The 247,842-nt window shown below is 37.3% G+C and overlaps 16 protein-coding genes and 2 pseudogenes across 26 annotated transcripts; 7 read left to right on the plus strand and 11 right to left on the minus strand.

Annotated features, from left to right (window-relative positions):
- The first annotated feature begins 404 nt into the window (after positions 1-404).
- si:ch211-246m6.5 (von Willebrand factor D and EGF domain-containing protein) lies at positions 405-78,362 on the plus strand. The gene is made up of 32 exons (XM_051911091.1): positions 405-1,419; positions 9,791-9,975; positions 10,046-10,274; positions 12,302-12,367; positions 12,456-12,688; positions 13,807-13,896; positions 14,096-14,237; positions 14,490-14,707; positions 17,797-17,870; positions 19,135-19,411; positions 20,460-20,662; positions 21,327-22,279; positions 28,867-29,003; positions 34,658-34,819; positions 36,035-36,136; positions 39,886-40,000; positions 46,795-47,045; positions 51,339-51,558; positions 57,291-57,428; positions 59,405-59,602; positions 65,765-65,932; positions 67,303-68,130; positions 69,157-69,252; positions 69,377-69,472; positions 70,845-70,940; positions 71,060-71,155; positions 71,893-71,988; positions 72,499-72,594; positions 74,222-74,317; positions 74,635-74,730; positions 77,103-77,200; positions 78,145-78,362. Exons 1-32 carry the CDS (start codon positions 1,335-1,337, stop codon positions 78,163-78,165), a joined length of 5,961 nt encoding a protein of 1,986 aa, XP_051767051.1. The 5' UTR covers positions 405-1,334; the 3' UTR covers positions 78,166-78,362.
- A 6,107-nt stretch (positions 78,363-84,469) lies between these two features.
- si:ch211-246m6.4 (transcription factor 15) lies at positions 84,470-94,400 on the plus strand. Its single transcript, XM_051909676.1, has 2 exons — positions 84,470-90,310; positions 90,582-94,400. The coding sequence occupies exons 1-2, from the start codon at positions 89,753-89,755 to the stop codon at positions 90,612-90,614; spliced, it is 591 nt and encodes a 196-aa protein (XP_051765636.1). The 5' UTR covers positions 84,470-89,752; the 3' UTR covers positions 90,615-94,400.
- Positions 94,269-101,719, minus strand: bzw1a (basic leucine zipper and W2 domains 1a). The gene is made up of 12 exons (XM_051909675.1): positions 101,591-101,719; positions 100,811-100,883; positions 100,176-100,352; positions 99,976-100,070; positions 99,770-99,835; positions 99,528-99,663; positions 99,341-99,450; positions 95,934-96,104; positions 95,547-95,693; positions 95,327-95,465; positions 95,049-95,171; positions 94,269-94,963 (listed from the first exon to the last, which is right to left on the minus strand). The coding sequence occupies exons 2-12, from the start codon at positions 100,872-100,874 to the stop codon at positions 94,932-94,934; spliced, it is 1,260 nt and encodes a 419-aa protein (XP_051765635.1). The 5' UTR covers positions 100,875-100,883; positions 101,591-101,719; the 3' UTR covers positions 94,269-94,931.
- A 981-nt stretch (positions 101,720-102,700) lies between these two features.
- LOC127520879 (hatching enzyme 1.2-like) lies at positions 102,701-103,810 on the plus strand (annotated as a pseudogene).
- A 3,385-nt stretch (positions 103,811-107,195) lies between these two features.
- Positions 107,196-108,365, plus strand: LOC127521111 (hatching enzyme 1.2-like). Its single transcript, XM_051910009.1, has 5 exons — positions 107,196-107,264; positions 107,353-107,425; positions 107,540-107,680; positions 107,764-107,881; positions 107,975-108,365. The coding sequence occupies exons 1-5, from the start codon at positions 107,196-107,198 to the stop codon at positions 108,363-108,365; spliced, it is 792 nt and encodes a 263-aa protein (XP_051765969.1).
- A 2,332-nt stretch (positions 108,366-110,697) lies between these two features.
- Positions 110,698-111,861, plus strand: LOC127521109 (hatching enzyme 1.2-like). The gene is made up of 5 exons (XM_051910000.1): positions 110,698-110,766; positions 110,855-110,927; positions 111,036-111,176; positions 111,260-111,377; positions 111,471-111,861. The coding sequence occupies exons 1-5, from the start codon at positions 110,698-110,700 to the stop codon at positions 111,859-111,861; spliced, it is 792 nt and encodes a 263-aa protein (XP_051765960.1).
- A 2,160-nt stretch (positions 111,862-114,021) lies between these two features.
- Positions 114,022-115,188, plus strand: LOC127521112 (hatching enzyme 1.2-like; annotated as a pseudogene).
- Positions 115,189-115,562: 374 nt separating this feature from the next.
- Positions 115,563-161,966, plus strand: aox5 (aldehyde oxidase 5). Its single transcript, XM_051910012.1, has 35 exons — positions 115,563-115,643; positions 116,451-116,508; positions 116,684-116,780; positions 118,541-118,649; positions 118,752-118,878; positions 118,961-119,022; positions 119,159-119,239; positions 119,397-119,477; positions 119,557-119,698; positions 119,802-119,894; positions 119,986-120,137; positions 120,223-120,316; positions 120,949-121,058; positions 121,246-121,430; positions 122,062-122,224; positions 122,319-122,408; positions 122,482-122,651; positions 155,328-155,454; positions 155,613-155,735; positions 157,328-157,424; positions 157,561-157,685; positions 157,901-158,034; positions 158,353-158,440; positions 158,529-158,615; positions 158,810-159,001; positions 159,282-159,512; positions 159,666-159,761; positions 159,861-159,989; positions 160,074-160,148; positions 160,255-160,307; positions 160,459-160,573; positions 160,781-160,846; positions 160,919-161,107; positions 161,453-161,620; positions 161,828-161,966. The coding sequence occupies exons 1-35, from the start codon at positions 115,590-115,592 to the stop codon at positions 161,876-161,878; spliced, it is 4,014 nt and encodes a 1,337-aa protein (XP_051765972.1). The 5' UTR covers positions 115,563-115,589; the 3' UTR covers positions 161,879-161,966.
- LOC127521106 (hatching enzyme 1.2-like) lies at positions 122,856-124,042 on the minus strand. The gene is made up of 5 exons (XM_051909998.1): positions 123,957-124,042; positions 123,796-123,874; positions 123,541-123,681; positions 123,340-123,457; positions 122,856-123,246 (listed from the first exon to the last, which is right to left on the minus strand). The coding sequence occupies exons 1-5, from the start codon at positions 124,023-124,025 to the stop codon at positions 122,856-122,858; spliced, it is 798 nt and encodes a 265-aa protein (XP_051765958.1). The 5' UTR covers positions 124,026-124,042.
- On the minus strand, positions 125,610-126,915 carry LOC127521102 (hatching enzyme 1.2-like). Its single transcript, XM_051909992.1, has 5 exons — positions 126,773-126,915; positions 126,612-126,690; positions 126,357-126,497; positions 126,156-126,273; positions 125,610-126,062 (listed from the first exon to the last, which is right to left on the minus strand). Exons 1-5 carry the CDS (start codon positions 126,839-126,841, stop codon positions 125,672-125,674), a joined length of 798 nt encoding a protein of 265 aa, XP_051765952.1. The 5' UTR covers positions 126,842-126,915; the 3' UTR covers positions 125,610-125,671.
- LOC127521104 (hatching enzyme 1.2-like) lies at positions 128,377-136,805 on the minus strand. Of its 2 annotated transcripts, none has more exons than XM_051909995.1 (5): positions 136,702-136,805; positions 129,427-129,505; positions 129,172-129,312; positions 128,971-129,088; positions 128,377-128,877 (listed from the first exon to the last, which is right to left on the minus strand). In XM_051909995.1, exons 1-5 carry the CDS (start codon positions 136,768-136,770, stop codon positions 128,487-128,489), a joined length of 798 nt encoding a protein of 265 aa, XP_051765955.1. In that variant the 5' UTR covers positions 136,771-136,805; the 3' UTR covers positions 128,377-128,486. The 2 variants fall into 2 exon arrangements, with proteins under 2 accessions (XP_051765955.1, XP_051765954.1); XM_051909994.1 differs by lacking the exon at positions 136,702-136,805 and adding an exon at positions 129,588-129,690.
- LOC127521110 (hatching enzyme 1.2-like) lies at positions 138,233-139,454 on the minus strand. Of its 7 annotated transcripts, none has more exons than XM_051910008.1 (5): positions 139,399-139,454; positions 139,219-139,289; positions 138,952-139,092; positions 138,749-138,866; positions 138,233-138,629 (listed from the first exon to the last, which is right to left on the minus strand). In XM_051910008.1, the coding sequence occupies exons 1-5, from the start codon at positions 139,452-139,454 to the stop codon at positions 138,233-138,235; spliced, it is 783 nt and encodes a 260-aa protein (XP_051765968.1). The 7 variants fall into 7 exon arrangements, with proteins under 7 accessions (XP_051765968.1, XP_051765967.1, XP_051765966.1 ...); XM_051910007.1 differs by having other exon boundaries at positions 139,219-139,294; positions 139,392-139,454; XM_051910006.1 differs by having other exon boundaries at positions 139,219-139,297; positions 139,392-139,454.
- On the minus strand, positions 142,752-145,491 carry LOC127521103 (hatching enzyme 1.2-like). The gene is made up of 7 exons (XM_051909993.1): positions 145,311-145,491; positions 144,463-144,588; positions 143,955-144,123; positions 143,797-143,875; positions 143,539-143,679; positions 143,338-143,455; positions 142,752-143,243 (listed from the first exon to the last, which is right to left on the minus strand). The coding sequence occupies exons 3-7, from the start codon at positions 144,021-144,023 to the stop codon at positions 142,853-142,855; spliced, it is 798 nt and encodes a 265-aa protein (XP_051765953.1). The 5' UTR covers positions 144,024-144,123; positions 144,463-144,588; positions 145,311-145,491; the 3' UTR covers positions 142,752-142,852.
- Positions 147,427-148,652, minus strand: LOC127521107 (hatching enzyme 1.2-like). Its single transcript, XM_051909999.1, has 5 exons — positions 148,545-148,652; positions 148,387-148,465; positions 148,125-148,265; positions 147,924-148,041; positions 147,427-147,830 (listed from the first exon to the last, which is right to left on the minus strand). The coding sequence occupies exons 1-5, from the start codon at positions 148,611-148,613 to the stop codon at positions 147,440-147,442; spliced, it is 798 nt and encodes a 265-aa protein (XP_051765959.1). The 5' UTR covers positions 148,614-148,652; the 3' UTR covers positions 147,427-147,439.
- On the minus strand, positions 150,670-151,923 carry LOC127521105 (hatching enzyme 1.2-like). Of its 2 annotated transcripts, none has more exons than XM_051909996.1 (5): positions 151,763-151,923; positions 151,608-151,686; positions 151,355-151,495; positions 151,154-151,271; positions 150,670-151,060 (listed from the first exon to the last, which is right to left on the minus strand). In XM_051909996.1, the coding sequence occupies exons 1-5, from the start codon at positions 151,829-151,831 to the stop codon at positions 150,670-150,672; spliced, it is 798 nt and encodes a 265-aa protein (XP_051765956.1). In that variant the 5' UTR covers positions 151,832-151,923. The 2 variants fall into 2 exon arrangements, with proteins under 2 accessions (XP_051765956.1, XP_051765957.1); XM_051909997.1 differs by having other exon boundaries at positions 151,718-151,923.
- LOC127521101 (hatching enzyme 1.2-like) lies at positions 153,709-155,505 on the minus strand. 2 transcript variants are annotated; one of them, XM_051909990.1, is made up of 5 exons: positions 154,923-155,505; positions 154,813-154,891; positions 154,560-154,700; positions 154,359-154,476; positions 153,709-154,265 (listed from the first exon to the last, which is right to left on the minus strand). In XM_051909990.1, exons 1-5 carry the CDS (start codon positions 155,034-155,036, stop codon positions 153,875-153,877), a joined length of 843 nt encoding a protein of 280 aa, XP_051765950.1. In that variant the 5' UTR covers positions 155,037-155,505; the 3' UTR covers positions 153,709-153,874. The 2 variants fall into 2 exon arrangements, with proteins under 2 accessions (XP_051765950.1, XP_051765949.1); XM_051909989.1 differs by having other exon boundaries at positions 153,710-154,265; positions 154,968-155,505.
- Positions 161,967-161,992: 26 nt separating the features above from the next.
- Positions 161,993-181,756, minus strand: aox6 (aldehyde oxidase 6). Of its 2 annotated transcripts, XM_051909984.1 has the most exons (35): positions 181,602-181,756; positions 181,259-181,316; positions 180,923-181,019; positions 180,554-180,662; positions 179,675-179,801; positions 179,534-179,595; positions 179,027-179,104; positions 177,509-177,589; positions 177,194-177,338; positions 176,972-177,064; positions 175,194-175,345; positions 174,755-174,848; positions 173,664-173,773; positions 173,408-173,592; positions 172,619-172,781; positions 172,451-172,540; positions 170,466-170,635; positions 169,951-170,077; positions 169,706-169,828; positions 169,524-169,620; positions 169,308-169,432; positions 168,164-168,297; positions 167,916-168,003; positions 167,694-167,780; positions 167,351-167,542; positions 166,679-166,906; positions 166,490-166,585; positions 166,285-166,413; positions 164,952-165,026; positions 164,313-164,365; positions 164,033-164,147; positions 163,865-163,930; positions 162,987-163,175; positions 162,557-162,724; positions 161,993-162,429 (listed from the first exon to the last, which is right to left on the minus strand). In XM_051909984.1, the coding sequence occupies exons 1-35, from the start codon at positions 181,653-181,655 to the stop codon at positions 162,373-162,375; spliced, it is 4,017 nt and encodes a 1,338-aa protein (XP_051765944.1). In that variant the 5' UTR covers positions 181,656-181,756; the 3' UTR covers positions 161,993-162,372. The 2 variants fall into 2 exon arrangements, 1 of the variants encoding a protein (XP_051765944.1); XR_007932274.1 differs by lacking the exons at positions 161,993-162,429; positions 162,557-162,724; positions 162,987-163,175; ... (1 more) ...; positions 164,033-164,147; positions 164,313-164,365 and having other exon boundaries at positions 164,952-166,104; positions 166,203-166,413.
- Positions 181,757-222,676: 40,920 nt separating this feature from the next.
- Positions 222,677-225,105, minus strand: arl4ca (ADP-ribosylation factor-like 4Ca). Its single transcript, XM_051910010.1, has one exon. The coding sequence runs from the start codon at positions 224,536-224,538 to the stop codon at positions 223,960-223,962; it is 579 nt and encodes a 192-aa protein (XP_051765970.1). The 5' UTR covers positions 224,539-225,105; the 3' UTR covers positions 222,677-223,959.
- Positions 225,106-247,842: the final 22,737 nt, after the last annotated feature.

Genomic DNA, 247,842 nt, shown 5'->3' on the forward strand with positions numbered 1-247,842 from the left:
CCTGTGCTTGTTTTTGTTCTTTGTCTGATGTTGTTTTGTAATCTCATTATTTTATATGGATTTTTGTGGTTTCGTGCTGATGAGTGGTTACACTTATTTTTGTATTGTGGAATCTAAGAGTTTTGTTCAGCAAAAATACACTGAGGTCTATCCGTAGTTTGTTTGAGACTGACCCACTTTAAATGGGGAAAGGGAAGAGGAATGGGAATGTGATGAAGGATGGTTTTAAACTTCGTGAGCACTTTTTGAGCAAAATATTTTTTATAAATATTATTGTACAAAATTAATTTAGTATTCAACATGAAATTGATACCATAGGCCCAATAATATGCAAAAATTACATGCTGAATACGAAAATCAACAGCAGAACGTGTTAGTTAGGATAGCATGTATTGTGTGTACATAAATACAGCACAATAAACATTCACTTTTAAAACAATAAATAAATGTGATTTTATATACTATTACTGGAATAAAAGCATTTTTATCTATTTTGCTAGTACTATGCAGATTTACACTGTAAAAATATGTATTGATTATTGGAGTACATTTTACAAGAAAATACTATTAAAGACTTTCTACTTAAAGTTCTGCATTGAATTACATTTTTACTTGCCGTTTCTTTGTAATTATTTGTGAAGTTCGCAATTTCTGAGTGGGGAAAAAAAAAAAAAAAAAAAAAAATTGCGTGTAGCCTACATACACCATTTTACTCAGCGTATTTGCGGTCAATTGTTTGCATTTAGCCTTGTTTCTCTGTCCGTAACCCATCAGGTCAAAAGCATTGAGCTAGATATTAGAAAATTCTCTGTGGACCTCTATAAAGTTCTTCTGTAAAAATCCTTTTCGCTTTTAATGGGAAGCATATTTAAGAGTGTAAAGTCTTGTGCAGAAACATTCCCCCATGGAAAAGCGATTTCACCCAATTTAATGTGGAAATAATCATCTTTTCTCCAATTTAGTTTCAGTAAATTACCTTTCTCCGAGGTTTTCATAGCTTTTGTGAGTTTGTTTCACTAGAGAGACCCTGTAAATGTCCTCCTACTCTCCAGTTAATTGAGGGCTTCTGACTCGGAGTGCCCCCTTCACTCTTTCAAGACAGCTGACTGTTTACACGCGCACACACAAGGGAAAATGGTCCAAGACTCCTCTTACTGCCCATAAATTAAGGACAATATGTTGTGTGCAAGGAAACTTCCTTAGTCTTTTTGGGAGGAATAAATGCCAACATCAGAAGCAGAGTGTTTAATCACTCCGTAAACTTTTTTTTGTGTAACAATCAAAACTTTCCGATGGGATCCCCGTGTAAAAACGCGTAACTGTGAGAGTCAAACATGGAACTTTTTAAATTCTTTTTAAAGTCATCCATCTGCATCTGGTGCTTGTGTTTACTACCTCTGAAGTTACTTGCGCAGCTGGGTAAGTCAAAAACATCCTTTAATTAAATACGATGTTTTGAATGCATGTGCGCACGATTAAGACGATTGTTTCTGTGTGGATTGCGGTATTGATGGAAATAAGGACTGGAGTTTTAGCAGTTGCACGTGCAACTTTTAAGCTTTGAGTGTTGAAATGAAATGCTTGCTTGTTTACTCAAGATCTTAACATATTCCCATTTCAAAATGTTTCACTTTTTTACGTCATCATTTATGATGCTTCTGTATTTATTTAATTATTTTTATTTTGTTTTTATATTATTGCATTGGTTTGTTTATACATACTGTATTGTATTTGCTGTATTTTATTTATAAGTAACCTCTGTAGTTTTATGGGTTAAATAGTTTTTTTTAATCATTTGTTCTTTATTGTTATTTTTGTTATTAACTAGGTAATTTTTTTGACTAACCTTATAGCCTACCTTTTTATTTGTTTTTAACTGTATTTGCTTATTTGTTAATTTATAAATATGCTATGTTGTTGTTGTGTTTTATGTTAATATGCAGGCTATTTTATTTTTTACCTCATAACATGTTTAAAACTTTGTTTTTGCGTAAGATTTTTGTCTGGCTGCGTCAGGAACATGGTGTTGAGATAAATGTGCTTTCAATCCAAAGACATTGTTTTCATTAGTGCTCAATATCCCGGTTCTTTCCAGAGGGATTGAGCATCTGTTTGAAATCTGAGCGAAACTTACTTCTAACTCTGCGCACCAAATGGAGAGTCTGTCTGCGCAGTTCGGATAGAATTAACGTGCTCTGTGGAGAAAACGACGCTCTCTCTCTCTCTCTCTCTCTCTCTCTCTCTCTCTCTGTGCAGATGTTTTCAGCAGTCATTAGAGCAGTCAGTAGGTGAGTATTAAGCCTCAGGGGTGCAGTAATTGTGGGAATGTGAGCCTCATGATTGTGGGGTCAAACTGATTAGTGAGGTTGTGATATCTTTACTGTCCTTTCCTCCAGCTCATGCCTCAGTGCCATTACAGGTTATAGACCTGTGTAAATGCAGACAGGCATTCACGCAGTTTGAACAATTGGCCGGCCTATCATGTGCATTACAATGTTCTTTTTCTATTTATATATATAAAGAGAAAAGTACATTTCATTTGTATTTAAATTTTAATGACTTGAATTTTATTTTTTATAGATCTAGAGACTTTAACATTTTACAATAACTTTTAAAATAGCCTATATCTTCTGTCCTATCCTACAGTCCTATCCTTCTCAGACCACCAGGGACACTAAAAAACTTAAATGCCCCGATATGCTCACAGCTCAGTTCTTTTTCATTCTTTGCTTAGGGGTAAAAAGAAGTACATCCTGATGCCACCCATACTGCTAGAAGCGGCATTTAGATGAATATCTAAATATGTGCTTTTCACTTTCTTCTCAATAACAAAATTAAACACACAACAAAAATGACAGTGGTGAGAAAACAGCAGTACAGAAAGCATCTGATCATAGCAATGTGCATATGTGTGCAAGTCACGTCACGTTTATTTTTACAGCATTTTATACAATAGATTGCTTTAAATCAAGCAGCTTTACAGTATTAAACATGAAAAAAAAAAAAAAAAACTGTGTCAGTATCGCTTTCAATTAGAATTACACCTTCAGCTTTTACTATAAAGCAACTTTCCGGTTTTTACTCGGATCTGACCTCAACGGACTGAACAGAAGAAATGAACCGGAGAACTTTTCCTTGTCAAAGAAGGCGGAGCCTCAGAGCCACACCTCCCTATTATGTAATCACCACGAACCAATGGTAGTTTGAAGGTGTTTACTTTTCCAGAAAGATTGCTTTGGCAAACTGTTTCTAACTCTCGAAACAAACTCCAAATGAAATTAGTTTCGGCCTGATTTTGTTTGAAATTGTCACACCATATCAGGGCCTTAAAGGCCCCGATATACTCACGGCGAAGTGCTTTTTCTTTTTTTGCATAGGGGTAAAATGAAGTATAATATACATGAGCAACGATATACTGTTAGCGTACATCTGATGCCACTGCTGAGAGCGAAGTTTAGATGAATATGTAAATATGTGCTGCACGCACAAAATAACAAAATAAACACAACAAAATTTAGAAAACAGAGAGCATTTTTAAATAAAGTGTAAGAAAAGAATTTGATCATAGCAATGTGGATATGTTTTGCATGAGCTCTGCTCAAAGCTCAAAGTTTATTTTTTTTATACCACTTTATACAACGTATAGCTTAAAATAATCTTTACCATATTAAACATGAAAAAGAGTGACTTTTCTGGAATGTTTGCTTTGGCAAGCTGTTTCTAACTCCTAAAACGAACACAAAACGAACTTCGTTTTGGCCTGATTTTGTTTGAAATTATGCCACATCAGTTTGTTCTTCGATTTCGCTTGAAGTATATCGAGGCCTTTAAGTGTATAGCGGTAAATATTTAGCTTCAAGTCTGATTTGAGAGAGGTTATGGATTCAAATTTTCAAAAAAAAATGTTTTAATTCAGTCAAAAATGCAGAACATTTTAGCAGGTCATCTATGCTGAATCTGTTAATCTAGTTCATATCAGGAATGGTTCAGTTTTTGATTCCATGTCACCAGAACCAACATTATTGTAATAAATATCATTATAAGGTTTGGACAGGATTGTATGTTAATTATTTTGTGCTGAAAATATTTTGAGCATAATGTTAATTTTGTGTGGAGTTTTACACAAGACATTTGGCTAAATGTCTCAATTTTTGGTATCATCTCTTACACAATGTCCTCCCAGCTGTGTTCACTCTTCAGGCCGTGAACAAGTCCTTCTCTGTGATATTTCTTCAGTGCATCATCAGTGTTGACTTTTCAGCCTTTATTAAATGTCTGACAGCTGTACGTTTTGGTCATGTGATCTCATTCCTCATGAGCCTCACTCAACACAATTGAGTGAAAAAGAAATGTTACTGAGTCCTCAGAGTTTGGGTGAAGTCCTGGCTGACCAAGAGGAGGAAATGGATGAGTGCGAAACTGTGAAAGACGTTCGCCTTAATATCAAGGACAGTTTCCTGTGGTCACTGATATTTCATAAACGCAACAGACCCAGACTCACCAAACCATTTTTTGAATGAAAATATCTCTCTCTGGGGCTGGAGAGTGTGAATATCTGGAGCTGTTCCTCTCCTGCTGTGTAATCAGCTCTTCATTCAGCTGAGAGGCAGACTGTCACAACAGATAACTCACATTTACCAGCCCTGCATCTCTTTTACACACACGCACACACATATTGACTGAACTTGTGTGAAAGTTCTCCAGCTTTAACAATCCTTAAACACTACATGCTTAAAATAAAGATTCTTTGCAGCTTGTTAGGTTCAGCAGGATCCTTCTCATCGAATTTTTTTCACTCTGTAGGAGTTGAGTCTTGAGTTGGCTATATAGTTTTGGCAGGTTAAAGCATGACTTTATATCTATATATAACTTTTTATCTCACATTTGCAACTTTGTACGGAGTCCCTGGTGATGGGGGAAAAAAAAAAATGTTTAAAAGCTTTTGCATTTGCTCGTAAAAGTTTTGAATTCCCTCAAAGAAACTTTATGTTTGAAACTGGCGATGGAAATAATATAAGCTAGGAGGAAAACTGATATTTCACTCTCAAAATTTTTGCATTCCCTGAGAAATTTTGTTTGCTCACAAAGCTTTTACAATCTCTCAAAACGTTTCGAAACTTTTCAAGTGAACGCAGAACTGTGATGGAAATGAAATGAGAGGAAAACCTGTATTTTGGTCACAAAAGTTTTGCCTTCCCATCTGAGAAACTTTGCGTTTGCTCTTTTGCGTTCTCTTGAAACGCTAGCAAGTGCAAAACTGGTGATGGAAACGTTATGAGATGGGAAAAGTTTTGCGTTCCCCCAAGAAACTTTAAATTTGTTCGCAAAACTTTTGTGTTCTCTCAAAATGTTTCGAAACTTTTTGAGTGAACGCAAAACTGGCGATGCAAATAGTATGAGATCGGAGGAAAACCTGTATTTTGGTCACAAAAGCTTTGCGTTTCCTCCGAGAAGCTTTACGTTTGCTTGAAAAACTTTTGCGTTCTCTCAGAACTTTTTGAAACTTATTTTCAAGAAGCTTTGTGTTTGCTTGAACAGCTCGCATTGAAATATTGTTCTATAGTATATAGTTTTATTTTTTGGGGACTTTATATCTCTCACAATAGTATTTCTCACAATTTCGTATTTCTCACAATGTCACTATTTCTTATTAAAATTTTATCTCACCATTAAAACTTTATCTTTATCAACCATTTTCTTTTGTACGTTTAAAACTTTTTTAGCACAATGACTGATTGACAGTTGAGTAGGTGGTCCTTTGTTGTAGTCTGGGTCACTTCAAGATGCATTAGCATCATACGATCACTGTATTGGTTTTTGTTTAATTTAAAACACCAGTACATAGAACTAATAAAAAGTTCTTTGTGGAAATTAAAAAGTTTCTTCTATGATATTGGGCTGTCAAACCCTTTTTGCTTCTTTCTTTTTTATTTAAATTTCACTTCTGAAAGCCTCTGAAGACAGAGGTTTTGACTGCATTTTTCCATCTTCGATACTTTTGCAGTCACTAGCTGTTGAGAGACTGGACAGTGTTCGCTTCTAATCCGAAGTTTTCAGTGTATTTTCCTGGTGTGGATGTGTCTGAAATCCACCCGGTCCCTAAGTCAACAAATTAACTGGGCAGTCTGAGGTGTTTACCCAGCAGCTCTTGTCCCAGCTTTTCTCTGGGGGCTGAAAACACAAGTGTTTGTGGAACCTTTGACCTTGCGTAGCAAGATTTGACTGTGGTTGTCACCCTTGCAAGCCCAGACGGATACCAAATGTGGCTTGCTGTCTTAAATAGGTTAAATATGAGCTTCTGACATAAGCTTTTCTGTTCAGATCTTCTCCAAAGGCAAAAAAAAAAAAAATCTCTGCTCTGAGTTTTTGGTGTGTTTTCTTTAAGGTTAAATGAATGATAGAATGAAAATCTTTTTCTTTTTTTTCTCTCTCTTGTATGTTATATGTTTTTTTTTTTCTACACTTGTAATATCAATTGTTATTCTTATTATTTTATATATATATATATATTTTATTTCACATTTGTGATGTCAATTTACTGTGGTCAATATTTTTTATTTTATTTTACTTTATCTTATTTTTATTTACTTTACAGTTGTGATGTCACTTTGCTTTTGTCGCTTTTAGATATTTTTATTTTATTTTATTTTACTTATTGGATGTGTTGTCAATTTGCTGCTGTACGATATATTTTATTTTATTACAGGTTTGTGATGCCACTTTGCTGTGGTCACTTTTTATTTATTTATTTTTATTATTATTTGACAATGAGACATATCAAAACCATACATTGAAGATTTCCAACATATGTCTTTCCAAATCGGTGAATGATGTGTTTGCTTGGAAAGTAAAGTGAGCACCCAGTAGATGCTTTTACTGTCATCGTATCTTTAAGCCTGCCACCTTGAAACTCCATTACCTCCCCTTAAGAAACGTCCCCTCAAATCATCCCTGTATCTCCCCACCAAACCAGTATTAAGAATTTATAAAATGAACACTTAAATGTCTCTATCTTCACCCTGCCCCATTACACCTCTAAGAGTACAGCTTAGGACGTAATTGCAGAGTAATGATCCTTGAATTAGGCTGGAAAGAGCAAGGCATTATGGACTCTAAACCAGCCGAGACATGATCTCATCAGCGCTCCAGTGGGGCAGAAAGCCCTCTCGGCCTGGCCTCGTCTTCCCTCTGCAAAGCAGACAGGATTAGAGGAGAGATTTTCTGCTCTTTTTCATGACGGTCAAAGGTCATCTGTCCTTATGCTTTATGTGGACTTTCTTTCAAATGGTTGGTGGAAACATGTTCCTTTGAACAAAGTCTGTATTTGAGACTCCACTGAGAGAAGATTTATGCCAAAATAGATCTTTATATATATTTAAATGAAAATATGAGCACTTACCCATGTAAAACTTGCAGACACAATACTAGAGTGTTGCTATGGTGTTCTGAGTGGTTGCTAGAGCATTGTTAGGTGGTTACTAAGGTGTTTTTAGATGGGTCCAAGACTCTAGCCTCTCTGTAATGTTCTGGTACGTAGATATGGCTCAGTGGGAATTTTTTTTTTTTCCCTGCTTATTTACACCCCTCCAAATCATTGAATTCAGGTGTTCCAATCACTTCCATTGCCACAGGTGTATAAAATCAAGCACCTAGACATGCAGACTGCTTCTACAAACATTTGTGAAAGAATGGGTCGCTCTTAGGAGCTAAGTGAATTCAAGCGTGGTATCGTGATAGGTTGCCCCCTGTGCAATAAGTCCATTCGTGAAATTTCCTCACTACTAGATATTCCACGGTCAACTGTTAGTGGTATCATAACAAAGTGGAAGCAATTGGGAACAACAGCAACTCAGCCACGAAGTGATAGGCCACATAAAATCACAGAGCGGGGTCAGCGCATGCTGAGGCGCACAGTGTGCAGAAGTTGCCAACTTTCTGCAAAGTCAGTAGCTACAGACCTCCAAACTTCGTGTGGCCTTCAGATTAGCTCAAGAATAGTGCGTAGAGAGCTTCATGGAATGGGTTTCCATGGCCGAGCAGCTGCATCCAACCCTTACATCACCAAGTGCAATGCAAAGTGTCGGATGCAGTGGTGTAAAGCACGCGCCACTGGACTCTAGAGCAGTGGAGACGTGTTCTCTGGAGTGACGAATCACACTTCTCTGTCTGGCAATCCGATGGACGAGTCTGGGTTTTGCAGTTGCCAGGAGAACGGTACTTGCCTGACTGCATTGTGCCAAGTGTAAAGTTTGGTGGAGGGGGGATTATGGTGTGGGGTTGTTTTTCAGGGGTTGGGCTTGGCCCCTTAGTTCCAGTGAAAGGAACTCAATGCTTCAGCTTACCAAGACATTTTGGACAATTTCATGCTCCCAACTTTGTGGGAACAGTTTGGGGATGGCCCCTTCCTGTTCCAACATGACTGCGCACCAGTGCACAAAGCAAGGTCCATAAAGACATGGATGAGCGAGTTTGGTGTGGAGGAACTTGACTGGCCTGCACAGAGTCCTGACCTTAACCCGATAGAACACCATTGGGATGAATTAGAGCGGAGACTGCGAGCCAGGCCTTCTCGCCTTCCCAGAAGAGTTGAAGCTGTTATAGCTGCAAAGGGTGGGCCAACTCCATATTAAACCCTACGGATTAAGAATGGGATGTCATTAAAGTTCATGTGCATGTAAAGGCAGGCGTCCCAAAACTTTTGGCAATATAGTGTATGATTTGCAAGGAAAGTCCAATTTATTAGGGTTTTTTGTTTTTTGCATTTTTGTTTGGACTTCTGCTCTAAATTTTTAAATTAGTCTAAATTTAAAACAATTGCTAGTTGCTTATTTCTAAGGTGTAATGATGCTCAGCCATTGTGGTTTGGTGTTTATTTATATTTTATTTTATTTATTTTGTTTATTTTATTTTATTTTTTACTAAGTTAAATTTGTCCAAACAGTTGTTTGTTTTGTTTTGTTGCTTTGCTTTTATCTTTTTGTTTTGTTGCTGTGCTTTTTTCTTTTTGTTTTGTTTTGCTTTGCTGACTATTTTGTTTTGTTACTTTTCTGACATTATCACCAAGTGAAAGTCCTTTGTACTGTCTAAAGTCTACATTTTCCCACTAGTCTGTTTTGTCTATAACGGCTGCTATCTGTCCTGTCTCAACTTTCATTATATACTAACAGAGATGGCATGACACCCAGCCCAAACTTTCTATTAGCATGTTCAAGGGGAGCATTAGAGGATTACCAGTGTTCTGGTGGCCTCAGGCATCCTTATACAAAAAGTGACACAGGGGCTGTCGCTCCCCCTTACCTGCGCAATTAGCCATGATGGTGACATCCGACCCACTTTGGCTCTGAGATAACGGAAGGAGAAGGGTAAGGTGTTACAGATGTGCTGTCTGAAGAAATGGCAAGGGATTAAAAAGGTTTTAGCCTGAAAGTCACACGTCTATTTTTGTCTTTCCGTTTTGCCGTGAGACCCAGACACACGTCGCCAATTCTGCCGACCTTTGTGGCGTAAAGTTATGAGCAAGGAAAAGAGGGTCAGAAAAAGGTGTGTTATTTTTACCCCGGTTAAACGTCTGCCACTGAGGAGGTCACGTTAACCCCCATTTGGGTTTTAATGAACCTGAGTGACGTTTTCAAGCCACTGTAATGACATAGTTTTCGACCTTCTCCTTCGCTGTCTTCTGAGCAATGACCTTTGTCTTTGCCGAAAGGTTGTTTTAAGCTCTTTTATGAATATAAAAGGTTGTAATTCAGGGAAACAGGCCTTTGTTTGATGGTGTCCTTGGTTCTTCCAGCTCCAGAGTGCTATCCCGGCGGACACAGGACCTTGAGGAATGCATATCGTAGCGTCGATTTTGACTCTACTGAACTTCAGAACACAGCAATACAGGATCTGATCTGTGACCATTCGCTGCCGCCCGGATGGTACCGATTTTCCATAAACAACAAACCTGCGGAGATGCCAACCCACTGCGTTGAGGTAAGCAGTCCCAGATCAGTTTTGACCAGTTTCCAGACTGCAGTTTCTTGATATCTGCCTCTTTTTGTAGATGAACCGCTGTGGTACGCAGGCTCCGGTGTGGTTGTCTCTTAAGGACAGCTCTCTTCCGAAGCCCGGAGAAGTCAAGCAGCTCTCGGCCTGTGCCACGTGGCAGTTCTTCCATGGAAGCACCAAAGACTGCTGCCTTTTCCGCATCCCAATCTCGGTCCGGAACTGTGGCGAGTTCCTGCTGTACTTCCTGCAGCCGACACAAGGCTGCATGGGATACTGTGCGGAAGGTACAATTACATGACTCATTTTTAATACTTTACAAACACTTTTTCAAAACCAATACCTAAAATGAATAACTTTACTTTACGTGTGGTGAATATTGTGAAATCATGTCCAGGTCAGATTTCATCCCATAAATCAAAAGAAAAAAATATATTTTATTTATTTATGTATTTTTTATGAAGCAAATAAACAATTTAATATTTTATTATTATTTTCATTTTTTTTTAAAATTTATTTATACTATAAAATTTCAAAGTAAACAGGAAGTGTTATGCATCATAGAACTGATCTTCTGGCAAGCCCTAAATATTTTTATTTAATGAAAAAATATCTAATTTATTTAGTAAAAACAATTTATTCATTTATTTATAATATTATAAACAAATTATAATAGTATAAATAAATAAATAAGAAATGTTAAGACTAAACATATTTTAATATCAATAACTTATTTTTATGACAAATTTCCCATGAAATGTTTGACTTTACATTGAATGGACCATTTACTTTACCATTTACATTTTCTTTAATTAACATTATTTTCAATGGTTATTTCAGTAGATTTTTATAATGTCTTTGTAAAAAAAAAATATTTTATAATATTTGTATTCATATTATTTCTTTTCTATTTTAATTTTGTTTTTCTGTTTTTTAAATAAGCATAAATTAAAGATACTGTGGTATTACAACAATTACAACCATGATATATAGTATCATTATTGTTCTCTAATTGCAGTGATGAGAATGAGATTTTTTGCCTTTTTTTTTGCAAAAATAATGTTGGTGAAAATGTTAGATAGTCATGAAAATAATGTCAAAAAAATAAATAAATAAATAGTTCATTGTCGTTATGCAAAATCTAATGCAAAATCCAATGGTGAAACCACAAATGTGATGTTTGAAATGAAAAGGCAGAATTAATTGATTAGGATTAATATTAGTGACATAATTTACCTGTAATAGATTTTAAAACATATAGCAAGACTTGTACCAGTAGAAGAAACAATGAAGAGTTTCTGGTCTATTTAATCATACATCTGTAGATGTTCCCTGTGCAACAGCCCAGAGAGAAACCACCAACTTGTAGTATGGATGATCAATATTTCTCTTTTTCTGGCCATGTTTCCTTTCTCACTTTCTCAAACATCTCTTAGATCCATATAAATGACTGTATCATCAACCGTGTGCAAGAGTATTCAGGTCATTTTTAGTTTGGGATCGATTTCTAGTAAGTGAAGTTCTGCATGGGAGAAAATCAGATTACTGGATTCGTGATGCAATATTTCACGGATTTATGACACTTCCATGACGGCTACAGGAAGAAGGAAATTGTTTGGGTTTTAAAGTTTTGGCAAGGGATGAAAGTCAGGGTTTCGATCCACAGCACAATGTGTTGTTTGAACTCACATACAAGCCAGATTGATCTTCTGCCACAAAATTAAGGCCTAAATAATAAATAGGAAGTATTATTCATCATAGGGCTGGCAAAAAAAATCTAAATAAATATTTTTTTATTTAAAAAAAATTAATTTATTCAATACAAAATAAATATTTACAGATTTTAAATATTTTAATATGTTCCTTGAAGTTCACTTATAATGTTAGTAAAGATCATTGATTATAATAGGTTCTATTTGCTTTTGGGCCAATGCTCACATCCAGTGTAGGCAAGTGTCAGACATTATCGAATGGGCGGGGCCTATGGTGCAATGATGTATAACTATTCATCAATATCTTTGCTGTGGAGGCAGTAATATGCAAATGTATTTGCCTGTGTGACATCACAGATCACCCAATATCAAAGCAAGCCGTTTTTTTGGAGCTTGATTAAGTCAATGCTTTGTTTATAATGAAGAGGACGTTTTAAGCTCTGAAACTCACAGGATGTTTTAATGGTACAAAGACCTCTTATATGTCAAAAGATCGAGGCAAATTTGATTTCTCATGTCATCACCCCTTTCAATATTCATTTATATATACTTTGAGAGTAAAAAACAAAGTGTTACGACTTTTTGACTTTCTTTTTTTTTAGCTGCTTCACAATACACACCTAAATCTTGTCCACCTGGTGAAACCGAAGTTAACGGCGTATGTAAGGGTACGTTTTTTTTTAAATTTTATTTTCAATATATTTCATCCCTGTATTAATATTTCATCTCATGACCTTGTTTTTCTCCTCTTTGAAGCAAACGCTCCCTCACTATCTTCAAAACCCCTGGTGACCCCAGAAATGGTCGGCAGCAGCGTCCACCTCCGGTGCTCCTTCACTGGGGTGACGTCACCATGGCCGGTGGGGTATCAGGTGGTGTGGGCAAGATACTCCTCCAACACCATGAAGGTGGAGATCAGACGAGACACAACAACTCGACTGTACTCACTGGTTGAGATGGACGGAGTTCACTTCAGACTGGGAGAAACGGTAAAGGAAGCAATTTTAGAATGTGGTTTTAATGTAAATTTTAATTTAGAAAGTCAAATTTTGCTGAGGATTTATTGAGAAAGATAAAATGTTGTTTACTATAGCTTCAAATTTTTCAGCAGTGGTAAAAATACGTGTGAATTGTGTAATTCAGAATTTAAAGGCATGCCTGGTGCACCAGAGTCTTAAAACACCATCATCTTTTGATTTTTTTTTTCTCCCTCTGGCGTAATGCGCTCCAGACAGCCATTAAACTCACTTCTCACAAGACCAAGAAAGGAAAGGTTCTTTTGTGAGGTCTGTCTTTAGTCATAATGCCCTTTGACCTCTCGTATGAGTTCAGAAAGTGCTCCAACGGAAGTGAGATCAGGTCAAGAAAGAGTAAAGGTCAAATTGAGACCATGTGTATACAAACCATAAATAACACTAAGCTGGAATGTTGTCTAGAAGTTTTGATTTCATTTTCATTTCATTCCTATTTATTTGTTCTGATGTGAAATTTGAAGGAGGTTTGAAGACTGAGTTTGAGATGGGCTTCGCTACTTGTGGTCATAAAAAACCCATGTGTTTTTACATCACAGAGGCCCCCGTTCAAGAAACACAATCATTCTGGTTTGGGTTGTGAGGTTCTCTTAAACATGTGTCACAGCTGGGCTTAGTCAAACACACACACACACACACACACACACACACGCATACATACAAACACACCTTGAGCTCTCCATAATTCCCATATACAGGCAAAACGGACCTGAAAATCCTTCATACACACACAAAAGAACACTCAAACAAACATAGTTCGTTTCAATGCCATATATGGCTTTATATGGCTTTAAATGGCTTGTAAATGTTAATGTTATTAAATTCATTGATGCATTATGAAAAAATATCTTTGATTTTTGGCCCCTCTGTTTTTTTTTTTTTTTACAATGAATATAGCCATACTAACATATTAATAAAATTATTACAGATAAATTATGTTTAATTATTTAATTATTATTTTCATTGTTAAAATGATTTACAAATAAAAGTATAATAAAAGTGTATAGTTATTGATTTCTCTAGTTTGGTAGCGCTCAATCAGCATGACCTTCATGACAGTCTGGTTTGATTGACAGTTCTCCTGCAGTGTGTCCACCTTCCTGTTAAACTCCTCCAGCCCACAATCGGCGTCTAAAGAGAGCGCTGGGTTTTTCGCGGGAATTAAGGTAAATCCGGTTATATCTAATTCTTTATAATTATGATGGATCATGCGTTATCCACAACGCCTGAAGCTATAATTACTGGCTAAATATACATTGCAACATTGCAAACATTATTTTGCATAATTATCCATGTCTGACAGAGCTGTATGATCATGTGTGGTTTACACTGGCTTCGGCCAACCGCCCAACACTTTTTCTGCAGTTTGTACCAGATGTCCTCCACATCCGTGAGGATGCTAAAAAGCATGTTTTGAGCGTATACAGCACAGTACCTATTCCCTGCCATGGGTTCGAGCACAACCGCCGGTGCAAAGTGTCTCTTGCTCTCAGTGTACATGAATCAGGTGTGTGTATATTAGTATGTAAGTCACTGACAAACTTGTTTATTTTTATGTAGACTTTAGGATTCTTTTCTGAATACTGATACAAATATGTGTATTCATAAAAATGTCTTGTCATGGTTTATGGAGGTAAAAGGCTTTGAAAGTGACCTGATGTGCATGAATTATCCTTTTGCTCTCAAGAACGCTTTGTCTTTGAGTTTTCCCTTTCATTTGAGGATATATCTACTGATAATCTCTATCTGAATGTCTCAGACAATGTAGTCGCTGAGGTTTCAAACGTGGCCTTATCATCCTGCTCGGTCGAACTGCTGTCCCAGCCCTGTCGAAACAACGTCTGTGCTCAGGGTACCGTGACTCTCACCGCTGTTACTGATTTCACCCGGGACGGTAACCGGGCCAGCTTCCTTTCCACTCAGCCCGCCGAAGGCAGCCCTCGCCTCTGGAGAGGTTACAACCCTCCTGCACTGAAGGTTAGCGAAACTTTAGCATGCATCTCAAAATGTAATATTAGTTGCTTGAGTGGTTTTGTACTTAATTAATATCTTTAATTTAATAAGACAAACACAAAGTTCTCTTTGAAATGTCCTTCAGGACAATGAAGTGCTTGAGATTACAATATACTTACATCGGTAATGTTTTCAAGGAACTTGTCATAGACTTTTCTTGCTTTTTTTTTTACAACTTGACCCATGATGATCTATTTTGGTACTACTTTTCACATCAAAATAAGCAGTATGCTGCAAAAAAATTACTTTGTAAGGGGTTCAAGCGCGTAGCGCTGAAACCCTATTGTAATTGTTAAATTTTCCGAGGATCAGCATTCTCCCCTAAAAGTGATCGGGCAGACCAAACCGTAAGTCGTAGAGACTTGAAACTTTGAGGGCTGGTAGTACTCCTACCGCCCACAACATCACCAAGGCTCGCCCTGAACGGCCTGACGGGGGCGCTACAGCAGTCAAAAATACGAAATGGCTCATAGCTCCTGAACCGTTAGGCCTAGGCTCAAGTGTCTTATATCGTTGGAATCCTTGGCTTAAGGCAGACAAGATGGATTTGCTTGTCACCCAGGCAAAATTTTCGGGTATTTTGGGTTTTTTGAAAAACCTACTTTTGCAAACTAGTCCTAGGTTTTTGACCCGATCGGAACCAAACCAGTGCAGAAATGTTCTCTGGAGTCTGAATATCAATAATTATCAAAAAAAAGTTGAAATTTTGCTTCACGGTTGCTAAGGGGCGCCAAAACAAACAATGAGGGCGGAGCCACTTTTACTAAAATGGCTATAACTCAAGAACAAAATGAGATATTTGCACCAAACTCGGTACACATGTGTAGGGGCTCAATCTTTTGTCACAATAAAACAATCGTGTCGATTGGACACTAAATGGTGCTATAACTTGAAAAAAAACTTGAAAACAGCTGTAACTATGCAACCGTTAGTTCGATCGACTTGAAATTTTGGCATGCAGTGTCTTGGTCCAAGGGGGCATGGTAGTCTATGAGGACATTGGCGTATCTCAAAAAACATGGCTGACATTGGCCAATGAATTTTGAGCACCTATTAGACAAGGTTAACGGAGGCTGATTGGAACGAAACTCGACTCATGGCCCTAGAGGTCTGTAAGAAATCTGAAAGAAATCGGCCAGTTGGCGCTAACGAGTTTTATGGCTCTGTAATCACGTGGTGTTTCACAGATCCACACAATATGCATATCATTTGATAGATCTCCTCATTCTGAACAACTTTGCCTCAAGAACCAATGCTTTCAATCAAATCGTTCATTAATTATTCACGAATATCTGAATAAACTACTTTTGCGAACTAATTCTAGGTTTTTTGCCCGATCGGAACAAAACCAATGCAGGACAATTCTCTGGACTCTCTAGATCAATAATTATCAAAAAAAAAGTTGAACTTTACCTTTGGGGTCACTATAACAGGGTAATTTAGAAAATGGGTGTGGCAAAATATACTCAAAAGCCTATGAATCCTAAACGAAAACTTTTATGAAGATTGGACCATAGGTGGCCCTATAACTTAAAAAGCTTTAAAAAACATGTATTTTTAATGGTTTTGGCTGAAAATGTATATAACTTTGGGTGCGGTCAACTTATTTTCACGTGAGTCACGTCCTTAGACTTCTGAAATCTTGCCGAGTCCAACGATACCAGACTTGCCAGGTTTCGGCTTATGGTTTGTGCAACGTTGTGATTTAGCACTTAAAAAACTTTTGCGAATATTTTTCGAAACCGTTAGTCCGATCGAGATGAAACCAGCATAGGAAACACAGCACCTAAGTTAGTTAACTAAATGTCCCTGCCCAAATGTCAAAATTTTGATAGGAAGTGGCAAAAAAATCCAATCAAAGTCGCCCATGGGTCATTTTTTTATGCTCTCATATACATAAGTATCTATAACTCCAAAACGAAATTAGATATTTTCACCAAAATTAACACGCATATGTATGGGCACACTCTGAGGACACCCCAAAAAAGTGGTGGAGATCGGAACATAGGTGGGGCTATAACTGTCAAAAAACCTTTAAAAACCATATTTTTCCTTTCTAAATTGCCTGTATTGGCTGTAAATGGTCTTTTCCATCTATGATCTAAGTGCTTATATGCTTGCTAAATAAAATATATCTTTTTATGTGCTTAAAGGTCTTAAATGCTTGAACCCCGATAAATGCTGCTTGCAGCTTTAATTCCTCATGTTTTTGTCTCATTCTCGAGTGCAAATATCTAAATATTCTTAAATCAAAATACATTTGCTTCAGAAGCTTGTTTTCCCTTTGAATTAAGATTTTTTATTTCTCTGACCATATTGGTAATTATTTTGTCTTGTTTTAAGCACAAAATTTTAAACAATTCTTCCAAAAACAAGACTTAATATCTTAAGTAATTTTACTTCTCAAGTAAATGTAGATTGATTTAAGAAAGTTTAGATATATGTATTGGAAAACAAGACAAAAACACTGAGTAAGAAAATCATTTTGTGGTGTAGAAGTAGGCTAGTAGTAATAGTGTAGTGTCCAGCCATTGTTAGCTTTTTTGTAACCCTCCAGACTTGAAATATACTGTGACTTGGCCTTACAGCTCTCATAATTGACCCCTGCTGAAAGAAAGAAACAGCCTCTAATAAGCCCAACACTGAAAGGACAGACAAGAATGCGGTAATTCAGAAGGAAAGAAACGTAAACACACATAGATCGCCAGTCTTCTTAAATAATGTGTCACCACCGGCTTCAGACCACCATCTGTGTTGTCTGTAAACATGAAAGCTGCTCCGTGCCCTTTAATAATGGGAAGAGACTGTACTCTACTGCGTTATAATTAGGCTAGAGCCAGCGTAGCTCCGCAATGATTATCCCCATCAATGACGTCTAAATTGTGAATGTTTTGAGAGCATAGCAACACTAAGTTAATTCCATAAAGTGGCTGCTCTGCTTTTTTGTAAAAGTGAAGTGTCATTTTTCTATGTAAGCAGTAGACGAATTTGCACTGCAAAAAGCTTCCGGTATGAATGCATCATTAACAATGTTTTCTTTTTTCTGCATGGAGATCACAGTTCAAGATGTTCCAACAGCGACCTGTTATTCCCTGACTGACCCTCATATCATTACGTTTGATGGAAGGTAAAATAGTGTTTAAATGACAAGTTCCTTTTTTTCTTGTAGCTCAACTGGTAAAGCACTGCGCTAACAACGCCAAGGTCGTGGGTTCAATTCTCAACAAAAAATTTACTGAAGGCTTTTTATTTCTTCATTGGCATTTGTGCTGGATGTTTTGAATTATTCTACATTGCCTATGATTATTTTGTGACTTTTACAAGAAAGGTGCTCAAATGGTACATTTTCAGTTAATGAGACAGGAATGTAAAGGTCACTTTGGATTTCAGATTTGTGTGGCTCAGATTTATCACTTGTACTCTTTGAATTTGGCTTGGAAAGAGGGATCTTTATGAAAGCATATCACAGTTCAAGATGTTCCAACAGCGACCTGTTACTCCCTGACCGACCCTCACATCTTTACTTTTGATGGAAACTAACAACAAACAAAGGTCGTGGGTTCGATTCCCAAGGAACACAATGAATTTACCCACGGCTTTTTATTTCTTTCTTTGACATTTGCTCTGGATGTTTTAAATTGTTCTAGATAGCCTGTGATTATTTCGACATACAGTACGTTCTGTGACTTTTACATGACAGATGCTCAAATGGTACATTTTCAGGTAATGAGGCAGGAATGTAAAGGTCACTTTGAATTTCAGATTTGTGTGGTGCAGATTTAGTACTTGTACTCTTTGAATTTAGCCCAGAAGGAGGTATCTTTATGAAAGTGTGCGGGAACTGTCCTCATTAGTGAATGTGTCCTTGACAGACGCCGGCCCTGTGCCACAATTTCCTCTAGTAGAGAGGCACACATGGCCCGAATGGACAATAGATATGGATTTAAACGTACACTATAGCTAGATGTACTGTATTGAGCAATGTGTGTTTACAGTGATGTTAAATGTACAGAGCAATAACTGCAAAGTATCACGGTAACCATTAAAGTGGTGATGCTGAAACTGTACTGTGAAAATTATTGCCTTTGTTTCGCTCCCTAAATTTCTTGCTCTTTTTTTTATCTTATAGTTCTTTTTACATGGACTCTTTCTTCCTGCCTCTCCTCCACTTTGTTCAAGTTCAAGTAGTCCTCTGAGATGTTGTATTCAGCTACTGCCTTGTCTTTAAAGGTTTTTAAGTGCACACTGAGGTTTTTGAATTTCATCTGTTTCACTTTTTAGCACAGCAAAACAGAACACAGAAAAGAAACAAGATAACTATCAAACTTAGAAGCAATAATGGATGCAGCTGAGCTTGAATGAAAGTACTAAACAGTTGTTGTTCTACCCAGGCGCTATGAGAACCAGCAAACAGGCACGTTTTTGCTTTATAAGAGCACAAAGCGTCTGTTCGAGGTCCACACAAGGCAGTGGGATTGTGGGAGCCGACATTACGCTGTGGCGTGTACCTGCGGCGTGGCTGCTCGAGAGGGCAACGAAGTTGTGACCTTTGACATGTGCAATGGGCAGCTGCAGGAAACACGCCCGCATTTGTCCATCAAGGCCTTGGGATCATCCGTGACCAATCAGATTAAGATCCACAAGACGCATCAAGGGAAGAAAGTCACGGTATGGTTACATTCCAGTGCTGCGATAGCTAATAACATTGAATTAATGTGGATAGGTTTTAAAAATAAGAAAGGTAGACTTTTGCTGCAGTGAAAATTCAGACAAATTCAGACATAAGTTTCACTTATGAACCAAAACTATTGCAACTTGCAGTATTAAATATATTAGATTTGACTGAATACACAATAGACTGAATTAAACCTTATTGAAATGCAAACTCAGGAAATCTCAGTCTCACTGTGAAATAACTACAGTTCAAGTTCAGGACAGGCAGATTTTCAATTTCTTGGCAAAACTGTCTGAAAAGTAAACACAGATCTCATCTGTTTTGAAAAGAGGCCTTTTCCCCACAAAAGGATTTTAAACTTCGGTCTCAACAGAGCATCGGTCTGTCAGTGCAGCAGATGTTGTCATTGTTGCATTGTGACAGTTTGAATGAGCAAGTGTTTTGTGATGGCTAAATGTATCTATATTTGTTATATTCTGATGTAGACTCTTGACAAATCACCACTAATGTCCCTAATGTCCTCGCAACCAGCTGGCAGGGAAATGGGATCTTTTACTAACATGTGTATTTAGTTTATGATTGAAGTTGGGGTAAACTATAAATTAGATTAGGTAATTAATAAAGTCATGATTTCAGATGTTGGATTTTAAATCCAGTACATGCGTGGACAGACAGTGAAATATAAATATACAGTATATTAGCATAAATAAATGAATAATAAATGAATAAATTATAAATCATATTTTTTTATAAAAATAAAAATAAACAAATAGAAATATATCAATAGTAAAAATAAATGCGCAGCTGTTTTTCTTTGTAGATTTTGTTCCAGCTTTCTTATACTTTTTCTTTCTTTTTTTTTTTTTTTAGAAAAATTGATTATATTTTAATAAAATACTGTACTTGACAACCTAAATACTTGCCTTACATATTTAATATTACATATTTAGTCAGCATGGCCTGATTTTGAAGATGATTTTGGTCTAATGTTTAGAGTTAAATATGTAAGAATTTAGGGAATTTTTGTTTGACCCCCTGCAGATCATTTTTGCCTCAGGAGCGTTTGTGCGAGCAGACGTCAGCGATTGGGGAATGAGTCTGTCCGTCAGAGCTCCAAGTCAGGACTTTAATGCCACCAGAGGCCTTTGTGGGTTATTTGACCGGAACAGCCACAATGACCTCCATCATCCTGCAGGCACAAGCCACCGTGACAAAGACCTAGTGGAATTCATTCAGGGCTGGAGGTGAGTAATGCTTTTACGACGTCCATATAATCTATATTTTCACTAGAAACAATATATGGTACTTAAATGATCTCTTGAGTTTAAGACGGGTAATAAATCTAGTCAGAACCAGAGCTGTTGTGAACTGGGTCACTAAGGTCCTCTAATGAAGGACTCTTCAACTCCAGTCCTGGAGGGCCGGTGTCCTGCAGACTTTAGTACCAATCCCAATTTAACCCACCTGTAATTATGCAAGTAATTCTGAACACCTTAATTAGCTTATTTGTTTAGGAATAGAGCTAAACTCAGCAGAACACTGGCTCTCCAGAACTAGAGTTGAAGAGCCTTGCTTTAAGGTCTACCTACGGATTTAACTGATGGTCCTGGTCCGAAATATGAACTATAATGCTGGTAAGAATTCTGAGAGACCTAAAAGACATAAATATATGCAGATATATGTATGAAAAGTTTCCAAGCTCAGTTCTGTTTCAGATTAGAGTTTGCATCACTATTTAACCTTGATTTGCTCGTTTTAATGTCAAATATAATTAAAGTAGAGGAAAGTCTCTAATCTAATGGGCTAACCTTTCTCGAACTCTAAATCCTCTCTTGACGCAGTGCTTGAGGGCTTAATTCAAAGGCTGATTTGAGACAGTCATATTTTTGTTTTATTTCTCCGTGTCAGGATCGTGCCTGGGGAGAGCCTGTTTGACAGCACGCCACCTGCCGTGGATGAGGAGATAAAGTGGAATTTCTGTGCTTGTCAAAAGGGATACAGCCTGTCCCTCCATTCAATGCGCACCTCCCAAGGCCTATTAAACCCACCTCCCGTCTCTCGCTGCCTATCTCACGACAACATAGATTACACGTCCCTGTTCCCCTTCAAAGACACCACTGCTGAGTACGTTGTTAAACCCATCTCTGCCCGTAACGTCCAGAAGCGGGAGACGTTGGCTGAAGTGTCAGAGTTAGCCAAGATGAAAGGTGCTAAACTGAAGTCTCAGGTGTCCCAAAGTCAGGCAGACAACTCTCCTTCTGTAGAGGAGTTGGAATTGGACTCATTATTTAAAATTGATGCTCCTCACTTGAATGAATCTAAGGTGCCCTTACTAAGTTCAGGTGGAAGGCCTAAGAGACAAACCCTTGACTTTCTGCCCGTTTACACCATCCAGGCCCTAAGCCAGATCGACCTCGAAAGTTTTGCCTACTTCTTTCCAGATGACCACCGCTCTTCCAGCCATCCAGCTGCCCACCCTTCCTGGCCGACACCTAGTGGCCTCACTTCTGCCAAAGCTTTGGAGGTCTGCCAATTGGCCTTGGCGAACTCAACTGTGGGCATGGTATGCAAGAGTCTGCTGGGTCGGCGCCTGGAAGAAGCTGTGGATCTCTGCATCCTGGATCTTCAGTTGAAAGATGATTTGGCCTGGGAGGACGCCCTCATGCCCTTCCTGGAAAACGAATGTGAGAGGAAGTGGCTGGAGAACCGGACCCATCATTCTCAAGAAGCTTCCAAACCATTGGGGGATATTGCGACTGCCCTACGTTGTCCGAACTTCTGTAACGGGAATGGGCAATGTGAAGAGTGGGGATGTCAGTGTTATCCAGGCTACAGCTTTTACGACTGCAGTCTCACAATTAGTAAGTGATCGGTTTGAAATCCGTCTGTTGCTTCAAATGTGGTCCCTAGGGATCCTTGATTATCAGAAACACTCCGGGCCTAATTTATGCAAAATATCCATCAATAAGCAGCCATATGGGGTATTACATGTTTTGTGTGACATACCTGCCAGGGGGTTATGGAGTTTGAGTAGGGACCACAGTTGTAGATCAAAGTTGTCTTTTTGTTTAGGTAGGCTGTGGAAAGTCTACATTTGTTCTCACTTTCAGTGGACATGATAGAGTCTCATCCATCACTGAAAGTTTTCTACAACGGATGTGTGGTCAAAGAGGTGTTTTATTGATCAGAGGTTGTTCATTCACAGCCCAAGTGACGTTGTTAATGTCAATTCTATTAAGTATCAACTTTAAGGTGTTTTTCCTAAAGTTCTTTATAGTTGAGATGCAAATGAGACAATTGTGGACATAAAGTAAAGGTGCAAAGATATAAAATCAAATGTAGGAAATCTTAGATAATTTGGTCTTGGAAAAATTTGATGAGATCTTTAGAATCTCGGTAGATCTGAGCATAGATTGTTGAAACTCTGGGGGAGACTCTTGTGAGATTATTAGGGTCTTTTTCTCAGAAGAACGTCTCAGGATAGGTTTCCTTTTCCAAATCCTTGCAATATCACTTCCTGTTTAAAAAGTCATATCACTTGCCGTTCCTTCAGGTAAAGTGGGTGAAATGCGTGCAATACACAGCATTTTGAAGGAAATGATGAACAGATTATTTTTTTATTTCATTTGTAGATAACTCTAGAGTTTGAAAGTTGTGTATTGCACAAATGGCAGTTGACGTGACAAATTCAGCAATTTATCATTGCATTTACAGGCATTGTTTTTCAAGTGGCGGACTGTCTAGTGCAGTGTGATGTATCTCTATGGGTCAGTACTTTCACTGCTCTTTTGGCCAAATGTGTGTGATTAAAATCCTGTACATTGGCACAAGTACAGTGTTCACTACAACTGCCATTACCAGATGGTGGCCAAGGTGGCTGAGCAATTCTGTGGCATTAGATGAATTTTTTTCCTGTGCCAGTTCTTTTCATCAAGTATGAATTTTTATATGAATTTAGTGTCTTGTTTGTTGTACGCTTTCAGTTCCTTTTAATTATATTTGCTTTGGATGCTGTTGTTCTGTATTTCTTTTTTTTACACTCCGCAAAGAATAATTTCCTGCTCTCTCAAGCATGTCTTCAAAGAAACCGCAGATGGCATACGTTTGTGCAAGTGTGTTTTTTATTGATAATATGAATTATTTGAATTGATGTATGGAACTCCTTTCGGAACGGCAAAATCGTTGAGCATGTTTATCAACTGATTGTTTCTGGCAATAGCGGTGAGGCTCAGTAGTGCCATTAGCTTTCCCAGCCAACCTTCATATAAATGAGATATTGTTATGCAGGTATGCTAACACCTGGCACTGTGCCAGACGCCCATGCTGGCTCTCTGATTAGCATTGGGATCTTCACTAAGCCGCTATTTCCCTCGACATTTTTCGCATGCACCCTGGGGCTGACTTGGTGACGAAATGGGAGTTTTAACACAAATTAGCGAGCAGATTAGGAGCGCTAGAGAGGGCTGTTTATCACAGACTGACGTTTTTCAACCTCTACGAGAGCAAGCTCTGATTTATGGTAACAGTGCTTGAATCAACGTGCAAGGTAGCACAGGGAGGACGGCTAGATAAATCTGCTTAATTGCCCAACTGATCATCGGCTGATGCCTCTTCCACATCTGGGAGTGCCATCCATTAGTTTTTTTCTGAAGCCCATGACACATTTATTCCTAAGCGTTTTTGGTTGACTTTATTTGCACTTCATCCAGTCAAATGTGGATTTCTGCAGATCTCAACTTTGTTTGTATCACTTTTGGCCTCGTGATTTGTGAATAGTTATGTTAGCATGCTAACATATTATTATTTATCCTGTATGTAGTATAGTATACTGTGTACTAAATGCTAGTTTTCTATATACTACATTAATCAAAGTGTGCCGTATACAACAAAGTAGTGTTGTAGTCAAGACCACCTAAACTGAGACCAAGGGTCTATCTCAATCAGCTCCCTAGTTCCCGAGCTCGTGAATCAGTATATCGTGTACACAAATTCAGGCACTGGTAAGGACAGTAAAGGACGCTGGTTCACTACACATTGGGACACTTATGACTCTATTTCCGGCGACGTGACAACATCAATACTGGTATTTATGAACAACAGCACAGTCTTTCTGACATTACTTGTGATGTTATTTAAAGTATGTTATGATAAATTCTTTGCTTGTTACATAAACGTGCAACATTTCAGCCGTAAATAAATTATAAATGTTAGCTAAATTATGTTCATTACCTGTCTAGCGATGTATGTTTATGCTGAAATATAATAAAATAATGATTTGTATTTTTAAAAACATCTATCGTGCATCGTTATGTGTAGTAAGTAGGCTCACGTGATTTAAGTTTCGCGCTTCAGAACTTCCGTTTAGGAAGCATAGTGAGTATCGATGCTCCCTGGTTTTCACAGTGCATTGTGGGATTTTTTAGGGAGCAAACGTTTCAGTGCCCTGGAAGGATTCTGCGATTGAGACAGCCCTTAAAATGGCCGACTTCCTGACCAGTGCCCTGACTACTGAACTAGGGAGCTGATTGAGACACACCCCAAGTCGAGACCAAGGCCAGTGTGTGTCGAGACCAAGACAAGACCAAGACTTTGGGGGGTTGAGACCAAGACAAGACCAAGACCAAGGCAGGTCGAGACCGAATCAAGACCAAGACCAGATGAATTTGAGCACTCCTTAAATTCATCTGAAAGATCCACATTTACAGCCTGAGAAATGTCTTATTTTTAATCAATAATTACAATTAGAATAATAAGACACTATATAGAGCTGTTACCAATCAATTGAAATTACTAACAACAAAATTCATCTTTACACTGCAGAGGTGGAACGGAAGTTGCATCTGAATTGGTACAATTATGCATAAATAATGTTGAGATTAATGTTTTAAAAATGAAATTTTGTTTATTGAATATTTGTAAAAAAAAAAAACAATATCGCGCATCATGCAATTGTCCTCATATTTGTGAAAACAGCCCTCTTTCTTGTGATATTGCTTAGTTATATCATATGTTGTAATATAAATATCAAGATCTTATACATGTACTTTTTTTGGAATCATATCTTGAATTTTGTGGGCATTTGTATTAATTTTGGTGAGATTTTTGACACTTGTTGATTTCTGACTTGGCACAACAGTAACAAAACAAATGAAATTACAAATAAGTTACTGATTACATTTGAAGCAAGAAGTTTTACATCCAATCAAAATAATGATGTTAACAAAGAAATCAGACAATGCAACTGAAATTTAGCGATATCCCCGCAGTTGTGGTCTTGACCGGTCCTGAAATAAAATTCTGAGTCCTTTTAGTCTGAGACCAAGACAAGACCGAGACCAAATGCGGCCAAGACCAAGACAAGACCAAGAACTTCAAAAAGTGGTCCAAGACCAGTCTCGAGTACTACAACACTACAACAAAGCGCACTGTATTCCACAATTCATTGTGTTTAACCTGGCCTTTCAATTTCCAGATTGATGAAGGAACTGGAAGTAATTACTACTGCTATATTTTCCATCTCTCATTATTTGATTGGAAAGCCAAACTTTAAGACGTTTATACACAAAGTTGAATCAATATCCTTTTTTTATTTTAAGATGATAACTGCACGCCACTGTTTCACTTACTATATTTTTAAATAGTACAGTGTATTGTGCAATATTATTTTTTTCTAGTGTCCTTAAGTTAGCCTTGTAGCACTTTTCTTTACTATACTAGACAAATATCAAAAATGGGCCCAAAATAGAATAATGTAAATGGTTGGAAATATGAATGGTATAACAGGACTAATGCAGCCCCATGACCATTTTAAAGGGACAGTGCATCCCGAAATGAAATTTCTGTCATTATTTATGAACTCATGTCATTCCAAAACCGTTTCTGTACAATGAGAGCTCAAAGTGACCACATTTTTCAAGCTAATCGAACAACAAAATAATACCATACAGGTTTGGAATGACATGAGGGTGAGGAAATAATGACACAATTTTCATTTTTGCCTAAAAGGAGGGGGTGGGAGAGAACTAAAAGGATTCATTTTCAATTTTCTGCACAGACTAGAAAACCGCACATCACCTATTCTCCTTAGTCTTGTGGCACATTTTATGCTATTACTGCCAAAATGAAGGGTGTCCAAAAATCATTTCAGAATGAGGCTCTACTACTCTTTATTTCCCATAATTCCAGGTAGAGTGAAAATCAAGTCTATAGAAAAGGCAATCAGACCAGATTCAATACCTCTGCATATCTGGGTTTCATTCAATAGTGGAACAATCTGGAAAACCTCACTATTGCCTTCATTCAGTTGTGATATTCAGCAGTGAGGCAGGGGTCACATTCTGTAGAAAGGACTCCGCTTGGATTCATCTAAGACTTTTTTTTTCTTTTTTATACAGCAGGTTCAGTGAGTCATCCGATCGCTCCTCATTTATCATTTCTCTTCAAACATAAAGCACAAGCGTTCGCCCTTGTGGCAGAGATTAAAAACTCCTGAATATCTCTCACGCTCCCTTCCTGGCCGGTCAGGGACAGTGTGTGAGTGTGTGTATGTGTGTGCACACACTGCGTCAGTGCTCGAGGCTTGTCTGGTTCAGAACAGCATTTTAGGAGCTCGGAAACAGAGTGAATCATGGGAAAGTCTGAAAATCACCTCACTGACCTGCTGAGCTGGAAATTTTTGATCTTCGAGGCGATTAGGAAGGGATACTGTATCTGTGGCACTCCTGTAGTGAAGAATAACCTTTTTTTAAGGTCCTAGTTTTTGTGGTAAAGCCATAATGATCCTTGGTTGTTCAATTACTAATAACATTTTAATTGCTTGCTAATTGATTTTAAATTGACATAACTATGAAACGGGTCTATGTATCTATCTATCTATCTATCTATCTATCTATCTATATTAATATAGTAATTCTTTATTTGACATATATTTATATTATAGAAATTATTAATATGCATACAAAAATATAAGTTTTTAAACTCACTTAAAATGTTTATGAAAATACATCAAATGAAGTGATATTTTTATTTGATTTTATTATTTTTAATCTAACAAAACATTTAATATACGATTTTCTTCTTCAGATGTGGTACTTTCCTTGCTTGACTCACAAGTTTGTCTTCAAAAATAAAATGAACTTGATTGTCTCTGATGGTAGTATTTCTTTCCTAAACAGTGCTAGGGGGCGATTTGTTTTTGTAATTATTTTATTATAATTTTTTACCAAGTGTAAAATTACACAAAATGAGACCATCTGGAGGAAGTTCTTTGATGAGGCCAAAATTCATTAGCACTAACTTCTGTGCTTAATTGTTCTTCTCTGAGGACCATTTTCTCTCATATCTCTTATTGTTTTCCTTCTCCTTTTTTAGACATTTGCCATTTCTAGCTTAGTTTAGCATACCGTCCCAGTACATTCATTTTCGTTTGCATCTCAGATATGTGATTTAAATAGACTTCCACCCCGCGGAGATCCGAACGTAAGGTTATGCTCCACTAATAAAAACACTGATTTGAAATGAGCCAAGATGGGAGCGATAATGGCATTAATCAAGCGTAATGCTGCCACAGTACAGTCATTTCAGCCTGTCGCTGAAACTATATTAAATGTTGTTGTGTTTTATAAGGCCTGAGAGGCACCCAAACAAGCTTGTATTTACTCGTTTGCATTATTCAAGAACCTCAGTTATGGAGAACGTTATATTCCCCAGCTCTAATTATACTGTAATATTTTCCGTATGTATCCGTTCTCTGTTTAATGGCAGATGCAGGCTGGCAAGGTCAGAAACCAGCAGGCTGAATTTTTAGTGATGTATTGTATAGCTTAAAGCTGGGATTGTTTGGTTTGTTTGTTTGTTAGTGGCAATGTACTTGGAAATGACTTTCGTTTTGGCGTCTTTCAAACTGCCGGTGTTGCATTTTTCCATTTGAGTCTCGTAAACTTTATTTACTGGTGGTTTTCGCAAAGGACGGGGATTTTTTGACAGCGCACATTTTAAAAGACTTCACATGAATTTACAATAGAGTTTCTGGGTTTAACGAGACTCCCATAGTGACTTTTCAATGAATTAACAATGAGTAGACTGCAGACTGTCATTTTTGCAGTCTCATTTGACTGAAAGACTTTTTCTGTACTTGTTTTGTTTGAGGTTGTTGAGTTGAATGACAAAGGAACACATTGGATAAATTTTGACATTGCCACCCAGAAAAGTGCATAGTACTTCTGAAGTTCTGTTTACTCCCAAAATTGCCTACTGCCAAGCAAGTGTGGATTCTTGAGTGGTAAAACTGCAGTGTCAAGGCCCATCCACAGGCCACGCCCCTAGAGACTTACAATCAGAAAATAAACTATTACTAATAATCTTCTTCATGTTACTTAAACAAACCCCTAACCATTTGATTATTTGTTCAGATTATGTACTGTATATTCTGTTTCTTTGGTTTCCTCAGGTCAGCCAATAGAAGTCACCGATCTGGAGAACGGCGGTTTGTGTGACGTACGTGAGTTCGACTGTGACAGTGTTAGAGTTTTTGGGCTGGGTTTCATCGACTCACCTGACCTTGCGTGTCTTGTGATCAGATTGAAGGTGAGACATAAATGTGTTTATAGGCAAATTTTATATATATATATATATATATATATATATATATATTATATATATAATGGCTAAGATTATGTTTGAATCTTCTAAGCCTGTCTTCTTTAATATTTCATCAAAGAGTCTTTATGAATCTTAGCATGGCTTTTTTTAATACCTGCTTGCCATCTGTTTGTATATTTAATTAGAAGTATGGGGGTAAAGACATAGGGGGACATGTGATGAGATAAAGAAAGCAATAAAAACAGTAATCAGTCAACACAGCAGAACACATACAAAGAAAACCAGCGCAATAAGACCGGTAAACAACATGCAATTATGTGCTGTAATTATTGGCTGGTGACTCTTTTATTAAATTGTCTGTTTTACTTAAAAGTTTTATGCTCAAAGTTCATTTAATGATTTCAAATCACTGCCCTGCAGGGCTGGGTTTAACCCTCATGAGTTTTGAATAATGTATGAAAAAAAAAAAAAAAAAAAACCCAACAAGGATTCTACAATGTAAATCTGAATGTGTTCCCCGCATGCTTTCCTCTCATTTGAATTCTGCCGCTCAGATTTCCGAACCGCCCCCTTTTTCTCACTGCCTTTTCCCAAGGGGCATTTCACCTGCTGTGTGGGGTCATCCCATTTGAGCAAATTGGTTTGACATTCATTATTCTAGCTGTTTCTGTTTCTCTCAAAGAATGAAGGGTCAGAGGTGAATATTGCTCTAATGTACAGTTTTATCTCAAACAACTTAAGCACATGTGCCTGTCCTAGTGTTTTAGCATATCTTCTGATAATTGTTTTGTTAAATTTAAAGAAAAAAGTAACCTAAAATTTTATATTTCTGCTTTTATGTATTCTACACTGTAAAAAAAATAAAAAAATAAAAAATTCAAAGTTGTAAATAACACAAAGATTATTGGATTATGTTTTACAAGAAAATACTATTTCAGTATTTCTATCTAAAAATGTCATGTTTAATTCAATGTGTTACTTTCCTTTTTTTTGTTAATTATTTGTCAAATTTTAGCAATTTCAGAGTGAAAATTGTAACTCCTATGCAATTGTTTTTTAGTGTAATGTTGTTCCAAACCTGTATGACTTTTATTCACTTTCATTATATTGAAAAGAGCGGCCAGAACATTTTTCTGAATATCTTATTATGTGTTTCACAGAAGAAACAAAGTCATACAGGTTGGGAACACATGAAGGTTAGTAAGTTATGAAAGAATTTTAATTTTAGGTGAAATAATTAAGTTAAATTCAATGCTAAATTAGGACAGGCATATGTACTTCAGATATTTGAGACCGTTTGAGTTAAAACTATACATTTTTGGGTAACACTTTACAATAAGATTCATTAATTAACATTAGTTAACTACATTAGTTAACATGAACTAATAATGAACTGCACTTCTACAGCATTTATTAATTCAGTTCAATTGACATTTATTTGTATAGCGCTTTTCACAATACATATAGTTTCAAAGCAAACAGAAAACAATTAGTGTAGCTGCTGTTCATAACATTATCCAAAGATAGTCATGTGCATTTGATCTGATATAACTGGAGTACAAGGATATGAGATGCATTATGTGAATGCTTGGCAAAATAGATGCGTCTTTAATCCAGATTTAACTGGGTGAGTGAGTTTAAGCCCCGAACATTATCAAGAAGGCTATTCCAGAGTTTAGGAGCCAAATGTGAAAACACTCTCCCTCCTTTAGTGGACTTAGATATCCTAGGTACAACCAGAAGTCCAGAGTTTTGTGATCTTAAAGAGCATGAAGGATTGTAGGGCGATAGAATATCGGTTAAATACACAGGAGCTAAACCATTTAGGGCCTTATAGGTCAGTAGCAATACTTTATAATCAATACGGAACTTTATAGGTAACCAGTGTAGAGTTGATCAAATCGGTGTTATATGATCATACTTTCTTGACCTGGTAAGAACTCTAGCAGCTGGACAGCCAGCTAGTAATGCATTACAGTAATCTAGTCTAGATAGCATGAATGCATGAACTAACTTTTCTGCATCAGAAACAGATAACATGTTCCGTAGCTTAGCGATGTTCCTGAGGTGGTGGAAGGCTGTTTTTGTAACATATGAAATATGATTTTCAAAGGACAAGTTGCTGTCTAATATAACACCCAGGTCTTTAACTGTAGAGGATGAAGTAACAGTACATCCTTCTAAATGCAAATTGTAGTCTAAGAGATTCTGTGTAAAGGTTTTTGGCCCAATAAGTAATACCTCAGTCTTATCTGAATTTAATAGAAGAAAATTAGTCATCCAGTGTTTCGTATCTTTAACACACTCTGTCAATTTGGATAATTTAGAGATTTCATCTGGTTGTAATGAATATATAACTGAGTATCATTGGCATAGCAGTGGAAACTTCTTTTGATCTTAGATTTTTTCCCGTTTAAGTATACAAAATGGTAATGGTTTGATAGGTACGATCTAAACCACCTTAATGCCCGTCCCTGAATACCAATGTAATATTGTAGTCGATCTAAGAGTATTTTATGATCTATATACTGCCGAACGCAGCACTGAGATCAAGTAAAACTAGTATTGAGATACAGCCTTGGTCAGAAGCTAGAAGTAAGTCATTTGTAATTTTAACGAGCGCAGTTTATGATGTGGCCTGAATTCTGACTGAAATTTTTCATAGATATAATTTTTTTGCAAGAAGGAGCACAATTGAGCCGACGCAACATTTTCTAGTATTTTAGACATAAATGGTAGATTTGAAATGGGTCTGTAATTTGCTAATACATTTGGATCTAATTGTGGTTTCTTAATGAGAGGCTTAATAACTGCCAGCTTGAATGGTGGCCTAGAGATAAAGACGAGTTAATAATATTGAGAAGAGACTCTTCTGTAACAGGTAACAACTCTTTCAGTAGTTTAGTGGGTATTGGATCTAATAAACATGTTGTTGGTTTAGACGCAATGATAAGTTTCTTTAGCTCTTCCTGTCCTATAGTTGTAAAGAACTGCAACTGTTCTTGAGGGGCAATAATTGAGGCTGAATCATAAAACGCTGTCAAAGGTTGTATATTTACAATTGTATTTCTGATGCTTTCTATTTTCTCAGTGAAGAAATTCATAAAGTCATTACTACTGAACTGTAATGAAATATTTTGTTCTGGTGATGTCTGTTTATTTGTTAATCTAGCCACTGTACTAAACAAGAACCTTGGATTGTTTTGGTTATTTTCTATGAGTTTGCGGAGATGCTCGGCCTTGGCTGTTTTTAGAGCCTTTTTATAACGGGAATTGCTGTCTTTCCACGCAATTCTAAAGACTTCTAAATGAGTGTGTCTCCATTTGTGCTCTAGATTACTGTTAGTAATACTATTGTACCGTGGTGCAGTACTTTTCTCTCTAACCTTTTTTAATCTGATGCGTGCCACAGTTTCTAATGTACTAGAGAAAATGGTGCCCATACTGCTAGTCATTTCCTCAAGTTAATTTGTGTGTTTGGGTACTCTGAGCAGCTGAGACAGATCATGCAGGTTATTTGTGAACCTATCTAGTTGTTGGGAGAATTGTTCTACCTAGTTGATAACGCGGCGCAATATGGCAAATATCAGCAGCAGCAGTATGCATGTTACAAGGTAGTGATCAGTGACATCATCACTTTGCGGTAGAGTTTCTATATCGGTAGGATTAGTTCCATGTGATATAATTAAATCTAGTGTATGATTAAAACGATGAGTGGGTCTAGTGACGTTTTGCTTGACCCCAAAGGAGTTTAGTAAATCTGTAAACGCAGCCCCTAACGCATCATTTGTAGTGTCTACATGAATATTAAAATCTCCAACAATCAGCGCTTTATCAACGTTGACCAATAAGTCTGAGAGAAACTCTTTTAGTAAATCCGCATAGGGCCGTGGAGGCCTATAAACGGTAGCCAAAGCAAGAGATAGTAGGGACTTTTTTCTAATATCTGAGAGTGTAACATTTAGCACAAGCACTTCAAAAGAATTAAACCTGTGTTTTACAAGTAACATTAAGAATATCTCTATAGATAGTTGCAACACCACCGCCACGACCAATCAGATGGGGCTCATGCTTATAACAGTAGCCTGGTGGACTGAACTCATTAAGACCGAAATAATCATTTGGTTTAAGGTAGGTTTCAGTAAGGCAAAGTACATCAAAACGATTATCTGTTATCATTTCATTTACAATAACCGCCTTAGGTGTCAGCAATCTAATGTTTAGGAGCCCTAGCTTTAGAAATTGTTTTTGTTCAAAAGTTTGAGATTTTCTGGTTTAATCACGATCAGATTTTTTCTAGATCCTATACATTTATTGTTTGACCACACTATTCAGAGAATATACACATTTATAAACTGTGTAGTACAGTTTATAAAGACTGTATTACACTTAAGTCGGTAGAACACAGACTGTGATTTGAGGTTTAACTTACTAGTCATACGGTGCGTAGAGTCTTGGAGATGTTGTACGACAGAAGATCCTCTCTAATTCTGCTGGGCTGCAGGCCATCAGCACGGAAGAGCCTATGTCACTCACAGAAAAGATTCCAATTATTTACAAAGAGCAGCTTCTGTTCATTACACCAAGACATTAAACATTCATTCAAAGCAAATAATCTACTGAACCTTTCATGTCCTCATCGGTACATTGGAAGCGGTCCAGACACGATGATCCTCGTCGTGGGCGATGTGTTTATTAATCTTTGTTAACATTAATTTCAACATTTACCAACAAATTAATAAAATCAAGAGTTGTATTTGTTAACATTAGTTAATGCACTGTGAAGTAACATGAACAATGAACTGCTGTATTTTTTATTAACTAACATTAACAAAGATTGACATACAGTAACAAATGTATTGCTCATGATTAGTTCATGTTAGTTAATACATTAACTAATGTTAACAAATGAACCTTATTGTAACAAATGCACATGTAAGACTTAACTGTAGTTACATTACAAAGTTAATATACAGTATTTTAGATGTACCAAATTGCAACTTCATCATTACAAATGTGTAATTTCAAACATATTTAAAGACATGACATACAAGTTTCAATAGAAATTACATTAAATTGTATTTTAATTTACCATAAATGCTTGTCAGTACATTTGGCATTAAAATTTCAAGGGATAGTTCACCCAAAACTGAAAATTCTGTCATCATTTACTCACCCTCAAGTTGTTCCAATCCTGTATGAATTATTTTCTTCTGCTGAACACAAAAGATTGGTTACCAACATTCTTCAAAATCTCAGACAAGTTTTGATATGCAAATTCATACAGGTTTGGAACAACTTGAGGCTGAGTAAATGATGACAGAATTTTCATTTTGGGGTAAACTATCCCTTTAAGACATTAGAAATAGTTACTTTAGTAGTGTACTTAAGTCCTACTTAAATGGGTCAATAAAGCACTCTAATATTCAGCTAATTGCATTTAATATCAGTTTAAACTAGAATAATTTTTAATTTAATTGTTAATACTAAATAACATGCAATTAAGTGTCAAAAAACATTAAAAGAACATTGTTAAGTGTGAAATGAATGTAAAGTATATTATTTTAGCAATATGTTATGTTAAAATGTACTTCTTTTTTTCACAGAAAAACAAATAATTTTTTGTTGATATTTTTTAGCACACGAATGGAGTTTGGATCCCTGAAGAGGAAGGGACAACCAAAGCATCCTTCCTGAGCTCCAAAGCCGTGGAGTGCTCCGTCCCACGACTCGGCAACATGGCCGTTGACACGGTGGACTTCACAGCCAGCGAACAGCCCTATGCTAGATGGGAGATTAAGGTACCTGTCCATCAATCTCAAGGACAGGGATCTGTCCGAGGGTTTGTGTGATTGATTTTCCGCTGCCATTTTTTGCAGTGACTGAATGAATCAAAATGTCATCGGTCTGATAAAAGCAGGCCATCTTTTTTTGAAACTTTCCATTGTGATTGAAAGATGAAGCGCTACCTTCTCTGTATTGGTGAAATGTAATTACGCACGAAGTCTCCTTCACAGTTGTGGGTTTTAACGCTTAAAATCAGCCTGAATTTATGCCGGCCTGCACGCGCTGTTTGAGGCTAAGCTAAATGATGCGTACCCGGGCACTTTAAAATATTATATCTCGTCGAAATCATCAAACCATGAGATGGAGGAGAGCTCTTCTGTTCTGAATGACAGCCATAAAGGCAACACAATCATTTTAATCATTTTTATGCTTTGACGGCCCATATAGGAAACCAATTTGACTTTATGTTTAAGTATATGGCTAGCATAAACATTAAAAAGTTCGTAAACTCAATTCAGGTCTTGTGATCATTGACCTCATCGCTTGCTCCCAAAGTGGGCCTTGATCTATGTGTGTGTGTTAATGAGTGTGTTTACTGATGTAAAAAATGGATAGCCCGTGATGAGGAATCATTAACATAAATTTCAATGTTCAAAGAGCCACAGGGTGTCTCTGAAGGTCAAAGCAAAGACGAATCCATGAGGTAATACATCTCGAAATCCACCTAAACTCCTGCCTGCATTAATCTCAAAGGCTTGTGGGATTAACACTCACTGAGGGGTTGAAAAATTAACCTTGCTTTTGGATTTACACAAACCAGTGCTGCTAAAGACGCTCTGAAGTATTACAAGAAGACGTGCTTTTTTTGCATCACCTGCCAGTGGCAGATTAATTAGAAAGTTTATCGACCATAACTATTTCTGAATATGCATTTTGCATTATCCTAATGAAAAATTTATTTTGGTTGCTATGGCAACACATATTTACCAGTTTTTCTCCAGTGTCTGTCTGACTTATATCCATATTCATGTCAAATTTACCAAGTACTGTAACTTGGTCATACCAAGTAACAATGGCTGATAAATGATGGCTGGTTGACTACACATTACCTTAAAAATACAATAAAATAATTTTACTTACTTTTTTTGTCCTCGAGTACTAGTATTACTAGTACTACATTCACTCAGGTTATGTATTTAAACCTCTCTATCTCTCTTTTTCTTCTTCAGGTGACTAATGATGGTCGTCAATACAGCGAGGGAAAATTTTTAACCCTTTATGATGGCATTTGCCAGTTGTGTGTGACTCCCTCTGGACTTTGCAAGCTGAAGGTATAGTCTTAAATAGGCCAATAGATTGTAAATAGTACTCCATTCCTCATGTTTTTAAATTAACAATTAGCATATAAAATGTGAAAAAATACTTACATACTTGTACATGCTGGTATATAATTTTTAAAGGAGACCTATTATGCCCCATTTTACAAGATGCAAAATAAGTCTCTGATGTCCCCAGAGTGTGTATGTGAAGTTTTAGCTCAAAATACCCCACAGATAATTTTTTATAGCATGTTAAAATTGCCACTTTTGGGGGTTGCCCAAAAACGTGCCGTTTCAGTGTGTGCCCTTTAAATGCAAATGAGCTGCTGCGCTCTGCCTAAGAGGGCGAAGCTTCAAGAGCTGGTTCTCTGGTGTCAGGATTCAGTCAGTACCCACAATAATGTCAGGAACTGCAAATATATGCTGCTTGGAGATAGAACAGGTATAGTTTAGTTCAATTACGGTTAAAACTTAAATTGTCGTCTTGTTTTTATCCACTATATTAGTACAAGCCTGTTGTACCGGACCCCGTTCGACTTTACCGATGAGTTTTATGATGTTTATTGTACTTCACAGAAAAAATGAAGCATCCGTTTTCACTCTAGAAAATTTCTGTAAGAGCTTAATAAAACACAGTGCAAGTCTGCATTAAAATATTATCCATAAACTCACTCTCTCTCCCTTGCATTATCATCAACATACACAGCGAAGTACACAGAAACACTCGTTACAACTAACAGTAAACAAATAAGGATATAAAGACATTATGCCTTTTCGGGTGGTGCTTAATAAACTGGTAAACTTTATATCCGTAAATCAACTCCGATGAACTGTAATAAAGTGCTCTCACCTTCTCTCACTGCCATATCCAGTATCACTCTGGAGGCTGTAAGCTGGATCATGAACAGTTTACTCATCTATCCTTGAGTAACAAATTTTTAGCACAACCTCTGTTTTGTATTGTCCCTTTGTATTTACATTCGTTCACAAAGTCCGGTGTGAAATGATTCGTGCAGACATAAACGAATTTCGGAGGAATTGAGGGAGTTGTGGGTTTTAACGCTTAAAATCAGCCTGAATTTATGCTGGCCGCACGTGCTTTTTGAGGCTAAGCTAAATGATGCGTATCTATCTATCTATCTATCTATCTATCTATCTATATTAATAATTAATTAGCAATTATACATATTATTTATTAATAAATAACCAATGTATGTAGAAAAAATGCAAGAAAAACAACAAATCACAATTCATTATGCAAATGAACTGATAAAAGGTTTGATTTTCATACATTTTAATAATAAATTCTTTAATGATAATTCTTCTTATTGTTATAATTACTTATATGTATTATATACATTCAAATGTAATTATAAATAATATAATTTATTAATAATATTTATTATAGATAAGTATATATAGTTTGATCTGAATTAATTACAAAAAATTGTGGAGAAGAATATAAAGAAGTGATATTTCAATACAGTAATTGTTCCCTGATTGATTTAAAACCCTTTGAACAGATTCTGAATTGCTTTAGAATGAAGAAGTTTCTAGTACTGTGTTAAAACCATCCATGATTGTTTCTGCACATCTTCCCTTGTGGCCATTCTATTTATTTATCCATCTGTCCATCATCCCGAACTTTATATTCACTGTGCGCAAAATGACTTCCTTCACCAATGGCCTGGATTTTCCACCGGAAAATAAGTCGCAGAGCATGCGAGTTTATAAGGCAAAAAGTCTGTCATAACCGTTTAGTGTCTTAACTGCTCTCAGTGCAACAGAACAACAGCGGTACGCGAGGCCACAAGGGTGTGCGGTGGAAAAACACAGAGCGTGGATGTGGAAAACAGACAATGGCAGATATTATTCACGACATCGAGACTAAAGACTGACGGAGTAACCGATCCCTTGAGCACCTGATGTACTCGCTCGTTCTAGCTTTCTTTCTCTGGGTTTTGGACTGCCACATAGCTTGTAATCTCACCGTGAGAGATGAGTTATCAAGGTGGATCCGTTTGGTTTGTGTTTATCTTTTCTGCTTTGCCGCGGATGTCCTAAGGGCGTTGCGACTTACACGTCCCACTGGATATTAAAAACTTGAAATATAGAGATTCTATCAGTGCCAGGCTTTATGCTTTGATGATTTATAGCAAAGACGGTTGAGCTTTATCTCAAAGGTTTGACAGGGGAAGCTGGTTTGAGCCTCAGTGTAACCATGAGCAGTAGCAAAACATCTCCACGCTGGTGGATACAGCTGGAATTCTCTTTCTTTCTTTCTTTCTTTCTTTCTTTCTTTCTTTCTTTCTTTGTCAATTGCAAAATTTTAGCACTAACACCAACAAGGTTGTAAGTCCGAATCCCAAGGGAAGCACAAACTAAAGGCACAAAGTGTGCAGGGTTACTATAGTTGAATTTTTAATTTAGTTTTTTTTTTTTTTTTTTTTTTTTTCAAAATTGATTTTTGATTTTGTAGCATTTTCTCACGCTATCATTTTTCATTTTAGCTTAGCTTTCTATGTTCACTTTATTTAGCTTTGATTTAGGTTTTAGTTATATTTTAGGGTTATTATAACAGTGTTGAATTTTATAATGTATTAATTATTTAATTTTTCATTTTATGTAGTTTAGTTTTCACTATCAGTGTTAGTTTTAGTTTCCTAGTTAGTTTAGTTTAGTACATTTAGGGGTATTAAACATTTTCATGTTTAACGCCCCTAGTAAAAATTAAATATACCAAAATGTATTTGAAATACATTTACTTTTAGCTAAATACACTACAAAAACATTTACATATTTATGTAGTTAATATAAATACCCTGCAATTGTACTTTTGGTATATTAATTTATATACTTAAAGTCTGATTAATTGGAACAACTAATTTTGTACTTTAGCACTTTAGCTATCCAGAAGTAGTGCCGAGGTCCAACTAAAGATATACTTAAAGGGTTAGTTCACCCAAAAATGAAACTTCTGTCATTAAGTACTTACCCTCATGTCGTTCCAAACCCGTAAGACCTTCGGAACACAAATTAAAGATATTTCAATAAGATTGATGAAATCCAAGAGGTTTTTATCTCCCATAGAAAGCAACAAAATTACCACATTCAAGGTCCAGAGAAGTAGTAAAGACATTGTTAAAACAGTTATGAAGCGACGAGAATACTTTTTGTGTGCAAAAACAAAACAAAAATAACGACTTTATTTAACAAATTTCCCTCTTCCCTGTCAGTCTCCTACACAGTTGCATAAATACATAAAGCATAAATACACCATTTAATGCAGAGCATAAACTGATACGCTGAGCATAAAATATATACGCTATATAGGCCTAATAACAATATTTATAACCGCTAGGAAGAGCTGTGCATGCGCAAGCGACGGGATTTCGGGTGTACTTTGCCGATACTAGAATCGCATGAGAATAGTCATTGAAAATGCCTTTATGTCGAGGTTGTACTACCGGCCCAATTTATGAGCCGCCCACCGGGAATTAGATTCTCCCAATGGCCATAAGTCTCAAGCGATATGTCAATAAATATGTTAATTGATTTGTAGTGTACTTAGTATGAAATAAACCTATTTTAAATACATTTTGGTATATTTTTTTCACTAGGGACAGTTGGGTTTTTCCATGTTATGTATTTATTTTATTATTATTACTATTTATTTATTTTTTATTTAACTTAAAGAACTTTTTTAATTAGTTTTAGTTAACAATAATAACATCTCTTCTCTCTTTCTTTCTTTCTCTTAGGAGAGAACGTGTAATATAGATGGGATGTGTTTTGCTGAGGGAGATTCCAGCCCTTCTGTTCCATGTCTCCTGTGTAACTCCACGGCCTCCAAATACACCTGGTCCATTAATCAAGGTAAACACAGTCGATATGAAGTCAAACCGAGATCTTACGGCAATAGCTCCCATTATTGAACATTATCTGTACTTGTTACACTCACACAGCACACCATTAAGCTAAAAACAGTCATGGGATCCGACCCAACAACCTTCTGCTGCACAATCCAATTTAAGTCTAATTTAATGCTAATAAAGACAAACCCATTAACATAAAGATCAAAAATACAAGTTGTGGTCTAGTATTTCATAGCAATGCTGCAGATTCATTGAGCACATATGGCCGATGTGGGTTCAAATCCCTGCTCTAAAAACGTCCTATAAAATAATAAAGAACTATTTAGACTGAATTTGATCTTTACAACATGTATTTAACTGAAAATTGTGTGAGGCACTTACTGTGTCATTCATTATCAAACTATAAAAGGAAGTTGGGAAGATCTGAAAGGGTGCGCTGTCTTGCTACTACTTTCAGTATGTTTGAAGGATTCACCAATACCACTTTTTTTCCACAACGAGTCCGTTCTGGAAAATACTTTTATTTTGGGCAGAGAAACCAAAATAATATGAATCAAATTAGTTGGCTTAGCAAATATATATTTCCTTCAGTCATTTTCATGCCTAATTATGCCTGTTAAAATGTATTGTAGGAGCTACTGTTTCTTTCACTGTTTATATTATTGCTCTATCATATTTTATCTTTTATTTAATAGCACAGTGAATATTTAGAGCTGCTCTAGCTGGGCTCAACCAGTCAAGAACAGTGAGTGATTTTCTCTTTGTCTTTTGTTGTTAGATTAACATTGAGGACAATGACAGCAGTATGTTTATTAGGCTGCTGTCACTTTAAGAGCTGCACATATCCAACACACTGTTACACATGCTTTTTCTTTCTCAATAGTTTATGTTTACTTAAGATATAACTGACTGTTTCACAAGGATACTTGCCTATTTTGTGGGAATTTGACCATTCCAGGGCAAGTAGATATGAAAGAGAACTCGATTAGGCTATTCACGCACTGTCTGATATCATGCGATTACTGTACTCAGTCCACTCTGTGTTCTCCTACTGTAGCTATATCTTATCAGCTCACGCACAGCAGCTGTATATAGTACGAGTATGAGTACACAAGGCCAGTATCGGGCCTGATGCCAATGCTGGTATCGGTATCTGTGCATCCCTAGTTTGAAGTTAAAAGCTCACAGCTTAACTAACAGACTTTATTAGAAGATTTAAACAGAGACGTTATATGGCAAGTCAGCTGGAATATACTTGCTGTGAATTTCAATTAGCTTACATTAATTTTTCAGATTTTACAGCATTGCAAAAACTGAACTAAAGCATTAGGTCATAAACTTTAGTTTTTTGTTTTATTATCACACTGAGAAGATTTTAGGCATGTAGTGATGTATAATATTTCATTAGGTTCTTTTAAATACTGTTTTCTTCTCAGAAGACGACATTTGTAACAATGGAGGATTTTTATAGGACATTGGTGAAGTATTGGATGTTAGTATGGCAAAGAGAACTGTAGTGGATTTACCAAAGTTAAAAGGTGTTGTTGAGCAAGATGCACTTTACCCGCCTTTACTATGGTAAAAACACTATGATGCACACCCTAGCATGTCTTATTGATTTTAAAAAATGTCAATAATCTTAATAAGCAATTTTACAAAATAATATTGTTCTCACAAATGTATATGTTTGTATTTTTTTAATAATTTATGAATAATAATATCAATATTTTATTATTATTTTGTTATAGTATATTTTTTAGTATATTATTTTATTTTAGTAATAATAATAATAATGATTATGGTTATTGTTGTCATTATTATATAGCACAAACTCTCTTTTCTTCTAATACTACTACCACCACCACCACCACCACTACTACTACTAATAATAATTTTTTTTATTATAAAAATGCACCATAAAACATTATATAAGAGTAATATTATATAATATTAAATAATATTATGGTATGTTATAATAAACTATATTACATTATACTTTTAATTTTAATTTCTAATTAAATATAATGTAATTTTAATTATATTACATTATACTTAATCTATTTTTATTAATATTGTTTTATCATTTTATTTTAATAATAATTATTATTATTACTATTATTACTATTATTATAAAATTAATAATATATTATGTTATGGTATATTAATATTAAATATATTTAATGTAAAATATTTTTATTAATAATTTCTATAGTAATAATAATGATTATGGTTATTGTTATTATTATTATTATTATTATTATTATTACATAATACTACTACTACTACTACTACTACTAATAATAATAATATATCTTTAAATTGTATTATTTTACGTTATAATAAATTATTTTACATTATACTTTTAATATTAGGCATTTTAATATTTATTTTATTAATAATTAATGTTTATAATTTTATTTTACTTGTTGTTGTTGTTGTTGTTATTATTATTATACAGCACATTATTATTATTATTATACATATCTTTTAATAATAATAATAATAATAACTTATTATTTTTATTTTTATATAAATAATTATAATTATTTATTGTTTATTATTAATAATAATTATTTTTAATTAATTACAAATAATATATTATCAATATATATTGTATTGTTAATTATTATTTAATACTTTAATTGTATTATTATTAATAATAATAACAATAATAATAATAATAATAATAATAATAATTATTATTATTATTATTATTATTATTATATAGCACAAACTTTCTCTTCTTCTAATGATATTAATAGTAATAATAATAATAATTATTATTATTATTATTATATAACTATCAATAATTATTGCATGTAAATATAAATATACTAATTAATAATTATGGTAATATTTGTAATAATTATAATCATTAATAATAATCTTAAACAATTGTAACAATTTATTTAGACTTTTTTCATGTAAAATTCAGCTGATGATCATAAACAATGTCCTCAACCATATCTCATCCAATCAGATATCAGAGCCAGACAGAGGCGGAGTCAGACATTGTAAACATTCGGGGCAAAATACGTTAGAGACCACTTACCACTTATGTATGTTTTAAATTTTCGGTTCATTATGAAACAGTGGCGGCGGCACAGGGTCATTAATGGGAAACACTGAATGAATGTTTAGCTGACAAATGTGCTAAAGTTGCCATATCAGCTGTTATATCATAACAAAAACCCTTCAACCGGAACGAACGAGAGTCTTGAGGCCTGCCGCTGCTCTGAGTGAGTGACAGGAGGCGTGGCTCTGCGGTGTGCGTGAACTCGCTGTCAGAGAGAAGAGAGAGAAAGCGCTGTAGGTATCGGTGTATACTGCAGAAAAGCGATATTGAACTGTTTAACATATTTTAATAGAGAGATTAGAAAAATGATATTTTGACAGCACTGTTAAGAAACCTCAAAGTTGAAAGATTCGGGGCTTTTGGAAAAACATTCGGGGCTCCAGCCCCCTTAGCCCACCTCTAGCGCCGCCCCTGGAGCCAGAGCTGTTTTATAGCATTTTAATTAAGATTTATGAGCCTTTTAAAACTATAATACCAGCTATACAAATCATATTTAAGAGTAAATGTAAATCTAATAGGTTTTACTAGGTTTTATAAAAACATTTCCTTCACAATTATAGCAAAACAAGTACACACACACACACACACACACCAAATGGCAAGTTCTTTGGGAAGCATTTCAGCACAAACTCCCTCTTCTTTATCCACTCATTCCAACTACACACTCCTGTGTCCGGCGAGAACTGACAGTAAACATCCGTCTGTTTGCCTGCACTGCAAATGAGGGCCGGACTGATGCTATCTGAAGACTCCACAGACACGCCACATTCAGCTTTAAGGAAGATTACAACCATTCACCTCACACCCACTTATCTTCCTGCTAGTTATTTCCCTTGTGCTTTCTGCCATGCCTTTTTTCACCGTTCTGTGGCAAAATTGAGAGCCCATTCATTCATGCAGACAAATTAAATTTAGAAGAGATGATCATCAGAGTGAAATCAAGAAATTTAAATGTTAAGTGATTCAAATGAGCATTTGTACTGCAGCGGAACCATTGCATAACTGAGGACATTGTGAAAAATAGACGTCAGACCATTTTGAAACAATTGTTTTTTTTTACTTGGTTTGCATGTTTGCATTTATAAAAATGGCAACAGTATCTTTAGCTGAATTTTATCATGTTATTATGCATTGGGTTTGTTTACTTTATAATGTCAGAGCAGATTTATGGATCCATTTTGTTGTTAGTTGACATTTTTCCAGCCAGAAACACACAAACTCATATACGTCATGCTGCTCGCGAATGAGATTTTGAATATGAGTGACATATTGGTGCAGAAAATGGTCTAATACTCCAAGATCAGGGTTGGTTTATTTTCTAGGGTTTTGTTGTGGATAATTGCATGTCACTTAAGATGGATATTTTTGCTCCATGTTGCGGTTTTTGTTTGTCAAGTTTCACAAGAAACAAGAAGCGGAAAATAACCCTCGGAAACTAATACATGATGCTGTAAATCAGATATTATCCCACACGTCATCATGCCAGATATTACAAAAACAGATTTTCATTTTGTGCCTGTTTGTTCCATGTGACACATGTGAGTCTTTAAAAAAAAAAAAAAAAAAAACCACGACCAAAAAAATATTAAGATTTGATATATTTTTTATTTATTTAAAAATCATTTTTATATTTTTGATATGTTTATACAGTCAAACAAAAAATTATTCAGACATTTTTGATATTTGATATATTTTTACTAGTGGGTGCAGGACACTATAGTTCATTTATGCAAGTGAGGATAGCAAAATAAAGTGTGACATATTATACCCAAAAATTCTTCATACAGTGGACTACCAGTAAAATTGATAAAAAAATTGGAACCAAAAATTGTTTTGCTCATGTGTTATCTGACATAATTAAGATTTTTTTTTTTTCTGACACAGTTTAACTCTGAGATTTTGTCATATTTTATTATCATTATAGTGAATAAACTGTATTAATGAATGAAATGTTCAAGGTGTCTGAATAAATTTTGGTTTGACTGTTTAAATATTTTGTAAATAAATCTGGTCTGTTACAGTTTGTAGTTAATGAGTTAAAGAGCTTTTAACATAAAGCTACTAGAATCTTACCAAAAACTTGTGCTCTTAAAGGTGGACTCAGTAGAATTTCAAAAACACTGTTTGGAAGTTAGTCGGGCCGATACCAACAACAAACGTATAACCAATCAGCATTAGGGGCGCATATGTCGGTCGAGGAGAGAGCATGAGCAAGAGGGCGATTTGAAAATAAGAAAAAAAAAACTGCAGAACGAGAGATGGGACACAATACTAAAGCTCAAAAATATATCACTGGAGTGAAGGTTTATGACTGGGCAAGCGCTTTAGGACCCGCGTTTATATTAGAAAAGCTTTCCAGCGCTGAAGAGAGCTAAGCGGGAAGGCCTGAAAACAGACGCAGAAACTGCTTTGATTCCTTTTCATGTGAGTAATACGGTTTTGATTGTCTGGAACTGCTGTGCTGTTTGCGACTAACAACGAACTCTTGTTTGTATTTACTTTTGTGTACTGTACGTTCATTTTTTGTGTTTCCTTGTCATTCATTCATCAACTGCGCTTTATTTTTCGTGAAGCATTTTGTTGCGCGTCAGCTGTGATAAACAGACATCCACTCGCGTTGCATGTGTAACAGTGGCCAGATAGTGAGAGTTTTGCAGTTAAACTACTGCACACTGACAAATGTTACAGAATGCAGTGTTTAGCGTCATTAGTAGTGCACTCGCCTCGCATGCCAGCAGCGATCAGGCCGGAGTTCAAGACTGACTCGGAGCAGGGTGGTTAGAATTGGAGTCTGAGTTTTGGAGGCGGAGTAATGAAGAGAGGGGTGAGTTTGTTTAGGTTGATTTCAAATATCAACAATTTCCAACAGCATTTTTTAAAATCTACTTTCCGCACCTTTAAGGTTCACAACAACGACGAGAACAATTAAAGTTTTAACAATTGTTCTAATACTAAGAATAGGAAGTCCACACCACAAATAACGATAACGGCACAAAGAAACAATATCATTGGAATTACTATCAGAATGTTTTGTTTTCAGCTGACATTGACAGCCAATCAGAATCCATCTTGTTTTAAAGAGCTCAAGATTTTAAAGCAACAGACGACAAAACTGCAGTGCATGCTTAGAATAAGCAAAACCTTATCACGCGTTGGTGTGGACTATACAGTTATCAATATAGTTCAATCATGACGACTCTCAGAGGATTGTTAGCATGTATTTGGTCGTGGTGGAATAGATCTGCTACGCTGCTGCTGAATTGCTGCTGCTGTAGATTATAGCTGTTGTAGATTATTGCTGCTGCTGCAAGTAAGACATAGTGCTGCTGCACAAATAGCATATATCAGTAACCCATAGCAGATCTATACAGGTGGAGCTGGGGAAGGTGGAGGGTTTTAGAGGAACTCTAACGCTGCAAAATGCTATAGTGAATGTAACCAGCCATTTAAATGTGTGAGCAACAAGCTCATTGGCTGCGGATGTAACATGGACCAATCAGCTTGTGCCAAGTAGTTAACGCTCTAATTATCATCAGCTTGCGTTAAGACCCATCAGCCTGCACCATCTAGAGTTTCATGACAGAACTATGTATTTAAATTTATAGTTATTTTTCTTGGTGTGAACAGCCCTTAAAAAAAACAACAACTGAAGATCAGCTCTTGGAATTGGTGATTCCTTCTCAGTATTCTTTCTTGAAATCCCCCACTCATTTCCACAGGTAATCGTCCGCCGACCTTCCACACGCCACGGGATGGCCTACGGACCTTTGTAGGGGAGAACTTTGTGTACCAGTTCACAGCCACGGACCCAGAGGGCTCGGCCCTACTGTTCCATCTGGAGACGGGGCCCCCCGGTGCCTCAATTTCCCCGGCCGGGCTCCTCATCTGGAAAGTGCATGAGGAGGAAACGCACAGTTTTCAATTTACTGTGTCTGATGAGTGTGATGCCCGGAGCAGATTTACTGCGGAGGTGAGAGACATTGAGAGATTGATGCCTGACTGATTTTTATGTTTAGGACAGAAATGAATTTCTATGAAACATGATGCAAACTTTAGTTTTGTAAATAAAAATATTAGCTTTGTAATAATGATTCAAGCCTCTTCTGGGATATCTTAAAGGAACAGTTCTCATAAAAAAATAATTTTTGTCATGATTTACTTGCCCTCATGTTGTTTCAAACCTGTATGATGTTATTTTGTTTCTAACAAATCATTAAATTGAAGTGGAAAACTGTATCAATAAAATAAAATAAATAAATAAATAAATAAAAAATCAAATAAAACATATAAATGTATTCTAGAAATCAATTATAATTATAAAAAAGTTATAATTATAAAATAAAATAATTTTAAAAGTATATAAATAAAATAAATGAAAGTATACTCTACAATACTAACTTTGTATTAGTAATAACAGTTGTATTTTCAGTAACAAACTATTTTTTCCAATGAGCCGAGTAGTATTAGAAAATGTTAGTTGACTGCTTATTATTACACTGATTATTTTATTGTGCTATTTGAAGCAATAATGAATTTCTAAACTGTTTTCCTCACTCATATGTAGCATTGGGAAATCTGATTCATTTTAGTGAATCAATTCGTTTGTCGCTTTGGATAAAAGTGTCTGCTAAATGAATAAATGTAAATGCCAAGCTTGTATATTGCATATCTGATGGTCTCATTCAAAGATAGGTCATTTATTCGTTTAAACAACGAGTGATTTGCTTAGATGACATTAGACAACTAAAAATGGTGCATATGTACCATGGTAATACAGTAATATTCTCTGAAGTATTTTGGAGTTTCATGTATATCCTATACTATATGAATATGGTAATCATTCAGTATCATCGTACTCCCTTAATTTTAGTTGATTTTTAGAGTTCCCAGTATGTCAACAATTTTTTAAATATCTTATCACGGCATAAGGACAGCAGAACTCAGCTCCCCGGATTCTCTGGAGTCCTGTGCAATGTGGTGCAGTGAAAGACAAATGTCCTCTCCATCTTCTCTGAGGGCCCTAGACGGCTAACAAGCATCTGCTTCCTGCCTGCTAGCGCTTATTAAAGACTGTCTGAGTTTGAGAGATACAGTCGTTTGATGACGGGAGAGAGAAAGAGACTGTAAGCAATTAGCAACACTGCTGAAAAAACAACAGCACATATTTGCATTAAGTTATATATATTACATTTATATACTGAATTGTAATTTTATAAATTATATATTTAAGATACTATTATAGGAGTATATATATAAAACTATATGTATTTTTAATGCAATTTAAATTTCAAAATTTGGTCTATATATATATATATATATATATATATATATACAGTGCACAGCATAAATGAATACACCCCCTCTGAACAAATACAAAAGATGTATTTTCTTTATGATCACTAATACAATTAATGGAAAGATGGCCAAACTAAAATGTATTAAACATATACATAATAAAAACTGAGAAATATATGTCATTAATAGCCATAAAATAAGTAAATTAGCCAATTTTGTTTAAATTAACGATTGCAGAAATGAGTACACCCTAGATTTAATTCAACAAATGTATAATATTCTAGCACTTAGTATGCCCTCCATAATTTTGAATATACTGCTCTGACCCTTCTTGGCACGGAGTGTACAAATTCATGACAAATTGTCACATCTGTCCTGTTTAACTCCTGGATGATGAGCTCCTTAAATGCCCTGATCTTTAATGGGGAGTGTTGCTCAACTCGTCTTTACAGAATCCCCCACAGGTGCTCAAAAGTGTTAAGATTGAGTGCAATACATGTCCACAGAAGGTTTTTCACCTTGGGAGAATGCATATCCTCATTGTTATGTTGAAAAAATGCCCAACAATGCAGGGAATGAGGAAAGGGTAACATCTTCTGTTTCAAGTTTGTGTATTAAATTAGACAGTGGTGTGGGAATTCATGACAGCAGTGATAAAGCACAACTCCCTCACACCTTCAGCACTCATACATCCCTATATAAGAGCTTTTTCTACCACTGAACTTTACTGTGGGAACCAGGCACTTCTCACTGTACTCCTTCTCTATCAACACCATAACATTTTGGATGCTATTAGATCAGGCTGCATCTTACTCTGTGAGATAAACAGTCACTCTTTTCATAGCTTCTGCTGGCTCTGAGACACTCGCTTGGTATTTCTCCTGCTCTTTGTCTAGCAAAAAAATCCCTCATCACTAAATGAAAGCTTAAAGGGTTAGTTCACCCAAAAATGAAAATTCTGTCATTTATTACTTACCCTCATGACCTCCAGACCTGTAAGACCCTCGTTAATCTTCGGAACACAAATTAAGATATTTTAGTTGAAATCCGATGGCTCCGTGAGGCCTTCATAGGGAGCAATGACATTTCCTCTCTCAAGATCCATAAAGGTACTAAAAACATATTTAAATCGGTTCATGTGAGTACAGTGGCTTAATATTAATATTATAAAGCGACGAGAATATTTTTGGAGCGCCAAAAAAAACAAAATAACGACTTATTTAGTGATGGCCGATTTCAAAACACTGCTTCAGGAAGCATCGGAGCACAATGAATCAGTGTATCGAATCTGCTGTTTGGAGCGCCAAAGTCACGTGATTTCAGCCGTTGGCAGTTTGACACGCGATCTGAATCATGATTCGAATTAATTAATTGCCAAGAAATTACTTCTTTTTAAACATTGCCTTAAACTTACTTATTTTTATTTCATTTTATTTAGTAATTTTTAGGAGCGTGTACTCATTTTTGCTACACAAAATGCTACACAATTTTATCACCTTGATAAGAAAATCTTATTTTCCTGAATAATTTTGACATGCATCTTTGGTAATTGATTAAGCAGACTTGCTGAAACATTATATCTCTAAAGAACCCTAAACATGTCTTCTAAGTAATTGAGTAATTGCTGACTTTCAGAAGTTTCAGAGGGGGTGTACTCATTTATGCTGTGCACTGTAATTGTGGGTATAATAATTCTAACTTTAATTTAAATATAATATGTTAATATTAATGATTAATATACTTAATCTTATACTTCTTTTTTTTATTCAATCTTATATTTTTCAATACAATCTTATCTTTATTAAATTTTATTAAATTCTCACAATTTTGGGTTTTTGAGACACAAAGTTGAAATATGCTCGTGTTGTGTTCGAAATCGCCCCCTATACCCTCATTCACTATTCCCTACATTACTCTACTAATACAGTCCACTTGAAGGAGTGAATAAAAACGAATGAGTAGCTGCATCCGAAATCTTACTTGTTGCCTTGCTGCCCTATCAGGCAGTGACTCTGCAGGCAGTGTTTGCGCACGAAAGCACCTCACGAAACTGATGTCAGACAGACTTCTGAGGCAGTGTAATAGTGTAATGATCTACAGCAAAACAGAGCAAGCTTTGAGGAGAAATATTTTTACAAATATTTAATTACTACATTATTAATTTTTTGTTAGAAATGTCATCAGAAGTGGAAAACGTTGGTCAAAAAACATACATTTACACACAAACTAACCAGAAACCGCAACTTTCAGACACCATCTTTCTTTTTCTAGTTTAACTGTCACCGAATGGAATGCATAGGATTGCGGGATATCAAAGGCAGCGAAGGATACATCTAAGCTGCCTTCAAAAATTGATCAGATGAAGTTATCTCAGGAGACAGGAAGTGAAGCTAACATTGGATTTGGACGTGCCTTGTTGCCTTCCTAATTTGGAATGCGTCCTCTGAAGGCAGCATTTTTAAGTTTTTGGATGCAGCCAGTGAATTCGGACACTGAGTGCACCAGAAGGGATGCTGCTTCTGCATAGTTTGTGCATGCTGTTTAATAATCATTTGAAACTTAACTCTTGAACTCATGGAAACTATGTATAAACCTTAATTAAACAATTTAATAATCACTTAAAAATGAATGTATACTTGTAGAATATTACGCTGTGGCCACATTGGACCAGGGCGGTTTGGAAAATGGATGGATGAATGTTTTGAGCTGATTCATCTTCTGGCGAGACACAGGAATTAATTCGTTAAAGTGCATTATGAGTATTCTTTAGCCGTTGAGTGCACATCAGTTGTACACTCGTTATTGCAATGCATTGTGGGATTGAATGAGTGCACTCGATATTGTACACTATGGTTTCGAACACCGCTACAAATGGCTGTCCCTTCAAATAGTGCCCTATTTAGCACAGCCTTAGTTTTATTCCTATTTGCATTACCTTACAGTTCTGTCCACGTTTCCATGGTTACAGGTGATCGTACGGCCATGTGGCTGCATTAACGGAGGGACGTGTGTGACTAACATCAAGTATCCAGCAGGCAGTGGCGAGTACCTGTGCTTGTGCCCATCGGGTTTCCATGGTGACCTGTGCCAGGTGGAACTGAACGAATGCGGCTCCAGCCCGTGTGGAGCAGGAGTATGTGTAGATCTGGTCGATGGGTTCGAATGCCAGTGTCCTGCTGGACTCACAGGTATATCGCAAATTATGTTCCATATATAAATGAGCAATATTACACAAGCTTATTGTATTATGTAGAGTAGTATGGTATTATGAGAGAGAGATCGACTAAATGTGTGTATTACCTGCAAATAATATAGCATTCATTTTTCAGGTCGATGTCCATATTTTATCCATTATAAATGGATATGGCTAACACTTTACAATAAGGTTCATTAGTTAACATTAATTAACTACATTAATTAACATGAACTAATAATGAACTGCAATTCTTTTATTAATCTTTGTTAATGTTAATTTAAACATTTACTAATACATTATTAAAATATTGTTAACATTAGTTAATGCAATGTGAACTAAAATAAACAATGAACAACTGTATTTTCAATGTTAACGAAGATTAGTAAATACAGTAACAAATGTATTATTCATGGTTATTTCATGTTAGTTAATATATTAACTAATGTTTAACTAATGAACCTTATTGTAAAGTGTTACCAAAATCAGTTTGAATGTCCACTGAGAAAAGCAATACCTTTGTCCTTTTAAAAATTGAGGGGATTTTTCCCACAGCGCTAAAACAACTTCCTTGTTCTGACTCACTCATAAAGACAGTCTTTGCCGCCATCTAATGGTGTAATAAAGTAACTTTCACTGAAGTCCATATTACGATCACTAACAGACCCTTTTTCAATACCAAATAATATGGAAACACATTATTTTACAGTGTCATTGTTACATATGTTACATTTAGTTAATATAGTAATAACTATAAATTATGCATAATTACATGCAACTAACCCTAAACCAAATCAAACCCTAATCCTTAACCTAAGTAAGTACATGTAGTTACTTAATATTACTCAGTACTTAAATACATAATTACAGTGTAACAAAGACCAATAATATTTATTGAACAACAATATTTAAATTAAAAACAATAGCAATTATAAAAGACAATAGGATATAAACACAAGCAAACAATTCAGTCAAACGTACAAAAGTACAATACGTACAATACAAGATTTAAGTTAAATATAGCCTAAATATAAAGTTATGAAATGTAATTTTCCCCTTAACCCAAATCCTTTTCCTCTGGAACAAGTAATAGAGTAATAAACCAAAGCTTCTTGTTTGATATACAACAAATGAATTATATCTCATGTTTAACCACTATCTATATAAGAGCCAACGGCAAATTCCCAAAGGACTGGCCGAGATGAAGCAGTTCTCTGTGAGTACATGAGCGCTCAATGGCCGCTGATGGCCTTAAGCTCACATCTCCGAAAGCGTCTAAACAAATAGTAAAATAGACGATATGTTTATATACAAGTTACATATTTGAGGTCTAAATAACTACATTCTCACCTAAAAAACTCTTAAAACTACTTTTAATGACACAACAACAGTAGTATTTTTTAAAAAATATGGTGAATTGGTCGACTGCCATGAGAGTCACCACAAGCGGAGTGATAAAAACGGTGAAACGGTTCCAGTGGTGATACTGGGAGAATATCGCACGGCTCTCAACCAATCAGATTCGAGAACCAGAAAGAACTGTTGTGTGTATATATATATATATATATATATATATATATATATACAGGTGCTGGTCATATAATTAGAATATCATCAAAAAGTTGATTTATTTCACTAATTCCATTCAAAAAGTGAAACTTGTATATTATATTCATTCATTACACACAGACTGATATATTTCAAATGTTTATTTCTTTTAATTTTGATGATTATAACTGACAACTAAGGAAAATCCCAAATTCAGTATCTCAGAAAATTAGAATATTGTGAAAAGGTTCAATATTGAAGACACCTGGTGCCACACTCTAATCAGCTAATTAACTCAAAACACCTGCAAAGGCCTTTAAATGGTCTCTCAGTCTAGTTCTGTAGGCTACACAATCATGGGGAAGACTGCTGACTTGACAGTTGTCCAAAAGACGACCATTCACACCTTGCACAAGGAGGGCAAGACACAAAAGGTCATTGCAAAAGAGGCTGTCTGTTCACAGAGCTCTGTGTCCAAGCACATTAATAGAGAGGCGAAGGGAAGGAAAAGATGTGGTAGAAGTGTACAAGCAATAGGGATAACCGCACCCTGGAGAGGACTGTGAAACAAAACCCATTCAAAAATGTGGGGGAGATTCACAAAGAGTGGACTGCAGCTGGAGTCAGTGCTTCAAGAACCACTACGCACAGACGTATGCAAGACATGGGTTTCAGCTGTCGCATTCCTTATGTCAAGCCACTCTTGAACAACAGACCGCGTCAGAAGCGTCTCGCCTGGGCTAAAGAAAAAAAGGACTGGACTGCTGCTGAGTGGTCCAAAGTTATGTTCTCTGATGAAAGTAAATTTTGCATTTCCTTTGGAAATCAGGTCCCAGAGTCTGGAGGAAGAGAGGAGAGGCACACAATCCACGTTGCTTGAGGTCCAGTGTAAAGTTTCCACAGTCAATGATGGTTTGGGGTGCCATGTCATCTGCTAGTGTTGGTCCACTGTGTTTTCTGAGGTCCAAGGTCAACACAGCCGTATACCAGGAAGTTTTAGAGCACTTCATGCTTCCTGCTGCTGACCAACTTTATGGAGATGCAGATTTCATTTTCCAACAGGACTTGGCACCTGCACACAGTGCCAAAGCTACCAGTACCTGGTTTAAGGACCATGGTATCCCTGTTCTTAATTGGCCAGCAAACTCGCCTGACCTTAACCCCATAGAAAATCTATGGGGTATTGTGAAGAGGAAGATGTGATATGCCAGACCCAACAATGCAGAAGAGCTGAAGGCCACTATCAGAGCAACCTGGGCTCTTATAACACCTGAACAGTGCCACAGACTGATCGACTCCATGCCACGCCGCATTGCTGCAGTAATTCAGGCAAAAGGAGCCCCAACTAAGTATTGAGTGCTGTACATGCTCATACTTTTCATGTTCATACTTTTCAGTTGGCCAACATTTCTAAAAATCCTTTCTTTGTATTGGTCTTAAGTAATATTCTAATTTTCTGAGATACTGAATTTGGGATTTTCCTTAGTTGTCAGTTATAATCATCAAAATTAAAAGAAATAAACATTTGAAATATATCAGTCTGTGTGTAATGAATGAATATAATATACAAGTTTCACTTTTTGAATGGAATTAGTGAAATAAATCAACTTTTTGATGATATTCTAATTATATGACCAGCACCTGTATATTATGGAACATGGAAGAAATTAAGAGTTATGATGACTAGGTTTTTTTTTTTTTTCTCCTCACAATACTACATTGATACCTCATCCTTGGATCACTATTTTGTATTTATTAGTGTGTGCATTTTTTCTACAAAGCAGGTCATCTAAATAAGCACAAACTCTTGGCTCAATTTCATTTGCGATCCAATTATAATATCGTATCTTGCCAAAAACCCAGTCCTAGTTATGACCAGCAAACTCATTTAGTTTCTCCAAGCTTAAAAGCAACCGAATATACTGTGTGTGGGTGAAAACAAAAGGCTCAAAAGCAACAAGTGCTCTTGCTTGGGAAATTCAGACAAACACTGAGGTGTTTTCACTCAGTGTCAATTCTGAGGTTGTTGGTTGAAATCTCTTCACTGGCGATGTGCGAATTAGTCTTTCCTGGCTGAATGCAGTGACTGTTGTTGCTTGAAGTTGAAATGAAAAGCTTTCTTGTCAGGATTCAAGCTTTTTACCTTGGTGTTCTTGTTTTTTTTTTTTTTTTTTTTCTTTTTTTTTATATCCAAGGACACACAGCATATATCGAAACAGAAGAGTTTGTCCATTTCCACTAATAGCAATGCATGCATGAGATGAACCGACGCTGCTGATTGGATAAAAGTTTTTGCTGCAGCTCATAATGCTTTTGGGCCTTTGCAGATGGTTTGGACATTTTTAAAGATCCCCTTCAAACACACTTCTAAGAGAAGCCACAAACAACATAAATACAAAAAAAAAAAAAAAAAAAAAAAAAAAAATGGACAAATGCCCAGCAGCTACTGAGCCCACGCAGAGGAAAGAGTATCTGTATGCTATTCTGCTACTGGGAGTAGTACACAGGCCAAAACACTGTGATGAATCAGTCCAGAAATTTTTTATCTTTGCTGAAAGCAGTGTTTGGTATGGACACTTGATGTTTTAGCAGAGGAAAGAAGTGGAGGAAATTATTGTCATTCTCTAGCAACAATGCTTCACCACAATTTTAGTGTTTTTCATCATTTGAATTTCAAATGTGCATTATATTTAGTTAATGTCAAAAGTCTGTATCTGAGAAGTGTGTTTGGACACATAATAAAGCTAAACTTTGAAAAACAGTTTTTTGGATAAAAATGATAAAAAGTAATTTTTTCAGGGATCAAAGTGTAACATTGGCTCTAAATGCTATTGTTTTTCACAGTGACAATAATAAACATATGAATCAAAATATACTAGCCAACTAGTTACACTTTCTGAGGAAAAAGATTGACGCAAACTTGCTGTCACAATTCTGGTGGTTACTAGGCAATTGCTATGCAGTCGCTATCGTAATTTAAAGACAATTAACTCTAGCAGGTTCAACAAACAAGATAATATTGAATAACTTATGTTTTAAACACAATATTGTCAGTTACATTGTGTATTTTTGCCCACATTAGAGTTTCGTTTTTGAGCGAATCATTATGTTTGAATGAATCATTTGAGTGAATGATTCGATTACTTATTGTTTAGTTTCTGAAAGAATCACGCTGCGTCAGAAATCGCATACTTTCTAAGTAGGTTCTACATTTGAATTTGAATTTACTTCACAATTGTCAAAAAGTACACTCTGTGTAGTATGAATATGGGTAGTATGAATGAAATTCAGACGTACTACATTATCCATGTTGTTACTGTCACTTGACCTACCAGTGTCAGTTTCAGCGCTTCACTGTCATTCATATATCCCAACTTGTGGCATCATGGGTTAGTACTGTTTTTCGCATACTATATAGTAGGGAAGTATTCGATTTCGGATGCATGTTTCGAATGGATTGTGAGTGATTTAATTACTACCGCATTAAAGGTGCAGTCACAATAAACAATTTTTGCTGGCGAAATTCAATCATTTCATTATGAATCCATGCAAATTTTCTGTGAGAGCTAATGATTTCTGCACACAGATTGCGTGAAGGGGTCCATTTCCATGGAATTTCGTGATTGTGACCCCACCTTAAAGTTTCGTTTGTTTTGAACGAATCTGTTGAATGAATTACTCCTTGTTGCCACCTACTGGAGTAATGATGTAACATGCAGAGAGAATCACTGGAAAACCCACAACACTAATACACAGGCGTAAGGAGCTCCTAAAGCAGGGGTGGGCAAACTCGATCCTGGAAGGACACTGCCCTGCAGAGTTTAGCTCCAACCCTAATCAAACATACCTGAACCAGCTAATCAGTGTCTTCAGGATTAATAGAAAACTACAGGCAGCTGAGTTGTATCAGAGTTGGAGTTAAACTATGCAGGGCAGTGGCCTTCCAGGACCGAGTTTGCCCACCCCTGCCCTAAAGGGACATGGTGGTGGATAAAAATTAAGATAGGAGGAAAAAAATATATTTCAATGCTTTTGCATTCTCATGTTTTGTGATACCCTGAGCGAACACAAAGTTTGCGAGAGAACTAAATGTCCTTTATCGGCTGCATACAGACACATTTAATGATGATAATAATAATAATAATATATAGATTTTTTTTTTTTTTTTTCTGTTCATAGGTGCCACATGTCAGGATGATGTGAATGAGTGTGTGAGGGGGGCATGTTTTCCTGGAGTCAGATGTGTGAACGGCTTCGGCACTTTCAGGTGTGGCCCCTGCCCTTGGGGCCTGGAAGGAGATGGGATCTCCTGCAAAGGTAAGAACCCTAAATGTCTACCTCTAAGGTCTGTCTCTGAAAAAAAGTAAGTTAAACAGTGCCAAAAAATATGACCCCAGCTTTGTTGCAGAAACAAAAATGGGAAAAAGAGTTTTCTTTTCTTGTTTTACGTTCACCTGCAGAGGCCAAAGCAACACAATCCTGCAGTTCTACCCAGAGTTTACTTTAGGAAACACAGGGCTTTTCCTTTCAAAGCATCAAAGTCTCAGCTTGAGTGCTTCCCTGTATAATATGCTCACAGAATTGCCAAACAGATGTCAAAATATTGTATTGCAATAAAACAACTATATATATCAACTTGATATTTTTCATTATTTCTTGTTAATTAAATAATTATAAATATAATGTTTATAAATAAAATCTTTATATATATATATATATATATATAGATTTTTATATATAGATTTTATAAATAAAATCTTTTATTTATATAATATTGAGGGTATTGTCCTCTAAAAGTGTGGAAGAGGAACACAATGATTATACCACTTGACATTTTCGAAGTAATTAAATAAAAACGTTTATTTAAAATGCAATGTGTATGAATACATGAATACAAACATTACATTTCTGAGACCTTAAACAAGATATTTTCTGTCAACTCAGATATCTAGGACCTTAAATCTCAGTGATTGATTGTATCTGTTTCACGAAAAGATGCGTTTGTGTTTGTCGCTGCAATGTTACTCAAGGGGCTTCTCACAGATGGTTTCCATCTTCCTCCATACGCTTTGACAAAATGCTCTGCAAATGTCTTTTGACCGTAATCTGCAAGCGATAAACCCTCGTTCACAGAAGCCCCGTGTTCACGGTTTCCCCCATCAGAGGGACATCGATTTGATGACTTCTTCATCCAGGCCCGGGCTGCTATTACAAACACAATCTGTGTGATTGCAGCATACAGAAATACAACAGAGCAGCAAGAGCTGGATCTGCCAGCCCGTTTTGATTATGACCAGCAGATACAGTCCAGATGGCAAAAGATAGTTATCCACCTTGTGCACACACAGACACTATGCCAGATCCTGCTCTTGTCCAGAAATAATTGGTAAAACATCTCGGTAGTTTTCATGTGGAGAGAGAGAGAGAGTGATGAAGTGAACTTCTACAGTCTGAGGTGTGCGACTCCTCTGACAAGCCAAAGAAATGACAGCCTCAACACTGACACTCTTCCTTGAAGAACATTTCAGAGTGGCAGAAATTGCTAGGCAGTTGTTGTATCAAGCCGGATTCGGCACAAGATGTTCAACAAACACAAAGTATCAGTCTTGGAAAATGGGGAAAATAGAGCCAAAGAGATCTTCAATCACACATTTTTCATTCTCCAGTGGAAACAGAAGTGAAACTCAAACCACAAGACCATGATCATCCATGAGATACTGTATTACTCAGAATACACTGTATTAGAAAACAAAAAAACTTTAATTAGTAATATTGTTTTTCATACCCATGCGGTAACATCTGCAGTCTTTTCAAAGGTGAAGGAAGTTATTTGATTTTGATGAAATATTATGAAAACCTTTTTTTCTGAACAACAATATGCACAGAAAATGTAAACGGTAATTGTGACTTATTAGCTCACAATTTTTTTTTTTTTTTCGAGTTCTAAAATCGCAATTGCAAGAAAAAAGTCATAATTGTGAGATAAAAAGCCACGATTACCTTTTTTATTTTTTATTCAGTGGTGGTAAAAAGCTTCCATACCTCAATTTTTTTTCAACTAGTAAAAAAATTTTTTTTTTTTTTTTTTGTGCATCTCTCAATCCCAGGCACTTGTGCATGATGGGTCCTTCCTAAATATATGGTGATGTGACCAAAATTGTCCACAGTTTGTGTGATTAAGAGGGCGACACAAATTACGCCACTCTCTGTCCTTCATTCTACGCTTGTGGCATCAGTAGCAAAAGCTGTCAAGTTCTTTTGAATCATGTCCCTCCATCTCTTTTTTTCATCAGCACCAGCAAGATTGGTCACATCTCGTCCCATCACCTCTCAGGCCATCTCTTCATCCACGGCTCCTGCGGTACGGCCCATCAGCAAAATGGCCACCCCCCTTCCTAAAACGACCTCCACTCACCTCTCGACAGAGTCCAACGAAGCTCCAAGCAAGACCTCGGACACCAAAGCTGCCACCAGCGCGAGTCAGAGAACTGGCAAGTAGTTGTTTCCATTGTTCTGTCTCTACATGTCCACAGATGGCCAGGAAACAAAACCGTGAGGGTTTCGTTTGGAGCCAAATCGCCCACTGCTGGAGTCATGACATTGCAGAAAACGATTCTTTGTCTTTCCCTGACGCAGCGTGATGTCCCTTCAATCCCCCAAGAGTCATTTCCTATTCTGGGTTTTTTGTGTGTGTGATGTTCCCAGGAAATGACTTTCCTCCAGCTGCTAAGCACAAAGCAAGACAAGGCCTGCTGGCATGCCTTTGTGCTCGCACCTCTTACCTTCTCATCTTGGTATAATGCCTGAAATTAGCGATTCTAATTAGCCATGCCGGGCATTCATGCTCTCTATGAGACTCGACAGCAAGGTTAGGTAAAGGACGTCTCACATTCTCTATTTGGAAGAGTAATAGTCAAGAAACACGTAGTCAAATGAGAAAGTGAAAATGAGATCTTTTCAATATATTGTATCATTTGTTTCTTCTGCAATGAGATGCAAATGAGATTTTCGGTTAAGTCTTAAATCTCTCATTTTTTCAAATTTTAGAGGAAACAAATTATTACTTGTGTCTTTTTTCTCAGGAGAAAGAAAATCTAAAACACAAGAGATAAAAACAAATGTATCCATTTACTCTCCAACCAATCTCATTGTTCTTAGGGTTAGGGATCACCAATCTGACTAGACAACTAAACAAAATAATATATAATTTACTCGAGGTTCTGACAAAATGTTGATTGCTGCAGTGTATTTAATAAGAATAATTAATTTGAATTATTCAATCACATTTGTCAAGACACTCAAGAGTTAAAAATTTAAATATAAACTCTGACATTTCTCAGCAAATTCTTGTTGGTTCCTTAAACTCTAGAGGAGATAGAAGTGAAATTGCTGGGTTCTTTTTGTCAGCAAAAAAAATAAAAAAAGCAGACGTAAACATAAGTCTCCATTGTGTCCCTATAATGAAAGAGAAACAACTGAAAATTTAAAGGGATCTCCTAAAAAAAAAAAAAAAAGCTTTTCTTCTGAGCTTTGGAGGATATCTCAACAATGTCTGAATGTCAGGGTACCAAATATCAATATGAACTCCAACATCAAAAATAAAAATGAAATCATCTGACCTAGGTGAAAACCAATTACATTTTTGATGTTAAACCTGGTGTGTTGCATCATTATAAGACATATTTGACCTGAACACGATTGGAAGTGAGATTTACAATTGGAATTTTGGTCTTTTCCTCACACAAACCTGTCAAAGACACGAGAAATGGAGCGCACAAGTCATAAGACCTATCTTTATGGCACTTTGTTGCAAATAGCTCAGGGGCCTAACAATATTTCCTGGGACTGGCACAACAGGCCCCTGGAGGACATCAGTTTGGGGAATGTAAATTGGCTTTATGGCTCTGTTCCCTCTCCTCATCTTCCCTCTCTTCTCCTTTTCACTCCCTCAGGTTATGTCCTCTGGGAGTAAAATGGAAAGATAGAAAGATGAGACATCAACCACAGAGACTTGATGGGGTTCCCGGGGGAATATTTGTACTCTAACAAGCTTTGAAAAGACATCTTTGCAGCTTTTTGTTTTTATTTTATTACCACATCATCTTTCAATATTTGCCTTAACATTTTGTCTGATTTTCTTCAAAAATTATTATTTAATGAAGAATATATGAAGAATTTCATGAGAAATATTGAGATCTTGATTGCAGACTTTGATATCTTTGCACATATGAGAACAGTTTGATAATTTTGAGATCTTAGACTCTAGAGGAGATGCATTTGAGATTACTGAAATTCTCAAGGAAAAAAATGAGAACCAGAATATGTAGAAAGTGTTTTAATTTGATCCCTTCTGAATCCCATTTGCAGTCTTAAGAGCAACACCAGAGATATTCAAAAGATCTCATTTGGGATTGTCCTTTCTTACACAGGTGAAAAAAAGTGCACTAAAATACACTTTATTTTAGTACACTTAGTACACTTACATAATGTACTTAAAGTGCTCTATTTTACGTGCACTAATTTTGTACTCAATATACTAAAAATTCTGTTTTAGTACTTCTTAAGATAATCTTAAGAACATCTAAGTGTACTCAACTGTGCTATTTTGAGACACCATGAATATGAACTAAAATGTGCTTTTAACATACTCTCTCTATATTTAGTTACCACTTGTAGTACACTTGAACCCATCTTTCATACACTTTTAAATATATTCATCAGACTTAGAAAATACACTTATAAATTATTAAAATATAAGAAAAATATGTGATAAATATACACAAAATGTATTTATAATGTATTGCCCTCATATTTTTATGCATTAAATAATTCATTTCAAATGCATTTTTCCTTTATATGATACACTTAACTGCATGTTAATTGTGTCTTTAAATAGTACTGTCATGTGAAATAAGGAGGATTCAATAGCAACTGCAGCAAATATCAGTTTATTAAGAAAAATAACAGCAGGAAAAATAGCAAGGGTCAGACGTTGTGGGTGCAGATGGCAAATTATTGGTAAAAATCTTGGTAGTGCAGAGACTGCAGTGGGCAAACCAGTCCTCCGACTGAGTCCAACAGGTAATCCAAAACTGTCTCGACGAGGAATATCCAGAACAGGAACGAGGCCAGAGAGACTCAAACACAGCCAGGACTAACACTGCACGAACACATCAGTGATTTGACAACATGGCCAAAAGCACAGACATTAAATAGCGCGCTGATGAGACCCAGCTCATGCTGATAAGCTCATCAGCAGCAACACACTCGCAGAGAGACAGAGGCTGTTTCTCAATTCCAAGAACGCAGAGAACGGACTTGTGTTCTTGTGGGGTCCGGTCTTGTCAGGTGATCATGAAAGAACGAACTCGGAAGGACGCGAGGACACAGAACGCATCATTTGAGAATTGAGATGTGCTGCGATCTTGTTGCTCAACTGACCGTCCCAGCATATTATAAGAGACTGTCCTCCCAAAAAAAAACGACCCTATAGGTAATTTTTCAAGCACCTTATTACGACCTATATTTACGTTTTAAAGTCATGCGCCCTCTAGCTGGCGTAAAAATAATGACAGTGTTGTGTTACGTCTGTCGTCATGAAATGACGTATGACTGTCGTTACCAATCAAAATGCGTGTTCATTTAAATGCAATGTGTGGAGTTTTTACACCATTTCTCCTATTTCCATTTAGCAAAACTTTTTTTTTTTTTATTAACGACTACACCCACCCCATCCCTAAACCTACCCTTAGTGATTTATAGTGTATATACACTTTATGAGCACATGCATTCCCTGGGATCGAACCCACGATCACGTGATCACATATTGTTATTGCAATGCTCTGCCAATTGAGCTACGCGAAACCCGAAATATGACGCAGATAAATGGGAACAATGCATTAAAATGAAAGTGTCCTGTTGTCGATAGGGGCGCAACTTTGGTAAACGCTCCTATCGGTCGCATTTCATGAATTAAAATGAAAGTGTCTTGTTGTCGATAGGGGCGCCACTTTAGTAAACGCTCCTATCGGTCGTATTTCAGGGAAGTGACAAACGACCTATATGGTCGTATTGATTGGAGAACATGTTGTATTATAAGTAGTGGCTAATGCACAATAAATGCAATATAACATCACAAACAAATGTAATAACCTACTAAAAGACTTCTATCATAATATTATAGACATTGTTTTCATATAATTTTATTTCTGTTTATTTTACCGCGTGTATTTATGAAAATTAGTAGCCTTTGTGTTATATGCTTTGTCAATGCTAAGATTATTTTTTATATGCCAGTAAGAATACTGCAGGCTTTCTTCAGGTTATCACTTTATTAAAATTAAGCAAAACAAACGCACAAATGTTTACTTTCACGAGCCGTCATGTATTTGCGAGCTTGTAACGGGAGAAACAGCCAGACTGAACCAGTGAACTGTGACAAGTACAATCAAGTACACTATTAGTATGTCATTAGTAGCACCTTTTTCCCACGTTAAAATATATAAAATATAGCGATTTAAGTACTTTATGCTAAAAGTATACTTACTGTTATATTGTGAATTTTAGTACACATTTAACCTGCATGTTTTATTTTTCATGAAAGTCCATTAAAATAGAACTTAGTGACAGTATATATATATATATATATATATATATATATATATACACATATATATATATATAAAGCCACTAAAATTTGATGTGCTAATTAGTGCATTTATATTAAGTGTACTTAAGTACCAAAGTTGGGGAAATGTACTTATAACTAATACATTAGTAATATATTTTTAATAAAATCAATTTAATTTAAATTTAGGATTACTATATAAAAGTCTACTAAGATTGATCTACTACTAAGATCTACTCATTTTTAAAGCATTCAAAGCACAATTTTTTGAAATACACTAATAAAACTCCTCTCTATATTTTTTGCGGTAGTATACTTTATTTCAGTGCACTAAAAATCAATATAAGTATTAGTGGTATTTAGTATACATTTTCAAGTGCACTGAAGCACTACTGAAGTACAAATATACTTTTAATTAATGTATTTATAGTATATAACTTTTACAATTTTATTTAGCACAAAAAATAGAATGTACTTGCTAGTATTTAAGTATTTTTTTTTTAGAGCATACAAGTATACTTTTTTTTTTTTTTTTTTTTTTTTTTCACCTGTATGGAAAGGTGCAGATTGTCTATAATTGACTAATTTAACACAATGTTTCTCTCACTCTATGCAAAGACATTTTTAATTTTACAAACTCGGAAGGTCAACTTAGACGGGGGACCCCCTGTAATTGTTTTGAATTGTTGTCTGTATTTTAAAGGTTATTACCAATGTAGAAACAATCATTAAATGGATCCCAAAAGAGACTCCTACATTTGAGTTACTGTGTGCTACAAACCCAAAGGTTAAATTAATTCTTGTCATTCTCAGGTACCCTGGTCGTCCTTTTGTATCAACTAATTGAAAATGAAATTAGACAATGTCCCCAATGGCCATTTGTCCCCAGGCAGCACTCGAAGCAATTCGAACAATACGTCTCCTTGTATTTTGTCGAACCCTCGTTTGCACTTACCTTTCATGTCTATGTCGTAATTAATGAAGGGAAGGAAACAAAAGGATTGAGATGGAGGACAGGGGGGATTTGTAAAGTCCACAAAGATTTGCTATCCCATGAGTCATCTTTTTCGAAAGGTAGTTAAGGTCAGAGTTTGAGGAACGGGGACAAATAGCACGCTCTGAAAAGCCGCTATCATCCTTGGGAGCACCTCATCTCTTGCTAATACAGTCTTGCCGGCTTGCAAATTGCCTGCCATCACACTTATGGAGGAAAATGAGATGGCAAGCAGAGGGGATGCAAGCTGTCACCCCCTCGGCCGATAAATCCCGTCGTTGTCTAAGGGATTTGTGCTGACCTTGCGAAAATGGGACAAAAAGCCCGGGCAATAACCCTTGATATGTGTAATCACAGGGCCGATAAATCTATTTTTAATGGAAGACAGCTGCTAACTCTTTCATCTTTCTCTGCTCCGTTGGCAGAGGGCAGGCTTCTTGTTTTATTTGACATGGCACGTGACGCTCAACAGAACAGGTGCATGCGTCTGGGTGATTGTGAGCAAGATGAGGGCGTACTTATTCAATAAAATATGGTCATGTTACCCCCATATACTGCTGCAAAAATAATTTTTCAGTGCTCAGATGGGTCTTGTAGCCTGTATGTGGTGGAGTAAAAAGGATGCAAGTTTGTTTAGTGTTGTATAAAACTATGGGGTAACTTTTAGTCACAGGAAATGAGGTAAAAATTTCAGGCTATTGCTTCACACATTCTGGCATCAGCACTTCTTCCTTAGTGTACGAGCGAGACCTCAATTTCCCTGCATAGCTAATCCTTCACCAGTCTGTTGCGGTTGGGTAATCATTGTAGGATATGGAGGCCACGTGAGACTTTGAAATTGTTGGTAGGAGTTGAAGTAAAGGTGAATGCACCAGAGGATCCAGAACCCAGAGGGGTTCTGACCCTAAATTCACATCAATCTCCTGCTAAGATGCTAATGAGGCTGGCAGAACTGAATATCCATGCATTCAAAATTTATGACAAACCTAAAAAGCAACCATTTTCTCCATGTCATGTTTCTCCACTTTGCAGGTTTTCCCAATGGACTAAATGTGACATTCAAGTGTGCAAGTAGGCCGTGTTTTCCAGGTGTTCAGTGCATTGACCTTCGGCCACCCTACACTGGCTATGTCTGCGGACGATGTCCACCAGGTTACCATGGCAATGGACGCACATGCACGAAACAATCAAAGCACAGCAGTGAGTACTCTTTGAAACATTGCAGTCAGCTCTTCAAATCAATGGAAAGCCTAAATGGCTCAACTATAAGCTCTTTTAATCAACAAAAAACTAAACAATATAACTTTTTCAGAGTTGTTGCATCTTCATGAAGACCTAAATTACATTTTAGCTTTGTTTAAAAATTCGTCTGTCACTGTTTTCCTCTTCAATCCATTCATAATCCTCCTTGTTTCATCTCCCAAAAGCCCTGAGCTCCAGTAATTAGAGAAAAACATAATGAACAGGAAACAAGGCTGTCGTAATCCTCAGAACGCGACAGGTGCTTTGATACGGTTGATAACTAAGACCTGGAAACGTCTAATGCTCAGTCATGCACAGGCTGCGGCACGGTGGTTGCTGACCCTCAATGTGTTTTTGGCTGACAGGAATAGGGAACGGAAAGAGACAGTAAAGAATTAGGAAAAGAATGTGCAAACTCATTTAGAGAGGGGATGAGGAGAGGAAAAACAGTAAGGAAGAGTTAACAGAAAACTGTTTTTTTTTTTTTTTTTTCTTGTTTTAGTTCTTTGGTCTTTGATTCTCTTTTTATATTTTGAAAAGCAAAACTACCAGACTGCATCTTATCCCTTCTTATCCCCGGAGTACAGTATGTTACATTTCATTCAATGGAAATGTTGTTAGACTGCTTAATCTGTTCCTTTGCTTGAAAAATCCCTCGAATACATTTTCCTAGTTGTAGTATTGCAGCACAACGGTAAAAGCCTTCAGAGCGGAGTAATGACTTTTAATGCATTTTTCCCTGTGAATGGGCCACTGCTGGAATCATTCCTAATAGTGCCGTTATCAGAAGTGAATCCATGAGCAGCCACAGTGGGAACTAGAAAAGAAACAGCTTCATTTTGCTAATTCTCTCATTGTCACCACATGTGGCCCAGATTCCTACACACTCAGAAACTGCAGTGTGTCTTTATTGTTAGGATTGCGTTTTGTTGTATTGCGGCTTTGTTCCTTGCTTGTGGATGGGGGACAGAATAAATCTTGTTGAGCGGCCACAGCAACTATCTATTGTTTATGCGTAAATATACCAGCATCACCAAATGTTTTAAGCTAGTACTGAGCTCTATTGCATCATAACTGCACTTCTGGTGGTCTCATTGTGTAAAATCTTCAAAGGTCTGTTCAAGATCTCCAGAGGATTTTGTGAATCATAACTGCAGAATTCAGTCAATCTCTTCCTTTCATTTTGGTGTCCTTGCTTGGTAATGAGCCTTACCATGCCTTGTTGTGACTGACAAGTAAACTTTTTAAAGCTGAACTAAAATATTTACTGTTCATATGCTTGACAAGTTGTTTGCCATCTTGCGTAATAAGCTTGTCCTTTCATCTAGTACCCCGCTACTCTCCGCAACTGACCCAAGCCAAGAACAACCTACCCCATGTCTCCCACAGCGTTCCCCATCTGCACCTCCCCGTCATTCCATTCAGGCAACCTCAGAGACGCCTATCCTCACTAGTGAGGACCCCACACCATCAGGCCACCTCTCATATCCCCCACCCACCAACCTTTCCACCTGTCACAGGGAAAGGGGAGTTGGCGCTGATGGCGGGACGCACACCTGCCTCAACCAGCAGCAGGGATCGACTCCTCTCTGGTTCTCACAATCAACTGAATGTTCTTCCAAGTCCAGAGGAGCAAGATTCTTCATTTAAAGTCTTGGCACGTGGATTTGCAGGCGTCACACCTGGAAAAGTCACTTTACCTCATACTTCGAGACATGTCGAGGCATTGAGGCAGTCTCCACAGCAATCCAGTCTGGTCACAATTACCCGATCAAGACCTTGGACACCTCCAGACAACCAGCAACCCCTAACATCGGCCCTAACTTCCCTCTCCTTCTTCTCGGAGTCAGAGTTCTCCGCAGATGGAGGCCTTGGAACTGGAATCCAAGACCCATACGAGACCCAACCACTGCCCCAGGAGAGCTTCACCTACCTTGGTGAACAAAGCCAGACCCAATCTCTGGACAATCAACTGACTCTTCAGAACCGTAAACACCAAAGCAAGAGCAGAAATGTGGTTCTGTTAGAGGAGAGAAGCTTCACCTGTGCAGATGTCCCTTGCTTCCCAGGAGTCCACTGTGAGCGTGCAGATGACGGGCAACCTAGATGCAGGAGGTGTCCTTTGGGGTACACTGGAGATGGCCGAATGTGCAGAGGTAATTTTAGATGTATAGATGACTTTTCTTCATTATTCAATGATGAGTTAGTCCTGTGAGCCCAACTTTGGACACTTATCCATCACATAAATGCCAGAGCAAAAATACCCACTTAGGTATATACAACATTTTGTCACTTGGCAGTACCCTGAATTTTTGATCCTTATCCACCCCTAAAAGGTGCATATTAGTACTTTAGAGTAGTCATAAATGTACCCTTAAGATAATAGCCAGTGCGATTGGAACTACCAATATTTGCATAGTAATTGCCAATTTTATGCCCAATAGGTCAGTAAAATGTGGGCATGCAGTCTGAGCTCTAAAATACGAAAAAGTATGTAGCATGTGGAGTTTAAGACTGACAACTGACAGTAACTGGTGTAAACAATAAGCTCATTCCCCGAGCATGCTCTAGGCATAAGGAATAAATACATTCCTTGAGCTCTATCCCATGGGTTTGTGAACCTGAGAAAATTAGGAGCAGTGGGTGGAAGAATCACTAGAAACATGTTTGCTATTGTAACCCCATGATATTGCATTACTGTTGAAATTTACTCAACACAATGATTACTTATGCATTCATGGATTATTTTCAGGCACTGTTTCAAGGTATGAATATAGCGTGAACATGCACAAAACATTCACAGGTGTCTTGCGTTGAGCTCTACAAAGCAGATGGCAGTGGATCTAGTGTTTTCATTAAACATGTAGTGAAAGTTACCCAACTATTCAAATCAGCCCTGTAGTTTTCAGAATGCTCGAAGGAAGAACTTTGGGTGAATTTTAAAAAGCAAGCATGGTAATTATCTAAAAATAAAACACTAGCATCACCTGCACTTTTACAACAACTCACTTTAATTTAAAGTGAAATACACACATTTAAAATAGGTACAGTACATAAAGAATCTGTATATTCTCTTGCTTCCTGTGCTTCAGGCCGCAGATGGAGGCAAATATGTGTTTGCTTGTTGATGGAGTGAATTTGACCATGTGTTATTTGTGTTTGCATGCCATTTGTGCCCTCAGCCGTGTGCAGACATGCCTGCGGTAGAAACATGGAGTGTGCGGCCCCTAACACGTGTCGCTGCAAGAAGGGATATAGTGGTCCCAACTGCGAAACAGGTCACAAACAAACACACACCATTGTTTGTAATTTTGTGAATTCTGTCATTGGTATGATCACATACACCAACACTTGTATGGAAATAACGCAATTGTAGAATAATGTAATTTTGGATTCTCACAGCTATCTGCAGTCCAGCCTGTCTGAACGGAGGAAAATGTGTAGCGCCTGATGTATGCGACTGCATGTCAGGTTACCATGGAGAGACCTGTGAAAGCGGTAAGTGCATATGTGTGTTTTTTCCTGTTTCTATTAAACAGAAAGTTCAGACAACATATCAAAAGGGCTTGTCTATGGCCAATGGCCTTTTATTTATGAACCATAATTGGCTACCTTTATTGCTAGTTGGCAGTCAGGTGGTATTCGGGTCATTGACGAATAAGGTTTTTAAAAGTGTAAAAAAAACCTAATGGAGATATAATTAATTTTGAAGTTTTATTAAGTGTTAACAATGAGATTATGTGGTTTTTGCTTTTGTAATTTTTTTTTACAAGATGGACAAAATTTGTCACCAAAAAAATCATTCGGTTTAACCAAAATTTAAGTTTTACCGAATGACACTTTTGGTTATACCGAATGACGATATGTTCAAACAATACTAACAGGCTGATATCTAGCTAGCTAGATAGTTAGATTGCTAGCTAGCTAGCAAAAGGACAATCAAACATTTTATATTTAGTATAAGTTTTTAAAATATTACAACATTTTCCATGTTTTATAGCGGTTGTACCGAATGACCTGATGTTTCAGGACATGCATATGAGCAAGTGAAAACATGAATTTTTCAAATAGTTAAGAGAGAGTTAGTTACTTTACTTCACGACCATGTGGTCCTTTGCAGGTGTCTGAATGATGTCACATCCTGTCACATGATATTGAACTCATGACTTGATCCAAAATGGTCCCTTCATATTGGTTACTCCAAATGACATCAATGAAATTTATTTTTCCGGTCATTCTTTCTCATAACAAAGCAACCGCTTCTACACATAATTTTAATACCATTTTGCACTATGTTGATATATGATGTTATAAAATCATGCCAGAATAAAAAAATATATACTTTTATTACATTTTAAGATATTTTAATCACAAATGAAATGGCCGTTGGACAGTTAAACTGAATGACCTTTTGACACTTCAAAATCGTTAAAATATCTTTATATGTAGCAAAATATATTTAAAACCTTTTGGATTCAATAAAAGTGATCTAGTTGTACTACCTTACATACTTTGGATGTCATATCTTTGATTTTTATTATTATTAAGGCCTTTGGACAAAAAAAAAAAAAAGACCCGTCATGTCATTTACCCATTCACAGATTTAGGAGACATCTTTACTTGACAAAAATTTGTATACGCCTTTTGTGTAGAGGAAAAAGACTGAACATTTTACATCTATGTGGGTTAATGTTGTGAACTAGAGTGAAGCAGCATATGAATCTAAAAATCTGTGCCGTTTGCCCTTTCCATAAAGAGGCAACTGTGCCAAATAATTTGTGCAGCCCTGATGAGTTATGTTTTAGCTGTTTGCTTTGTGTGAAATATGACTGTATTTTGTGTGCATTTGGTCGTATGAATATCCCTGCAGCTCTCTGCAGTTTGCCCTGCCTGTACGGAGGCACCTGCGTGGGTCGAGACACCTGCTCATGTCCCTATGGTTTCGTAGGGCCCAGATGTGAAACCAGTGAGTCCTGATAAATCATGTTTGCTTGGATTTCATGTGCATGTGGATGTTAAACATAAACTCTTACACCCCTAGTGGTCACAGGAGGTATTGCATGTGTTTTGGTTTCAATTACACAGTGGTGTGCAACCGTCACTGTCAAAACGGAGGGAAGTGTGCATCACCGGATGAGTGCGAATGTCTGGCGGGGTGGACGGGACCATCGTGCGAGACAGGTGAGAGTGTGTGTGGTTGGCTCCCAGTGGGACCAATCTCTTCTCACTAAATCCATCATATGTGTGTGTGCTGCTTCCTGGTGGCATTTAGCTGATGTAGAACCTCTATCTGTTCATTTTTCATTCTGTTCTGGCGGCTCAGAGAAAACACTAGCCATTATTCCAGCCTGATAACTTCCTCTTGTCCACCGGAGAGGATCAATTACTATCAATTGAACAGAGAGCCTCAGAGTAATGAATTTAGTTTTTATACATATTAATAACAAAAACAATATACATCAACTTAGACTCTCCTTACAAAGCAATAAGGTCATGCAATAAGATGTTGCCACAGGTAAGTGTTTTAGAAACAACACAAAGCTCCTGAGCATTGCTTATTGGTTTATAAATGAATTGGCAATATTTAAAAAAAGATGAAAAAAGAGAGTTAGTTGCCAATGCAGCATTTCTCATTTTCGTTTAAGTTTACACATTCATCTCATGTTTCATTTTTATTTTACTTAAGCCTTATTTTAATTAACAAAATTTTTAAAAGTTTTAATTAACAAGAAGAATACTGAAATATTATAGATTATAATTGTTTAATATTACATACTACACCTAGCCTGGAAGTAGCTGTTGAATAAACATTGCGGCATAGCATGTACAATTTCAATGTGATTTTGACCTCACAAAGATCAGAAAACAACCGCCTAGGTTTCATTCATGTTTTATTTAATAAGTGTATTTGTTTGCAGCTCTGTGTGACCCCGTGTGTCTCAACGGTGGAACCTGTGTACGTCCGAACTCCTGCAACTGCCAACCTGGTTTCTACGGGGCTCGGTGTCAAAACGGTAACAGCTTTTCTTTTTGAATCAACTTTAATGATGCATTGCCTTATTTTTTGAGAGCTCACAGAGGCCAGATATCAATTTCTTAACAGCATAGGGGTAAAACATGACTACTGCAATTTAAAACAATAAAATGGACCAGCTCTAAAAACCATTTGGATTCTATTGCTTATGTTGTAGCCCCAGATCCAGGATGTTTGATGTGTGTGTGTATATATATATATCGATTCCTCCATAACAGCTCGATGTGGTGAGAAATGATTCACTTAATGGCTTGAAACAGTCGTCTGGTAAAGATGTTTTTGATAACAGGGAATGACTGTAATGTCTGGGTTGCTTCAAGTTTGGGTGAAATGTAGGAGCTTTTATAGTGCGTTTTCATGGTCATGTCAGATTTGCTGACGTTTATTTCACCTTACAGCTATTTGATGTTTCCAGCATCTGTTCAAAGAACACAGGTCCAATATTCATTTATCAAATGCTGGACGTCTTATGTACTTCTCTTTCTTTCAGCCATGTGCAGTCCACCTTGCAAGAATGGCGGTCACTGTATACGAAACAACATCTGCTCATGTGTGGAGGGATATTCTGGGCCGCGCTGCGAGAAAAGTAAGTGCCTTCTTCCTGATGTGTTTATGGAGGACTTCTACCCATGCCAAGATCAGGTGTTGGGTCAATTTCACATGTATAACCATAAACCTCCAACCATAACGAAATTCGTTTTTGTTGATGAAATGGCGCACTGGGTGCCAAGATCAGACATCACTTGAACAGTTTACATATGGTCTGTCTGATCAAGGAGGAAGAGAGAAGAATCTGAGCAAAGATAGTGAGTTACTTAAAGGGTTAGTTCACCCAAAAATGAAAATAATGTCATTTATTACTCACCCTCATGCTGTTCCACACCCGTAAGACCTTTGTTAATCTTCAGAACTCAAATTAAGATATTTTTGTTTAAATCCGATAGCTCAGTGAGGCCTGCATAGCCAGCAATGACATTTCCTCTCTCAAGAGCCATTAATGTACTAAAAACATATTTAAATCTGTTCATGTGAGTACAGTGGTTCAATATTAATATATTAAAGCGACGAGAATATTATTGGTGCTCCAAAAAAACAAAATAACGACTTAGATAGTGATGGCCGAATTCAAAACACTGCTTCATGAAGCTTCAGAGCATTATGAATCTTTTGTGTCGAATCAGCGGTTCGGAGCGCCAAAGTCACGTGATTTCAGCAGTTTGGCGGTTTGACAAGCGATCCGAATCATGATTCGACACGAAAGATTCATAACGCTCCGAAGCTTCATGAAGCAGTTTTTTTAAATCGGCCATCACTATATAAGTCGTTATTTTGTTTTTTTGGCACACCAAAAATATTCTCGTCGCTTTATAATATTAATATTGAACCACTGTACTCACATGAACTGATTTAAATATGTTTTTAGTACATTAATGGATCTTGAGAGAGGAAATGTCACTGAGCCATCGGATTTCAACAAAAATATCTTAATTTATGTTCCGAAGATGAACAAAGGTCTTACGGGTGTGGAACGGCATGAGGGTGAGTAATAAATGACATTATTTTCATTTTTGGGTGAACTAACCCTTTAACTGTGAGAATTATGAAACATATGGGATCAGGACTGGATTAATTAATTTGGATGCAGTGTCTTGTTATAAGAATATTCCAATTAAAATATCATTGAAGAACTGTTGGCAATGTCCTTATGTTGAGGTCAAGTGTAATAATAATAAAAATAATAATTAGGTAAAGAATTTAATTTATTAGGTAAAGCATTGTTAAATAGAAAGAAAATAATAAATTATGAATTTAATAAGCCATTGATTAAACAATATTATAATACTAATTATGATATGTACATGACATGTATGATATTAAATAATTAAAAATATTATAACATACGAATAATTTATTAATAATAAAAGATTAAAAAGTATTATTATTATTAATATTAATATTATTAAAACACATTTTCTAATTATTTTTTTCTTTATTTAATACCATAAATGTTTCTATTTTTTATTTTATTTATTATTTTATTTTGAAGTTTACTAATTACTTTTTTGTAATTTCTGTCAGAGTTTAAATCAGTATTTCAGCCACATCTTGACCAATCAAACTAAATTATGGATTGGATTATCTGACTACAAAAACCCTACTTTACCTTGTTGATCTGAGTAAATCGAAAGCTTTACCTTCCCATTTCTCCACAGGTGTGTGTGAGCCAGTGTGTATGAACGGAGGACGATGCGTCGGACCAGATGTGTGCGACTGCGCGTCAGGCTGGAAGGGAAAGAGATGTGATAAACGTGAGTACCAGACCTCATCCTGAAAAAGACCTAGAAGTGACCTCCTTGTTTCATGTTAGCAAGTTAAAGTGTAAAAAAATTCCATTTTACACCAGACCCATCAGTCACAGCGATGTCCTCTGACCCCAGTGACCCCGAGCACACGGTCCACTTTCCCAGATAAATTAATTGTGTCTTTAAATATAAACCTCTCAGTTGTAATGTAATACTTAATAGAAATTAGAACAATTGTAGTTATATAACATAGAAATCACACCTTTGATAATATGTGCCACTGGTTTGAGCCGTGTTTCTCTATCTGTTTTTTGTTACACCAGCTGTTTGTCTGCAAAAGTGTTTAAACGGAGGTGAATGTGTGGGGCCGAACACCTGCCACTGTAGTCCCGGCTGGAGGGGGACTCTCTGCCAAATCCGTAAGTGATTCCTATCCCAAATGTAATCATTTCAACACAACCACACGGCGGTGAACACGCACTTCACTCACTTGAGTTCTCGGTAAAAGAATCTAAATAGCATCTCTTCTGTTCCTGTGCTCAGTGGCTGTTGGTGATTAGTTTGGTGATAAACAGACAGATCATCTGTGTTTGGCATGGGAGCAGGAATTCACATTTAATAGTGAAAGTAAAGCACGATGGGTGATGTTCTCATGATGGTAGTAGATCGGGAACATTTTGAAATGGTTTTTCCTTGAATTTGACCTGCCTTATTGAAGGAATAGTTCATTCAAAATGAAAATTTAGATATAAAGATATAACTTTGATTTTGGGTCTCTTTAGAGTCTTTGGCCACATACACACTGTAAAGTTTTCGTGAGTAACAACTGCATTTAAATATGGGAGTGAATCCCCTAAATTAATGCTCTCTGTGTGTACGGAACCTGAAATTGCGATGATTGAGACCGTGGTAACATTCTAGCGTCTCATGTGTTTGGTATCCACTATTTTTGACAAAATATTACAGCGACCAAAGACTCATCATGTTCTGCAATTGTTTGGAAGGTTGCTTCGCAGAATGCGCTCATGAAGGGTTGCCATGTCCAGTTATTATAAGCATTTTTGGGCTTGTTGTTTGGGTTTGGTTAATAAAGCGATCAAGTTTTGGAGATATTAAAGTAGGCAGGTGAGGGTCGCAATATTTTGGTGTTGTCTTCAATACAAAGCATTTGGATTTATCTTGGTTTATTATGGGCTTGTTCTTGTTCGCTGTTTTTTCTAGCTAGATCTGGCAACACATACCACTTTCCCCGTGATTTCTTGCACTGCACATACAGAAGAGAGACGGATCTCTGATGCACGTTAAAATATGTCATTAACAATTAGGTATTCAGTTCGGTTCCATACAAACTGCATAGAATTTTTGTAAATGCTGTTGTCACTACCTGATTTTTTCAAAGTTAATTCAGTTGTAGGATGAGGTTGTCACTCCAGTACATTACCAAACTGTGTGTGAACAGAATAGGATTAGCCAGGTGAATTGACAACCGAATTAGGGTGGGATTAATTTTTTTTTTCACCAGCATTTGATTGGATCTTCAAAAGCTACACTATTATATAAATGTTTAATATTAGTTTTCTCCACCCATACAGTCTTAGTTGTGTCAGCAGACTGCATTAAATAAATATACATGTAAATTATTACAATTTTTTATTATTACTATTATTATTAAATAAATAAAATATCATATTGTTTTTTCTTTTGTTTAGAAAAAAAAAAACAATGGATATTAGTGCTAATTATTAATAAATAAATAAAAAATGCAATAACTTTTTAGAAAAACATGCACTGAGGAATTATTTACAATCAGACCAAGAATATTTACAATAAATATTGAATATGAATGTAGTTTTTTTTTTTTTTCCCAGTATCATTTGCATGTTTTTCATTTCTGCCATCAAATTTGCATATTCCACCATTTTCCATATTTGTACTAATATGGAAGTAAAATGTTTTTGAAACAATGCTTGTTGAAAAAAAAAAAAATGCATTGCATTAACCGTGTTTGCATTTTAATGCATTGTATTTTTAAGGCTTGCATTTATATGGGCTCAAATTCAACATGGTTGTATATTTAAGCTGTAAATATTGCAATTCAAAACATTTCACACAAATTTTCACACCGCAAAAAAAAAAAAAAAAAAAAAAAAAATGCTTTTCTTACTTAGATTTTTTTGTCTTTTTTCTAGTCCAAATATCTAAACATTCTTAAATCAAGAAGCATTTTCAAAGTAAAAATTGTTTTGTTTTCAGAAAAAAATTTGTCAAAATTAAGTTAATTTTACCTTAAACAAGCAAAATAATCTGCCAATGGGGTAAGCAAAATAATCTAACAAGATTATTTTACATCTGAGGAAGACATACAGTATATTGCTGTGCTGCAGTACGAGGGTTTCCCTCATACGTCACACACCAGGATTCCCTCGCCGTGGAGAAATTCTAGAACACTTAGTGGCTTAATAGACTAATACAGTGATATAGAACACCAAACACACACCATATTGCTGATGTAGGCTATACTATATATGCTACATGCAAGCAGATGTACTCAGGATATGAACGTAAGTGTTTCCGAGTGAAATACTGGTTTTTCAGAATTTTCACAATTTTTTTCAATTTCAAAAACTTTTGTCATTATTTTACTTCCATATACTAACTCTAAAAATGGACAATGCGATTTACATTTGCAATGTAATGTTCTGAATCAGTCCTCTTAAATATATCTATCATCTTAAATATAACCTGATAAAATGTCTTAATGCCATGATTTTTTTTTTTTTTTTTTGTACAGCAATCTGTGAACATAGGTGTTTGTATGGAAGCCGATGTGTCCGACCGAATGTGTGCGCTTGCAGAAGTGGCTACATGGGAACTCTTTGCTCTAGAAAGGTAATTATAAATAAATAAATACCTTTTTTCCTTTAGAAAAACATACACTCTTAATAATAAAGGTTCCAAAATGAGGTTCATGGTAGAAGAACCATTTTTGGTTCCCCAAAGAACCCACAGTTCTTAAAAGAACCATTTTTTTTTCTTAGTGTGAAAGATATTTCAATAATCTCAAGAAGCTTTTTTTTTCCACTATTAAGAACCTTTTGTGCAATGGAAATGTTACTGTTAAAGGACATGTTTTTCAGTGAGATGTGTATTTATGTTTTTGTTATAAATTTGTCAATTTAAATTCATTCAATAAAAAAAAAAAGTGATTAAAATGTATGAATGTGATGTTCAGAAGCTGATATTAATAATGTATGCCTTTTGAAATGTTTAAAGTTAGGGGTTCTTTAAGTAAGATTCATGTAGGATATGTAATTTGGACTGGGTCTGTGTCATTTTGGGTCAGAATGAACATGGATACAGAGAAACAACATGTAACCTGAAAAAGAATTACTTTATCTGCATGGTCTGGGAGGTGCACACAGTAATTTACCTTTATATATATTTCATAATGTTGTTTTATATCACTTTATGTGCACAATGTGATGTGTTATTAATGAAGTTAATTGGATTTGTCGTACATGTTCACTTACATATCAGCGGACATTTGCAAAATTTGTAAAATTTTATGCCTTTATTTCTAGTAGTTTTTATGGGGTCTGCTGAAAAAGAAAGAAAGAGAGAGAGACAAATAAACAGCGTAAGACATCTGTATGAAGCGTGGCCATTATTTCATTAGACCAGTGCAACTATAGGAAAGGTTCCATGGATGTTAAAAGTTCTTCATGGAACCATCAATGCCAATAAATAACCTTTATTTTTTAGTGTGTGTGTGTGTATATATATATATATATATATATATATATATAATCCAGTCTTGTCTATTTCTTTTACAGCTTCCTGTCCAGAGTGGATGAGGAAATGACATGACATGTCATTGCTGCACTGAGGACACTGGGCCAATATTTTACTACTTATTAACCTGACAGGGTTACAATATCAGTTTCAATTTGTAAATATCATATCTGAAAATATTAATTTATGTATAAGGTATAATATAATGTTTTTTTCACGCTTTTCATACGTTACTATATTTGTGAAAATGATTCCAAACAAAATAAATGTGTGTATTTTACGAAAATGATCTTTTGACTTCATTCTAACATCCACTCACTTTTGTCATTTGTGCAATTCTGTTTATTGACGCAGAAATGACAAACTTTACCTCTAAATGACCTTTGATTTCTTTGGCCAGAAGGGTTTTTTAATGCATTGCAGTTTAAAGTTAAGTTTGACAGAAAAAAATCTCTTTGGTTATTCAAGCCAAGGCACGGACAATTTAGCATCCTGTGCCATCCTTCCTCAGACTACGTGGCCTGAAACTCAGTTGCACTCTATTTCTCTGAGGACGTCCCCTTTAATGTGACTGGAATGTTAAAAAAAACACGTAAACATGCTGTTTGTGTCACGCCTAGTGGAGCGTGCAGTGGCTGCAGTTTTACCGCAGATCACTTGGCAAATACAAACAGACATCTCGGTGACAACACAAACAAGCATCTGAACTAATTAACGGCCATTGATGGTGGCCATTAATGAGTCAGCCGCAGATAGTTCCTCTCATGCATAGCTAATAATCCAGCTGTTCGTATACGATTACCTGAGGTGCGCAAAAATAGAGAAAAGGACGGTAAACATTAAACAACACTGTTGTTTAACGCAGAGGACAATAAACTGTGGTTTGAAAGGGTTATAAGGAGGCCGATTTGTGTATATTTATTGATTATGAATAATTATATATAAACACGCACAGACTACCATTTGGTGTTTTTTTTTTTTTTTTTGTAAGACAATGTTTATTCAGCAAGGATGCATTAAATTGCTCAAAAGTTACAGTTAAACATAATGTAACAAAAGACTTCATTTAAATGCTGTTCTTTTGAACTTTCAATTCATCAAAGGATCCTAAAAAAAAATTAATCACGGTTTTCACAAAAATATGAAGCAAAACAACGGTTGTCAACATAAGAAATGCTTCTTGCGCAACAAACCAGCATTTTAGAATGATTACTGAAGGATCATGTGACACTAAAGACTGGAGTAATGATGCTGAAAATTCAGCTTTGTACGGAGCCCCTAAAGGCACATGGTGGTGGGAAAAGTATGTCAAAAGTTTTGCATGAAACTTTTAAGTAATTTTCCAGTGAACGCAATTTTTTTTTTTGTGAGGGAACGCAAACTTTTGCGAGAGAAAGCAAAAAAGCATTGACACAGGCCCTGTTCTACAGGGGGGTGCTAAGCACCCTCAGTTGATACTGTAATAATATATTGGCGAAACAGATGCTCCAGTGCATATTTGTATTTGCACTCTGGAGAACATCAAATGTATCTATTTACAACGCGTTTTTGCAGCGGTGAGCAATGTAGCCAATCATAGACATAGTTGTTGGTTTCTTGAACGCAATGGCCAATCAGAGGTTTTAAGTTTGTCAGCATCCACTCACTGCTCAAAACGCCAAACAAGTTTTTATTCAGTGCTGAGTTATGCAAGCTCGCAAACCTCTCATTAACAAAGACACAATGTAAGTAAGAGATTTATTGTGCATTGTTGGCAGCTTCGTTGATTATAAGGGAACTTTGCAAGATTGCAATGAACTGACAAAGCGACAGCATTTTAGTTATTGTAAAAGGAAGTGGTCTTGGCTCGATTTTGAGGCTACAGCCTATATAATCAATTGAATAAAACTATTGTTTTTCATGCTGCTAAGTGTCACAGAATTGCCAGGCTCTCACCTCGGCCAATCACAGCGCACTCACCACATACACCTGCACTTTTTCTGCTGCACCCTCATCAAGCCAGCCATAAAAGCACACACCTCGTCTCAGCTCATTGTCCATTCTCGTTTCAACAAAGTGGACTACTTACCCTGCTCTCCAGCGATTTTGCCAGCGTTATTTTCTAGTGTTTATCTCAAGTGTCTTCTTCTCACTCGTATCTCCTGTGTACACCTGGAAGTAACCATACCAGCATACTTACCCTTCCAGACGAGGTGTGTGTGTGTCCCATCAGCAACCAGTCTTCCCATCCACGATCTCCTGGACCTGTAAGACAAGAAATGTCTACATTACCAAGTTATACTCTGCTTCTAAAGTTTCATTGAACCGCCAACTTACCCGTTATCTCCGATCTGCTTAGTTGCTTTCAATAAAGCTCTTCATTGACTGTTTATATCTGTGTCTGAGTCTACATTCTGAAACACTAAGAGGATCGATGGCTAATTGCATGCTGCAATGTTTCGGAAGTGACACGTACATATAAATGCTGCCTGGATTCACTCTGCGCAGGACGGAAATATGACTATTTGTGCTTAAAGTTAACTTAATTCATTTAAATAGTCAAATAGTAATGATAAATGGTTAAATAGCATTAAAGCAATTTAAAGGGAGATTAATAGAAAAATATTCATAGCAAAATATTTTTGAAATTCTATTCCAATTATTGGTAAAAAGTGATGACTTGTAAATCTTAAATGTCTCACTGTACACTGCTATGGTGAAGCCATTGCTTAGCCTACATCTGCACTGAAGGGTGGATTCTGGAATCCACTGCCGCTTCAATATATATCTTTTGAGTGATTTATAATCAAGTTATTAATCAACATTTATCCTTCTAAATATCAAATTATTTGAATGACTTCTTCATCGTATGTTAAAGCATTTATTTTCATTTTCAAACAATAGAAAATAATGATGAATATTGTCTGTACCTCTCACTGAGAGAAATGTACAACTTATCAGTATATTTTGGGAATATTTCCTGTTATAGTTAAAGCCTGGGCCAACTTCAACCTTGAAGAAGCTGTGAATCCTGCGTATCTTTGTATGTGCGTAGTGTTCTGTGTGCAGGTCATGTATTGGTACTGATGACAACTGGCATTCTGCTTGAGACCTGCAGGCGCCTTTGCATGATCTAGAAGGACATCTTGTTCCTAAATCCAGGGTCCGAGCATCAGCATCGTGATGGATGGAGATACGCTTCTGACTATCAGTCCATGTGTGGAAGATTACTAATTTTGTCTGTTTCTTAACCAATCAGAATCGCTTAACATAAGTAATGATGTAGTTAGTAGACTCTGTTAGAGTTTAATTGCTGTGAAAATGTAAATGTATGCAGAGTGGCCTACAAACTCCTTGTGAGACTTAAGGCTAGCTTCTGCTGATGAAACTGCAAACTATTCTTCAGTAAAATTGTCTTCAATTTATATTTTTAAACCCTGACTCCAGGTCTTCATTCATCATATCTGGTCTTTTGGGTCTTTAACTGTAAAATTCCCCTACAGCACTTTAGTAGAGCACCCTCAGTGATTTGATTCTGGAACCGAGCCTGCATTGACATTTTTTCCTTCCAATCATTTTTTTTTTTTTTCCACCACCATGTCCCTTTAGGGGCTCCGTAGCTTTGTTCCGTAGCACAGGAATAAACTGTATTTTAAAATATGTAGAAAACAACTTTTTTAAATTCTAGTAATATTTCATAATATTACTGTTTTTACTGTAGTCTTTTTTTTTCTTTGTCTTTTTTCATCTCAGTCTCCATTCATTGTAATTGCATGGAAAATAGGGATGAGTATTATGGAGAATTATACTCAAGGTAGCTCCATATTCACTTTCTGACAAGAATGAAAGCAAGCGGAGGAATAAAAGTGCAGTTGTTTAATGACATACCGATTTTCAGCTGGCGATATGTCTTTCTGGGAAAAAGAAAAAAAAAAAAACTTTCAGTAGACAAAAACACCACAAAACAGTTTTTAAATTTGTGAAAATTACCTGATGTAGGAGTCTGACCTTTATACAGCACATGCCAGCCATTGTAAAGACGTTGTTCGTTCGTTTTAACCCCACGTAAAATTCATTATGACGTCTAACCTGACTAAGTTCTGTTAGAGTAATGATGACAGAATTTTCATTTTTGGTCATGGTCCCTTTAGGGTCTGCCTGTCGTCCTGCAGGGCTTTCGAAGTATTTTGGAAAGTCATACGGGATTTTCAGATAACTCTTCAGTTGAAGACACTGAAAATTCCTGCACGTTAAGATAATGCAACAAGTTCACAACTTTAAGCACCTTACAAATGTGTCCGCCCATGTGTGTGACTGAGTGTGTGTGTTTTCACGGAAAGGCGTAGCCTACCTCCCTGTCTCGTACCTCCCGCTAAGACGTATGACAAAGAATTTCATCATCTCACTGTCAGACTTACCGCCACAGGTGGTGTGAACTTCTACAGAGTGGGAATAGGAACACGAAGATTATGGGAAAAACGGAAACCTGGATTTTAATCATAATACTTAAACACCATCAAGGCCTGACAAACAGCAAACAGCGACAGCCACTTCCACAGAGAGACAAAGAGTGAAGCGCGCGTGCGTTAAATATTCATTTGAACGTGTGCCAAAGAAGCAAGCAAACATATGCACACAAAGTCTGTTCTTTTGCTCTGATCTTAGTAGTTTTGGAGCTAAACTGTGGAGTAAAATTGTCTCGATCGATGTCTTTCAATCCGCATTTATTTTTGTCTCATAGGCCTACATTAATATCAACACAAATGGACATGCTAGAAGAGTTAAATTATTAAGTAGTTTCATCATATTTCAAGTAAAACTGCAGGACTGAGGCTCTCCAGGACCAGTGCTGAGCTGAATAAACTTTTTATGGAGTCTTAAAAGTGACACATGCCCCTTTTTACAGTAATATTCTCAGGTGTCCCCAGAATATGTCTAAAGTTTCAGCTCAAAATACCCCACAGATCATTTATTACCATGTTGTAAAAGCCCATTTTTTTAATCGAAGGAATGTTCTTTTGTATTTTCTTAATGTAGCCTATGTTTAAATGAAAATAAGCTGCTGCTCCCCACCCCGCTCTCCAGAAGAGGGTGGAGCCTCTACAACTCAAATACTCTGTCAAACACTAACAATCTGTTTGGTTTTGATTATCATCTCTATTGTGGCCACAGTCACGTGACATTGCAGTTCTTCATCATCATTAAAGTTATTATTTGCATGCGATTAAAAACCTGAACAGTTTAAAGTTTAAACTTCTGATATATGGTTTTCTGAGCGCACACATCCAAAGCATAAACTGATTTTTCTTTCGCATCTTATTGCACTTAAACTGTCAAATACACACAAGGTTATGTCAAAAACACACAAAGTTCACAAACATTGTCGGTTATGTCTGTGAACAAAAACAGCAAGAAAAAAAAAAATCACATGTGTATATTAGATCTGTATATTAAAGTGACAGCAGCGTAATATACATTACCTATACTGCTGCTGTTAATATGAACCAAACAACAAAAGAAAAACAGAAAATCACTTTACTAGCTTTAATAAGAATACATTTCTTAACTTGAATTCGGGTGTTAAATGCTCTGGCGAGGAGATAAACAGAGCGGATTGTATACCGCTCACTCAGGGGAGGAACTGAGCTAATAAGACAGATTCCCTCACCAGTCATGGGTGGGGCTTCTCTCTTCTCTTCCAATTCCGCAGTTAATGTCCAACAGATTGCTCACAGTCTATCCTTTAGATCTTGGAAATGTCTAATTATAATGTGACCATGAGAATTTATAGCTATAAAGTCTTCAGTCTTGTAAATATCCTCTGGGCATGCATCTAATTTGTGATTAATCAGTCATGTGCATAAATCATGCACGTAATTATAATCTCAGTACACATATGTTTTAAGAGCAGCCATAGAACTGTGGTTCTCTGGTTTATGCTTAGAAAATGAATACTAAATAGTTTGGCTAATGTAGTTTATTACTTGGCAGTACAATATTGCCATTATAAAACACTGGTGTCTTTTATGATACTCCTGTTGCAGCCATTTATTAATAGAAATATGACACAAGAGGCTGTACATTACAGTGATTTAACAATAGTCAAGGGGGGTTTTGGTCAGCTTCGCTTTGTATTACAGAACACACTTCCTCCCATTATTGCTTTAATAATCATATGTGTCTCAAGGTCTCTTTAAGCATATGGGGCCACAGAGGAAGATTAAGCCATATATTTGCGTTCTTACCTTCGTCAGTGTTGTTATTTAGCACGTTGAGATGTGTTAACTATGGTGAGGAGGATGATGACAGCTTTCTAACATCTTTTTGTCAAGCTGTGATTCTCACGGCATGTGTTATAATTAAACCTGTTGGGGATTGTCCAGTTAATGTTATATTACTCTGTATACACTCTCCAATCACATTTTACTTGTCTAGAGGTCATAATGAAGGATTATGAGCTTAATTTTATCTAATTTGTTTGAACATGACATGCACCATGAGATGAGATATTTTACTGAGTAGTACCAACACATTGTTTTCTATTCTTGATCGCTTAGCGGTTAGTAACCAAAATTACGACTCAAAGTAGTTACAGATTGCCATAAAAGCATTCTCAACATTGCTTGGAAGAACTGGAAAATGGTAAGAAACACAGAAAGCTGGATGACAGACAACTTAAAATGGATGAAGACATATTACCTTGTAGCTAAATATGTTATCTTAGGTTGCAGATTAGCATAAGCTTGCTAATCTAAACAAGTTATTGTATCACTGTTTTCCTCAAGTCACTTTGGATAAAAGTGTCTACTAAATGAATAAATGTAAATGTTGTAGATTAGCTTATCTAACAAGTTCAATTAATTACGTGACCATGTATTTATTTATTTATTTATTTGGCAGGTATTCATGTAGCAAGCAATACACGGTATGCCGCTCAAAAAAAAAAAAAAAAAAAAAACATTCATGTCAAGCTTCATGTCAAGGTCTTTATCATAGTGTCTGGGTATATTTTGCAATAATAACTTATCCCTGATTTATGTTGGAAGTGGCTAAATGTGACTATGCTAGTTTACAGAGATCCGATTAGCAGCATTTAAGAGGCTGTTTATGTCTACAAATCTGCAAAAACTGAAATGCTATAGTCCATGTGGTCTCTGAAGACCAAAGCGCAGAGAGATTAGAGGAGAAAAGGGAAAAGCTGAGAAGAAAAAGCAGTTTTCTGGCCACAGATCAAATCTCTCAAGCATGATGACTCAAGAGTAAACCATATCTCCCAGAAACCCATCACCTCAGACTTTTCCCCCTTTTTTTCCTTCTCTTCTTGAAGTTTAAGTAGCAATAAGGTACATGGTGGAGTGTGGACCAAAACTGCAGTAGTATTTACTTTTTTCCTAGAGGAACTCTTTCCTTCTCTGGGAACTCTTTTCTTTGAGAGGTTTCTGTAGCTCTCGGAGCTGTCTGTCCCTGGGCTCCAATTAGTTGCCTTTAATGGTCAGCAAGGGCACTAGAGAGACCCTCATAAGGTTCTCCTGCCGAGCAGGAGAAATGAAAGCATGAAGTGTGTCTCTCATCTGGGCTGGACTGTCATATGTTTCTTTACCTTATTATGTGGTCTCTCACTCTGTCTTTTCCACTCTCTCTCAGTCTTTTGTTCTGTTTAATGGATTGTTCCTGTTACGCAGTTGGTTTTTAACTCTATAACTTTAGAGTGACTTTAAAACCATAAAACATAACAAAATTCATTAGATCCTTTGTTAATATTGTCTGATGTTCATTCTGTAATGATGCCAATTCCTGGAAGATGATGTTGTTAAAGTCGGCATGAAATAGAAATTCAATCTATTTTCTAATTGTGACCTTATTGCGAATGATTCATCTATGTATGCGTTTTTTTTTTTTCTCAATTTTTAATCAAAATGTCATAACTCAATCTTCCAGTGAAATTCCAGAATTCTCTCTTTGTGATGTATGCCGAACTTTTCTAATTATTTAGTCTGCTTAAACCATGCCCCTTCTTACAATCAAATGAAAGCTTGCATTCAGTTCCACCTCCATTCAATCAACAACTGATTCATAGAACCAAGTCCCGTCCCACTTTTTTTTTTTTTTCTTTGTCAGCGATACATTTCACTCAGATGTACATCACAATATGGAAAATATGATCTGATGCTACTTCCATTACATTGCAAATTTAAGGACCTGGATTTTACAAAAGGCTAACATGATGGAAAGGGTTATTGGGGAATAAGAAAAATCTTAAACATTTTATAAGTTAGCAAGTTAGCATAATTAATTAGCACAACTAGTAAAAATGGCAACATCCACTCAAACTAGAGTAGTGAAATTACTTAAAGTTCACCCACTATGTTCACTTAATTGGGAATTAATATGGTTTACATCCTAAAAAAGTGTTAATATTTTATCTAATGTATCTAATTTAAAATACATACTGTATGATGAGGACATGAATGTGTACTGCATAACAAGATGCTAATGATTTCTTGGCTCTTCTGTGCAGTAGATCAGCATCTCAGATATGATTTGCAATTGCCCTAGCACTTAGATTATGTTTTATGGCATGGTTTCAAAATAGATTAGTTACTTTTAAAGTGTGCGAATATGTGTAGGTGGACAGGGCATCCTTTGTACGGTGACCTGTATTTAAGAGTACTTGAAAACCATAGAGAGAAAACTGCCAGAGATTGTGCAGTTTTTGTTGGCGCTTTGAAAGTGTTTTAATTCGACAATCTAATCAAACTCTTTCCAACAGAGTTTTAAAACAGGTGCTTAAAAGGTGTGCACAGAGCTTTATAATCTTGCTCCACAGGAAATTAGGGCTTTAAAATGCTAATTGGCACTCACCTTCACTCAACTGGAACTGGAGTGTAAACTATGTCATATTGTCTATGTAAACTTGGAGCTGTAAAACCATTCAATGAAAATATGAATTGTTTCATGCTCTGCTTGCTTCCACGAAGGCGGGTATCCAGGAAACCATTGCTATAAGCCTGACTTCTGCAACTTACCAGGAGCTTTCACCTGCAAATTTAAGTGCCATGCAAACTCTCAGAGATTATAATGGCGTATCTTTGTTTTGCATCCCAGCAGGCACTCTTAAAGATTAGAGGCGATGCTGTCATGCTGTCAGGATAAATGACAACCCAGTCGGAACGCATGTTTTGGGCCACGGGCGGCTCATTGAGGATGCAACACACGTATTGTGTTAGCATGCGCACATGAACATTGGGAGAATATTGTAATTTAGGTCCGCAAGAAGAGCTTAAACGGTCAAACAAATTAGTAAAGAGTTGTCATGTGAATGGATAAGAGTAAAGATTTAACAGTTAACTAATTTGGACAAACTTACCAAATGGTTGAAGGATCAGCCATTAAATGAAGATTTAAATGAAGCCTGACAAGTTCCATACATTAAGATTTGAGTGTTCATAAAACAATTTCCATACTAGAACTTTAAAACTGTGATGTAGCAACAACACACTAGAATTTTTGTTTTCATGACCCATTAGTTCGCTTATATTCTTGTCAATTCTTAAACATTAACATGTACACACTACTTGTGCTTCTTGCCTTAAAAAGCTGGTATAACAATCTCTAGTGGTGTGCTACTGACATCTAGTGGTGATTACATAAAAATATGAGCCTAGTGTCTTACTACTGAGTCTAGCTAAACCAGGAGTGTCCAATCCTGCTCCTGGAGGGTCACTGATCTGCAGAGTTCAGCTCCAACCCCAATTAAACACATCTGAACCAGCTAAATATGGTCTTACTAGGCATACTAGAACCTTCCAGGCAGGTGTGAGGCCAGTTAGAGCTAAACTGCAGGACAGTGGCCTTCCAGAAGCAGGATTGGACACCCCTGGCCTAGTATTGAGTCTAACTAAACCAGGGGTGTCCAGTCATGCTCCTGGAGGGCTACTGTCCTACAGAGTTTAGCTCCAACCCCAATTAAACACACTTGAACCAGCTAATCAAGGTCTTACTAAAGATACTAGAAGCTTCCAGGCAGGTGTGTTGAGGCAAGCTGGAGCTAAACTCTGCAGGACAGTGGCCCTCCAGGAACAACTGAACTAAACCATAGAATATGACTAAAAATAAAATGATCATCAAGCAAAATGTTTTCATAACAGAGTGCAAGCAAACCACTGCCTAAACTAGCATACAAAAAAGCAGCAATGCATTAAAGTTATGATGAACACTAACTGTTTATTTTTACTGCCTCTAAAGATGGAACACAGTACGTGCTTGCGAGAGACAGGGACACACCTGGGCTGTTCAGTCAGACAGGGCATTAAAGTGAAATAGGATGACAGCATTCAAGAGAGAACCCTTATACAGTGCTAATTTTGTGAGTTACATGCTAACACTACCTGCAGCTACTACAGAAAAGACTTTTAGGGTACATTTACACAACAATGATGTACTAAAAATGGAAAAGTTTTTCCTTTACATTTTCCGTATACAGACGACACCATTGTCAAAATGATCCCCGTTCACATGGGTCCTGGAAAACGACTAAAAACGCTGTATTCTGCATGCCAGGCAAGTTGTTGGCTATGTCACTTTGTAAAGAAACACTACGTGCCTATAGACTGAACACATAATACGCACGAGCATGACGTCACCTGCTTTCAAATGTTTGCATTTTCAGGCCCCCAAAATGCATCATCATGTAAACACGTAAAACGTTTTACATTTTTAGTTGAAAATGGTGTTGTGTAAATGTCCCCTTAGTTAAATGGTTTGAATATCACTTACATGGTTATTGTGGTGTTGTTGGTGTAGATGTTAAAACTTCTGGCAAAGTAGGGATTTTTTTTAACTTTCAGAACACTAATGTTCATTACACCTAAAAGTAAGCAAATGATTGCAGCTACATTGAGAGTAACACAAAACTTAATTTGAGTACAAAGCTCTCCAAGAACTTTCTTCAGTCCGTCTCATTGCTAGCATGTCAAACAGGTGTTCTGAATTACATTCTGTCAAATTTGAAACACTGCCCCCTATGTGCAGTTAAATCCCAACTGTGTCTCCCCTTTTGGACCTGAAGTGACCCACTGCCCATGTGATACGAATTTTACAGGCAACGACAACAGTCTCTGTCTGTAAACTTTTCTGAGCTAAATTTAGCGCTGGGTCAAACAACAAGGTTGCTTAGCTATTGCATACATATTACATAGCATGCAAAGCCATTTCTAAGCCATAGAGAACATGAAATATTAAGCAAACAATATCAGGAGCAAGAGATGAATGGACTAGAATGAAGGGACAAAAACAGAGGTGGGTCTTCTCTGGGAAAGTAGAGCATTACTGTCCTGGCTTTCTGTTGACCTGCACAAGGTCACCCAGAGGACCCAGTACCCAAATATTACAGCCCAAAGGTGTAACAAACACTCAAATCCCTGTATGTGTGTTAGCGCGTGCATTTATTTATATATCTTCAAACGTCCTCCTTCTTTGGGCCATGACAGGTGCCTCCCAGCTCCACCTGTCCATCCTTTTCCACAGCCACATGGTGGCGGACAAATCCAGAAAGGGATCAGTCATTCAAGAAATGGCATGCTGAAGTGCCACGGGGCCACGGAAGATCTCTGGACACCGGATCAGACGCAGCTGCCCCCCGGCTGCTATTTTCACTCAGCTTAAAGCACCATGGGCAGCCAGCATCTACGCCATGGACTACCCACAACAACCAGTCTGTCTCTGCACGCCATGAAGTCTACCACAGGCGAGCAAGGGCTAGTTCATGCACATCCTGCACACGATACCCAGAGCTTGCCCTCCGATCCTGATGAGCTCGACAGTGGCAGTGACAGTTCGGAGAAATCCACTGGAGCAGGGAGCCCCGCACGGGGCCACAGGGAGGCGGGGAGACACAGAGGGGGCCGTAGACTCTCAGGGGTGAGTAAACAACGGCAGGCAGCTAACGCTCGGGAGCGAGACCGCACGCACAGTGTCAACACTGCCTTCACGGCTCTACGCACCCTCATCCCCACGGAACCGGCGGACAGGAAGTTGTCGAAAATCGAGACTCTGCGATTGGCATCGAGCTACATTTCACACCTGGCCAATGTGCTTCTGCTAGGGGAGGACTGCAGGGACGGGCAACCGTGTCTGAAATATCAAAACATCTTACAAAGCAACACCAATCTCAAAACCCCACCAGTACGACCCATCTGCACTTTCTGCCTGAGTAACCAAAGGAAAATGGTGAGTCCTTGAAGATGACAAAACTATCAACTTCTACCTGTTGAGTTTATGAAGGTTGGACTTGCCTGAAAATGTCCAGAAATTGTGATGTATTTGGTAATATATTTGCATGCCAAACTATATTGGACTACTTTCCACCAGTAGTGCAACTACCTTTTCTTGAATTGTTCTCTTAGCTGCTTAAGTTCATGCCTGCGTATTGTAAACTGATAAGATAAAAATTATGCAGGTGTAAATTCTAACACCCTTCAATTATCATCTACTTCTGCAGCTTAGAGATGGGGAAAAGCACACAACTGCGTGACAGCAGAAGTTCTCTGACTGACTACTGCTGCGTACGAGCTCTCAACTTCTGAATGTTTACATGTAAAGAGACATCGCCTTGCACAGAGACAAGACATTCTGCTGTATATGTTTTTTTTTTTTTTTTTTAAAGCTCTGAGGACATACAAAATGAGTGACAAGAAGAGAGATCTGCACTTTTTCTGCGTTTCCTATAAACGTGTTGCCTCCGCATGTGTGGCCACCTTATCGACTGTGTTTTCGTTAATGTAACCGGAGAATATGTGTAAAGTTGCACCTGGTGGGTGGCTATTTCAGTATCAGATATAGTAAGCTACACCATCCCTTGCCTTAAAAAACAGTCTTGTGTCTGCCTCCTGCACGTCACATGATGGTAATTGAAACCTTGCGGTTTGCAGTGGTCGCTGTCAGTACAACAGCAGGCAAAAACTCATCCCCTCCCTCTTGTCTCCACATCTAAGCTGGGACCCCAATCCCAACATGGCTCTCAAGAGACTGTACACAAGATTCTAACCTCAGCACAAGAAATTGGGTTGGGCAAAGCATCCTAAATATTTATTAGAAAGTTCAAGTAGCACATGACTGAATGCTAAAGGTGGAAGTATTTCATAACGAGAACATAATCTTTCGTGTCTCGGGAACAAGGTACATGGCCCCTAACATGAGCCCTGGGTCATGACCCTGACCCCAAATGTTATATAGCCTTGTCTCAAATGCTACCCTCAGTCCTTGCTGTCTTTCTTTGAGTCACTCTTTGGTGACGTAAGCCGCATTTTCACCACATGAACTTACCTCAGGAACTAGGAACTTTGGGGTGGTACTGTTTCGACCGCAGGAGCCAGGGTCTAAATGAAGTTCTGGGTAAAAAAAATCCCCCCCCCTTTTCAAAGTTCCGGAACTTTCAGGGGTGGGACTTGGGCACTGAACATGCTGATTGGTTGAGTTCATGCAGCATTTTGATTGGTTGACTCCACGCAGCATTTTATTTTAACCATATTTTTTCAAAAGTATGTTGCGGTGCGTGCAGTAAGAGTTGTTTGCTATTCGAATCAACAATGGAGTTTAAAAAATACGACCGATGGACTGACAATGAGGTTCAGGCTTTATTAAGCTTATAAGCGGAGACTAGAAAGTTGTGCGCAGTCCTACGTCAACCGTACTATCTTCACGGTACTTTAGACCGCTATGGAAAAGCAGCTAGCAATAGGTTTAGGGGGAAAAAAGTTCCTGGGACAAATTGTTCTGGGTAATTTCGGTGGAAATGCGGCTGTAATGACAACAATTTCACACTGCGACCACAAAGGAGATGCTTGTGCTTCTGAATCATAAAACACCAAATTCTTGTGGATTTCATTGAAATTGCATGAGGGAAGGCCATGTGACCACAAGTCCAAATCACAAGCATCAACATCTTGGGCACGCTACAAGACAGAAGATTGTTGCATTTGCATGCATTTCAAATCTTTAAGACTGTTGTTGTTGTTGATGTTATAGTGCACACTTGGGGCCTCATTTGTAAAATGTGTGCATGCGCAGATTTGAACTTTGAGTGCACAATCTAAAATCCACACCAACGTTCATATTTATAAAAAAAAAAAAAAAAAAAAAAAAAAAAAACAGTCTTTTGACCTGGAAAAGTGCTTAGTGCCACGGCAGGTTCTAAGCAGACGTACGCACTTTTCCTTGTGGCATAGAGTCGGAGTACTGCAGGTATCTGGAACTCTAAGTAATTCTTGCCACTCACTGTTCTCATGTAAAGGATTTGGACATCGACTGGCATTTACAAGGTGGAGATCTGAAACCAGTCAGCCACGCAAAATTTCAAGATTATTTGAATTTTGAAATTTCACATCTGGAAGAGAGGCGTGCACACATTTATTTTTTTGTGTACGTCAGTTCTCTGAATCACACATACACACATTGGAGAAATTATAATACGATCAAAGGTAGGATGGTTTCTATGCAACGTTTTATAAATGAGGCCCTTGGCCCTTCCCACGACTTAAGAAGTGGCAGTTTAATTTCAGAAAATGTCCCACAAGTTGGCACATGCTTTAATTTGACAATGGTTTGGGGGAAAAGGTCAACAATTTTCTGGCTTGTAGCATGCACTAGGCTCCAGTACACCACTGAATCCTCACATGTGCTGAAACTTTTGTTGTATTGTTTACATTAACAGAAAAGGAATCACAAATTTGAGCCTAACACTTACTGTGATTACATTTTTTTTTTTTTTTCTTTTCAGATTTTGCACCTGTGATTTGAACACATTTAAAGGCAGTTTTACTTCTGTAAAAGCATCAAGATGTAGAGCATAGCCATTTCTATCCAAAATGTTTACCTGCGTGTCTTGCACAAGTCAGAACTTCAGCTTGTTATTTTGAGTCTCTGGAGACCGTGCATAATGACTTTTTCTACATTTTTTTTTTTTCTATCTTTTTTTCCTTTCACTAAAGATGTGCACAACAAAAAATAAGTGCAATGAAAGTACCACATATTGTACTGGAAATACTGTGACAAGGCTTTTGTCAGTTGTTTGTAGTAGTATTCTCCCCCCCCCCAAAAATGTAAAGGTCAAAATGCATTATACCAATATGGCCTACCTCTAAAACACTTTAAACACTAGCCTGTCATATTCTAATACTTGAATTGTCTTCTTCTAAAAGTGGTCCTTTGCACATGCCAAACATCAAACAAGCTGCTATTTAATTATCAAATATTTTTGTACAAGAAAAACAGTCTGTACTTGTGACTTTTTCAAACCATTAAATTATTTTTGAAAAACATGCTCTGAATGTAGTTCATCCTGGGTTCTGCAGTGCCCCCTGGTGGAAGACATTGCACATTCAAAAACCAGTATGTTAAAGGGTCAGTTCACACAAAAAAAAATTCTGTCATTAACCACCCTCACGTCGTTCCACACTCGTAAGACCTTCGTTCATCAGGAATATGACTCGTCCATAGACAGGCAATATAATTGCCAATTTCGAGGTCCAGAAAGGCACTAAAGAGATTGTTAAAAAAAACAAAAAACAAAGTTGACATGACTGCAGTGGTTCAACCTTAATTTTAGGAAGCCACAAGAATACTGCGCAAAAAACAAAACAAAAATAACGACTGTATTCAACAATATCTTTTCTATCGTGTTTTTTTTTTTTTTTTTTTTAAATGTTTAGCACTTCCAGATTCTACATCAGAACACCGACTCCTTATTGGCCAGTTCCTGCGTCGCACTGTTCACACGAACACAGCCTCTGCCAATACTGAGCCGGCATTCGGACGCAGCCACGTAAGCTCTGCAATGCGTAACAAACTGACAGGGAAGACAAAAAAAAAAAATTGTTGAATAAAGTCGTTATTGACTAAAGTATTTTTGTTTTGGCGCACAAAAAGTATTCTAGTTGCTTAATAAAATTAAGGTTGAACCACTGCAGTCACGTCTAACGTAACATCGACTTATTTTAATAACATCTTTAGTACCTTTCTGGACCTTCCTCTCATTCCTCTCGGATTTCAAAAATATCTTAATTTGTGTTCTGAAGATGAACGAAGGTCTTACGGGTTTGGAACGACATGAGGGTGAGTAATTAATGACAGAATTTTCATTTTTGGGTGAATAACCCTTTAAAACAAGGCAAGAACCACACACAAAGCATATACTTCTAGGTCTTTATTTCTTTAAAAAAAGTCAATTAGTTATTCCGATTAAAGAAATTGGTGACATAAGATGGAGATATCATAGAAGTGGTTGGGAGTCATTTAAGGGTCTTTACAGGGTGATCAGCAATTTTGTTTTCAGCGCTGTACAGTTTCATAGGCAGGGAACAAAACGCTGATGGATGTTATGGGAGAAGGACTCAACCCTTTGGCAATAACATCACAATGAGAAGCTGATCGTTTTTCCCTTTGTGGACACTGATCATTACGGGGCATGAAGGCATCAATACCATATAGAAAAGGGCGTCTTAAAAGCAAACAAGGCAGCCTGATCTAATTAAATGGAATGTCAATTCATAAAGGAATCATAACAATAATTTAAGATGTCCAAACTGTGTCAACACTTAAAAGTTCCTTGAGTGAGTAAATAATTACAAAGGTTGACCACAACTTTTGTGCTATTTTAAGTGTAAACCTTATTAGAAAAATCTGTTAAAATTAACCACTTGTTATAAAGCCCTTAAATGACATCTAAATGTTATGGTTTGAAAAACAGGAGGTAGAATCGAAAAAAAAAAAAAAAAAAAAAAAAAAAAGGGAAAAAGAAATAAAATAGAAAGACAAGCACTTCTGTAACAAAACATTCTGCTGACATTGTGTTTTAGTCTCCCTCCTCTTCCTCAGATTCAGACTCTGAAAGACAACAGGTAAAACAATAATATCACTGCAGCCATTTTAAGCTCCAAGTTTCAGAGAAGGAAAAAAAAACCCTGCTTACCCTCCTCAGCATTTTTCAGCCATTCTACAAACTTCTTCATCTGCTCCAGGAAGACACTCTTTCCTTTGGCCACATGGGCTTCTGCGTACCACTTCAGAATAACCTCCTCACTCAAAACATCAGCTACAGGCAGTCAAGAAAAAAAAAGCTTCAACACACAGATAACCTCTGTACAGTATTCCACTAGCTAGGTAACATTTTTATACAAAAGTACCATCATGTACCAAGCCTTGGGCTTAAGTGCATAGTTTTAAAAGGATCAAGTATGGAAGACACACCTTTGTAAAGAAGCACCACGATCTTCTGGAAGGCCTTCATGAAGTGGATATTGTCGTAGCAGTACTCCTGGATCTTCAGCAGGAGGGTGAGCTCAGACAGGCCTTGGGAAGTGAAGGCCTTCAGCAGTGGGCTGTATTGCTGCAAAGTTAGCAGAAAATATTACTACTGGTAATATTCAGTATAAGAAAGTAATGCCGTTTCCATGAGCGGCGTAGATACCTTCAAGTGTTTGATGGCTTGCTCTGTGACGAGTTCCTCCTTTTTATTCCACTCGACGGCGCTCATGACACTGGTCCACACGATGCCGATCATTGTCTGCTCAGAGATGCTCGTTTTCTTCATCTCCTCACGAACGTAGGCAATGATCTGGGGAACAAAACACATTAGCCGAATACAGGCACAATAAACCTCCATAGCCAAAGTATGGACGATAATGTTAACCAAAGTCAACTTATTTTAAAATCATAATATTGATGCTTTTATAAAAAAAAAAAAAAAATAAATAAAATAAAATAAAAAAAAAAAAAAAAAAAAAAAGCGCTTCAATTTTACATCTATAAATTAAATTGGGAAAGTAGCCCAGCTGTCTACATGGTACAAACTCACGTCTTTGAGGGTCTCGCCACGGGACATCTGTTCTTGCAGTTCTTTCTGAAGCTCTTTCCGTGCTCCAATGGACTGCTGGTTGCGAGCGAAGTCCGAGAGCTCCTTCAGCCCGGCATCGGTGAAATATTTTGAGAAGTGTTCGCAGCTACGTTTGTTGGCAGGGAACAGCTCCTGTTTTGGGCAAGAGGAGGATAGGTTAAAACAAACAGCATCAACTAGAGGTCTTCACAGGTCCACTTGGATTTGAAACCCGAGGTCCATCTTCGGACACGGGTCTGATATTAGTAGCTTCGGGTCTCAGGTAACTTAAAATAAACGCTTTAACCGAATGGACCCAAGACGACCCAAATTCTTTTAATATGTGCCAACTTCCATTTTGTTTCAGGCATTGAACAATTTTTTTTTATTATTTAAAACAAAAACATATTAAACATTTTTACAAGATGTAATACAATTCTCTGGTGTCCCCAGAATGTGTTTGAAGTTTCAGCTCAAAACACCCCACAGATCATTAAATATAGCTTATCAAATTTGCTCCTATTTGAGCGTGAGCAAAAACACCGTTTTTGTGTGTCCCTTTAAATGCAAACGAGCTGCTGCTCCCAGACACTTTCCAGAAGGGAAGAGGGCGGAGCTCAATAGCTCGCTCTTCGGTTGCTCAACAACAAAGCTGGAGAATCTCACGCAGCCAAAATGACGAGTGTCAGTAACGGTGTTTAGCCTTATATTGTTCAAACCGGAGTCAGACACTGATGAGAGAATTTACAATTTTTAGAATGCATCTGCACGTTTCTGAACGGTTAGTAGATAAATTTATGTAGTTGCTGTGGAGTTGATTCAACTCATCAACTAGCATGTGTCATGTTAATATTTTGTGCAAATCCAGTGTTGAATTCACCCTTGTTTGTGAAGCAGTCCGACGTAAAATGACGGCATGGCAACAACGGCATGGTAACAACACTCTACTACAACAATTCTTCCTCTTCTCTAAAGCAGCACAACATGGCCTCGCCCCCTTTGTTGCGTGTTCTCGGGGGCAGGGTTTATGTAAATTTTACGGTTAGTGATGTCACCAACCCGGGAAGAAGCTCGTTGTAGTCCCTACCAGCAGTTTGTTGTAGTCCTTAAAAAGTCCCTCCAGTTTCACGATTCCACGATCGCTGAATACAACGCAAAAATCAACATTTTTTTGCGATCCTGCATAATTCGTCACTTCACCACAAAATATTCACAAAAAAAAAAAAAATTTTAATCACAAATATAATATCTAATTGAATTATCCCTAATTCATAATCCCTAAAAGCTGCAATGCATTATTTTCACAAGGATAGCCTACAGACCTTCGTACAATGTGCATGCACAGTAGGCTATGTGGTCTGTGCATAGTCTGTGTGAAAGCGATTGAAGCGCTGTATAGGCTACACAAACTCAATTCGGTTCTGACACACTGACCGACTGGCTGCAGATTCCGTGCATGTGTTTGCCGCTAATCAGCGCTCACGCGTGCATACCGAAACGTGTTATAATTCTAGGCTTATTGCCCTTGAACGGTCAAATACACATAATTATGCCTAAATGTCCATCTTGGCGGTTATGTCTTGAGTGAACAAGTTTGGGACGTGTGTCAGTGTTGGATCCGCTCATTACAGTAGGTCTTAAAGTGAAAGCAACCTAATATATATATGTCTGTGTCGTTAATATTAAATCAAACAACAACCGGGAAACCAAACAGTACTTAAACTTAAAGCACTGTTTGTATCTGTATCTTTATGTTGTATTTATTTGTCCTACTGTAATTTATTTATTCTTATTTTATTGCTGACTGTTTACTTGAGAACTTTTTAAACTTATATTATTAGGCATTTGCTTATTGCTGCGGCTTACCTGTAAGATTTGGGTCACATTTCCCACCGTAAGCGATCATGTTATTAAAGCTAGATAGCCTAGTACACCACTGGACTAGCCTCTTTTTGGCAAGGCACAATAAAAGCAATTGGCCACAATAAACAAGATTTGGGCATTTTGTTTGTTCTATTGCCATGTATGACTATTGTGCATCTAACATAATACATGGTAAATGTGGTATTTCTAATTAAAAAAAAAAAAAAAAAAAAACACATTGCAAATTTCATAAAAATCAGTCATTTTGATTGCCAAAAAAAATAAATAAATAATCGCGAAAACCTGGAGGGACTGCTTAATTCTTTAAAAGAAAATGTCTCCAGATGCAGATGTTGTTTATGCTCTAACAGCAACATTACACACTAACTAAAGTTAAGTGAAATCATAATCAACCACCCTTTTAAATAATCCTATGACAAAGTTATCCCCATAATTATGTCAATCCGTGCTTATGTGGAAATTACCAAACCCTCCAGGATACTGGTGCAGCAGCGGCACGCGCTCCATGAGGGATTTGCTTTTTAATATTATCAATTATCAATTTCTTTGCCATTTGAGGTGCAACAAAGCTTATGAGCCGTTTATCTACTGGAATTGCTTGCCCAAGCAGGAGGAAAAAAAAAAAAAAAAAAAAAAAAATAGATGTTGCCAGATATTGATTACAGAAAACCCATCTAAATGCAGTTGATGCCAAAATTAACTATAATCCAATAAACTAAACCATAACTGTATATTTTCATGTTTTCTCAAACAAAATTTGTGAAAATCCTTGTAAAACATCTTTTACATTTAACGCACAAAGTATGTGCTGATTTGTCTGGCAACATATGGGCTAACAAACGTAGCCAACATAAAAGGATTGGAGCATGAATTTAATCTACAAATAAGGAATGAGTAATTTTATCAAGTGTCTCAGGCCATGTTTTTTTTTTTTTTGTTAATTTATGCACGTCCATCTTGAGTAAGAAGTGATTTGGGTCAGGTACAGATTTTAGGACCCAAGAAGACCTAGTATCATCAGCACACAAAAAAGGGCAGCCAATTTAATGTGGAAAAGTTGTTTAAAAAAAAAAAAAAACCCACTATAAATGTATATAAAACACTTTACAATAAAGGTTCATTAGTTAAACATTAGTTAATGTATTAACATGAACTAAGCATGAGCAATACATTTGTTACTGTATTTACTAATCTTCGTTAACGTTAATGAAAATAGTTGTTCATTGTTCATGTTAGTTCACAGTGCATTAACTAATGTTAACAAGATTTTAATAATGTATTAGTAAATGTTGAAATTAACATTAACAAAGATTAATAAATGCTGTATAAGTGCAGTTCATTATTACTTCATGTTAACTAAAGTAGTTAAGTAATGTTAACTAATGAACCTTATTGTAAAGTGTTACCATAATATATACAATTTAAATTTATACATTTGTAAATTAAATTACTCCTTTTCCGTGAATTTTAGTGTTGCATTACAAGTTGAGCCTGCAGATATTTACCATCAGCCTGTTGTCCATGCCAACTTTACGCAGGCTAGCAGCAACTGAGTTGATGTCTTTTTCGTTGATCCAAGATTTGAAGAGTTTCACAGCGAAGGCGGCAGACACACCTGCAATAAAATCCAGACCACGAGTTAGTTTACAAATTCTTCACTCAGAAAATGCTGCCGTTAAAAAGTGTCATTACCTTCCTTGACCAAGTTCTCATTAAAGAGGCTGCTCAGGATGGAGGCTGATATATTGCCATTGGCCAGCAGGATTCCGGTAAGCATGGCCAATTTATTCCTCTCAGACTCGGTGAACCCTTTTAAAAACAGCAGCAGCTGTGAAAAGAAAAGAGACATTATGGGACTTTCCAGATGCACAGTGATGCCGTCTTTGTTGAACTAAGGATTATAGCGTATTTGTTAGTCAAACAATTTTGCTTACCTTCTTAATCTCCTCTTCAAACCCTTTCTCCAGGTACTTGTAACGCCTGATCAGCTTGTTAAAAACCTATGACACAAGATGAATGTGTTGAAACATGTAAAGAAGCAGCCAAAAAGTACCATTTATATCCGTCAAGGTGATATTAATTCAGAACAAGCTCTGAAACATGAGACTATTTGCCAGTCAGGCAGTATTTATCTAAATACCTGAGCGTACGCCTGCATGGTCTCCAGGTCTTCACTTGCCGTGAAGAGGCAGTACTCGGTACGGGTCAAGTCATCAGACAGAGTCCCTCCTGGGGCTGGGGGGGAAAAAAAAAAAAAAAAAAAAAAAAAGGATATGAGATTGAAGGAAGATTGTTTATCTCAATTCCAGCCCATTGAAATAGTCATAAATGATTGCTCACCCAGCATTCCTCCAGCCACCAGGATGTCGAAGAGCGTCTCAGCATACCGGCGGTAGTCGAGCTTGGCGCCAGAGGCATCAAGGAACTTTGCAACCGCTTCCAAATCAGTGCCAGTTTGGTTCAAGCCTTGAACAATACTTTCTTGAAACTGAGTAGGGTCAAATCTCTCCTTTTCATCTGCGGGGAAACGAGAGTTTTAAAATGGGTGGCACTTTGTGTGCGTTTGTTTTTTTTTAAACAAGGAAGCTCCTTAGGCCAGGGGTTTTAAATCTATTCGATGCCATGGACCCCCAAATATGATCTTCTTGCGAAGGAAACCCCATCCTAAAATTTAAAAGGCAGCTATACACAAATACCCTGTTGAAAATTGTTGTGTACATGAATGGCCAAAACGCAGTTTTTAGTTGAAAACGGTGTTGTGTAAACTGCTGCCTCTAACTCAACTTAATTAAATCACTTTTTTTTTAACTACAAAATATTTAGTTAGTTAAATCTCATTAAAATATTTTATCTTATTAGTAAAAAAAATAATTTACACCGTTTTTCTCTGAATTTTTCTATGGTCTGCTTAGTACTCCATCATTGCCCCCCACCCCGGACCCCAGTTTGAAAGCTCCTGGTCGTAGGCTACTTACCTCTTTTCCTAGTTTTAAAACGCTGGCCGGTAAGCGTTGGCTTTTGCTGCTTTTGATTATTCATAAAAGACACCTATGAAAACAACAACAATAATATTAGAGAAAATTTCAATGAAGAGCGCAAAGAAACCGCATGTACATGTGGCAAGACATTTCCAAAGCCATCAATAAGATTCCAATAGAAAATGCGCTAATACCGTTAATACTCTATAAGCGATTTAAACCTTTAATAATAAACTAGTGTATTTAGTTCCAGTTAAACCTGAAGTAATTAATACAACGTGTAAGCTTGAGTTGTGTTGTCTCGTGAGCAAATTATACAGTTTATTATTACACCGATACAATTCAATTCATACTTGTATATGGATATGTTGCTGTATAAAAGTATTAAACAGCGTTTATGTATAATTATTCAGGGCTGCACGAACTATAACTCACGCGCCGGTCTCACGCTAAAGCTAACCGGCTAAAATGAGGCCTAACCGCTCCAATCATTGTTTAAGAGCCACTTATAGTCACTATTTACAAATATCTCAGATCTAAACGAGAGCAATGCCAATATTTTACAAAACTAACATAAAAAACTGAAACTACTAAGAGGTATTATTGTTTATATTTAATTGCTATCATGTCGCGAGCTCCGCCATCATGATTTAAACAGCTGATCACAAACGTGAGCCCCCCAAAAAACAGCCATCCTTTTAAAACACAAATATACAACACCTCAAGATCAAACTGTATACACTTATTGTACGTATATAAAATATATGGTAGGCTTACCGAAATGAATTCAGATAAAAAACGGCTTTTTGAACCCAAGAACAAAGCAAGACAATAGCAGGTCCAAACTCAACACACAAAACCCTCCCGGATGGCAAGAGGCTGCTGCGCCTGCGCAGAAGAAGAACGGGAGAAAAACAATGGATCCGTCCATTACAGGGGAGTGTGGGGGGTTAGAGAGGTGGTTTATTGATAAAATAATGCAAATTGTACATTTAAAACTATTGTTTTGTCATTTAAAAGTAAAATATCATAAAAATTTTCGTAGAGTGAAAAATATACTCGCGTTACTATATATGTGAAAGTTCATAAAAACATCACCCCTCCTAGGCCAGCTGACAGTGATTCGTAAGCCCAATGCTGGTCATACCATTGTAATGAGGGGTGTGATTTCTTTATCGCCAAGGGCAAACCATAAAAAGCATTCAGTTCAATGGGGTCAGCACACAAAGCTTTGATTTGAATATTGTAATTTATATTTTAGATTGTATGCTAAACATGAAAGATTTTCACACTGATATTTGATTCATAAATCAAATAAGAGTTTCATGTCCATTTATTTCTTCGACAGTGTTGACTATGTGAGATAATTAAATAAAAGTCTACCTGTCATTATTGCAGAATAAACCCCATTATGTTGTAATGAATACCAGCTCACTAATACAAACTATTTATTTTCAATGAAAAAAAAATATATAAATATTTTTATGACATTTGAAACATTTGAAATATTATCAAAATTTCAACTTTTCATCCATGCCTGATGATAGTGCCCATCTTACATATTACCATAGATATTTTTCATGAATAGCCTAAGTGTTAAAATATCGGTGTCAGGTGTGGACAGCACTGTTGTGAGGCACTTGAAATCCATATCCATTTCAGTGGATTAGTTCAACAGATTTAAGAACCTTCTCTATTTCTGTAACTTTTCAGACTAACAGGCGAAGTCAGAGTTTCCTCCCTTTAGTTACACACATTACATTCTAGACACTAAGACCCTACCCAAAATCCTCAATGGGAATCACCTACACCGATAAGTATAAAACCTAGTTAGGACAGAAACCTCAGCACAGGAGCATCCTGAACATCTCTACACACTGAGGCAACATGGACACAAGAGCCTCCCTTTCCATTCTGCTGCTGCTGTTTGGCGTCTCCCAGGCGTCTCCTCTCATGGTAAGATCCTGTCTAGTCTCTCTCTTAAATGATTAACACTCCTCAAATGAGTTGTTTTAAACACCTCTATTTCTACTAGGAGCAGAGGTTTGAAGGCGTATTTGTATCAGAGCCTGAAACTATGCACATCACTGCAAGGATTTTAGACACCAATAATGGTGAGGCACCTTGTAGATTTCTATAAAGCCAGCAATGGTTTTCACTAAATAGTGGTGAAATATGGTCAAGATGTATAAATATGTTCTGTAATTTCATCAGTATGTTTCTTTTAAAATACAGGATCTTCTGAAGTCCTGATTGAAGGAGATCTGGTCTTTCCCAAAATCAGAAATGCTCTCTTCTGCTTTAACAACAACTATTTCTGGAAGAAAAAAATAGTGGAGGTCCCTTACATAGTGAGCAGTGAAATCTCCTTCATTCATTGAACATAACTATGATTCAATTAGATGCCATTTTAAACCCGTGGAACCTTTTGTTTGCAGCCTATTATGACAGATCAGTGATTGCGAACGCCATGTTGACCTTTCATGCCAAAACCTGCATCCGCTTTGTGGCCAGATCAGTATGGAGAACAAAGATAGGTGAGAACAATCATACAATATAAACAGGACTCTCTTTTACAACAAAAACATTAAATCAGATATTTAACCCCTCGATTTCCTCTCTCCTCTCAGGTGCTACTCTTCTCTAGGTAGAACTGGTGGCAAACAGGTGGTCTCCCTCAACAGGGACGGTTGTGTGTACAATGGCATCGTTCAACATGAGCTGAATCATGCCCTGGGCTTCTACCACGAGCAAACCAGGAGTGATCGTGACCAGTACGTCAAAATCAACTGGGAGAACATCTCTCCTGATATGGCCTACAACTTCCAGAAACAGAACACCAACAACCAAAACACTCCATATGACAAAATAGCCTTCTCCACCCAGCCCGGGCTGGAAACCATCACTCCCATTCCTGATGCAACGGTGGAAATCGGACAGAGGCAGGGACTGTCCAACATTGACATCCTGAGGATCAACAAGCTTTATGGATGCTGAAGATGAGGCTTGTACACATAATAATATAGTTCATGTGTCTGTAGATGAATAGTGGTTTGAGGTTATGTTTTTGTCTTTTGATGGTGTTGAATTTCTGAAATGTGTGATTGTGTTGAGTTGTGAAAAATAAAGCTAAACTGCAAGACAAACTTATACTTTATTTGTAATTCAATGCCAAGTTTAAGAAAATGGTTGACTGTAGCAGTAAAGGAGTCATAGTATTGAGCTTCTCCTGGAACCTAATTAAAGCCACCTGGTTTAACCTTAGGAAAACTGGAGGACTGGGAAGATTATATGATTTATTCAGTTCAACAGGGTTTTTTTTTTTTTTTTTTGTCAAAATGCAATAACGCAGATTTTGAAAGATGTTTGAGATTTACTGGTATAATCATATGTTCACAGCTGAAAAGAAAGGTTTTCCATTGTGATACCTCAATTTTAATGACTTTTATTGTGTCAAGACCCTGTATTGGAGTCAATCACTTTTGCATCAACAAAACTCAACTTTCAAAGACACCAAAGACTGAGAAAGTCCCCAGCAGACACAAGTGTGATCACCTGAAAAATAATGTGAGCCAAAGATGCAGTTCTAGACATGGTGTGAAGTTCTGGTGAAAATAACAGCTTTGGAAAATAATGGACTTTGATTCCGGAAATTTATTAGAGCTTTCTGTGTGAATGCAAACCAGAGCCAGAATACTGGAAAATGTGGTACTTGTACAAGATCCTAGTAACATTAATGGGATAAATCTTGGAAAAATATCAGTGTGAAAAGAGCCAGAGCCAATGCCGTGTGGGGTGTGTTGAGTGATGGAGTTAGTTATCGTGCAACAGTTTGACTTGCAGATGGAAAAAGATGCAAGAAAGAAAATAACAATTGCTGCAAACAAGAGATCAGGGATCTACTTCCCTTTGATGGAGAAATGAACCAGCAGTTTAATGATACCATACACAATATGATGTTTTATTAAAGGGTTCACCCAAAAAAATGAAAATTGTGTCATTAATTACTCACCCTCATGTCGTTCCATACCCGTAAGACCTTTGTTCATCTTTGGAACACAAATTAAGATATTTTTGATGAAATCCGAGAGGTATATGACTCATCCATAAACAGCAATATAATCAACACTTTCAAGGTCCAGAAAGGTACTAAAGACATCAATAAAACAGTCAATGTGACTAACTTAATTTTATGAAGCGATGAGAATACTTTTTGTGCGCAAAAACAAAACAAAAATAATGACTTTATTCAACAATATCTTCTCTTCTGTGTCATTCTCATTTGTTGTTTACATCCAGCGCTTCCAGGTTCTACATCAGAACACTGACTCATTATTGGCCGGCTCCTGCATCAGCATCACACGCATGCGTTGTGCTGCTCACGTGTGCAGCTTTGGCCTTCACTGTGCTTACTGCGTCACCTGCGTAAGGATAATGACAGGAAAGAGAAGAGATTGTTTTGTTTTTGCACACAAAAAGTATTCTCATCACTTCATAAAATTAAGTTTGAACCACTGCAGTCATGTCGACTGTTTTAATGATGTCTTTAGTACCTTTCTGGACCTTGACAGTGTTGATTATATTGCTGTCTATGGACAAGTCATATACCTCTCGGATTTCATCAAGAATCTCCTAATTTGTGTTCCGAAGATGAATGAAGGTCTTACGGGTGTGGAACGACATGAGGGTGAGTAATAAATGACAGAATTTTCATTTTTGGGTGAACTAACCCTTTAAGTTTGGGGAGAACATGTTTAAATTGCCTATCCAAACAGCACGAGGGGAGGCCTATATATATACATAGCCGACTCACATATGTTCTTCAATAGTTTTCTGCATCCCTCCACCACCCCGTCTCCTCAAAATCACCTGGTTACTATCCTAATCAGACATACAGAGGGAGTACTCTTGATTCGAGCTAAATTCCAAGTTCGGAGCCCTCCCTTCGGACAGCAAGACAAATACGCATACTTTTTACTCTATCTGATTATTTGTAAGTGTGAACTCATGAAATTACTGTTTGTGGGAGGATAACAAAATTAAATGGAGGACTTTTCAACACATGAAGTTTTATTCAACAAAATTCAGGAGGAGCACGTTCAGGTAATCAACCAATTAGTGCAAGGGGAAGCCTGTATATAAAGCTGTCTCTCACCTCGATCTTGTGATAAGTTTCACAGCATCCCTCCACCACCACATCACCTTGCTTATGGCTGGTTTCTATCCCAGTCAAAGAAAGGGAGTACTCTGGGTTCGGGCCAAATTCCGAGCTCAGAGCCCTCCCCTAAACAGCACGCCAAATATGCATAAATTACTATATAAATTACTATTTGATTTCATGTACGTGTGAACTCGTGAAGTACATTACATGTCAGAAGGGAACGCTCTGGCAGTGTAAATGAACAAAATCAAACAATGCAAGAGCCTTTACCAGATTTTTTTTTTCCAGAATCTCCATGTAAATGAGACTAAGAACATCCTACCTGTGATGTTAGCATCAAAATAATGTTTAGAGCAATTTTTTTTCTGCTGCATTGCAGAAACTTAATATAACATCTGGACTGCAGAATAAAATACACAACTTCTATAAAAGCAAATTAAAAACTTTTTCGATCATAACTTAAAATCACAAAGAGATGAAACTGACTCATCTTTAACTGGTAATGGTGTACAGTTGAATGTGTGAAATGCAGTAGCACTGCTATGCGTTGTTAAACTATTACACAACTTTACTAAGTAGCAAGGTGGTTTTGTCATTGTTTGAAATCATGTTGCTTTTTTGTAACTAAACAATTGTATCAATTAAGAAGTTGTGTAGTGCTATGAAATACTTCCGGTATATATTATTACATTTCTCCTGACAATATTTTAGCAATACACAGTAATTGTGTCTGATTTTCCATTAAATCAGAAGCTTTCAGCTTAGCTAAGCTAATTTAAGTAGCTAGTTGCCCATCTTGCTAATATTTTTGGAGTCATTTTCTAATCTCTGTAGTAAATTGAGATGTTCTCATAAATAAGGATTCACTGGTAATCTACCTACTAAATCTACCTACAGAGCACATTTAATGTACTGTGGACTATCCCTCTATACCACTGTGTTAGGGCATGTGGTGAAGTCCAAAAGCTACAGCACGTCCATTATAGTGAATTAGTTAAACAAACTGAGGAGTATTCTGATTGTGCAAAGATTTGGACCAACAGGTGGGGTCAGAGTTTCCTCCCTTTAGGCACACATTTTAGACTCTGGACACTAAGATCCTACCCATAATCCCCCAGTAGAGCCACCTACTCAGGTGAATATAAAGTCCAGACAGAACAGCTCACAGACATCAGACCTCAGCACAGGAGCATCCTGAACATCTCTACACACTGAGGCAACATGGACACAAGAGCCTCCCTCTCCGTTCTGCTGCTGCTGTTTGGCGTCTCCCAGGCGTCTCCTCTCATGGTAAGGTCCTGTCTAGTCTCTCTCTTAAATGATTAACACTCATCGAATGAGGTGTTTTAAACACCTTTATTTCTACCACCAGGAGAAGAGGTTTGAAGGCGTATTTGTATCAGAGCCTGAAACTATGGACATCACTACAAGAATTTTGGACACCAACAATGGTCAGGCGCCTTCTAGATTTCTATAAAGCCAGTAATTGGTCACATTTCCAAAAAGTGATTGAGGATTATAAATATATTGTGTTATTTCATCAATATGTTTCTCTTTAAATGCAGGATCTACTGAAATCTTGATTGAAGGAGATCTGGTGTTTCCCAAAACCAGAAATGCTCTCTTCTGCTTTAACAACAACTGTTTCTGGAAGAAAAACTCTAACAACATAGTGGAGGTCCCTTACATAGTGAGTGCTGAATTCTGTACGTAAATCTCCATCATTCATTGAACATAACTATGATTCATTTAGATGCCATTTTAAACCTGTGGAACCTTTTGTTTGCAGCCTATTACGACAGATCAGTGATTGCGAACGCCATGTCCACCTTTCATGCCAAAACCTGCATCCGCTTTGTGGCCAGATCATCTCAGACTGACTACATCAGTATTGAGAACAAAGATGGGTGAGGATACTCATACAATATAAACAGGACTCTTTTTTACAACAAAAACATTAAATCAGATATTTAACCCCTTAATTTCCTCTCTCCTCTCAGGTGCTACTCTTCTCTAGGTAGAACTGGTGGCAAACAGGTGGTCTCCCTCAACAGGTACGGCTGTGTGTACAATGGCATCGTTCAACATGAGCTGAATCATGCCCTGGGCTTCTACCACGAGCAAACCAGGAGCGATCGTGACCAGTACGTCAAAATCAACTGGGAGAACATCTCTCCTGATATGGCCTACAACTTCCAGAAACAGAACACCAACAACCAAAACACTCCATACGACTACGGCTCCATCATGCACTATGGAAAAACGGCCTTCTCCACCCAGCCCGGGCTGGAAACCATCACTCCCATTCCTGATGCGACAGTTGAAATTGGACAGAGGCAGGGACTGTCCAACATCGACATCCTGAGGATCAACAAGCTTTATGGATGCTAAAGATGAGGCTTGTACACATAATTTAAGTTTATATGTCTGTAGATGAATAGTGGTATGATGAGGTTATGTTTTTGTCTTTTGATGGTGTTGAATTTCTGAAATATGTAATTGTGTTGGGTTGTGAAAAATAAAGCTAAACTGCAAGACAAACTTATACTTTATTTGTAATTCAATGTCAAGTTTAAGAAAATGGTTGACTGTAGCAGTAAAGGTCTCATAGTATTGAGCTTCTCCTGGAACCTAATTAAAGCCACCTGGTTTAACCTTAATAAAACTGGAGGACTGGGCAGATTAGATGATTTATTCAGTTCAACAGGGTTTCTTTTTTTTTTTTTTTTTCAAAATTCAATGACATAGATTTTGAAAGATGTTTGAGATTTACTGGTATAATCATGTGTTCACAGCTGAAAAGAAAGGTTTTCCATTTTGATATCTCCATTTTAATGACCTTTACGGTGTCAAGACCCTGTACTGGAGTCGATCACTTTTGCATCCTCTAGTACAACGAATTCAACTTTCAAAGTCACCAAAGACTGAGAAAGTCCCCAGCAGACACAAGTGTGATCACCTGAAGAACAATGCGAGCCAAAGATGCAGTTCTAGACATGGTGTGAAGTTCTGGTGAAAATAACAGCTGTGTTCACAATGGACTTTGGTTCCGGAAAATTATTAGAGCTTTCTGTGTGAATGCAAACCAGAGCCAGAATACTGGAAAATGTGGTCCTTGTACAAGATCCTAGTAACATTAATGGAATAAATCTTGGAAAATATCAGTGTGGAAAGAACCAGAGCCAATGCTGTGTGGGGTGTGTTGCAGTGATGGAGTTAGTTATCGTGCAACAGTTTGACTTGCAGATGGAAAAAGATGAAAGAAAGAAAATAACAATTGCTGCAAACAAGAGATCAGGGATCTACTTCCCTTTGATGGAGAAATGAACCAGCAGTTTAATGATACCATACACAATATGATATTGAAGGGTTCACCCAAAAATGAAAATGCTGTCATTAATTACTCACCCTCATGTCGTTCCACACCCGTAAGACCTTTGTTCATCTTTGGAACACAAATTAAGATATTTTTGATGAAATCCGAGAGGTATATGACTCGTCCATAAACAGCAATATAATCAACACTTTCAGGGTCCAGAAAGGTACTAAAGAAATCGTTAAAACCGTCGAAGTGACTGCAGTGGTTCAAACCTAATTTATGAAACAATGAGAATACTTTTTGTGTGCAAAAATAAAACAAAAATAATGACATTATTCAACAATATCTTCTCTTCTGTGTCATTCTCATTTGTTGTTTACATCCAGCGCTTCCAGGTTCTACATCAGAACACTGACTTATTATTGGCCGGCTCCTGCATCAGCATCACACGCATGCGTTGTGCTGCTCACGTGTGCAGCTTTGGCCAATACTGAGCCTGAATTCGGAAGTAAACACGGAAGCCTTCACTGTGCTTACTGCGTCACCTGCGTAAGAATAATGACAGTAAATAGAAGAGATTGTTGAATAAAGTCGTTATTTTTGTTTTGTTTTTGCACACAAAAAATATTCTCATCACTTCATAAAATTAAGTTTGAACCATTGCAGTCACATCGACTGTTTTAATGATGTCTTTAGTACCTTTCTGGACCTTGATATTGTTGATTATATTGCTTTCTATGGACGAGTCATATACCTCTCGGATTTCATCAAAAATCTCTTAATTTGTGTTCCGAAGATGAATGAAGGTTTTACGGGTATGGAACAACATGAGGGTGAGTAATTAATGACACAATTTTCATTTTTTGGGTGAACTAACCCTTTAAGTTTGGGGGGAACACGTTCAAATTGCCTATCCAATCAGCACGAGGGAAGGCCTATATATATACATAGCCGACTCACATATGTTTCTCAATAGTTTTCTGCATCCCTCCACCACCCCGTCTCCTCACAATCACCTGGTTACTATCCTAATCAGACTTACAGAGGGAGTACTCTGGATTTGGGCTAAATTCTGAGTTCAGAGCCCTCCCTATTGTGGACTATCCCTCTATACCACTGTCTTAGGGCATGTGGTGAAGTCCAAAAGCTACAGCACGTCCATTATAAGGAATTAGTTAAACAAACTGAGGTATATTCTATGATTGTGCAAAGATTTGGACCAACAGGTGGGGTCAGAGTTTCCTCCCTTTAAGCACACATTTTAGACTCTGGACACTAAGACCCTACCCATAATTCCCCAGTAGAGCCACCTACTCAGGTGAATATAAAGTCCAGACAGAACAGCTCACAGACATCAGACCTCAGCACAGGAGCATCCTGAACATCTCTACACACTGAGGCAACATGGACACAAGAGCCTCCCTCTCCATTCTGCTGCTGCTGTTTGGCGTCTCCCAGGCGTCTCCTCTCATTGTAAGATCCTGTCTAGTCTCTCTCTTAAATGATTAACACTCCTCAAATGAGTTGTTTTAAACATCTCTATTTCTACCACCAGGAGCAGAGGTTTGAAGGAGTATTTGTATCAGAGCCTGAAACTATGGACATCACTACAAGAATTTTAGACACCAACAATGGTCAGGCACCATGTAGATTTCTATAAAGCCAGTAATTGTACACATTTGCAAAACGTGATTTTTAAAAATATTGTGTTATTTCATCAATATGTTTTTCTTTAAATACAGGATCTACTGAAGTCTTGATTGAAGGAGATCTGGTGTTTCCCAAAACCAGAAATGCTCTCTTTTGCTTTAACAACAACTGTTTCTGGAAGAAAAACTCTAACAACATAGTGGAGGTCCCTTACATAGTGAGCGCTGAATTCTGTACGTGAAACTCCTTCATTCACTGAACATATTTATGATCCGTGAAGATGTTATTTTGAACCTGTGGAACCTTTTGTTTGCAGCCTATTATGACAGATCAGTGATTGCGAACGCCATGTCGACCTTTCATGCCAAAACCTGCATCCGCTTTGTGGCCAGATCATCTCAGACTGACTACATCAGTATTGAGAACAAAGATGGGTGAGAACAATCATACAATACAAACAGGACTCTCTTTTACAACAAAAACATTAAATCAGATATTTAACCCCTTAATTTCCTCTCTCCTCTCAGGTGCTACTCTTCTCTAGGTAGAACTGGTGGCAAACAGGTGGTCTCCCTCAACAGGTACGGCTGTGTGTACAATGGCATCGTTCAACATGAGCTGAATCATGCCCTGGGCTTCTACCACGAGCAAACCAGGAGCGATCGTGACCAGTACGTCAAAATCAACTGGGAGAACATCTCTCCTGATATGGCCTACAACTTCCAGAAACAGAACACCAACAACCAAAACACTCCATACGACTACGGCTCCATCATGCACTATGGAAAAACGGCCTTCTCCACCCAACCCGGGCTGGAAACAATCACTCCCATTCCTGATGCGACAGTGGAAATTGGACAGAGGCAGGGACTGTCCAACATCGACATCCTGAGGATCAACAAGCTTTATGGATGCTAAAGATGAGGCTTGTACACATAATTTAATATAGTTCATGTGTCTCTAGATGAATAGTGGTATGATGAGGTTATGTTTTTGTCTTTTGATGGTGTTGAATTTCTGAAATATGTAATTGTGTTGGGTTGTGAAAAATAAAGCTAAACTGCAAGACAAACTTATACTTTATTTGTAATTCAATGTCAAGTTTAAGAAAATGGTTGACTGTAGCAGTAAAGGTCTCATAGTATTGAGCTTCTCCTGGAACCTAATTAAAGCCACCTGGTTTAACCTTAATAAAACTGGAGGACTGGGCAGATTAGATGATTTATTCAGTTCAACAGGGTTTCTTTTTTTTTTTTTTTTTTCAAAATTCAATGACATAGATTTTGAAAGATGTTTGAGATTTACTGGTATAATCATGTGTTCACAGCTGAAAAGAAAGGTTTTCCATTTTGATATCTCCATTTTAATGACCTTTACGGTGTCAAGACCCTGTACTGGAGTCAATCACTTTTGCATCCTCTAGTACAACGAATTCAACTTTCAAAGTCACCAAAGACACAAGTGTGATCACCTGAAGAACAATGCGAGCCAAAGATGCAGTTCTAGACATGGTGTGAAGTTCTGGTGAAAATAACAGCTGTGTTCACAATGGACTTTGGTTCCGGAAAATTATTAGAGCTTTCTGTGTGAATGCAAACCAGAGCCAGAATACTGGAAAATGTGGTCCTTGTACAAGATCCTAGTAACATTAATGGAATAAATCTTGGAAAATATCAGTGTGGAAAGAACCAGAGCCAATGCTGTGTGGGGTGTGTTGCAGTGATGGAGTTAGTTATCGTGCAACAGTTTGACTTGCAGATGGAAAAAGATGAAAGAAAGAAAATAACAATTGCTGCAAACAAGAGATCAGGGATCTACTTCCCTTTGATGGAGAAATTAACCAGCAGTTTAATGATACCATACACAATATGATATTGAAGGGTTCACCCAAAAATGAAAATTGTGTCATTAATTACTCACCCTCATGTCGTTCCACACCCGTAAGACCTTTGTTCATCTTTGGAACACAAATTAAGATATTTTTGATGAAATCCGAGAGGTATATGACTCGTCCATAAACAGCAATATAATCAACACTTTCAAGGTCCAGAAAGGTACTAAAGACATCGTTAAAACCGTCGACGTGACTGCAGTGGTTCAAACCTAATTTTATGAAGCGATGAGAATACTTTTTGTGCAAAAACAAAACAAAAATAATGACTTTATTCAACAATATCTTCTCTTCTGTGTCATTCTCATTTGTTGTTTACATCCAGCGCTTCCAGGTTCTACATCAGAACACTGACTCATTATTGGCCGGCTCCTGCATCAGCATCACACGCATGCGTTGTGCTGCTCACGTGTGCAGCTTTGGCCAATACTGAGCCTGAATTCGGAAGTAAACACGGAAGCCTTCACTGTGCTTACTGCGTCACCTGCGTAAGGATAATAACAGTAAATAGAAGAGATTGTTGAATAAAGTCGTTATTTTTGTTTTGTTTTTGCACACAAAAAATATTCTCATCACTTCATAAAATTAAGTTTGAACCATTGCAGTCACGTTGACTGTTTTAATGATGTCTTTAATACCTTTCTGGACCTTGATATTGTTGATTATATTGCTGTCTATGGACGAGTCATATACCTCTCGGATTTCATCAAAAATCTCTTAATTTGTGTTCCGAAGATGAATGAAGGTCTTACGGGTGTGGAACAACATGAGGGTGAGTAATTAATGACAGAATTTTCATTTTTGGGTGAACTAACCCTTTAAGTTTGGGGGGAACATGTGGATTCGGGCTAAATTCTGAGTTCAGAGCCCTCCCTTTTGTGGACTATCCCTCTATACCACTGTGTTAGGGCATGTGGTGAAGTCCAAATGCTACAGCACGTCCATTATAGTGAATTAGTTAAAGTAACTGAGGTATATTCTATGATTGTGAAATGTTTTGGACTAACAGGTGGGGTCAGAGTTTCCTCCCTTTAGGTACACATTTTGGACTCTGGACACTAAGACCCTACCCATAATTCCCCAGTACACCCACCTACTCAGGTGAATATAAAGTCCAGACAGAACAGCTCACAGACATCAGACCTCAGCACAGGAGCATCCTGAACATCTCTACACACTGAGGCAACATGGACACAAGAGCCTCCCTCTCCGTTCTGTTGCTGCTGTTTGGCGTCTCCCAGGCGTTTCCTCTCATTGTAAGATCCTGTCTAGTCTCTCTCTTAAATCATTAACAGTCCTCAAATGAGTTGTTTTAAACATCTCTATTTCTACCACCAGGAGCAGAGGTTTGAAGGAGTATTTGTATCAGAGCCTGAAACTATGGACATCACTACAAAAATTTTAGACACCAACAATGGTCAGGCACTATGTAGATTTCTATAAAGCCAGTAATTGGTCACATTTGCAAAATGTGATTTATAAATATATTGTGTTATTTCATCAATATGTTTCTCTTTAAATACAGGATCTTCTGAAGTCTTGATTGAAGGAGATCTGGTGTTTCCCAAAACCAGAAATGCTCTCTACTGCTTTAACATCAACTGTTTCTGGAAGAAAAACACTAACAACATAGTGGAGGTCCCGTACATAGTGAGCGCTTAATTCTGTACGTGAATCTCCATCATTCATTGAACATAACTATGATTTATTTAGATGCCATTTTAAACCTGTGGTCCCTTTTGTTTGCAGCCTATTACGACAGATCAGTGATTGCGAACGCCATGTCCACCTTTCATGCCAAAACCTGCATCCGCTTTGTGTCCAGATCATCTCAGACTGACTACATCAGTATTGAGAACAAAGATGGGTGAGAACAATCATACAATATAAACAAGACTCTCTTTTACAACAAAAACATTAAATCAGATATTTAACCCCTTAATTTTCTCTCTCCTCTCAGGTGCTACTCTTCTCTAGGTAGAACTGGTGGCAAACAGGTGGTCTCCCTCAACAGGTACGGCTGTGTGTACAATGGCATCGTTCAACATGAGCTGAATCATGCCCTGGGCTTCTACCACGAGCAAACCAGGAGCGATCGTGACCAGTACGTCAAAATCAACTGGGAGAACATCTCTCCTGATATGGCCTACAACTTCCAGAAACAGAACACCAACAACCAAAACACTCCATACGACTACGGCTCCATCATGCACTATGGAAAAACGGCCTTCTCCACCCAGCCCGGGCTGGAAACCATCACTCCCATTCCTGATGCGACGGTGGAAATCGGACAGAGGCAGGGACTGTCCAACATCGACATCCTGAGGATCAACAAGCTGTATGGATGCTGAAGATGAGGCTCATGTGTGTAGATGAATAATGGAATGAGGTTATGGTGTTGAATTTCTGTGTGATTGTGTCAGGAAAATTTTAATTAAACATTTAACAAATGTGAACCTTTTTTGAACTGTCTTTACATTTAATAATTTTTGTTCTCATATATTGATAGCAGGAAGTGAAATAATGAATTAATGAAGGAAAGAATTTCCTAAGCAATAAATAAATATATAACAATGGAAGAAAGACAAACTGCATACATGTCTTCTTCATGCATTCCTGCATTTTAACAATGAAAGGCAGGGCAAAGCCTTTAACATGTGATGTCAGTCAGTCAGTCAGTCGCTCATTCAGCTGATGGTCAGTAAAACCAGGAGCATCTCCAGTGACAGAGCACTACGATCCTTCTCAACTCATCATGTCATCTCTATTCATGAACAGCGAGCTTGTCTTCTACGTTAATGGCAAGAAGGTATGATTATTACAGATACTGATTTTAAATGTTTACAGATCTGAAAATGTAAGGCATAGATGTTTTTAAAATGAAAAAAAATGTTCTTAAAATGACTTACTTCTCATTGTCTTAATGGTTTTTGGCTCATAATTATTAATAATATATGGCTTTTATGTTGTGTTAGTTCATAAATAAGTGTACAATATGAAATTAGCTTTCAAGTTGCTACTATCACAAAAGAAGGAAAGCTGTGATACATCTGGTATTATTATTACTTATAATAATAAATATCAGAATATATGTTAGAATATTACAAATTTTATTATGAGTTTTCTCACATTCAAAGTAGGTCTACATAACCAACTTGAACATAACCAACAGGAAATGGTGTGACTAAACATGCATGTCTGAAGTGGTGGCACATGACAGTCAGCGGGCAGCCAAACAAAATCTTTATTCCTCTCATGTTTGATGCCATGAAAATGATTTTCTATGCTACACATAGTCCATCAAGTGTTTGTCCCTCTCACACACACATACACTTTTCTATTCTATATGAAAGCTTGTTTCTGCCATGGAATAAAACGATTTAAAAGATAATTGCAACTCTTTATCTCACAATTCTTATTTTTTTCACAATTGTGAGTTTACATCTCACAATTCTGCCTTTTTTTCTCAGAATTGCAAGATATAAACTTGCAATTGCGAGTAATAAAGTCAGAATTGCAGGATATAAACTGTGTGTAAAAGTGTTCGGCTTGATAGTTATAACTTGATATTTGAGCAATGGCAGTCAGTTTATGTTTTTGCTATTTTTATGTAAAGATAGTAGAGAAGAATGCTGATCCAGAAGAGATGTTATTGGCTTACCTGCGACGGAAAGGTATGGTATCTGCCATATGACAAACTTTCTCAAAATAATACAGTATAGGCCTACACACACACACACACACACACACACACACACACACACACACACAGCAAGGCTGCATTTATTTGATCAAAAATATAGTTGCTTTCTTACTGGAAAGGCATTATGATGTTTTTTTTGTGTTCAGTGGGTCTGACGGGCACAAAGTATGGCTGTGGTGGAGGAGGATGTGGGGCCTGCACTGTGATGCTGTCCAGATACGACCCTATTCAGAAAACTGTGGTGTATCTTTTACTCATATAATATAAATAGCAGTATAAAACCTTTATATGAAACAAACAAACAAAAGGAACTTTCATTTGCAGCTTTAAATCAGTGTTTCAATTTGCATGAACGTACAATTTAATTTACACTCAGTGCTGGGTAGTTACTGATCACATGGGTAACACTTTATAATAAGCATACAGTAATAAAGTACATACAAATCATTTGCAAACTATTAGTTTATAGTTAATTCATTGTTAATTCACTCGATAATGCCAAGGTTTAGGACACCACTGAAAATGGCTGTGTCCTTAAATAGTGTTCTAAAAAATACCCCCTAAGGGTATAGGGGGTGATTTCGGACATAGGGAGCGTTTATATTTGGACTATTTTAGACCGGTTGGGTCGCCACCACTGCAGAGTAGCCCAGTGCCTGTGTGACTCGTCATAGACATAAACAGAGAGAAGTAGCTCCAGCTACAATATTTTTCAACAAGACGCATGCAGTTTTGTATATTAACTGCTAAAGTGCCAAAAGTTACATACTGCAGATTTAATTATTAGCTTTTCATTAAACTTACAAACCCCCTGCAGTTCCTTCATGAACCCCAGTTTGGGAAACCCTGATGTAATGTAATGTTTAAAGGTGGGGTATGTATTTTTTCAACTACACTGTTTGGAAGTTAGTCAGGCCGACACCAACAACAAACGTCTAACCAATCAGCATTAGGGGCCGTATGTCGGTTGAGGAGAGAGAATGAGCAAGAGGGAGATTTGAAAATAAGAAAAAAACTGCAGAACGAGAGATGGGACACAATACAAAAGAGCTCAAAAGAATATCACTAGAATGAAGGTTTATGACTGTACAAGCGCTTTAGGACCCGCGTTTATATTAGAAAAGCTTTCCAGCGCTGGAGACAGCTAAGCGGGAAGGCCTGAAAACAGACGAGGAGGCTGCTTTGATCTCGCTTCTCATGTGAGTAGCACTGGGTTTTGATTGTCTGGAGCTGCTGTGCTGTTTGCGACTAACAATGAACACTTTGTATTTACTTGTGTGTACTGTACGTTCATTTTTTGTGCTTCCTTGTCGTTTGTTCATCAACTGTGCTTTATTTTTTGTGAAGCATTTTGTTGCGTGTCAGCTGTGATAAACAGACATCCACTCGCATTGCGTGTGTAACAGTGGCCAGAAAGTGAGAGTTGCGCAGGTAAACTACTGCACACTGACGACCGCTAGAGAATGTGGTGTTTAGCGTCATTGGTAGTGCATTTGCCTCGCATGCTAGCAGCAGATGGGCCGGGGTTTGAAACTGACTCAGAGCAGGGTGGTTAGGATTGGAGTGTGAGTTTTGGAGGCAGAGCAATGAAGAGAGGGGTGGGTTTGTTTGGGTTGATTTCAAATATCAACAATGCCCAACAGTGTTGTTCAAAATCTACTTACCGCACCTTTAATGCACTTGTTGAAAACAGAATTGATTATCTTTTCTTTCTCTTTGTACTTTAACATGATACAATATTATCTTATTCAATTCAATGTGATAAATGAGTTAGGTCAAAAGTAATATAAAAGTAATCAAAAAGTAGTCAGATTATATTACCTAAAATGTGTAATGTAATGGATTACGTTACTAACTGCAATTCTTGTAGTGTAATTTGGAATCAGTAACAGAATACAATTTGTAAGTAATCTACCCAGCACTGTTTACACTATAGAGTTTTTTTTTTTAATTAAAAAGTCATCAATAATTTGATGTTTCATAACCTTTAACCTGTTGTTCAGTCACTGGTCGGTAAATGCGTGTTTGCAGCCCATTTGTGCTCTGCATGGTGCGGCGGTGGTGACCGTTGAGGGCATTGGAAGTACTAAGACTAAGCTACATCCTGTTCAGGTACTTGATTCTCCATCAGAGACAAACTACAAATCAGCTTGCAAAGTTTCTTTAAATAGGTAGTCAAGAACAACCCATGTCGATTTTTAATTTTTTCATCAGGAGCGTATAGCAAAGGCGCATGGGTCTCAATGTGGGTTCTGTACTCCTGGGATGGTGATGTCCATGTACACATTACTTAGAAACAACCCACATCCCACCATGGAGGACATTCGAGAGACACTGGGAGGTAAAAAAAAATACTCACAAATTTAATTTAACTTTTGAAAATGTGATAAATACATTTAACATTCTGTTTTCTCTCTTCTAAGGGAACCTGTGTCGTTGTACTGGATATCGACCAATAATTGATGGATTTAAAACATTCTGTGATGTAATGACTTTTAACTTTTAATACAAAATAAAAAAATTAAATAAGTAAAAATCAGTACATGTGAAAATTTGTAAAACTTTTGTCTTCAACTGAAGGAAACAAACATGTGCTAACAATGTGATCCATATTTTTCCAGACTCCAATATCTTGCCAGAATGGTGAAGGAAATGGAAATTGTTGCATGGAAAGCAGCAATTCCCACAACAACGAATCTGACGTAAGTCATTATGAGACACAGAAATGCATTCAATTGCCTATACATATTAAATATGACTTTTTATAAGTGCAAAAGCACAACAGAACACCCTTTTAAACACTAATTAGAGTAGCTCACATAATTATAGTAATTCTTCTGCTACTGGTATTTTTGGTAGATATCTGGAAATCTTTTCAGCATGGATAATGTCTTACCACTCGACCCAACTCAGGATTTGATCTTTCCCCCAGAGTTACTGGTAAGCAAACCATTTGTGTTCTTGTGGTAGCTAAAAAGATCAGGACACTAATTTTTGTTATATCCCTTCTTTCTATCAGATTATGGGAAAGGAAAAAGCTGAACAACTTTGTTTCCAGGGCAAAAAAGTCAGGTGGATTTCCCCAGTGGATCTGAAAGATTTAATCAGGCTTAAAGCTGAATACCCCAATGCACCTCTGTTGGTTGGAAACACAACCATAGGTTGGTTTCAAGAGGAAGGTCACCTACCTACCTATCTACCTATATTCTCACCCACCCACCCACCCACCGACCTACCAACCTATCTGATTTTATTGTCTTATAGGGCCGAAGATGAATCTGAAGGGAACCTTCAATCCTTTGGTGATCTATGGTGGAAGCATTCCAGAACTTCGAGCTATCAAATGGCAAAACAATAGTAAATCACATACAAACAATACATCCCCATTTCATGGTTAATTAGTAATTATTGAAGCCCAAAGTAAATTCAACAACACTGTTTTATTTAGGCGTAACTGTAGGGGCAGGATGCAGTTTGTCTGTTTTGAAGGACGTCCTCCTGCGAGGAATTGAGGAACTTGGCCCAGAAAAGAGCAGGGTTTACCAGGCCCTCGTTCAGACTCTACAGTGCTTGGCCGGCAAACAAATACGCAACATGGCTGTGAGTAACAAAAACGAATCACTGTGAGGAATTAAGAAGAACAGTTGTCTACATGTTACAGTTTTGTTTATGTTGAAATTTCAAGACCATCGGTGGAAATATCCTGAGCGCCAACCCCAAATATGACCTGAACAGCATTCTCGCAGCAGCAGAGTGTACGCTACACATTGTTTCCAATGGTAATGCCAGTATATTTGGACTTTGTTTGTAAATGTTGCATTTACATAATTTTCTGTAAGACTGTGTGTCCACCAAAGTGTTTTGAGCCAGCTGAAAACACCAGCGCTCTTCTGAATATGCTTTGATGCAGGCGCTTGACAGCGTTTTGGCGGCGCAGCATTTTTTTCAGTTGAGACACTATATGCACTATATACGTGTAAATATGCGTGGAAATGTTAGTATCAGATTTCCCAGCAGGATGTGGTGGTTGGTTGCTGTGGTATTTGTCCCGTCCCTCCTCCACTGTGACTTGACGGCTGGGTAAAAAGTGAAAGTGATGAGCGCTGTGTTTTACCCAAAGTTGAACATTCTTCAACTCTCGGCGACCGAAAAAAAATTGTGCTCAGTGTGAAATAGACACTCAGTGCCTCGTCATGCTGCTGGTTTTTTAAAAAACGTGGCACTCCCATTGAAAACAATTGGGAAAATACCTCGTGAAAAAATACCTCTGGAAAAAAAAAATGCTTTGGTGGACACACGGCCTAACTGCCTTTTTGTATTATTTCTCAGTTGCCAATATATTAAACATGGAAAGTGGTATTTTTTTTTTTTAATGAGAATTACATTTTTGTTCCTTTGTTCTTAAATATAGATGGTGCTCGAGAGATTTGTCTGAGTGAGGAGTTTTTCACAGACTTTGGTAAAACAGCTCTAAGACCAGATGAGGTTCTGCTGGCTATTGAGATTCCTCACTCGACAATGGTACATACTTTAAAATAGAGGAAGCCTACTTAATATTACAAAACTATGTCAAGTTTCAACAAATAAACGCTGCCCTAAAAGACTATTAGTCTTTTCTAATTCCATTGTCATACTTTTAAAACCACAAATGCACTATGAATTCACTTGCCATTTTGAAAAGCTAATTACTAATCCCTGTGTTTTTCAGTTGGAGTTTGTGACAGCATTTCGGCAGGCACAGCGCAGAGAGTTTGCCTTTTCCATAGTGAATGCTGGCATGAGGGTGGCGTTCAGTCATGACTCAAATGTGGTGGAGCATCTAGATATTTTTTATGGAGGTGTGGGGCCGACTCTGGTAAAAGCCAGACGTACCTGTAAAGAGCTGATGGGAAGGTACAGCCATCTCAAGGCCTAAATAATTAATTTCCGAGAATCTTGTATATGAGAGAACAGACTATACAGTGTATTATTGAAGGTATCAAATACAAATGGGTACATACGCAGCGTCTCTCAAAAATGTCTCCATGGTTGCAAGGCACGCTCCCTGTGCAAGGAGGGGGTCACAGGCGCTGCGTAATATCATTGCGCCTGCTGCACCCATGGTACGGCAGCGAAGTTCCTTGATTATTACGCCGGAATGAAAGTATAGTTCCTAGCCATATCGGCCTAGAAAATCGCAACTTTTCATTTTCCGTCGGTCTTAGTACACGATGTAACTACAAAAGAGACAAGTTTTAAATAGGAAAAATACCGAAACTCTTTGGTCATTTTTGAGCGAGATGCTAACGGTCTAATCAGATTCAATGAACTATGCTAAGCTATGCTAAAAGTGGTACCGCCAGACCCGGAGATCTGCTGAATGGATTCGAAAACGGTAAAACTCAACTGTTTAACTCTAGGGGAGTTGGAAAATGAGCCTATTTTCAAAAAAAGTAGAGTGTTCCTTTAAAGAAATGCAAAGTCTTAGTTGCATTGTATACATTCCATTCAATAAACATTATTTTTTTGTTTGTTTGTTTGCCAGAAAATGGGATGAGAAACTTCTGGTAGAGGGAACACAGCTCTTAGAAGAAGAAATCTCTGTGCCCCCTACTGCCCCTGGTGGACGGGAGGAGTATCGCAAGGCTCTAGTACTCAGCTTCTTTTTCAAGTTTTACATGCAAGTGCTGCTGGAACTTCAACAAAGGGTAGGATTATGCTAATTTTTAGTTTAAAAGTGGGACAATTTACTTAATTCATGCTTAAATTGTTTTGTTGTTGTTGTTTCTCTTGTGGCTAAAGGAGGTTGCTGTGAATGATTTGCCATTAGAGTATCTCAGTGCACTAAAACCCTTCAAAAATGAGGTACCACAAGGAAACCACTCTTTCCAGGTGAGTCAAGCTTGAGTTGTCAAATCAAGTCAGGCTGATCACAAAAACATTCTCATTACAATTTAAATTACAGCTTGTACCAGAGACTCAGTCTTCTAGTGACCCAGTGGGACGTCCCAATGTACACCAGGCCGCCTTTCAACAGGCTACAGGAGAAGCTGTGTATTATGATGATATCCCGTCTGTTAAAGGAGAACTGTTTGCTTTCATGGTAACCAGCACCAGGGCTCATGCAAAGATCATGTAAGTGGAAGGAAATTCATTTATTATTTATGAAGTAATAAATTTAAAACCAAAATTTCAATCAGTTACATTAATTTTATTTTTTCTGACACAATCACACATTTCAGAAATTGAACACCATCACAAGACAAAAAATATCACCTCATTCTATTATTAATCTACAGACAAATTAACTATATTAAATTATGTGTACAAGCCTCATCTTCAGCATCCGTACACCTTGTTGATCCTCAGGATGTCAATGTTGGACAGTCCCTGCCTCTGTCCGATTTCCACCGTCGCATCAGGAATGGGAGTGATGGTTTCCAGCCCGGGCTGGGTGGAGAAGGCCGTTTTTCCATAGTGCATGATGGAGCCGTAGTCGTATGGAGTGTTTTGGTTGTTGGTGTTCTGTTTCTGGAAGTTGTAGGCCATATCAGGAGAGATGTTCTCCCAGTTGATTTTGACGTACTGGTCACGATCGCTCCTGGTTTGCTCGTGGTAGAAGCCCAGGGCATGATTCAGCTCATGTTGAACGATGCCATTGTACACACAGCCGTACCTGTTGAGGGAGACCACCTGTTTGCCACCAGTTCTACCTAGAGAAGAGTAGCACCTGAGAGGAGAGAGGAAATAAAGGGGTTAAATATCTGATTTAATGTTTTTGTTGTAAAAGAGAGTCCTGTTTATATTGTATGATTGTTCTCACCCATCTTTGTTCTCAATACTGATGTAGTCAGTCTGAGATGATCTGGCCACAAAGCGGATGCAGGTTTTGGCATGAAAGGTCGACATGGCGTTCGCAATCACTGATCTGTCATAATAGGCTGCAAACAAAAGGGGCCACGGGTTTAAAATGGCATCTAAATGAATCATAGTTATGTTCAATGAATGAAGGTGATTCACGTACAGAATTCAGCGCTCACTATGTACGGGACCTCCACTATGTTGTTAGAGTTTTTCTTCCAGAAACAGTTGTTGTTAAAGCAGAAGAGAGCATTTCTGGTTTTGGGAAACACCAGATCTCCTTCAATCAAGACTTCAGAAGATCCTGTATTTAAAGAGAAACATATTGATGAAATAACACAATATATTTATAATTCTCAATCAGTTTTTGGAAATGTGACCAATTATTGGCTTTATCGAAATCTAGAAGGTGCCTGACCATTATTGGTGTCCAAAATTCTTGTAGTGATGTCCATAGTTTCAGGCTCTGATACAAATACTCCTTCAAACGTCTGCTCCTGGTGGTAGAAATAGAGGTGTTTAAAACAACTCATTTGATGAGTGTTAATCATTTAAGAGAGAGATTAGACAGGATCTTACCATGAGAGGAGACGCCTGGGAGATGCCAAACAGCAGCAGCAGAACGGAGAGGGAGGCTCTTGTGTCCATGTTGCCTCAGTGTGTAGAGATGTTCAGGATCCTCCTGTGCTGAGGTCTGATGTCTGTGAGCTGTTCTGTCTGGACTTTATATTCACCTGAGTAGGTGGCTCTACTGGGGGATTATGGGTAGGGTCTTAGTGTCCAGAGTCTAAAATGTGTACCTACAGGGAGGGAACACTGACCTCACCCGTTAGTCTAAAATCTTGCAGAAACAGACAATACACTTAAGTTTAAGTAACTTTTTTGGTTTAACCCTAAAGTAGACATACTGCAATTCTTGTTTATATTAAGTGCCCCAAAACAGTCTATACAGGGAGTGTCCACAGAATTTTAAGTGTTTTTTAAAAAAACTGTTTCCATTCATTAAGAACTGCAGTACACTTTGCTGTGAAGTCCAAGTGTTATAGTCAGTTTCTGTGATGCTGCCAAATAGTTGCACTAAACATTGAAAGATCTCATCTTTGGCTCTAGCTGTTCTTCATATGATCACCCTTATGTCTAGTGTAGATTTACTTGATCTAAACCAAATACTCTGATCATTTAGTCTTTTAAAAAGTTATCTTTCTTGAGGTAGTCTTCCATTATAGTCAATTGCACGAGAGCCGTCTAAATAATAGCCTTTTCTACATGCTGCATAATGTACTAGGAGAATAGTTTTAAAATTTTCAGTTTTTGGCATCAGAATAATATTAAAATTGAGATACCAAAGTGAACCCATCATGGCTCAGAAATAAGGATGTTTCACTGACCTAAAGTCACTGTGGGACAGTAAGTACTCAGGTTTCTGTGTTGCAAAAACACAGAAAGAAAGTATACAAATATGGCTCTGTTCCCTAAATATAAATGAATCCTAAGTGATACTGGTTATATGGGTATTTATAATTACATAAAAGGCATAGCTCACCTAAAAGTAAAAAAAAAAAAAAAAAAATACTGACATTTCTCACCATCAAGTCTCTCAAGAATGGTATGACGTTTTCATCCATGAAACACAAGGATGAGAGGATGGTGATATTGACTGTCAAGCTCCAAAACATAGTCAATTTGTGAATTATGTGTGTTATTTCATGTCTTCTGAATTAATTTGATTGCTTTGAAAAACAGACCATTACTTAATTCGTATTCCCTCAGAATCTTGTCCTTCTCAATTCGAAACTGGTGCGCCGCGCACGTGGAAACATTATAGAAGCGCAGCGCATTGAGCGTGCTTCACACCATATAAGACAATAAAGAACCTGCATTTAATCCTCATTGGTTCTCGTGTCTATCGTCAACATGGTATATTTTAATGTTGACAGCTAAGATTTGAGAACATATTTTTATAGACAAATTTTGAATAAATTTTAATGTTTATTTACTGCCACTTATAGAAATTGCTCAAATCAATTTTTGGAACGGCAAGTTAAATTCTATATGTATTTGGCCTGTCCAGCAGAAAAATGTGTTAAGCCCTGATCATTCTGGGAAAACCTCAATCTTTTATTATTTATGATTAGACATAAAACAAACAATATAAACTTAATTGGTTTTGTACTTTGACTTTCTTTATTTTTTAACACAATCACACATTTAAGAACATTTCAGAACCACCAAGCAAAGACCATCATCACTATCATCTAGAGACATGATATAGCCTATTTAATTATGCCTCATCTTCAGCATCCATACAGCTTGTTGATCCTCAGGATGTCGATGTTGGACAGTCCCTGCCTCTGTCCGATTTCCACCGTCGCATCAGGAATGGGAGTGATGGTTTCCAGGCCGGGTTGGGTGGAGAAGGCCATTTTTCCATAATGCATGATGGAGCCGTAGTCGTATGGAGTGTTTTGGTTGTTGGTGTTCTGTTTCTGGAAGTTGTAGGCCATATCAGGAGAGATGTTCTCCCAGTTGATTTTGACGTACTGGTCACGATCGCTCCTGGTTTGCTCGTGGTAGAAGCCCAGGGCATGATTCAGCTCATGTTGAACGATGCCATTGTACACACAGCCGTACCTGTTGAGGGAGACCACCTGTTTGCCACCAGTTCTACCTAGAGAAGAGTAGCACCTGAGAGGAGAGAGGAAATAAAGGGGTTAAATATCTGATTTAATGTTTTTGTTGTAAAAGAGAGTCTTGTTTATATTGTATGATTGTTCTCACCCATCTTTGTTCTCAATACTGATGTAGTCAGTCTGAGATGATCTGGCCACAAAGCGGATGCAGGTTTTGGCATGAAAGGTCGACATGGCGTTCGCAATCACTGATCTGTCATAATAGGCTGCAAACAAAAGGGGCCACGGGTTTAAAATGGCATCTAAATGAATCATAGTTATGTTCAATGAATGAAGGTGATTCACGTACAGAATTCAGCGCTCACTATGTACGGGACCTCCACTATGTTGTTAGAGTTTTTCTTCCAGAAACAGTTGTTGTTAAAGCAGAAGAGAGCATTTCTGGTTTTGGGAAACACCAGATCTCCTTCAATCAAGACTTCAGAAGATCCTGCATTTAAAGAGAAACATATTGATGAAATAACACAATATATTTATAATTCTCAATCAATTTTTGGAAATGTGACCAATTATTGGCTTTATCGAAATCTACAAGGTGCCTGACCATTATTGGTGTCCAAAATTCTTGTAGTGATGTCCATAGTTTCAGGCTCTGATACAAATACTCCTTCAAACGTCTGCTCCTGGTGGTAGAAATAGAGGTTTTTAAAACAACTCATTTGATGAGTGTTAATCATTTAAGAGAGAGACTAGACAGGATCTTACCATGAGAGGAGACGCCTGGGAGATGCCAAACAGCAGCAGCAGAACGGAGAGGGAGGCTCTTGTGTCCATGTTGCCTCAGTGTGTAGAGATGTTCAGGATGCTCCTGTGCTGAGGTCTGATGTCTGTGAGCTGTTCTGTCTGGACTTTATATTCACCTGAGTAGGTGGCTCTACTGGGGAATTATGGGTAGGGTCTTAGTGTCCAGAGTCTAAAATGTGTACCTACAGGGAGGGAACACTGACCTCACCCGTTAGTCTAAAATCTTGCAGAAACAGACAATACACTTAAGTTTAAGTAACTTTTTTGGTTTAACCCTAAAGTAGACATACTGCAATTCTTGTTTATATTAAGTGCCCCAAAACAGTCTATACAGGGAGTGTCCACAGAATTTTAAGTGTTTTTTAAAAAACTGTTTCCATTCATTAAGAACTGCAGTACACTTTGCTGTGAAGTCCAAGTGTTATAGTCAGTTTCTGTGATGCTGCCAAATAGTTGCACTAAACATTGAAAGATCTCATCTTTGGCTCTAGCTGTTCTTCATATGATCACCCTTATGTCTAGTGTAGATTTACTTGATCTAAACCAAATACTCTGATCATTTAGTCTTTTAAAAAGTTATCTTTCTTGAGGTAGTCTTCCATTATAGTCAATTGCACGAGAGCCGTCTAAATAATAGCCTTTTCTACATGCTGCATAATGTACTAGGAGAATAGTTTTAAAATTTTCAGTTTTTGGCATCAGAATAATATTAAAATTGAGATACCAAAGTGAACCCATCATGGCTCAGAAATAAGGATGTTTCACTGACCTAAAGTCACTGTGGGACAGTAAGTACTCAGGTTTCTGTGTTGCAAAAACACAGAAAGAAAGTATACAAATATGGCTCTGTTCCCTAAATATAAATGAATCCTAAGTGATACTGGTTATATGGGTATTTATAATTACATAAAAGGCATAGCTCACCTAAAAGTAAAAAAAAAAAAAAAAAAATACTGACATTTCTCACCATCAAGTCTCTCAAGAATGGTATGACGTTTTCATCCATGAAACACAAGGATGAGAGGATGGTGATATTGACTGTCAAGCTCCAAAACATAGTCAATTTGTGAATTATGTGTGTTATTTCATGTCTTCTGAATTAATTTGATTGCTTTGAAAAACAGACCATTACTTAATTCGTATTCCCTCAGAATCTTGTCCTTCTCAATTCGAAACTGGTGCGCCGCGCACGTGGAAACATTATAGAAGCGCAGCGCATTGAGCGTGCTTCACACCATATAAGACAATAAAGAACCTGCATTTAATCCTCATTGGTTCTCGTGTCTATCGTCAACACGGTATATTTTAATGTTGACAGCTAAGATTTGAGAACATATTTTTATAGACAAATTTTGAATAAATTTTAATGTTTATTTGCTGCCACTTATAGAAATTGCTCAAATCAATTTTTGGAACGGCAAGTTAAATTCTATATGTATTTGGCCTGTCCAGCAGAAAAATGTGTTAAGCCCTGATCATTCTGGGAAAACCTCAATCTTTTATTATTTATGATTAGACATAAAACAAACAATATAAACTTAATTGGTTTTGTACTTTGACTTTCTTTATTTTTTAACACAATCACACATTTAAAAACATTTCAGAACCACCAAGCAAAGACCATCATCACTATCATCTAGAGACATGATATAGCCTATTTAATTATGCCTCATCTTCAGCATCCATACAGCTTGTTGATCCTCAGGATGTCGATGTTGGACAGTCCCTGCCTCTGTCCGATTTCCACCGTCGCATCAGGAATGGGAGTGATGGTTTCCAGCCCGGGCTGGGTGGAGAAGGCCATTTTTCCATAGTGCATGATGGAGCCGTAGTCGTATGGAGTGTTTTGGTTGTTGGTGTTCTGTTTCTGGAAGTTGTAGGCCATATCAGGAGAGATGTTCTCCCAGTTGATTTTGACGTACTGGTCACGATCGCTCCTGGTTTGCTCGTGGTAGAAGCCCAGGGCATGATTCAGCTCATGTTGAACGATGCCATTGTACACACAGCCGTACCTGTTGAGGGAGACCACCTGTTTGCCACCAGTTCTACCTAGAGAAGAGTAGCACCTGAGAGGAGAGAGGAAATAAAGGGGTTAAATATCTGATTTAATGTTTTTGTTGTAAAAGAGAGTCTTGTTTATATTGTATGATTGTTCTCACCCATCTTTGTTCTCAATACTGATGTAGTCAGTCTGAGATGATCTGGCCACAAAGCGGATGCAGGTTTTGGCATGAAAGGTCGACATGGCGTTCGCAATCACTGATCTGTCATAATAGGCTGCAAACAAAAGGGGCCACGGGTTTAAAATGGCATCTAAATGAATCATAGTTATGTTCAATGAATGAAGGTGATTCACGTACAGAATTCAGCGCTCACTATGTACGGGACCTCCACTATGTTGTTAGAGTTTTTCTTCCAGAAACAGTTGTTGTTAAAGCAGAAGAGAGCATTTCTGGTTTTGGGAAACACCAGATCTCCTTCAATTAAGACTTCAGAAGATCCTGTATTTAAAGAGAAACATATTGATGAAATAACACAATATATTTATAATTCTCAATCAATTTTTGGAAATGTGACCAATTATTGGCTTTATCGAAATCTAGAAGGTGCCTGACCATTATTGGTGTCCAAAATTCTTGTAGTGATGTCCATAGTTTCAGGCTCTGATACAAATACTCCTTCAAACGTCTGCTCCTGGTGGTAGAAATAGAGGTTTTTAAAACAACTCATTTGATGAGTGTTAATCATTTAAGAGAGAGACTAGACAGGATCTTACCATGAGAGGAGACGCCTGGGAGACGCCAAACAGCAGCAGCAGAACGGAGAGGGAGGCTCTTGTGTCCATGTTGCCTCAGTGTGTAGAGATGTTCAGGATGCTCCTGTGCTGAGGTCTGATGTCTGTGAGCTGTTCTGTCTGGACTTTATATTCACCTGAGTAGGTGGCTCTACTGGGGGATTATGGGTAGGGTCTTAGTGTCCAGAGTCTAAAATGTGTACCTACAGGGAGGGAACACTGACCTCACCCGTTAGTCTAAAATCTTGCAGAAACAGACAATACACTTAAGTTTAAGTAACTTTTTTGGTTTAACCCTAAAGTAGACATACTGCAATTCTTGTTTATATTAAGTGCCCCAAAACAGTCTATACAGGGAGTGTCCACAGAATTTTAAGTGTTTTTTTAAAAAAACTGTTTCCATTCATTAAGAACTGCAGTACACTTTGCTGTGAAGTCCAAGTGTTATAGTCAGTTTCTGTGATGCTGCCAAATAGTTGCACTAAACATTGAAAGATCTCATCTTTGGCTCTAGCTGTTCTTCATATGATCACCCTTATGTCTAGTGTAGATCTACTTGATCTAAACCAAATACTCTGATCATTTTGTAAGACTTGATTTTCCTGCTAAGACAAAAACTGAGATCAAGCACCCTGCAATAAAGCAATAAAGCTTATCTGGAGAGAAGATCTCAAAGAAATAGCATAGGACAACACCTTGCCCTCACACATCTACAGGATGCAATAGCCCTCCCCCCAAAACACACACCCTCCTTCCTTTCCCCCTGACTCAAGTCACTGAAAGTTCTCCAAGAAGTATAATGTATCTGGTGTATCTATTGTTTATTCCTTTCATGTTTGGTATCATTTTAAATGTCTTGGTGCGATTGGTAAAATGGTCTCAATTTCACAGCAGTCACTGGTATTATGAAGAAGACTGAAAACTAAGGAGAATTCTGTCCTCCTTTTGGGTGGTGTCACTTGTGAAAACCCACTCCTCTCCCCCCAAAACAGGTGTTGGTGTAATAAAAATTTACAATCCTTTTGTTCTGGTCTTGGTATATAAGGTAAAGTGCAAAGCAGTCAGGGGGGATTTTCTGTAGCCAGAAGCCCCCACACAGTAATGGACAAGTGTCTTCAAACACTAATCCACCACTGTGTGCATGTGCATTTCAGTTGATGTTATGCATTTATTATTTCTGAATTGGCTTCTAATTGTCTAACTGTAATGTAATTGACATGATACATTTTTACTTGACAAATAAAATGTTATATTTGATTTACTCTGGATTCTTCTGAAATCATTATGACCAGTAGATTATGGAGTCCGTCATTTCCGTAAATCTGCGTCAGGGCAGGTCAAGCCAGAGAGCCCCATGAAAGGAGCATATTGGCACATCATGGGACTTTTTGAGTTTGTCTGTTATTGAATTAGCAAGTTGCAGTATCGTGACTAAGAAAACTGTATTTTTGTATGAACAAGCATGTGGCGGTTCGACTCAAATGCATTAGTTAACTCTGCATCCTCTGACTAGATCATAAACTGGCGAATTTATGTCCGTGAGAACGCAGTCGGCCGATGTGAATTTCTCTAAGCGATGATGAGACCATAATGAACGAATAATTGAAATTATGAGATACCCAGAATAATCAAAAATCAAAATTAATACATAACAAATGATTAATTTCCAATTGGGAACTAAACCTGAGAATAATAATCATTTAAAATTGGAGTCAGATTAAACGAGTGAAATTAAGTGAACTTCACAGATGCGCTGAAAAGGCATACACGCGTTAACCTTCGCCCGGGCCGTCGGATTCCGTTTTTGGGCCGATGCAGGGTTCCTTACAATTTAGTCTTTTAAAAAGTTATGTTTCTTAAGGTAGTCTTCCATTATATTCAATATGAGAGCCGTCTAAATAATAGCCTTTTCTACATGCTGCATAATATACTATGAGAATAGTTTTAAAATTTTCAGTCTTTTGGCATCAGAATAATATTAAAACTGAGGTACCAAAGTGAACCCATCATGGCTCAGAAATAAGGATGTTTCGCTGCCTCAAATCACTGTGGGACAGTAAGTGCTCAGGTTTCTGTGTTGCAAAAATACAGAAAGAAAGTATACAAATATGGCTCTGTTCCCTAAATATAAATGAATCCTAGTGACACTGGTTATATGGGTATTTATAATTACATAAAAGGCATAGCTCACCTAAAAGTAAAAAAAAAAAAAAAAAAATACTGACATTTCTCACCATCAAGTCTCTCAAGAATGGTATGACGTTTTCATCCATGAAACACAAGGATGAGAGGATGGTGATATTGACTGTACATCTCCAAAACACATAGTCAATTTTGTGAATTATGTGTGTTATTCTATGTCTTCTGAATTAATTTGATTGCTTTGAAAAACAGACCATTACTTAATTCGTATTCCCTCAGAATCTTGTCCTTCTCAATTCGAAACTGGCGCACCGCGCACGCGGAAACGTTATAGAAGCGCAGCGCATTGAGCGTGCTTCACACCATATAAGGCAATAAAGAACCTGCATTTCATCCTCATTGGTTCTCGTGTCTATCGTCAACACAGTATATTTTAATGTTGACAACTAAGATTTGAGAACTAGGGGATTCTCCTGCTCCCTCTTACAATTTTTGTCTTTTTCCAGTTAAACAGTGTTTAATGTACTGTAGCTTTCATGGAATTATTAGAGCTGTATATTTTCCAACTGTTATTGCAAATTACATATTTTTATAGACACATTTTGAATAACTTCTGTTGTTTTTTTTTTGTTTGTTTGTTTTTTTTTTTTTACTGTCACATATAGAAATTGCTCAAATCAATTTTTTGGAAGGGCAAGTTAAATTCTGTATTTGGCCTGTCCAGTAGGAAAATCTGTTAAGCCCTGATCATTCTGGGAAAACCTCAGTCTTTTATTATTTATGATTAGACATAAAACTGCAAACAATATAAACGTAATTGGTTTTGTACTTTGACTTTCTTTATTTTTTAACACAATCACACATTTAAGAACATTTCAGAACCGCCAAGCAAAGACCATCATCACTATCATCTAGAGACATGATATAGCCTATTTAATTATGCCTCATCTTCAGCATCCATACAGCTTGTTGATCCTCAGGATGTCGATGTTGGACAGTCCCTGCCTCTGTCCGATTTCCACCGTCGCATCAGGAATGGGAGTGATGGTTTCCAGCCCGGGTTGGGTGGAGAAGGCCTGTTTTTCCATAATGCATGATGGAGCCGTAATCGTATGGAGTGTTTTGGTTGTTGGTGTTCTGTTTCTGGAAGTTGTAGGCCATATCAGGAGAGATGTTCTCCCAGTTGATTTTGACGTACTGGTCACGATCGCTCCTGGTTTGCTCGTGGTAGAAGCCCAGGGCATGATTCAGCTCATGTTGAACGATGCCATTGTACACACAGCCGTACCTGTTGAGGGAGACCACCTGTTTGCCACCAGTTCTACCTAGAGAAGAGTAGCACCTGAGAGGAGAGAGGAAATAAAGGGGTTAAATATCTGATTTAATGTTTTTGTTGTAAAAGAGAGTCTTGTTTATATTGTATGATTGTTCTCACCCATCTTTGTTCTCAATACTGATGTAGTCAGTCTGAGATGATCTGGCCACAAAGCGGATGCAGGTTTTGGCATGAAAGGTCGACATGGCGTTCGCAATCACTGATCTGTCATAATAGGCTGCAAACAAAAGGGGCCACGGGTTTAAAATGGCATCTAAATGAATCATAGTTATGTTCAATGAATGAAGGTGATTCACGTACAGAATTCAGCGCTCACTATGTACGGGACCTCCACTATGTTGTTAGAGTTTTTCTTCCAGAAACAGTTGTTGTTAAAGCAGAAGAGAGCATTTCTGGTTTTGGGAAACACCAGATCTCCTTCAATCAAGACTTCAGAAGATCCTGTATTTAAAGAGAAACATATTGATGAAATAACACAATATATTTATAATTCTCAATCAATTTTTGGAAATGTGACCAATTATTGGCTTTATCGAAATCTAGAAGGTGCCTGACCATTATTGGTGTCCAAAATTCTTGTAGTGATGTCCATAGTTTCAGGCTCTGATACAAATACTCCTTCAAACGTCTGCTCCTGGTGGTAGAAATAGAGGTTTTTAAAACAACTCATTTGATGAGTGTTAATCATTTAAGAGAGAGACTAGACAGGATCTTACAATGAGAGGAGACGCCTGGGAGACGCCAAACAGCAGCAGCAGAACGGAGAGGGAGGCTCTTGTGTCCATGTTGCCTCAGTGTGTAGAGATGTTCAGGATGCTCCTGTGCTGAGGTCTGATGTCTGTGAGCTGTTCTGTCTGGACTTTATATTCACCTGAGTAGGTGGCTCTACTGGGGGATTATGGGTAGGGTCTTAGTGTCCAGAGTCTAAAATGTGTACCTACAGGGAGGGAACACTGACCTCACCCGTTAGTCTAAAATCTTGCAGAAACAGACAATACACTTAAGTTTAAGTAACTTTTTTGGTTTAACCCTAAAGTAGACATACTGCAATTCTTGTTTATATTAAGTGCCCCAAAACAGTCTATACAGGGAGTGTCCACAGAATTTTAAGTGTTTTTAAAAAAAACTGTTTCCATTCATTAAGAACTGCAGTACACTTTGCTGTGAAGTCCAAGTGTTATAGTCAGTTTCTGTGATGCTGCCAAATAGTTGCACTAAACATTGAAAGATCTCATCTTTGGCTCTAGCTGTTCTTCATATGATCACCCTTATGTCTAGTGTAGATCTACTTGATCTAAACCAAATACTCTGATCATTTAGTCTTTTAAAAAGTTATGTTTCTTAAGGTAGTCTTCCATTATATTCAATATGAGAGCCGTCTAAATAATAGCCTTTTCTACATGCTGCATAATATACTATGAGAATAGTTTTAAAATTTTCAGTCTTTTGGCATCAGAATAATATTAAAACTGAGGTACCAAAGTGAACCCATCATGGCTCAGAAATAAGGATGTTTCGCTGCCTCAAATCACTGTGGGACAGTAAGTACTCAGGTTTCTGTGTTGCAAAAATACAGAAAGAAAGTATACAAATATGGCTCTGTTCCCTAAATATAAATGAATCCTAGTGACACTGGTTATATGGGTATTTATAATTACATAAAAGGCATAGCTCACCTAAAAGTAAAAAAAAAAAAAAAAAAATACTGACATTTCTCACCATCAAGTCTCTCAAGAATGGTATGACGTTTTCATCCATGAAACACAAGGATGAGAGGATGGTGATATTGACTGTACATCTCCAAAACACATAGTCAATTTTGTGAATTATGTGTGTTATTTCATGTCTTCTGAATTAATTTGATTGCTTTGAAAAACAGACCATTACTTAATTCGTATTCCCTCAGAATCTTGTCCTTCTCAATTCGAAACTGGCGCACCGCGCACGCGGAAACGTTATAGAAGCGCAGCGCATTGAGCGTGCTTCACACCATATAAGGCAATAAAGAACCTGCATTTCATCCTCATTGGTTCTCGTGTCTATCGTCAACACAGTATTTTAATGTTGACAGCTAAGATTTGAGAACTAGGGGATTCTCCTGCTCCCTCTTACAATTTTTGCCTTTTTCCAGTTAAACAGTGTTTAATGTACTGTAGCTTTCATGGAATTATTACATATTTTTATAGACACATTTTGAATAACTTCTGTTTTGTTTTTTTTGTTTGTTTGTTTTTTTTTTTTTTTTACTGTCACATATAGAAATTGCTCAAATCAATTTTTTGGAAGGGCAAGTTAAATTCTGTATTTGGCCTGTCCAGTAGGAAAATCTGTTAAGCCCTGATCATTCTGGGAAAACCTCAGTCTTTTATTATTTATGATTAGACATAAAACTGCAAACAATATAAACGTAATTGGTTTTGTACTTTGACTTTCTTTATTTTTTAACACAATCACACATTTAAGAACATTTCAGAACCGCCAAGCAAAGACCATCATCACTATCATCTAGAGACATGATATAGCCTATTTAATTATGCCTCATCTTCAGCATCCATACAGCTTGTTGATCCTCAGGATGTCGATGTTGGACAGTCCCTGCCTCTGTCCGATTTCCACCGTCGCATCAGGAATGGGAGTGATGGTTTCCAGCCCGGGTTGGGTGGAGAAGGCTGTTTTTCCATAATGCATGATGGAGCCGTAATCGTATGGAGTGTTTTGGTTGTTGGTGTTCTGTTTCTGGAAGTTGTAGGCCATATCAGGAGAGATGTTCTCCCAGTTGATTTTGACGTACTGGTCACGATCGCTCCTGGTTTGCTCGTGGTAGAAGCCCAGGGCATGATTCAGCTCATGTTGAACGATGCTATTGTACACACAGCCGTACCTGTTGAGGGAGACCACCTGTTTGCCACCAGTTCTACCTAGAGAAGAGTAGCACCTGAGAGGAGAGAGGAAATAAAGGGGTTAAATATCTGATTTAATGCTTTTGTTGTAAAAGAGAGTCTTGTTTATATTGTATGATTGTTCTCACCCATCTTTGTTCTCAATACTGATGTAGTCAGTCTGAGATGATCTGGACACAAAGCGGATGCAGGTTTTGGCATGAAAGGTGGACATGGCGTTCGCAATCACTGATCTGTCATAATAGGCTGCAAACAAAAGTTTCCACAGGTTTAAAATGGCATCTAAATAAATCATAGTTATGTTCATAGAATGAAGGAGATTCACATACAGAATTCAGCGCTCACTATGTACGGGACCTCCACTATGTTGTTAGTGTTTTTCCTCCAGAAACAGTTGTTGAAAAAACAAAAGAGAGCATTTCTGGTTTTGGGAAAGACCAGATCTCCTTCAATCAAGACTTCAGTAGATCCTGTATTTAAAAAGAAACATCTAAGAAATTTCCAGTTTTTTAATAGCAACTGTTGGGTTTACAGGAAACTACTTGGTGCCTCACCATTGTTTGAGTCCAAAATCTGTGTAGTGATGTCCACGTTTTCTGGCAGAGTTATGAACACATCTTCATGGCTTGGCTCCTGTTTATGGAAGTAGAACAATTACATGTTACTTGTGAGAGAAGTTTATCTTTTGAATCCGTGGAGAGACTAGACAGGATCTTACCATGAGAGGAGACGCCTGGGAGACGCCAAACAGCAGCAGCAGAACGGAGAGGGAGGCTCTTGTGTCCATGTTGCCTCAGTGTGTAGAGATGTTCAGGATGCTCCTGTGCTGAGGTCTGATGTCTGTGAGCTGTTCTGTCTGGACTTTATATTCACCTGAGTAGGTGGCTCTACTGGGGGATTATGGGTATCTATGTGCCTAAAGGGAGGAAACTCTGATCTCACCTTTTAGTCTACACAACTTTGCAGAATCAAAAAAGGTACCTAAGATTGTAATCCACTGAACTAGACATGCTGCGATTCTTGACTTTCATTCATGTCCCAAGATAGTGGTTTACAGAGAGTGTCCACAACACTTTGAGTGTTTTTTAAGACAGATTTTCAAACAATGCTTATTTGTGAGATCATATCATTTGACATCCAAAATGTGCATCATCATTAGTTGAGAAGAAGTCATATTTGATTACTCTGATTTCAAAATTGTAAAGCTATGTTCATTGAGGTAACGCTTCCATCTTTAGTCAGAAATACTAATGGAAATACTCCATGTTAAAAAAAAAAGAGAGCGAGAAAAGACTGTAAACTGTAGTAGGCCTACTTAAAATAACAAAGACTTGGGATATAAATTAAAAAGAAAAAGAAAAAAAAAATATATATATTATTATTATTATTTTTTTTTTTTTTCTACAAGCCAACAATGTAGCAAAATCCAATGTGCTAGTTGTATTTTCTTATGCTGCTGCCTTATGTACATTGCAGTCAATGATTATTAGTTTCTGTCTGGCAGACTAGGATACAAAACTTAGAAGGAACACAAGAGTAGGGAGGTGTATCACAGTTCTACCATTCGTTCTAGGTAGTCGTGATTACCCTATAGTGAAAAATAAATATACTTCACTGCATTTAAAATATATTTATTTCATAATAAGTAAATACTAAAAATACACTGACATGTCTATGTACTAACTGAAAATACACTGTAAATGTAGCTATTTCATGCTTCCATCAAGCACAAACTTAGTACACTAAATTAATTTGTGAAGTAGTATACCTTTTACAAATGCAATTGGGGAAGGATGAAATATATATTCATCTTTAAGAAAGTATGCCTTAATCCCATCTACAACATGTTTGAAACTTGTTAAACGTGATTATCATGATGTTCTCTGAGCACAATAAATACTTTAAATATGACCTACAAACGCACGCACACACACACACACACACACACACACACACACACACACACACACACACACACACAGGGTTTGCAGTTTCTGCACTTTGCAGATATATTGGCTCTAATCTTAGTTATTGTAACTAAATCACTTAAAATTCAAACTTTTAGAAAATTTCATTCTTTGATAAAATAACAATTACAAGTATGAGGCCCATGTTTCATCTTGAAGTTTAATTAGCTTTATTTTCCCCCACAAGGTCAAACATTTTGGAAATTTAAAACCATCAAAAGACAAAGACCATCACCTCATTACATTATTCATCTAAGGATGGATAAACCATATTAAATTATCTCAAACAGCACATCCATACAGCTTGTTGATCCTCAGGATGTCAATGTTAGACATATCCTGCCTCTGTCCAATTTCCACAGTCGCATCAGGAATGGGAGTGATGGTTTCCTTCCCGGTCTGGTTGGTGAAGGCTGTTCTTCCATAATGCATGATGGAGCCGTAGTCATATGTGGTGTTTTGATTGTTAGTTTTCTGTATTTGGAAGTTGGAGGCCTGATTGGTAGGGATGTACTCCCAGTTGATCTTGACATATTTATCACGATCACTCCTGGATTGCTCATGGTAGAAGCCCAGGGCATGATTCAGCTCATGTTGAACGATGCCATGATACACACAACCGGTTCTTTTGAGGGAGATCACCTGTTTGCCACCAATTCTACCAAGATAAGAGTAGCACCTGATAGAAAAAGAGAATTTATATATCATCAATCTGTAAAAAAAAAAAACTTACACATTGTAAAAGAGTTAAATGTTTCTTATATTGTATGTTTTGTTATATTATATGAGTATTCTCACCCATCTTTGTTCTCAATACTGATGTAGTCAGTCTGAGATGATCTGGCCACAAAGCGGATGCAAGTTTTGTTGTGAAAGGTGGACATGGCGTTCTGAATAATTGAGATGTCACTAGAGGCTGCAAACAAAAAGTACCACAAGTTTTTAAATACAATTTACATACATACATACATATGCTAAAAGAATGAAGATGATCCACTTACAGTATTCACTGCTCACTATATAAGGAACCTCCACTAGGTTGCTAGAGTTTTTTTTCCAGAAACAGTTGTTGTTGTAGCAGTAGAGAGCATTTTTGGTTTTGGGAAACAGCAGATCTCCTTCCATCAGGTGTTCAGTTGATCCTGTATTTAAAGAAAAATATTTTGATGAAATTTCTCAGAATGTGCACGTTCAACCATAATTTCGATATATTCCCCTATTTTATGAAACCCATTGCTGGCTTTACAGGAATCTACAAGTTGCCTGACCATTGTTGGACTCCAAAATCTTTGTTGTGATGTCCACATTTCCAGGTATGGGTGAGAACCCATTGTGATGGCTAGTCTTCTGATTATGAAAAAAAGAAAAGTTAAATATTACTCTTGTGAGAAAAGTTCTTCATATAAGTGCATTGAGAGACTAGAAAGAGTCTTACCCTGACAGGAGACGCCTGGGAAATGCCAAAAAGAAGTAGCAGAATGGAGAGGGAGACTTTTGGGTCCATGTTGCCTCAGTGTAGAGATGTTCAGGATGCTCCTGTGCTGAAATTTGGTGTCTGCAAGGTGTTGAACCTGAACTTTATATTCACTTGTGTAGGTGGGTCAACCAGGGGTTGAGACTTAGTGTCCAAAGGGAGGTAACTAAGAAACTCATCTGTTAATCCAAAACCTTGCACAACCAGAGAATTTACAGATTGTTTCACTAATCCACTGAAATAAACAAATGCAATTTTTGGATTGCATTAAGAGCCCCAAAACTATATTATACAAGGAGTGTCCCAAACACTTTAAATGCTTTCTTGAGACAGATCAACACAAACAACAACAAAAGCATGTGTGTCATCATAAATTGTGGAGTAGAGGTCATAGTCTAGCTCATCATGATTTTGAATTTTCTTTAAAATTCATTTAAGTGCATTTCATTTCATAGGACCAATTAATTGTGCCCAATATTTCTTTAGTTCTATAACAACTTTATTTTTTCTTTTCCAGACACGAATACAGTAGCCCATTTCTTGGTAAACTTTCACTATAATATCGAAGTTACTTTTGCAAAATAGTAACATTCATGACTTTCCTATCTATTTACAGACACCTACAGGTTGATGTATGCATGAATGTGATGGGTATTTTATGTCTAGAGAGTGTGTCATGCTCAGTGACGTGCAGACAGTTTTCTCTCAGCCCACTCTGAGGTTTATATATTAAAAACTTCATAATACTGTTAAAATGGAGGGGGAAAATTAAGTGATTTAGTAGAATCCAGTTGTACTTGTTATTTGTAACAAAATAAGAGAATTTGGGTGTTGACCAAGAGTAGGCGAGGATTTGCTCTGCCCTGGAGCTTACATTTGACAATCTGTTATAAGCTTTGCTTTTATTATGTCAATCAGCATACACCTTTTCAGGCTAGCATGTGTCATTGCATCCAAACTATGTGAGGAGGCGTAAGGGTAAGAAAGATGGTGTCTTTTGATAATTTATGAAATTATTTTATTTTAACTCTTTCCCTGCCAGCGTTTTTTTTTTTTTTTTTTTTTAAAGTTGCCAGCCAGTGCCAGCATTTTTGATCATTATCACAAAAGTTTCATGGCCCCCAGAATATGTCAAAGACTATGTTCGGTTCGGATTCACAACGATTTATTCGTATTTACTTTAGTATAACTAAATGTATTTGTGGCACACTATAAATTGGTATACTTAAAGTCTGTTAAACTAGAACAACTAATTTTGTACTAAATGTTTTTTAGTTGTCTAAAAGCGATGCTGAAGTTCAACTAAAGTTGTATTAAATATACTTGTTTGTGCTGAAGTGGAACTATTCCAAGTATACTTAAGTACACTTTAAATACCTAGTCTTGTATTTAAGTTTTGAAATGCAGAATATAGTCAGCATAAACTTCTAAAGTATTTTGGTGACGTTACAATTGCAGTTCAATTACACTGTAAGAGTGTTGAACATACATTAATATTATACTGATAACAAACTGAGGTCATACTATCCTTTACTTTTAGTCATTTTTAAAACACATCGCAATGGCATTCTAAGTAAACTTGAAGTGTGCTAATGGGATCATTATTTTGCTTCAAATACACTAAAGTAATCTTTATAAATAATGGCACAGCTTACTGATATTTTACAGATACCCTCATACCTGTAACTCACTTATCTGGAGAACATCAGTGAGACACTGGGAACAGATATATGTACATTGAATGTAGGAAACACTACGGACTGATTCAAATCCAGGTCACTGCCACACAAGCGCACTCAGTTTACCAGTTGCGCCACCATGCAGATATACACAATGCAACACCTGGGTTATTTTGTGTTCTTTTTATACTGTTACGAGTAATACTATAAGCAAATACTATTTCCATCAATGACAGCACAAATTATATTAATTTAAAGACTGCAAATCACAGAGAAAAGTCTCAATATAGGCGCAGTAAGTGGTGCGTGAAAATAAACGCGAAACAGCATGTATAGAACATGAACGTGCATTAAACTTGAAGGTGTTGAAGAAATAAAGCCAGCAGACACAACATTAAATGTAATCTGCAGAATGTTTTGCTTCCCTTTTAACTGACATGATCTGTCATTAATTCTGCAGGAAGCAATTGCATAAATTGGCATAACATTAGTTTTATTCTTGTGCATGCACTAAAACATGTTAAAATCATATTTTTACAATACTTCAGATGGATACTTTAAGGGAACAAACAAATATCAATACACAGAATGTGATGTTATCTCTTGTGCCATAGTCTTAGGTGATACAGCGGCCTCATACAGCGGCCTTGTTTACTTTAATGATATGACAACATACAAACAATCCCCATAGACAAACATTAATATGGCCTTCATACATCTATAGGATCTTAAGATGAGTTGCCTCATTTATCCCTTACAGAGACTGGTTTGGGCTGAGAGAGCATGAACATGTCATTGGGGTTATGTAATGGGCATCCTCTTTCAAAGGTTTCGTCCTGTTAGTTTATATAAAATGGGTGGATATATATTATATATAGATGTGTGTGTGTGTGTGTGTGTGTGTGTGTGTGTGTGTGTGTGAGTGTGTGTGTGTGTGTGAGCATTTGTAGTTCTTATTTATAGTATTTTTTGTGCTCAGAGAACATCATGGTAATCACATTTAACAAGTTTCAAACATGTTGTAGATGGGATTAAGAACCTAGCCAGTGTACTTTCTTGAATATATATTTCATCCTTCCCCAAATGCATTTGTGAAAGGTATACTACTTTACAAATTAATTTATAGAGTACTAAGAAATAACTACATTTACAGTGTGTTTTTTTTTAGTTAGTATATAGACATGTCAATGTATTTTTTAGAATACTTATTATGAAACAAATGTATTTAAAATATAATTAAGTATATTTATTTTTCACTAGGGCTGTCCTATAGCTCATTCTGGGTCGACATTTTATTAGTGACGTTAGGCGGTTTTGATTTATATGCTGTTTAATGTTGATAATCATTTTATTTTACATATGCATCTGCTTACGTATGCTATCGCTTGTTTCTGCTTCTTTTTCACCTGTTTTGATCAGGAGATTCAGTACTCTTACAAAAGATGCGTAATAAAGCACTCTACCATTTAACAATGAAAACACGGAAAGCCGGTAAATTCTGTCAATGGCAGGGCAGCGTTGTCTCATAAATGATGGAAAATTCAGTTAATGGTGAGGAAACAGTTAAAGATAAAAATATCCACATTTTACTGTTTGTTCAGTATTTTTATTATTTTGATTTTCTTCCTACTCAACCACATATTACAGAAATTTAACACAATTAAAAGACAAAGATCACATCATTCTATTATTTATTTAACGAACATAAAGTACATTAGATAATCTGACACACCACGTACAAACTCATCTTCAGCATCCATACAGCTTGTTGATCCTCAGGATGTCGATGTTGGACAGTCCCTGCCTTTGTCCAATTTCCACCGTCGCATCAGGAATGGGAGTGATGGTTTCCAGCCCTGGCTGGGTGGAGAAGGCCGTTTTTCCATAGTGCATGATGGAGCCGTAATCGTATGGAGTGTTTTGGTTGTTGGTGTTCTGTTTCTGGAAGTTGTAGGCCATATCAGGAGAGATGTTCTCCCAGTTGATTTTGACGTACTGGTCACGATCGCTCCTGGTTTGCTCGTGGTAGAAGCCCAGGGCATGATTCAGCTCATGTTGAACGATGCCATTGTACACACAGCCGTACCTGTTGAGGGAGACCACCTGTTTGCCACCAGTTCTACCTAGAGAAGAGTAGCACCTGAGAGGAGAGAGGAAAATTAAGGGGTTAAATATCTGATTTAATGTTTTTGTTGTAAAAGAGAGTCCTGTTTATATTGTATGATTGTTCTCACCCATCTTTGTTCTCAATACTGATGTAGTCAGTCTGAGAAGATCTGGACACAAAGCGGATGCAGGTTTTGGCATGAAAGGCCGACATGGCGTTCGCAATCACTGATCTGTCGTAATAGGCTGCAAACAAAAGTTTCCACAGGTTTAAAATGGCATCTAAATGAATCATAGTTATGTTCAATGAATGAAGGTGATTTACGTACAGAATTCAGCGCTCACTATGTACGGGACCTCCACTATGTTGTTAGAGTTTTTCTTCCAGAAACAGTTGTTGTTAAAGCAGAAGAGAGCATTTCTAGTTTTGGGAAACACCAGATCTCCTTCAATCAAGACTTCAGAAGATCCTGTATTTAAAAAGAAACTGATGAAATTCCAGAACATATTTATACATCTTGACCATATTTCACCACTATTTCGTGAAACCTATTGCTGGCTTTATCGAAATCTACAAGGTGCCTCACCATTGTTGGTGTCTAAAATCCTTGTAGTGATGTCCATAGTTTCAGGCTCTGATACAAATACACCTTCAAACCTCTGCTCCTGGTGGTAAAAACAGAGATGTTCAAAATGACTCATTTGAACATTAATCATGTAAGGGAGAGACTAGACAGGATCTTACCATGAGAGGAGACGCCTGGGAGATGCCAAAGAGCAGCAGCAGAACGGAGAGGGAGGCTCTTGTGTCCATGTTGCCTCAGTGTGTAGAGATGTTCAGGATGCTCCTGTGCTGAGGTCTGATGTCTGTGAGCTGTTCTGTCTGGACTTTATATTCACCTGAGTAGGTGGCTCTACTGGGAAATTATGGGTAGGGTCTTAGTGTCCAGAGTCCAAAATGTGTACCTAAAGGGAGGAAACTCTGACCCCACCTTTTAGTCCAAAACATTTCACAATCATAGAATATACCTCAGTTAGTTTAACTAATTCACTATAATGGACGTGCTGTAGCTTTTGGACTTAATCATGTGCCCTAACACAGTGATATACAGGGATGGTCCAGAATATTAAAGTGCCCCTATTATGGCATTTGAAAGGTTCCTATTTTTGTTTTGGAAGTCCCCAAAAACAGGTTTAAAAGCATGCAAGGTCAAAAAACACTTTATTGTCTTATAATATGCATTTATTTTTACCTTATTTGCTCAACGACTCCCAAACCATTCGCTCAACGATTCATTTTGCCGAACCCCTTGTTTGCGTGACGCTAATCTGCGGTGATTGGTCAGATGACTTCTGTAATGATGGTGCTCCGCTCTGTTCTAAAAATAAAGACTCAGAGAGGAATTAAGTTGTTTTGTGTTTATGTTAGCGAACCTAGCCCACAGCTGGTGGTAAACACCCAAACAGTGGTGTTAGCCCAATGCACAAACTTATTGATAAAGCACTGCGGTTGTACGCCAATGTATTGCTCTATTCTTTATCATAACTCCAAGTAATAACAACGAAAAACTTTTGACACATTTCTAGACAATTGTGAGCGAACACATATTGCTGTTAGCTGGTTAGCTGGAGACCTACAAGCTGCGAGGAGCGTACACAACACACACAGGCTAAATACGTATTTGTGCATACTACAGAGAATGTGGTGATTCTGACTCGGAATTTGGACACAGAGACGTCACTGACATGTTCGGACTGAACCGTATATAGGTTTCAGTCGAGTAACGTTAGGCCATTGAACTGAAACTCAGAACTGTGTGGATGTTAGACACTGGATTTTAGTCCTTGCTAATCGCATATTTGTCTAGAAGATTTTTTTTTTTTTTTTTTTTTTTTACTTAGAGGACATATAGACTTGTGCTGTTTCAGTTGGATTGCACATCAGAACAGGTGAGTCTATTTGTTTGGAGTCAGTTTTATATCTTGGCTCCTTAAAAACTTAACTAATTTAAATTATTTTCACTGTGAGAATTATAATTACATTCTTTCCTACAAAACATTCAGTCTGTCAAACGTGGCAACAATTATTAATCATACTTACAGGTTGTGATTCGGAGGAGGAAAGAGCTGGTCCAAATAAACTGGGTTCTGACCCATCCTTCAATAACAACCGGCCAGCGAATCCCTCCTTGAATGCATTTAGGTTGACGAAGCAGTCGTCAGTAAAATGACAGGAACACACAGCACAAGGTTCAGGTTTCAAGTTTTCTCTGGCATCTGCACACGCAATAAGTGGGTGGACAATATGCTAATGTATCGTTGTGACGTCACAACGAAACGGCTTAAGATTCGTTTTACAAACGACTCGTTTAATTGATTCAGAGTTGACTCTTACTTTTGAGAGACAATAACTTAATATACGGTGCACTTTCAGATTTAAAACTTTGCAGGATGTTTTCATTCACTTAGAACTATGTTACACACTACATGAAAGGTAATTTTCAAAAATCCATAATAGGGGCACTTTAAATGTGCTCTATAGGTAGATTCCCAATGAATTTTTATTTGTGGCAACATCTCAGTTTATTAAAGACATTAGTAAATGACTCCAAAAATATTAGCATGATGAACAACTAGCTACTTTATAGAAAAATATCTTCCTTCATATGGAATAAAAGCATTCCAAGAATCAGGAAAACATTTTTAGAAAGACAGAAAAATGAAGGGGGACTGGCATTGCCCAACTTTATGTATTATTATTGGTCATGTAATATTGATAAAGTTATCTATTGGGCAGAACATTTGAATCAGGAGAACAAACCAGTTTGGGTGGAGATGGAACAGACATCTTGTGGTCCAGTCTCTCTATTCTCAATGCTTCGTGCCCCACTACCACTCAACAGGAAGTATTTGATAAGCAACCCATTGGTGACTAGCTCTCTAAAAATATGGGCTCAGTTTAGGTCACACTTTAAGCAAAAACAAGCACTTTCCTTGTTACCCATTACTTCCAATGCATTGTTTCCACCATCCTTAATTGATCATGCATTTCAGGCATGGTTTAGAAAGGGACTCAGGTGTGTAAGGGATTATTTTCAAGGCGGTAGTTTTGTCTCCTTTGAACATATGATTAAAGCATTTGATATTCGTAAATCTAATTTTTATAGATATCTGCAGGTGTGAAGTCTAGTCAAAAAATATTTTAATACCCTTTTGGCCCCTCCTCCTAATAGTTGGATTGAGGAGCTCTTTGACTTGAGTATATCTGAGCGAGGTTTGATATCAACAGTGTACAGTCTGATTCAAAGAGCGACCTCTCCATCTTTAGATTTTTTAAAGAAACAGTGGGAAGAGGATTTGGGAAGTGTAGTAGCAGAAACAGTCTGGCAGTCAGCCATTAAGCGAATTCATTCAACATCTATTTGTGTCAGACATGGACTACTGCAATTTAAGATAATCCATAGGCTACACTTTTCTAGAAGTAAACTGGCAAGAATATTCCCAGAAACAGACCCGACATGTTCTAGATGTCACAGATATGAGGCCACTTTGGGTCATATGTTTTGGACATGCCCAATTCTAGGACCATTCTGGTCTGCTGTGCTTGAGACATTTTCATATATGTGTGGAAAGGAGATAAAACCAGACCCCATAATAGCAATATTTGGTGTGGCATCTGAGAACCCCTAACTACCACCAGGTCAGTCGGATGCACTGGCTTTCTCTTCTTTGTTGGCCCGACGGCTTATACTTCTAAAATGGAAGTCAAATAAACCACCAACACATATTAAGTGGGTAGAAAGTGTCATGGCATATTTAAAGTTAGAGAAACTGAAGCATTCCACGCAAGGCTCTGGCAACAGATTTTTTAAAGTCTGGAGGCCTTTCCTTTCGTATTTTGAAGATAGATTCAACCTAAACACTAATTGTAAGCTCCCCCCAGTCCTCCAGTTTTCCTAAGGTTAAACCAGATGGCTTTAATTAGGTTGCAGGAGAAGCTCAATACTATGACACCTTTACTGCTACAGTCAACAATGTCAACTTCTTAAACTTGACATTGAATTACAAATGAAGTATAAGTTTGTCTTGCAGTTTAGCTTTATTTTTCACAAACCAACACAATTACATATTTCAGAAATTCAACACCATCAAAAGACAAAACATAACCTCATACCACTATTCATCTAGAGACACATGAACTATATTAAATTATGTGTACAAGCCTCATCTTCAGCATCCATAAAGCTTGTTGATCCTCAGGATGTCGATGTTGGACAGTCCCTGCCTTTGTCCGATTTCCACCGACGCATCAGGAATGGGAGTGATGGTTTCCAGCCCGGGCTGGGTGGAGAAGGCTGTTTTTCCATAGTGCATGATGGAGCCGTAATCGTATGGAGTGTTTTGGTTGTTGGTGTTCTGTTTCTGGAAGTTGTAGGCCATATCAGGAGAGATGTTCTCCCAGTTGATTTTGACGTACTGGTCACGATCGCTCCTGGTTTGCTCGTGGTAGAAGCCCAGGGCATGATTCAGCTCATGTTGAACGATGCCATTGTACACACAACCGTACCTGTTGAGGGAGACCACCTGTTTGCCACCAGTTCTACCTAGAGAAGAGTAGCACCTGAGAGGAGAGAGGAAATAAAGGGGTTACATATCTGATTTAATGCTTTTGTTGTAAAAGAGAGTTCTATCTATATTTTATGATTGTTCTCACCCATCTTTGTTCTCAATACTGATGTAATCAGTCTGAGATGATCTGGCCACAAAGCGGATGCAGGTTTTGGCATGAAAGGCCGACATGGCGTTCGCAATCACTGATCTGTCATAATAGGCTGCAAACAAAAGGTTCCACAGGTTTAAAATGGCATCTAATTGAATCATAGTTACGTTCAATGAATGAAGGAGATTCACATACAGAATTCAGCGCTCACTATGTACGGGACCTCCACTATGTTGTTAGAGTTTTTCTTCCACAAACAGTTGTTGTTAAAGCAGAAGAGAGCATTTCTGGTTTTGGGAAAGACCAGATCTCCTTCAATCAAGACTTCAGAAGATCCTGTATTTAAAAAGAAACATACTAATGAAATTCCAGAACATATTTATACATCTTGACCATATTTCACCACTATTTCGTGAAACCTATTGCTGGCTTTATCGAAATCTACAAGGTGCCTCACCATTGTTGGTGTCTAAAATCCTTGTAGTGATGTCCATAGTTTCAGGCTCTGATACAAACACTCTTTCAAACCTCTGCTCCTGATGGTAAAAAGAGAGATGTTCAAAATGACTCATTTGAACATTAATCATGTAAGGGAGAGACTAGACAGGACCTTACCATGAGAGGAGACGCCTGGGAGACGCCAAACAGCAGCAGCAGAACGGAGAGGGAGGCTCTTGTGTCCATGTTGCCTCAGTGTGTAGAGATGTTCAGGATGCTCCTGTGCTGAGGTCTGATGTCTGTGAGCTGTTCTATCTGGACTTTATATTCACCTAAGTAGGTGGCTCTACTGGGGAATTATGGGTAGGGTCTTAGTGTCCAGAGTCTAAAATGTGTGCCTAAAGGGAGGAAACTCTGATTCCACTTCTTGGTTCAACACATTACACAAACATAGAATATATCTCAGTTTATTTAACTAATTCACTATAATGGACGTGCTGTAGCTTTTGGACCTCATCACCTACTCCAGCACAGTGTTATACAGGGATGGTCCAGAATTTTAAATGTGCTCTATAAGTAGATTCCCAATGAATCCTTATTTGTGACAATATCTCAGTTTACTATAGACATTAGTAAATGACTCAAAAAATATTAGCAAGATGGACAACTATAGCTACTTTACAGAAAATTAGCCTAGCTAAATTGAAAGCTTCTGATTAAACAGGGAAAATTGGACAATTATTGTGTATTGCTAAAAGAGAATTGTAATAATATAGTATTTCATAGCACTACACAACTTCTTAATTGATTTAATTGTTTTGTTACTGAAAAGCAACATGATTTCAAACAGTGACAAAACCACCTTGCTACTTAGTAAAGTTGTTTAATAGTTTAACTACGCATAGCAATGCTACTGCATTTCACACATTCAACTGTACACCATTACCAGTTAAAGATGAGTCACATTTCATCTCTTTGTGATTTTAAGTTTTGATCGAAAAAGTTTCAAATTCAATTTTAAAGAAGTTGTGTATTTTATACTCTAGTCCAAATGTTATATTCAGTTTTTGCAATGCAGCAGAATAATTCCTCTAAATGTTTTGATCCTAACATCACAGGTAAGATGTTCTTATTTTCATTTAGATTGAGATTCTGGGGTGGGGGGTGGAGAAAAAAAAAAGTATTCTGGTAACTGCTCTTGCATTGTGTGATTTTGTTCATTTACACGGTCAGAGTGTTCCCTTCTGACATGTAATGTACGGGTTGAAAAGTCCAGCTCTTTTAATTTTTTGTATCTTTCCACAAACAATAACATTGTGTATGATATCATTCAACTGCTGGTACATTTTGTCACCTCCATGAAAGGGAAGTAGATCCCTGATCTCTCGTTTGCAGCAATTGTTATTTTCTTTCTTGTATCTTTGTCCATCTGCAAGTCAAACTGTTGTACGATAACTATTGTCATCAATGCAACACACACCCCACACAGCATTGGCTCTGGCTCTTTTCACACTGATATTTTCCAAGATTTATCCCGGTAATGTTACTAGGGTCTTGTACAAGGACCAAATTTTCCAGCATTCTGGCTCTGGCTTGCATTCACACAGAATGCTCTCTGACATTTTTCCGGAACCAAAGTCCATTGTGAACACAGCCCTTATTTTCACCAGAACTTCACACCATGTCTAGAAGTGCATCTTTGGCTCGCATTGTTCTTCAGGTGATCACACTTATTTCTCCTGGGGGACTTTCTCAGTCTTTGGTGAATTTGAAAGTTGAATTTGTTGTACTAGAGGATGCAAAAGTGATCGACTCCAGTACAGGGTCTTGACACAATGAAGGTCTTTAAAATTGAGGCATCAAAATGGAAAACCTTTCTTTTCAGCTGGTGAACACATGATTATACCAGTAAATCTCAAAAATCTTTCAAAATCTACATTATTGCATTTTAAGGGGGGAAAAAAAAGAAAAGAAGAAAAAAAGAAACCCTGTTGAATTGAATAAATCATATAATCTGCCCAGTCCTCCAGTTTTCCTAAGGTTAAACCAGGTGGCTTTAATTTGGTTTCAGGTGAAGCTCAATACTATGACTCCTTTACTGCTACAGTCAACCACTTTCTTAAACCTGACATTGAATTACAAATGAAGTATAAGTTTGTCTTGCAGTTTAGCTTTATTTTTCACAACTCAACACAATCACACATTTCAGAAATTCAACACCATCAAGAGACAAAACATAACCTCAAACCGCTATTCATCTACAGACACATGAACTATATTATTATGTGTACAAGCCTCATCTTCAGCATCCATACAGCTTGTTGATCCTCAGGATGTCGATGTTGGACAGTCCCTGCCTCTGTCCGATTTCCACCGACGCATCAGGAATGGGAGTGATGGTTTCCAGCCCGGGCTGGGTGGAGAAGGCCGTTTTTCCATAGTGCATGATGGAGCCGTAATCGTATGGAGTGTTTTGGTTGTTGGTGTTCTGTTTCTGGAAGTTGTAGGCCATATCAGGAGAGATGTTCTCCCAGTTGATTTTGACGTACTGGTCACGATCGCTCCTGGTTTGCTCGTGGTAGAAGCCCAGGGCATGGTTCAGCTCATGTTGAACGATGCCATTGTACACACAGCCGTACCTGTTGAGGGAGACCACCTGTTTGCCACCAGTTCTACCTAGAGAAGAGTAGCACCTGAGAGGAGAGAGGAAATTAAGGGGTTAAATATCTGATTTAATGTTTTTGTTGTAAAAGAGAGTCCTGTTTATATTGTATGATTGTTCTCACCCATCTTTGTTCTCAATACTGATGTAGTCAGTCTGAGATGATCTGGCCACAAAGCGGATGCAGGTTTTGGCATGAAAGGTGGACATGGCGTTTGCAATCACTGATCTGTCATAATAGGCTGCAAACAAAAGGTTCCACAGGTTCAAAATAACATCTTCACGGATCATAAATATGTTCAATGAATGAAGGAGATTCACGTACAGAATTCAGCGCTCACTATGTAAGGGACCTCCACTATGTTGTTAGAGTTTTTCTTCCAGAAACAGTTGTTGTTAAAGCAGAAGAGAGCATTTCTGGTTTTGGGAAACACCAGATCTCCTTCAATCAAGACTTCAGAAGATCCTGTATTTAAAGAGAAACATATTGATAAACCAACACTATATTTATAAACCCTGATCACTTTTTAGAAATGTGACCCATTGCTGGCTTTATAGAAATCTAAAAGGTGCCTGACCATTGTTGGTGTCTAAAATCCTTGTAGTGATGTCCATAGTTTCAGGCTCTGATACAAACACTCCTTCAAACCTCTGCTCCTGGTGGTAAAAACAGAGATGTTTAAAACACCTCATTTGAGAACTGTTGTAAGGGAGAGACTAGACAGGATCTTACCATGAGAGGAGATGCCTGGGAGACGCCAAACAGCAGCAGCAGAATGGAGAGGGAGGCTCTTGTGTCCATGTTGCCTCAGTGTGTAGAGATGTTCAGGATGCTCCTGTGCTGAGGTCTGATGTCTGTGAGCTGTTCTGTCTGGACTTTATATTCACCTGAGTAGGTGGATCGACTGGGGGATTATGGGTAGGGTCTTAGTGTCCAGAGTCTAAAATGTGTACCTAAAGGGAGGAAACTCTGATTCCACTTGTTGGTCCAACAAATTGCACAAACATAGAATATATCTCAGTTTATTTAACTAATTCACTATAATGGACGTGCTGTAGCTTTTGGACCTCATCACCTACTCCAGCACAGTGTTATACAGGGATGGTCCAGAATTTTAAATGTGCTCTATAGGTAGATTCCCAATGAATCCTTATTTGTGACAATATCTCAGTTTACTATAGACATTAGTAAATGACTCAAAAAATATTAGGAAGATGGACAACTATAGCTACTTTATAGAAAAAAATAGCTTAGCTAAATTGAAAGCTTCTGATTAAACAGGGAAAATTGGACAATTATTGTGTATTGCTAAAAGAGAATTGTAATAATATAGTATTTCATAGCACTACACAACTTCTTAATTGATTTAATTGTTTTGTTACTGAAAAGCAACATGATTTCAAACAATGACAAAACCACCTTGCTACTTAGTAAAGTTGTTTAATAGTTTAACTACGCATAGCAATGCTACTGCATTTCACACATTCAACTGTACACCATTACCAGTTAAATATGAGTCACATTTCATCTCTTTGTGATTTTAAGTTTTGATCGAAAAAGTTTCAAATTCAATTTTAAAGAAGTTGTGTATTTTATACTCTAGTCCAAATGTTATATTCAGTTTTTGCAATGCAGCAGAATAATTCCTCTAAATGTTTTGATCCTAACATCACAGGTAAGATGTTCTTATTTTCATTTAGATTGAGATTCTGGGGTGGGGGGTGGAGAAAAAAAAAAGTATTCTGGTAACTGCTCTTGCATTGTGTGATTTTGTTCATTTACACGGTCAGAGTGTTCCCTTCTGACATGTAATGTACGGGCTGAAAAGTCCAGCTCTTTTAATTTTTTGTATCTTTCCACAAACAATAACATTGTGTATGGTATCATTCAACTGCTGGTACATTTTGTCACCTCCATGAAAGGGAAGTAGATCCCTGATCTCTCGTTTGCAGCAATTGTTATTTTCTTTCTTGTATCTTTGTCCATCTGCAAGTCAAACTGTTGTACGATAACTATTGTCATCAATGCAACACACACCCCACACAGCATTGGCTCTGGCTCTTTTCACACTGATATTTTCCAAGATTTATCCCGGTAATGTTACTAGGGTCTTGTACAAGGACCAAATTTTCCAGCATTCTGGCTCTGGCTTGCATTCACACAGAATGCTCTCTGACATTTTTCCGGAACCAAAGTCCATTGTGAACACAGCCCTTATTTTCACCAGAACTTCACACCCTGTCTAGAAGTGCATCTTTGGCTCACATTGTTCTTCAGGTGATCACACATTTCTCCTGGGGACTTTCTCAGTCTTTGGTGAATTTGAAAGTTGAATTTGTTGTACTAGAGGATGCAAAAGTGATCGACTCCAGTACAGGGTCTTGACACAATAAAGGTCTTTAAAATTGAGGCATCAAAATGGAAAACCTTTCTTTTCAGCTGTGAACACATGATTATACCAGCAAATCTCAAAAATCTTTCAAAATCTACATTATTGCATTTTGAGAAAAAAAAAAAAAGAAAAGAAACCCTGTTGAATTGAATAAATCATATAATCTTCCCAGTCCTCCAGTTTTCCTAAGGTTAAACCAGGTGGCTTTAATTTGGTTGCAGGTGAAGCTCAATACTATGATTCATTTACTGCTACAGTCAACCACTTTCTTAAACCTGACATTGAATTACAAATGAAGTATAAGTTTGTCTTGCAGTTTAGCTTTATTTTTCACAACTCAACACAATCACACATTTCAGAAATTCAACACCATCAAAAGACAAAACATAACCTCAAACCACTATTCATCTACAGACACATGAACTATATTATTATGTGTACAAGTCTCATCTTCAGCATCCATACAGCTTGTTGATCCTCAGGATGTCGATGTTGGACAGTCCCTGCCTTTGTCCGATTTCCACCGACGCATCAGGAATGGGAGTGATGGTTTCCAGCCCGGGCTGGGTGGAGAAGGCTGTTTTTCCATAGTGCATGATGGAGCCGTAATCGTATGGAGTGTTTTGGTTGTTGGTGTTCTGTTTCTGGAAGTTGTAGGCCATATCAGGAGAGATGTTCTCCCAGTTGATTTTGACGTACTGGTCACGATCGCTCCTGGTTTGCTCGTGGTAGAAGCCCAGGGCATGATTCAGCTCATGTTGAACGATGCCATTGTACACACAGCCGTACCTGTTGAGGGAGACCACCTGTTTGCCACCAGTTCTACCTAGAGAAGAGTAGCACCTGAGAGGAGAGAGGAAATTAAGGGGTTAAATATCTGATTTAATGTTTTTGTTGTAAAAGAGAGTCCTATTTATATTGTATGATTGTTCTCACCCATCTTTGTTCTCAATACTGATGTAGTCAGTCTGAGATGATCTGGCCACAAAGCGGATGCAGGTTTTGGCATGAAAGGTGGACATGGCGTTCGCAATCACTGATCTGTCATAATAGGCTGCAAACAAAAGGTTCCACAGGTTCAAAATAACATCTTCACGGATCATAAATATGTTCAGTGAATGAAGGAGTTTCACGTACAGAATTCAGCGCTCACTATGTACGGGACCTCCACTATGTTGTTAGAGTTTTTCTTCCAGAAACAGTTGTTGTTAAAGCAGAAGAGAGCATTTCTGGTTTTGGGAAACACCAGATCTCCTTCAATCAAGACTTCAGAAGATCCTGCATTTAAAGAGAAACAGATTGATGAACCAACACTATATTTATAAACCCTGATCACTTTTTAGAAATGTGACCCATTGCTGGCTTTATAGAAATCTAAAAGGTGCCTGACCATTGTTGGTGTCTAAAATCCTTGTAGTGATGTCCATAGTTTCAGGCTCTGATACAAACACTCCTTCAAACCTCTGCTCCTGGTGGTAAAAACAGAGATGTTTAAAACACCTCATTTGAGAACTGTTGTAAGGGAGAGACTAGACAGGATCTTACCATGAGAGGAGATGCCTGGGAGACGCCAAACAGCAGCAGCAGAATGGAGAGGGAGGCTCTTGTGTCCATGTTGCCTCAGTGTGTAGAGATGTTCAGGATGCTCCTGTGCTGAGGTCTGATGTCTGTGAGCTGTTCTGTCTGGACTTTATATTCACCTGAGTAGGTGGGTGTACTGGGGGATTATGGGTAGTGTCTTAGTGTCTAGAAACTAATGTGTTTAACTAAAGGGAGTGCACTCTGTATGGAGTCCAAATCCTTTCAGAATTAAGGATGGTACACAAGCTTGTTTAACTAATTCATTCATCAGGTGGATGGGCTTCTTCAAATTTTTAATTTTGGGGAGTAATCCAAATCTCTCAGTTCTATAGATGCATCAGTGGCTCTGGCCATGCCTGGAGTGGTTGCCTTCATCTCTGCTAAGGATGTTCCTGGTCAGAATCGAAGACTCTGGTTCAACAACCCAGAGGAGCTTTTTGCACAAGAGGAGGTACCGCAATAAATATTCTCTGGTTTAGAGAAACATCTGAATACTAAATGATTCCTACCTCAGATGAGATGTCTTCAAGCTTTAATATAAATCAACAGTTGTTACTACTTAGGAATGTTTTTTTGCATTTGCATTTCATGTCTATCTGCTCTTTCCAGGTCATCTGTGTGGGGCAGATTATTGGAGCTATTGTGGCTGAGACAAGAGAACAAGCCAAACGAGCAGCTGAGCAGGTGGCCATTACTTACCAGGACATCCGACCTGTCTTTTTCACTATAGAGGTAATTCTAAAATTACATTACAGGTTTTCTCAATCGCTTTGGCACATTTTTCAAAACAGCCTAAACATTCTTTAAAACTGTAAGTGCAATTGTTACAACTGTTCGCTGGAACATCAGGAGCCTCATTTATAAAGCGTACGTAAGCACAGATTTGATCTTAGAGTGTGTGTACGTTTAAATCCATGCCAACGCTCATTTTTATAAAAACGATCTTTGACGTGGAAAAGTGCTTAGAGCCACGACAGTGTCTGAGCATACGTACACACATTTCCTTGTCAGATTACTGCAGGTTTTTGGAAATCTAAGCTGTTTTTGCAGCTCGCCAAGGATTTGGACGATGACTGGTGATCTTTAATATGTAAATGACATTAAGTAGGTGTCGTTTAAAACGCGGAGAACTGAAGCCATTCAGCTGTGCGCAAGTTTAAGATCATTTGCGATTTATAGATTTCACATCTGAAAGAGAGGCGTATGCTCGTTTTCTGTGTGTACGTTCATTCTATGTATCGCATGTACGCACATCGGAGAAATGAACTTAAGATCAAATTTGTGACGGTTTCTGCGCAACATTTTATAAATGAGGCCCCCGAACTCTATTGCATGTCTGCAAAATGTAGTTACTCACCCAAAACATTTAATTCATGCTTCAAAACCTAGTTATAGTATCAGTAAACTGACCAATGCCACCAAAATAAAAAGTGTTTTTGTCATTGTGTGAGCCACACTGGTCAAATTGTTTACATGTTTTTTTGGGTTTTTTTTTTTTACTAAAGAAATATTTGTTATATACAAATTGCATACGTTTTAGTTAACACTGTCTGTTTTCTACACTATACAAGAATGTCAGTTTTGTCTAGCTTAATGCTCTTGTGTCTCACACTGAGTTTTTAGGTAAAGATTTCAGCAGCAAGTAAAAAAAAAAAAAAAAAAAAAAAAAAAATACTAGGAAAAATCAATACTGTAGTACACAAAAAGAAAATAGCCATTTGGTCACACTTTATATTACTGTAGGTGTCATTCTATTTCAGTATGTCTTCCCCTAACACCACACATTCTTACATATCTTCCTATTGCTTTTCCACAACAAGCAACTGTGTATTTTCAGTTTATATATAACACATTTCCATAAAATAAACTGTTGTTGCTGTTTAGGGATTTAGACATTCCCGCATGTTCAAAAATGGTAGTGATTGTGCTGGGCAAACTCCATATAGCATACTGTATGCTTCCAAACTGGATTGGTTGATTGATAAGATTGTGATTCCTATTTCATTAGAATGGCAGGCCATTTGCCAATTCAGCAGACTTTACAAATATTCCATGTCATAGGTCATGTCATATATGGAATATACGTGCCAAAACGCATGCAAATTGCTAAAATCAATAAGAAATCCAAATCTGATGTGAACAAGAAACTAATTGTTCAGAGACCTGAACTTATTGTTTTCAGGAAAAAAAGTCTCGTTCGAGAATTGAGCCAAAGCGATAGAGAAAAACTGTAATAAAACACTTCATATTGGAGTGCTAAAAAAAGGTTTATGAGCACTCATACCTTATCCTGCTAATCACAACACCACAACATTTTTATTAAGGAGGCCATAGAACACCAGTCATTTTTTGACCCCAAGAGAAAACTGGAAAGAGGAAATGTGGAAGAAGGATTTGAGAAAGCAGACCACATATTGGAGGGTGTGTACAATTAAATATGAATCCTTGATTTGAAACCATTTCAAATCTCTTCATACAGAATTATTTTTTTTTTTAAACTGTTCTTTGAAATTTTTCAATGCAATGCGAATAATAATTATTTTATAAAATGTCACAGGTGAGCAATATATGGGTGGCCAGGAACACTTCTACATGGAAACTCAGGGGTTGATTGCAATTCCTAAGGGAGAGGCAAGTGAAATGGAGCTCTTTGTTGCCAGTCAGCATGCAGCTTATACTCAGGTCTGTATTACCCCATGGACATTCTGTACATTGATGAATATGATTCAGTATAAAGATATATATATTTTCATGTAAATCTGCTTAAATCAACCAAATTAACTTTTTTTTTTAAAAAAGAGAGTGAAACATGAAATAAGTTAATAAAAACACAACAGACTGTGCTATTTACATACTCTTACTCAAGTATTGGCATGATTTACTTTTTTAAACAACAGGAAGTGGTGGGCATTACTCTTGGCATTGACTCCAATAAGATCACATGTCATGTGAAGAGGCTGGGAGGTGGATTTGGTGGTAAAGTCATGAAGATTGCATCATTATCCGCCATCGCTGCTACGGCCGCTTACAAGTATGGCAAAATTAAACTATTTTTAATTTGGGTAACTTTTTTAGAATGGCATGTGCTTATGTATATTTGCTTTTATTGCTTATATTTAGGTATGTTGTTTACTTATTTTTGTATGTTCAACGAGGAGAGGAGCTCGCACACATTACAGTAGTAGATTTCTTACAAAAAAAAAAGAAAAAATGTAATGCCAAATGCAAAGACAAAACATTTCTGATTCATATCATCATAAGTGTCATTACTTATTTTGTTTTGTAAAATAAAAAGCAGACTTCAAAAACAATGCTAAGTAATGACTGTACACTCAAAATCAATCCACAGGACTGGCCGTGCTGTGCGATGTGTACTAGAACGTGGAGATGACATGCTCATTACCAGTGGCAGGTCCCCTTTCTTGGGGAAGTACAAGGTATTTTGGCATCATGGGTAATAGTATTTTTGACATCACTGGACAACTGTGCATCACAGCAGCTTAAGTCCCACTTTTTTTCCAACAGGTTGGATACATGAATGATGGAACAATCCTTGCTGCTGACATCACATACTACAGTAATGGAGGATGCACTCTGGATGAATCCTCTTTTGTATGTTGCTTGTTCAGACTTTTTCAGTCAAATTTAACATTTATAAATGGGCAATCTCTGAGTTAATCCTGATAAGGATCTGTTAGCAAGTCTTGCAAAGAGATACACGGTCATGGATCTAAGTTTACCTTGAATTCCCATGTAGGTCAGTCTTCGAGTCACATACCGTTTAACTTTTTGTAATTTTCGACCAGATCATGGAGAAAGCTCTCCTTCACATGGATAACGGCTACAAGATCCCTAATCTACGTGGACGTGGACTGGTGTGCAAGACCTACTTACCCTCATATACAGCCTTCCGTGGCTTTGGTGGACCTCAAGGGTTGACCATCATTGAAAGCGTGCTACACGAAGTAGCTGTGAAGTGTGGCTTGTCTGCACATCAGGTGGATCATTTTTGGACAGAACAATTTAGTTAAACAGACTTCAAACAGTGTTTTAATGGTTAGAAATCTGAGCTGGTAACCAAAGATTGTATGTTCAAGTGTTGATTTGTGATGTTGAGTTGTTGAGGTTGCTTCTGAGGGATAGTCCTTGTAATAAGTGTCAGTTTTTGCTATCATGAATTTGCTAAAGTGAGATTATTCTGGACCGCGATGGGCCTTCTTCCCAGCTCTCTGAAAAGGCAAAGCAAAAATAAAAAAAAAATAAAAATCTGCTTCACAGGTGAGAGACATCAACTTGTACAAGGATGAGAAATGCTACACCCATCATAAGCAGCTCTTTTCCCCCAATGACATGGTGCGGTGCTGGAACGAGTGTCTGGAGAAATCCGACTATACCCGTCGATGCCTGTCCATCGAGCAGTTTAACGCCCACAACCACTGGAAGAAGCGAGGGATCTCCATTGTCCCACTTAAGTTTGGAATCGGATTCTCCAAGGGCTTTTATAACCAGGTGGGTGAAAACTTGTGAGATTGCACATAAAATAGAGTTTGCAGTCTGGTTTGAAGCTTCACAAAATCACTTTAAAAGGTTCTAACTTGGTATTAGTCAACACGACTATGAAGACCGTCCAATCTTGGAAAATTTTCTTGGTATTTTCTTCAGGGAGCAGCATTGGTGAACATCTACAAAGATGGATCGGTTCTCATCTCTCATGGGGGAACCGAGATGGGTCAAGGTATCAACACAAAAGCCATACAGGTATGTTGAGTCTCAAATGTTGAATAATAGATCTAAATACATACATCACATGAAATATGCCAGTTACAAGATAATGTTAATCTTCATGTCAAATCGTAGATTGCCAGTCGCATTTTGAAGGTTCCAATGTCTTCAATCCACATCAAGGAGACCTGTACAGGAAACGTGCCCAATGCTGCACCATCCGCTGCGTCCTTTGGCACGGATGCTGTCGGAATGGCGGTCAAGGTATAGTGACATCCTTTTACAAGTGTTTTACAAGTATTTACATGTGTTTTTTTCACGACTGGAAATGTAATATTTTCCACGTAGAATGGTTGTGAGAAACTAATGAGACGTCTGGAGCCACTCATTAAGAAACATCCCAAATACACCTGGCAGCAACTGGTTAGTAAGAGTGACATTCAAATACTCAATTGTATAATAAAAAGTGAATTAAAGATGTTACAATGACAGCCAAATGAGAATCACTTACCTGCTGTCATGTTTCCAGGTGGTGGAAGCATATTGCCAGAAGATCAGTTTGTCAGCAACAGGTTTCTTTATGTAAGTGTTCTACCTTGTGGTAGCAAAACGTAGCCTCATGGTAAAATGTTTGAGCATCCAAAAAAATAGCGATGTGATATTTTGATAGAGAATTGATTGTAAATATAAAATAAATAATATATAACATAAATAAATTATATACTTATAACAGGGGCCCCCACACCAGTGTTGACTGGGAGAAGAGTGAGGGCAACGCATACTATTACTTTACTTTCGGTGCCTGTTGCTCAGAGGTGGAAATTGACTGCTTGACAGGCGATCACAAGGTGCTTGTCTTCTTTTAATCATCTATATTTATAAATATCATTATAATTTGGTTATGGAATGCATTGTGATACTTTTTATTAGTAAAGATAGATAAGCTGTTATGTGTCAGTGGCCTAGATTCTTAAGCCTGCAATTTTTCAGGTTATGTGTGCATACACTCAATTTGAATATCAAAATTTTGTGGGCTGTGAAATTATATTTTACAGAACATTAGGACTGACATTGTGATGGATGTTGGTCGGAGCATAAACCCTGCTCTGGATGTTGGACAGGTACGAAAGATCTGTTTTTTCTATTGTACCTTAGATGCAAACATAGTAAGATAAAACTGTGTGTGTTTACAGGTCGAGGGTGGTTTCGTCCAGGGAATTGGGCTCTACACTATAGAAGAGCTAAATTTTTCTCCTGAGGGGGTGTTGTTGACCAGGGGTCCCTCTCAGTATAAAATCCCAGCTCTGTGTGACGTCCCTCCTCAGCTTAATGTGCATCTGCTGAGCAACGCAGACAATCCTCACGCCATCTACTCCTCTAAGGTAAGACAAAAAAACAACCTGAATGTCAACACAATATGTTGTTGAAACAAAATCAAAGTCGTTTAAATATATATAAATGGCAAGTAGTAATATTTACCTCAGTGATAAGTGCAGACAAAACAAACACCAAAAGTTGTGTCTAGGCTTCTGTGATGGCAAAACTCTTCAGGTCAAGCTGGTTCACAACAGACTTCAATCATTTAAACAGATAAAACAACGTTTGCAACCAACCTATTATACTTCTGTAATCTGACATATTTCCGAGCGAAACAGGATATTTATGCAGAGTGGAAATTTTAATTATTGTTGAAATATTGGTTGAAAAGTTTGTTTTTAAATATTTAGGGGATCGGGGAGCCTCCTGTGTTTTTCGGCTGCACTTTGTTCTTTGCCATTAAAGAAGCGATTGCGGCTGCACGGAGGGAGAGAGGCCTGAGCGACACTTTCCCTTTCTCTTCTCCTGCTACTGCAGAAAAGATACGCATGGCCTGTGAAGACTGCTTTACCAGGATGGTGGGTGAACAGTGTGGATAAATTCATATTAATAATTAAAAAAAAAAAGTTACAAATATTTTTTTTCTTTCTATAATATATTAATATTATATAATTTACTTTATACTTGATAAAAAAAAATAATTGTTATCTGATACATTTAATATATTTCAGGTTTATATGTTTCAGCTCTTGATAATAATCTTAAATATCACTTTTTTTTCACAGAATCAACTGGGCAAGAAAGTAAAAATCAAACCCTGGGCTATTAACGTGTGAAGAAAAACAGCTTTTAATGCTTCATCTAAACAAGCTGTCACTTCCTTTTCATTGTTGGAGACTTTGACCTCATAAACTGGTTATCGAGTCAAACTATTAACCTTAGATAACATGTCAGGAAGTATATATTTTATTGTGCAGTTAATATTTTATAAAATCAATAAGTAACTTGTTTAAATATTCAATAGTAGGATGCAGAATAATATAATTCACATTTATTAAACTTAAGATGTTGAAAATCTTATTAATTGATTTATGTGGGATGAAATTAAGATGTGTTAATAATAAACATGAGTAACAATAAATTGGTCTTGAGACGTGATCGCATGCAGAGCATCTTTTGTCTGATTTTTAGTAGATTAGTGTTGGCAAACAGCTGATAATAGATGGATGTTAAATCAGGTGACTGTGAAGTCATAAATGTCTTGTGATTTGATAAGAGCAACACAACAGCTTTGAGTAAGATAAAGTATAATAATAGGATAATGTTGTTTTCATATGTCCAGAGCCCATGGCTGAGCTGGTCCAGAAGTTGATCCAGGTTGTGCAACCTACCGAAAACAAAACTATATTAATTTACATCAGATTTAAAGGATTTTTTAAAATATTTATCTTTAAGGATCTGTGTAATATGGATTTGGACACTTGAGCACAAATGCATTACTGTAATTTTCATACCATCTTTGTGAAGTGTGTGGCGCAGGCCAGACATGCCCGCTCTGGGGTGGCAGGGCTGTTTAGCTGGAAGGGGCCGGTTAGACCTGCATCTTTTCGGGCTGCAGTCACAGCGCCTTTAATAGCGAAGAATACAGAACTGCCCAGGAACAACGTCGGTTCTCCGATCCCCTATAACAAGATATTGCACCACAATCAGAAAGCTTTAGTTTGCAATGATGTTAATCTGGACCGGATCTAGAAAAGCAACCACTAAAGAACCACTAAAAATTAGTAAGAAATCACACAAAAATTAGGATGCTGTATCAGGTTCGAATGCACTTGTACGTCAAGTGACAAAATGGCTCCACAAAATCAAAATAAATTGACTTTGAAGTAAAGTAAACCTGGGAAGTACAGACATCCATAATAAGTATGAGTGAGAGTGAATCACCTTTGATGAATAGATGGCATGAGGGTTGGATGAGCCGGCTAAAAGGTAGACGTTAAACTTAAGAGGGACGTCACAAAAGGCCGGGATCTTGTACTGGCCTGGTCCACGTGTATACAGAACACCAGATGGAGAAAACTTGAGCTCCTCCATGGTGTAGAGACCAAGACCCTGCATGAACGCTCCCTCAATCTAACACACACATACATATTATATGAATAAACACATATATATTCTAGTATTAGTCTCTTTTGCTCACCAAGGCTGCATTTATTTGATCAAGAATACAGTAAAAACAGTAATATTGTAAAATATTACAATTTAAAATAGCTGTTTTCTATTTGAATATATTTTAAAATGTAATTCATTCCTGCGATGGCAAAGCTGAAATTTTCAGCATCATTACTCCAGTTTTCAGTGTCACAAGATCCTTCAGAAAGCATTCTAATATGCTGATTTGGTGCTCAAGAAACATTATTATCAGTTTAAAACAGCTTCATATTTTAGTGGAAGCTGTGATACATTTTTTTTTTTTAATTAAAAAAATTGCCTACATATAGATTCTATGATATAATATAATATAATAACTTGCACTAATAATAAATGAAGCAAATTATTAAAATATTTAAATTTGATAACTGATGATATTTATTAACTAAATTATTAAAATGATTAAAATATATGTGTATATATAATTTTTTTTTTTTTTTCCCCTCAAAATTTACTCTTAGACCTGGGAGCTAACGCTTCTGTTATTCTAGTTACTAGAATATATCTATTCTAGATATATCTATTAACCACTAATGTTTAAATTATATATTTTGGTATTTAATAAAGGTTCATTTCTAGTAAGCAATGGAACACCGTAAAGAGCATCTTACCTGACCGATGTCAATGGATGGATTTATACTTCTCCCGATATCAACAACAATATCAGTTCTTAAGGTCTATGAGGAAAAGATGCAGTATGTCAGATGAGTTTTACAGTGATTAAACAAACAGCAGAAAATGTATATGCCTCAAATCTTCTGCATCATATCTGGATTTACCCTGTACTCTCCGGTCAAACAGTCCAGCTCAACCTCACTGCAGCACACCGCATACGTGAAGTAAGCGTACGGCTTGCCTTCCTGCTTCTCCCAGTCCATGTCTAGATCATGACCTCTGAAAACAGACAAAACGCTAAAGCATCAAACAAAACCTCCATGTTTTGTCTAATTTTCAGCTTTTGTTCTGAGTGTGAAAGCGTGTGAAAAACACTCTCAGCTAGCACTTTTGTCTTAAAGTACATTTAAAAAACAAAAACACTCAAAAATCTGGATGATTTACCTGTAGTATCCTGTGGCTGACAGACTGATTTTCTCCAAAAATGCTGTTGTTATCTTTAAAGACATAATTTAAAACAAATGAATACAAAAATATAAAATATAATACACTAATATAAAAAAGAGTGATGGCAATAAAATAATAAAGCAATAAAATAGTATTAAACTTGTATACAAAATAGTAATTTAGCATGGCAAAATCCTTATAACATGACTTTGAGTGGCTTTTGTATAACAGCAGCAACAGTAATATGATTAAATACACCAATATTTAATAATTAAGAAGTAAAAAAAAATGCATTACATTAAAAAATATATTAACACAAATATGAAATGTATTTATTAGTCATTAAATAATAATCAAAATAAAAAAAAATCACCCACCAAATAATATAGTTCATTAACCATAGATGATATTTATAAATATAGATGAATATTAAATAAAGATTTTTGCATTATTATAAATCAACTGAGGTTATAGGCTATTTCACAACACCTTTGAAAGTGACTGATTCAGATTTTCTATGTGAATCTATGTGGATGTATACTAGCCACACTATCCATACATGACAATGTAACATTAATTACTGTAGCCATTTTTATTTTGCAAAAACTTGTAATTTTAATAGTTTGTCAACTTTACCCAGTTCTGCCATGTTCCCTCAGGATTCTTTTTTCTGATTGGCTCTAGTCTCTTGTACAGTATTTGGCAGGCATCCTAAAAAAAAAGGAGGATTTTAAGAATCCAAAAACAGACATTAAAAGCATAAATTGGCCAATCTCCCAAAATGCATACATTTTATGATATACAGTATCTCACAGAAGTGAGTACACCCCTCACATTTTTGTAAATATTTTATTATATCTTTTCATGTGACAACACTGAAGAAATGACACTTTGCTACAATGTAAAGTAGTGAGTGTACAGCTTGTGTAACAGTGTAAATTTGCTGTCCCCTCAAAATAACTCAACACACAGCCATTAATGTCTGAACCGCTGGCCACAAAAGTGAGTACACCCCTAAGTGAAAATGTCCAAATTGGGCCCAAAGTGTCAATATTTTGTGTGGCCACCATTATTTTCCAGCACTGCCTTAACCCTCTTGGGCATGGAGTTCACCAGAGCTTCACAGGTTTCCACTGGAGTCCTCTTCCACTCCTCCATGACGACATCACGGAGCTGGTGGATGTTAGAGACCTTGTGCTCCTCCACCTTCCATTTGAGGGTGCACCACAGATGCTCAATAGGGTTTAGGTCTGGAGACATGCTTGGCCAGTCCATCACCTTTACCCTCAGCTTCTTTAGCAAAGTGGTCATCTTGGAGGTGTGTTTGGGGTCGTTATCATGTTGGAATACTGCCCTGCGGCCCAGTCTCCGAAGGGAGGGGATCATGCTCTGTTGGCATTCATGGTTCTCTCAATGAATTGTAGCTCCCCAGTGCCAGCAGCACTCATACAGCCCCAGACCATGACACTCCCACCACCATGCTTGACTGTAGGCAAGACACACTTGTCTTTGTACTCCTCACCTGGTTGCCGCCACACACGCTTGTCACCATCTGAACCAAATAAGTTTATCTTGGTCTCATCAGACCACAGGACACGGTTCCTCAGTCTGCTTGTCTTAAGCAAACTGTTTGCGGGCTTTCTTGTGCATCATCTTTGGAAAAGGCTTCCTTCTGAGATGACAGCCATGCAGACCATTTTGATGCAGTGTGCGGCGTATGGTCTGAGCACTGACAGGCTGAACCCCCACCCCTTCAACCTCTGCAGCAATGCTGGCAGCACTCATACGTCTATTTCCCAAACACAGCGGTTTAGACATTAATGGCTGCGTATTGAGTTATTTTGAGGGGAGAGCAAATTTACACTGTTATACAAGCTGTACACTTACTACTTTACATTGTAGCAAAGTGTCATTTCTTCAGTGTTGTTCTTCAATCTGATCTGGTGTTTTAAAATCTGGTGTTCGATACCTGCACAGCCATTCCGTTGGCGTCGGTACCAAATGACGCAGCAGACGGGCAGGTATTCGGGACGCATTGTGTGCTGGTTTCAGAGATGTGGATCAAAGAAGCAGGAATATTCAGCTCCCGACTTGCCACCTGAGAGAAAACAGATGAGATCAGCAAAAAAACTCTTAAATTGTTGCAGATCTGTGCAGAAAGTTGGAAGTGGTACCTGTTGGACTTTAGTGTGTATGCCTTGACCCATTTCTGCCCCACCGTGGCTCACAAGCACAGATCCATCCTTATAAATATGCACGAGAGCTGCAGCCTTTGTTATAAACACACAAAAATACCAAAAGATCATTTGGAGTTAATTTAAAATAAATTAAAGTCTCAGCAGCATGTTTTAGGTAACAGTAACCTGGTTGAGGAACGCCTCTGCAAACCCAATGCCATATTTAATGGGTATAATGGCGATTCCTCTCTTTTTGAACTGGTTCTGCTGGTTAAAGAGATCAATGGCCTGCCGTCGCTGCCTGAAGTCAGCTTTTTCCATACACTCATTCCAGCAGCGGACGAGATTCTCTGGGTCAAACTCCATCTTGTAGTGAGTGAAGGAAACTTCCTTGTACATGTTTATCTCCCTGATCTGCAACAATAAAATGATAAGATAAAAAAAAAAAAATAGTTTCCATATCATCAAAGGCTATTTGTCCTATCAGCAAAGGCTATATTGATGACAACGAATCAATAAATTAACTAAATATATAATCATTGTCATTTAAGCAAAGGCTATTTTCATTCCACTAACTGTATGAACAAATACATAAATATTCATTACAATATCAGCATCATAGGCTATATTTATGACAGACATTAAGTACATAAATAAACATTCATTGCCGTATCAGAATCAAAGGCTATTTTCATGCCAGTAAAAAGAAAATATACATATAAATATTAGAAAAAAACTAAAAATATATATTCCCTTAAATACCAAAAGTTCATTAGCTCTATCAATAGTAATTTATGATGTATAATGATGTAAACAGGCTAAAAGCAAAACATCTTTTTGTGACTGCATGACACTGACCTCCTCAGGTAGACGGCCGAGTTTAAGAGCAACATCATCGATCATACTCTCAATGACCAGCATGCACTGTGGCACACCAAACCCTCGGAATGCAGTATTGGAGGGCAGGTTGGTCTTGCAGGCTGCCGCTCGACCGCGCAGGTTTGGAATGTTATAGGCGTTATCAAGATGTAGGAGGATCTTCTCGGCGACCTGGCAGAGTAAAATGTAAGAATAATGATAAGGTATAAATTCCGTAATATATATTCTCCAATGTTTTTTACAAAGCTGTCTGGAGTGACCCTGAACATGTAGCTTCCCCTATTAAGCCACTATTTTGATCTTCAGCAGGAAGTCATCTCACCAGTACGGACTCATCTACTGTGTTTCCGGAGTTGGTGTAGTACTGGAAATCAGCTGCTGTTATCCTCCCGTTCTTCAGAAATCCCACCTGTTGGAATCAAAGTCAGAAACATGCCAACATGCAAATAAATTACATAAATAAAGACTAGCTAATAAATATAATTATAACTGCTACTAAACATTCACAGTAATTTTATAATTAAGTGTTAGGAAAACTACTAGCCTTATACTTTCCCCACACCGGGTGGCGCCCTCCAGTTATCAGCATATCCTCTCCTCTCTCTAAAACACATCGTACTGGTTGTCCAGTCCTGGAGAGAGAGAGAAAGTTATACTTGCCAAACTCCTACATATCAAAATTATTCATATGGTAAATACTCATTTATATATAATTAATATTCAATATCTAATTTAAATAATTATGATAAAGCTTTCATTCTGATGTTTGGGTTTCAAAGTATTTTGACTCACTTCCAAGCAGCAACAGCAGTGATAGAGGCCAAAATGGCAGTTTTAGTGACCTTGCCTCCGAAAGCTCCACCCAGACGCTTAATGTGACAAGAAACACGATTGGATGGGATTCCCAAAGTCTCAGCTACTGACTCCTACAACGAATTGGAACAAACAAACTTTCTTGTACATTTTTATCTTCCTGGTCTGTGAAAATAAATAAAGCAAAATAAAAATATAATATAATATAAAAAATAAAGTCTCAGCTACTGACTTAATCATGATATGACATAATCATTTCTATATGTAATTGATCATTAGGGCTGCCCCCTAATAGTCGACTAACCATTAGTCGACAAGAACAGGCTTAGTCGACCAAAATTTTATTAATCGCTTAGTCTCAGGGAATAAAAAAATCCACAGGAAGTGGCGAAGTCACGCAGTTTGTGACAGACAGATCGTTAACAGCTGGTCTGTGTGGTAAATACAGTACATCGGGCAGGACATCCAAACGCTCTATCATTCATCAACCTGAAATATGGCTTATCATCTGAAACATGTAAGTAGTATGGCCGCTCACTTTAACGTTAACCTAGAAAAATGTGTGCTATTCAAGTGTTTGTGTGGAGTGTGAAAGCTGAATAGTAGCGCACTTACTGCATGACAGCTAACATGGAGGCGCCGGTGCGATCACTTTCACTTAAAATATTCTGTCATTTTTTGTCATACAGATAAGAGTAATACATCTTTTGAATCTGTGAAGAGTCTACTTTTATTTGTGTGCATTCACAGTAACAACAAAACATGCTTTTGTAAAATAATGAAAGTAAAATGAGTCAGCATTGTCAACTTCATCACTGCAGCTGAAAATACAGAAAACACTAGTTTATCAATTAATTATTAAAATGTTAAAGCAATGTCCTTGCTGTTTTTCCCCAATGCATTCATAATCATTAGCCCTACTTCTGCCGGTGTGCTGTGGCAAGCTTTCTGCATGCACTTGAGCGCTGATTAGGCTATGTAGGCATTAAAGGCTCTTTATTATGATTTATATGGTTTATTAATAAACGTGCGATTAGTCAACTAATCACTTAAAATGAACGACTACTTGTCGACCAGAAAAATCTTTAGTCGAGGGCAGCCCTATTGATCATATATTACATACTTGCGTAAATGCAGGATGCTGAGTGGACAAATAAACTTTCATCTCCTTCTCTTCCCCAACTGGAATGACCAGAAAACTTTGTGTTTCCATGTAGAAATGCTCCTGTCCTCCAATCCGAATCTCTCCTATGAAACATGAAGAAGCATGTTATAAAACATTAATCAGGTGATCAGAGAGGAAGTGTGCTTGATCATGGATATGGCAGCACAATCTAACCTTCATACACTTGTTCGGCCTCTCTCAAGCCTTTTTCCACATCTCCTCGCTCAATCTTTCTTTTAGGTAGAAAGAAAGACTCTTTCTCGATGGCCTCCTGAAAACATGGAGATCCAAGAGCAGCTCTATAAGAATGGATGTTGTTAGACAGGAATAAAAATGAGCAGGTTATTTCTTCTCACCTCCACAGTGAAGATGCGTTCCTGCAGATCTTCATAACCGATCTTCACCGCTGCCGCCCCACGTTTAGCATGTGCTTTGGAATCTGCGACCACAGCACAAACCATCTGACCCACACAGGTCACCTGAGGACACAGAGGAGTGTAAGATTCCAAATTTTGTCTTATTTTGGGTAACTTTAGTACATAATTAAAATTCATACTTCAAAGAAATGCTTTACATAAAAAAAAAATAATAATACACAGACCTCATCTTCAGCCAGCAGTTCTTCATCAATGCCTGTGAAGGTTCTGAACTTTTTCCCTGGTATGTCTTTAGCTGTTATTACATCCACCACACCAGGAAGCTTTAGAGCTTCACTAAAGTCAATATGACTGCGATGGTAAGACAAAACAATAATTTAGATGTGAAGTGTTGTGTACTCATTTTTACTGAAATATCCATTGCCATCTCAGTATCAAAGGATGAATGAATGAATGAAACAAACAAAGAAATAAATATCAATTGCCATATCAGCATCAAAGGCTATATTTACAGCAATAAATAAAAACTCATTGACATTTCAGCTTCAAAGGCTATAATAATAATAACAATATTTATCACCATATTCATTTGCTAATATGGAAATGAATATTCATTCATTCAAATGATTGCACAAATGATTGTACACATGGATTTTTAACTGTTTTCTATATTGTTCGAATAATTCAGTTTTTTTGTATGGGGTTTCCAGACAGTGCAAACTGTCTGCATCCATCTTACGTGATTTTGGCATGTGGTCTGGAGCTTGTCACAATTGTGAGGAAAAGTTCACCATCAGTGTGCGGTAGGTCATCACAGTACACGGCCTCTCCAGTAGCCTGACTCAACGCCGACCGGTGCATCATGGGTCGGCCCACCGGATCTTGAGCTGGCTGACCATCTAAGACATTCTGTCCACATAAAAAACACAGTCTGTTGTTCATCTTCTATAAGTCCAGTGCTTTTGCTTTTTAACTGAAAAAAGTGAACATTTAAGACAATAAATGATGTGTAGAGAAAAAGGAAACAGGAACAGGAATGTTGCAAGCTGGATTCGAACACAAATTTCCCATATGAGCACCATGAGACCATGATACCAGCTACAATAAAATCACACATCAGAAAATCATATAGTGTAAGTGTTACCATACCTAGCGTTATTTATGACAATAAACAATTAAAGATTCACTGCCATATTAGCATCAAAGGGGTATATTTATGGCAAACAAACAATAAATAAATATCCATTGACATATTAGCATCAAGTGTTATATTTATGACAATTAATAAATAAATTTCCATTGCCATATCGGCATCAAAAGCTAAATTTATGACACTAAATACTTAAATAAATATTCATCACTACAAAAAAAAAAAAAAAAAAAACCCAAACATATTTGAAGATCGTATAACATTACCTAGTGTTATTTCTGACAATAAAAAATTAAATATGCATTGCCATATTAGCTTCAAAGGCTATATTTATGAAAATAAATAAATATGAATTGCCATATTAACATCAAAGGTTATATTTATGACAACACAAAAATAAATATCTAATGCCATATCAGCATCAAAGGCTATATTTATGACAACAATGCAAAAGGTCTGCACTCTAAAATAAATGTTATTGATTTAAAATAGGAGATACAAGGGCAAGCATTTCGGCTGGTCTGCCTTCGTCAGCGTAACAATTCACATTTTACTCAGTCTTTATATTAAAAACACTGAAGATCATCAGGTTATAATTATCAAATTATCAATTAGCAAATAGTTTAACTGATTAATTAACAGAATCCAGTTCAACTTCATTTGAAACAACAGGTAAGTACAATGAGAACAATAACACATCAGGCAATATGTGCCATTCATACATATTGCGCCCAAAGGGAGGAAGAAAAAAAACAACCAAAAAAACATGATAAATCAAAATCTTCATTTAAACCTGAAGGAGACATAGTTTTTAACTGAAACATCCAAAATGCCCTTTCTCTGTAAAAGTTTATTATCAATGTCTCCACCACGGCAAGAATTCATCACTTTCTCAATACCTATACATTTAAATGGGCATTAAAGTAAATAAATTACATTTTTCGAGGAACATGTAATACAAGATTTAATATAATACATTTTTTTGTGTGGAGGAATGTAAAATTTTTGCATTGCAATACTGAAGAACATGATGTACAATTTCGACATGGAAAACAACCTTGTACACAGTAAAATCCCCAGAGTCTGCTCAGAGTACATATGGTCCCTCTTGAAATAGTATTAAAGTCACACTGAAGCAGAGTTAAAGTTAATGAGATAATTAAGCAATTAATAAGGCTGTGACTGAAGTCAGTTGTAGTTCTTGTGTTTCTCTTTTCTTCAGTGATTCTGCTTGTTAACAGCAGGTGTTCATCACTAATGCGCAATCATTACTTAATTAATTGCTTAATTATCTCATTAACTTTAACTCTGCTTCAGTGTTATTTTAACACTATTTAGAGAGCGACCATATGTACTCTAAGCAGAGTTGATTTAACTCTGGAGATTTTGCTGTGTATGTATGCTTTTTTGTCATTTAATCTGATCTGATCTGACTAGCATATTTGCCAAATTTTGGGAAGTAAACACCAGTGGTTGTATGAAAACTTCTTTTAATAATAAGCTTTCTTTTAATATTTATGACAATAAATATTAATCTCTATAAAAACGCACATCGGAGGAACATATAGCATTACCTGAAACTCTTGGTAGCCAGGTTGAATGTGTTTAGGAAGAGGCTGAATTGCACTTTGCATCTCTTGAGGTATTTCCCTCTGAGTCACATCCTGAAAAAAAATAAAAAGACACACAAAAGGCGTAAAAATTATGTTCATTTGATAACCATCTTCAAAAGTCATTCATACCTTTTCCTTCAGGTAATGGAGGACGAGCAGGTGGAATTTAAAAAGCAAACTCAAGGTCAGGGATCTGCGGAAATCCACCTTCCCGCCTGGAGCCGACGGCCCAAGTTTGATCTCATCAACCAGTGTGCTGTACGCATCACTTAACGTTGCCTCCTCCCAAGGCCTTGCAAAGAAACAGTGCAAAGTAGTAGGCAACTTAAAGAGGTCTATTATGCTTTTTACATTTTCAGTCTTCTTTAGTGTGTAATGCTGCTGTTTGAGCATTAAAAAGTCACTCCAAAAGGAGTTATTCTCTATATCAGTGCGCATGGTTTCTGAACTCCCTGAAACACCTTGATTGTAGTCTTGAGTTTTCTACTGGGAATGAACAAGTCACAATATTCCTCAATTAAATAATTCCAACCAAAGGCATATACAAAAAAAGGGGGCAAGGCCTGGTTGAGTTGCTTTAGTAGTGTGTCGAAACTCTTGGTTATGGTAAAGAGTGTGATATTTCCCAAACACGCTCTTAACCAATCACAACACACTGGTCCACCCGACCAATCAGAACACATTGCGCTTTTCAGAAAGAGGGGCTTCATAGAGACAGGAACTAAACAGAGCATTACTGACAGACTGGAAAGAGAGGTGCTGCAACAACATCAAAAAAGTTGTTAAAAAAAAATGTATTCTAGTAACCCCCCCCCCAAAAAAAACAAGACTTTGAAAAAAAGCATAAAAGGTCCCCTTTAATTTTTAGTCCCATCCCAGAAGAAATGCAACTCAAAAAGATGTAAATTTGTGTCCTACCTTCCAACAATCTGTTTACACGCGTGGTCAGCGCTGAGGATGGTGGCTCCCACTCCTCCGTAATAAATACTGATCTCCTTCACTACATTGGAGTTCTCGTTGAACCAAACACGCATCCCAGCGTTCACCGTAGCTAGCGCGTTCTCCTTACGCGGGGCATGTCGGAAGGCATGGATGATCTCATTCTGCCGAAAAATCATGATCCTTTAGCAAACAATGCACACAAAAAAAAACTAGCCGATAGTTAATTTCTTACCTGTCTTGTAGCTGGAATGAAAACGGACAACACTATCTCATTTGGCTTCAGAGCCGTCTTTGCAAATCCCAGGAAAAAATCTTTATCGATAGGCACCCTCCTTCGTCCATCTGTAATCGATATTTGGTAGAGAACTGAGACGCATGACAAAATAACTCCTTGAGGAAGATAATTACTTCAGAATTAATGTGAAATATTAGATATCATCTAGTACTGATTAAAACAAAATTACACTTGTTTACACTTTATTTCGATAGTCCACATTAGACATTCTACTAACTATAAGTAACTTTGCAACTACATGTCAACTAACTCTCATTAGAGTATTAGTAGAGTGTTAGAATAGGGTTAGGGTTAGTAGAATAAGTTGACGTATTTGCAAAGTTACTTCTAGACAGTAGAATGTCTGTTGGCGGATGTGGCAAGCAGGGTGAGGCCGAGAGCCATGGGAACGGAGCGTGGCCAGTAGCGCGAATGTAACAAGCCCAACTCGAACCACTCCGAGCGGGATTCAAACTGGTGTCTTCAGCATGGGAGACGGGCACACTAACAAGGACGCTAAAGACCGCAGCCTCTAGCGTCAGTTGCTAGTGCGCCTCTTGAGGCTAAGGGAGTGAGGTTTACTCGCACAGCTCTTACTAGCTGGCCTCCGTTACAACAGTGTTGATGAGCGTCACCTGTGTGCCACACCGGTCTCGAGTCCCACGGATGAGCTCAGGAAGGATAAAACGAGGAGTGATGACAGTGAAGGATGAGTGAGGACCATGCTTGTACTTTACATTGATGTTTTGTTTTAGTTTATGCAGGAGTCGTCTTTGAGGGGCTGCCGCTTTACTTTTGTTTTGTCGTTTATGTTTATTTTATTATTAAAGTTATGTTGAATGTTTGCTGGTTCCCACTGCCTGCTTCCCTGAGCCTTTACCTTCGTTACAGAGGACCATCAAAATAAAGTGTTAGCAGAAATTAAGCAAACAGTCTACTAATAATCTAATGACTTGTAGTTGACATTTAGTTACAAAGTTACTTATAGTCAGCAATAATGTGTTACCTTACACTTTACCACTTTTAAATTATTTAGGAAGTTGGGTCACCTTTAGAAAGCGCCACTAGAGTGCATCTCCCAGCAGCTAAAACGGGGGTCAGGTCGGAGTTTGGATATGCGCTTGCAATATTGCCGCCCAGTGTCTATATATTTCAACAAACATAAAAATAAATAAATAAATACAAAAAAAAAAAAAAAAAGTTCATTTTCATCAAATAAAACATTATTTTTTAATAATTAAAAATTTATTTAAAAATAATAAATCAAATTATTGTGCTTTATGTTGATTCTACCTTAAATTTTTGATTCACTGTTCAAATATTTTCATTTTGCACAAAATTGACCTTCTCTGCAAAGGATACATGAACTGCTGCCTCAGAATTTAAATGAGGCCAAAATAAAGTTTTTGAAAAGAGCATAAGAGACTGAGAAATATTTGTGAGTGTAGCAAGAGTGACGTTATGCATTTAGGGTCTGTTTACACTTACAGCCACGTTTCGGATCTGCTGTCCGCCCACAAGGTTTATCTGCTGCAGAAGAGCCCGAAACAAGTGCGTGTTTTCTGGCAGGAAATCATTTATACTTCTCTCCAACACACTCTTCAAAACAGACATACTGCACCCAGCTCCAACACACACACCTACAAATACAAAACATTCATTGAGGCATCAGGCGGCCCGCTCAGATCTGACAATCTTTTTCCACCTTAACCCATCCACCTTTTTTCTATGACCCATGACGCTTTTGTGATACACCTATGTGTAGTCACAAGGTAATGTTTCTTTTATTTATTTATGCATTTATTTAATTATTTATGTATTTATTTCTTTATTTATGTGACAAAAAGAGTTTATTGTACACTGAGTCATTAATTATCACCACTAAAGATTGAGGTTTAAAAAAAAAATACAACTGTTGCCACTAGAGGGAGTCCGTGTGGTGATGCGCGTTGTGTTTACTTCAGACGCTACAAGCTGCGTTTGAGGAAAGCCACTAACGTTTTCTTACAATTATTTCTCCTGATAATTCGGGTATATATTCATAAAAAATGAAAATATGTGCCATTGGTAATTTATAAGATATGTCAGTTTACATTTCCTATGTGTTTAAACCGAATAACTTGTTTGTGTTAAATGTTAGATGTCAGGATGAAAGTAGGCTAATTACAGGGTGATTGTGGTCAATTCATATGTAAATAATAAATTTTATGTCAGTATTTGCTAATTTACCAATATAAAAAATGACTCAGAAAGTGTATTTGTATATTTGTTCAGACTTAGAGTAGTGTATGTGTTTGAGAGTGACAGTGATCATTTTGTACAGTAAAACAGTTTCATTTTAAAAGATACTAATATAACAGTTAAGACAACAGATGTGTGAATATAGTGTATTTTGTGACATTGTTAATTATAAAGTCAAAATGATATGATGTTAATAAAGAGACGCTACAAGCTGCGTTTGAGGAAAGCGACTTAAGTTTTCTTGCATTCATTTCTCCTGATAATTCAAGGTTTAAATCTGTTTACGTGTTCCACGCCCGGGACTCGTAACACTTTACGCAAATTATGGGAGACGGAGTGCTGGGGAAATTTTGGTTTCTGTATAATTTCCATGTGATTTTACTTATATGTTTATGGTTAAATGATTTTGTTTTTCTCAGAATTGTTTAAGTATGCATTCCTTGGGTGACTTAAGGTGACAGGGGGAAAAACACTGAAGTGGTAAACATGTTCCTAATATGGTAAAAGGACAGAGGCTTCAGCCTTTGAGGTCAGAGATATAAAAGTGAGGGGAAGCTTTCATTTCTTCCCACTTTATATCAAGTGTCTTTAACAACTAATTACTAACATTTAAATAAATGATTTGATACAATGCACTTACTGTGTACATGTTTTTACATTGTACTTATATTTTAAAAATACCTGCATGTAATTACAGCTGTAAATAATTTCTGTAATTGCATCTATAATTACAATGTTGAACTTCCCTTACACATTAATCCACCCTTAAACCTACCCATACCACCAATCCTGTCCCTAACCTTACCCGTATCGCACCTCAAAAGCAGCAAAAGTGTTTTGCAATTCAATATGAACACAATAAGTACATTGTAACTAACTTTTTTTGATGTAAGTGCATAGTATGAGACACCCAATATAAAGCGTGACCACTAAAACTATTAAAAATACATTTTGTTTATTGAAATAAGTGTTACTAATAAAACTAACTGAAATAAGGTTAAGCTGAAGTACTAAAACACACATACCCTCTGATCTCTGGGTAACTTTGAATAGTTCAGGCACTCGTGTTGGTGATATTATTATGGGATGGAAGATTCCCTTGAACTTCATGTCCAGACCTGAATAGAATAGAATAGAATAGAAGAATAGAATAGAATAGAATGGGGGGAAATGTCACAGTGACCTGATAATGCTGAATTAGCAAACAAAAATACATTAGGTGCGACCACAATTTGCCCATATGCAACCTATGTTGGTGTTGCCCATGACAAGAGGGGCTTGTGGGTAATCAGCCTTCAGCTGGAGCAGCTCATCTAGAGATCCAGGGCTGATCCAGGTCATTCTCTCCCCACAAAACTTCTGACTGTTTTGGTCCTTGATCTCTGCCATTCTCTAAACACAAAATAGACCTTGAATTTTTGGCATTCATGCTTAAAATGTGTTGTTTGGTTGATAATAAGCTTAAACATTAAACTAACATTCTACATAAACCTTTTAGTCATGGTTACATAACCTACTCTACAGTGAAGACGAATGAACATTTTTGAACAAGTCTGACAAACCATGAGCTCAGGAGGGAAGATCAGATCCTGGGTGGGGTCGAGGGGGAGCAGATCCTCTTTATGAAACAGCTCTGGCTGACCCTATTAAACACAAAAATTACTATTACATCATTCAATCCACTGTGCAAGTGTTTATTTATTTTATTTTATTTTATTTCTACAATAGATTTAAATGCATCCAAGATCAAAAAACACTAATTTAATTTTCTCACTTCTTTTTCTCAGCATGATAAAGGATTTGGTCTCTCTAAACCCCTCCTTTCAGAGAGCCTACTCTGCTCTGATTGGTCAGATGGCCCAGTCTGTTGTGATTGGTCCTACCGCAGTGCGTGTCAGAAACTAAACGCCCATTACCATATCTGAATTTCAGCTCCGGATCTTTCTTGGCGCTTGATACACAGTGACACAGACAATAACGGTGGTGTCGGTTTTACTGTATCAGTTTGATCTTGGGTCCACATCCTTTTAGTGCTAAAAAACAGCATCTTCTCAACATGTTGACATCATGAATCAAACTCTTTCAGGCCTCAGCTTCAACTACAGTGTTTAAGGGTGGGTCAAAGTAGATGTCGTTTCGAGGGCATCCAATGAAAACCATAGGCTGGCATTATGCAAATGTGTTACATTGTTACGCAATTATGTAACAGGAAGTGAGACTCGTTTTGGGAGCTGAGAATTGATTCTTTCTTTTGTGAAACAATAACATTTACTGTGCACTTTGATCTTTGAAACTTTGCATTCATTTACATTCACAAACAGCTATATTACACACTGCATGGAATGTAATATCCCAAAAAATCATAATAGGGGCACTTTACATTTTCTGTAAAGTTAATAAATATTGCAAGTAGTAATTATACATTATGTGTATATATATATATATATATATATATATATATATATATATATCAGCACTCTTCTCTAGTTATTGGCATCAGTTGTAAAAAAAAACCTATATTGATCTACAACTAGTTTATTTATGCAAGTTTAATTTTAGTAGCAACAGTCAGTTTTTGGGCCAAATGAAACATTAACAAAAGAATTATACAAGTCAAGGCTAGATATAATGAATGGGCCCAGTTATATTTTATCTGAGGACATTGGACTGTATGTTTTTACAGCAACTAAAAAGTAAAAAGTCAAAGTGCAGCAGTAAAATAAAATAGGACAAAAGTGAGTGCAATAGTCAAGATCAGTGTTATTTTAGTATCATTGAGATACTATTGTAGTTTTTATTAATATTTTCAATTAGGTTTTTTATATTTTCCATCTTAATTTTAATTTTAGCTTTAGCAATTTTGTTGTGTTTTTGTCATTTTTAGTATTTTTCTTAATGTATATAGTTTTTTATTAATTTCTTATTTCAGTTTTAGTTGTAGTTGTTTTAGTAAATCAAGTCAAACTAAATTAAAATGTGAAATGCTGGCAACTAGCTGAAATAAAGTTTTTTATATTTTATTTCAGGTAACGTGTATATATGTGTATGTATATAGTTTTGGTCAAGATGAAAATACTCACATTCTCTATAGGCTCCACAGATCCATTTCCATTGGCCAAACTGCATGCGGTGCCATTTAACTGACAACAGTTTTCACTCTATAAAAATAACGGGGAAAAATTATGTGTTTCTTTAAGAATCGTAAATGCACATAAAATGCAACATGCAAATGTCAGTTATACTTCAAGTGAGAAAAAAAAAATATTAACTGACTGTCACATTGAAAAAGTCACATTTTAATTTATGACAAACATGCAGTTAACATTACCAGAATGCTTAACACTAAATGTCAACCATTGACCAAAATGTTTCAAAAAAGAAACATAAAAGACATCAAAAAATGCTGAATCATAATGGGTCACTTTGAGATGAATCAAGAATATTAGACACGGACAGAAACGCGAACGGTTGAGCAGCTGGGAACAAATCCATAAAGGATCTGGAATGTCATGCCACATGAGTGCCACATGATTCAGCTGCTGAAATGAATCAAATAAAGGATGAATCTGGACATCAGCACTGTTTACCTCACAGAAGGTTCTGTAGCCATCAACGATGGGGCGGTACCCCGTGCACCTGCATAAATTACCTGCAATGGGAACATTCATGATTGGTCAAAGTGTTATTAAGGTTTTTGTAGATTTAAGATCGTGTTTGTGTCACTGTACCAGCGAGACCCTCCGTTATGTCTTCCAAAGTGGGCTTTGGGTTGTTTCTCAGTAATGAGTACATGGACATCACCATCCCAGGAGTACAGAACCCACACTGAGACCCATGAGCCTTTGCAACACGCTCCTGATGAACAAAACACACATACTGTCAATGATATATTAAAGTGTCCACGATCATATCATGTTGACTATATACCCTGTAATAAAATATAATATATATTTAATCACATTATTTAATTTAATAATTACATTAATCAAAGTAATTGCTTATATAATATTAAGAAATAATATATATATATATATATGTATTATAATGAAGTATTTGTATATATGTGTGCATTTGTACTTTTTATATATATATATATATATATATATATATATATGTGTGTGTTTATATAAATATTTTTTTACATATATATATATATATATATATATATATATATATATTTATATATACACAAAATAATTTTAATAATATAATAATAATATAATAAGTACAAATGCACACATATATACATATACTTCATTATAATGCACAATTTTAATTCTAATAAATTAAGAACAAAAAAACAAGAGGTTAGTTTAAATCATTAAATGCATTTGCATTTTAATGTTTTATGGGATTTTTTTTAATGAGAAAAAATTAAGTGTCATATAATCAAGGATGAAAATGAAGTTACAATCAGATGATATCTAAACTGTCTGTAATTTAATCTTATAATCGGCAATGAGTGTATCTATATTGTAAGATGATATTTGAACCGGCAGTAATCTAATATATTAATCTAGATAATAATCTGTCTGCATACTAATCTCATGATCTGGATCTCACAATCTGGATTGTGTATAATATAGATTATAATGTGAATCCAATACCTGGACCGGGTGTAGTTTGGTTTTGGTGCTTCCGATGCCTTCAACAGTCGTCACTGCCGCTCCATGAAGTTGGCACACAGGAAGCAGGCAAGCATTGACCGAAGAATGACTGGCCAGTGAAGAAAAAAAAATAGCTATTATGAAGTTTGTGTAACAAAAACTAATTTATATCTAAAAGCATACATATACTAGCAGTAGGCCTATATTCCTTGAGAAATACAAAGGAATCTGACTAAAAACAGCCTGAGTTTGTGGTTGAATCTTAATTTACAATTGTGAAAGGTGGGGGAAAAGAGTACCATCATGGGTCAGACACATTTGTAAAATGGTGAGATAAAAAGAGAAAAGTAGAGAGAGAGAGTTAAATACTTGATGCTCTTGGTCTGAGGGTCGTATCTGGACACCATGACGGTACAGGCTCCACATCCACCTCCACCACAGCCATACTTACTGCCTGTTAACAGCACTGAACACACACAAAGAGTGCAAAACTAAACAAAGTTAAAATATCACAGATTTGCATAATCTCCTCTAAAATTGATCCACCGTATCACTTCATAATTAACATCAACAAACCTATTACAGAAATATAACTTATTATATAAATAATCAAATTAATAAAAAGCATAATAGAAAATATGAATAATTTATAATAATAACAACAACAATAATAATATGCATATTTATTCAAACGTGTAAAAATACATTTCTGCCTCAGATAAGACAGCAACATAGTCTCAGGGTCTGGGTTCTTCTCCATTATCTGTCAACAAGAAGCATAAACACGCAGATTACATGTAATTTATGCATATTCACTGTCTTCATGCAGAATATTTCAAATGTCTTTAAACAGATTCTAATCGCAGTCTATATTCATATTAGATTCAATGCCTTTATTCGGATTATCTTTGTCTTTAAATGTTCTATGCATTACTATAAGGATTGAACTTGACAATATGTTCACAAGCAAACAAGTATTTACAACCAATAAACACATGACCAGAAATTCTCCCTCAATACGTTTAGGATATGCATAAGCAAGAAGCACCTTTTTCCCGTTGACATAGAAAATCAAACCATCGTTCCTGGTTTGTTCAGCCATTTCCTCAAAGTTTTCACCAAATACAAAGCAAATGGAGCAGATCTGCGTGCTGTATCTCCAACACTCTGAATGCAAGTGTAATCGCTCGAGTTTTCTGCAAACTGCGAAGTATAGAAACAGAAAACTAGAAAGGTTAGCAAAGGCGGAGCTTATCTTATGGAAGGTATTTAAGTTATCATTTATCTTATTAAATACGATGAGTTTAAATAATGAGTCAAGTCTAAACTCTTCTTTGTGTATTTTTGTAATTCGATGCTATTAAGGTGTCCCAGTATATTTATTACGCTATTGTTACTTTTCTCAGCGCTGACTGATTAAACCAATAACAGCAGTTTGTGATTACTGAATAAGCGTTTTTTTTTTTTTTTTTTTTTTAATTATAGAGATTGCTTACATTACTGGTTTTGTTTACAAATCAGGTACCAATTCGTTAATTTAGATTAAAACTATGATACGTTTTAGTACAAAAATACCTAAGACAAAACCTGTTCTGAGATTTGAATGCAACTCAAAACGCTTCGTTAAGCACTTTTCAGAGTTTTTACATATTTCTCTCTACCTGAATTTCTGTTTTAGTTTCGTTTTGTCCTATGTGACCTGATTTTAAAAGACAAAATTGGTGTAGATGGTAGTATTGAGCTTTATTTTTGTATATTTACCACCAGATGGAGCCAGAGACATAAATGTAACAACTAAATCCGACCACGAGATGGCGCCAGACGCCATGGCGTAATTAACCCATCTGACCACAAGGTGACGATAGAAACAAGAGCAAAAGACTAAATAAGAATAAATGTATCACCTCCAGAATCATCCATACATTTGATTAAACAAAAGACACTAATACAATGTTTCAATGTGGATTTTTCCACTAGTAGGCTCCACATTTTTAGTTAATCAGAAATGTTCCTACTTTAAACTGTACGAAAACACACTAGTTACACATATTACAGCAATTTCCCTTCAGGACTATAGACAGAAATGTATTTTCACTGTTAATGAGTCTCTAAGAGCTGAAAACATGTCAATAAATTGTGTTTGCCCACCGTCTGTGTCTCCTGGAGCTGTTGAAATAGAAAAAAACACACAGAGAAACCCTGCTGTGACCCCCTGTGAAGTGTGATCAGGGAACCCCAACCGAGATTATAGCAAGTTAATACCCTACACAGTTAGAAATCTCTGCCTACAGGCATTTTAGGATTAGCTAACACGCTAACGCACATACAAAACATGCACATATGCACTTACGTGCAAGAGACCACGCTGAGAAAAACATGTCAATAAACTCAACCACTTAACACACACAAAGGTGTTAAATGCGAAATTGTATTAGTCACACACATGCAGTTTGCAGTTTAAACACTAGAGGACGCTCATGTTAAGTGAAGGTCCACACCCATATATTGCCAACTCTCTATAAATCTCGCAAAAACAAAACAAAACAAAAAAAACAGCTGTTCAATTTGACCTTTGTGTTACCTCATATTTATACTCCTGTGAAACATGAAGCTCTGGCTGGACAATTTCATGTTCCTAGTCACATGTTCCTGGTGTGTTAAAAATGTTAATATGAGTGGGAATATATTTAAAGGGATAGTTCACCCAAAAATGAAAATTCTGTAATTATTTACTCACCCTCAAGTTGTTCCAAACCTATATGAATTTCTTTCTTCAGTTGAAGAATATGAGTAACCAAACAGTTGATGGACCTCATTGACTTAAAAGTGAAAGTGACTTCACTTCACTTTTAAAGTGATGTGACTTATAGTCAAGTATGGTGTCCCATACTCGGAATTTGTGCTCTGCATTTCACCCATCCAAGTGCACACACAGCAGTGAGTAGTGAACACACACACACACACACACACACACCGTGAACACACAACCGAAACAATGGGCAGCCATTGTTTTGTTTATGTTTTGTTTTTTGCTGCGGTGCAAAGGGAGCAATTGAGGGTTAGGGGCCTTGCTCAAAGGCGCCTCAGTTGTGGGTATCAAGAGTGGAAGAGAGTGCTATTCATTCACAACCCCCACCTACATTTCCTGCCAGTACTGAGACTCGAACCTGTGACCTTTGGGTTATAAGTCCAACTTGAGGTTGAGTAAATGATGACAGAATTTTCATTTCTGGGTGAACTACCCCTTTAAGAGATATTTTACTAATATGAATGAGTGAGTGAATGTGTCGTTTGTGTTGTATCAGTCTAAATCAGTTAATGAGTAGTTTTGTACTAGGGCATTGACTTCAGCTGGTGAATTTTGAGGGACAGTGGCAAAGGTTAAGCTAGACACAAGGTTACACATTGCAAATAATGGTAATGTAATGTTTACTTTCACTCGACATGACCAAGAGTCTTCGATTTCTTACCGATCACGTCAAATGGCTCACTTCAGAAAACTGTACTAGCTTTAGCTTTAGCTGCTGCACAACGCCACCTAGCTAGTACAGCTAACCTCGCTAAAATATGTCTCTGAAACAGCATCCGAAGCAACAGTTTAAACCTAATCATATTTTTCACATGACAACCCTGTTGAAAAAAACAGCATATGCTGTTTAGGTATGTTTTGAAGCAAGGCAGCTGGTTTGAGATGGTTTAAGTTGGTCCTGAGCTGGAGCTAGTTGGAGCTACTAGCTCATGATCAGCTAAGGACCAACTAAAGACCAGTTTAAACGAGCTCATGACCAACTAAGGACCAGCATAAACCAGCTCAAACCAGCTGCCATGCTTCAAAACATACCTAACATATGCTGTTTTCTTTCAGCAGGGAAAACAAAGGCTGTGTCAGAAATCGCCCCCCTATACCTTTAAATAGGGCACTATTTGAGAAGACAGCCATTTGTAGTGGTGTCCAAAACCATAGTGGACGATATCGAGTGCACTCATTCAATCCCACAATGCACCACAATAACGTGTACAACTCACTTAAAAAGCAAAATGTATTAAGATAAAATATATGGAAAATATTCAGATTTAAAAAACAAACAAACAAAAAAACCTGCTGTCAGATTGTTTTTAAGTTTATGCTTAAATAAAACTATATATAAATACATATATTTTTGTTATGTGAAAATGAGTTTTATTCTCATATGCATTTTTTTTTTTTTTTTTTTTTTAAATCCACATTTGGCCAACGCCTAGATGTGTTTGTAGGTGTAGGATGTTAAATGTGTCCATGTACTGTTCCTCCTCTTTGTTTTTCTTCATCCCATCCCCCTCTTTTATGAAAAGAAAGACACACATCTGCTTTCCATCACACCTTTACAACCGTGACTCCCTCTCTCTTTTGTTTTGTGTCATACTTCTTTCATCTCTATCCAGTTTCTTCACTATCTATCTTCTTTACCTCTTGCTCTTTGTTCATCATATTTCCTATAATCTCTTTCTGCTTGAAGTGAACCCAGTAACTTCTGTAATTACAACTCTGGATCAGTTAACTGTGAGCTTGTTAGCTTAGTTTTTATGTAAAGTATCTCTCTCTCTCGCTAATCACAGTCTAGCATAGGACTTTTGTGAACACAGTTACAGTGGATTCTGTAGATATAGGAATAACCTCTCCACCAGTCTTCTGATAGTGATATGTAATTTGGTTGGGTTGAATGTACTGTACCATCTTCCATTGTTTTGCCAAACAGGTGGATCTTCTCCAAAATCACGTTTGGTTGAGCTAATTTTTTGCTTTTTCCGGCCCAGTCCGGATGTCAAACAGTCTGCAGTTCATGTGGTACCGCTTGTAGCACATAAACTGAACACTTTAACTTTAGTTATCTGTTTTTCACAAAACATTTTTCACTGCATTTACAACCACATGCTTCTGTCCGTTATTATCCGAGATACAGCTGCCTATTAGTCATGATGGAGCGAAACAAAGAAGTTCTGTTTATAGGCCGATCAATTCGACATGCAGGCGTTTTGCTCTGCCGAAACATCCAACAAGTGGCATTTAAAATAGACTCATAAAGGCCATGCATGCTCATCCACGATAAATCATTGGAAAACCATTTAATCAATAGGCTATATATACACATTTAGTAGCACTGAGGTAATATTATAGTTTTATTAATATTTCAAATTAGTTTTTATTTTCAGATTTCCTGTTTTCATTTTAATTTTAGTTAAAGTTTGAGTAATTTTGTTTTGTTGGCAACTAGCTTGAAATAAAATTAATACATTTTATATTTTATTTTATTACAGATAAAGTTTATTTTATTTCAAGTAATTAGTCATGTGACAAATATGCCTTTTTCTACACTGGAATTGGTAACAGTAAATGCTTTTGTGTGATGCTACATCCACATCTGTAGGTGTCAGTATAAAGTATAAAGATGGTCAGGACAGTGAAACAAAATTGCGTTGCGTCCGAAATTGAATACTTCCGTACTATATAGTACACGAAAAACAGTACGCCAAAAGAGTAGTATGTCCGAAAACACAGTATTCAAAAAACAGTAGGCGAAAAGTCCCCGGATGACCTGCTACTTCTGCCGAGATTCTGAAGTGCGCATTCAATGGACACTTTACTATCCCATGAGGCCACAGGAGTGGATTTATGAATGGCAGTTAAGCGCTGAAAAGTCACATGACAGTAATAACATGGTGTATGTAGTATGTCCGAATTTCATTCATACTACCCCCACATACATAGAACTTACTTTTTTTTTTACAGTTGCTAAGTAAATTCAAATTCAAGTGTAGTACCTATTCATGCGATTTCAAAGGCAGCGTTGGAGAATTCTAATTTTAAACTAAATCACTTCTACATTTACTAGCTTGTAATATTACATGTTGTTTTCATGAGTAAACAATATAGTAGAAACTCGATTTTAACATATGCTAAAATTATGCTAGTTCTCGGTGGTTGTTTACAGCATTTAATGCATTGCTACGCAGGTTTTATGGTATTATGGATGGTTGCTAGGAAGTTTAGCTCATCCCCAAGTCTCTATGTAAGTTTTCAGCCATTTTATCATGCACCAGGTGAAAATTGTAGGTGCGATCGCTAATAGCATGCCTTACTTCAAAAAATCTGAAGCACAAAGGGTGCTGACAAGTCAACCCAAAGATTAATGTCTCAGTTTAAGGGTTTGTACAGATCTCTAACCCTAAGTATTAGCAACCACATAAATGTTTAACTTAGCAAACACCAATTAAAAGATGTTAGCATTGCTAGTCTTTGTCAGAAACTTTCAGTCAAACTGAGCTTGTTTACTTCAGTAAGCAAATGAGGGCTCTTGGCCATTGTCAGCAGTGCGGCAAACGGCAGGCTCGGGACTGCCCTGAGGGAGCTAACATTTGCAGTAGCCTTTGAGAGGTCCTGCAGAGAGAGATTTCTCTTTAGCTAATGAAAGAGAGGATCGCTAGGGGGACACTTAGCTTTCATTACTTTCCTGAGAGAGCGTAATGCACTTCAATGTTGCATAAATGTACTCAGGGGCGCCTTCTAGGTATAATACGTCACTTTTATCAAGAAAAGGGTTGAAAGTACTTCATGCCCTTTTCTAGGTGGAGGGAAGTGTTCTGATTTTATGGCTTGCGAAAGGAAACCTTTATGTGTTTTAGTGCAGTTAGGCTGATGGCTTGATAAGATTTGTAGGTCACCATTAAAGTGCTTTGTTGTGCTAGTAAATGATTGAACTTTTGTTTGTTGGTGTGTGGAGTTAGTGGTTTTAAACATATGTATAGCTCAAACAGTAGAGCGCATGTTAGCAATGCTAAGGTTATGGGTTTGATTCCCAGGGAAAGCATGAACTGATAAAATGTATACCTTGAATATAAGGTTTCTTGGAATAAAAACATCTGCCAAATGCATAAATGTAAACATTAGTTCCCACACCTTTTGAATAATACATTTATAGCCTTAGAATTCACATTCCCTGATATTTTCAAATCAAATTTTGTATTTATGTAAATAATATTAAATATGGAAAAATTGTTTCAAATATATTTTTAAAATGTAATATTTATTGTAATATAAACGTGTTTTATACATATAATAAAAACATAATTTATTTTTAATTTAAAATATTAATCATTTAATATTGTTGACCCTATAACCCTCAAAGACATGCATACACCCACCTGCGCATGCAGACGCACATTGGAAAACACTTTGCTCTTTTTCTTGCATTTATTTAGGTCAGAAGAATGAAGCACCCAGAGTAAAGCCTGTTACGAGTTGCTCTGAAGAACCGTGTACATGTGAAGCCCCAAAGCGTAGCTCTTCTGGGGAACTCAATGTATGTGCTTCCTGGCAGACTCGTTAATCTATAGAGCCGCTCTGTACGGCTCAGAAATAGGTCAAAGCTGAGACTAGGGTTTTATATGAGTGTGTAATATGTGTGTGTGAGTGTGTTTCACCTAATTCTGTCTGCACTGTGGTTGTCATTACAGAAGATAAGAATCATATGGGTTCAACCGACTGTGATTTTATGGATACATAACTAACTCTTTCTGTTGGTCCAAACACCCCATTCTGTTAGCCATGCTCTTTTAAAGATTCAGACTTATGCAGTGAATTATGCACAGTGTGATGGTGTATTTAAGAGCCTGACATGTTTGGAACTAGCAGTAGCTAGCTAGAATTTAGCTTGCTTGAAATTGTAGTTAGCTAGACCCCAAAAAAATATGTTTTTTTGTTAATGTGAATGATACTTGCCTGTGCAGAAGACACTGCCATGTTGCTGGGTGGTTGTTAGGGTGTTGCTAAGGTGTTCTGGGTCAAAAGAGTTCCTTCTTTTAAAGATTAAGACTGACTTGTGCAATGTGTGATATTGTATTTAAGAGCCTGATGTGTTTGGAACTAGCAGCAGCTAGCTAGAACTTAGCTAGAAATTGTAGCTATCTAGATCCAAAAATGTATTTTTTTGTGAATCTAAATGAAACTTGCCTGTTGCTAGAGTGTTGCAAAGCGTTCTGGATCAAAAGAGTTTGCTTTTTTAAAGATTCAGACTGTGACTCACGAGGTGTGATATTGTAGATAATTAAGAGCCTGACATGTTTGGAGCTAGCAACAGCTAGCTAGAACTTAGCTAGCTAGAAATTGTAGCTAGCTAGGCCCAAAAAAGTTTTTTTTTTTTTTTTTTTTTGTTAATGTGAATTAAACTTGCCTGTGCAAAAGTCACTATCATGTTTCTAGGTGGTTGCTAGGGTGTTTCCGTGTCAAAAGAGTCTCTATGACAATCTGGTCTTGAGATATGGATCAGATTCTTCCTTAAATGTAAGTTTATTGTATTTTTTCCTGCATTATCACACCAAATGAAAATTGTAGTTTATATAACTTAAACTAATAACATACCTCTCCTCAAAAAAGAGACATGATTTAATGTCTCATTAATGTATGTACCATAGGCCATGTATAGAGCAAACTACGCACCAAAGTTTAAAACGTAAGGTTAGGAGTTTCTTCAAATCACAATCAATTCACGAGAGAGAAAAGTGGATATGATACAGAGTGCACGAAAGAGCACCTTTGATCAGCAGGAAGTCATTTTATAATTGAGATCGTAAGCCTGGAAAATATAACGGCTGTCTTCTGCAGCGTATGTGTGGTTTAAGTACGCCTGAGAGGCCAGACTGCTGTTGACGCGACAGTGTTTTAAAGATCAAACGCTATAAGCAAACACAGAGCTCAATAGTCCACGATCAAAGCATGGCGCACCCCAGTCAACATCGTAAACACACACATGCTTGCGCTCACACTCTTATATTCATACTGAGATGCTCTGGATCTTGTGGTTGTGATAAAACACTTCACTGATAAAATATTTGCAAGCGCTTTGATGCATAATTCTATTGTTCAGTCTCTTTTGTAAATTTTACAGGCTCTTCCACAATTCGGTTCAGAAGGAATGTTGTGCATTCAATAGAAGGTTTTTTTTTTTTTTTTTTTTTTTATCAATATCATTTGTGGCATGCACTTGATTTCGCTAAACAATAGTTGTCTTGTCTGTCAGTTTGTAAAAAAAGGCAAAATGTGTGCCTGCATTTACAATGAAAGTCTATGAGGCACTGCATTCTAGAGAAAGAAAGCAAATTAAAAGTAAATACGTACAAATTGAACACGTTTAAATCTTTGTTTTTAACGTTTATCATGTTACATTGTACATGCAATTCTGTAAATAGGATTTTTGCTTGTTTTTATAAACCAAGAGATGAAATTTATTTTCTATGCTAATCGACAGAATGTCAAAGATTCTGTCGTTAGAACTTAAAACTTGAACGCGAAGCATTCCTTTAATATAACAGCTCATTTTTGGAAATCAGTGTCGCATGCATTTTTTTTTCTCCTGTTCGGACCTGAATGGGAACAGTTCATGGTGACTCTCTGAGACTTCAAAAGACAAATTGTACAACTTGTTTTGTAGTCATGAATCACCTGATTGACTCTCAGGCAAGTTCTCGTAAAAATGGTCCCAGTTAACCTCAAGGTCAAGACCCACTCTTGTTAAACATTTAATCTAGGATTAAATGATGTTGCTCCATTTGGAGTTTGCGTACAAGGACAAACAGTATTGTCCAAAAGTGAAAACTATTATTATTTGAAGATGTTGTTTTGAAAGCATTCTAACAAGGCGGTGATAATAATAAAAATGTTTTGGTAAAGTTATGGAATGTGTCAAAATCAGCAAACGCACATGAACCTTGAGTCCAATCTGCTGGTCTCCACCAAGAGTCTGGCATCTGAACGAGGATTATACTGACTAGCTAATCTACTCAAATAAACGTGGTCACTAAATCAACTTTGTCTCGTTCTTGGGAGCAGAACTTAAAAGTTCCAGACAGCGCTGTAAATATTTAACAAATGTTAACCTATCGACCTTGAGTGTAACCTAACCTAAAGCAAACCTTTTTTTTTTTTTCCTCAATGTTCTCTGAGGGTGTTTACACGACACCGTTTTCAACTGTAACAAATTAGCTCAAAAGGGAAATATGAATAATTAATCATAACTCGTTAGGCTAGGTAGTGCTTCTTTACAAAGTGACATCGCCAACTACTGGCCTGGCAGCATAATACAGCATTTTTAGTCATTTTCACAGATCCATGTGAACGGGGATCCTTTTTTTTTTTTTTTTTTTGAAAACGTTGTCGTCTGTACGTAGAAAACACAAAGGAAAAACTTTTTTAGTAAATCGTTGTAGCGTAACTGTACCTGAATGTCTGAATGTTTTTTTTTTTTTCGAACATTAGGGGAACATTCCATTTATCATTTTGCAAACATTATGGGAACATTACAAGCAACAACGTTTAAAACATGTTAGATGATCATCCAACTAAAACGTTTTAGAAAAAGCGTTCCTGGAATTATGTATAAATAATGTTTTTGTGCTAACGCTTTGAGAACAATATTAAAGACCGGATTTTGAAAGAATGTTCCATTAACGTTACTGGAAGAACGTTTTTTTAAAAAACTATGCCATAACGTTTCATGTTAGCTGGGTACTTTAATAAAAAAAAAAAGTTAGCTGTTAGCTCATGGTACGATTCTTATTCGGTATATTGTCTGTAGAAGTTATCCTGTTTCTATGCAAAACTTAAGTTATTAAAAAAATAATTTCAGGTTAAATGCTGTACAATACATTTTAATAGGTTTTTTGCAGCTGTTAGCTCATGGTACGATTCTTATTCGGTATATTGTCTGTAGAAGTTATCCTGTTTCTATGCAAAACTTAAGTTATTAAAAAAATAATTTCAGGTTAAATGCTGTACAATACATTTTAATAGGTTTTTTGCAGCTGTTAGCTTGTGGTGCGATTGATTTATGAGAAGCCGTTGTTGGCATGTGATGAATTTGTTTGACCTCATCAAACCCTGGAGATCAGTGTATACTCCATCCAATATGGGCGCAAATGTCTTTGCCTTACAAGATGTTTGTGTGTACCTCCACCCACTGATGTAACGGTCTGATCCACAGCTCCAGGTGTTCCTGGTGTTTGCAAAGCCAAGGAGGGTGAGCCCTTTGTGGTGAGGGGTGAACACTGAGGTCATCTGCTGAACATTCACAGTCCAGATGTACTGTTTATAGAGATATGTAGGTTTTATCACCGAGGTATTTAAAAGAAGTCCAGTCACAGTTTGAATTGGAGAAAGAAAAACATGTCCACATGGAGCTGTTTTCTAGATTCAGCTGTTTGTTTGAGTGTTTCAACCAACAATGTTCTTATCCTAGCAAAAGTTGATAAGACCTGTGTGCTTCCTTGGCATATAGTGCAATTAATATTTAATATTATTAATGCCATAGTTAACTCTTTCCCCTCCATTGACGGATATTTCCGTCATTTGTGCGAAAGCGCTTCCCGCTATTTGACAGAAATTTTCCAGCTTTCCGTGTTTTCACTGTTATACACTAGGGGGTGCTATGATACATCTTCTGAAAGAGTACTGAATGTCCTGATCAAAACACATGCGAAGAAGATGCAGAAACAAATTATATCATATATAATCATATGCAAAATATGTATATGTAAAATAACGCGATCACCAACATTAAACAGCATATAAATCAAAACTGCCTAATGTTACTGAATGAAATGTCGACCCAGGATGAGCTACAGGACTGTGAAAGCATTAGGGGTGTTGATGGACTCGATCTACTCCATCTATGATTTTTGCCTTAAAATCTTGCCTTTTTTTAATGAAACTTACCCATATTCAACTGTTGATAAAAAAAAAAAAAAAAGCATGAATCTAGAATAAAACAATTTTTTTTAAAGCATAGGGTCTGTTCTTTCTTTTGATATATTGCATGTTCAGATGTTCATACAAGATATTTTGGGGGCCATGAAATTTTCAAAACAATATTCAAAACAAAGGCGTAGCTTGATGATGCCTTGATTTCGCGGAAACATGGGAGGTGTTGTCTTCACGTCTATAGCCGGTGGAAAAGAATCGGGACGGGACTCGGGCAGAAATCATGTTCATGGATGAGATTATTAACATTACTGTAGTATGAAGCAGAGCAGGGCCAAGTGCTGTTGACACACGTCTCGAGAGCAGCGGAACTCAGCGCAGTCGTCACTTCCGCTTCTTCCGGTCAAACGTATGTGGGGTAAAGCAGTGCTGTTTTATCATATTAGTTACATTTGTGTTTTGAAAGTTGTTATAGTGCTACTCTGCATTCACTCGGCAGTTGCTATGAGACACATGTTGCACACTGCAGTAAGCTAGATCGATATTGGGCTTGGCTTACTGTGACTTACTGCGTTGAGCTATATAACATGATTAGTTTTCTGTCGATTAATGTATCCATCCAAACAGTTGCTCACCTGTCTAATAAAACACATAATATACTAAAGCGTCTTTGGTGTTTTCATGGTTTCTACTAAATAAAACTGGAAACCAAGGGTAACGCAGGTATGATGTCATTGATAGGCGACACACAGACACACTCCGTGTCCTGGTTAAAATTGCTTATTTCTCTGGATTAAACATTCTTGGAAACATTTGGGATAATGTAAGTACACAAGTCAACAAAATATATAATGTTGTTCTAGTGGTTTTTGAATATTTTAATCCAAAAATCTTACATATTGTGCCTTTACGTTAGTTTCCAGTTGATCAGTGCTTCACAATACATTTGTTCAGGTGGATTTTTAATTGGTTAAAAGTTATTTGGTTATTAGTTATTTATTTTTACAACTTTAGAAATCTTTTCAAATCCTTGACTCATAGTATATTGAATTAATATTTATTTTATTTATTTATTTATTTATTTATAAGTTTATTTAAACACAATACAATACAAAGAAGCATGATTCCAGTCAACACTGGAAAATATGTATTGTACATCGAGAGTATAGCATAAGCTAATTTGCATCTCGGGCCCCTTTTTTTTTTTTTTTTTTAATTGTTAATCATAAAATAAATCTAACAACATCAAAATAACCTATACCTATATTAGGGCTACTTCCAACCCTGTTAACATGAATAACTACAACAATAGTTTCATTTAAATATGTGTACAGCTCTGGTTAGTTTTAAACCAGAATTTTACCATCAATGTAAAAGGCTTAAAATCATGTACTATTTTAAACTCATTTGGCAACATTTTCCAGAGTTGGGAGCCCTTTACAGAAAAGGCTCTTTGCCCTTGTGTGGTTCTGCGAAAATCAATCCTACAGTTTCCACCCCCTGTTCTACCTATGACATCTTGTCTTTTTATCAATTTACATAGAACAGATGGTGCCTTATTGTGCAAACATTTATTGTCATATATAAAATTAATTTTATATATGACAAATCTTTTAAATTTGTAAAACTAAGCATATTCCATTTTTTTAAAATGGCTTTTTAGCCATTATTTTTAGAGCCCGATTATAAAACATCTCAAGTTTTTTGATTAAGCAATCACTTGTTTGAGTCCAAACTGTAATACAGTATGAAATGCGGGACAAGATAATTTCATGCATAAAAAGCTGAGCTGCCTCCACTGTTATATATTGTCTAATAAGTTTAAAACAACTGAGGTTAATCCTTACCATTTTTGAAAGTTTTTTTATGCTTATAAAATTTAAGTTGTGAGTCTAAAACAACACCTAGAAATTAAACTCATCTATCTCTTCTATTTCTTCCTTATGAACCCTAATTTTTACTTTCACTTTTTGCTTTCTCAACATTTAAAGTAATATGATTTTCCTGGAGCCATATAGATATCCTTTCCATTTGTTCATTTAAGATTGCAGCAACCTTGGCAGATGACTTAGCAGATGTATAGATGACTGTATCATCAGCATAAAGATGACATTCAACATCTGATCGCTACGCAAAAGCTGCGCGTGCTCGTCACTCTTTAGCTCCGCTCACACGGCACGCCTCCAGGCGCTCAGCTGTTTTCAGAACCCCCCCCTGTTTTGTTTTGTGTGAACTGGTTTTGCTCTGAAAATGCCAACAGAAAAACTTACCAAACAACTTTGTGCAGACATTTCCATAAGGAATAATTGTATCTAAAATTGTTGGAATCCATATCTAAAACAGCTAAAAGTGAAACAGTGTCTTAATGAAATAGGTTTTTAAAGAAAAGACAGGTAAGGAAGGTTGAATAGCTTTGAATTGGACTGGTAATTTGTACTAATTTTAAACAGAGCTATATTGTGTGAATGTGGTGTGTTTTCAATTGGTTGGTTTCAATTAACAGTTTGTCAATGGTAGAATGATCAGGCGACAGTTACTGAACACATTAGTGTGCCAGAGAAGAGAAACTCAGAGTGCTGAAGCATGAAAAATGTCCTCTTTCAGCCTAAGGCTGTGACACTTGCCAATATTCAGACCTTTAATGTGTATGTGTTTTTTTGGTGGTTCCTCTGCAAAGCATTTAAAACCAGCTAAAGACGTACATGGGACAGTCCTGCTGACGATTTTATAATTCAGCATCTAGCTATGCTCACAGACTTACAGGAATTTGCACACATACAAGCTCACAGCAGAATTGGGAGTTCTTGGCACTGGTGGCTGGCTGAACTCAGTTGCCTAGCAACCAGGTGGCTCATTGAATGAGGGATGTCAGGATTTTGCTCTATGTGTGTGTGTCTAAAGTAGTGTGTACACAGCTCGCACTATATTCCCCAAGCCTGCTTCACAATCAACATCTTTCTGACCAATTGTAACGGAGGAAAGCTAGTACGAGCTGTGCGTGTAAACCTCACTCCCATCCGGGTCATGGCAGCAAATGTAACCAATCCTACTCAAACCGCTTCCAGTGGGATTCGAACCATCGTCTCCGGCATGGGAGGCGGATGCGCTAACAAGGATGCTAAAGACTAGCATTCTTGTTTTCTTTGTCTTTCACTCTTTCATTCTCTCTACAGCTACAGCAGAGAGAAGCCCTTCTCATTTCACGCCCAGTCTCTCAATCGTCTGCTCTCCTCCCCCAAGAGGGAGAAAGATCTGAGTCCCAACTTCACTCTGGTGGGACTTCACATCAGGAAACTCTTGCGGCTCCCGCCTCCTGAAGCAGCCAAATGATATGCTTGGCTTATACAACTGCATCAACAGCCTGCGCTGATGTCTGTCATTAAGCGCAATAAATTCTTCACAAACAACAAGAGCAGGGCAGTACATGTTTACTGTAGATGTTTCAACTCTGCCTCTAACAGAATATTTGACCCTGTTGTTGTTATTTTTTTATGTATGTAACTCAGTTGTACCTTTCAAACTTTAGGAGATGCCTAAGCATGTTCATGTACTTGGCAGCATTGACATGTTTCGCAGCATTAGCATTGCCTGTGATTTAGTCACAGTCAGCATTCACCAAAACCGAGGTTAACACAGGGGCGTGTTGTGTGTCTTTCTGGGAAAATGACAAGCTATGTTCCCCTTTAATCTAGTCAGTGCCACCTGAGAAAGACTCTGCTAATCAGGATATGGCCCATCTTGGGTTTCTATTGTCTCTGATTTTCTTTTTTGAAGACAACAGATGGGATTTATGAAGTAGCAACCATTTTAGAATACATAATAGTGGGTGAGGATGTCTGTTTTTTTTAAATAATAGTTTAATTATTTGTTGCATTCTCAGTGTTGCCACAAGTGGCACAGTAGTAAGCATTAACGCAAATGATCTTCTCTTTCAGGTGAACTACAGTCGTGGCATAGCAAAAATTTGAAGAGAATCTTACGACCCTCTCTGTAGTGATTGTGATTTGTTCAAATTTGTTCCTTCGTTAATTAAAGTTAAATCATGCATGTTGTACTGATTCATTCCTTCATTTTAATTAAGGTAAATCGTGTCCGTGTCCAGTATTTAATTCCTTTGTTTTACTTAAAGGGTCAGTTCACCCAAAAATAAAAAATTATGTAATTTATTACTTCATTCTACACCCGTAAGACCTTCGTTCATCTCCGGAACACAAATTAAGATATTTTTGATGAAATCCGATGGCTCAGTGAGGCCACTATTGAGAACAAAGCCACTGAACCTCTCAAGATCCATAAAGGTACTAAAAACATATTTTAAAACAGTTCATGTGAGTTCAGCGATTCTACCTTAATATTATAAAGCGACAAGAATACTTTTTGTGCACCAAAAAAACAAAATAACAACTTTTCAACAACATCTCGTGATGGCCGATTTCAAAACACTGCTTCGGAGCTTTACGAATCTTTTGTTTCGAATAAGTGATTCGGATCTCCTATCAAACGGCTAAACTGCTTAAATCACATGACTTTGGCACTCCGAACCACTGATTCGATTCGTAAAGCTCCGAAACACTGTTTTGAAATCGCCCATCAGTAGATATTGTTGAAAAGTCGTTATTTTGTTTTTTTGACGCACAAAAAGTATTCTCGTCACTTTATAATACTAAGGTAGAACCACCATACTCACATGAACTGTTTTAAATATGTTTTTAGTACCTTTATGGATCTTGAGAGAGGAAATGTCATTGCTTTGAATGCAGGCCTCACTGAGCCATCGGATTTCATCAAAAATATCTTAATTTGTGTTCCAAAGATGAATGAAGGTCTTACGGCTGTAGAACGACATGAGTGTGAGTAATTAATGACAGAATTTTCATTTTTGGGTAACCAAAACCCTTTAACTTAATTTGTGGCCATGTTGTACTAATTTGCTCCTTCGTTCTAGTTAAATCGTCACACATTGTACTAATTAGTTCCCCTTTATTATTTTAGGGTACGTTTACACAACACCGAAATGCTTAAAACTGAGAAGTTTTTCCTTTGAGTTTTCTGCGACGACACCATTGTCAAAATTATCCCCATTCACACGGATCCACGAAAATGACTAAAATGCTGTATTCTGCTGGCAGGCCATTAGATGGCGATGAAACACTATAGACTGAACATGTAATACACATGTGCATGACATCATCGTTTCCACAGATTCATTCACTTTGAAACCCTTTTTCAAAAGCTTGTGTTTTCAGGCACCCAAAACACCATTGTGTAAACAAACAGCCATAAAAGCATTAAAAGTTTTACGTTTTTAGTTGAAAACAGTGTCGTGTAAACGACCCCTTAGTTAAATTGTGGCCACAATTAAGTTGTGGGAATGAATTTTTAATTATTTTGGTAATTATTTTGTTCATTTACCCTATATAGCTAGCTATATTAATAAAAATACCAGATTAATGGCACAAATATTTGAAGGAAATTCTATCGCTTGAGTACTTACACAGTGTAAAGCTAAAGCACATTTTTAAGTACTCAGGACAAAGATAAACTCTTCGATTGCAACATGCCAATATGCTAAACCACCATGTAGCTCAATAGATGTAATGGATGGAGTAGATTAAGCTCTGAGCGTGGGAAAAAGATAGCGCTTTGCCAGCAGTTATCTGGCAGGGTTGCGATTAAAATAATTTCATGGGTGAAAATGAAGACACCGTCACACACGGTCTTATGGTGCAGTAATGCTGTAGCGCTATAGTTTTGCTGTTCTATTTTCTAGTCTCTAGCATTATTGTGCTGCAGGGAACACATTCCACATGACAGTGTGTCTGGGCACATACATTATGTGCAGACAGGAGGAATTACTTCTTTATTCTCTCGCTAGCACTCTAACCTGAGGGCTTCATTAGGGAGAAATACTAGTGTACTCTGATTAGCATGCTATAGGTGCAGCTACCTGTAATTCAGTTCACTTCACACAAGTCAGAACATGACAACAACGAATGCATATGCTCTTTTTAATGATCTTTGAGTTACTGCCTTTCCTCTGGAAATTAACTAGAATTCATGTAAATCTTTCTGAGGAAACAAACACAGAGGCTATATTTGGAATACTAGCACGATGCTTATTTCACAATATACACTGTATACTGCCTACTATTTAAAAATACAGCATGTGAAACAGTGCAACGATAAACATGCAAATTAATGAGGTCTCGTAACAATGTGTTAATGAAGTTTAATTTAGTGAATAGTGTCTAGTTTGAAAATAAATACTGCTATTTTGCATTGTTTTGTTAAATTTTGTGTAAAAAAATCAAGAAAAAAAATGTCAAAAGGGTCAAGAAAAGAAGACTGTGTACTACATTAGTTCCAGATTATTCATTAAAAGGAAACAGAAGGTGAAGTGCATTGCATTGTGGGATACACTATTTTGCACAGTAAAAAAAAAAAATATATATATATTAGTTTTCTGGTACAAATATCTAACTACCGTATCTTGAACATCCAATTTTCACTTGTTTTTAACTGTATAATTAAAAGTAAAAATGACAGTAATACACTTGAATTAAAGATACAATCTATGAAAACAAGTTTTATATGCAGTGTTGCTTCTCAAGTGAATTTATCCTGTTCCAAGGACTTCGATTTTGTAACTGGAAAATAAGACAAAAATACTTATGAATATGATTTCTTGAAATGTGCTCATGCACCCAAAGGGCACATCAACATAATTTTGTAACGTCAGTGTGATGTGTCATATTTTCTGAATGACGCAGATCACCTACTGTTGTGACCCCAGGCCACTTTCCAAAAGCCAAATTGGAGCTCTTTACGCAACAACGCTGGGAACAGAACCAGTGTCACATCACCATGTTCGCAATCAGAAACTGAGGTAGAAACAGAGGTTTCAGCTGCTTAGGACTCAACACTGGCATCGGAGATATGACTTTTAAGAAGTAGAAGATTGCCTAGGGTTCTTTTATGAAAACATTATTTTAAATTGGGTACTTATCATGAAGGAATATTTCCGGCCAATTATTAGCCACCCTGGATTAGTGTCTTCACAAAAGGCAAAACTTAGTTCCTTCAAGTGGCCATCATTTTTATCCTTTGTTAAGAGCCTTGTGGAAGGAACCTTCATGAAGGAATTCAGATGCTCACTTTTGTTAGGAACAATCCTTCAAATAGTGTGCTGTATTTGCTTAAGCTATCTAGATAATGAGACGTAGCCTTGGATTCCATAAATGCTTTAGAACATTTCAACAACTTTAATACTTGATATTGAAGGTTCTAGAACTATGGTAATGTGTTTGCGTAGTTCTAATGTGTATGTAATGAAGGTTCATTTTGTCTTACTGCACTGGCAGATTTTTCTCTTATTTTAAGGATAAACAAGTGCAAAACATGTGAAAAAATCTGTCATTTATGTGTACATTTATATTCCATATGAAAACAAGTCTTATTATCTTATACAGTGTTGCTTCTTAAATAAAGTTATCTTGTGAAAGAAAATGAAAAAATACTCATTAGGAATAAGGTTTTAGAGGTGTGTTAACTTGATGGCCAACTTTAGCATATACTTTAGCTCATGGCTAACATTTAAAGTTGTTCCTTATTGGCAATAATCAAGTTGTTTTCAAGATGTCATCTTATAATTACAGTAATTCTGACATGAATGCAGCATTAGCACATTGGGATCGAAGTCAAATCAAAATTCCATTGAATTATTTCAAATTTCATTACAAGAAAATTTGGCCCAAAAAATACCCACTGGGATGAAGGCAACTTGCGATTTCTTGCCTGAACTAATCCACTTTGAAGAAATTAGACCATCTGTCGAATTAAATTCAGCCCCTCACGGTAAGACAGACCAAACGCCCTATTTGCCTTTCTGATCTCTGCTGGATTTCTTGTCTTTTTAATATTTACTCTACCAGAGATGAAGGCTCTGGCAACGAAGGCTCTGGACACTAACTGGTCCTGCTGAGGTTCAAAGGGAACCTCTGGACCATAACCCTGTCTCCTCTGATTAGCTAATTGGTGGTCAGAACTGTGTCTGGTTGACTGGACTGCATAGATTGGCAACATGTAATCTCACTGCCCAAGTATCATCTTAATAACTAGTCAGTTAGCTTGTGGAGATATGCATGCTTTGATGCTAACAGGTACAGCTCTTGTGAATGGCTAAGTCGAGCCTGACTCTATCACAATTTTATGTTATTTTGGTGATATTTTAGATGTAGAGCACCAAGTGAAAATGGTAATGTTTTTCAGACATCTCCGTTGCGAGATCTTGTCGGAGAAACTTAAATTCTTGCAGAGTTCAATTCAGTTAAAGCTTTTATTTTTGTACATTTCCTGTCATCTCAACGTAGAGATCACTTCTTCAGAGCGCCACTGAATTCTGTCGGCATCAGCATGCCAAATCTCTTCTCCTTCCTTTCATTGGCCTCTTTCCCGGGTCTCATATCAGAAATAATTGACAGGGATGGAGAGACAGAGATAGTAAGAAAAACAGAGAGATAAACAAGGGGAAAACAGGGTTCCGTGGTAATTGACATATCTAAGCTTTGCGATCTGCTGGTTGTTTCCGTTCGGTGTGATTTGTCATGGTGGGAGATATGGTGGCATCTGTGAATGTGCGAAAAGGAAGGAACAGATGCCAGGAGCAATAGCTTTTTAGCTGTTCTAGGCCTATTTTATTTTTTTTTTTTTGGCCAAAGAACAGAGGGGAAGCTTGACATGCCATATTTATTCTTGTACCTACAGACCAGTTATAAAGCAATGAACTTCCTCAGGGAATCTATAATCACTTTCTGCCGTAGATCTGATGTTTAGTTAGGGTAATGTTAATATAACATTAGAAAAGTAGCATTATGTTACTTTTTTGAAGCAACAAAATGATGTTACCATTGATAACATAATGCCTGATGTAATACTTTTCTGTAATATCTTTACAAACATAGATGCTTTCCCTATAACTGCAAGTGAACACCCGAAATGCAACGCAACAAAATTACATTGTTTTGGAAGTGAATGATCATGGGAAAAAATTCTTAAAAAGCTACAGTATAATTTGCTTTTTCAGATTTACCCAAGTTAATGTAATTCTATCATACTACAGGCCTAATTCATGAAACGCAAGTATTAATGTGTACATTTTGTAAAACCATTCTTACATAAATTGGCACACAAATAAGAACTGCTTACGTAATTATGTAAATAATTTTGTTGTACAATAGGCATTATTAATGAAACAAGAGCAGAAAGAATTTGTTTAAAAATTATTGCATTCCATTCCATGGGAAAATGTAATGATTTTACTTATTGCAACTTCTGCACAGCAAAAAATCTTATTATTAGGGTACGTTTACCACGGAAAAGTATTTTCTTTGCATTTTTCAAAAGTTTTGAGTACAGGTGGCAACATTGTCAAAACAATCCCTGTTAACACGGATCTATGAAAACGACTAAAAATGCTGTATTATTCATGCCAGGCCAGTAGCTGGCGATGTCACTTTGTAAAGAAACATTACACACCTATAGACTGAACATGTAATACGCATGCGCATGACGTCACTGTTTCACAAATTAGTGTTTTTGTTCTTTACAGAGACCACAATGGTATTATTTTCAAAAACTTCCACTTTGAAACCCATTTTCAAAGTTTGCATTTTCAGGCCCCCAAAACGCAGTTGTCGTGTAAATGAACGGCCAAAAAACATAAAAAGTTTCCCCCTTAAAGAGATAGTTCACCCAAAAATGAAAATGATCCCATGATTTACTCACCCTCAAGCAATTCTAGGTGTACATGACTGTCTTCTTTCAGACAAACACAATCAGAGTTATATTCAAATATATCCTGGCTCTTCCAAGCTTGATAATAGTATGAAGAGGAAATCCTTCAACATTTCTCTTTAAAAATTCTCGTTTTAGACTTCTAACTCGTGTTTTGTTTTGCTCTAACCTCTGCCCTTCTGTGTTCGTCATTGCGTCATGTGTCAGGTCAGGGGTTACTCTATCAACGTAAATTAATGCGTACAGCTGTCTGTTGGAAGCCAGTTATTATAGTTAATAAAGTTTTAAATATGGAATTTTTTTTTTTTTTACAAAAACCCACCGCTTCACTTTAGAAGGCCTTTATTAACCCCCTGGGGCCGTGTGGAGTACTTTTATTATGGATGGATGCACTTTTTTGGGCTTCAAAATCTCACGCCTCCTTCACTACCATTATAAAGCTTGGAAGAGCAGGGATATTTATTAATATAACTCTGATTGTGTTCGTCTGAAAGAAGATATACATACACACCTAGGATGGCTTGAGGGTGAGACCATGGGATCATTTTCATTTTTGGGTGAACTATCCCTTTAATGAATATTTCCAGTTAAAATATTTCAAAATCCATGAAGCAAGATAAAATGTACTGTACTTGAGAAGCAACTTAATACACTTAAATTAAAGATACACTCTGAGATATTAAGTGTTTATATCTTATGTAGTGTTGCTTCTCAAGCTAATTTATCTTGTTTTGAGAATTTTTAGATATTTCACTTGAAAACATGTCAAAACAGATTAATTAAAAATGAAGAAGTCATTTTTTTTGCAGTGTGCTCACGTTTCATGGATGGCTAACTGAACAAATTTGACTGTTTCATTACTATCAACAGGAAAAATATCAGTGTATGTCTTGATTTAAAAGAAAGGCTGATTTGGCAATGCCGTGCAAGTTAACTAAAAATAATGGGGTATAAAACATGATATGCTACATTTGGCCTGTAGCATTAGTGGTCTAATTTCTGTACTGCAGTAGTTGAAACTGTTAGGATCTGTCTGTATGTTTGATATAAGGCCCTGTTTACCCCTGCATTTAGATGCGTTTTGGTTGATCGGATCACAAGCAGATGAGGGAGACACATTCCCGTTTACACCCGGTGTTTTAATTAGTCTCTTTTGTCCATTTTTGACCACTTCTGTCCTGATATCTTCGAGGGGAGAGTCTATGGGATGGGTAAATGCATGTTTTTTTTTAATCAGATCTTTCAGTCTAACAGACGAAATAAGCTCGCGCAATTTACATATGAACACGATCAGAGACAACGTAAAAACATACAAAGAGCAGCACCTTCATAATGTTTACACATTAGCTCAGTAGACAGGGAGTAGGCAGTCTTTTGTGGTTGTTCGAACACATTCGACCACATGAGAATTTACACTATGAAAGCAATCTGGTCGAATGCATTTTGCGACTACCTCTGGAAATTGTCGAAAGTGGACAAGCTCAAAACGTTTTTAGACCCTGTTTACACCTGTATTTAGCGTCATCAGCTTGTGATTGGATTGACAAAAACACATCTTAATACCAGGTGTAAACACAGCCTGACAGGTTTGACTTATATCACAGTGAAACATTAATGCTACTTGCATAAAAGTTACTTTCTTTGAGAGATTACTTGATTTCTCTTGTTCACTAAGACCATCCTGCCCCTCTACATTCCAGAAAGTGAGACACTACAGTCTCTCCTGACCTCACCTGGGATAGTCTATAATGTACCATTGACACACACACACACACACACACACACACACACACACACACACACACACACATTCCAAACAGATGATCGACTGTTCCGTCATTCCCTGGCCAGTGAAAGACATATTGTCTCATTTTATCAGCTCAAATCCTTGTAAATGTGTGATCCACCTGGTGCTGTCCGTACCTCATGGAATGGTACATTGAAACACACTGACAGTTAATATATGGACATCTGAAGTTTAAAGAGCTACTTTAGATCTTTTCTTAGACACCACAGATTCACAGAAGTGTCCTTCCTTTGGATCTGTGGTCTGTTGGTCTTGCTATGATCAAATGGAATGCTTCTTTTCAGGCTAAGTCAACATTTTTCCCTATCACTGATGCCATAAATTCCTGTGTTTGGCTCTGCTCCCTTTCATAAAAGTAAGCAGTTTAAGTCTTTCTTCATTCTACCAGTCAAAAGTTGTCACCCTTCATTTTATGATCCGAGAACACTGATTTGAAGGGTGAGGAAAAGGAAAGTAATGTTTGCAAGCCTTGATGATTCAACCTTAAGACCTTTACCTTAATGTACACCCTTATGCATACTGCACACAAAAAAGGCTGAGAACTTTCTTGAAAGGTAAGCTCCAATCTGATTGGCTAGCTATAATCAATTTCTGGTAGCCAAGTAGTGGGTTTTCCTCATTTCATTAGGAAATAAAGTAATAGAAGTTCTCAGGCAAGCACAAAGATCTAGTTGACTGATTTTACAAAGTTTGCAAGGTATTTTTGCATCAATTTTGTTTGAGATTCTCTGTGTATTTTCACAATGACAGTGATTCCCAGTGATTTCTTTTTACAAGATGTGGCAACAACCAACAGGAATGCACTTTGATACTGCAGTCAAGTAGGAATGCTTTATAGAAACCAACAGCAAGGTTCAATCGCTGTCAGTCTAAACGCACCTTTCGGTGATTTTCACACATTGTTCAGTCACTTGGTCTGAATCGAAGATCGATTACACACCTCTCCACTTCTACAAGTTAATCCTGATAACTTTCACACCAGTTGCAAACAATACTGCAGTCCACATGAACTGTATTCCAGATCTTTCAGCTCGACTCACATGGTATATAAAACTGCTGGAATCTACACCAAAACTTACAGAGTGAAAGCCACCTTAGTAGCAAGTTTAACTGGTCCTACTCGACCCGCTCAGAGTAGGATTCGATCTGGCGTCTCCAGCATGGGAGGCAGGCATGTAAAGAAAGTGAAACTGACGTGACGTGTAGCCAAGTATGGTGTCCCATACTCTGAATTTTTGCTCTGCATTTCACCCATCCGAGTGCGCACATACAAAGCAGTGAATATTGAACACACACACACCATGAACACACACCCGCAGCAGTGGCCATTTTTGCTGCGGCGCCCGGGAGCGATTGGGGGTTAGGTGCCTTGATCAAGGGCACCTCAGTTGTGGGTAATGAGAGTGGAAGACAGCGCTGTCCATTCACTCCCCTCACCTATGACCTTCGGGTTACAAGTCCGACTTTCTAACCATTAGGCCACAACTGCCTCCAACTCCTACTCGAACCAACGTCTCCGGCATGGGAGGCAGACGCACTAACAAGGACACTAAAGGCTGCAGTCTCTTGCATCAGTCACTAGTGCACATCACAAGGCCAGGTGAGTGAGGTTTACTAGCTTGCCTCTGTCACACAAGTAAGCAAGTTATCTTTTCTCTCAGGGTTATATCTGATTTCACATGCACCTAAAATCACAAAATGTCAAATTTACATCTTGGTCAGGCAAACCCTTTCTGTCTAAGTGGATAATTCTTGGTCAGAATAAGCTAGACTAGACTTTACACAGACTAAGCAAAATGGCTAATGTGGATGATGCATAAAACCAGTAAAATACCCCACAGAAAGATGCACACAAATATATAGAGAGCAGTACACTCTTCCATCTCCAGCAGACTTCTCACTAAGGGTCTGGTTGGTGAGGCAACAAATCCCTTTAGTTAAGAAAACCCTTAAATAACCTTACCCATCATAATACCCTTCCAATAATAACAGGGTTTACTTAACCTAAGAGGTTTGTTGCAACTGGGCCCTGACCTTTACTGAACAGGCCCAGAGAGAAAGTTTTGTTATCCAACAAGAACAGTGTTGTTGGGCTCTCCCAGAGTCCGTTGAGTAAATGAAATGGCACACATCCAGACTACAGCTAAAAATCTCTTTCGCCTTCAAGCGAAGAGCTTCGCGTTTCAACAACTTCCAGGAAGCCCAACATAAGTCACCAGGCTAATACTGAACTAGCAGCTGGAAAGAGCTGTCATATTTGTTTGACAGGAAGTATAGTAAAATACTTTCAAACTCACTGACCTTCAGAAATGAGATCCATTATTCACCATATAAAAAATAACTGTAAAAAAAAAAAACTAATTTACACAGTAAAATACCATTTTCCATTGACACAGTAATATATTGTATGTTGAATGCATTCTGGGTAATATTATTTGTCGTTTTCGAGAAAGTAGCTTATAGGCCTCTTTTCTTAAAATGATAAATATTACCCAGAATGCATTGCTGTGTCAATAAAAAAACGGTAATTAACTGTGTAAATTTGTTTAAAATGCATATATGTGTGTGGTTATGTGCGTTTAACACTTTTTAATGCATGCTTTTAAAAGTATGTATATTTGTTTAATCTGTGAATATGGTCACCACATGGGTGCTGGCACCAGCGCCAAACCTTTTCAGACACTCAGCCAGGAACTAGCATGAACAAACCCACATCAGAAACAACAGCTGCACGTCCCCACCGTTTTCCCGGAATTTACCACCAAAGCTGCTCTGAGGATCCTTGAGTATAACATGCAACTACAAATTGAGACCGGAGGAACATGTTCACAAATTGCTGACGTTATGCAACGCTATTGGCTTTGATGATGCATCGGACAAATTATACATCAGTAGTTGGCAGGGCTGAGTGTGTCTCATGCACCTTCTTTAGTACTGCACCTTCCCCTGATTTGTTGCTGCCTTAAAAGGGGCAATTTCATGGAAAATATGCTCTTTTGTAATAAAAGTGGTTCATGTTCTTTGCAGACATAATCAAATGTTTAAATGACAAAGCTGCATCCTAATTTCACTCAGATTAACTAGACTACCATTCTAGTTCATTCTGATAAGTCATTCAGATATCTTCATACTCATACAAAAAAAAAAAAAAAATCTTTCAAATGTTTTAAACAGTTTGGCTTAAGAAAATATATATTTTCAAATTGAACATATAGTTTCTTACCAAATGTACTTAATGTATTTTGAATATATATATATATATATATATATATATATATACGAAAATGTTTTTCCCCCCACATATAGGAATGAGAAATTGCAAATAAGTTCTTTTTAATATCTCAGTTGTTTCTTCTAGTTAGTGATGAGATGAAATGGTAATGAAATGGAGACTTGGATCATGGCATCTTCCCCTACCACAGCACAGCAAATGATTTATTTGCTCTCCCATTTAAAGTGATAATGAAATGCACCGGAAAGCTCCAGTATTCAGATGAGGCTCTCGTTCTGACGCAAATAAAACATGTTTCTGCAGAAACATGCTCAAAACTACCGAGAGAACAGCTGAGTGGGGCACACACATGTGGAGACACACACCTGGGAAGGAGGGATTAACCAATCTCTGAACTCTCTATGCTGTCTGAACACGCTCTTACAAGCACTTGTGCGAAGGAGCAGGAAAGTAAAATGGCGAGAAATGAAGAAAAGTTGAGCTGTAATTGACAGCGCATTCTGAGCACTTTATTAAGTGGCTTGAAATACATGTTTTGGATGGTACATCTAATAGCAAAGCAACATAAATTAGCAGAAAAAAAAAAAAACACTGAGGCATAAACTGTGACTAGCTTGACATTTTTTAAGGGTAACCTTCTCATTCTCAGCAAATATCACAGTTTGGGATTGTTAGCCTTTAGAAAAAGACAATACAGGGTTGTTTCGCTACAAATTGTAGAAATTCTTTCACACAGTACTGCCGAGAACAAACTGTCAGTGACCTTGTAGGACAGCAGTGAACTACAGCCTGTCGCAAGTATGTTACGTAACAAAGAGCTCTCAGTTTAACAGCCTGTCTCAATAATAGGGTTGACCGAGACCCGTCGGGGCACCATAAAAACAGTGTCCCCTCACTGACAGGAACACAGAATGTCTTGTTTATTCAGTGTTATGTTAACTGTCGTCTTACCCACCTTTTAAAACAGCTTCCCTGTTGTAGATTAACAGTTTTACAGACACAGTGGTGTCCAGTGATGTCCATATGGTGAGTTTTTACCTCCCTGTGAGTACTCCATTCCTGTCCTGACACTTGTGTTGGGAGTTAAGACTTTATTTAAGCCTTGGCAAACAGCTGAAATGACTCCGATGTTAAACTGGCGTTAACGGTTAATCCCTTTCCCTCCCGCCGAGTTGGGGTCTATTGAGGGAGGGTATTACAGGTCAGAAGTCACAGTGTTAAACCTCCCGATTCACAAAATCTAAGACTTGAGTAATGTGCTAAAGCTGAACATATGTGGAATTATGAGACTACAAGAACTAGCTGCATTTTAAACTTCAGTCTGTCTGTCTGTCTGTCGGTCTACACTGTAAAAAAGAATTGTTGGTTTAACTTAAAAAAAGCAAGTTACCTCGTTGCCTTAAAATTGAGTTCATTGAAATTAAAAATTTGAGTTAATACAATGAAGGCAATTGGTTTAATCAACAGAAACTCAATCTATCTATCTATCTATCTATCTATCTATCTATCTATCTATCTATCTCTATCTATCTATCTATCTATCTATCTGTCTGTCTGTCTGTCTGTCTGTCTGTCTATCTATCTATCTATCATTGTGACTGTTTGTCTGTTTGTTTATATGTATCATTCTGTCTGGCTGTCTATCTGTATAATTCTGTTTGTCTATCTGTCTGTCTACCATTCTGTCTATCATTCTGTCTGATTGTATATCTATCATTCTATCTATCTATCTATCTATCTATCTATCTATCTATCATTGTGACTGTTTGTCTGTTTGTTTATATGTATCATTCTGTCTGGCTGTCTATCTGTCTAATTCTGTTTGTCTATCTGTCTGTCTACCATTCTGTCTATCATTCTATCTGATTGTATATCTATCATTCTTTCTGTCTGACTGGCAGTCTATCTATCAATATATCTGTCTATCATTTTTTCTATCTCTCTATCATTCTGTCTGTCTATCATTCTGACGGTCTATCTGTCATTCTTTATCATTCTGAATGTCTATCTAACATTCTGTTTGCCTGCCGGTCTGTCTGTCTGTCTGTTTACTTATTCATCCATCTATCCATCCATTTGGCTGAATGTCTGTATATAAGTTGTAAATAGTTTGTGACTGTGGTTTCTGACATTGGATTGTTGGCATAGTGGTACGAATGTGAGCGTCATATTATGACCCTGTCACCAATCAAAGCTCTTTGATTTGACTTTTTCAGCACAAAGGCCTAAGGCACAGCATAGTATGCCATAAACAAAACACAAATCCCCTGGAAGCTCAGCACTGACAACAAAACATGAAAGCTTTATTGTATTTTTAAGACAGCACTGATGTTAGCATATACAGCACATTCCCATAGACTTAATCCAGACGGTGTGATTTAAATGGCCCAAATGCAAAAACGCCCACACAGGATGAGAAGATAAACATAAGAGAGAGAGACTTGATAGCACTGAACTACTAAGCAGGATTAATCAGTTCTCAACAATATGCAGTAAACAAACACGGCGGCAAAGCAACGTCTTCCATATCCATGAGCGCAGAAATGAATGATGCATATGCTGAAAAAGGAAGACAGAAAAAGATGACAGGAAGGTGAGAGGGGGTGGGTGGGTGAAGAAGTTGTGAAAAAGTAGGGCACAGAAACAGGAGGGAGAATGATAGATTTCTGTTTAGATGGAAGATATCGGTTTCAGCAACAAAAGGTGAAAGAAAAGCCAAAGCAGTAAAAAGACAATATGTTGGAATGAACGGTGAAAAGTGGGCATATTATATTATTTGATATTACACTGCTATCTTCAAAATGCCCTTGGTTATATCAGCAGAAAAAGAAAAAGTTGTTGTTTCAGAGACTTAGAAAGTTATTACGTTTTGATGAAAGATTATGAAAAACTTTTTTTTTTTTTTTTTTAGAATAATGCACATTGATGAATCATGCACAGTAAGACCAGAAATATTTAATATAATATCATTACTATCATTTTTAATCAAACAAAATTTCTCATTACAAACAACAAAAACAGAATGTTTAGCTCACCAAATGGATTCATGGATTGCACCATTTGCTGAAGGCTTTACTAATACTAGGCCACATTTTAGTTCATTTGACCAGTGAACCATCAGTTTTCCCATGTGACCTGCCGTAGTGTGTGTGTGTGTGTGTGTGTGTGTGTGTGTGTGTGTGTGTGTGTGTGTGAGAGAGAGAGAGAGAGAGAGAGAGAGAGAGAGAGAGAGAGATGGTAATTTAATGCTTTTACCTCTTTTCTGAGAGCATCTGTTCTGCTACCTTAGATGTCTCCACTCATTCCAATATGGTTAGCTGCAGAATGACGAGTCTAAAAGCAAAGAAAGCTTGGAGAAGAGAACAAAAAGTTACAGAGAGATGAAAAGTGGAAGGGAAAGAGGGATAAACAGGTGTCTGTTATGTTGTTTTGACACTAGGTGTTATTAAGGGGTTAGAAAAAGAAAGAGGAACCAGTGTGTAGAGGTAGAGTGTATAAACGGCTGTGCTGTTGCATGGGACTATTAAAAACTATCCTACTTCATCATACTTCCTGTGTCTAATCCATCTGTACAAGACACAACAAATTTGGCGACGAGGATGCTGAATGCCTATGCTTAAAAATTGAAGTAGGATGTCTGCGGTAAATGCTCCATTTCCAAGCCCCTTCCTTCCATGCCCGGGGGAGACGGCTATACCATTTACAACGTGGGAAAAAATGTTTCACAACTATCTTCTAGTAATCAATGCAGCCAGTGAGGAGTGGCCCCAAGCAAGAAAAAGAGCTCTTCTACTCCACTGTCTTGGAACTGAGGCGCAACGAATTTTCTACACACTTCCCGATACAGGTGACACACTCGACTCGGCAATTACGTTACATTACGTTGCAGCGTTAAGAGACTTAGTTTCCAAATGCGAGTTTGGTGCGAATACAGATGACATTATCAGAGATCAGCTAATTCAACATGTTGCAAGTCACCACATACGCGAAAGACTGCTGCTCGAAACTGAATTGACTTTGTCAAAGGCAATTTCAATTGCTACTCAGATTGAGGCTGAGTGAACATGCAAAGAGTATCACAGGGGACCAGGTCGTACCTGTGCAAGCCGTACAGTCGCGGTCACGTGATGCTTCAGGTCGGAGGCGTCATAAACCATCATGCAAGCCCTCCTATTCTTCTTCATATGGACCTGTACCACTCACATCATCATCCTGCACATGCTACTGCTGTGGGTCTAAAAAACATTTGGCCAACACTCAAAACTGTCCCGCTGCCCATGCAAAATGTAAAAATTGCCAGAAAACGGGACATTTTGCCCAAGTGTGTCGATCGGCTGACACACGAAATTGAACTGCCTGAGTATACTGTTCTTTACATGCATGACCAAGCGACCACAAATAAGCTTGTTTGTCCTGTCACTATAAAGGCTTCCGCTGCTACCCTAGAAGCTGAGTTGATGGTGGATACTGGCTCACCCATCTCCATTTTACCAAAGTCCATACAGTATACGATGCCAACTTTAGTTCCGTGTCCCTTCAGCCACCTAATGCTCACCTGGTCACATACTCACGTGCACCAATCCGTGTATTGGGTTGCTTGCCCGTCATTGTGTCTAGAGATACGGTCACATGTTCTGCGAAATTCTTCATAGTTTCTGGAACTACATTGCTGGGCATGGATCTAATAAAAGGATTATGCTTGCGCTTCGAGGGTCATTGCTTGCTTCCCCCTCTTTCTCTTACTGGATCTCAGGCCCCTACTGCACCTGTAATGTGCCATTCAAACCCACCCACACCTTTGAGTACACTGGGATGCGCAAAAGGCTTTGTTCACAAAGTGAAGCTTTCAGAGAATGTTGCTTCGGTCCATCAAAAACTGCATCGTTTACTGCTGTCTGTGCGCTCTGCTGTTTCCGTTTCTGCCGAGTCCCATACGGGTTGGCTTCGGCCATGACTTACCGAACGTGGCAAATTACTTGGATGATATTATTATATGGGGAATCACTGCTGAGGAGCATGAACGCTCACTGAAAACTGTTCTGCAACGTCTGCATGATACAGGACTAAAAATTAATGCTGCAAAATGTCACTTCAGACAAACCAGCTTACAGTTCCTGGGTCACACAGTTACAGCGCAGGGTATCAAGCCTGACAAGCAACACCTGGCTGCAATTCTACAGGCCCCGGCTCCAATAGATGCTGTTAAGGCCCTGTCCCAAATGGCAACCTAAACCCTCAAGGTCTTCCTCTGAGTCTGCACTTTCACGACGTAATGCCGCTTTGACTGCCAGGTAAAGTCCTCTGCGTAGCTCACAGTCTTGCGGGCTCAGCAGAAGTGCTTAAATGACGAATGGGACACCCTACGGTCTTGTGGACTTAACGGACACACGCACGCAGAGGGCATTGTAAGTCCACAAGACCGAAAGTGCACATGAAGTGTGCCATTTGGGACAGGGCCTCCATTGCTCTCTTTCCTCGGCCTGCTGTCGTGGTACAGTAAATTCATTCAGAATTTCGCTTCTGTGGTTGAGCCATTACGCGCCCATTTGCGGAAGGATGCAGAGTTTTCCTGGTTGGAAGAAGCACAGAACAGTTTTTCAGAAGTCAAACAGCTACTTGTTGACAGTCCTGCTTTGGCCCTTTATAACCCTGATCTGCCCACGCTTATCTCAACTGACACGTCTGATTATGGCGTCGGGACTGTTTTCTCTCAGATACACCCTGATAACCCTGAACGCACCGTGGCCTTCGCGTCAAGAACCCTCACTCCGGCCGAACGCAAATATTCGACTGTAGAAAAGGAAGCCCTCACTTGTGTTTGGGCGGTCGAGAAATGGAGGTCATACTTGTGGGGTCGGACGTTCAAATTGCAGACCATCAGGCATTAACCACTCTACTCACTACGAAAGGAGGGGACCATGCAGGAATGGGTATCGCGCACTGGGTTGCGCGCTTGCTGTGTTTCAATTATGAAGTGATCTACCGACTAGGTTGTCATAACTTCACTGCCGACTGTCTGTCACGTCTTCCTTTGCCTTCTGAATGGAAAGTGATGCGGACACTGAGCCTGAACAAGAAGCTTTGCTTACCTCTGCATTGACCGCTTCGGCCATGACTTACCGAACGTGGCAAATTACTTAGATGATATTATTATATGGGGACTCACTGCTGAGGAGCATGAACGCTCACTGAAAACTGTTCTGCAACGTCTGCATGATACAGGACTAAAAACGAATGCTGCAAAATGTCACTTCAGACAAACCAGCTTACAGTTCCTGGGTCACACAGTTACAGCGCAGGGTATCAAGCCTGACAAGCAACACCTGGCTGCAATTCTACAGGCCCCGGCTCCAACAGATGCTGTTAAGGCCCTGTCCCAAATGCCACCCTAAACCCTCAAGGTCTTCTTTGAGTCTGCACTTTCACGACGTAATGCCGCTTTGACTGCCAGGTAAAGTCCTCTGCGTAGCTCACAGTCTTGCGGGCTCAGCAGAAGTGCGCATCGAGGGCATATAGCAGCTGCAAAGGGGGCGCTCACGAGCACCCTTCTTTAAGCTTAAATGACGAATGGGACACCCTACGGTCTTGTGGACTTAACGGACACACGCACGCAGAGGGCATTGTAAGTCCACAAGACCGAAAGTGCACATGAAGTGTGCCATTTGGGACAGGGCCTCCATTGTGCTCTTTCCTCGGCCTGCTGTCGTGGTACAGTAAATTCATTCAGAATTTCGCTTCTGTGGTTGAGCCATTACGCGCCCGTTTGCGGAAGGATGCAGAGTTTTCCTGGTTGGAAGAAGCACAGAACAGTTTTTCAGAAGTCAAACAGCTACTTGTTGACAGTCCTGCTTTGGCCCTTTATAACCCTGATCTGCCCACGCTTATCTCAACTGACACGTCTGATTATGGCGTCGGGACTGTTTTCTCTCAGATACACCCTGATAACCCTGAACGCACCGTGGCCTTCGCGTCAAGAACCCTCACTCCGGCCGAACGCAAATATTCGACTGTAGAAAAGGAAGCCCTCACTTGTGTTTGGGCGGTCGAGAAATGGAGGTCATACTTGTGGGGTCGGACGTTCAAATTGCAGACCATCAGGCATTAACCACTCTACTTACTACGAAAGGAGGGGACCATGCAGGAATGCGTATCGCGCGCTGGGTTGCGCGCTTGCTGTGTTTCAATTATGAAGTGATCTACCGACTAGGTTGTCATAACTTCACTGCCGACTGTCTGTCACGTCTTCCTTTGCCTTCTGAATGGAAAGTGATGCGGACACTGAGCCTGAACAAGAAGCTTTGCTTACCTCTGCATTGACCGCTTCGGCCATGACTTACCGAACGTGGCAAATTACTTGGATGATATTATTTTATGGGGACTCACTGCTGAGGAGCATGAACGCTCACTGAAAACTGTTCTGCAACGTCTGCATGATACAGGACTAAAAACGAATGCTGCAAAATGTCACTTCAGACAAACCAGCTTACAGTTCCTGGGTCACACAGTTACAGCGCAGGGTATCAAGCCTGACAAGCAACACCTGGCTGCAATTCTACAGGCCCCGGCTCCAACAGATGCTGTTAAGGCCCTGTCCCAAATGGCACCCTAAACCCTCAAGGTCTTCTTTGAGTCTGCACTTTCACGACGTAATGCCGCTTTGACTGCCAGGTAAAGTCCTCTGCGTAGCTCACAGTCTTGCGGGCTCAGCAGAAGTGCGCATCGAGGGCATATAGCAGCTGCAAAGGGGGCGCTCACGAGCACCCTTCTTTAAGCTTAAATGACGAATGGGACACCCTACGGTCTTGTGGACTTAACGGACACACGCACGCAGAGGGCATTGTAAGTCCACAAGACCGAAAGTGCACATGAAGTGTGCCATTTGGGACAGGGCCTCCATTGTGCTCTTTCCTCGGCCTGCTGTCGTGGTACAGTAAATTCATTCAGAATTTCGCTTCTGTGGTTGAGCCATTACGCACCCGTTTGCGGAAGGATGCAGAGTTTTCCTGGTTGGAAGAAGCACAGAACAGTTTTTCAGAAGTCAAACAGCTACTTGTTGACAGTCCTGCTTTGGCCCTTTATAACCCTGATCTGCCCACGCTTATCTCAACTGACGCATCTGATTATGGCCTCGGGACTGTTTTCTCTCAGATACACCCTGATAACTCTGAACGCACCGTGGCCTTCGCGTCAAGAACCCACACACCGGCCGAACGCAAATATTCGACTGTAGAAAAGGAAGCCCTCACTTGTGTTTAGGCGGTCGAGAAATGGAGGACATACTTGTGGGGTCGGACGATCAAATTGCGTACAGACCATCAGGCATTAACCACTCTACTCACTACGAAAGGAGGGGACCATGCAGGAATGCGTATCGCGCGCTGGGTTGCGCGCTTGCTGCGTTTCTATTATGAAGTGATCTACCGACTAGGTTGTCATAACTTCACTGCCGACTGTCTGTCACGTCTTCCTTTGCCTTCTGAATGGAAAGTGATTCGGACACTGAGCCTGAACAAGAAGCTTTGCTTACCTCTGCATTGACCGCTGTGAACCCAAAAGAATTTGCAGCTGCTTCTTCCTCCTGCCCTGAGATGTGTAAGTGGCGTGCACAGATACAGCAAGGCTGGCCGCACTCTTCTTCACACGTTGACCCCCTCCTGCTGCCATTCTACAAATTGAGACATGAACTTGCTGCAACGGATGACTTCATCCTTAGGGGATCACGTCTCATTGCACCTGTGTCATTACGTCATAGGTTAGTGATGCTCGCGCATGAGGGACACCAGGGCATCGTGCGCACTAAGCAACGACTGCGCGATCTATACTGGTGGCTGCGGATGGATGAGTCGGTTATGTGCTTTATCTCATCATGCCACCTGTGTCAGGCTTCAGACAAAACCGCTAAAGTACATTCTGCCCCACTTCAGCCTGTGCCCTTTCCTGCTGAGCCATGGAGAAAACTAGCAATGGATGTAGTGGGCCCATTCGAGTCGGCTACCTGGGATTGCCGCTATGCCCTTACTCTTATGGACTATCATAGTAAATGGCATGAAGTTGCGTTCATGTCTTCAGTGAGTGCAAAGCAAGTGATTCATTTCCTCACCTCTGTGTTTAGTCGTCATGGGAACCTGGAGTGCTGGGACGGATAACGGATAACGGACCTCAATTTACAGCTGCGGAATTCTCTGCCATTCTTGAAGCGAGGGACATTGCTCATGTGCGCACTCCGGTATACCATCCAGCTGCCAACAGAGCAATTGAGCACTTCTATAGAGTGCTCAAGAGTTGCATTCAGTCTGCAATAATTCAGTCGAAACCATGGAAAACAACTGTCACAGAATTTCTCCACGTCTATAGAACAACTCCTCATTCCACTACTGGCGTGACTCCTTTTGAATTGTTGCATGGAAGAAAAATGCGCACTCACCTTGATGTCTTGCCCTCTCTAACTTCGGGAGCGCCTACTGATGTTGTGCGCGAGCGAGTGCCGGCACAACAAGCTAAAATGAAGCAGTGGTTTGACACGAAGCGCAGAGCACGTCATACTCTTCTAAAACAAGGAGACAAAGTGCGTGTTAAGCTTCCTTGGCACGTACCAAAAGGACACCCAAGATTTTCAGAGCCAAAAGAAATCAGAGATCAAGTGGGGAAGAACACTTCTATTCTTTCAGAAGGTTAGAAATGGCATGCTTCAAAACTGGCATTTTTTCCTAGTGGATCGACCCGAGCCGATGTGGCTGATTGGCTTACGCAATCACCTCAGGAGCAGGTCCATGTACCCAGATCTGGGCCTGATGAGTGTGTTTTAACTCATCCTCAGCATGTGAGATACTCTCCAAGGTGGTTGAAAGACTTTGTGCACTAAAAGAAAAAAAAAAAAAATTATTTTGTATTTAAAGCCTGCTGTTATGTTGGATATTTCTTGAATTCCATATTTAGTAGTGCATTCAAAGTAAAGGAAGTGATTTGCAAAGAAAAGAAACTGAGTTACAGATATATGTGTTCTTATGGTAATTTCTAAGTGAAAGTGTCCTTGAGTAAAAGGGGAATATGTTATGTTGTTTTGACACTAGGTGTCACTAAGGGGTTAGAAAACGAAAAGAGGAACCAGTGAAGCAGTGTTGAGGTAGAGTGTATACATGGCTGTGCTGTTGCATGGGACTATTAAAAAGTATCCTACTTCATCATACTTCATGTGTCTAATCCATCTGTACAAGACACAACAGTGTCATACAAAAAGACAAGCAACACGAGTAGGCATGTCACAACGGGCAACAAACACCCAAATATTTCAGTCACAAAGATCCAGGTGTGTTTTCAAAGCTTCATGAATTCACCCAGAAAACCAGGATGGAGGCGTACGGGAAAGGGGTATATTAATAGACAAATCCTTCGATATGACCCAAATAGATGCAGAAACCATTTTCCCTGCCCCTTCATGGCCATTTTGAGTTTTACTCTTAGGAGTTCAAAATAGGGCCTTCTCTGTGTCTAATTTATGAATTATTTCACACTGGTCCACAAAAACATACAATTTGCTTGCAGTTATACAAACAACTCATTACAGACAGCAAAACAAAACACTGACTGCATGTATAGAGTAACAAATGACATTTTAATAACTTGTTTGTATGGGGAGAGAGTTCCAATAGCAATAAATCCTTCAACCTGACAATGGTTGTAATTGTACAACATTTTTAACATGCATAGTGTATAATTAAAGAAATCAGGAACAATGAACGCATGAACGAAGGAAGGTTTTTTTACTAGCTTGTTTATATTGTAGTTTGTTATTAGTGGTACTTGCTAAGGCAAAATGGATGCCTTTCTGTCTGTAATATTTCACTTTGGTGTGTAAAAATAAATATTTAATTCTTGCATTTTTTTTTTTTCATTGTAATTTTATTTGTATTCCATTCCATTATATTTTATGTACTGTGTGTGTGTGTGTGTGTGTGTGTTTATTTGTTAGAAATATTATACTGAGAACTATGGTTATCATGGTAAAAATACATCAAAATAATGTTTTACATTTTTTTTATGTTTTACATAATTGTTTTATTTTTGTATTTGTCTGGTAGTTGCTGGTAACGGTCTGTCATGAGTCTTGTTTGAGTGTTAAATAAAATCAGATAGTTTCCCTGGGAACTGAAATACTCTGATATCTGCATTTCCATAAATAACTATATGAGTAATCCCTGCCTTCAAATATGATAAGACAACAATATATGAGCAATTCACAGTAAATTCATTGGGAAAATTAAAATCACGCATTGGATCACATTGACTGTCTAGCTCGATCATTGCTAAGATCCCTATTTCTGGCCTTTTTGTAGGATTTCCAGTGGGTGCCACATTAATTATTAAGGTCTATTTATAGGACCCCATTACCTGCTGCTCCAAAAAAAAAAAAAAAAAAAAGCCTGTCATTCCCACTGCTCGAGTTTTTAGATAGGTGGATGTTGAGATGAATTATCTATATCATCTTTCCTGTCGCCTCTGTGGGTTTCTGGATTATTCAGAGCCAGTCTCTCATCTCGTGACGTACCTTTCCAAACTTAACAGAATTTTACGCTCAAGGCCATGGGTTCATTGGGATGATGGGTAATTAATGTGGCTGATATTATGGTGCACACCTACTGCGATCATGAAACAGGCATACGTGGAAGCAGTACAAATATAGCAGAAGATCTTAGCTATATTGGTTTATGGGTCAGTGGCAAATGAGAATGTCTTGGATGATAAAAAGGAGACTTTTTAAAAGCCTAGTTCATAATCATGTTGCATTGAGGTTGGTTGGTTTCATTCATTTTTGAAAATACAATTATATTTTTTTCATTGTATTTAAAGGTCAAAAAATGTATTTTTATACAAATATCATGATATTTACTATTACATTCATTTTTATTTTTTCATATACACTACCGGTCAAAAGTTTGGAATAATTAACTTTTTTCGTTTGTTTGTTTGTACATGATCCTGCAGAAATCATTCTAATATGCTGATTTTGTGCTTAACATTGAAAATGTTTTGCTGGTTAATATTTTTGTGAAAAAATGTGATACCATTCAAAAGTTTGGGATACAAAAGATTTTATAAAAGAAATTAATACTTTTTATTTAGCAAGGATGCATTAAATTGATCAAAAGTGACAGTAAAGACATTTATAACATTACAGAAGATTTCCATTTCAAATAAAGGCTGTTCTTTTGAACTTTCTATTCATCGAAGAACCCCAAAAAAATCCATCCTGGTTTCCACAAAAATTATTAAGCAGCAAAAAATTTTCAGCACTGATAAATAATAACCATTAATAATTGAGCAGCAAATCAACATATTATAATGATTTCTGAAGGACCATGTCACACTAAAAACTGAAGTAACAGCAACTGAATATCCAGCTTTGCATCTTTGCATCACAGAAATAAATTACATTTAAAATATATTAAAATTGAAAACAGTTCTTTAAATTGACCAATACCCATATACAGTAGGTACGGAAAGTATTCAGACCCCCTTAAATTTTTCACTCTTTGTTATATTGCAGCCATTTGCTAAAATCATTTAAGTTCATTTTTTTTCCTCATTAATGTACACACAGCACCCCATATTGACAGAAAAACACAGAATTGTTGACATTTTTGCAGATTTATTAAAAAAGAAAAACTGAAATATCACATGGTCCTAAGTATTCAGACCCTTTGCTTAGTATTTAGTAGAAGCACCCTTTTGATCTAATACAGCCATGAGTCTTTTTGGGAAAGATGCAACAAGTTTTTCACACCTGGATTTGGGGATTCTCTGCCATTCCTCCTTGCAGATCCTCTCCAGTTCTGTCAGGTTGGATGGTAAACGTTGGTGGACAGCCATTTTTAGGTCTCTCCAGAGATGCTCAATTGGGTTTAAGTCAGGCCTCTGGCTGGGCCATTCAAGAACAGTCACGGAGTTGTTGTGAAGCCACTCCTTCGTTATTTTATCTGTGTGCTTAGGGTCATTGTCTTGTTGGAAGGTAAACCTTCGGCCCAGTCTGAGGTCCTGAGCACTCTGGAGAAGGTTTTCGTCCAGGATATCCCTGTACTTGGCCGCATTCATCTTTCCCTCGATTGCAACCAGTCGTCCTGTCCCTGCAGCTGAAAAGCACCCCCACAGCATGATGCTGCCACCACCATGCTTCACTGTTGGGACTGTATTGGACAGGTGATGAGCAGTGCCTGGTTTTCTCCACACATACCGCTTAGAATTAAGGCCAAAAAGTTCTATCTTGGTCTCATCAGACCAGAGAATCTTATTTCTCACCATCTTTAGCAAACTCCATGCGGGCTTTCATGTGTCTTGCACTGAGGAGAGGCTTCCGTCGGGCCACTCTGCCATAAAGCCCCGACTAGTGGAGGGCTGCAGTGATGGTTGACTTTCTACAACTTTCTCCCATCTCCCGACTGCATCTCTGGAGCTCAGCCACAGTGATCTTTGGGTTCTTCTTTACCTCTCTCAACAAGGCTCTTCTCCCCCGATAGCTCAGTTTGGCTGGACGGCCAGCTCTAGGAAGGGTTCTGATCATCCCAAACGTCTTCCATTTAAGGATTATGGAGGCCACTGTGCTCTTAGGAACCTTAAGTGCAGCAGAAATTTTTTTGTAACCTTGGCCAGATCTGTGCCTTGCCACAATTCTGTCTCTGAGCTCTTCAGGCAGTTCCTTTGACCTTATGATTCTCATTTGCTCTGACATGCACTGTGAGCTGTAAGCTCTTATATAGACAGGTGTGTGGCTTTCCTAATCAAGTCCAATCAGTATAATCAAACACAGCTGGACTCAAATGAAGGTGTAGAACCATCTCAAGGATGATCAGAAGAAATGGACAGCACCTGAGTTAAATATATGAGTGTCACAGCAAAGGGTCTGAATACTTAGGACCATGTGATATTTCAGTTTTTCTTTTTTAATAAATCTGCAAAAATGTCAACAATTCTGTGTTTTTCTGTCAATATGGGGTGCTGTGTGTACATTAATGAGGAAAAAAATGAACTTAAATGATTTTTGCAAATGGCTGCAATATAACAAAGAGTGAAAAATTTAAGGGGGTCTGAATACTTTCCGTACCCACTGTATATATATGGGTATTGGACACTTTTATCAATGATAAAATTTGATGCGATTAATTGATTTGACACCACTAATATATATATATATATATATATATATATATATATATATATGATATATATATGATGCCATAGAAGAACCATTTTTGGTCCTCAAAGAACCTTCAGTGAACAGTTCTTAATCAAACCATTTTTTCTTAGTGTGGAGAACATTTTAAAGGGGTGGTTGGTTATGATTTCACTTTTTTACTTTAGTTAGTGTGTAATTTTGCTGTTAGAGTATAAACAACATCTACAAAGTTAGGACGCTCAAAGTTCAATGCAAAAGGAGATATTTTCTTTTAAAGAATTCTCTGTTTAAGGACTACAACAAACGGCTGGTAGGGACTACAACAAGCTTCTTCCCGGGTTGGTGACATCACTAACCCTAAAATTTACATAAACCCTGCCCCCGAGAACACGTAACAAAGGGGTGAGGCCATGTTACTGCATTACAGTACGTAACAAATGCAATAGCATGTCATAAAAGCAAGATGACAGCATATAACCGTAATTAAACTAAACTATACCTGTTCTGTCTTCATGCAGCATATATTCTCTGGCTCTGCGTGAGGTAACCGGTGCTGCAGTGCTAACAGGAGCTCTTGAAACTCCGCCCTCTTCTTGAGAGCAGCAGCTCATTTGCATTTAAAGGGACTCGCACAAAAATTGAGCGTTTTTGCTCATCAAAAAGTGACAAATTTAACATGCTTTAAAAAATTATCTGTGGGGTATTTTGAGGTGAAACTTCACATACACACTCTAGGGGCCATCAGAGACTTATTTTACATCTTGTAAAAGTGGCATTATATGTGCCCTTTAATAACCTGAAGAGCCTTTAATTTTTCAACTATAAAGAGCCTTTTGTGGAATAGAAAGGTTTCATGGATGTTAAAGGTTCGGAACCATCAATGCCAATAAAGAACCTTTGTTTTTAAGAGTGTAGTAAAAGTACATTTTATTTAAAATCACACTATGTTGCCCTGTGTATACATCTGTGTGTTTGCCCACCCAGCAGGTGTTGTGTTGCACGCCTCTAGGCCCCAGTCACACTCCCATCAGAGGGATTTTTCCTGCCCGCTGTGGCTTATTCTAATTACACAATGGGTGAGTTCTCCTATTAATATCCATTTTCAATCTCGCTGAGCACTAAAAGGTCATTATCCCGGTCCCAAGAGTGTGCCACGCTCAAACTCGAGCACGTGTGGGCCTCGGCCAGCCTGGAGCTAAATCAAAGGGATTTACGTCGTCCAGCGCTGTGAAATCATGTAGATCTGACAGCTCTGGGAAATATGGGTGATTGCTGTTGTACCGAACGGCAACTTTAATTACAGAAAACAGGCTCGCTGCCCGTGATAATGCTGAATGCAGACTTTTGTGAAGTGTTTAGGTCAGGTTGCAAACCAACAAAATGCTACACGTGTTGCGTATATTTCAGTATAATTTATTTTTGGCATCATGTGCATAAACAGTCTTCATTCACTACATGGTTTCATAATACAACAACCTCTGATTGTAGTACAAAGTAGCATTTCAGCAAAACAAATGTATCTTGTCTGTGTAGGGCACTTCAGCCAAATTTGAAAAAGAAAGACAGATGGGGAAAAAAGGAAAAACTGCATCGGAGGAACTATATGATTCAATGTGCTGCTATGCAAGAAAATGTACATAAAATGTACAAAATAATCATTTGAATTTACGTATAGGTGCATGTGGGCATTCAGTTTATTTAAGGAATAATTTTGTAACAAAAGTACTCTTCATATATTTATATTTTTTCAAAGCACAGGCTACCGTTTATTAGCAATATTTATAGAGTTAATATCAAGCAGCAACATGGGTCCGGCCCATTTTTTTTTTTTTTTTTTCGCTCTCTCTCTCTCTCTCTCTTATTTTTATGCATTTTAAATGATTGGCTAGTTACATATTTTCTCGCTATTTAAGTAGTTTTTGGTTCTATACGCAAGCATATTATTTACCACCTCTGTTTTTGTTTTTTTGTTTTTTTGTTTTTTTCTGTAACACTTTATAATAACTTTCACTAATAAGCCAGTAAGAAACATGCTTAAAGTGTGCAATTTCTGCACAACAGCACCAAAACTGAATTGTAAAATTGATTGTTTCCAAACATATCTGACTTGGTTCGGACAAACAGATTGTCCTGCCCCAAACTCATGCCATTGGTTGAGGCAAAGATGCTATATTGTTCAAATAAGCTGTAAATATTTTAATGTCTTATGTCTTTTTTTAATTTATTTTACTACTTACTGTAATAAATATTTCAATATATCACAGTTATCAGATCAAGAGTTCATGTTGATTCAAATATGGATATTTATGCAAACATAAGCATTTCAGACAGTATGAATGTACATTAACAAAATATCTGTTGCAATATATATTATTAATGAAAGTCACTATAAAGTGCTACCGAATCTTGCACACCAAGGCAAAACCCGTCATATTGTTCATGGCAACATTTAGTTCACACAAAAATGACAATTATATCATCCTATACCCTCTTGTCATTCTAAATCTGTATGTCTTATTCTGCAAAACACAAAAAGGAGATATTTTGAAAAATGTCTGTGTTGCACAATAAAATTCAGTGGGGTTCAAAATGAACATGGTATACAGGTTTGGAACATAAGGCAGAATTGTCGTTTTTGTGTGAACTATCCCTTTAAATGTCTCTACAAGTCTGCAATTGTCTATCGTTTCTTCTTCTGTTTGAGAGATTTCCTTCGTTTGACGATCATCTCATATAGTTTGTCCATTCCTTCATGGAGACCCTCGCCAATGATGGCGCAGGCCGGTTGGACGTGGTACGTGGTGGAAGGACTCAGTTCATGAAGAGCCAGGTGCTTCTCGATTTCGGTTACTGTCAGGGATTTGGGGAGGTCCTGCTTATTGGCGATCACCAGCAGAGGAGTTCCTTGGTTCTCTGCGAATTTAGTGACTTTATGCAGTTCCGTCTTGGCTTCCTCAAGCCGGTCAACATCTACGGAGTCCACAACGTAAATAATACCATCCGTGCAACGGCTGTAGGATTTCCATAGGGGTCTTAACTTCTCCTGCCCGCCGACGTCCCAGAAGTGACAGCTGATCCCTTTGGCGGTGCCATTGCTGAGTTTGATCTTCTCAGTGTTGAAGCCGATGGTGGGAACAGTGTTGACGAATTCGTTGAACTTTAACCGATACAGTACTGTGGTTTTACCGGCCGAATCCAAGCCTAGCATCACAATGTGCAGGGACTGGAATGCTGCAATGTTGGAGAAACCGTTCCCCATCTTATGATAAATATATAACAACCAATAAATCACATAGCAACTTCGCCTATCTTGCCTCTTCAATGTTGAGGCATCCAGGCTTCCGATTCATTGGTTATTTAGCTTCCAAACTGAGATGACTTTGAGGTTTGAAGGAAAAAACACCAGGTTATGATCCCATAAAGCGATCCATAAAACACCGGCCACACGACACACAGGAGAGGCACCTCAGCATGTCAATGGTGCATACTTATCCATGCAAACCCATAAAAGCATCCTAGATCTCCACTGCACATCAACCCAGGCAGGTAAGCATGGTCGGTCTGGGAAGGGCGTTGGGTTCTCCTCCTGTTTTCTGATGATATGTTGTACTGCAGACTGCTGGCCTCCGTTTATCTTCTCACTATGAAGAGTTTACGAATAGCCCGATCAGATTTCTTCCCCACACAGCATAAATCCGAGACAGTAAGGTCAGGGAGCGAGGCGTTTCCTCAGTGGTGATAAAAACAAGCCGACAGTGAGAGTAGATGGAGGTTTCCCCACTGTGCACTGCCTCACACTGAAGCACTGCTGCTGCTGTCTGTGCGTGTGCATGAGGAATACAAATCTGTGTGAACTCCTCCCACACAGGCAAGCAGAAGCACGGAGACACCAGTTCAGAAAGTCACATCACAACACTGCTTGCAAAGCCACCCCATGTACATCATGAGACACAGTGAAAAAAAAGGTGCTTAAGCATTTTTGTCATAGTTGTGATTTTAAAATCTCAAATTTGATGTATTTAAATGTAAAATTGTACAATGTATTTTATTATAATTATTACAGTGATATGTTTTTTTTCCCCATATCGAGTGAATAGATTGTTTAAAAAACAAACAAAAAACAACAACAACAAAAAGAAAACAAATGAAGGATTATTAATTTTAAAAAGACAGTGCAGTTGTGTCTCTTTAAGATTTTACTTTGGGAGTCTGCTGACACCTGGTGTAAAATATATGTATAACAGTCTCTTTAAAATAAATATCACAACATATCATCAAAAGTGCACTTTTTTCAAACATTTCAGCATGTTTTCAATTGTTTCAATCACAAAGTATCCTTACAACACAAAATAAGTGTTTCATCTATATAAATGTTTCATTCACAGTAACTGCCTTTCATAATGCTATTACTATCAAACTTTTGATTTGTATATCTTTTCATTAAGTTAAATACATTTGTCTTTTATTTAAAGGTGCAATATGTAAGAATTTTGCAGTAAAACATCCAAAAACCACTAGGCCAGTGTTATATATTTTGTTCACTTGAGTACTTACAATATCCCAAATGTTTCCAACTATTTGTAAATTGTGAAAAAAATTGCAATTTTAACCAAGGCTCCGTTACCCTCGGTTTCTGGTTTTATTTTGTAGAAACCATGGAAACACCAAAGACGCTTTAATATATTACACGTTTTACTAGACAAGGGAACAACTGTGATGATATATTTCAAAGTCCCTTTAAGACAAGTCATTTCACTCGGCGGCCATCTTTGAAACGCCTCTCAGGCATGCAAGTGCAACTCCTATCTCTTTGAATGGGGAAACATCAAATTCTCCAAAGCTGTTTGCCAAGCTTTCGATTAAATTTCATATTTGAAATCACCAATGAAATCTGACAACAACTGTCTCATAATTTTTTTTTTTCCAAATGCTCCAATCATGACAAAAAAAACTGTATTTTTTAGGCTTGATCAAGCTAATGCGCATGCGCAGACCTAAATGCGCGTCTCTTGTGCCTCGTTTCGGAGGCGCGCGTCTGACTGTTTCTATAGAAACCGGTGCTTTTAACAGCCGCTGCAGTGACGCGATGACTTTACCAGTCGGCGATTGGCTCTTATTTTGAAGGCGGGACTTATTCCGCCATATTGCGCGTTACACTTTCTCCCATTCAAAACAATACGAGTGACACGTCTTGTGTTATTCTATAGTCTTTGTATATTTATAGACAGAAAACTAATTATTGTTATATAGCTCAACACGTTTAGTCTTATTGTTTAAATCTAATTTTCTTGATTTTTTTTGCTTTACCATGCCTCAGAGAAAAACATTATTTTGTCAAATAGCTAACATAGCATAATCAAATGCAGCTTTATTTTTAGTAACAATAATACAGCATTTTCTCCATCATACAATACGTTTTAAAATTAATTGCATGCCATTTATCAACACAAGCCATCCAGCATTTAATATGATATTCTAAAATCGATCTAGCTTACTGCAGTGTGCAACAAATGTCTCACAGCAGCTGCTGAGCGAACGCTCAGAGTAACGTTATAACATCATTTTCAACACTCTCAAATTTATCTAATATAATAAACAGAGCTGCGTTACCTCATACTCATGACCGGAAAAGCGGAAGCGGCGCCGGCTACTGTGGCATAATAAAAGTTCCGCTGCTCGTGAGGCGTGTGTTGCGCAATCGCTCCAGCGGCCTCGTTCAGCTCCCACAACACTCAGTCCTGATTTGCTTCATACTACAGTAACGTTAATAATCGCATCCATGAACATGATTTCTTCCCGAGTCCTATCCCTATTCTTTTGCACCGTCTGTTGAGGTGAAGACCACATGTCCCAAGATTCCGCGCTCAAACTTGGCGTCATCGAGGTACGCCTTTGTTTTGAATAAGCCTCTAGCGACCTCTAGCGGAAAGAATTCTTACATACTGCACCTTTAATCCAACTGATCTTAATGGTTAATCAATGAATCGTTTGGTACACCTAATGATTTGTATAGATACAGATTATATAGATATAGTTTCTATATTGTTTATTATTCCTGATACAGATAACCAAATGTAATGAATTATTTTTACATTATAAGCGATTTATCTTAGATGTGTGTGTGTGTGTGTGTGTGTGTGTGTGTGACAGAGAGAGATTTGCAATTTGTGAACATAGAGCAGGATAGAGTACAATGGAGTACAACATCAGATATCAGATTGATCAGAGATACCTCAGAAGAAGAGAGAGAGATGGCATCAAATACAGCATTTTACATTACAGTATGATTGCCATGTGATACTGTAACAGATTACCATGGTAGAGACTGCCACATTACAGTAACTCACCCTTATAAAGGTCAACTACAGTATAGTACAGTATCAGTCATATGGTACATTGAGAACATTTACTGTATTGCCAGCATACTCTGTTCTAGCACAGAACACCATGGCCTTGTCATACTTCATCACATCTTTAGATAACACACTGATTAGATACTCGTTTTTTTTTTTTTTGTTTGTTTGTTTGTTTTGTTTTTTTATTATTGCTTGGCTCAATTTTCAGAACCAATTGGTACATTTTCAAAACTCTTAGTACTAATATCACAACAGATCATCAAAAGTGCACTTTTTTCAAACATTTTAGCATATTTTCAATTGTGTAAGTACAATACACAAAAAAACAAAGTATCCTTTTCACTACACAAAATAAGTGTTTCATCTATATAAATGTTTCATTCACAGTAACTGCCTTTCATAATGCTATTGCTATCAAACTTTTCATTTGCATCTCTTTTCATTCAGTTAAATTTTGTCTATTATTTAATCCAACTGATCTTAATGGTTAATCAATGAATCATTTGGAACATCTATACAGATACAGATTGTATAGATATAGCTTCTACTTTTTTTGCAATTTCCGATACAGATAATCAAAAGTAATGAATTTTTATTTTACATTATAAGTGATTTATCTTAGATTACAGTTTTTTTTTTTTTTTTATTGCTATGGTGCAATTTTCACAAGCAATTGGTACATTTTCAAAACTCTTAGTACTAATATCACAACATATCATCAAAAGTGCACTTTTTTCAAACATTTCAGCATATTTTCAATTGTGTTAGTACAATACATAAAATCACAAAGTATCCTTCTCACTACGCAAAATAAGTGTTTCATCTAAATGTTTCATTCACAGTAACTGCCTTTCATAATGCTATTACTATCAAACTTTTGATTTGCATCTCTTGTCATTCAGTTTAATATATTTGTCTATATATATTGATTCTATAGGCATAATTTCTATAGAACTTATTTGCCATTTCTGATATGGATAACCAAATGTAATTAATTCTTTTTACATTATAAGCAATTATCTTAGATGATAACCACAATTTTCAAAGTGTGTGTGTGTGTGTGTGTGTGTGTGTGTGTGTGTGTGTTTGTGTGTTCCTGGTAAACACTGTGTTGTGAACCATATGTCCCAACAAGGATGGTAATAACAGTCATTTTAGACCTTGTTTGGGCATTTTTTTTGGTCCCCATTAGGAAAACAGCTTATAAATTACACAAAATTATATTTTTATAAAATGTAAAAATGCAGAAAGTTTTCTGTGATGGGTAGGTTTAGGGGTAGGGGATAGAATATACCGTTTATACAGTATAAAAATCATTATGTCTATGGAAAGTCCCCATAAAACGTGTGTGTGTGTGTGTGTGTGTGTGTGTGTGTGTGTGTGTGTGTGTGTGTGTGTGTGTGTGTGTGTGTGTGTGTGTGTGAGAGAGAGAGAGAGAGAGAGAGAGAGAGAGAGAGAGAGAGAGAGAGATACAGAGGGATTTGAAATTTGTGAACAGAGGAGGACAGAGTACAAGGGAAAAGGAATCTTTTGATCTGTACAGTATAACATCAGATTGATCAAAGACGCATCAGAAGAAGGGAGACAGATGGCATCATTTTACATTATAGTATGCCATGTGATACTGTAAACAGAGGTATTACCATGGTAGAGACTGCCACATTACTGTAACTCACCATTATAAAGGTCAACTACAGTATAGATTCAGTCACATGGTACAGTGAGAACATTTACTGTATTGGCAGCAAACTCTGTTCTACACAAAACCTCATGACTGTGTCATACTTCAACACACCATTTGATAACACACTGAATAAATACTATTACAAATATTAACGATTTTATGTCAGTTATGTAATTTAGGTAATGTAAGTGTATTTTCTAAGGTGGCATCTGTAGCCTGTGTAATTATTTCAGTAACAAGGGTGATTTGAAACATGTATCTTGCATTGTTTGTTATTGAATGAACTGATTTTTAAAAGTACTAAACTGAAAGAAGATCATACTGTTGTGTTTCTGTGATTAAACCAAATGTTCTCATTACATATCACAATGATCTTGTGTTTTGAAACAGTGATTATGTAGAATGAAAATCTTACAACTAGAATGAAAGCATGAGATCAGGTTTTAAAAGAATGACTAGCTGTGTTAGAAGTGTGATCAGTTTGGACTTTTGTACTAAGAGTTTTGACAATGTAAAGCTTACTTGTGAAATTAGTACCAAAGTACTAAGTACAAAGTACCAAAAAAAAAAAAAAAAAAAAAAAAAAAAACTGTATTACAAATAGATTTTATGTTGCATAGTTAGGTAAGTGTATTTTCTAGTGTGGCATCTGTAGTCTGTGTCACTGTAATTATTTCAGCAACAAGGGTGATTTGAAACATGTATATTGCATTGTTTGCTATTGAATGAACTGATTGTTAAAATTACTAAATTGAAAGAAGGTCATACTGTTGTGTTTTGGTGCTTAAACCAAATGCTCTCATTACATTTTACAATAATCTTGTGATTGATTATGTACAACTGTCTGCTATTTCCTACATTATCAATTGCTAATATCATGTTGCTCAAAATGTATTATATGGTTCTCTGTTGAATAGTCTTACTCCTCAAAACATCTAGTCATTAGTTCATCGCACAAGTCATTAAATGCAAAATGGTTGACCTAGTTATCACAATGTGTATATACAAGTATATTATCTATACATTTCTATTAGACTTTTGTAAATGTGTCCTGAATTGATGAATTTTGCAGGCGAATCCTGAATTTCACTAATGTATTCAGGGGAATGTAAAGCATTAGATCAACCAATGACCCAACCAGTTCTCTAAAACAGCTCAAAGATGCATGTCATGAATCTTCAGCTGGAAAGCATATATAGACAGAGTACAACACAAGCGTTACAATTTCTGATAACATCATGGAAACAAAAAGGATCAACAGCTGGAAAGAGGAAGAGGAGTAAGGATATGTGGTAGAAGGGTAGGGAGGCAAAACAGACGAAGAGGTAGATAAAGCAAAGGGGGCGTAGGCACGTTTCTGGTGAAATAAGGACCACTATTGTAAACAGTGTTCTCAATCATGACCTTACAATGGCTTATGCGGATCTAAAGGTGCAGCTGAATGTTTGGAGAAAAACCTTTTCCTCATTCAAGTATTTCATAGACATAACAGGTATGTATTTCAGCAATGTGCACTGCACTCTAATATGGTATGATTGCTATATTCTTAATATTACAGTAGCATTTTTACACTTACAGGAGTGTATTACACTTGCTTTACACTTACAGTATAGTAGGCTAAATGAGCTTTATACAGATACATACTATCACACTATCACACACATACACATGAATACATATATACAATGTATGTATATATTCTTGTCTTTTTCATTTGTCACAAGGACATTTACAGTAATTTGTTGACAGACCAACAGTAAATACAAAACTCTGAATCCTGTCCAGTCTTTTGCAATCAATCTCCCATATACAGTAATGTGTCCATTTGTACTGTTAAAATTGATACATGCCATACAGACAAAGTGCAGTCTTGTGCAGTTTCAATCACTGTCATAAAAACTGTAGCCATAGTATAAATCTGAAATATTCGTCACTGTTATATTGACAACATGGCTAAGCATTTTGACTATCTTGTTCGAGAACAATGACACAACTTGCCATTCTGATGGCACTGATATGTTCATTGACATAAATACTTGCTTTTGAGAGATGAACTAAGGATTTTGAGCAGGTTACAGGCTTTTGCAGGTAATCCAATATGTTGTGCTGTTTGTACAAATTGTTTTGAGAAATGAACATACTGTTTTGCAAATTTTAAGGATGATTCGAGAAATGTGCCAAAACAACTGAGAAAAACTGTAAAACAATGATTATGTGGACTGAAAATGTATATGACTGTAATGAAATCATGGGATTAGGTTTTGAAAGAATGACTAGCTGTGTTACAAGTGTGATCAGTTTGGATTTTTGTACTAAGTGTTTTGAAACTTTACTTGTGAAAATAATACCAAAGTGAATAAAAAAGCTGTAAAATCCTGTCATGAAAATAACATGACTGATGAAATACACACACACTCATAGATGTTTTTTTTTTTTTTTTTATTCCGGGGACTTTCCATGTGTGTGTGTGTACATTTGTAGTTGTGATTTTTAACAACCCAAATGTGATTATTAATAATGATGATGATGATGATGATGATGATTATGGTGGAAAAAAAAGATGAAAAAAAACCCCCATTAAAACCTTGTAACAATATTTAATTGCATTCATTTTTGAATATTTTGAATATTATTTTTATTTTTTTGTGAATCTAAGGCCCTGTTTACACCTGGTATTAAAATGCGTTTGGTCGATCGGATCACAAGTATGAGGGAGACACATTCTCGTTTACACCTGGTGTTTTAATCCGAAAGTGGACAAGCTCAAAACGTTTTACACCCAGTTTTTAACCTGTATTTAGTGTATTGCACTTGTTATCCGATCGACCAAACTGCATCTTAATACCAGTTGTAAACAGGGCCTAAGTGTTTACTCAGGATTGCCAAAAATGTAATGTTGCCTTTCTATCACTAGATGTCAGGATTGCAGAAGTTTACAAAATAGGATCCTTGCCTGAGTAAGTGAACATCAATTCCTTTAGTAAATTAAGGCATAATGTTTTGACCAAAAAACGAATGAACAAAATCATTTGCATCCACATCAGTAGGTGTCAGTATAAAATACAATTTACAACTTTAAAAACTTTTTTTTTTCTTTTACAATTTATTTATTTTTGCTCTGTGTAAAAATGTTACTTTCATCCCTATTTTTATGTATTCTTATTAAGCTTGATGTTCATAGTTCTGTCATTTCAGACATGATATTTTTAGTGGATTGTTTTTCACAAATGTCAGCTAGCACAAGAAGGCATTAACCCGACTGGATTCAGTCTGTCTGAGAAGAAAGCATGTGTGTAAGAATGTCAATACAAAAAGGATTTAGAGAAGAAAAAAATAGTGAGTTCCTGCCATTCTGACAGTCCTCCGAGAGGAAGGAAAGGGCTCAGGAAGGAGTATGTGGCTCTTACAGAGGAACTGAAATGGTTTATTGTGGCCAAACAATTAAATCCAGATCAAAGTGCTTTATAATCACATGGGCCTCAAAGAAGAGTGAGACTTCAAAAATGGTGCCTTAGTAAAATCCTACATACATACTAGCTAAGCTGTTCCGAAATCTAGCATGCTGCCTACCTAGACAGCATTTTATGGTATCTTAGGTATGTGCACTGCATTGTAATTGAGTTTAGTGGGGAAAAACTCCAAAATGTCAGACTGAAGTTTAGAGAGGCTTTACCCAGTATTTGTGTGTGGTATGTATTTATCTTTTTACTACCACATTAGCTTAGCAACATGCTAACGTGTTATTGAATAGTTGTAGCAGGCTTTAACTCACAAAGTTATAGAATATACAGTATGGACTACATTCGGTATGTTTCTGTACATTTTAAAACAGACAGTTATGCTAACTAATCTACAGACAGAAAAACATAGATTGACAGATAGATAGATAGATAGATAGATAGATAGATAGATAGATAGATAGATAGATGTCAAAGATGACATTTTTAGCAGAATTAGCTTAATAAAATAACATTTTAATGAAAATCCTTAAATATTAGAAACTGTCATAAAAGCCATAAGGTACTTGAGGTGTTCTAATACAGTATCTAACACAACATTTTACACAATATAGCACAGCCTCTCATACCTTAAAAATGTCATGGCACAATATTTCACAGGTATTTATTATCCGTTCCTCACAGGAAGTATTGGCTCCTACAGGAAGTGAAGTAATGAGGAAATGTTTTAAGACAGAGGATGCCGGGACACTAACTGCCTGAGGTTTCACCTTGTAATAAATGAGCTCAAACAGGTCCATGCCCTTTAGTCCTTCCTGTCCTCTTCGACAGATGCTCCGGCAGCCAGCAGTGGGGGAGAGAGACCAGGAGAATAGGACAACACACACAAACACACACACATCATCATCTATAGACAAAAAATATCTATCTATATATCTATCTATCTATCTATCTATCTAACATCAAGTTTTCAGACTCCAAAAGGCCTATAAATCCTTCAAAATGGAGAATTTATAAACTTTTGTGCACTTTCAGACAAGGTTTTATCAAACCACGCATCTGAATCCCAAAACTTTAACTCAGTGAACTTCATTGGCCCTATTTTTCACATTCTTTCCAAGCAAAATTTAGCATGAAGGATTTTGGATCTTACAAACATTTCAAGCTGAATATTTGAGAGCTTTTCAGGTGCCATGGGGACATAATCCTCAGGGATAATCTAACTCCAGCTGCTCCAGAACATCTAGTGTTCTTTGTTCGCTATGGAGACCAGGACCTCCTCAGGGAGTTCCTTTGAGGTTCCTCCAGAAAGCAGCAAGCAAACAGACCTACTATTTCATATTTATCCCCCTTACGACACCCTCTCACTCTTGAATGCAAAGCGGCCTCTTACGTTAATGTGTTTTGACGTACAAATTTGCTGTCAGCGGAATCTTCTCATCTCCTTTCTATTTTACCCACAAGAGCTCCTGCGTGAGGAACAGGTAGATGAGGGGCCGCATTAACATGCAGAGAGGATGCGTAGCCAAGCAACAGGCCTGAATGGGATGTGCTGCTAATTGGTTTCTGTTCCCGTGAGACTCATCGATTTTGTATTCATTGATGCTGTAAGATCAACCAAGACACAATCAGCGTTCTTACATCAGATCAGAGTGATCAACCCCCTGGAACCACCGCCATCTCAAATTAGATATTTTTGTATCTCAATTGTTTCTACAAGCAATGTTAGCAAAGCTACTCTGAGGCTGCTTATTTAAGTATATATATTGTAGTACTTATATTGTACTTATTTATAGTATGATATATACGCTCTAAATGAAAAATGGTTTTAAACGGTACCAAATTAGGGTTCTTCAGCTTGTAACAATAGCAGGACCCTTTTTTTGGTGCTAAATAGAACCCTTTTTATAAGGTTCCACTAAGAACCATGCTGTGAAAGTGCTATAGGACCTTAATGGTGTTATAAATAACCTCTTTAATAATAGTTTATTTTCATTAAGATAAGTATATTATTATCTTTATATTATTAATATTAGTATCATTAATATTATTTTTTATATGTTTATTATTATCATTTATTTTTGTTAATGGCGTGGTCTTATATGTCTTGTAGCCTCTAATAGGGTTTACCTAAAAAACAGCTTGTTGTGTCAATTATGTACTTTTATTTTTTATTGACGTGAAATTGTAGCCAAAAATGTGTGACAGTGCTCTAACAACAGTTATTAGCTGAATACATTATTAAATTACAATTGACATGCATGAATAAATACACAAGGAAGTATATTAGAAACAGAAAATAGATGTATGCCTAATGAAGGCCAAGTTCCAGTGAAATATCTTCAAAATCCTCGAAGATGTCTTTAAGTCCATCATTTTGGTGTAATTGAGTGGCGGTTTCTCTCTGCAGATGATGAGTTTGTGGGATGTGACAGCATCTGAAATACACAGTTAAGTTTAGAGTTACAGTCTGTCTCTTCCATTTGTTTATGTAAAAATAATTATGTTTATGGAGGCCAAAAATAGCAAAAAATGACAGTGAGCCCTTTACAATGTTCAAAGGAAAAGTGATATAAAGTCATGGGATAGCTTTAATGCTTGTTTGTTTGTTTTTTGTTACTGGCTATGTTTATGCATAAACCTTACAGCATAAAGGGTTCTTCAGGACCATACGGTTCTAAATAGGTTCTTTTACTACGTGTAAAGAACCTTTAAAGAACCATCTTTTTTTAGCGTGTACTCTATAAAATAGCTGTATGTATTTGATAATCTTTTGTATACAGTCTCTTCTGTCCCCTGTAGTGGATTATTACATGTTCTTCACAAAATTAACCCTTTAAAACCGGAAGGAGCGCCCGCGCTCCCATTTGCGTGTCTCTCTTTAAGAGCCAATAAAACCTGAACCCATATAGGTAGCACAAAAATTCTTTTTGCATACCAAACCAGAGACTTTACACGTTCAGATCAAGCCTCCAACATGCTTCTGTTGCATTGTTTTCACCCTCTAATGAGTCTGAGTAATATGCGTTTACAACAAAAACAGCACAGCCGCTAACTGAATACAAATATGTAGATTTCACGTGCTCATAATTGCATGAAAAATGCACAGATCATAGAAAATGGCACATTATTTAAAGCAGATTCTCATGATTAAAATGAACCCAAAATCAACATAATATATTGCGCTGATCACAAGATATTACTCACAGAATGATTTAACATACTTGGCTAAAAACATGTCTCTCATCTTTCCGGTATGCAGTGTGTATCCCGGACCCATCCATGTTCGTTTTCCAATGTGGAATAACACAAAATAGGTATCATCTTAAAGCTTAGAAACTCAGCTTTTTAATGCATCTAACCATTTTGAAAAACTCCTAATGAGTGCTGAGAAGTGCCTCTAAACCGGAGTTTACCGCCCATGGGCGCCATCTAGCTGCGAAAAAATTAATAACACTTTATTCAACTATACTTTATGCTATCGCCACAAAATTTTAACCAGATGCAGCTTACATGTAGGAGAGTATCACCAAAAAAGAATTTTTCTCCAATCTTATTGTCTTCCTGAGTTATTCCATGTCAAATAAAAAAAAATGAAAAATTATAAAAAAAAAAAATTATATATATTTTTTTGTCTTTTATCAGCAGTTTCTCAGCATGAAAATGTCCAAATGTAATGTAATTTATATTTTCTAAAAATTTAAAAAGTGTTCTATCAAATGATAGGCTACCTACCTTTTGACTCTCCTTGCTACAGTTTTGGAGTTATGAGTCTTTATTTTTGTGTATGTCGCTCAGAAAAAAAAAAGAAAAAAAAAAGCCTTCAGGTCTTAAAGGGTTAAATAAGTATATTATTCCCAAAATGTCTGCCTCTGTCACGATCAGTGTTTGGTAAGTTAGCCTACTCTAAAAAAGTAATTAATTACAAGCTGCTAATCACTTCAGTGTGATTAGATTATTGTACTAATTACTCTAAAAAAATATTGCATTACTTTAGTAATTACTTTCTAAATCCCATATCAGCCTTGACAAGTTGAACAATACAAAAATAGACATGAACCTGCTCTTTTTACATTTTACATGAAAAACATACATTTTAACATTAGACTTTAAATTTTGTTGTTAAATTGGTTTATATAGAATTGTTCTATATATAGTATTTAATGCAATTACATCAGAGTTAACAAATTAAATGACAGAAAAATTAAAAGTAATCCCTTACTTTACTTTTTTAAGGGAAATGCAATTAAATTACAGTAATTAATTACTTAATAATGCATTACATCCAACACTGGTCACGATGCCTTTTTGCTGGGATATCTTTGCTGATTTTCATAAAGTAAATGCAAGCTTATACTTTATATTGTCACTGATGTCAAAATGAATATTTTGTGCATTCAAGCATCTACATGCTATTCCATATTAAATGTTCTTGCAACCAAATTTCTTCTTATTATTACTAATTATGATAATGTATACATTATGTATATTATATTAATATAATTTATTATACAATTGTAATATATATTGCACATTAATTTTAAAACTATTGACTTTTTTGTTCCTATTTCAAGAATTTATAGGAGCAACATCTGACGCAAAGTTACCTGATGAAGTGAAACAACTGACATTCCATCCACTTGTCTTGTATCCAATCTTTTTTTTTTTTTTTTTTTCCTTTTCCAGCAACTCCCACACCATGATAATCTCGTTTTCTCTCTCTCTCTCTGCATTCGCTCAGGTGTAATACTGTCCACCTGTTATACACAAAGCTCGGCCAAGCAGGAAACTCATGTTTTTCACAACAGATGCAAGTGCGCACCAGAGACACCGTCTACCCCTCGTCGCTCTGAAACTCATTATTCTGCCTTTGAAACAGATGGAATCAAGTTTGTTTGTGACGTGCTGAAAGTTATAAAGCATTTCATATGTGAGTCAGTAAACCTTTTTATGCAGTAAGGCCTTTGAAGCCGTTCTGTATTGTGAATAGAGATAAAGGGCTTTGAAATACATAATGCGGAAAAGGAAGGTAAAGATGTTATGTATTTTATTAAGCCCATAATGCTGTATAGACTAATCAACATCCAGAAAAGCTGGATCTGATTTATAACAGTCTGGTGTCTTGGGACGTAGCTTGCTAATTTTCCCTCTGCTTCATGTCTAACTTCATAATTAATTTTCTGCATACGCAGCGCTCATTGTCTTGGCACCCACCTTTAAGTTGAAACTGAATAAAGGTTTGGTTTAACATGTTTAATTGCCAATGCCAAATTGTAATGAAACTGGAATGAGATCATCAGCACCTCAGCAATAATTGTTACTTTCCTCCAACGGTGCAGCACTAATTCAAAACAGGGTGATTCTTAGGAAATAATGCCATTTTTTTTGTCCATGTGCACCTCTACTCCTGTAAAAAAGAATACTTACTTATGGAAATAATATACTTGAAAATAATATACTTCAGTGTTAACTGAATGAATTGTTAATTGCAATATAATGAAAATTTGATGAAATTGAAAGACGAAAGTACTTTTGGACCCACTTAAAGGAATAGTTCACCCAAAAATAAAAATGATCCCAAAAAAGGTCACCCTTCTGCCAGAACTTGTTACTCTCGCAAACAGCTGTTGCCGGAAGCCAGTGATTATAGTTTATTAAAGATGTGATTCTCTACAGAAACATTTTTTTTGTTGTACTGGCTGAAAGTCTCCTCATATCCTGATAACAATCACTATGTTAAACGGTCTAAATGTATTTTTATAAAAAGATATCGTCTGTGGAAGGCATATGACCATAAAATGTTCATCCAATTATTATATTCGATCCGAATGAAATAATATGATGTATGTACAATGTATGTTTTTACAGAAGCTCAACCTAACTTGAATAAAACAGAAGAACAGACCTCTTCCTGAAGCTCAAACGAGCTGCGTAACCAATGAGGTTCATTCTCGTGTGTTACGCAGCATGTCTGAGCTTCCGGAAGAGGTTTGCTCTTGTGCGTTATTCAGGTTAGGTTGACCTTCTGCTTATGTTCGCTGATCAATGTTTACATGCGAGTAAAAGCTAAAATTAAATCTGTTCTTCATAACAAGTGATCGAGTCTCTTTAGAAAATTTGGACTAAACCGCTCGATTCATATGGATTAGTTTTCCGATCTCTTTATAACTTTTTTGAAGTTTTTGTTCGTCGGCCGACTAAGTTTTCTCAGTGTGTTCCGCACCGTCGGCTGAAGTTGGTCCTCGTCAGCTTTTTTTCGGCCGATTCTACATGTTGAATCGGCGTCGGAGCTCATCGGTAAGTCAGGCCATCTGATCATTCTGATTGACTGTTCAGCTACTGCCACCTGCTGGTACGGAAAGGCATTTCTTCTTATGCAGGCGCAGAATGGACGTGCTACTTGGCCGTCGGGTGCCGAGCATCAGTTTGGTGTGTCAGGGCAACTTTGGACCCAGATGCTGCCGTTGTGAGCCAACCCCACAGTCTGCTTTCGTCGCCACTAGTTCGTCGGCGTCGGCTTGGTGTGTTCCGGGCTTTACAGGTTTGGAACGACATGAGGGTGAGTAATTAATGACAGGATTTTTATATTGGGGTGAACTAACCCTTGAATAGCTGAAGTTATATGGGGAAAAAATAGATTTTTACAGAAAATCTGATTATTTTTGTACTGGTCTTCAGTCGTGTGTGTAATGTAAAAAGTTTGACAACACTGAAAGAGTAAAACACTGGGTTTTCATTATAATATTTAAATTATAATATGAACATTTTCATGATAATAATTTTTACATTATAATGTGGATTGCTACCAGAATGTATTTAATAAGTGTATGACTTTTTAATTACTGCAACAAGATTAAAATAATGTTGCATTTCATGGTTCATATTGAGAAATAACTTACTTTGCAAACTGTGACTACATAATACGTTTAGAGATGGGGTCTAAATTTTAATATTAGTTGAAGTGAATTTGTAGGTCAGTTTTTTGTTCAGACTCAATTTCCATGTGATCAAAGACAAATATCACAATCTCTGTTTGACACACACAGGCTTCAGACCTTTGTGAATTGTCTCTACACACAAAGTCGCAAACTACATCCCCTGAAGGACAGGACACTACTGTGCCACATCTACCCACAGCGTCTGACAAATCAAAGCAGGTCACATCAGTCCAAAACCCATCGGGAACAAAACCCAGCATGGAATACATATTTAATCAGCTGATCTGTGAGTGGCCTAAAGGGTTGTCTCAGTGACAGACTGCAGGCACAAGAGATTCATTTATCTCACACAGATCAAGGGAATTGAAAGCAATTTTGGAGTCCATTGCAGATATTTTTTTACACCGTTCTGCCGGCCTTATGACCTGACCTTAGGGAGTGTTTCAAATAAAAAAAAAAAGCAAATGAAAAGCAAAAAATTAAAAGCAAATGAAATGAGACTGAATTCTTTGTTACTGCAATAGAGCGTAAGAGTCACCACTCACTTTTTCAGCGACCTTGGTTCTGTTTAAAAAAAAAAAAAAAAAAAAATCAATAAAGAGGTTTAAGCATTAAATCAACCAACAAGCTCTGTGACATTTGATTTGAAGCAAAAAAATAAAACAGACTGTGTACTTATTTTTATTTTTAATAAGGGAATGAACTACTTATTCCATGATGCATTAAAAATGGTGTAATCAAATCAAAAACTTTTAAAGATAAAGAGTCATTGATTTTAAGTATAAAAACAATATACAAAAATACAAATGTATTTTATTAAAGGGTTAGTTCACCCAAAAATGAAATTTCTGTCATTAAGTACTCACCCTCATGTTGTCCCAAACCCATAACATTCATCTTCGAAACACAAATTAAGATATTTTTGATGAAATCCGAGGGTTTCTGTACCACACATAGACAGCAACGTCATTGCACCTTTTGAGGTCTAAAAAGGTATTAAAGACATCGTTAATATAGTCCATGTGACTACAGTGGTTCAAGCGTAATGTTATAAAGCAATGAGAATACTTTTTGTGCGCAAAAACAAAACAAAAATAACGACTTTATTTAACAATGTGAACTGTTGTCATACGCAGCTGATGTAGTAAAAACGCAGTTCAGGGCTTCTGTGTTTATGTCCGAATGCCGGCTCAGTATTAAATATTTCTATATTTATTTAAAAAATACAAATTTATTTTCTTGACTTAGTCAATAAAAGTATAGATTAAAAACTATATATTTTATTTTTTATATTTATTTATAAAATGTACATTGTCAAATTTATTCACTTAAATGCATTATAAATATAAAACAATATATTTAAAGCATTGTAATATCTATTCTGAAATTTTAAAATTTAAAATTCTAAAATTAAAATATTAAAAAATGTAATTTAATATATTAATATTATAAATGTTATTTTATCATTAGGCTATGTATTGCCCTTGTAGTCATGATTGCAAAATATTTAGAAAGATTGAAAGTGTGAGAAGACCAAATCGATTACATCATTCAAAATGCTTCCCTGATTGGTGGATGTTTCTTCAGGATTTCGATTAGTTTGTGAATTTAGCAATTAAACAATATTCTTTAAAGATGAACTGTTAATGCTTTACAATATGGTTCTACATATTAACATGAGGACAATGTATTTCAAGCAAATAAAAAAGATCTATAGAATATCTTGTTGTTTGATATTTTATAGCTGAAATGGAAATTTTGATTTCTCTGTTTGCCTCAACATGATTGCACTATTCTTAGGGAGTAAAGGTAGTCTTTCTCCATCTCAAAAAGTTGTTTTCCCATGGATGAAATGATGCAGGTTTCGAGGTGCATTTCTTTTCATACCATTGTATGAAGCTTTTGCATATACTGTGTAATTATGGAAATGAGCTCTGTCGGACACCTTGTGAAATTGGAAATGAGTTAGCGTTACTTGCCTGCCACAGATTTAGGAGATAGGAGTTCAGTTACAAAAGAATGCCAAAAAGCGAGGGGAGATGCTTGTTGGGTTTTATTGCACTGAAATAAGTTTGTGATTACAAAAAGGTCAAAACTGTTAAAAGTGAACTGAATTGAAAGTTCTTAAAGACAAGCTAAATTCATTTTTTTTATATATATATATATAAATGTCCTATTGTGCACAGTTAACCAGTGCATAATTATAAAATATGTTCATAATTCATCTAAAAATAACTTTCTGTAGCAAAAAGGTTACAGTTACCATACAGCAATCACATAAGATGCCAATACTGAATGTTTGCCATACTAATGTACCATAGTATTTAGCCTAAATAACCATATGTCCAAAAAATGTGGCACTAGGCTACCTACTTTTTATTAGTGTACTTTTCAAAATGAATAAAATGAAGTTTGCGCCCTTCATTATTTACCGCTGAGTATCTTTTTTACTTGTAAATACTAGAATCATATTGCAGAATTTAAATGGGTTTTAAATATTGTTTAATGTTGTAAGGACTTCAACTTAAGCGACCGGTTTGGTTTTCATTCATTCGTGTTAATGTTTGCACATTTTACTTAGGCTAGATTCATCCACAGATGAGCAGCAGGAGTAGGAGGAGATATTGATTTATTCTTCTAACTATTATCCGTCCACTGCACTCAGCGGGATGGGGAGATGTTAATTAAAGGGCTTTACTTCAAGAGCAAGGACAATTCGAGCTCTCTCACTTTCTTTCATATTAACTTTCCATTCCGAGTCCGTTTCTTCCATCTGCACATCATTCACCTTCACAGGTCTGAAGTGTCCGAACAGGAATATGAATATAGTCGGTCCCTCAGGAGACGTTTCTGCTGTTTTACTGCAAGATTGGATACTCAACCAAGCTGTTTACTCACCTTTCATTGCTGCTATGAGACAAACGGGTGTTAATGACTCACAGGATGCTGGGTATTAAATTCGGAGAAAGGAAATTTAAATACGTCCCCTACCTCAGGCTTTGTGTATGTGTGTGTTCGAGCGCGCGCGCTTTTGTTCTCTAGTCTAGAGTAAACCGTTACTCCGTCCTCACATTGCCTACTGCTGACAAGCAGCTGCATGGTTGTCATAGAGACAGCACATTAGAAAAAGTGCAGAAAGTGATTATTGCGGAGAAAATATGCTCCTATGTGTTGAAATTACAAGCTAAACACATACAGTTTAAAGGTGGAAAAGTGCGAGTTTACCATATTAACGCAATGCTACTTTGACTGTTTAAATGTGCATTCCGTAATTTTCTTACCAATTAAAAAGTTTTATCAAGACACATTTAAACACATAAAAAGTATCGGCCGGCTCTTGCATCAGTATCACACGCATGCGTTGTGCTGCTCACGTGAACAGCGTTGGCCAATACTGAGCCGGCGCTCGGACGGAAACATGGAAGCACTGACTACACTGTGTCAACTGCCAGGGTAGAGAAGAAATTGTAGAATAAAGTCATTATTTTTGTTTTGTTTTTGCGCACAAAATTCTCGTTGCTTCATAACATTAAGGTTGAACCGCTAGTCACATTGACTATTGTCTTTACTACTTCTCTGGTAATTTCGTTGCTTTCTGTGGGAGATAAAAAACCTCTCGGATTTCAACAAAAATATCTTAATTTGTGTTCCGAAGATGAATGAAGGTGTTGCGGGTTTGGAACAACATAAGGGTGAGTAATTAATTACAGAAATTTCATTTTTGAGTGAACTAACCCTTTGATGAAGTAAATAGTACTTTGAAAAAAAAAATTGTAATCGTATTTTAAAGATTTTAATAAATGATAGGCTATTTTTATAGGCTGCCATTTTGAAGTCACATGACTAGTCCAGTAGTCAAAGGCAATTTCCATGTAGGCCAGTGCAAAATAGTGCAAATAAATAAATAAATAAAATAATATAAAAATAATAAAAATATTTGTGCTGTCAAAATTAACGTGTTAAGCCATGATTATTTTTTTTTCAGTATAGCACGTTAAAAATATTTAACACAATTAAGGCAGCATCCATTTTTTCCATCATAATTTGGCTAGCGTTACATTATATGATCACGCTCTTATTCACACAAATGCTTTTAAAACATTCAAGCGCCACAAGACAAAATAGAACGCGCAATCTGTGAATGACGTGTCTGTGTGATACACACAACTTTTGTGCACAGAAAGACGCGAGTTCTCTATTGAGTTCTCTTTCACGCTTGAACAAACAACAACACAAAATTCTGCCAAAATGCCCATTTTGTCGAGTATCCTCATAAGAGCAGTCTTAAATGTGTTAAATAACGTCTTAAATGAACTTAAAGAGTTGTGAGAAAATGAGATGTGCATGAGATCAGCATCAGGTAGCGGCAGGTTTTAAAAGTCACAGCAGCCTAATAAACCAGTTGTTGTGATGTCTGTCATTAATGTTAATCAAAGAACAAAGGTAACAGAAATTTGTAGCTTTAATAAGGATTAATTTATATTTAATTTATGCAGTGAAGACTGTAAAGTGTTTAATAACTTTATTCAATTTCTGCATATTTTCTACCTGTTAGGTACGAAGGCCACAGGTAAATATGACATTTATTATAATGGGTTTATTTGAAGATTGTTCACTTAAATTAAAAGTTGTTATTTTTTTAAAGTCTGATAAATATTGAAATTGATAGCTTTTAGTTATGCTGTAATGTTGAAAGTCTATAATTAATGTTTAAAAAAAATCAATTTCATAGAGACATCAGTCCCAGTATTAGTATCAGTGATACTGACCTTCATTCATAAAAAGATGCTATTAAACAAATATTTTAAGTTGTGTGACAGCATGAGAGGTTCAGGATCTGTAGCTTGTGTAGTTTCCCAGTAAACACCAGTCTTTTTGGTATGCAGGTGTGGGTTTAATAATCAAACAGAAGGTTTTCAACTTAAATCTCTTCAGCTAACAACAAAAATACTTAGCCTTCTTTGTTTCACAGGTACATGTCTCTTTCCAGCCACGCACACTTCACCATTCTCCCACTCCCTCTATTAGACCTTGCTGCTGGTCTTATTAGCTGCAGTTGCTCTCTCTGGCAACCTGGCTTTTGTAGTCCTTAATAGACGACCATCTTGCCCCCCAGCTTCCTCGTGTGGTGACCTGGGAGTGGTAGTTCTTAAGATGCCCTCTTGCTCCAGCCATCTTAGAGCAATGTATCTGCCCTCTAGAACATGCCCTCTCATGATGCCACATACCCCCCTCCTCTGCTCTGAGGCTCTTGGTTGGCAGGCCGCTGTGAAGAGGACATCCTTGCGAGAGGGCATCATTTCCATTGCATCGTCCTGGCCTGTGGACAACAGAGAAGTTGAATGCTTGCAGACTTAAAAACCATCTAGTTATTCTGCTATTGCTCTCCTTACTCTGGGCCATCCATTGCAGTGGTGCATGGTCTGTCATTAGTACAAATTTCCTCCCCAGTAAGTAGTTCTTGAGTGTCTCTAGTGCCCATTTAATAGCCAGGAACTCTTTCTCAATTGTGGCATAATTTTTTTCATGCTTTGCCAGTTTCCTGCTGATGTAGAGTACAGGATTTTCCTCACCTTTATATGTTTGAGAAAGGATTACTCCTAGACCCACCTCAGAGGCATCAGTCTGCACCAGGAATTCTTTTGTGAAGTCTGGGGATTTCAAGATCGGTCTGGAACACAACATCCTCTTTAACTCGGAGAAGGCCTCCTCTGCCTCTTTGCTCCATCTTACCATTCTGGAGTGTCTGTTAGTGGTTAGTTCTGTGATGGGTGCAACAAGACTGGAAAAGTTAGGCACAAATCTCTTATAGTAATTGGCTAGGCCAAGGAAGGACTTTACTTGTCTTTTGGTTTGTGGTCTAGGCCAGTTTTGAATTGCCCCAACTTTGGCTTCTTGAGGTTGCACTAAACCCCTGCTTATTGTGTAGCCCAGATACTCCGTTTCGCCGTAGGCAATTTTACATTTTTTGGGGTTTGCAGTCAAGCCTGCCTCTCTGAGGGAATCCAGTACCTTCTGTACCAATCCAAAATGGCTTTCCCAGTCTGAGCTGTGGATCACCATATCATCTAAATAAGCAGCAGCATACTGTTGATGAGGCTGAAGAACATGGTTCATGAGCCTTTGGAAAGTGGCCGGAGCACCATGAAGGCCAAAGGGTAAATGAGTATAATGGTATAGCCCCTCTGGTGTTGCAAAAACAGCCTTCTCTTTGGAATCTGGAGATAACGGAACTTGCCAATAGCCTTTTGTTAGATCTAGTGTTGTAATGAAGCGTGCTTTGCCTAGCCTGTCAATCAGTTCATCAATGTGGGGCATAGGGTATGCATCAAACTTTGATATCTCATTTAACTTCCTAAAGTCGTTGCAGAACCTTACTGGCCATCTGGCTTGGGGACCATCATTATAGGGCTTGACCATGCACTCCTCTATCACCCCTAACTCTAGCATTTTCCTCACTTCTTCCTTGATGGCTTCTCGTCTAGCCTCTGGGATTCTGTAAGGATGCTGCTGTACACTTTTCCCTGGGACAGTATGGACCTCATGCTGAATTTGAGTATGGACTGGGAAAAAACATCTTTGTTACGATCCATTAGCTCCATCACCTCCTGTCTTTGTTGTGGGTTCAGATCTGGGCTAACATGGCTAAATAAAATAGCTACAAAACTGGTACTGCAAACCAATTAAACCAAACATCTAATCAGGTCCATGTTATTTTGACATTTTAAGATTCAGCTTCTTCACAAGGCAATGACCTCTTCCCCTTTAGCCAATCAGCCTCAAGCATTCTCTCATATCCTGGCAACCATCTGGAATGTTTCCCTGCATCTCCCACTGTGTGGCCTTGCCTCATCGCCGTGGATATGCAAAAGCTCTCAGTGTCAGCTGCCCATTGTGATGCGTAACACATTGCTGGAACGTTTAATTAACCTAATTTTGCAATGGACGCCTGTGACAGACAATTATGTCATCAGAATGATGCATTCATTTGATCATTAGCATGAATGTAAGCTTATTAAAAGGAGTGAATAAAAAAGAGTGTTGCATAACAGTAATAATTCAGACAAAAGAGCCTTTAAACGAAACCATCATGATGGGGCTTTTGTTTTAAAGTAAACAAGAATGTTGGTTGTTTGGTTGAGGTTTTTCTGTCCCACCCTCCATTCTGCCACTTGTTTTGCATTTCAGTCTCGATCTGAAGTCAATGAGAACCGAAGGGTATGAAATAAACAGAAAAGTGTAGAAGTGCTTTGGAGGTTCATCCTCTTTTGGTTCTCGAGAAGTTTTTTTTTCCTCAGAGAGTCATCACGCTTTGAAGCCACCAACATGAAAAGACTCCATTAGATGACAGATCAAATGCCTTTTTTTAAAACTTAAAGGCTAATATTTCAATAGAAGGCACCTTTAAATCACTCCTCAGTTCATTTATTCATTAAAGAAGAGCCATTTTTTTTCTTTCTCATAGAAGTTTGGCTTTGAGTGAATCTCACAAAAACATGTCCACATCACATCCGCATTTAATGCAGTATAAAATACTACGATTATACATTATTACAATACCTATATATATATATATATATATATATATATATATATATATATTTTTTTTTTTTTTTTTTTTTCAGAATATATTTTATTTATTTATTTAGATTTCAGAGTAAAACATGGCCTGTTCTTGAGAGATTCACCTGTATTTTAGTGAAGAAAAAACTTAGGCAAATAGTATCTTTTTAACTTGAGACAACACATGCTGTCTAACTTCAAAGAATGTGCAATGAAGATGAAAGAAAGACCCAAGGGAATATTTGTCAATTTCCACGGTTTCTAGCCATAACAATTCTTGTCAGTGACACTTGACATGATAACTGTAGACATCGCAAACAATGAAATCAAGCACCTGTGAAAAGACTTAAATATTGGCTACAGGTTTGTTCCTTTTAATTTGTTTCCATTTTAGTCTTTTGAAACTCTTCAATGCCGAATCCAGTCTAATAAACAAGGGTTTTTGAGTATGTAAGAGTAATTGCCAATATTTGATGACTTATTTATAAAACTATCATACTAAATAAAAATATTAAGAATGTTAAAAATTATAAGAAATATTAAAAATATCAATGTTCTTTAAAA

The sequence above is a fragment of the Ctenopharyngodon idella genome, chromosome 10, assembly GCF_019924925.1.
Source record: "Ctenopharyngodon idella isolate HZGC_01 chromosome 10, HZGC01, whole genome shotgun sequence".
In the NCBI taxonomy this organism is placed as follows: Eukaryota; Metazoa; Chordata; class Actinopteri; order Cypriniformes; family Xenocyprididae; genus Ctenopharyngodon; species Ctenopharyngodon idella.

Bases quoted from the DNA above. Each gene is read 5' to 3' on its own strand.
- si:ch211-246m6.5 (XM_051911091.1), top strand. From the start codon at position 1,335: ATGGAACTTTTTAAATTCTTTTTAAAGTCATCCATCTGCATCTGGTGC. The intron at 9,976-10,045 runs GTAAGCAGTCCC...CTCTTTTTGTAG, and splicing joins TGCCAACCCACTGCGTTGAG to ATGAACCGCTGTGGTACGCA. The intron at 36,137-39,885 runs GTATAGTCTTAA...TCTTTCTCTTAG, and splicing joins CTGGACTTTGCAAGCTGAAG to GAGAGAACGTGTAATATAGA.
- si:ch211-246m6.4 (XM_051909676.1), top strand. From the start codon at position 89,753: ATGGGCAGCCAGCATCTACGCCATGGACTACCCACAACAACCAGTCTG. The intron at 90,311-90,581 runs GTGAGTCCTTGA...CTACTTCTGCAG, and splicing joins TGAGTAACCAAAGGAAAATG to CTTAGAGATGGGGAAAAGCA.
- bzw1a (XM_051909675.1), bottom strand. From the start codon at position 100,874: ATGAATAATCAAAAGCAGCAAAAGCCAACGCTTACCGGCCAGCGTTTT. The intron at 99,664-99,769 runs GTAAGCAAAATT...TTCTTTTCACAG, and splicing joins TTGAAGAGGAGATTAAGAAG to CTGCTGCTGTTTTTAAAAGG. The intron at 96,105-99,340 runs GTAAATATCTGC...TGCCCAAAACAG, and splicing joins GCATGGACAACAGGCTGATG to GAGCTGTTCCCTGCCAACAA.
- LOC127521111 (XM_051910009.1), top strand. From the start codon at position 107,196: ATGGACACAAGAGCCTCCCTCTCCGTTCTGCTGCTGCTGTTTGGCGTC. The intron at 107,426-107,539 runs GTCAGGCGCCTT...CTTTAAATGCAG, and splicing joins AATTTTGGACACCAACAATG to GATCTACTGAAATCTTGATT. The intron at 107,882-107,974 runs GTGAGGATACTC...CTCTCCTCTCAG, and splicing joins AGTATTGAGAACAAAGATGG to GTGCTACTCTTCTCTAGGTA.
- LOC127521109 (XM_051910000.1), top strand. From the start codon at position 110,698: ATGGACACAAGAGCCTCCCTCTCCATTCTGCTGCTGCTGTTTGGCGTC. The intron at 111,177-111,259 runs GTACGTGAAACT...TTTTGTTTGCAG, and splicing joins CATAGTGAGCGCTGAATTCT to CCTATTATGACAGATCAGTG. The intron at 111,378-111,470 runs GTGAGAACAATC...CTCTCCTCTCAG, and splicing joins AGTATTGAGAACAAAGATGG to GTGCTACTCTTCTCTAGGTA.
- aox5 (XM_051910012.1), top strand. From the start codon at position 115,590: ATGTCATCTCTATTCATGAACAGCGAGCTTGTCTTCTACGTTAATGGC. The intron at 122,409-122,481 runs GTGAGTCAAGCT...TTTAAATTACAG, and splicing joins AAGGAAACCACTCTTTCCAG to CTTGTACCAGAGACTCAGTC. The intron at 122,652-155,327 runs GTAAGTGGAAGG...CAAATCTCTCAG, and splicing joins AGGGCTCATGCAAAGATCAT to TTCTATAGATGCATCAGTGG.
- LOC127521106 (XM_051909998.1), bottom strand. From the start codon at position 124,025: ATGGACACAAGAGCCTCCCTCTCCGTTCTGCTGCTGCTGTTTGGCATC. The intron at 123,682-123,795 runs GTCAGGCACCTT...CTTTAAATACAG, and splicing joins AATTTTGGACACCAATAATG to GATCTTCTGAAGTCTTGATT. The intron at 123,247-123,339 runs GTGAGAACAATC...CTCTCCTCTCAG, and splicing joins AGTATTGAGAACAAAGATGG to GTGCTACTCTTCTCTAGGTA.
- LOC127521102 (XM_051909992.1), bottom strand. From the start codon at position 126,841: ATGGACACAAGAGCCTCCCTCTCCGTTCTGCTGCTGCTGTTTGGCATC. The intron at 126,498-126,611 runs GTCAGGCACCTT...CTTTAAATGCAG, and splicing joins AATTTTGGACACCAATAATG to GATCTTCTGAAGTCTTGATT. The intron at 126,063-126,155 runs GTGAGAACAATC...CTCTCCTCTCAG, and splicing joins AGTATTGAGAACAAAGATGG to GTGCTACTCTTCTCTAGGTA.
- LOC127521104 (XM_051909995.1), bottom strand. From the start codon at position 136,770: ATGGACACAAGAGCCTCCCTCTCCGTTCTGCTGCTGCTGTTTGGCGTC. The intron at 129,313-129,426 runs GTCAGGCACCTT...CTTTAAATACAG, and splicing joins AATTTTGGACACCAATAATG to GATCTTCTGAAGTCTTAATT. The intron at 128,878-128,970 runs GTGAGAACAATC...CTCTCCTCTCAG, and splicing joins AGTATTGAGAACAAAGATGG to GTGCTACTCTTCTCTAGGTA.
- LOC127521110 (XM_051910001.1), bottom strand. From the start codon at position 139,454: ATGGACCCAAAAGTCTCCCTCTCCATTCTGCTACTTCTTTTTGGCATT. The intron at 139,298-139,370 runs GTCTCTCAATGC...TTTCATAATCAG, and splicing joins TCAGGGTAAGACTCTTTCTA to AAGACTAGCCATCACAATGG. The intron at 139,093-139,218 runs GTCAGGCAACTT...CTTTAAATACAG, and splicing joins GATTTTGGAGTCCAACAATG to GATCAACTGAACACCTGATG.
- LOC127521103 (XM_051909993.1), bottom strand. From the start codon at position 144,023: ATGGACACAAGAGCCTCCCTCTCCGTTCTGCTGCTGCTCTTTGGCATC. The intron at 143,876-143,954 runs GTAAGATCCTGT...TTTTACCACCAG, and splicing joins CCCAGGCGTCTCCTCTCATG to GAGCAGAGGTTTGAAGGTGT. The intron at 143,456-143,538 runs GTACGTAAATCA...TTTTGTTTGCAG, and splicing joins CATAGTGAGCGCTGAATTCT to CCTATTACGACAGATCAGTG.
- LOC127521107 (XM_051909999.1), bottom strand. From the start codon at position 148,613: ATGGACACAAGAGCCTCCCTCTCCGTTCTGCTGCTGCTGTTTGGCGTC. The intron at 148,266-148,386 runs GTGAGGCACCTT...TTTTAAATACAG, and splicing joins GATTTTAGACACCAACAATG to GATCTTCTGAAGTCTTGATT. The intron at 148,042-148,124 runs GTATGTGAATCT...TTTTGTTTGCAG, and splicing joins CATAGTGAGCGCTGAATTCT to CCTATTATGACAGATCAGTG.
- LOC127521105 (XM_051909997.1), bottom strand. From the start codon at position 151,831: ATGGACACAAGAGCCTCCCTCTCCATTCTGCTGCTGCTGTTTGGCGTC. The intron at 151,496-151,607 runs GTCAGGCACCTT...CTTTAAATACAG, and splicing joins GATTTTAGACACCAACAATG to GATCTTCTGAAGTCTTGATT. The intron at 151,061-151,153 runs GTGAGAACAATC...CTCTCCTCTCAG, and splicing joins AGTATTGAGAACAAAGATGG to GTGCTACTCTTCTCTAGGTA.
- LOC127521101 (XM_051909990.1), bottom strand. From the start codon at position 155,036: ATGGACACAAGAGCCTCCCTCTCCATTCTGCTGCTGCTGTTTGGCGTC. The intron at 154,892-154,922 runs GTGTTTTAAACA...TTTTACCACCAG, and splicing joins TACAACAGTTCTCAAATGAG to GAGCAGAGGTTTGAAGGAGT. The intron at 154,266-154,358 runs GTGAGAACAATC...CTCTCCTCTCAG, and splicing joins AGTATTGAGAACAAAGATGG to GTGCTACTCTTCTCTAGGTA.
- aox6 (XM_051909984.1), bottom strand. From the start codon at position 181,655: ATGGCTGAACAAACCAGGAACGATGGTTTGATTTTCTATGTCAACGGG. The intron at 162,725-162,986 runs GTGATTCACTCT...ATCTTGTTATAG, and splicing joins ATGCCATCTATTCATCAAAG to GGGATCGGAGAACCGACGTT. The intron at 162,430-162,556 runs GTATGAAAATTA...TGTTTTCGGTAG, and splicing joins CCACACACTTCACAAAGATG to GTTGCACAACCTGGATCAAC.
- arl4ca (XM_051910010.1), bottom strand. From the start codon at position 224,538: ATGGGGAACGGTTTCTCCAACATTGCAGCATTCCAGTCCCTGCACATT.